This window comes from Rhinatrema bivittatum, chromosome 1, assembly GCF_901001135.1.
Source record: "Rhinatrema bivittatum chromosome 1, aRhiBiv1.1, whole genome shotgun sequence".
NCBI lineage: Eukaryota > Metazoa > Chordata > Amphibia > Gymnophiona > Rhinatrematidae > Rhinatrema > Rhinatrema bivittatum.
Window position 1 is genome coordinate 35,847,058 of NC_042615.1, and position 240,292 is coordinate 36,087,349.

The 240,292-nt window shown below is 45.7% G+C and overlaps 1 protein-coding gene across 9 annotated transcripts; it reads right to left on the reverse strand.

Moving 5' to 3' along the window:
* Positions 1 to 42,556: 42,556 nt before the first annotated feature.
* Positions 42,557 to 212,435, reverse strand: ELF2 (E74 like ETS transcription factor 2). 9 transcript variants are annotated; one of them, XM_029594181.1, is made up of 10 exons: positions 212,272 to 212,435; positions 152,651 to 152,746; positions 148,926 to 149,138; positions 145,082 to 145,247; positions 70,152 to 70,265; positions 60,472 to 60,645; positions 59,041 to 59,127; positions 54,585 to 54,777; positions 52,581 to 52,925; positions 42,557 to 44,340 (listed from the first exon to the last, which is right to left on the reverse strand). In XM_029594181.1, exons 3-10 carry the CDS (start codon positions 148,998 to 149,000, stop codon positions 43,710 to 43,712), a joined length of 1,785 nt encoding a protein of 594 aa, XP_029450041.1. In that variant the 5' UTR covers positions 149,001 to 149,138; positions 152,651 to 152,746; positions 212,272 to 212,435; the 3' UTR covers positions 42,557 to 43,709. The 9 variants fall into 9 exon arrangements, with proteins under 9 accessions (XP_029450041.1, XP_029450211.1, XP_029450121.1 ...); XM_029594351.1 differs by lacking the exon at positions 212,272 to 212,435 and adding an exon at positions 209,932 to 210,372; XM_029594261.1 differs by lacking the exon at positions 212,272 to 212,435 and adding an exon at positions 209,499 to 209,913.
* Between the last annotated feature and the right edge of the window lie 27,857 nt (positions 212,436 to 240,292).

The window sequence follows — 240,292 nt, forward strand, 5'->3', positions numbered from 1 at the left end:
GGGGGGGTTGGCTGCGCATTTTCCATTTGCTATTACCTCTTACTGTATAAGGGGTAAAAATAGTGTGTGAACATGCACGGCGAAACGGGCTAACGGTGTGCTCGGCCGAGCGTGCCATACTGTATTGGCCTGGTAGAGGGTAATTAGAAAAGGCATTTCTGCTGCTAAAATGGCACTTTGTGTATGGAAATGGCCTGTTTATAAAATTGCCCATCCAATTTGGGGATAAACTTACTGCTGGCCTATATCAGGGGTAGGCAATTCTGGACCTGGAGTGCATCAAACAGATCTCGTTTTCAGGATATTTACAGTGAATATGCATGAGTGATAGTTGCATGCACTGCCTCCATTGTATGCAAATATCTCTTTCATATTCATTGTGGATATCCTGAAAACCAGTCCTGTTTGTGGCACTCCAAGATTAAAGTTGCCTACATGAATGTAAGTTTACTCAGGCTGAGCAGAGGTGTTCCTGGAGGCACGGTTTGTACTTATACATACTTTTGCATTTTCAAAAGTATGCCTGTAAATGTTCCCAAACAATTTGTGTACATTTTAGCAAGTGTAATTGTGGGTAGTTTTGATGAGGTCATTTTCCAAGTGAAGTTTGCTTTGAAAATTGGTGAAACTTGTCTGCATATTTACTGATTTTCTTATGCAGGCTGTTACAAAATTATCCCCACAGACCTCAAGTTCCCTGATTTTAAATCCCAGCTTGGTTGATTGAACCTTCCAGTATCTTGGGGTAGGTACTAACTGCTGTCATTTCTAACAAGGTAATTATTGTTCTCTCAGACACAGCCTGTTAATCAACGTTTGACAAAAAAAAAAATGAAAGGACAAATGAAATGAGCTGCTGTACTTTGTCACAATTTGAAAAAGTTCATCTCTTGATTTTATTAAAATACTGAAGAGCTGGTGATTAAACTGTTTTCAACTTCATGTTCTCTTGGGATTGTTTTTTGTTTTTCACAATACTATCCCTGCTGCAACGTGTTCTTTGTGTGGGAGAGTACTTTTGGAATTTGGGAGGTAACAAAGTGAAATCTGTTTTTCTATAGATTTGATATGAGATGTATAAGGCACACAGGGAATAATGTCAGTCAGCAGTGATCTTTCTAGGAGGTACATCCTTTCTGAGCTGTGGGGGGACACAGGTCATGTGGAAATGAAAGGAAAATCTGGCCTGAGTGATGGTCCCATTCACTGTTTTTCAGGTAGTGATCAAGTTTTTATGGCAGCTGAACCAACAATATTATAGCAGTGATTCTTAACCCAACTCCTTGAATTGCTGGGCCAGCCTGGTTTCTTTCACACTGAATACGCATGAGATTTCTACCTCCATTATATGGAAATGGATCAGGCAGGTTCATTGTTTTTCTTAAAAACCAGAATGGCCAGGTGGTCCTTGCTGACAGCATTGAGAACCACTGCTCCCAGTGTGAAAAGTTTTAAGGCAGTGGGTTTTTACTTGTATATCTAATATTAGCTGATATATTCCATTGAATTTTCAATGGGTTTTTCAGAGTTGGAAGTACTTGGTACTCTTTCCCTGGGCTGACCAAAGCATTTTTCCCTCCCTTCCCAGCCCAACCACAGCATACTCTGACCCTTTTCTCTCCCCACCTCATGAAAGTAACCCTACGTGCAGTATGCTTTTGGACGACCCAGTTGTACATACATCCTAACCTGAAATTGTGATTGGCAGTAGTGTCTATGTATGCAATTGTGGTAGGGGGTGGAATGGAGTTGTGTCTATGTGAGTAAGTTGGGTCTGTGTCTAAATGGAAAGGGCTTGGTATGTGGGCTCAGTGGAAGAGGATAATGTCTGCAGATAGGTGTTTTTGACATCTGGCCTCTGCATACAAATGTGTCAGAGAGGGTGAGATCTGGGTGCTGTGTGTTAGTGGGTGAGGTGTATGCTGTTCATGTGGGTTGGATATGAGGGGGGGTGGGATTTGTGTGTGTGTACACAGAAGTGGGTTGGATTGGAGTGGGGAGGTGGGAGTGAATGGGGTGGCACTGGTCTATGTCCCTATGTTCTTATTCCCCTATTCCCTTGTTGCCTCACCTCTCCTTCATCCAACCCTTTCTTTCCTTCCTCTTCACCTGATGGAAATGTAACAACCCCTCTATCACTGCCCTGCTTCTTGTTCAGCTTAGAGCCTTGTTGCAAAATAAAGACTTAAAAGTGTTGCTCTGTTTGCTAGTAAGAAGCCACAGCCCTGTCTTTAGCAGTCTGACTGATGCTGTGCAGGGAGGAGAGGCAGAGTTCTAATTGATTTGTAATGACATCACTAGTATGTATGTCTTATCTAGAATACTCATAGCCAGTATACTACTGGCAAAGCTACCTGGCCTATTGAGGATCTTGAGGACCGGAGCTGGCCACCCCTGGTCTAGCTGATGTGATCGCAACCAAAAACAATTTTTAAAGTCAAATCTTTAATAGTTTAATGTCTTAAAGATGTGGAAGGAGATTTTGCTAACGACCTTAGAACCAAATGCAAATTCCATTGAGGCATTATAGACTTATGTATTTCACTCCACTTAAAATGTGTAATATCCCTATGGGAAGTTAAGATTACCCTTTTATCTTCCCCTGAAACCATGAAATTGTGGCTACTTGTACCTTAAATTCTTTAAAGGCTAATCTCTTATCCAGACCATTCTCCAAAATTAAAAGGTGCCTCTTTGTGCCTGCCCTGGTGATAAAACATTCTCATGACAAAATTCTTCAAAAATATGCCACACTGTAACGTAAGATAGAGATGTGGATCTTTGTGGAATTTAACATTGTACCAATTACTGATGAAGAATACCCCTTTCTACCTAACCTTGCTCTTTCAAGGGCTAAGCTATAAGCGAGAATGTAGTTGGATCCTCCTCTACAGACCCTTGAGTTGCGGAAGAGGTAGAGGCTGATCAACACCCTCTTTAGATCTGTGTACTAAGGTTTCCATGGCCAAGCTGATGCCACCAGAATTACTAACCATCTTTCCTTCTATCCTTTATCACCTTTGCTATCAGTGGCCATGGTGGGAACACATACTGTTGCTTTGCCAACTTTTTTGCAGCACAGCTATTGCCTTGCTCCCTTATTCCTTGTGATACCTGTAGAACCTCCTCAAATTCTACCTCTACGCTGATGATGTACAGATCATCATTCCCATTCACAACTCCTTATCTGACGCCCTGGAGCACTGGGAAAATTGTCTAGCAGCTATCAACGCCCTTCTCACCAACCTTCAGCTTGCACTCAACACAAATAAAACAGAACTCCTCCACATCTCCCCGCATCCCCCCCGACCTCCCGCCTAACGACCCCAAACTCAACCTCCTTACTGCTCAACCCTCTGTTAGGGACCTCGGAGTCTTTCTCGATCCCAATCTCAGTATGAAACCCCACATCAATTCCATCCTCAAAACTGGTTTCTTCAAACTCAATGTTCTAAAGAAACTCAGACCCCTACTCTACACACATGACCTCCGTACAGTGATTCAAGCCACCCTCACCTCCAAACTTGATTACTGTAATGCCCTCCTCTTAGGACTCCCTCTGTCTTCAATAAAACCCCTCCAACTATTGCAAAACGCCACTGCAAGACTCATCACGAACACACGCAAACACGACCATATTACCCCCCATCCTCAAGGACTTACATTGGCTCCCCATCCTGTCCCATATACACTACAAAACCTTGACCATAATATACAAGTCCATCCACACCCACAATTCAAACTGGCTCGACCTCCCATTCACCGCCTCCTTGTCCACCCGAGCCACCAGATCTACCAACAAAGGCACCCTTCATGTTCAATCCCTGAAAACAGCTCATCTCTCCTCCACCCGCGACCGTGCCATCTCCATTGCCGGTCCGGCCCTCTGGAACTCCCTGCCTGCCCACATGCGCCTTGAACCCTGTGCAATCAAATTCAAAAAGAAACTAAAAACACTTCTGTTCAACCATGCCTACACAGAATAGCCTTCCCTCCTAGTCCTTAACCTGCCCCCCCCCCCCAGGTGACCGCCCTCTCCTTATTTTAAGGAGATACTCAATGTAAATTGTTAATTGTTTTTTCTCACAGGACAAGCAGGATGGTAGTCCTCACAAATGGGTGACATCGAGGATGGAGCCCTGTACGGAAAACTTTTCTGTCAAAGTTTCAACAAGCTTTGACTGACACTGGCACACTGGGTGCACTGAGCATGCCCAGCCTGCAATTATCCCTGTGAGCCACAGGTGTCTCCCTCAGTCTTCTTTTTTCCGCTCTGCAGTCAGCATAGCGGTTGGAGCTCTGTGAGGATTTTTTAACTAATTACCTCATGGAAACACTTAACTTTTCACTTCAAAAAACACTTTTCCCTGCACAGGTCTCCCTCCGCGTACGTTTTTACGACGCTCTGTGAGTACTAATTCTTATTTTTCGGTCGGTTTCTGTCACTATCTTAAGGCTGTTAACTGACTGAAGCCTTCCCTTCCCCCATTTTTCAGTTAGCTTTAAACAGCTTGCGAGTATCTCTGTGACACTCTGCTTGCTTATGCTAGTGGGGTAGGGATTTTTTCCTTAACTTTAGGACCTCTGTAGCTTCAAGTCCTTCGTTCCCTGGTACCCTCACGCAGTCGATACCCTATCGCTACACCGGGACCCTCCTAAACCGCCCTGGGCTTTTATATGTCATCAGCGCCCCTCCCCCCACGGTGCCCTGATGCCTTTATCCATGTTTTTTGCTTTTCAGTGCTACCAGGCTTTTTCCTCCTACGCACTGTTTTTTTCCTTGGGCTTCCTCGGTGCCGTCCCTACCCGGATGCATGCCATTGACGCACACGCTGTTAGTCACTGCCATGCATACTCGGGTCGCCGCCACCGCTGCCCGAGACACTTTTTAACGATCCCAGGGTCACTTCATCGATGCCACCCCCCCTTTTGGGGATGCCATCGATGCCCCATCCTCCCCACCGATGTCCAGCCCTTTTCCATCGGTGGGCATCTGTGCCACATCGATTCGTCGGTGGGCATCGATGCCGGATGGTCCCCATCGGTGGACATCGGTGCCGGATGGTCCCCATCGATGGACATCGGTGCCGGATGGCTTGTCCGTCGATGGCATTGGTGCCGGATGGCCGTCCGTCGATGGCATCGGTGCCAGGTCCTTTTGCATCGATGGACACCGATGCCCAGGTGTTTCATCCATGGGCATCTATGTTAGAATGCATCCATCGAGGGCAGTCGATGCCAGGCTGCTCCCATCGGTGAAATTCGATGCCCAGGTGGGTCCCATCGGTGGGTATCCATGCCGGCTCAATTCCGTGGATGGGCGTTGATGCCAATGCCAGCCTTATGGCTGGCATCGATGCCCATGCCGATTCCAGGACTGGCGTTGATGCCGGGATGGAATTCATCGACTGGGAGATCCATGCCATCGATTCCATACGTGTCCATATCGATGCCACCGACACACGTGTCTGGGGCACCGATGCCATGTACACTTGGAAATCTGAGTCTGTCCAAATCGATACCGTCAACGTCTGTGGCCCTATAGTTGATGCCCGTGGCCATGCCACAAACGGCATAAATGCCCGCCTCCATGCATCGATGCCCTCGACACCTCCGTTTTCCTTCGGTGTCCTTGACGCCCTATTGATTCGACTTCGACTCAGTCGATGCCGGTATCTTTTTCAATAACGGCAATGTTTTTCGATTATTCGATTCCACATCGTTTCAAAGATACCTATGCCACTGCTGTCAGTGCCCGTCACTGTCATCATTCTCCTGGCCAGTCATCGACGATTTTTCATACCCATTTTGATGATATCCTCGAAGCCCCTTAGGTTGCCTTCAATATCGTCAATACCGACATAGCACCGCCACATAATACCCTCGCCTCCTCACATTGCTCCACGCTTTGGGTTCTTTTTTAAGCCCCGTATTAGCTTAAGACACTCCATTGTGTCAGGAGCAGAGCAGGCGTGCTGACAGTTCGTCATCGATCGCCTTCCAGGACGACGAGGGCTTCCATCTCGGCGCTGGGGAAAGACCGGGCCGAGCACCGTGGCACCCATCATCGCTGACATCGTGATCGTCCGCCGCTGACGCCATCCAGCACATCGGTGCCATCCTTCTCCAGGCTGGACAACGCTCGGGCAGAGCGACATCACCACTGCCATCAGCACTGTTCCTACAGTTTTGGCAGTCCTTGGTGATCCAGAACTTCCGGATCCAGGTCCGACAGCTTCTGCATTGGCGTCATGACACATCAAGCCGCTGGGACGAGGGAAGGGAACATGAGTTCCGTTAGGGCTCCTCTGTTCCTGGCGTGCCCCACCGTCAAGTGGTGTGGGACTATGGCCATCTGTTACACTTAGCAGTCTAAACGCCACTCACGCCTGGCCTGTCTCCTCTGTACCTGTGCCACCATACCGGGTTTCAGAGCGAGATGGACGTTTACGTCCCCGGCCTTACCCTCGAGGACTCCGGAGACCGTCGGAGTCAACAATCTTCACCGGCTCGTCTTGCGGCGATCCACGTCGGATGGTAAGTACCCGCTTCGGCGGCATTCCCATAGAGTTGTGTTCTCCCATTCGGACCGTGGTTCGAAAAGTTCTGGGTCATGTGCCTTTTAGAACTGTATTAGTGTCACATATCGCTATGTTAGCTATGTTAGCCACAATATCAGGAGAACCCCTCTATCTTCTTGGGATTGCAGCAGGGCTTCTTCTCTTGTCAGTAACAAGTCCCTGTGCCGACCAATGCTCTGACTCTTGGTTCCCTCCCAACCAAGGTCCAGCTGCATTGGCTGATCTGCTAAACATGAGATTCAGCAACCATTGCCCCATGTACAAGTCCACCTTGAGGCCTGGCCACAGGTCTCAGTGTCTCCTTGTACAGCATACAGAAATGCGGGTACCACTTACCGCTCACACACCTGCAGGAGCCTACATGATATCCTCCATTGGGACACCTCCTGGTCTCCCATCTGGTCAGATATCAGAGCGGCCACCCCACCTTGTACCAAAGTCCCGGTACACTCCCCCAGGCGCTACGAAGTGCAGAGGGGAGAAGGGAGGGGGGTTGGGGAGTTTTAATTGCACTATTCTTTCTTTTAACAGAAAATAGTTACTCTCCGCACATCCTGGACCTAAGAAAATCCAACTTTCTTTAGACGTCACAGGTACAATGGTATCTTTGGTTACCATCACTCCATACTGCAGTAAGTACATTATTTTAATGTTTCTATGTGCTTTATGGTGAGTCAACATTACAACCCCAAGCTCTGCCGCTGGCACCAGCTTCGGTAAGTGAACTGTCTTTTGCATCACTGTTGGTGAATGCTGTTTTCTCTGCGGAGTGTAACATCATTCACTTTCCTTGCATAGACTACTGCTAACCACTTTCAGTACATGCAAGGAGCTCTCACTTTTTTCAGGACTCACTATACATTTACTAACTGGGATTACTGTCACTGCCATAAATCCCTTCTGTAACACTTCTGGACACCACAGTCTTAAGACCCTCTTGTCCAGCATGCGCACAGACATTCTGATACATTGTTATATGTCCCTGCGCATATTTTCCATAACCTCAGCCTTTCAACTTTTCATGGTTGGGCTATGGGGTTTCTTCCCACTATGCATTTTTCTCATAATTCAAAACTGCTATGGGTTATATTCAGTGACATTCTATACTCAATGGACCTAAGTGGTTTCATTGCTTTCGTCCCTGATTCTTATCCCAGTTCGAACTAGGACCTAGTCTCCTTCGACTCATGCTCGCAATTCCTTAGGGTTATAAAGTTTCTCCTGAAAGCTGTCAACCCATTATGCATCTATTGCACTCCAGCATAGTTTCTCATAAACTTCCTGGACGTTGCACCCATGAGTTATGCCCTTATGCCTTCCAATACTGCTTTTGCAACAATTCTTTGTGCATACAGACAGACAGCATAGGGACAATGTGCTTTCCAACTCATAAGCACGCATTACCTCTTAGCTGCTCTGCTAGACAGCTGCGCAGCTCTACCCTTGGCCCTTGTTCACTTCATGCGTCCTTGGGCCACATATCTAAGAGATTTAATGAACGCTCTATCAGACCTTCTCCACGTAGGTTCTATCCTCTCGAATGGTCTCAATTACATGTGTACAGGGCAAATCTTTTAACGCTGAGTTTAACTAAACTTTCCTCGGCGTCTGCATCATTCCATACGATGCACAGGTTCTGCTCCCTGCACATGTTTCCTATGCGTTCCCTTAGATGCCTTTTCTTCCATCAAAGGCCTCTTCAATATATCTCTTCTGCTGCCTCTCGTAGCCAGCATTCTTCTAATGTTGAACTGGGATGGGGTTCAGTATTCTTTTCCCCACTCCCTGACTGAGATCAGTATGCTTTCCCATACTTCTCAATCCATCATATCAGTAACCTTTTATTCTCTCACCAGTCAGTCCCAAATCATAGACTTACTGATGTTCTTAGGTTCTGGTAGCGTCACAAAACCTTCTAAACATAAATCTTGCCGTTTAATATGGCAGGCTTTACCTCCTGACGCTAAAAAAAAAAAAAAAAAGAGGTATTACCCCTTTTACTTTTCCACCATTTTTTCTTACTCCCTCGGATTCTGTTCTCCAGACATCCTCCACATAGATACACCTTTCTCTTAGGAGGTGTATCGTTTTGGGAGTTGGGTTCCCGTTTTCGGTAATCCTCTCTGAGTCGGCTTACCATGGATTATCCACTGATCAAGCCGCCTCTATTTCTCTAATCACGGAATGAACATATATATTCTCCTTATAAGTCTCATACATTCTACGTTTGAGCCTTTCCATTCCTCTCTTCCACAGTTTGGCAAGGGAACTTCTTTCCCTCTTAATGTCATTCCTGCCAGCAGGGTCCGTGAGTTATGCACTCTTTCCATACTCACCTGACTCCGTTCCTCTGCCACTGAGTAGTTCTACGCATTCAACTTTCTATCCTTTTCAGGTAGATGTTGTATCTCCTTTCCTCAGGAAATACTCTATTAATTTTTCCTAACCTCTCTCTCTCGCCCTAGGGAGAGACTGGGTTTTCCACATTCCTGGACAGTAATGCTGCGCTTACATTCTATCTACATTGCACTGCATTCCATGTGAATTCCACTTGACTCTTTCCTTCATGCAAGGGTCAAGCTGCTACTTCCAGTGGCCACACAGACCTAATCCTTCTGATTAAGTGGTCTATATTTCCTTTCCTACCAACAAGCAGACATTTCACTACAACACTGTGGGTATCCACATACTGTTGTGTCCGTCTTAGCCTTAACAGCTTCCCTTTGGTTACTGCTGCTTGTACTTTTTTATCAGGTTGCAGCCTGGAGTCCTCTCCATACCTTCGCAGCCTATTATTGCTTACATTTGACTAGCCGGCATGCTCCATGTTTGGCCAGTCCGCCTACTCTTACTTTTTTCAATTCACTACCCAACATCCTTCCACGAACCCATTATGGTGTTGCGGATGCCCTCCGTTCCCATTTCCACCTCAGTCGTTACGCCTTTGCGCATCTGCGGTGTATCTGGTGCATTCCCGGGCATCCTCAGCTCGGTACTCACCCATTTGTGAGGACTACCATCCTGCTTGTCCTGTGAGAAAGCAAATGTTGCTTACCTGATGTAACAGGTGTTCTCACAGGACAGCAGGATGTTAGTCCTCACGAAACCCGCCCGCCACCCCGCGGAGTTGGGTCTGTATACTTTTATTTTAGTTTCGCTTGCACTTTTTAGCTATAAGACGAGACTGAGGGAGACACCTGTGGCTCACAGGGATAATTGCAGGCTGGGCATGCTCAGTGCACCCAGTGTGCTAGTGTCAGTCAAAGCTTGTTGAAACTTTGACAGAAAAGTTTTCCGTGGTGGGCTCCATCCTCGATGTCACCCATTTGTGAGGACTAACATCCTGCTGTCCTGTGAGAACACCTGTTACATCAGGTAAGCAACATTTGCTTTCTCTGGTTATGACTTGTTTTTCTATCCTTCATACTGCCTATTGGTTACCCCATCGCCCAGTTCCTCTCCCTGTTGAAATGTACTTTCCAAGCTTGCAGTTATTATGTGAACCGGTATGATGTCCCCACAAATACCGGTATATAAAAGTTTCTAAATAAATAAATACATTTTCATGTTCCTTCTGGTGGCTATTAGATCTACAGTACCTGATGTGGTTACCATCTTTGCCCTATCAGACAATATGCTTCCTGGCACAATTCCCACTGTCTGGAATCCATTATGTTTTGAATGAGAAAATCTATTTGGGTATTTTCCTGTCCTGCAATAGGCAGAGCAGATATCTATAAAAGATACTCCTGAAACTCTTCTCCATCTGTGACTCAAAAGGTATCAGATGCCTGGGCCACTTGTGGCAGCAGGGAGCTTTAATCTCATTCCAATCATTACAAGAACAATATGAATTACCCCTTTCAGATATTTGCATATTTACAAATCTGTCATTTCTTCCAAACTGAGGGAATAGGTAGGGAACTGGGTATGGGCAAAACATAAGTGGAAAACTGGTGTGACCATGCAGCTGTTTTCAAGGTGGTGCTATCACAGATGTATAACTTTATTAATAAAGCCGCCCCCCCCCCCCCAATGATAAACAGACATTTATGAAAGCCTGGGAGGCAGATATAGGGTGACCAATCTCTGATGCCCTCTGGGATTCCATAGTTGTAGCTACAAAGAGAGGATCTCCTGTCAATTTGGCAGAGAATTGATATAAAGTACTTTTCAGGTGCTATTACTCTCCTGACTGCATAAAATTGCTTCCTCAAATGACCCTCTATGTTGGAAAGAATGTGGTCAGATAGGTACGTTTTATCATATGTGGTGGGCTTGTCCCAAGGTAATGACCTTCTGGGATTCAGTATCCCAAATTATACAACAAATCCTGAAGGAAGCGATTACTTTAACCCCTGAACAAGCTCTCTTAAACCTACCCATGGATACAACACTGGATAAAGGCAAACTGGCCCAATTGATTATAATGGCCGCTCGCTGTGAGCTAGCTCTGCAGTGAAGATCTGTGGATCTGCCCTTTTATAAAATGGCCTACAGGCTCGATTGAACAAGCTTTGGAAGCTTCATAGGAGAATCGCTCTATTATCAGCTACCAGCACAAGAAGACTGCAAATATGGCAACCCCTTGGTGACTGGTTATCTCAGAGTGCCATATGATGGGATGTAGAGTCGGAGGGAGTTATGCTGCAGTGATTATATTATCTTTTATTGCATGTCCTTAATTTAATATTGAGACTGGAACTTTGTTAGCGATGACAATCTGACCTATCATGTGCTTTCCTAGCCATAACAATTGAACAGTTTGAAATGCTTCAACTATAATCCTGGCCTTGCAATGCTCTCAGCAAGACGCTATATTGTTTAGATAAGAGAATGTGTTGTCAGGATAGTGCTCACCTATTGAGGGGGGGGGGGGGGGGGTCTAAGGGATGAGATATGTTATTGGTTATGTATTAATGTACTGTTACATATACAACATGTTTAGATGCTGTATTACACACATCGTTCATGTTTTATTGATGCAATAAAATATAAATTAAAAAAACACAAAAACCAGATACTCCTTAGCATATCCAACAGCAGATCTGTTTCCTCAGCCATCCCCTGATTCTGCTTGTTGATGTAGGCTACAGCTGCCACATTGTCATTCAGCACCTTAACTGCTTGACCTTAGAGCAAAGCTTGGAAATGGAGCAGTGCCAGTCTGATGCCTCTGGTCTCTAGTTGGCTTATTGACCACTAACCTTTGATCTGTGCCCAATGCCCCTGCACATAATGACCTACATCCAGTGCATGCCCCAAACGGTTAGACTTCCACCTTTAGTTAAAACAATCCAATCTGGACACCAATGGCATTCTTCTTTGACGATATGGGCTGTTAATCTAACAACTTAATCTTGTACCTTACCAAGGGAAAGGCAAATGTACCCATGAATCTGAGCTTTTCATCTTGTCAGAAGAGATAGCTCCAGATTAGTTTTTATCCATTCAGGGAACATAGTATTCTAACGCCAGGAGGTTAGCAGGTGACTGCCGGTTTTGAAAGGAACATGGTACTAGCTCCAGTCAATGCCATGTAGCCTAAAAGTTGGAGATAATCCATGCATTTGGAGCCTTGTCCTTTAAAATGAGCTCTACCTGCCACCGCATCTTTGAAATGCTCTGGTGTGGTAAATATACCATACCTTCTGCCATACTGAGTAATGCCCCTAGATGTAAACATACCATACCTTCTGCCATACTGAGTAATGCCCCTAGATGTGCTATAGACTGGAAAGGCTGCAACTTGCTCTTTTTGAAGTTTACTGCAGCACTTAAGGTTGGATAATAATGAAACTATCAATTATATTGCTGCAATTATGTTTGCATAAGTCTTAGACCTTATTAACCAATCCTTCAAATGAGTGGACTAATACTCCCTGCCTTAGCAAGTAAGCTGCCACCTCTACCATTACCTTCGAAAAGGTCCTGGGAGCTGTATTGGAGATAACTTTGGAAGCTTGTCCTCATTGAAATCTGGAAATGTGCCTCCCTTTGACCTAGTGCAGTAAAAATGTCTCTCTTCCACACTGAAGATATCACTGAGCGAAGAGTCTGCATGTGAAAGGGAGGGATATGTAGTCCTCTCTTTACCCACTTTAGATCTAAAATAAGTCTTTAAGAATTGTCCTTTGGGATGACAAAGTAGAGTTTGTCTGGTGTTGGGTGAATGGCTGCTGTCTTGTTTGAAGCATGGGCAGCTGAAACGTCAAAATGTTTTTAGCAGCAATCTGAAGTCTGTGGAATAACCCTTCTGACTAATGTCTAGAACCCATTGGTAATATGTATCCACTCCTTGCAAATGGCCCTGGCTTGCCCCTATGGGTGACAACAGGGAATGAATCTACAGGACTTCATTGTGGCCCTGTTTGATTCAGAATGAGGTTTTCTTTCCCCCTCAAAAGGACTGCATGCTTATGCTTCCTTTCAAAACCGGCAGTCACCTGCTAACCTCCTGGCGTTAGAATACTATGTTCCCTGAATGGATAAAAACTAATCTGGAGCTATCCTCAGGTAGGTGGTGTAAAGAAGAATCACCCAGATTCCTAACTAATCACTCCAGCTCTTCTCCCAAAAGATATTTACCTTAAAGGCTAATGGGCGGATTTTAAATGCCCTGCGCGTGTAAATCCGGCCAGATTTACGCGCGCAGGGCCCTCCAGCGCCTGCGCGCCTAGAGCCCTGGGACGCGCGTAAGTCCCGGGGCTTTCTAAAAGGGGCGTGTCGGGGGCATGTCTAAAATGATGTGGCATTTCGGGGGCGTGATGCAGCATTACGGGGGCTGGCCCGGGGGCGTGGTCGAGGCCTCCCGACCACGCCTCTGGGTCGGGTAATGGCCGCGCAGATTTACGTCTGCTTTTAGCAGGCGTAAATCGTGGAACAAAGGTAAGGGGGGGGGGGGTGGGGAAGGGCGAAAGAAAGTTCTCTCCAAGGCCGTTCCGAAATCGGAGCGGCCTCGGAGGGTACAGGCAGCGCGCGCTGGGCTCGGCGCGCGCAGGTTGCACAAATGTGCACTCCCTTGCGCCGACTACGGATTTTATAAGATATGCACGGCTATGCGCGCATCTTATAAAATCCAGCGTACTTTTGTTTGCGCCTGGTGCGCGAACAAAAGTATGCGATCGCGCAATTTAAAAAAATCTACCCTTAAATGTGCCAGGTAAGACTTGGACCACGACTCTGTGCGCCAGTTTCTTAGGCACAGCGCTGTTCTTGCTCCTGCAGCAAGCGAGAGGGCTCTAGCTTATACTCTCTATCAGATCATACAAAATATCCAACCATTTATGTGGTAGCAGACTGGAGCCTTACTGCTCCTGCCTCGTCCTGAAGCTGCAGTATCCAACGGCATTCTTCAGTACCATCTCTAAAACGACGTGCAAGACAGGAAATTAAAGTGGCCTGCAACAGCACGTGTAGTCTTTCTGGCTATAAGGCTGCCTGCGGGGTGTCCCATGCCGAGAGCTTCATTGTATTGCTGCAGTGGCTGGATGCAAAGGAAAAGTCGAAGCTGGCCTACGCATCCCCCTTCCTCCACCTTGTTCTCCGATGAACGTAATGCGGAGCAGACCCGAGCCTTCCTCTCCTCCTTATAGGAAAGGGTTCGGTCAGTTCCTCCTCTTCTGCAGCCGCTTGAACGTCTCCCTCTTCAGTCGATGCCGGACCGCTTTACCATCCTAAAACGAACTGGGGAGGGCGGTGCGGCCCCCAGCGATCGGGTGTCAGAAATCCGTGCTCCCTCCTCTTCCTTTTCTGAGCCTTAGCTCCGTGCAAACGGAACCGGCCTGCATCGAGACGCAAAGGCCCACTCGTTCCGCCCCGTGCGCAAACTCAAACCCCTCCGGAAGTGCTAGGCCCCGGGGGCTCGGCCTTAAAACTTCCCCCGGAAATGACTTCGGCGGGGAGGGGTCCCCGAGTAGCCCAAAGAAAAAAAAAATCTCTCAATAACTGCAACCAGCATTGATCGCGCCAGCCTGTCAGCCTCGAGCGTGTGAATGGCGGCTTCGAGCTCCTCGGCGGCCGCCGGAGAAGCGGGGCGGGGGGCGGGGGGCGGGGGGGGCAAGGCCCCGGCCTCAGCCGAACGAAGCCCATCGGGCAGCATCAGCAGAATCATTTTGTACCGCGGCACCCAGCCTGCACCCGCGGGGACCACAGCGGCGATTTCTGTGTCTCCAACCTCAGCTCCTGTCTACGATGCAAGAGAAAGGCTGGGCCCGACCAGAACCTGCAAAGCTGGGGGGGGCAACAACCAGGGGGCAGGGGGGCCCGCGAGCCTCATCCGCAGGGGCGTGGCCCTGAGAGTAGGTTTTAGAGCTCTATCTATCACCAATATAAAAGCGGATTTAAATTTTAAATATTGCTTGAGGCGAAGAGACCCCCCCCTTAACAACCGTCCACTTGCTGGAGGCAGAGAACATGCGCTGGTGTTGCTCTGGAGTCGACACCCAGACTAGTGCCGTCATTAAAAAGTAATTAGAACTCTGAAGAGGAATAATCAATGTTAACAGGCTTATCAAGGAAGCCAGTGCCTTAATAAAGCCATAAATCTGATGGAGATCTTGCTACACTTTCCCTGGCAGCCAATTCCAGACACAGTTAAAGCTATGGCCACTTGGGGAAAAAAATCTATGATGACCCTGCATTATAACACGTTCACTTAAGAGTTGATTTTAAACGCAGCATGCAGCCAGCTATCTATGCAGGGTTCCCAGCGCACCCACACCGATGCACCAATTTTAGAATAGGCACCTATTAAAAGCTGATGGACACACACAGGGGCTGGGGGGGGGAACGACATTTTCACTACATACACATGGCAAAGCAAGCAGGTCTCCCCCCAGTCCCCTCCAATTAAGGAGCAGACTGGGATGGACCTTCCCTACCTAAGCTAGCACTCATTTTTTTATTTTACTACTTACTGCTCCTCCAGAGCACAAGTAGCTTTTGGGTGTGGGCTGGCTGCCAGAGCCTGCTTCTGCACAACAGCAGGTAATGGTCACGGTCCCCGCCGGCCTCGATCCTGCCCCTTTTTTCAGGGCACTGCCCTGCTGCAAGTAATGGGGGTTAAGTGCAAGCCCAGGCCTAACGAAACAGCACACAGTACTCACAAGGCCTGCCCACCCACCACCATGAAGTATGGCAAGTATGACACAGCTGTACTCTTTTTTTTTTTTTTCCCCTTGCAAGCTTGCTAAAATGAGCATGACCTCAAACACCACATCTTACTGTAAATACCGGAAGGCTAGATCAATGGGTGAAGTGGCTTAGTAGGGGCTATGAACATGATTTAAAAAAAAAAAAAAAGTGCTAAAGAGTTGCATGTCCCATATGAAGTTGGAAGTACATGTGTATTTACATTTTTCTCTTTGATTTCCTTAACAGCTGGTAATCAGCTGCTGCTTTCCACTCCTGCACATGTGCTCCCTGTGCGGTTGTAGCCCATGGGGAAGGGAACCCACCCACCCTATACTCCCTCTGTCAGGCTGCAGTCTAGGGCAGAGGATGATAAAGGGCACTGCCCCATGGCCCACAACCAACGTCTGGAGTAGTGCTAAAGAGGGGACAGCACAGGTGGTCACACCCACATCACCCTCACTGTTAAAGCTACTGTAACATTCACCAAACAAAACAGTTTTAGTTCATTTTATATATTTTTAAGAAACATCTTTTTGGCAGAATTTCAGCTGTTACTCTTTCCAAAGACACTGCACCTATGTGTACTACAGTAAGAAGAGTACTGAGAGAAAGGGCAGGAGCTGTGTATTATAGAGCTGGGATTACAACCCTACTGCATGTGCCATACAAAAAAAAAAAAAAAAAAGTCTCAAAACTCAGGCTAGGGCCAACGCCATGGGGTTCTATAATAGTATTTTCCACTCTTGAAGCCCAAGCACACTCTACATTAACAAAAATGTGTGGCACACTACACTGCCTATCCTCTGAAGGGTAGACACAGGACTTGTGCGCATCAGAAGAGGTAGGGCAGCATTAAAACCCACCCCAGTCGCTTCCAGCTTTTAAAACAAAGGGAGAAAGAGGACAGAGATATACAGGAACTTGGTACAGTGGGCCAGTCTCTATTTGATTTATATTCCACTTTTCAGGCACTTCAGCGCAGATTACATTGACGTACTCTAGCAGCCCTCTGGGGACAGGGGCATATATACCTAATCTAAGTACCTGATTCACTAAGGGTTTTTCCCATAGACATAAAATGGGAGAAAAGCCTTAATGAATCTGGCCTTAAGTTTGTACCTAAGGCAATGGAGGGTGAAGTGATTTGGCTAAGGTCAATAGTGCACTAACCACTAGGCTACTCCTCATAAGATTGTAATACAGTCACAATGAATGAGAGCAGGTGAACAAAACAATCAATAAAAATGTAAATAGAAAAATGCTACAAAAACAGCATGACAGTTTTTGAAAACCCATATTGCTGATGCAAAGCCAAAAGACAGTACACAGGACTGAAGCTGGCGTTTCTCTACACCAAATCTGGTTCTCTTCCTGCAACTCAAAGCTATGTCTATGTGGCTGTATGGCTTCTGCCACTACAAAGAACATATTCTCTGATGTGGACAGCTGGCTCAGTTAGTTTTGTGTGTACCAGAACATTTCCACAGCTGCTGCTTCCAACACTCAAGGGTAAGTCATAGCCAGTATACAGTGCACACACTCCCTGTCTCAGTCTGGGATAAGACAACAGCAGGAAGAACTCAAAAGGGGAAAGATAAGGTGATGCTTCTGCACTGTGTGCTAAACAAAGTAGAGACTGAGTATCTGTGCCCTGCCTACTGTCTATTACCACACTTGTTGCTCTAAAGTTACTGATAACAGAACCTAGGAGCTGATGTAGTCATCTGACCCTGGAAATGCACCCTCTAACCTATGTTGCTGGCATCCATAGTTACTGTGATCCACTTGTGCTCAACTATGCATCCAAGACTTATGCAACCACATCTAGGCACTCACGCAGGCGACCAAAATGAAGGCGCACAAAAAAACCCAAGCGCACAGTGCCACTTAAGCGTTGACTACGTGGGCGCTCAAAACTCAAGGCTTTACCGTGCACACAGCAAGACGTATATGCCAGATCGACAATCCAGTAGAGAGCAGCCTCTGAAAGTGCACGAAAAGCCGTTGCGGCCTACTACACTGTGTGCAGCGAAAAGCCTCGGAGCAGGGCCTAGCCTACAGAGGCTTAATCCACCTGGCTGTCCACATCCCTCGACCTGCCACGGAGTGGGATGAATGTCGGAAGCGCACGCAGAGCTCGGAGACCGGGCGGGAGAAGGAAACCCTGTACAGTAAAACCTTCCGCTAAGTGTACATACACACACACACACATACACATATATAAAAACATATACACATACACTCATATATATATATATATATATATATATATATATATATACACACACACACACACATTATTTATATATATATATATATTTATATATAAACTTGGATCTTCCTGTGACTTCTCTCTTTCTGGCTACAATAATAAGCAGTGGCTATTCCTTATTAATAGCACTTTAGAGACTTCTCCTCCAAGAATTTATCCAAACCTTTTTTAAACCCAGCTACGCTAACTGCTTTAAATCACAATCTCTAGCAATGAATTCCAGAGTTTTATTATGCATTGGGTGAAAAAGAATTTTCTCCAATTTTAAATGTCTTACTTGCTAACTTCACGGAGTGCCCCCTAGTCCTTGTATTATCTGAAAGAGTAAATAACCCATTCTAGTCCTCTCATGATTTTATAGACCTCTATCATATCCCAACTCGGCAGTTTCATATCCAAGTCAAACAATCCTAATCTCTTTAGCTTTTCTACATAGGGGAGCTATTCTATGCCCTTTATCATTTTGGTTGCTTTTCTCTGAACCTTTTCCAATGCAACTATATCTTTTTTGAGATAAGGCAACCAGAACTGCACATAGAAACTCAAGTTGCGGTCTCACCATGAGGTACTATGACATTCTTTATTTCATTCACCATTCCTTTCCTAGTAATTCCTAACATTCAATTTGCTCTTTTGCTGAAGCGCAATGTATTATCCACTGTGGCACCAAGAACTTTTTTCTGGGTGGTAACTAATATGGAATCTATCATCTTGTAACTACAGCATGAGTTACTGTTCCCTACGTGCATCACTTTTCACTTGTCCACAATACATCTGCCATTTGGATGCCCAATCTTCCAGTTTTGCAAGGTCCTCCTGCAATTCATTACTATCTGCTTGTGATTTAACAACTCGGAATAATTTTGTGTCATCTGCAAATTCAATCACCTATCACCACTCGTTCCCCCTGCCAAATCATCTCTAAATTTATTAAAATGGACCGGGCCCAGGACAGATCCCTGACATACTCCACAGTTTTATCTTTCTTCACCAAGAAAATTGACCGATTAATCCTACTCTGTTTCCAATCCAAAAAAGGACATTGCTTCCTATCCCATGACTTTAATTTTTTTTTTTTTTTTATGAGTCTCTCATAGGGAACTTTGTCAAATGCTTTTTCAAAATCAAAATACACAATCTACTGGCTCATCTTTATCCACATGTTTATTAACCATTTCAAAACAATGTAGATTTGTGAGGCAAGAGACTTTCTTTGGGTACATCTAGGCTGGCTGTGTCCAATTAAACCATGTCAATCTATATGTTCTGTGATTTTGTTCTTTAGAATAGTTTCCATGATTTTTCCTGGCACTGAGGTCAGGCACACCAGTCTATAGTTTCCCACATCACCTCTGGAACCCTTTTTAAATAAGAACATAAGAAATTGCCATGCTGGGTCAGACCAAGGGTCCATCAAGCCCAGCATCCTGTTTCCAACAGAGGCCAAAACCAGGCCACAAGAACCTGGCAATTACCCAAACACTAAGAAGAACCCATGCTACCGATGTAATTAATAGCAGTGGCTAGTCCCTAAGTATAATTGATTAATAGCCATTAATGGACTTCTCCTTCAAGAACTTATCCAAACCTTTTTTGAACCCAGCTACACTTAACTGCACTAACCACATCCTCTGGCAACAAATTCCAGAGCTTTACTGTGCGCCAAGTGAAAAAGAATTTTCTCCGATTAGTCTTAAATGTGCTACTTGCTAACTTCATGGAATGCCCCCTAGTCCTTCTATTATTCGAAAGTGTAAATAACAGTCACATCTACTCGATCAAGACCTCTCATGATCTTACCTCTATCATATCCCCCCCTCAGCTGTCTCTTCTCCAAGCTGAACAGCCCTAACCTCTTCAGCCTTTCCTCTTAGGGGAGCTGTTCCATCCCCTTTATCATTTTGGTTGCCCTTCTCTGTACCTTCTCCATCGCAACTATATCTTTTTTGAGATGCGGCGACCAGAATTGTACACAGTATTCAAGGTGCGGTCTCACCATGGAGCGACACAGAGGCATTATGACATTTTCCGTTCTATTAACCTTTCCCTTATTCCTAACATTCTATTTGCTTTTTTGACTGCTGCAGCACACTGAGCCGACAATTTTAAAGTATTATCCACTATGATGCCTATATCTTTTTCCTGGGTGGTAGCTCCTAATATGGAACCTAACATCGTGTAACTACAGCAAGGGTTATTTTTCCCTATATGCAACCTTGCACTTGTCCACATTAAATTTCATCTGCCATTTGGATGCCCAGTCTTCCAGTCTTGCAAGGTCCTCCTGTAATGTATCACAGTCTGACTGTGATTTAACTACTCTGAATAATTTTGTATCATCCGTAAATCTGATAACCTCACTCGTCGTATTCCTTTCCAGATCATTTATAAATATATTGAAAAGCACCGGTCCAGGTACAGATCCCTGAGGCACTCCACTGTTTACCCTTTTCCACTGAGAAAATTGACCATTTAATCCTACTCTGTTTCCTGTCTTTTAATCAGTTTGTAATCCACGAAAGGACATCACCTCCTATCCCATGACTTTTTAGTTTTCGTAGAAGCTTCTCATGAGGGACTCTGTCAAACGCCTTCTGAAAATCCAAATACACTACATCTACCGGTTCACCTTTATCCACGTTTATTAACCCTTCAAAAAAATGAAGCAGATTTGTTAGGCAAGACTTCCCTTGGGTAAATCCATGTTGACTGTGTCCCACTAAATCATGTCTTTCTATATGCTTTACGATTTTGATCTTGAGAATAGTTTCCACTATTTTTCCCGGCACTGAAGTCAGGCTCACTAGTCTACAGTTACCTGGATCGCCCCTGGAGCCCTTTTTAAATATTGGGGTTACATTGGCCACCCTCCAGTCTTCAGGTACAATGGATGATTTTAATGATAGGTTACAAATTTTAACTAATAGATCAGAAATCACATTTTTTAGTTCCTTCAGAACCCTAGGATGCATACCATTCGGTCCAGGTGATTTGCTACTCTTTAGTTTGTCAATCTGGCCTACTACATCTTCCAGGTTCACAGTGATTTTGTTTAGTTCGTCTGACTGATCACCCCTGAAAACCATCTCTGGAACTGGTATCTCCCCAACATCCTCATTAGTAAACATGGAGGCAAAGAATTCATTTAGTCTTTCTGCAATGGCCTTATCTTACTTACGAGCCCCTTTAACCCCTCTGTCATCTAATGGTCCAACCGATTCCCTCACAGGTTTCTTGCTTTGGATATATTTTAAAAAGTTTTTATTATGAGTTTTTGCCTCTATGGCCAACTTCATTTCAAATCCTCTCTTCACCTGTCTTATCAATATTTTACACTTACCTTGACAATGCTTATGTTTTATCCTATTTTCTTCAGATGGATCCTTCTTCCAATTTTTGAAGGATTTTTTTTGGCTAAAATAGCCTCTTTCACCTCACCTTTTAACCATGATGGTAATCGTTTTGCCTTCCTTTCACCTTTCTTAATGCGCGGAATACATATGGACTGCGCCTCTAGGATTGTATTTTTGAACAATGTGCAAGGCTGTTGAACACTTTTTTTTTTTTATATTAAACGGTTTTTATTTAAGTTGAACAATAAACAGTTTCAAAGAACATGTGACACTTATGATATACATGTACAGCAATAGTGAAAAATTGCATAAATGTCTGAATATTCTAACATTGTATTCTGTAAACTTTGTCACACTGCATTTCGTCAGTTTGTATTAATTGTTATATATCTTCAGAATTAAACAAACAACCGCAAATTTTGTAGTTTTATTTAGGGATGTGAATTGTTTGACGATTTAAAAAATCATCCGATATTTTTTAAATCGTCAAAAATAGTTAGAGTGCGCGATAAATCGGGAAAATTTCTATTGTATCATGAAAAATCGTTACTCCCGTTAGTGTCCACTAACGGGAGTTATTTAGGGGGAGGGCAGGAAAACCGGCACACCAAAACAACCCCTAAACCCACCCCTATAAAACTAATCCCTTACCTTCCCCCACCCTCCCAAACCCCCCCAAAACTTTTTACGAGTAGCTGGTGGTCCAGTGGGGGCGCGGGGACCGATCTCCCGCTCTCGGGCCATCGGCGCCATTTTGGTTGCCACTCAAAAATGGCGCCGATGGCCCGATAAAAAAAACCCCCACCCGACCCTTTAAAAATGACCCCTTAGCTTCCCCCACCCAACAGGGTGCCATTGGCCGGCCCCTGTCACATGGTAGGAGCACTGGATGGCCAGTGCCATCTTTAAAGATCGCCGCCGCCATCTTAAAGGGCCATCGGTGCCATCTTTATGAGTGGCAGCTGACAGCCCGAGAACGGGAGATCGCTCCCGGGACCACCAGGTAATTTTAAAATGTTTTGGGGCGATCGGGAGGGTGGGGGAAGCTAAGGGGTCATTTTTAAAGGGTCGGTGGGTTGTTTTTTTTAATCGGGCCATTGGCGCCATTTTTGAGTGGCAGCCACCGATCAGATTTTTTTCTCCCTCCAGCCGAACCCGATCGTTAAGACGATTGGGCACACGATTCACATCCCTAGTTTTATTTGTGTTCCCACTACAACCCTTTCCCTCCCCCCCCGTGCAGCCCACAGATATCATTGTACAGGATAAAACCCATATGATCAATCATTATTCAAAATTTTCCTGATAACCAAATGATATCCCTAAAACTTTAGCAATCCAACAAACCTAAAAAGTTGAGTTTAAGAGCCATTGTTCATATAGTGCCCAGACCTTAGTAAACCTTGCATACTTTTCCTTTTATGAGCTGTAATTTTCCCCAGATTGTATATTATATGGACTCTATCTTTTATGACTCGCAGAGGGAGTACTACTCTCTTTCCAAAATTTAGCAATAGCACATCTAGTAGCTATCACCACAAACTGGATAAATTTCCTATAGTCCCGGCTCAAATCATCACTGCTCAAATTCAAAAGAGCTTGTGGCGCCATGATGATGAGGAGAACTTGTAAGATGACCCCTAACCTGTCAGAGACCTGTGACCACACGGATTGAATCTTAGTGCAGGACCACCACATATGTAGGAAAATACTTAATTCCCCACATAATTTCCAGCACTGTGGGGATGCTCTAGGAAGCATACGGTTCAACCTGACCGGGGGAATATGCCACCGAAACAGTAACTTATACCCATTTTCTATGTGTCCCGCTGAGATAAGTCCCTTGCTTATGTTCTGAAATATGTTTATCCACACCGTCTCTGAGAGGATCCCAGGTAAGTCCCATTCCCAGGCCTTCCAATGTATACAGTTATATTGAGGCCGAACCCAATAATAGCTGGTAAAGTTGAGATATTAGTTTATCTGACTTATTCGCTTGCCTGCATAGCAATTCAAAATCTGGTATACCCTGAGCCAAATCTGACTCAACTGCCCTGCTTCGGAAGAAGTGTCTGATCTGCAAATAAGCAAAAAACTCACTGCTAGGCAGTTGAAATCTCTGATTGAGCTGATCAAAGGAGAGCATGCCTCCTGTGCGAATTTTAGTATGCCCCTACTATACCAATTTCGGAAAGCAGCCAGCTGATACCCAGGTGTGAACAATGTGTTGTGGAATAAATAAGTACTTTGATAAAAAGCCCGGGAACCCACTAATAAGTGTTTCCAACGGAACCATATCTGTAACATGGTCTGTACCATGTCAGGAATAATTGAGACCCATTGCCAAGTAGACTTGGGTTGCCATACCATAGCATCGATGGGTAATGTCCCTACTATAGCCTGCTCCAAATTAACCCAGGGTGGCTGCCTGCTCTTCTTATGCCAATCTACCACCGCTTTTAATTGCGCTGCAGCATGGTACCAGTGCAAGTTTGGTAAACCCATTCCTCCCTGAACTTTCGGCCGATACAACACTTGTTTCGCCACTCTTGGCGGTTTCCTCTTCCAAATAAATTTAAGAAGTCTCTTTTGCCATCTGTCCAGCAATTTAGCGGGTAAGGCAATGGGTAATGTTTGAAATAGATAGAGAATCATGGATAAGATATTCATTTTGAGAGTCGCGATGCAGCCCACCCATGATATATGGTAACGATCCCACACTTCGAGATTTTTGTAGATTTTATCCATTAACGGTGGGTAGTTTAAAAGGTATAAATCATTCTGATTGCTTATAGAGATACCTAAGTATTTTATCATTGACTTTGCCCATCGAAAAGGATGATTCTGTTGAATGAATCCCTCCATTTCTATTGGTGTCGAAATATTGAGGAGTTCCGACTTGCCCCAATTTATTTTGAATCCGGAGACCTTGCTAAAATTCGCTATCTCTTGGCTAATTATCGGTAGGGATTGAACGGGGGGGTCAGTTACCGTGAAGAGAATGTCGTCAGCAAACAGTGTTAGTTTAGAGGAAAAGGCTCCCACCTGGACACCCTTTATCCCCGCTTTATGACGTATCCGCTGAGCAAAGGGTTCCAAGCATAGTGCAAAAAGGAGAGGAGATAGGGGACAGCCTTGTCTCGTGCCTCTACCGATGGGGAACATCTGGAAATAGCCCCCATTTACTTTTAAGCAGGCTAAGGGAGAGGTATAAAGTTTCTTTAACCAGCCAATAAAGTGATCACCCATCTTTAAAGCCTTCAAAGTCTGAAAGAGAAAGGGCCAATGGACCAAGTCAAAGGCCTTTTCAGCGTCAACTGCTAATAAAAGGCTAGGTATCTGACTGTACTTAGTCCACCAAATAGCGTTTATTGTCGGACACCATTCGGCCAGGTATGAAGCCAGATTGATCTGGATGGACTAGGCCTGGCAAGAGAGAGTTCAATCTTTGGGCTAGTATCTTTGCAAGTATTTTCATGTCTAGGTTTATTAAAGATATAGGGCTATAGGAGCCACAAATGGTAGGGTCCCATCCCAGCTTCGCTAGGATAGTTATCCCTGCTGTGTTGGATATAGAGGACAGACATCCCGAGGTCCTCAAGGAATTGAACACCCTTACCAAAAGCGGGATCAATAAATCTGCGTATTTTCTTTATAAAAGATAGCTGTGAGGCCATCTAATTTATTTATTTATTTATTTTTTTTTTTACCGATCTTCCTACATTAGATGTAAATCAAACCGGTTTACAATGAACAAAAAACTTGCCTATAGGCATTACATGGAACCATGAACATCTATGAAACCTTAAGTAACATAGTCAGAGAAAAGAATAACTAATCCGGGTGATTTACCCATTTTTAGACTTTGTATAGTCCATTGGACCTCAGCTCCTGTGATTTCCTTATCCAGCATCTCTTGATTCGCCTGAGATATTTGAGGGAGTGTAACTGACTGCAAGTATTGCTGTATCTGATCTTGTTGTATACTAGTATCGGAAGCATACAGCTCCTTATAGAATCTTAAGAAACGTTGTTGTATGTCACTCTTATTAGTTAATATTTTCCCCTGCTCGTCCTTTATTTTAACAATATTATTGATAGCCATTTGGGTCTTACGCTTACGAGCTAGCCATTTCTCCACCTTGTTACCTCCCTCGTAGTGGGTTTGTTTTAAGCGTTCTAGGCGATGTGCAATGATAGCCACTTCCAAGCCTTCCAATTGTCGCCTACAGTGGTCTAGGCGGGCCAAAACTTTTGATGAACCTGTCTGTTTGTGCTGTGCTTGCAGGACTCAAATTTGAGCCTTTGTCTTTTTCTGCAGTTTGTTGTTTTTTTATTATGCGAGGCCCTGGTTATTAACAGCCCTCTGACCACTGCTTTTAGGCAATTCCAGAGCATCATCGGGGCAATCTGTTCTTTGTCATTTTGCTCTATATATAGTGAAATATCCTAAGGGCTTGCATATATATATAGTCATTAAGAAGGCTTTCATTAAGTTTCCAGTATTGGGCACCTCGGTCATAGTTACGTAAACGAAGTGTGAGACCTATGGGAGCATGGTCAGACCATGTGATTGAGTCAATGAAAGACTTCGAGACTTCATTAATATTAGCTTTTTCCACAAGGAAAAAAATCAATCCTGGAATAAGTCTGGTGAGCCCTTGAGAAAAAGGTAAAATTTCTGGATGTGGGATTATTTACCCTCCATGCATCCAATAGGTCTAACTTATGCAAAAATGCTTTAAGTATTTTTCTGTCTTTGGTGGGACCCTGACCCCCAGAGTTATCCAGATGAGGGTTTAAAGTCAGATTGAAATCTCCCCCCAAAATAATGGTTCCATCAGCATGGGATTCTAGGAGGAGATCCAGTTTATGTATAAATGAGCCTTGATTACTGTTGGGAGCATATATGTTAAGTAAGGTATAAGTTGCCCCCGCAATATTTATTGCGACAAGTACATACCCTCCCCCTCAGGGTCACGAACACAAGCTATTTCTTCAAATATAACATCTTTGTGAATGAGAATTCCCACCCCTGCATATTTACTAAGTTTAGTACATGCAGCCCAATACTGGTGTGGAAACATTGAATTTTTCATAGTATGCTCATATCGCCTCTTAAGATGTGACTCCTGTACAAAGGCTATTGAGGCATGTTGTTGACGCAATTCCCCATACAAAAACTGACGCTTTCTATAGGAATTTAGTCCCTTTACATTAAGAGACAGCAAATTTAATTCGGTCATCAGTAGGACGGAAAGCCGCCCCTACCCTCTGCTTGACAGTGGGGTGTCCTAGCTCATTGTATGGTTTCCGATTAAGGATTCTGGTTCTTGATAGATATGCATCTGGGAAATGAACAAGCAAATGAATCTTATTGATATAATGTCCTGGTAATGAGCCAATGCTCGAAAAGCATATACTGCACAGTAAGGTCCTCCCTGGACCTGTGTTCCCCTTGCACATAGGTCCCCGTGAAGGAAGCTGTGTGCCAACATTTAGAGAGGAATCTGTCACCACAATCCTGGCCCACCTCCCACCCCTCCCCCAAACACCCCAAATGCAAACTGTCACCAACAAAGAGTATAAACTTTCATCTCTCTCAATTAATAGGTATTACCCCATAATTATTCTCCATCAATTGCAAGATGTGTCCTCCGAGTAACTATCACGATCTTTGACCAGCCGAGGGTGCGACGCAGTTTCTTATTATATTCAAGTAACATGTAAACAGCTCCTAAACAGGATCAAGTAGTGGAGTGAGGAATCTGTTCTTGTTCAGAGTTGCGTCTCAGACGTCGACCACCTTTTGATACCCTTTGCCATCGGGGACCTTCGTCTCGCCGTCCGGTTATGGATCCTGTTGGGACAGACATCTCGAATCCTGCATAGCCTGCACCCTTCAAAATGGTGGCACCCTCCTGGAAAGTTTTAATCTTATGGAGATTACCTTGTAAGGTAAAACTGAGCCCGAAGGGAAAAAGCCAACGATATTTGATGTTACCCTCTCAGTGTTGCAGTGATGAGTTTCATTTCTTGGCTCTTTCTTATTGTAGTTGGAGCCAAGTCTGCAAATATCATCACGGTGTGGCCTTCCCAAGTCCACGATGCTTGTGTTCTGGCGACTATGGCAACTTCATCTTTGGTCTGATAGTCATGGTAGCGCACAATTATATCCTGAGGGCGGTTTTCCTGACGGACTCCCAGCACTCGATGAGCTTGATCCAATTTTATGACCCGCGGGATCGCAGGCGTCGTGGGTTCCTTCTTATCCAGCAACATGGCACTAATTTTTTCTACCACCGCCATGCAGTCCTGATATTCGGAGGTTTCCGGGATGCCTCGAAACCACAGATTTTATCAGCGTGATCGATTTTCAAGATCTTCTATCTTTTCAGACAGAGAATCTAGTTCTAGTTGCAGCGTTTGTCGAGCCTCTCGTTCCTGTTTAAGGTCATCAGCAACGGCTTCAGTCTTTGTTTCCACCTCATATAGTCGGTGGCCATCTCTTCCTTCATCTCATCAATGGAGGTCATAATTTCTTGCTTATGTTCTTTTAAGTCTTGCCGCAGTTCGGCAAACCATCGTCTCATTTCAGATCTAGTGGGGAGCTCATCGTCCACCGAGGGCATCTCCTCAGCTTGTAGTGACGGAAACGATTCTTCTTCTATCGCAGCCATTGTGGGGATGCCTGTAGCTTCCTGTAGATCCAATTTTTTATACAAAAATTTGTGCAAGTCTGTAGATTTCCGTCGATTGGACATCGGAGTTTGCTAATCTTAAGGTGGATATACGTTTCGGAGGTATGGGGTAGCTGATGTAAGAGATTTCTGTGGATTTCAGGGTGTTCGGGACAGGAGCTCTGTTTCAGTCAGCCATTCATCCCGGTGACATCACTTCTCTCCTGTTGAACACTTTTAATCTTTGCAGCTGCACCTTTCAGTTTTTTTCTAATTATTTTCCTCATTTTATCAAAGTTTCCCTTTTTAAAATGTAGTGTTAAAGCTGCAGATTTACTTATTGTCCCCCTTCCAGTTATTAGTTTAAATTTGATCATGTTATGATCACTGTTGCCAAGTGGCCCCACCACTGGGGTTACATTGGCCACACCCCAGTCTTCAGCTATAATGGACAATTTTAATGTATCGCTCCATGGTGGGACTGCATCTTGAATACTGTGTACAAGTCTGGTCACCACATCTCAAAAAAGATATAGTTGCGATGGAGAAGGTACAGAGAAGGGCAACCAAAATGATAAAGGGGATGGAACAACTTTCCTATGAGGAAAGGCTGAAGAGGTTAGGGCTGTTCAGCTTGGAGAAGAGATGGCTGGGGGGGGGGGGGGATATGATAGAGGTCTTTAAGATCATGAGAGGTCTTGAACAAGTAGATGTGACTCGGTTATTTACACTTTTGAATAATAGAAGGACTAGGGGGCACTCCATGAAGTTAGCAAGTAGCACATTTAAGACTAATCAGAGAAAATTCTTTTTCACTCAATGCACAATTAAGCTCTGGAATTTGTTGCCAGAGGATGTGGTTAGTGCAGTTAGCATAGCTGGGTTAAAAAAGGTTTGGATAAGTTTTTGAAGAAGTCCATTAACTGCTATTAATCAAGTTGACTTAGGGAATGGCCTCTGCTATTACGGGCATCAGTAGCATGGGATCGACTTGGTGTTTGGGTACTTTTCAGGTTCTTGTGGCCTGGTTTGGCCTCTGCTAGAAATGATGCTGGGCTTGATGGACTATTGGTCTGACTCAGTATGGCTATTTCTTATGCTCTTATAAATTACTAGTAATAGATCTGAAATTTCATTTTTTAGTTCTTTCAGAACCTTGGGGTGTATTCCATCTGGACTAGGCAATTTTCTATTCTTCATTTTCTCAATCTGGCCCAACTATTTCTTCCAGGTTCATGGTGATTTGGTTCAATTCATCTGAATCATCACCCTTGAAAATCATTTCCAGAACAGGTATCTCTCCCCAACGTCCTCATTAGTAAACACCGAAGCAAAGAATTAGTTTAGTCATTCTGCAATGGCCTTATCTTCCCTAAAAGCCCATTTAACCCCTTTATCTTATAGGAGTCCAACAGACTTCCTCACAAGCTTGCTGATTTTGATATATTTAAAAAAGATTTTATGAGATTTTGCCTCTAATGCCAGCTTCTTTTCAAATTCTCTTTTAGCCTGTCTTCTCAATGTTTTACATGTAACTTGTCAATGCTTATGCTTTTTCCTATTTTCTTCAGATGGATCCTTCTTCCATTTCTTGAAGGAAGTTTATTTTTGTCTAAAGTAGACTCTTTCACTTCGCCTTTTAACCATGCCAGCAGTCATTTGGCCTTCTTCCACCATTTTTTTTTTAATGTGAGGAATACACGTGGACCGCACTTCTAGCATTATATTTTTAAACAATGTCCATGCTGTTTGCTCTTAACCTTTGCAGTTGCATTTTGCAGTTTTTTTTTCTGTTTTCTCCCATTTTATCAAAGTCTTCTTTTTGAAAATGTATTGCTAGAGCTATAGATTTATCATCTAGATTTATCATCTTTGTAATTTATACACCTTGCAACAAGCACCATGTAACATGACTTCCAGATACTCAGCCAGGTTTCAGTTATAGAATCTCACTACCTAATCGTAATCTTTGTAAGTTACTCCCCAGTTCCTTGATCCAAGTTTATTTTCCCGGTTGATGTAATCGCATTCTTACATGCTTGTTTCTGTTATAATGTAAACCGAAATGATATGTAACTTTGCTACATGAATTTCGGTATATAAAAATGTTAAATAAATAAATAAATAAATAAATAAATAAATCTATGCTTGTTTTATCCCATTGAGAATGATGAATTATGCAGATTATACATTTTAAATAAAATAAAAATGGATGTAGCAATTCATGAAAGCCTGGGGTAAACACAGAGCCCCCCCCATCTTAAGAGAAAAGGATGAAACAGGGCAATAGAGTGAAGCAGACTGAGTAGCAAATGACCAGGTAAATAATCTTTGCTTTCTCCTACACTCAAAAGTTGAAGCCACTGACCCAATCTTTTTTTTTTTTTAAACTATGACATCCCCAAGTACATATACCAGTCTTTTACTAGCAACCATGTATCAATGCAACTTCTCCGTGCTGGAATGTCGCTGCAAGGCAAAGTTTTGTTGAGGTTTTTTTCTCTCATTTTTTTATTTTATTTAAACACAGAATGGCATCCCTATTGCATTTGTTGTATTATGCAGAATGTTTTATGGTAATCCTCCCAGAACCAATTAATTTCAAATTAGTACGGAATATAATTTTTTTTTTTTAAATAAATCTCCTTACATCCAAGGCCACTATCGAAGCAGGCAAAAAGGGAAGGCTTGTTGAGTCGATCCGGAAGCCTGCTTCTTCGGCACCAAAACAGTTACCCTGCACATCCCTCAGCTCGTCCTCCGATATCACAGGATTCCCCCCTCACCTCCTGGCCGCTTCAGGTCAGTTCCTACAGCAGATCGGGAGGCAGCATTCTTGGCCTCTCCCCTGCTGGTGAAGATACAATGAGCAGCCCAGAGGACTGGGCTAGATGTGTGGAGACAAACAGCCATGCTGTACCGTCACTCACCGTCTTGATAAGAGAAAATGTAATCCTTTGAGAACCTCAATCAACAAAAGGAAGCTGAATCTGGTTTAACCCCATAGCAAAGGAGACTAATCCTTAAATAAGTTACCCTAGCTCAGAGAGGCCCTGGGACCCGCAGTCTAACATACTAGGAAGTGGGCAGGTACTAAACAGTAAAATTACTTCATACCTGATTATTTCCTTTCCCCTAAGACAAGCAGCCCAGTCCACACAAGTGGAGTAGCCGCCTAGTGGTTAGAGCAACGGGCTATGACCCAGGGAAACCAGGGTTCAAATCCCACTGTCGCTCCTTGTGACCATGGGCAAGTCACTTTACCCTCAGTTGCCTCGGGTACAAAAATTAGATTATAAGCCCTGTGGGAAAACACCTATAGTACCCGAATGTAATCCGCTTTGATGTACATTTTGAAGTGCCAAAAAGCGGAATATAAAAATCTAAATAAAGTGGGTTATGCACTCCAACCAGCAGATGGAGACAGATTACTGACTTGCTGATGTCACTCAAGCCCTGCACAGACATCAGCCTACCAGTATTTTTGCAAAAGTCAACTGTGGACAGCTAAAGAAACTTTTTTTCTTACTGGAGAACCAGAAGCACTGGACTCAGCAGGAAAGAACACAGTAAGAAAACCTATCCTGCAGAAGGCATACAATGATAAGGTCCTCGCTTTGTCTTTGAGAATGCTCCTGACAAGGACTAAACAAACCAGGACAGACCAGATCACAGCAAGGAAGCCCAGGGTAGGAGTGTAGACTAGCCTGCCTGCCCTAGAAATTATCAGGTAAGAAGTATTTTCACCTTCCTTTTCATTCAGGCATGCCAGTCTACACAGTCGGATGTACAAAAGCTACTCCCCGGAAGGGCGCTCCCATCAGAACCGCCCTTGCAAAAGACACTTCTTCCCTCACCACAAAATTCAGATGATAATGCCTGGTGAAAGTATGCATGTCGCTGCACTAAAGATGTTCGCCAGAGAGATCAGTTGCAATTCTGCCTAAGACACCACCTGCATTCTGGTAGAATACGCCTTAACTTGCTTCGGCAAAGGCTTCCCCGCACCTACAAGGCCATTGTCAGTTCATCCTTAATCCAACAAGCTACCGTAGTGTGAAAAGTCATTTCCCCCTTTCTTATGCCTCTATGAAGCAAGAAAAGCCAATCAGTTTTGCGAAAATTGTTGATAACCTTAAGATAGCGCAACAGATGTCACCGCACATCCAAAGGACGCAAAACCTGAAATTCTTGCTCATCCAAATCCCTATCCAAAGATAGTAACGAAATGGACCAAGTCAAATGAAAATCCCAAACCATCTTCAGCAAGGAGAGAGGCACAGTTCCTGGTGGTTTCTGTGTCACTTAGCACTGGATTCACATAAAATACTGCCTTACCTTTCCCACCTACTCCCATTCCTCTCATTACTCATATATATTTGATATGTATACTTCTAGTTTTGCTGTTAATTTAGCACATTACTTATTCCTCTGATGTTTATTGTAAAGCCTTTGGCTGAATTACTGTTTGCTGTAAACCGAGGTGATGTGTATTACGTTCCGTGGTATATAAAAAACTATAAATAAAATAAAATAAAAAATAAAATAATAATAGCACAGAACCTTGATGAGACCGGTGCTTGTAATGACCAAGAAGGGTTCTTAGCAAGAAAGAACTTACAGTTCTGAAATCCACCTTGCCAAACATATACCAACCAGGAACACAGCCTTCATGGCTAGTAAGTGCAAGGAAAGCTACCAAAATGGATGAAAGATAGGATCCACCAAAAAAAAAGGCAGCTCCAGATTAAGATCCCAAAGGGGCACTGGTATTCTTAATGGCAGCCAAATGTGCTTCACTCCACTCAGAAATCTAGAAATATCTGGATGACAGGAACAGTGGCGTAGCCACGGGTGGGCCTGGGTGGGCAGGTGCCCACCCAACTTAGACCCAGGCCCACCCAACTGGCACCGGAACTGCAAGGCTGTCGCGGGATCCCATCCCCGCGACAGCGAACAAGAGAACCTACGCCTCGCGCGCCATCACGGCACACACGGGGAAGCGCCGCTGCGGCCGTATGGCCAACCGGTCTTCCTGTTCGGGGGGGGAGTGGAAGCGCCGCGCGCAGCTTCCGCTTCCTCCCCCCAATGCAGGAAGATCAGCTGCCTCTCCTGCTGCCACCCGTTCTCCTGCTATCTTCGGGGCCAAACGGCCCGCCGAACTTCCTGTTTGGGGGTGGGGGAGCGGAAGCGCCGCGCACAGCTTCCGCTTTCTCCCCCAAAACAGGAAGATCAGCTGCCTCTTCTGCTGCCACCGGCCTCCTGCTATCTTCGGGTGTCGGGCCATATGGCCCGCCGATCTTCCTGCTTGGGGGGGGGGGGGGGAGGGAGGAAGCGGACGTTGTGCGCTGCGCTTCCGCTCCCCCCCCCCCGACAGGAAGTTCGGCGGGCCGTACGGCCCGACGCCCGAAAATAGCAGGAGGCCGGTGGCAGCAGGAGAGGCAGCTGATCTTCCTGTTTTAGGGGAGAAAGCGGAAGCTGTGCACGTGCTTGAATGTGTATGTGTGGATGAGAATGGGAGTGTGTGTGGGTGAAAACTGGAGCCTGGGTGGGTATGTGTGGGTGAGAATGGAAGCTTGAATATGTGGGTGAATGGGAGCTTGAATGTGTATATGTGTGGGTGAGAATGGGAGCTTGAATGTGTGTATATATGGGTGAGAATGAGAGCCTGGGTTTGTATGGGTGGGTGAGAATGGAAGCTTGAATATGTGGATAAGAATGGGTGCTTGAATGTGTGTATGTGTGGGTGAGAATAGGACCTTAAATGTGTATATGTATGGATGAGAATGGGAGTTTGAATATGTGTGGGTGAGACTGGGAGTCTCGGTTTATGTGTGTGGGTGAGAATGGGTGCCTGGATGTGCGTCTGTGTATGCATAAGAATATAAGCCTGGGGAGGGTTGAGAAAGTGAGAACTTGTATGTGTGTCTGCAGAGAATGTGAGCTGGGGGGGGGGGGGAGAGCATATGAGAGTGAGAGCTTGAGTGTGTGAGAGGGAGTCTGTGAGAGAAAGCATGTATGTGTGTGTGTGGAAGGGAAGAAGACAGTAATAGAAGAAAGACACTGAAAAGGAATTAGGAAATGAGCTATAAGGGAAAAAATGGGAAAAAAGAGACCAGGACCAACTGATTAGAAAAATACAAAGATCAGAGAACAAAGGTAAAAATATATATCTATATTTTGAGATGTTAGCAATTTAAATATAAGCAACACAACCGCTCTCTCAAAATTTATGGACAGGTAGGAGCCGTGTATAAAATCGTAATAATAAGAAGGCTAAAGTACCACAAATCACCGTGAATTATGTTTGTATCATTAAGTAAACCTCATACTTAATATTTATCAGTAAAAAAACAACTAGTAGATCTGCATGCCTACAGCCCACCCATGTTAACCTTGTGCCCACCCAAAAAATCAATTCTGGCTACGCCACTGGACAGGAAAGAGGTCTCCCCCTGAACACGACTCCGATAACACAACCAAGCTGCCATTTGTACCTTCAGTGTATTCAGGGCTAAACCCTTACCAGACCTTCCTCAAGAAATTTCAAGATTAAGGGAATAGATACTTTAGAGGGGAGACAGGACTGATTCAAAACACCAATTCTCAAAAATTCACCAGAACCTAATGTAGGCCAAGTAGAAAATTTACAAGCTTGCAACAAGGTGCTCACCCCTGCTAATGAATAATTGTGCTTCAAAAGTTGAGCCCTCCTCAAGGGCCAAAATGCAACACAAAATTGATCCGAATTTTCATGTAGATCAGACTGATGAGGCAGATTCTTGCGCATCTGCAACTTCAATGGCCTGTCTACCATCAGACACTGAAGATCCGCATACCAAAACCTTCATAGCCAATCCAGGGCCACCATCAGCACTAAGTCTGGAAGCAGTGATATCTCCTGCAGCAATCTGCTGATCATGGGCCATGGAGTGAACACAGAGCAACTCATCTCTCAGCCATGTCTGAACAAGTACAGAGCCTGAGTGCTTGAACATCTCATTTGCCACTGTAAAAATGATGCACCATCGCATTCGTGTGGCTCACCATCAGAGCCAAGTAAGGCCACCCCCACCGAGAAACAATGGAATAGATTTTACAGCCATATCTGTGTGCGTCCATGTGCGCGTGCTACCTGACACACACGATTTTATAACATGCTCATGCTGGCACGCACATGTTATAAAATCCAGGGTGGGTTGAAAAATGCAATTTTCGTGCGAAGACACATCACGGCCTTTCCCAATTAAGGAGCAGATTGGGAGGGAGCTTCCCTGCCCATATGCCCTCCCTCTTCCCCTGTCCTCCCTGACCCCTTCAAAGGCCCTACCTTTTTTTTTCTTTTGTTTTACAACTTACGCCAGCTCAGGGATCCCCCAGCACGCGGCAAATGGCTGCCTCCAGCTCCGCCCCACCCCCCGGACCACCTCTTTTCTTCAGCCCAGGTCTTGAAGCGCATAACAAGGGTTAGCGCCCGACACGCACAAGGCCCGGCCACGCATGTAACCCCCATTTTTTTTTTTTTTACGCACGCTGGCCATTTAAAAATCAGGCCAAAAGAGTTGAAAAGACCTTGTGTGCCAGCTCCCATTTTCCCGGGTTCAAGGTGTGATGGCTGTGATAATCCGCCTGAACAATGTCCAACCCTGTGATATGCATGGCCAACAGCACCTGAAGATGCTGCTCCGCTCATGACAACAGGCTATCCATTTCCAGATGTACCTGTTGACCCAGAGTTCCTCCTTGATGATTTATGTACGCCATCATTCCTACTGCTCTCTCGGTCAACTGGTCCGCAAACTCCAAGAATGCCAATCGAATCGCACGAGCCGCCAGCTGATTGATGGCCCAACCCATCTCCTCAGGAGATCACTGCCCCTGTGCCACTAACTCCTGGCAGTGGGCTCCCCAGCCTTAGAGATTCGCATCTGTCGTGACCACTATCCATTCAGGAACTTTTAAATACACCCCTTTGCTGAGATGATCTCTTTGCATCCACCAGAGCAACTTCTGTTTCACATTTGGCTGCAAGGACAGCCAGACTCCTGGGATTCAGGACTCCAGCAGGCCAGCAATGACCTTTGAAGCAGAAGCACGTGCGTCCTTGTCCACAAGACTACCTTGAGCCCAATGTCTATAAGTACGTCCACACCACCTGATGGTCCGTCATTCTTAAGGCCTGGATTTGCCCCAAAAGCTTCTGGATACGCTGTTCTGGGGGAAATACCTTGCCTTGTGCAGTATCGAATCAGATCCCAAATATACTAGAATCTGGGAGGGTTGTAACCTGCTCTTGGCCAGATTTACCACCCATCCCAACTCCTGCAGCATCTGAACAATCCTGCGAGATACTATGTGACTCTCTGATCGGCAATGACTAACCAATGATTACTTTGTGACTCTCTGATCGGCAATGTCTTCCCTTCAAAGAGATGCTGCCGCTACCACCATTACTTTGGAAAAGGTTCTGGGTGCTGTAGCCAAACTGAATGCAAGGCTTGAAACTAGTAATGGAGACTTAGCACTGCAAATCGCAAAAAACCCCTGATGCTCCTTGAGGACTGGGATATACAAATAGGCCTCTGTCAGATCAAAGTGAGAACCCCCACTTCTGATCCTCCATAATCACCGACCACAGGGTCTTTATTCGGAAGTGGGTCATCCAAAGAAACTAGTTGACCTCCTTCAGATCTAAAATGGGGCAAAAGCAACCCTCCTTTTTGGTGACCACAAAGTAAATGGAATAGCACCCTGTAGCTTTGCACTCCTTTGGAACCATGAACATAAGAACCTAAGAAATTGCCATGCTGGGTCAGACCAAGGGTCCATCAAGCCCAGCATCCTGTTTCCAACAGAGGCCAAACCAGGCCACAAGAACCTGGCAATTACCCAATGGCCTGCAGCGAGACCAGCCGCTGCAAGGAGACCTGTACAGCAGCCCTTTTCTCTATGGAGTAGCATGGGGAAATCATAAAAGTTTCTGTAAGTGGTTAGATAAGCTCCTGAGCGTATCCTTCTCTCACCACTTCCAGAACCTATTGGTCGGGAATGATTTGGGTCCACTTCCAATAAAATTGAGACTGGTGCCAGAGATAGGTGATATCTGAGAATGGACTCCCACAACTTCATTGCAAAGAATGGGAAGCTCCAGAACCAGAATTCCTGTTCTCACCAGTCTTCCTTCACCAAAAGGACTGGGACCTCCTGAAAGACAGATCTCCAACTTCCTGAACCTCTGGATAAGCAAAACCACTGAAAATCTCAAAACCATCCTCTATAGAAGGAGAAGTGGGGAGCAGACTTCTTATCCGCCAGCTACTGTGAAATCTTGGAATCTCCCCAACGATGATCTTTTCTAAATCTCTGAAGAAAAGACTGCCTTGAAAGGTAACTTTGTGAGATGCGATTTAGAAATGGAATCAGCCGACCAGTTCCGTAGCCAAAGAAGGCGCTGAGCTGCTATCACTGAAGCCACCCCACAAGCAGCTGTGCATGCCAAATCATAGCCCGCATCAGCCGGGAAGGTGGTTCCTGGATCTAAGTAAGGGCCACTCTCTCCCAGCACCCTCCTGAGTGACCTATATCAAAAAAACACAAACTTGCCCATGCACCAGAGATCTGCAGGTTCATGGCCACTGCATAATAGGCCCATGTCAGTATAGCGTCAGTCTTCTGACTGATCCTTCAGGGCTAAGCCACTTTCCACCAGCATGGTTGTTTTTAGACACTTAACATACCAGCATATCCATCTTCGGAAAACAGAAACTGCTCTCTCTCCTCAGAGTCCATAGGGTAAATACCCACAAAGGACCAATGACCTTTAAAATTAGCCGCTGGAGCACTCCACTCCAAATCAATCAGTTCTTGCACTGCTTTGTGGAGGGGGAAAGAAAACAGGATGCCGGGAGACCAAGATGGCCGCCGATTTGTAAGGATGTGTTAGAGGCAGCTCCTGGCTCTCGGAAGAAGTTTTTCGAGCTTACTTTAAAATTTGCCTAGAAAAGACAAAATGCCTCACACGAAAAGGAAAGCCCGAGTGAGAGACTTTACCTCGACTCCGGAGTATGATTCACGTCAGCCGAGGATTGAGACCGCTTTCGCGAGGACGCCGACAACGCACCCGTTGGAAGTCGCTGGGGCCAGCAGGGAGCAGCTGCTGAGCCCCCTGACGGTGGAGACCTCGTTAAGTCTGGGTGCTCCAACTGTTCTGGACCCACCGACGGGGAGGTCTAGTTTTGCGGATAGCATACTAGACGAGAGTGGGACCCAGAGAAGAGAGGAGGTTCTCCCTTCGGTGAACCCTGGTGATTCGGGTTCCAGGGTTCCTACTGAAAGAGCACAACCCCGTATGGAACATCGTAAGGGTGGAGAAGGCCTTAAAGAGGTAGGAACGGTGAAGGAGAATAATATAACCCTCTTTACTCCTACCCAAACTCTAGCTCTTTTTTGGAAGAGATTAGAAATATATTATTGGTAATGCAGAAGTCTATAAACTCTAACGATAACAGTTCAAGAAGCGATAACAAAAACTCAGGCTACAGAGGAAAAAATGAATAACATGGAGAAACAACTTGGAATAATGGAAGCTAAAATAAAAGAAGTTGAGAATGTGCAAATAAATTTAATAGTCAGAAAATGTTTGAAAACAAAATGGAAATATTTGAAAATAAAGGAAAAAGGGCGAATCTGAGAATGCTTAATTTCCCAAAGACAAAATTAATGGGACCTATGGATTTATTCAAGAGTTATCTTTTGAATATATTAAAATTCAAACCAGAAGAAATTCCAGCTATAATCGACGATGTATTATTTGCCCCAGAGGCTAATGCAAGGAGATATGCCCAGAGAGGAAAATCAACGAGATGAAAATATTAATCTGACTTTCTTGAAAAATCTTTTGAGATGGACATGAGAGCAACTTTATTTGTGCAGTTCTCTTTTCTGATGGAAAGAGATAAAGTCCTGAAATGTTACTCCCGTTACCAGAAGTTAAAATTTTATTGTCATCCAATTCAAATCTTCCCAGATATAGCACGGATATCACAAGCAAACAGAAAGAGGTTTCTAACTATGAGGGGGGAGGTGATAAATAGGGGAGCTAAATTTATTTTGCGTTTTCCTTGTCGCTGTATTTAATGTGGGAATACTAAATATGTATTTAACGATCCTATGCAACTTCGTGCCTATCTAGATTCTTCTTCGAGTTCCTAATATTCTCTTAAGGAATGTTGTAATATAAAAGTTGTGACTCCAATTACAAGTGCGACAAATCTGAAGTATTTGTATTTCCTAAGGTAATCTGCTTTATTTTTCTCCTCTTGGTCTCCCACATTTCCTTGAATTAATCTGTGTGTGCAAGAACAGATATTGCTAGAGGTATTCTTAAGGAAATTTTTCTGGTATTATTTTTGTCTAAGTATCTGATTCTTTGTAATCACATGGTATATATTCTTGTTAAATTGTAATAAAATATAAATTAAAAAAAAAAGAAAACAGGATGCCTTCCGCAAGCTGACTATAATAGAATCTTTCTTCTGTGCTTTAGTTGTATCCGGAGCTGCTTATTCACACTCCAGTACCTTTAGCATCTGAATTATCAGCCCAGACAACTCATCCCAATGAAAGTGCTGCAGCTCAGTATTATGCGGCTCCATATCTGCAGGAATTTCACCATCCTCCAAAACCACCTCTCTGGTATCCGCAGTAGAGCAACCAGACTCCTCCCAGGAGTTCTCACAGACACTCATCTTCTCCTCCTCCCCTGGTCCTCCCTCTCTCTCTCTTCCACTGTTTAGACTGCTTGGAAGAAGAGGGAGGGGCCAAGCATTTTCCATTCCTCAGCAAGGGTGATTTTGAACGAGGCCTTCCATGAGAATCCGTCAGAATTGGGCATCCAAATGGCAGATGAAATTTAATGTGGATAAGTGCAAGATGATGCATATAGGGAAAAATAACCCATGCTATAGTTACACAATGTTAGGTTCCATATTAGGTGCTACTACCCAAGAAAGAGATCTAGGTGTCATAGTGGATAACATTGAAATCGTCGGTTCAGTGTGCTGCGGCAGTCAAAAAAGCAAACAGAATGTTGGGAATTATTAGAAAGGGAATGGTGAATAAAACGGAAAATGTCATAATGTCTCTGTATCGCTCCATGGTGAGACCGCACCTTGAATACTGTGTACAATTCTGGTCGCTGCATCTCAAAAAAGATATAGTTGTGATAGAGAAGGTACAGAGAAGGGCTACCAAAATGATAAGGGGAATGGAACAACTCCCCTATGAGGAAAGACTAAAGAGGTTAGGACTTTTCAGCTTGGAGAAGAGACGACTGAGGGGGGATATGATAGAGGTGTTTAAAATCATGAGAGGTCTAGAACGGGTAGATGTGAATCGGTTATTTACTCTTTCGGATAATAGAAAGACTAGGGGGCACTCCATGAAGTTAGCATGGGGCACATTTAAAACTAATCGGAGAAAGTTCTTTTTCATTCAACGCACAATTAAACTCTGGAATTTGTTGCCAGAGGATGTGGTTAGTGCAGTTAGTATAGCTGTGTTTAAAAAAGGATTGGATAAGTTCTTGGAGGAGAAGTCCATTACCTGCTATTAAGTTCACTTAGAGAATAGCCACTGCCATTAGCAATGGTTACATGGAATAGACTTAGTTTTTGGGTACTTGCCAGGTTCCTATGACCTGGATTGGCCACTGTTGGAAACAGGATGCTGGGCTTGCTGGACCCTTGGTCTGACCCAGTATGGTATTTTCTCATGTTCTTAATCCAACCATGATCCCTCCTGCTCCTTGGAATATTACTGAAGCCCTTTGAAAAATTCTATCCATTAAAGGCCCAAAAGATCCATTGCCGGCGGGAATGAGCCCCCACTGGCTCATTGATTCACAGTGTGATCCAGGGATAAAAGCACCTGGAAGTACCGCCCCCTTGCCTCTAAACACTTTTGGCACAAGCTAAGGGAAAATTTCAGGCTCACTGTTCTTTCTTGTGTGGCAGGCTACACAAATTGGGAGTCCTTTCCCCTGCTGAGCGCCTGGCAACATCTTGGATCTGCCGCACACAGATAGCCTGCTGCCTCTGAAATGGTGTCTGCCTTGTGTCCCCGCTGCGTGTCTCGTCGTGCTGTCACTGCTCTCCCCACGGCATTCCTAATTCGCCGTCCTTTAGGCCGTCTAACCTCCTCCATCAGCACAACAGCCAGCGCTCAGTGCACGATTGCGGGAACGACACCGGCCTTTGGTCTTTCTTTCTTTTTTCCCCAACAAACTTTCTCGGCCAGCCACGTACCAGAGGCACCCGACGTCTATGGGGGTCAACCAGGGAAGAAGAAAGGAGAAAGACAGCGGGGATGAACAAGAAAAGGAGGAGGGCTGAGCCCAAAGCTTCCTTACCTGTCTGCAGACGAAGGGGGCTACAAGCCTTCACCTCACAACCCCCCCCCCCCCCCCAACAAAAAATTTTTTTGGCAATTCCACAGGATGCTCAAACTGAGGGAGGAAGACCTTGCAATCAGCTCAGGAGCTCCGTCCGCCAACCTGCCTTAAGCCCGACAGGCCTACGTCCACCGTCTGCTGGACACGGAGAATACTGGCAGGCTATATGAGGGCGATATCAGCGAGCCAGTGATCTTCATCTGCTGGTTGGAGTGCACAACCCACTTGTGTGGACTGGCCTGCCTGAATGAAGAGGAATTAATTATTCTGAGGGGATGCTGGAAAAAAAAAAAAAAAGGCATCCCAACTCAAGGCCACCACTCAATTCTGAACTATAAAGTAGTATTACTACGTATTTGGCCCAGCAGAGGAACAATCATCTCTTGGGAGAGAGTTCTGGTTGGTCTCAGTCCTAAAGGGAGGAAGCATGTACTCCTCATATCCACACTGAGGTGGAACTATAGCTGTCAATCCTATGAACAGTTTTGCTTTGGAAGAACTTGTAAATCTTCTCATACTCACTTTTTAGATGAACTTGGCCTTGTGCTCAATGGTCTCTTCGCAGTCCTTGGCTGAAGAAAAATGTATTAAACATACAATACTATTGACATCAAATGATTGTCTAACAGCATCTGGCTGACCTCAGAGAGGTGGCACAAATCCAGTAGCCGATGACCACATCAGTAGGCAGCCAAATGACCCTGAAACTCGAGCGATTTCTGCCACTGTACATCGCAGTATGCCTGCAACCCACCCTTCTCAGTTGAAGGAAGCGGCCGAGATGGCTGTCCTATCACACAGTGGTGTGCATGAGGAAGATCAAGGTTCCTGGCTCACTCCCCCCCATCCCTCATGACAGCGTGTGAATAGAGCAGGATCCATCTGGGACTGCAGTCCAGGAGAAGGGGGTGCACTACACATTTTATTAGATGAAGGCTGGAGGGGCTGGGATTCTTACGACAGAACAAAGCTTTCTCCTGGCCCAGCCACAATAACCACAACCACACATCTGTTCTGATGCCATGGCAGATTTCACTTTCATGGACTTTATCTGAACACGAGCAAATAAGACCCCCAAACATGGATTAAATTTCTTTTCTATATTTCAGTAAAATCTACTTGAATACACTTTGAAACAAGAGTACAACAAAATAGAATATACTTCAAATGTTGAATATACAAACTATTATAGTTCATTCTGAACACTGGTACTTTCCCTCAACATCAACTAAAAAAAAATATATATACATTATATATTTTTTTTCTTTACAGGTTTAGAACTACCTGACAAAAAAAAAAGTTTCATGCTGTACGTGTGACCTTTCAAGTGAATCGAGTTGAGCTGAATCTGAAATGTATGCAAAGGTGCTAAAGCAAGTGACACAGGCGGGTTAGAGCAAAGCCAAAAACGCCAGCTGCTAACTTGTCCAGAATTAAGAAATTATGAGATTGTAACTACCATACAAAATATGTTACATGTAATTCTATAACAATACTGTCCTAGGTACAAGATTTTTTTTTTTATTTTTTTATTTTTTTAATTAAAAAAATGAAAGCTTTACACAAAGAAGCCATTAGCTTATTTCAAGAAAGAAAACTGAAAATCAGTCTAAGGCTGTCATAGTAAATCTGCTTAAGGTGTATGATACAAACGCCTCTAGGCGTCCTCTGGTGGAGGCTACCGAGTCGTTTTTCTTCTCTTTTGCCGCTTCCTGAAAAACCGCCAGCAGAGCTTTCACATAGCACCAGTTAAGGAGAGCACTGCGCGCGCGCACACACACACACAGTGGGAATTGCTGGTATGCATAACAAAATGCATCAGGACTTGCAATTTATAAGGAAGCCCCCCCTTTTACCCCTCTCTCCCTCCCTCCCCAACTGAACACCGGATAAAATAACCTCGCAGGATTAGTGTTCCACGTCCAACTTAGTGTAACTTGATAAATGTAGCAAAAACCGGTTGGTCCCTCTCAAACTCTACATTTCATCTTCGGCGTCTTCACAAATTCATCGTTTTAGGCAGTTTTCTGTCAGCATCTGAATAGGTGGGTTTGAGTCCCACTGAAGCATGGGACAAGTGATTTGATTCCAGCAAGTCTCTTGGTTTCCCCTTTGTTTCTAGGCTTCCTCTTTAAAGTCCTTGATAACTTTTTCTCCCCAGCAACATCTCGTGTCAGTATAAATCAACAAATGGCCACGGTCAAAGTCACCCCATTGCCCTAGCTGCCGATTTTGCCCTCACTTTTCAATCCTCACTGTGCCTTCTGTTTTAATGGTGGCGACGGGAAGCGTGATGGTGGAGGGCGTGCTGACTACCACAACATGGGTCACAGTCTTGCTACCATCCGAGGACTTTTCCTCTTTTACCAGCTGTAACGTTTTCACATCACACTCCTGCTTCAAAGCCGCTGCCTCCAATTTGGGTTCCGGCCCCTTTATGACCGCACTTATGACTCGGGGAGCAGTCTGGCAAGACGCCTGCTGGGCAGGCATTGTTAGTCTCATCAGCGGTGCCCCGTGAGCTATGGACACCGGAGTAAGTGCTCTCACTGCCAAGGGGGTTCCAACGATATTGATACTGCCCGTCCCCGCCAGGCCAGCCTTTGCCTGCAGTTGGCACTGCGCTAATTGTGCAGCCGGGATGGTAATTATTTTTGCAGGCTGCATGGTGATTTTCTCGCCATTCTCGGCTGATGCTGGCATTACTGTGGGGATCGTCTGAATTACCACCTTGGGAGTCACTGCTGATGTTGGACTGGTGTTGGCTAATAGGGGTGAACCGGGATTAACGGACTGAACTGCCAGCGTGGAAATTTTCTGTCCCAAAGATGTCATTACTACAGGCACTTGCATCGCCACACGGACAGTCCTGTCAAATCACAAAGAAAAAAATAAGACTATTAAAAAAAACAACAACAACCTGCACGGTGTGATGGTGTAGTCTATGGATATGGTAAGGAGTACAAACACCTTGTCAATTAGCTGAATTGATGCATCAATTTAGGAAGACTGGAGTCTTCACTTCCGAGTCTGGTGTGTAACATATTAGGTGAAGGGAGCAGCTCATTTAAAAGGCATGAAGATGGCCAAGCTCTGCCTGGGGGACGCAGAAGAACAGAGGCAGAGTCTCTTGCACACTGGTACCACCATTATCTTGGAAGTATTCACAGAGTGAATGGGCAGCTGGCCCAAACATAACACAAGAGGATACCCGCTCTGCCCCCTCCATTCCAAGGTCTCAAGTGCCACTGTCACAAGCAGGGGACAAAACACAGCACGAGACCAAAACAACAAAAAATTTTCAGTCCCTAAAAATATTTCTAAAATTATAGATGAACACTTGCTAAACCAGTGGACATTAAAGCTTGCTCCAAAGGGACCAGTTAAATAACTTGTACTGCCATACCTGAAGCATGTCTCAGTCACCAATTTGAACTCGGACCTATGAACCCCTCCCTAACTTATTATTCTAATTAACAGAAGCGAGTTATTGGCCTGTGCCAAGTAAACGAGGGAAGACTTGATCTGCACCTTGCTCTCATCTGTTCCTAACTATGGGGCAATGCATGTTGACAAAAGGGACACTTGATAAGCACAGCAGGGTTTATACAAACTAAACCATTCTGAGCCGGGCATAAACTCCCTGCATCATTAATATTAATTAAGCCTACCAGGATAAAATAAATGTAGGACTTGTCAAACAAATGCTTGGCCTAATTTACTAAGGCTTTTCTCTCATTCTGTGTCTATGGGGAAAGAAAGCTTAGTAAACCAGGCCCACAGATTGGCTAAGACTAGAAAAAGTGCTTTTAACTGTTCAATTCCAGTTTTAAGGAATTACTTTCCTAAGAAACTTAGACTGGAAGATTCTTCATTTCCACTGCCTTTTAAAAACCTTATTTCAGAAAGCTTTTAGGAGCCTGTTTACTAAAGGCTCTCTCCCATTTGTGTCTATGGGGAAAAATGCTTTAAACAGAGGCCTTAGTTTAAATTCTGGATAAGAACAGTTTGACTGGATTCTAGATATCAATCTTAAGTTTGTTTTGTTTGATTTTAGGTGTTGTTTCAAGACATTTGTTGGATGATGATCAATTTAAAAATTCTTTGTAAGCTTGTACATCCCCTAAAATCCTGGATGGGTGATAAAAAGAAATTATTACTTACCTGATAATTCTGTTTTCCTTAGTGTAGACAGATGGAGTCAGACCCAGTGGGTTATGCACCTCTGCCAGCAGATGGAGACAGAGCAAACTGATATCACAGTATATATACTCCTGCAGTGATTTCACCCTGCTAGTATTCTCTTCAAAAGCAACTGTGGACAGACTAGCAAAAAACAAGCAACCATTCCTATACTCAACCAACAGGAAGCACTGAACACATGCAATGATGTATGTATCCCAATTTAGGGACTAGATGAACACTTATCAGTAATCCCCTGGAACATGTAGCCCCATAGGAGAACCATTAATGCAACCATTCGGCAGCCAAGCGTGGGAAGCTGAGTCCATCTGTCTACACTAAGGAAAACGAAATTATCAGGTATCTATTAATTTTTCTTTACCTAGCATGTAGTCAGATGGACTCAAGAACAGTGGGATGTACCCAAGCTACTCCAGACTAGGATAGAAGGCTGCCTGCAGTCCAGTCAGCACCTCACGTGCAAAGGCTGCGTCCTCCCGGGCCTGCACATCCAGACGACAATAATACCTGGAAAATGTGTAAGGAGGACCACCTCGCAGCTCAGCAAATATCAACAGGAAACAACAATCTAACCTCCGCCCATGACACTGCCTGAGCCCTAGTGGAATGAGCCTTAATCTGAGTAGGCAATGGCTTTTCAGCATCCACATACATGGCCTTGACTACCTCCTTAATCCAGCGAGCTATTGTAGAGCCCATGAAACTGTTCGCCCTGCTTTTCCTATACTATGCAGGACAAACAGATGATCCATCTTTCAGAACGTCTCAGGACGTCCAAGGGACGCAACATGCGATACTCTTCCGCATTTTTTCCCTTATCCAGGGATGGCAAGGAAATGAACTAATTCAAATGAAAATCGGAGACTACTTTCGACATGAAAGAGGGAACAGTACGCAACTGATTCGGCCCTGGCTTCACCCGATGGAATGGCTCCCGGCAAGACAAAACCTGCAGCTTGGAGATTCGATGCGCAGAACATACTGCCACCAGAAACACTAGTTTTCAAGGTCAATAACCACAAGGAAAGGCTACGCAGCAGTCTAAACGTAGAGCCCACCAAGAAATCAAACATCAGGTTAAGACTCCACAAGGGAACCAGTAACCACAAGGGAGGACAAAGATGTTTTACTCCCTTCAAAAATGGGCAGACAATAAAGGATCCACCATTCACCTGGCTCCTGCAACAGGCAAGAGCCACAACCTATACCTTCAAGGGATTAAGGGCCAACCCTTTACTGAACCCATCCTGCAAAAATTCCAAAATGAGCGGGTTTTTAACTCAACAAGAAGCAACACCTTAATCCTCACACCAAGCCTCAAACATGTGCCAAACCCACACACATGCTAAGGAAGTGGAGAACTTTCGAGCTCACAGCAAGGTGGTAATTACTGCAGAACAATATCCACGATTCAACAAGCAAGCCTTCTCAAAGGCCGTACCATATATCAAAACAGAGTCAGATCTTTGTGAAGGACAGAACCTTGCTGCAACTAATTCTTGTGAGGTGGAAGACTAAAGGGGGGGAGGGATCTCTACCAAGAGTCTTCGCAGATCTGTTGAGTCAATCCGGTACCACCAGGAGCATCATCTCCCTATGGCCTTTGATCCTGTGAACTATTTGGCCCAACAGGGGCCACGGGGGAAAGGCATACAAGCAGCTTGTCTTCCGGCCAGATCTGCGTGAGAGCAGATATACCCAAGGACCTCTCCTGCAACTGAAGAATCAAGAGACCTTCACATTGTGAGAAGTCGCCAACAAGTCTAGGAATGGAAGGCCCCAGCGATCCATTATCAGCTGAAATGCCTTCTCAGACAAAACCCATTCTCCTGGGTCCAAACTCTCCCTGCTGAGAAAGTCTGCTCTCATGATGTCTTATCCTGCAACGTGAGAGGCCGAGATCACCTGGAGATGCCCTTCCACCCACTCCATAAGTTGGTCTATTTCCTGCCACACTTGCTGGCTCTTGGTTCCTCCCTGCCAATTGATGTAAGCCAGTGTCGTTGCATTGTCTGACATTACTCGGAGCACTTGACTCTGCAATCTGTCACAAAACTGCAAGCACAACAACCGGATCACTCGGGCTTCCAGGTGATTGATGCCCCAGAGAGACTCTTCTAAATTCCAGCACCCTTGCGCCGTTAGTTCGACAGTGAGCTCCCCAACCCTGGAGACTTGCAAGTGTCGTGAGTATCAACCAGTCCTGCGATGTCAGGGAAATTCCCTCTCTCAGTTGATCCTCCTGCAACCAGCACTGGAGGTGAGAACAGATGTCCAACAGCAAATGGAGCCGAACTGAAATCTTGAGACTGTGGGTTCCAACGAGACAGCAGAGAGCGCTGAAGAGGACACACATGCGCTCTCGCCCATAGCACCACTTTCAGGGTTGCCGCCATCAAGCCAAGTACCTGTAGATAGGACTACACTGCTGAATGTATACTGCTCACCAAAAGATGCACCTGCGACATCAACATCTGAATCCGAACTTCTGGCAGGAAAATTTTGCCCTGCCTCGTGTCAAACTGAACAGCCAGATATGCCAATGACTGAGATGGCTGAAAACTGCTCTTGGCTAGGTTCACCACCCAACCGAGCTCCTACAACAAGGAGATCCCCTTGTGAGTCATCAGGCAGCTCTCTTCCTCAGACTTGGCCCGAATCAGCCAGTTGTCCTAATACGGATGAACTAGAATCCCATCCTCTCTTAACTCTGCTGCCACAACCACCATAACCTTGGAAAATGTTCTGGGAGCGGTGGCTAGACCAAAAGGCAGCACCCAAAACGGATAATGGCACTCCAACACTGCAAAATGCAGAAAAGGTTGGTGTTCCAATTGGATGGGATTATGGAGGTAGGCCTCAGACAGATCCAGGGAGGTTAGAAATTCCCCCGATTGCATGGCCATTAATCACTAGCACAAAGTTTCCATGCGAAAATGAGTCATCCACAAATGACAGTCGACTCCTTTGAGATCCAGGATGGGATGAAAGGAGCCCTCCTTCTTGGGCACAACAAAATAAATGGAGTATTGCCCCATACTTACTTGAGACATAGTCACAGGAACCACAGCCCTCAGACTGAGGAGCCTTGACAGCGCATATCCTTCTCGTATCATCTCCAGGACCCACTGATCCGATGTGATCTCCGACCCACCTTTGATAAAAGAGAGAGAGACGTCCTCCTATCTCTTGTTCCCGAGGGTGGGTCAGCAAACCTTCATTGTGAGGCTCGGGAGGATCCACTACCTGAGCCCGCACCTCGCTTGGGCTGTCTGAGACGAAAGGACTGAGACCTGCCAAAAAGCTGAGTCCTCTGAAAGGTCTACCCTCTGTAAGGTTGAAACCACTTGAAACCCCTGAGACGACCCCCCTCATACCAAAGGGGCACTGCAACTGCTTCTTTCCTTCCAGCAACCGAGGTAGCAGGGATTTGCCTCACTTACTGGCTAGTTTCTCCAACCCACTCCCAAACAAGAGCAAGCCTTAAAAAAGGCAATTTCGTAAGATTAGCTTTGGAGGTCGCATCAGCCGACCAATTTCACAGCCATAATTGAAGCCTGGCCACTATTACCAAAGCCACTCCTCTAGCTGAGGTACAGACCAAACCGCAGCCCGCATCTGCTAAAAAGGCTGCAGCAGTTTCCATAACCACTCTGAAACTCACTCCAAAATCATCAACCTCCTGAGAAAGAAGCAGACAAAAGCAAGCCACCAGAGCACAACAGGAAGCTATCTGCAATGTCATTGCCACTACTTAATACTTGCTTAAAGATGGCCTCAATCCTCCTATCATGCACATCCTTCAAAGCCGCTTCTCCCTCCACGGGGATAGTCGTCCTCTTAGAGACAACACAGATAAGCACATCCACTTTTGGAAAACGTAGATACTTTCTCACCACAGGATCCAGGGGTACAGCCCTTCCAATATTGGACTCTCATTGAAATTTGCCTCCGGAGCATCCCATTCAAGATCAATCAATTCTTGAATGGCTTCCATAACAGGGGGGGAAAAAAAATGCTTTATGCACGGAAACCAAAATAGATTTTTCTTTGGCTCAGACATGGAATCTTCCCCAATCACTCCCAGCATTTTCCAAGTCTGGGAAATCAGGGCCAGCAGCTCGTCTCTATGAAAGAACCATAACACAGTCCTATACAGCTCCAGTCCTGGAGGAATGTCTCCATCTTCCAGAATCAGGATCCGCCTCATCAGTGGCATCCGGATTCCCATCGGGAATATCCGCAACTAACCAAGGTGTGCTTCAGCGCTTAAACCTAAAACCGAAGAGAGAGGGGGCCACTGCCTAAGGATTTGACCTGACAGGATTGGGAGGAGCTGAGGACTGCACCTGAAGAAAGGATTGCAATCTTTGGAAAAAAAAAGTCTGCCCAAGAAAAGGCAGAAGGATCCATGCCAAACCAGAAGGCACTTGTGCGGGGGAGGCCCCTGCAGAGGAACCAGTCAAGGAAGTTTCAAGATTTATTTATTTATTTAGATTTTTTTCTATACCGGCATTCGTGAAAATGTCACATCAAGCCGGTTTACAATAAACAATGGGGTGATAACCGTAACAGAGAACGAGATAATATGTACTAAACATAGTATAGATGCAGTTACAATAAAACAAGGAGTTGTACAACTAGGAGCAAGAAGAAGAAAAGATAGTAACTTTAACATAGTATATTAACCCGTAAAATGGTAGATCAGGTGTTCCTTTGGACAAGTCCTTAACCAGGACATCTTCAGGCTGGGAAGAACCAGGCTTAGCAAAATCAGAGGAAGATAATTCTCCCTGAGCCTCTGAGCAGTGCTGACACGTTAGAGGGCACTCCAGGCTGACATGCCCTAATATGACAGGCAGCACAGAGGGAAAGGCTCGTAGGTTTCTTGATCACTGGCACAATTTGTTTGTCAGTACACTTAACAGATGTGCGTCCAGCCGATTCGCACTGAAAAAAAAAATATATTTTTTAAGAGCACAAAAATTATGCGCACAAAAATTTAGGCCCCCCCCGAGTCTATGTGCTGCAAAACTAAGGGCACTGAACCACCGGGCCAAACCCGAGCACACTACTTGTATGTGTTATAATGTACACATAGGGAGCACTGGATGCACAATTCGGACGCACAGCCAGACACACTGCACACACCAAAGATCCTGTAGAGGGCAGCTGAACACGCAGAAAAGCGCGCAAAATGCTACCACACAGCGCACAGGAAAAAGCCTAGCAGCAAGGCCTAGCCCATCCAGTTTCCTTAACCGTAACGGAAGCGGGAACGAACATCAGAACGGCACGATAAGCACTGAGACCCAGGAAGTACTTCTCTGTCTCTTTCTTTTTTTTTTTTTAAACTTACCCGAGCTTAGCTCTTCCCGACTGAGTACAGAGACAGTCTCCGGCTGCGGGGGGAGAGAGCATCTGCCATCACCGCCGTGCTCGGCTTCCTGCACCTGCTGCCTTTAAGCTGTACATTCAGCTAAGTCCATGCCGGTTTAACAACCAGCTACCAGACCAAGGCACACCTCTGAGGGACCACAAAAATCGTCTCAGGAATTCTCAACCGGGGGAGGGTCCATTTGGTATCACTGCCAGGAGAGCAGGGCTTTTATTTTTCCTTATAAAATTCTCCTCCTAAAAACTGAAGCAATCCCCAAGTAGGGAGATGCACATCCGCCATCTGTGGAGATGGAGAATACTGGCAGGCTGCAGGGTTATATATACTGTGACGTCAGCTTGCTCTGTCTCCATCTGCTGGCAGAGGTGCATAACCCACTGGTTCTGAGTCCATCTGTCTACATGCTACGAAAATATTTCAGTTCTCGAGCTCATGGACAGCTATGCTTGTCCCTATTTCTTGCAAGACTTCAGTTTGACCAGTTACGGGTTTCCACGGGTCCTGGGATGGGAAGTCAGTTTTCCCTTGTAACCACAGAAAACTTGTGACTGTTGTGATTGTGTATCTCCCTCATAACAGAAAGGGGTGGATGGCAGGGCCAGCCCTCGTGGGCATGTCTGGACAGTGCTCTGCCACAATGCTCACTTTTGGAGTCCTTGTAGGTACACCTGCAGGAACAACAGAACTGCAGCCTTGGTCATAAGAAGTGCAATGCTGGGTCACCTGAAAGCACCCGGCATATCCCAATGGAAAGATCCTCTCTCCATCACCCTTTCCCAGATGCAAAAAGGTGGTGACCCCCACACCTGCCTGGCTAATGACTGTTAATGGACCCGTGCTTCAAAAATGTGTCCAAACCTTTTTTTAAACCTCTCTCTGCCACCAGTTAGGTCTTATGACGTATCCCTGGCTCTCCTACTATCTGAAAGGGTAAATTATAACCTGTTCCACCCCACTCATGGTTTTATAAATCTCTATCGTATCCCTCTCAGTCATGTTTTCTCCAAGCTAAAGAACCCCAGTCTGCTCAGCCTTTCTACATAAGGGAGCCATTGCACTCCCTTTATCGTTTTTATTACCTACCTTTCCCTATACCTGTTCTAGTTCTGCTACATCTTTTATGAGATAGAGGTTAATCTAAACTCTTTCCTACTTCATCACACAACCTTCGCTCAGTTCACTGGCACTTGGTCTTCTGAAGCAAAAGCACTCACAGCTTGAAAAGAGAGAAATAGTCTGGAAGTAGTAGGTTTCATTTATGGTCAAAACGATTACACAAAAGCAGCTCTGATCCAAGCTAAAACTCCAAATAAATTGAGCTTGCAAGAAGATCCGCCATCTTGGATTTATATCAGGTCTTTGGTTCCATGCCCAGGCCGCCACCTCAAGGGTGGGCTGCCTGGGCATGGACAAGTCCTCGCCTATAAACCGAGAGTTCAGCTGGAGAGAACCTCCCCTCCCCTCCCCGTCCCACGTGCAGGACACAGGAAAGGGTTTCCAGGACTGACCTTGGAGCCGCCGATATCGGTAAAGTGGTGGTAGGAGACTGAGGTGAAATGTCTGGTCCTTGGGAGGCAATATTCACTAATCTGGCTATGGGCTTGGTGGCCCTGCTCAGATGCTGTTGAGAGGAGTTCTTTGCTGCCCGTGCCGGGACGGTCACTTTTAAGAGGCTTTCAGAGGATAGAGACACTCGCTCCAATGACTTGTCATCTGTGGACATCACCAGTTCCTCGCTGCACGATTCGCTTTTGTCGTCATCAATGATCACAATGTTTTTTGGCATTTCCTTGAATTGATACACTAGCCTTTGGCCCTCTACTTTTGCCAGAATTCCCCTTTGGTAGTAATATCTGAAGGGGGAAAAAAAAAGGCAAGCATGTGGTTAATCTTTCTTAGAGAAGTTAACTGCATGAAAGAAAGCACTCCCAGTTGTATCCTGCCGCCTCCACAGCATTAAAACATCTGGTCATTATTTGAAAAGAGCATCACTATTTCTTCATGAGGGGGGAATCTTAACGGCCTCTCACCGAAAGATAAGGCTGGAAATGACCTCAGGAGACCATCTACTCTAGCATCTGCTCCAAGGCAGAATTCCCAGCACTTGAAAGGCAGACCTTGAGGCAGAAAGGTGGAGTAAATGGTGCCTTCCGGAGCAGCCTGCCTGTGTGCACACAGCACCTCGACCCATTAGGAGCAGTGATGGCGACCGCCAGTCCCCAAGTGCCAGAAAGAGGCCAGGTTTTCAGGATATGCACGAGCTAGATTTGCAGGCAAATCTCCGGATCTCGACTCTTAGCTGCGGCTCTGAGCTGGCTTTGCTCGACTAAAGACTCTCTACGGATGCAAGCCACATTCAGTCTGGGGAAAGGTTGTTCTAACGTAGGACTTCCCGAGCCTGTCCTGGGAACTCCGCAGCCAGGGTGACAATGAACATGCATAAGATAAATTTACACACACTGGAGACTTCTCATGCATATTCCTTGTGGAGATCTTGAAAACCCAACCAGCTCTGGAGTCCCCATGATGGGCTTGGGTAGCCCTGGGTCTGACATACAGATTAAATGTAATTCCCGAGACAGCAACAGACTAATTTTGACCTGTCCTCCTCCATTCAGTATTGAAGGACCTGTGCTCATCCCACATCCCCATATATTTAGGAGGAGGGATAATGTATTCAGAAATCTTGGTGACTATTAAGTTACTATCCAAATAGCAAAGTTAGCCAGATAAACTTTGGAAGGTACATACAATAGTGCACGCGCACTTCTGAACATAACTGGCTACCTTAAAGTTAGCCATATAACTTTTATCTGGTTAACTTAAGGACAGCTCTTTGGTGCAACCATACTTAGCCAGATAAGTTTATCAGAGTTAGCAGGATACCTTATCCCCCCCGTAATGTAACTCCTTCCCGAAATGCCCCTAAGTTATCTGGCTAAATGTTAGTTGAATAGTGTCCAAATATTGGTTTAGCTGGAAAACTAGCGAGTTATCCGGCAAAATGCCTCTGAATAGGGAGCTCTAAATGTTCAGGAGCCAGGAAACTCGTCTTCCCCCTATCACTTACTCTTCTTTCTCCTTGTGCATTCTCTTCTTTTTTCTTTTGCCTGGGTTTTTTATTTTATGGAGGAGCTTGCATTTCTTTGCTCTCCCCTCTAGAAACCCCCCCCCTCCCCCCACCTTACAGCATCTCCAGGCAAGTGCAGCTGCTGCTCTTGGTAGCCCGGGATAAGTTAACCTGCAGCAGAGGACGGCTTCTCTCAGCCAGCAACAGGCACCAAATTTTAAGCGCCCAGTATTTACCACTTTCATCATATTACATCAAATCAAGCCCCAAGTCCTGTAATGTGCTCTTACGGTCTATACGGTGCAGACCAGAGGTGTTGCACTGATTTCAGCAGGAAACATTTGTCATTTTCTGTAGTCTAATATAAGAAGTGTTGAATGTTTAAAACGGAGGAGATTGTGTGGCCATGATTAGCGAGCAGTACAGAGCCGGGAGCCTTTACCTCAGTGCCCTGCCCATGGTCTCGTAGTTCATGTCTGGTTTATTCTTGTGCTTCCCCCACAGCTTGGAGACGGCCTTCGAGTCCACCAGCTTGAAGATGCCCTTCTCTCTCTGCGTCCACTTGATGTAGCGAGGACAGGTGTTTTTGTCTTGAAGCAGCTCTAAGAGGAATTCCCACAGGTATGTTGTGTTCCCTAAAAACGAGAGAGCAGTGGCAGCAGCTTAAGAAAGGCGAGCGTCCACACTGTGGCTTTCAAGCACGAGACTGAAGCTGGCGTGCCGAGGAGGAAGCAGAATCACCCAACAAATTAACGTTCACGTCGGTCACCTAGGCGTGTAACGTCTTGCACGTGAACTGCTCCAGAAATACCCTCCCCACAGGCTACTGCCGCAGTGGACAAGCAAAGGCGCTTACTTCTCTATTGGAGGGTGTGAACAGCAACAGATTATGGCTGTCCATTAAAATCTGCACAGAGAGTGGCGGTGGCAGGGGAATGAGCAGATATACAGACTGCGGTGAGTGTTTAAGTTTACCAATCAAAGAGGCAAAAAGTGAATGTACTTCAAAAATACATGCAAAACATTCACTGAAACAGTCATTTTTTCATATATGGTGAGTATCGGTTTGAAAGGGATCTTCATGTGAACTGCCAAGGGTCTATATATTACCAGTAAAGCACAGCTATAATCACTAGTCCCAGTAATACACTTTTTTAATAAATTTCTTTGCGGTACATTTAACAATACTTCTCATTCATTTTCATATCCTAAAAGATGCCTGGAACTGTGTCATATTTCGAGACATCTCTCCTTCAGGGGCTTGATACAGCAGCTCCATGTGAATGAAACCCTGCACTTAAACCAATGCATACTCCAAGAAAATTTACAGCTACATATGATAAAAGATCCTAAGCAAGGCTGATATATTTAATTTAAAATGTAATTAAAGTACAGTAGTATAAACAGCATAATATTTCTTTCTAGTCAGGGTAGGCCATTTTTAAGAATGGGATCTAGCCTTTTGCAGCCCTTCAGCTTTAAATACTCAGTCATGCAATGCTATCTAGAGGTTCTGCGATCAACCATCCAGCATCGCATTCGCAAGCTCACTAACAACAAACAGCCTTTATGCTTTTTCCAACCAGCAGGGTAGGGGATTATAGAGGACACTGACAAATGGTGATGCAAGGAACAGACAGACTAGGGTGGACACAGAAGCTAGGGAGGTGAGAGGGACAGAGGCAGAAGCAGCCTGAGTGAAGACTGAACAGAAATAGATGATGTTTGAGAGGTTTATAGCTGCCCTGTCCTGGAACAGCATGCACCCTCTCTGCGGGAGTGTTATGTGCACATTTTCTGTTCATACAATCTGCTTGCTTACAATTTCAAGGACTCAGGTGAGTCAGAGTCAGCTACATTTACAGAGCACCCATGTTTAAAGAAGCACCATTACATGGACTTGCCTGCTTCTTAACTCTCGTGCTTTCCATTTAGGTCTAATTCTAACATTTCCTTTTCCGTTCCAATATATGCTGTCTTATATTGTCATACTTTCAAGGTTAAAGATGTGTACCTTTTCATTATAGCAGTCTCTCCTGCATTTAACAAGAAATTTCACCCAGAACTAAAAGGATCCTACTACCCAGGATATGCATGTCCATTATGTGCATGTGTGGATCCCAAAAGTAAAAAAAAAAATAAAATACTGTCTGAATCCTCATTTCCCCCCAGATAGGTTTTGAAAAGCTGGTGTGAACAGGATACCAATCACAAAAGTTATTAGAGGAAGGCACACAGATTATAGGGGCTATTATTTATTTGTAATTCTTAACTGCTTTTTCAGCCTGTAAGACAAAGACCACCCAAAGCGGTGTACAAATAATTGAAAACAAATTTAAATGTAGCAATTACACATCAAGAGTAGGAAAAGGCAAACAGCAGGAACACAAATCAGAATGTGCGCAGTCGCACATTTTTAGTAAAATAGGCCTCATTAATCTCAGTGGGGCATATGTAATAATGCACATTAAACACAGGAAAACTGATAAAAAGCAAAGCTGTCTTTTATATAAATCACACAAAAACAACAGAGGCTAAAACATCTTATAATCAACTGTCACAAAAATGAAATTCGATGAATATGTTAAAAATCTATCTTTAATGCAAAATGTCACATATGAGCCATAGCATCAGACATAAGGTGCTTACAGTACAATAACTCATCTCTTGTTTCACAATGGGCTGCAGACGGAGTCAGAACTGCACCAACAGCTCAATCATCTGCTAATGGACTATGCCTTTGTAGAGGTTAGGGCTGTTCAGCTTGGAGAAGAGACGGCTGAGGGGGGATATGATAGAGGTCTTTAAGATCATGAGAGGTCTTGAACGAGTAAATGTGACTCGGTTATTTACACTTTTGAATAATAGAAGGACTAGGGGGCATTCCATGAAGTTAGCAAGTAGCACATTTAAGACTAATCGGAGAAAATTCTTTCACTCAACGCACAATAAAGCTCTGGAATTTGTTGTCAGAGGATGTGGTTAGTGCAGTTAGTGTAGCTGGGTTCAAAAAAGGTTTGGATAGGTTCTTGGAGGAGAAGTCCATTGACGGCTATTAATCAATTTTACTTAGGGAATGGCCACTGCTATTGATTGCATCAGTAACATGGGATCTTCTTAGTGTTTGGATAGTTGCCGGGTTCTCGTGGCCTGGTTTGGCCTCTGTTGGAAGCAGGATGCTGGGCTTGATGGACCCTTGGTCTGACCCAGAATGGCAATTTCTTATGTTCTTTAACAATACAATTAAAAAAATGTTAAGAACATAAGAAAATGCTATACTGGGTCAGACCAAGGGTCCATCAAGCCCAGCATCCTGTTTCCAACAGTGGCCAATCCAGGCCATAAGAACCTGGCAAGTACCCAAAAACTAAGTCTATCCCATGTTACCATTGCTAATGGTAGTGGCTATTCTCTAAGTGAACTTAATAGCAGGTAATGGACTTCTCCTCCAAGAACTTATCCAATCCTTTTTTAAACACAGCTATACTAACTGCACGAACCACATCCTCCGGCAACAAATTCCAGAGTTTAATTGTGCATTGAGTAAAAAAGAACTTTCTCCAATTAGTCTTAAATGTGCCCCATGCTAACTTCATGGAGTGCCCCCTAGTCTTTCTACTATCCGAAAGAGTAAATAACCGATTCACATCTACCCGTTCTAGACCTCTCATGATTTTAAACATCTCTATCATATCCCCCCTCAGTCGTCTCTTCTCCAAGCTGAACAGTCCTAACCTCTTTAGTCTTTCCTCATAGGGGAGCTGTTCCATTCCCTTTATCATTTTGGTCGCCCTTCTCTGTACTTATCTGAACATGAAGAACCTCTTACCTGGGTAACTCGCTCACCCAACCCCCTCCGGAGGCCGACCTATGACATCACATCTACTTATCTGGAACGTATGCATGATCAACTGATCGAAACCTAACATGACCCCCAATTTGTTTCCTTATTTAAACCAAAAGGTTCAACAGTGTTCAAAAGGTATGTCCATCATTGCTCCTTTCTGATCAAAACCTGATGAAAGTCACTGCCTGAGCCATCTTTCCTCACTGCAATCTATTCTAAATTCAGCGGCATGACTTATCTTTCCTTAAGCATCTCTCTGACCAGCTAAACCCCTCTTCTCAGTCACTACACTGGCTCCCTGTCTGCGTCCACAGACAGTTCAAGCTTCTCTCACTCGTCCACAAATGTGTTCATTCCCTATCTGGTCTTCTACTCTCCCCCTCTCGGACCCCGTTCACTAAGCAAGTTGCTCTAATCTATATCCCTTTCTCCACCACCAACTCCCACCTCTGTGCTTTCCACCTTGCTGCACTGAGTGCCTGGAACAGATTTGCAGAGTTAGGCCATCATTTTCTCTCTCTGCCATACTCAAATTCAGTCTAAAAACTCCCTGAGTCTTCTCTCTCCATTTCCCATCATGTAGAGTGCAAGCAGGGACTACCGCCTCCGAGTATCCGTACTGCGCTGCGTACATCTGGCAGTGCTTGAGAAATAAGTAGTGGTAGAGAGGGAAACCGCTGCTAGCCAGGAGGGGCTTCCGAACACTTTAAAATATCAATATCTCCTCGGGAAATGAAGAAAGGATAGTGCCACCCAAAACTAAAAGGAGCCTGCTTAGTGAATATACGTGGATCTGAACACACAGACACCCCTCCCTCCCGATATGCCCTGAAAATCTAGCGCAGGTGGAACACCAAACACAAAAAGATATCTGGGAGCAGGCAAGGAGATGGCACAGCAATCTCATAAGCCTTTTCCCCTCAGGAAAGTAGGAGAAAGAGAAAAATCTTAATTTTAGTCATCAACTGAATTATGCCTTCTTCCCGCCACTCTGCCCCCCCATCCCCTGAGAGCTAAACAAACATAGTGCAGGTACTGAAAAGGATTTTACCTTTGCCTTCTCGGGGCTTCTTCTTTATCCCCAGATCAGGGGAGTCACTGGAGAACGCCGGCGACTGCGTCTTTGGTTTACGACCAGCTGTAAAGAGCACAACGAGAAGGAACACTCGATATCAAGTCTGCCTTCCTGATCTGTAGCGCTATACAACTGCAGACTCCTGCTAACAAAGCTTAAACCACGCTAATTACATCAGTCCGCACATAACAGGAAGCAGCGACGTTGCCAAGAGCACAAGCAGTTCATAAAAGGGTCGGCAAAATGGTGCAGCGCTACAAGGAGCAGGGCGGGGAATCATGCACAAGAGACAAACATTGCCCAGTGTAAATGAAGCCCTGGACGGAGGCGGCTTCCAGAGTGACATACACAGAAACAGTGCTGGATACACGGTACACACGCCCAATCAGAGGCCAGAACAGGCACAGTATTCACGAAAACCTGGGACGAGCTAAAGCTGGAGACAGAGCAGGGTCTGTGGCATTACGAGAGAGTCTGGAAAAATGGCAGACCAGACGGGCCCATGATATATTTTTATGTTACTACGTTTTCCTTGTTCCTGCTCTTTTATCCTTTAGAACAATCGTAATCCAGTCTCGTCCTGTGCTAATGAACTAGTTCCCCTTCGGTTGCGTGTGGCCCTTTCCCAGCAGCTTCACTCTGAGGCCTGGCGATGTCCCTCCCACCCTCCAGAGCAGGCAGGGGCAGAATCCAGCTCCCCCCAGGGCTGCGTCCAATGCCAGCTCCACTCTGACCCACAGACGCCTCAGACCTCCCAAGGAACAATGGAGAAGGCATATTTTCTGGCTGATTAAAAAAAAAAAAAAAGAAGCAGATGAGCTTTGGAGGAAGGAGCACCCTACACACTCAGCCTCACACAGGCTGGAGGATGACGGCAAGAGGAAAAGAACTGTCTATAAACCCGTGCACCTTTACACACTGTAAAGATAGAGTAAATGAACTTCTGAGGCCACAAAGGTTCCTCCTATCTGAAGGAGGGCACAGTGTGGTTTGGACCCATTATAGCCTAGGAAAATTCCAGTTTCCTAAAAGACTAATACAGCTGCTGTATAACATCTGTTTTGTTAAGTTGGAGAATGCTATAAAAATGGCATTTCTTGCAGCATCTATCCTTACAAATCCCATCTATATATTAAAATAAAATCAGCTTAGTGCAGTACAAGACTTCACTGCTGTTCCTCTGTATAAGGAAACACTGTACAGAGAATAAGAGGTTGAGAAGCATGTGACCTTAACTCCTGCCTGCCCTTAGTTAAATTACATTTTACACCCTGAAAAGTACCTGCAACAGCCTCAAAACACCACGAAGAGCATAACAAATCGCCAACAAAATGCACCTCGAGGTTGTGCGTCACTACGCAAAGATGGCACACGACAACGCAGAGCACTTTCAGCGGGTCAGATTACCTTTCTTCTTTTTCATGGGCTCCTGGATATCCGGGGACGTGGGGATCGGAGAGGTGTCCATGGGCTCAGAGTCCTCAGTCGACACCTCCACCACCGTCTCCGTGATCACGTCAGGCCTCATGGCAGCATGGATGAACTCGGGGGTCGACACGCAGGGAGGGACGAAAACTTCCACTACAGAGTAAAGAGAAAAACCATGAAACCGGAGAGATCACGCAAAGCTGCACGCTGCACGAGTGGGAGAGGAGAGGCCATTCTCAGCCGGAGACACTGGAGTTACAAGCACACGGCACCTGGAGCTGCTAGTCTCAAACTTATTAGCACTATAATAGTCTTGTTTTCTGGCCTAGACGTTGTCTTCTACTCATGTGGAATTCAATTGAAACAGATCTACTTTGGGACGAGAGTCCTCCAACCGAAAGAATTTCAAAAAGAACTTAAAAACTCTTATTTAAATAGGCATTTGATAAGCTATAGCGCCTATTTAACTTGGCAGTAACTTTTTCAATTTATAGTTGGACAATCCTAATCTTACCATTTGTCATTAAGGCCTGGCACATGTCAAATGCTGAGTGCAATCGGTTATTAATGTTTTTATAATATTTTTGTATTTGCACGTTTCTACCTCATTTGTGTAAACTTTACTTTGTGAACCGCTTCAGGCAAAGTTTGTAGAGAGCGGTACACGAGTTTTAAATAAATAAGCCTTCACGAACAAATATGCAGGATTTTCTCTCCTCTTTTCCTAATACCCTCTCTCCCCCCGTTCACCATCTAGCCCAGACATTACTGTGATGGTGCTTGGCCAGGAGCCACAGACCGGACCGGACCACACGCACAAGTCTGCCGCTGTCACAAATGTACAATGGCAGAGACCCCTTCCCTCTGGGACCGTGAGCGCTGCCTCCACCGCAGCCCCAGCTCACCCAGAGAGTGTAGGCAGCGTGAGCACTGCCTCAGCCACCAGACCATACCATTTTTCCTTTCCTTTTTTAATTTTATTTTACTGTTATGCAACATTTAATTATGTATTTGAAATACAATTTTATTACTTCGACTGAAAAATAATTCCTGAAAAGAACATGGCAGAGAACAGTAAGTTTCAACAAAAGTATGTTACTCTGAGCCACCATGTTCAGCCCTCTGTTAAAATGAGGCTGCTTACCTGTAACCGGTGTTCTCCGAGGACAGCAGGATGTCAGGCCCCACCCATGGGCGACATCATCCGACAAGAGCTTGGCACAGAACGTTGATGTCAAAGCTTCTAGAGCTTTCAGCGTGCTCTACTGAGCACGTGCAGCTGTAGTCTCCTCCCTGCCTCCCAGGCAGGACCCCCTCAGTCCATGATAAAGACAAGGCATGGAACAGCCAACTCCCAGGGGAGGTGGGAGGAAATCCTGAGGACTGCAGCCTGCTGTCCATCGGAGAACACCTGTTACAGGTAAGTAACCTCATTTTTCCCCGAGGACAGGCAGGATGGCAGCCCTCATATAGGGGTGATATCCCAAGCTAAAGGCTGCCCAAAAACAAGTAAAAGGGGGAAAATCCCAAGGTGTGAAAGATACCACTTGAGTGGTTGACAGAAGAAACCATTTTATCCCCCCCCCCCCCTTTTTTTTTTAGGCAGCTGGACCCAAAAATGTGCTTTAGGAGATAAAGGGGTTGGTTCTACACCTCAAAGATACCCGTAGGACAGATGGAGTGACAAAAAACCTGTTGCGTGGCAATGATCCCTGCCAAAAGCAGAGATGTGATGTCAATGTGTGGCAAGAAGCCCACTTCACCGCATAAAATAAAACAAAAAAACAAACACAGTCCGAGCTCCCGCACAGTGAACCCCGACATGCTCCACTAGGCCTAGTTCCACCTGGGGACAGGAAAGGGCGCAAATCACTAACCAAGAGACGAGCTCTTGGACCAAGACCACACATTTTTCTCCGGTGTCAGAAAGACAACTGAATCTGGGGCTAGAGAGCCCTCCAGAAAGAAATTTGTGGATCACTAGCATTTCAAGAGCAAGAACAGATTGATGATCCATTGCTATGCCCAATGTTTGGCCGTGAGAGACAATGCGCAAAGAACCCAAGTACCTGCTTCGAAAAAGTGGAAAAAGGCATCAGGGTCCGTGGCAGACCCCACCTGCCGAATTACTACAACAAAAGACCCGACCTCATAGGTGAGATGGAGTGGCAATAAGAGTGCCGAGGCACAAAAGAACTACCCCTTAATGGGAGCACCACACCAAGACCTAGAGAACAGTGGTGAGCGTCAACTGAAGCCCACCCGGCAGGATGAGCCCAGGCAAAAAGGGAAGCACATTGGCCAACCAATCGGCGCATGAAAAGCCAAAGGCATTTCAATCAAGATTTTGGCCAAAATCAGGAAAAGGATGGTATACCTTTCCCTTGAAGTCATACGTCAAAGACCACGCCCTTGAAATTTTGACTAGAAGTCAGATGTGAAGAAATACAAGGAAGCAGACCCCGGGGCTGCAGGGACAACGAAACAGCCTTTAAGTGGAGACAGATGTTGAGCGATACCCCAAACTGTACCAACTCCCTGCTGAACGTCAGTCAGAAAGCTTCAATCGAGACTGACTCAGCCCATAGGCCCAACCTCCTCTCAGTACTTAAGTAGCAACATAAACAGAGAAGCAAATAACAGTACTAACCCTAGATGCCAGTCAAAGGTGAAAACGTATGAGAAAGAAGTCCAGAAATTTTGCCGCTGGGAGATGGAAATAGGAATGCTGCAAGGAGCAATCCCTGTGGAAAACAGGACTTCTCCTCCAACCTGGAAATCCTGAGTGTCCCAGATCAGGTTCAGGCTGACCAGAACAGACTGCTCTCTCACCTGGCCTAGGGCTTCAAGCTCCAAAACCCTCATGCACATACGAGAGAGAAAAAACCACCTGCATGGACATGAACCACCTTGGCAGCCAAACAAACAGCCCCACTGTCAGTCTTACACCTTAAAGAGAAAATGATGATGCCGAAGTGACTACAATTTGGGTGCAGGCCCTCTTTTGCGAGATTCCCCACCCAATGAAGCATGCAGCTATAGCTAGGGTAAGTTGTGCTAGAGAACCTCTGCATAACTCAGATATCCAGACAGTATGGGTCTCATACTTGAATTTATACCTACCATTTGGGATACAGACTTGATAGATGCATTCCTGCAATGGTTAAGACTAATTGGCAAGCACGGTCGCAAAGTGAAAGCATGTGTGTTTTGCCCAGCAGGTATCAGAAAAGGTGTTCCCCTCACATAGGAGAAATCCTTACCTGCTGCTGGGGAGAAGATTCCGAGAGGAAATACAATGTCGACACTGTGGGAAGCCAGATTTCTGGACAGCTCCCTGCATGCCATGAAGTAGCTTGGCTTTGCAGCAATACAAGATGGCGGAGTGAATGCTCCTCCCTGATGGGCTCCCTGATTCGGCAAGGTATAGAGTACAGCGGAGAAGAAAAAATCCATTCAAAGGCAAAGCCACCCAGAGAAGGGAAAATGAAAACAACCCCTTCCCAGAACAGAAAGCAAGATGCCGAGAGAGAACCTATTAAGGTTGCCTTTCGAAAGCCAATAGCCTTATTTTCTATATCCCGAGGGGGATGAAGATATCTATTTTAACCAGGTGGGTAGCATATATGTAACCAGAGTGTGTGAATGACACAGTGGTACTATCCTTGTCCAGGCAACAAAGCCCTGATCCTCAAACCTCCTACTCCCCATACGAGAATGGGACACAGTTACATTCGAGCGTGGGATATAGTTGCCGACTTATTGGCAACAGAGCAAGTTGCTAGTTGCCGAACAGTTAAACACTATAGACACCATGGCACCAGCAAAAGCAGTCTAGCTGACCTCACTGTTTTCTCTCTCCCAGCTCCCCAAAGAGGAGCTGTTCCAATGCATACCAATCGAAGACTATGTCATCACGGGGCATAGCCCCTGCAAGAGCAAAGAATTTGCAATGGTATGCATGCTGAAAGCTTCCCAGTGAAGGGTATCCAGAGCATAAGCCAATATGGGAAGAGGTCCGAAAAGGGGGAAGTATCTCAACACTACAGTCCCAGTATCCACCCAAAAGGTTGGCCCTGGAATAAATAGGAACACACCTGAAAGGCAACAGCTATCTCTGTTCACTGGCGAATGCATTAGCTTGTGATGCCACAAGATGACAGACATATACCAGAGGGCACTGAAGCACTCCAACTGCAATGCCTTAGATTCATGCAGCGGTGCTCTATCCTTCCATCGGTAGCACATATGCATCCGATGTTGCAGCGCCAACCTGGTTCCATGATGACATTGCTGCCCATGCCCATGCTGCAGCATGCTCCATACCACAGCCTAGATTGGCAACTAAACTGCCAGTACCTGTGAGGTGCACTGCGAAGGAAGTAACCATCGAAGTGTGAGGTGGCACGATCCCATTGGTGCCATATAGCGCCCCATTCCAGGCATGTGAAGGCACTGGATGGGGGCACCCAGTGGTGCCACCCGACGATGGCCCCTGATGGTGATCAGCAACCTCTGCACTGCCATGCTTGGCCTCGGCAACCCAACGTCATTGTAAAGCATTCCATGGCCCACGTGCCAACAGTGCGTGACACTCAACGCTCTTATGGTGCCTACAGAGTTTGATGATGGAAAGGACACTCTCCACAACATTAATGGCACAGACAGCTCCAATGGCGTCCATGGCACCCAGACATTCCATGATGCTAAGTCTTGGCAGCAGTTGACAACACCCATGACGCTCAGTGGTGTATACTACTTCCGCCGGCACCTACAGAACTCAATGGCTTCAACTGTGCCTGCAGCATGCCTCAATAACACCTTATGGCATTGACAGCATTTAAGCTATTGACATCAGTGGTGCTCATGGCACATAACAGCATCAACTGCCTCAAAAGCACCAACAGAACCCACAGGCCCTTGCTCTTGACAGTGAAGGCAGTCATGGCACTCAATGCTGACAATTCCCACTGTGCTCAACGGTACCCACTGCACTTGGTGGCGATGGTGCACAGCATTCAACAGCATCTTCAGTGCTCAATGGGACCCTCAGCACTCAACTGCACCAGCCAGCATCCTCAGTCCTCAACACAGTTGATGGCATCCATGGTGTACAATGGCGTCGATGTTGAGCAGCTCTAGAACTGCTAGGCTACACGCCCTGCACCTGACCATCGGTGCTCTGGCACATGGACATGCACGGTGATCAATGTCTGGCATGGCAGCAATGGTGCAGCAGCACAGCTGTATGCCTGGGTTCCTTTCACCCTCTCTTTCAAGCAGACTGCCCTGCCACAGCAAAATGACAAAGAGGAAGGGAGGCTGTGTCATCCAGGGCACAACAGGTGAGGATTAATTTGGGCCTGTGGAGACTAGTTCCCAGGAACATGGGGGAGGATGAGCTCTCCTCCCTATGGTAACATTCTGGTGCTAGATTTCTTTGCTGCCTGAGCCTCCATCAATAACCAGCAATCAAACAAATCTTCAAGGAACTCTGCCTGGATGGGTACTCCGGCAAATCCTCAGGCTCAAGGCCTAGGCCTGATCACACATGGATTGCAAGTCCCATAAGATACAGAGAAAAGCACAAAAAGCCCAGATGACTTGAAGGAGAGGACAACATAAACAAGCTGCGGGTGCAGCATTATTTATTAGGGAAAGAAGCAACCTCTGCCAGTCTGCATCGGGCACTAAACCCGCCATGCATCTGGCAGAGAAAATCTTGAAAAAGGAACAATTCTTAAAATAAATTATAACTACCAAATACTTTCAGGTGCAACATTAGGTCTAATCTCAATTAAAGTCTACAACATTACCTCTCACCTCTAACACATTTAAGCTATTGATAACTTTGTATAACAAATAGCGTTATTCATTATCTAATTTGTACAAATACTTGCATAAGATATCAACATATAAAAGATAGGAGCTGTTAGGTAGTAGCTGACAAAATGATTTAGCTGTGCCGTTTATGTTGTTGTACTTTAAAGACTGACAGCTGTTCTGAAAATGTTATTCTCAGACAGTTTCAATCTTGTATCATCTCTCCTATACAAGCCTTTAAAGCAAGATACATATACTTGTGCTAAATGTCAACGTGCACATGCCGATTTATCCGAATATTGCACAAATCTGGCATTCCATCCTTGGAGAACTGATGAGTATGACAAAAATCAGTTCCTAAGCCTGATAAATGAGCCTTCTTTTAGGCTCATTTATCTGAACATATCCTCATGAGCAAACATCATAAGATTTTCTTGTTGAAGGCCTCAACTGACTGCTAAGAGGTGCATTTTGCGGAAATGGCTTGACACAAACCTCTGGATCTTCTTTTAAAGAAGTCTAAGATATTAGACAAGTTGTGTATGGAGCACCATACTGCCATTGCTAATACTCTTTCAGGAAGTATGGGGTCCTTTCATTCATAGTTTGCCTCAGACTGAACAAGATACATGTTCAACTTTGACTATGCTTTTTGAAAGACTGCTGGAAGGTTTGCTGGATCGATTTCACCTACAATGACTTTTCAATCACTCAGGAGACACCTGTGGGTGTACAGGACAATATCATAAAGGTTTCAACTCTCTTGACCAAGGAATTTGCTAACTGGGAAGAGTGCAGGGTGATTTGGTTCAGTATTGCATTTTTAGAATTTCTCACATACTGGTTTTTTTTTGTTTCTTTTTAATATTCCGCTTTGCACTTTTTTCAGCGCTTCAAAGCAGATTACATTCAGGTACTGCAGGTATCTCCCTATCCCCAGAGGGCTTACAATCTAAGTTTATACCCGAGGCAATGGAGGATAAAGTGACTTGCCCAAGGTCACAAGGAGTGACAGCAGGACTCGAACCCTGGTCTCCTGGTTCATAGCCACTGCTCTAACCACTAGGCTAGAGGTGAAAATGTAGAGCATGAGGAAAGTATTGTTGAGATTGGTATCTGCTTGTTGAGCGTTACTATCTTTAGTAGAGAGATTTGGAAAAAAAAAAAAAAAAGCCACAAACTAACAAAAGGTACAGAAAAAAAAACAAAACCTCAGAGGGCTCTGCTAGGAAAGACCGCATCTGCAGCTCCAGAACTTTCACTGCAATAGGTATCGGGGCAGCTCAGGGGAAGCTGCTACCTGAGGCGAGGGATGAGATGCCCCCCCCCCCATATATCCATACACACATATATACACTCATTCACTTCTCCCCCTCTTCCATACACACCTCCACCCTCTCAAGCTGCATCCCCTCCCCCAAAGCTAGCTGCCACACACACGTTTCCCTCATTCTTCAGCCCGGCAAGCCTAGCCTCCGCAGCGTCCCTCCTCTCTTCAGAGGCCATGCAGCCGGGTCTGCGGCCCGCAGCATCACTGCTCTCTTCAGCCGCAGCAAGGGCAGGCAGCAGGAGGTGGACGCCACAGCAACGTTCGGAGGCATTTTTTGCCGCCTGAAGCAGCCGCCTCGTCCTGTCTCATTATGGAACCGCCCCTGGTAGGTGATGAAGGAGAGATTAAAGACCCGTGTCTTACAGGCTCCGAGGAGGGGGCCTGCCTGGGAGGTGACTACAGCTGCACGTGCTCAGTAGAGCATGCTGAAAGCTCTAAAAGCTTTGACATCAAAGTCCCATGCCTGGCTCCATCAGATGTCTTTGCCCATTTGTGAGGCCTGACATCCTGGTTTGTCCTCAAAGAATTTTTTTTTTGGAGAAAAAAAAAAAAGGTATATGCACATCTTATTCAATGGTTTTTTTTTTCCTGATTTAACAGCACCATACTCGCAGAAACACAGACCCGATACGCTTATGAACGTGACTAGGTTTTTTTTTCCTGCAAGGTGCCTTCAGGTGACTTTCCTTTTCAGATCCTCATTAGCAAGTCTTCCATTCTCCCTCAGCACCACACAGCAACGTGTCCCAACCTGTTGCTGCTAGGCCAGAACCTCGCAAAATAAAAAAAAAGAGGACTAAAATCCCAAGGCACCTGGGACTGAAGTCACCAAAATGTCAGAACTTACAATGTTTATGGCCAAATGTTCTTCTCCAAAATTTGATACAAAAAAAAAAAAAAAAAAAGATCAGATCCCATGTTTAAAAACCCTGGCTCACAGATCATGGGCATATTGGAAAAAAATATGCCTAAAACACTCTTTACACAACATTTTAGGATGGCTCCCACTCACTCCAGGAGAGAGGGGGTGCCAGTATGGCCATTTGGCTAGGGCCTACAACATTCAAGGGGCCTACTTTTATTGGGCAAAATTTTTAAAAAAGCTAAATATATCTAGTTCTAACATGTATAAATAAAAATCTCAATTGTAATTGAAGAATTTGCTAACAAAAAAGCTTGTAAATCCTTCTTAAATAAAAATGATTTGGGAAATTTAGAAAATGATTTCTCTTATTAAGTATCACATCAGAGCCTTACATAGGGGCCTTCTTTTCTTAGCCTGCACGGGCCTAATTCCTGCCGTCTCCAGCCCTCCTCCCACCGCCTGGCATATGAGGACGTTTTTCCAAAAGAAATCTCATTCCCTTTCTGTCGGGGAAAAAAAATTAGCAGAACCAGGGGTCACGAGTTGAAGCTCCAGGGAGGAAGATTCAGAACCAATGTCAGGAAGTATTTCTTCACGGAGAGGGTGGTGGATGCCTGGAATGCCCTTCCGGAGGAAGTGGTGAAGACCAGAACTGTGAAGGACTTCAAAGGGCCGTGGGATAAACACTGTGGATCCATCAAGTCTAGAGGACGTGAATGAAGAGTGGGTGGCTCACGGGAGTGACGGCTACTGCCTGGAGATTATGCCCTTATTCAATGAACATGCGCACGGTTGGTGCGACTCCAGCGTTGCTCTGGGCTTCAGCGGCAGAAGGAAGTGTGGGGGGGAAAAAAAAAAGGATTTGCATTCACGAAAAGCGGGGAGTGGCTTGCTTGTCATGGCGGTTGTTGCCCCAAACTAAATAGGCCTGATACTTTACTTTCAATGCATATCCAGCATAACTCTCTGCTTCAACGGCAGAGGAGAAGTCTACAGGAGGCGGCTGGAGGAAGGCCCTCCTGGCCATCATCGGGTGGCTGGACTCGAGGGGGGGGGGGTCATATCTATCAGGTTCTGGAAGGAGCTCCAGCCAAGGTCTGCCACTGGGGAGAGGGAGAGTTACAAAATATGGAGAAAAGGCCTTTGCAGGTGCAAAGAAGAGTCTCATGGCACTGTAGCCCAAATGAGGCCAGTTCCAACGGAGCCCGAGACCCAAAGAAAGAGAAGGAAACTGCTGGGCCACGGAGCAAACAAATATCTAGCAGGCTCCAACAACATAGCAGAGGGCAGCATTCTCCGTAAAACGAGAAGGCTGCACAAAGAATGTGAGAAGGACCAGAGCTCCAGAAGAGATTAAAGGAGGCAGAACAGATACAAAAGGGACAGGAGCAGCGATGGGAAGGAGGGAGAAGGCCAGAGAGCGAGATAGATCTGTAAGGGCACAGCGGGCCAAGTGGTCTTTATCTGCAGGCATCACCTATGTTTCTAAGTCACAGAGAACGAGTACAGCAGTTCAAAGGAAAGGCTGCTATGACAGCCTCAGAACCAGGCCAACAACATGCAAGCCAACATTTATGACTTGGTCAGTGTTTGCAAAGACAGAAAGATCGGGCAGACTATAAAATGTCTTGGCTGCCATACCAGGACTCCTGGCATCCCGCAGAATGGTGGGAGACTCCATGTGCAGCAAGGCCTCCGCCGCTTCGATGGTCTTGTCTGTACAGTGCACATTGCTGCTGTGAACCGAGGCTTCCACTGCAAGAGAGAGAAAAACACAGGTCTTCAGGACACTAATTTATTTTAAAAAACTCTTCATCTTCCGCATATTCCACAGTTCACAGCAGAGTACCAATTTACATACAAATCAAGAGACATATTTAAAACATTTAAGTAATTTAGACAAAAGAAAATAAACAAAATTAAACAAGATGTTAAAAACAATGTAAAGAAAATAAAATCATAATTTTTACCCATCTCAAACGCAATTTTAAATAGGTAGGTTTTTAATGCCTTTTTGAAAGTTTTGCTGCATGCTATTAAATGTATTTTTTCTGGGACAGAATGCCTTCTCCCGGGTAATGCCCAGCCTAGCTTCTCCCACACACCAGCTCCAGAGGGAAACGTAACACTGTCACCCACTCTGCCCTCTCCCGGGCAATGCCCAGCCTAGCTTCTCCCACACACCAGCTCCAGAGGGAAACGTAACACTGACACTCACTCTGCCCTCTCCCGGGTAACACCCAGCCTAGCTTCTCCCACACACCAGCTCCAGAGGGAAACGTAACACTGACACCCACTCTGCCCTCTCCCGGGCAATGCCCAGCCTAGCTTCTCCCACACACCAGCTCCAGAGGGAAACGCAACACTGTCACCCACTCTGCCCTCTCCCGGGTAACACCCAGCCTAGCTTCTCCCACACACCAGCTCCAGAGGGAAACGTAACACTGAAGCTCAATCTGCCCTCTCCCGGGTAACGCCCAGCCTAGCTTCTCCCACACACCAGCTCCAGAGGGAAACGTAACACTGAAGCTCAATCTGCCCTCTCCCGGGTAACGCCCAGCCTAGCTTCTCCCACACACCAGCTCCAGAGGGAAACGTAACACTGACACCCACTCTGCCCTCTCCCAGGTAACACCCAGCCTAGCTTCTCCCACACACCAGCTCCAGAGGGAAATGTAGCACTGACACCCACTCTGCCCTCTCCCGGGCAATGCCCAGCCTAGCTTCTCCCACACACCAGCTCCAGAGGGAAACGTAACACTGAAGCTCAAATGCCCCCTCCCGGGTAACGCCCAGCCTAGCTTCTCCCACACACCAGCTCCAGAGGGAAACGTAACACTGACACCCACTCTGCCCTCTCCCGGGCAATGCCCAGCCTAGCTTCTCCCACACACCAGCTCCAGAGGGAAACGTAACACTGACACCCCACTCTGCCCTCTCCCGGGTAACGCCCAGCCTAGCTTCTCCCACACACCAGCTCCAGAGGGAAACGTAACACTGAAGCTCAATCTGCCCTCTCCCAGGTAACGCCCAGCCTAGCTTCTCCCACACACCAGCTCCAGAGGGAAACGTAACACTGAAGCTCAATCTGCCCTCTCCCAGGTAACGCCCAGCCTAGCTTCTCCCACACACCAGCTCCAGAGGGAAATGTAGCACTGACACCCACTCTGCCCTCTCCCGGGTGACGCCCAGCCTAGCTTCTCCCACACACCAGCTCCAGAGGGAAACGTAACACTGAAGCTCAATCTGCCCTCTCCCAGGTAACGCCCAGCCTAGCTTCTCCCACACACCAGCTCCAGAGGGAAATGTAGCACTGACACCCACTCTGCCCTCTCCCGGGTGACGCCCAGCCTAGCTTCTCCCACACACCAGCTCCAGAGGGAAACGTAACACTGAAGCTCAATCTGCCCTCTCCCGGGTAACGCCCAGCCTAGCTTCTCCCACACACCAGCTCCAGAGGGAAACGTAACACTGACACCCACTCTGCCCTCTCCCGGGCAATGCCCAGCCTAGCTTCTCCCACACACCAGCTCCAGAGGGAAACTTAACACGGACACCCACTCTGCCCTCTCCCAGGTAACGCCCAGCCTAGCTTCTCCCACACACCAGCTCCAGAGGGAAATGTAGCACTGACACCCACTCTGCCCTCTCCCAGGTAACGCCCAGCCTAGCTTCTCCCACACACCAGCTCCAGAGGGAAACGTAACACTGACGTCCTCTCTTCCACCCACTCTGCCGTCACGTGTGTCAACAACAGAGCCTTGCAAGATACCAGGACCAAACCAATGGCCCCACTGTCCAAATCTGCATTTGCTTTTTGTTTTATAATAATAATAAAAAAAAGCAAAGAAAAATCTGATACTTCTGTGCAATTTACTAAAGAAAACTGAAACGTAAAGACTGAATTTCACTGTCCTGAAAAAGTAAAAAGTCTTCATAATAAGCAAGCGAAGGGTCAGGAACAGCAACTTTTACTGCGCTTTCTGAGAGAAAGAAAAAAAAAAAAAAAAGAAGAAGAGAACACGCTTTTTCTCCTTCGCTGCCTCATTTAAAGAGATTTTCCTGAATGAGAAAGACAGTCAAACGTGCATTATTTTCAGGCTAACGCAAGTGCCCGGGTCTCTTCAGAACGGAAGTGTTCCCCCCTTGCCTTTCTGTCATTTGACCTCTGACAGCGCCTCTCCTGTCGGCTGCTCGCTGGCACCTGTTGCCTATCAGCGGCACTTACTCCAAGGTCCTGCTGGAGCCACTCGGCCCATTTATGGAAATCTGCTCCCCGCTACGGTGCCAAAGAAAATCTATCTTTAGGCGACCCTGCACTCTCTCTGCATGGCACCTGTCCTTTCAGTAAAAGCCTGACAACTTAAAGACGCAGAAACCATGGCCAGAGCGGAGGAAAGAATAGGATCCCCCTTACCCAGTAGAGCTCCACCTCCAGTCTACAAGGAAGCAAAGGGGAACTTCGTCAGTGCAGCCATCTTTACGAGCAATCAATGTGCTAAATGCCATTGTAAAACCCCAAGTATCAACCGGCTCTGGGAAAGAGGAATTCCACCAACAACTTAGAACAGGGACGTATCCTGAAATCCCTCAAAATCTCCCAGCTCTTCTGGTGCGGCTCATTGGCGATGCAAGACTAGTCCACTATTCACTGAAGGCGGCCACTTCCTCACATGCAGGGCGTCAGAAATCCCGGGGATTTCCACGGCTGCCGAGGCAGTGCTGGGGAGCAGGAGGCTGCGCCTTTGGCCTCCAGTCGGGGTCCCGAGGGGGGAAGGGGGCCGCTGCAGCCCAAACTGGGGGCCTGGGAGGAGAGGATGGGGTGGGGGGGGGGCAGTGTAAAAGGACTACAACTGGTTGGGGAGCAGAGCAAGAGGGCTGAGAGAGGGGCAGGCAGGAGGAGGTGGCAGAATGGGGGGGGGCGTAGAGAGAGAGAGCTGCACCAGAGGCAGGGGACGAATGGTGAAGGGGGTGGGGGTGGGGGTGGAGAGAGAGCGCTGTACTGAGGGCATACTCCGAGCAGAGAGAAGTACCATGCGTGTACTCTCCCCCCCACTGTGCCGCTCCTATACTCCCCACTCCAGAAAACAAATTATGGGGGAGGGGGCTTTAAATACACAGCGTCTGCATATTAAAATAGTGAATGACAGCGGTCCCCGGCATTTTCTTACATTAAAGCAGATTTTACTTAAAATAAATTCAAACGTGTGATATTTATAGATTATACTGTTTACCACCTCAGGCAGGGGTGCTGGGGTGCTGGAGCGCCCCCCCCCCCCCCAATATTCACCGCCTCCAGGACAGAGTTACCCGATATGCCGCACCCCCACTCATTTTGAGGCGCTGGCCCCCGTGACCTCACGTAATTCTGCAGTCCTTGGGAGGAAATGACAGTGATCCTTTCCAGGTCGCTGGTTAGCAAGCATCCCGCCGGTTGAGGCTGAGGTAAATCATTTGAGACGCCAAGACTGCGCCTTCTGCATTTTGATCCCACCTGTGTGAGACGTACCAAACAGGTCCAAAGTGTTTACACCCTTCTTGCTTTCTGTGGAGCTGCAAATGCATGTGGCTGCATGGAAAAGTCTTACAAAAAAACTCTTCTGCAGTTTCCAGGGGCACAACTGGTTTAAAACGAGGGGACTCTGCTGCTGACCAGATAAGAAAGCAGGTTGCAAACACGCACAAGCAGACCTACACCTGTGTAGGAAGCCAGCTGACCGCGCAAGGACCACCCTGTCCAATGCATGGGGCAGAATACACTGCATGCTAGATCTAGGCCCTAGCGGGGAGATTTTGAAAGCTGCGTGCGTGTCCCGGCATGCACACGCGTGGCCACGGTGATTCTAGAACATGCCAAGCCACGCGTAAGCCCCGTTTCCCCCATGCGCATCTTTTTTTTTTTTTTTTTTAAAGCGACTCGTATGGGTTTCATTTTTGTTTTGTTGAATTTTAGGCACAATGTTGCAAATTTTAGGCATCTGGCCTGGCTCCCGGGATTTTTCCAGCTCTGTTAGTTTAACATCAGGAGCATTTGGCGACAGAGATGCTTCCTTGATGAGCACAGGCACACATAAGCCCAGGTTTCAGGGATTTATTCATGAGTAATTCCACCCAACTCATCCATGGCCTTCAGGGTCACCGTCCGATACACAGACCCGCCACGCCAATGTAAAATGTTTTCTACAGGAAAGGAGCAGCAGGTCAAGATTTGAAATGATGAGCTTAAGGTGGCCAAACAGGAGGATAAAGAGACGGTAAAAGGCAGAAAGATGCTTGGCTGCATAGGGAGAGGAGTGGTCAGTGCCCCTGTATAGGTCCCTGGTGAGATCTCACTTGCAATACTTCGTACAATACTGGAGACCGAACCTTCAGAAGGACAAACAGGATGGAGTCGGGCCAGAGGGAGGCTACTGAAATGAGAGGTGGTCTTCTGTTTTCTTTAAAGAGGGCCACATTACTGGCACTTATCAGAGCCGAGGGCCGGAGTCCCCTTTATAACTTTGTGAGCAGGAGTGAGGGGGGTGGGGGTCTCCTTACCAATAAAAGGAATGCATCAACACAATTAACAAACAGATCTTCAAATAGTTAAACACTCATAGAAAAATGTTCCAAACACCATAAAATATTTCAAAACAGACACATCAAATAATACCCCAAAAAATTCCCTACTCTCCATACCTGGGAACTTTTGATTTCCAAATGACCCGATATTGTCATGGATTAGCAGGCAGAGAGGGAGGGGGGGTTGCAAACAGGTGCTCTCTCACCCATACATATATACACATTCTCCCATCCATCCATCCACAAATATATGCTCGCTCTCACACACACAGGCCCCCCCCCAGGCAGGCACCCGTTCATTCTCTCTCACACACACACACACACACACACACACACACGGCAGCCTCTGAGCCTCTCTTGCTCCTCCAGTGCCGCTGTCACCACCGCCACATGCCAAGGACCCAATACATCTTTGAAGCCGCCCTGCTGCTGCTCCTCCTCACTGTAGGCCCAGTGTGTTTTGAACATTTGCAGTTGTGGCACTTTCTCCGTGCTGATCCTGTGTATCGCGAGATCAGCACAGAGAAAGTGCTACCTACCCTTGCGAGCTTTAAATACCGCAAGGCCTGACCAGACTACTACTAGCTGGGCTCAGTACGCCCAGCGAGGCAGATGTGTAGCTTATGCACCCACCAGGCAAACTGAAGAGACGGGCCCCTTCCTGTATTCACCGCTGGTGGGATGGGGATCCACAGGCGGCTGCTCGGGCCTCTTCGAATCGCCACCAACAGGATGGGGGTCCTCCGAAGGCCTCTTCCTCTCTTTGCTGCCGGTGGGATGGAGTCCACCTGCAGCCGCATGTGCCTCTGCACAGCTGGGCAATGCTCCTCCTCGTCCTTCCCCGCTGCTCACTCTGAGGGGGGTCATCACCTCTGGCTGCCACCATCCAGGTCGAAGTCATCAACAAAGGCCTACAACATCATCCACAATGGCCTGACATCGAAGGTGCCGGCAGGCTGGATCTAATGGGGCAAATTGAGGAGAAGGGGGGGCCCAGAAAATAATCTGTTGTTGGGCCAGGTTTGGCCCGTGGGCCATAGTTTTCCCACCCCTATTCTGAAGTATATGAGGATAGATTTAAAGATCTAAACATGTACACCCTAGAGGAAAGGTGACATATGGGAGATAAGATAGAGACATTTAAATACCCCCGGAGTTTCTATGCAGAGGAGATAAGCCTCTTTCACCAAACATCTCGTCTACCCCCTTTCACCCTCATCCCAGGTCAATGGATGAGGGTGAAATAAGAGTAATCTTAGGAAATATTTCTTTACAGAGAGGGGGTAGTGTATGCATGGAACAGCCTCTCATTGGAGGTGGTGCAGGCAAAAATCATATTGGAATTGAAGAAAGCACGTGATAAGCACAGGGGATCTCTGAGGGAGCGAGGGAAACTGAAAAGCAAACTTAATAGGGTGGATGGGCAGACGGGATGGGCCATGCAGACTTTTTTTGCCAGCACTTTTAAATGTTTGACATTAAAAAACAGATTATAAATAAGGCATTCATCAAGATTTAGGTTTAATCTACTCCATTAGTGAATACAGGCTCTTCTTCTACGAATGCTGTGCTTATGAAGAGGAGCCAGATGGACAGCACTGGAAAGTGAAACCCTCCAGCTATCTACAGAACAGCAGTGACCCGACGCACTTCTCCTACACTGCCCAGCCAATGTGCCTCAACCTTGCTTTTGGGCGGGCGGGGGGAGAGAAAAGCAGCATGAACAGTGAGGGCAAGTCGGTCTCCATACCTGAGCGATACTTGCAATTAGTACCTAGCTGGGATGGGGATCACTGTGGTCATCTGTCCAATGAGAACAGGACAGAAGCCACCCATGCTGTGACTCACAATTTGCTTTACAAAAATATCCTCAGTCACCTTCCGTCGGCAATTGCCATCATAATCCTGCCGTGCTGCAGTTGTACTCCTCAGATGTAACCAATATTCCTCCGAGCTGAAGCTTGGGAAGCCATACTGAAGAGACTCTCGTTAAAGATAGTCCCCCTGATGCAGGCACACAGGAGTGCCGAAATGCTGCAGCGTAGGGACATTTACGATATATCGGAGGAAAACTCAAGTGGACATTTGGTTGCAATGGAGGAAAGAGATTCGAACATTAGGATGGTCAAAATATTGAATGATTAGGCATAGTGGTCTATCGCCACTATTTCAATCATTGGAGCGTGGAAAATTGTCCTCCCGGGTGTTTACGGTACAAGCTTGTTGATTTTAGTGGCAATAGGATTGTTGTACTCCATAAGATAAGTATCAGCCAGTTTGGAACTATTTAATAACTGGCAAAGTCTTTCTAATGATGATAATACCGAGGATCGCCTGTAACCACTGCCTATTAGCAACATACAGGAAGATTATTGCTGTGTTTAATTATTGGAAGTATAATTTATTGAATGAATGAGGTGGATGCGTGGTGTGAATATTAGCGATTTTGTGTTTTTATGTATTGGGATACTGTGAAAAATGAATTTAGTGAATTTTTGGTCTCAATTGAATTTTGCTATAATATTAATACAATTTTTGAAATGAGATACATGATGTGATATTTTGAAAACATTAGATATATTGAAGTTAGCATTTAAATGTATAGATTGCGTTTATTGAAACTGTTCAGTATTGTGGGTTTCTGACCTTAGATCAAACAGTGCAGGTTGGTCAGGGTAATTTTTGTTTTTTTTAAATCAGAAACAAAATGGACTTGAATTAGCACACGTTCAATTCCTTTAGGTCTGTTACTGTGTCCAATATATGCACATTTACAACCAGGAAACTGCATAAAATGTCACTTTATTTTGCAGATATTTTATTTTCTATATGGAACCAAACACGAAGTCTTTTAAGATCCCAGGCTACAAGTTAAAACGTAAACATCTTCTCCGTGCTCTCCAACGACCAAGCATTTGAGCTTTCTGTAGGGATTTTATACATGCAGCGGCTCACAGGTCTCCTTCACTCCAGTGCCACACCCCCAAACCCGGCTGCAAATTCTGTTCCCAAAACTGATCACATTTTCTAGTGGGAAAACAACATGTAAGAGAATACCAGACCTCTCTCAGCCACAACAGATCCCTTGCCAAAGAAAAGAGAAATAGACAGCCACTGGGAATTCAGCCAAAATACAACTCATTAATGCTCCAACTTTATTTACACCTGACAAGATACCTCAACTGGGCCACCACCAAGGGCTGCAAAATCAGCCGTGCATGTCCTGGGGACTGCCGCTCTGTCCCACTAACCTGCTCAAGTTGGTCTGCATCCCAGCAGAGCTGCATGGAGGCCCTAGGTTCATCTGCTAGCAGGTACAGAAGCAGCTGCAACACGGGAATGACCGCAAACCTGAGATTCAACAGTAGCTTACAGCAGTTCCCCCCCTCCCATCCCTGGGGCATCTTCCTGCATTTAAAAAAGAAATCCACAAGGTCGGGTGCGCGGGCAGCTGCAGAGACGGAGCGCACTCCCTGACATGCTGCGTCTGCTGCAGCTCCCAACAGCGGGATGCCCAGGACAGCTCTGCTGTGGGGGTCAGCTGAGCAAGGAGGGAGAAGGTGGTGAAATTAAATAGCAGGGGGAGAAAGCCACCCCTCTCACACATGGTATCCCGGCAAGCTGTTTACTGAGGTTTTAGGGACTTGGGTTATGACAGTCACAGGCAGACTACATTACTTCTCAAATGAAGATTAACGGTAGGACACAGACACAAAAACTCATCGGCTTCCAAGAAGCAAAGGAGTAGATCCCTGAAAAAGCAAGCTCCTGGCCAAACTAAACCAAGAGGTTTCTCCATACTGCACTCCTGCATTGCCTAAACCTCACTAAGAGTTTTTAGGGACCATTCCTGTTTATAGTTTTGCAGCTGACAATTTGTGCAGTTGGTTTTGATATCATTTTATATCTGCCTGAACAATCTAAGAAACTTAATAAGTCGACAATTTCATTTAGTAAGTCAAATACCTTCCTTTAGGTTTAAAAGCAGAGACAGTGGGACTGTGCGGTTTTTATTCTGACAGGCTTGCAAATAGCTTGGGAGATAGCCAGGCATACAGAATCCAAAAGAAAGGGCTCCAGATTTATACACCTACAAAAAGCAGGCATAGAAAGCCATGTTTTTTAAAAAAATGGTACACATTTAAGTCAAAATCAACTGGAAAAAAAAATGTAAGTGAAACAGGTAAACCAGTGGAAGATTGTTCCATGGCTTTCTGAGAGGGAGAGAAGCAGGAGAAAGAAAAACAGGTCCACTGTTTACTGCTGCACCTGCCAAAGGAAAGTTGTGACACTGGCCAGATGTGCGAGACCTGGGGAGTGCCGGCTGGATAAATGCATGCGAACAGGAAGCAGGCCCACGTGCACAGCTCTTCCTCTCCTCGCTGCACAGGGCGGAACGGGAAACCACCTGAGCCGTCTCAACCGATTGCAGGACACAAATAAAGCTAACTGAATGAATTTCGCAAACTTCAGATCTTTATAAAACTATTCCAATTTGCTTTCTGATGACAGCAAGAAGGGCTGAGGTTCATAACGGCACTGGATTCCTGTCCCACGGAGGCAAAGAGAAGCAGGATTTTCAAAAGGAGGCGGGGGGTGGCTCCAAAGCGGCGACAACTTCCTGGTACCCGTGGGAAGGGCTGCGGAAAACAGTGAAGACGTGTACTGAAAGCAGAGCGGTTCCGAAAGACTCGCTCTAGACCTTTCCCTGCGCAAGGAGCCTGGAGGCACATAAAGGTAATACCAATACCAAGCAAATTTGTTCTGCTGCTACAGCAGTGACCGCCACTTCTGCATTAGAAGGAATAAGGAAGACGACGTAGGTTTGTTCACGCTCGCCTTTCCATTCCATGGGCATTCCGAGGTTCAATGCATTTTTACCTGCTCTGTTAATACAGTCTGAGCCTCTACGGCCACTATCCGGACCTACTTTGCTCCGTTCATGCCGTGCGACGCTACTGCTGCTTCTGAGGAACTATAACTCAGGAGAGCCATCCGGACAGGAATGCTGGCAGCAGGAGATGGGCGCACACACAGAGCGACGAGCGCAGCGACCGCCGAGGAGCACAACTACTTCATTCTATAGGCAGTGCCAAAGTGCATCGCAAGCCAGAATATGCCAACGGCAACATGGAAAGGCAGAATCACTTCGTACCATCTTTATCAGGGATTCTAAAACTCCTCCAGCACGTAACGGGCCAGGGATGAAATGCACTTGCCATCTATTCCCATCCCACAATAATCTGTTTTTGAGGTGATGGCAAAAATACATAGGACGTGCATCTTATCTCTGGCCAATGCACATCCCCCCTCTCCCCCAGACTCCCATGCAGCTATCTCTCTTCTCCTCTACTGCCTCTCCCCCCTCCCCACCAACAGACCTCTTATGCGTCTCTCCCCATGCTCAGCTGTAGCACCTCTTAAACCCCCCACCATCCCGCCAGGCCTGAGGACACTACCTCCTTGCCCACTGAGAAAACAACTTACCTGGCAAGTGAATTTTGGAAACCCTGACCTTTATGACAACAATTTTAACATGCAACAATGATTTACAGACAAGAGGCTAAAACTGCCAAGGGAACTAAAGCAAATAAGAGTTATATAGATGTGCACTTGAGTTTCTATGAACATTCTGTACTGAAACAGAACATGTCAGCAGATAAGGACCAATTTTATTCCTGGTGCATTGCTGGAGATCTCTGGCTTTCCTCACTTCTTTACTAGAGGTCCCGGCACTTTCCCTCAAGCAAAAAAAAAATATCTACTGCAGCCTTCACCTACTTTCTCCTGCTGACCACTACTACACAGTCACCATGTAACCCAGCTACAGATAGTTTGCCCTTTAATACCATAAGACCCTTCAATACAGCTCCTACAAAGAACGGGTAAGACGTCAGACTGGGAAAGATCCCTAGCTGTTAGAAATGCCTTGAGGTAAACATCTCTTCCGAATCCTGGTCATTTGGGCAGTAGACCCTGCTCAAGAGTTACATGACCTGTTGGCTCCAGCGACAAAAAAAAAAAAAAATCGATCTGAATGCAAGTTCTCTCTATTTTCTATATGGAAATATCAGAAAAAATGTAAAACCACCTGTGAAGTTGAGGCCAACTCTGCAGCACAGTGGAAAAACACACTCCAAAGTACAGCAACCGGCTTAAGTCATCGGAACAGGACGTTTCCCTATTTACACCCACCGGTTGGGCGTCCCCCTCTCCTGACAGGATGCACAAAGATCTGCAGGATCCATGTAGATGGGCTGTGCATTCGTTGCTCCATTCATTTCAGCAGTATACCCGTATCTCACAAACAGACAGGAGGCACGCCAAAACAGATAGTTCGTGTGCACGTGAGTGCTGACTACATACGCGCACACCATCCGTTTTGGCGCGCCTCCCGTCCATTTGTGAGATGCGCGCTTACTGCCGAGCAACGAACGCACATCACAATCGGCAGATAAAAGCCATAAGGCCCGTTCATCTCCCATCCTGCTTACCATGAACTTCAATGGGCCCTTGGCATTTCAATTCGCTTCCCCACCCAAGAGATCCCCTGTGCTTATCGCGTGGTTTTTGGTTTTTTTTTAAATTCTGCCACTATTTTTGTCTCTACCACATCTAATGGGAGACTGATCCACCAGCCTCTCTGTGAAAATGTTTCCTCAGATTGCTCCCTTCACCCTCATCTTGAGCATCCCTTCCTTTGAAAAGGGCCTGCCTCCGATGTATTTATTCCTTGGAGGTATTTGAAAGTTTTTATCACATCCCCCCTCACCCTTCCTTTCCTCCACAGTATACATGTTGAGGACACGTCTCTGGTAAAGACTGTAGACCATTTTAGTAGCTGCCCTCTGAATCAACGTCAACCTATTTCCTTTTGCATATGCCATCTCCAGAACTGAATGTAATACTCTAAATGAGATCTCACCTGAAATCTATATAAAGCAGCATCACCATCTTTTTTTCTACTTTTAATTCCTTACCTTATGCACCCTAGCATCGTTAGAATCTCTGCTAGCCAAATGCACGACTTTACACTTTGTAGCATTAAAGTTTAGCTGCCAAATTCTGGAACATTCCTCAAGCTTCCTTCAATCATTTCTCATCATTACTATCTTTTCTCGGGCATCCATGCTGTTTCAGATTTTATCATCTGACTTGTCCCTCTGCAAAATCACTTATCAAATCCCTCTTCACTCTATTTCTAAGGAAAAATAGCTGTAGCACATCCAAAGCAAATCAGGACAAACTATTTCAAACTACAACTTGTGGGCACAGGTTAGTGCACTATTAAAGGCTGCCTTTTTTAAAGGTACAATTAGTGCTTTGTTTTGACAAAGATTGACTTTTGTGCCATAGACAGGAGGGACATTCTGGAAGCTAATTTAGGCTCCTAGGTAGGAAACAGAAATCCAGAACCTCCAGAGGGTAGCACTCTCAGGAATGCTCCCACATGCAAGACCCCACAGGCAGGCAGAACTCCAGAGTCTCAAAGTGTGGATGAGATGATGGTGCAGGGAAGAGTTTTTTAGGTTTGTTAGAAACTGGGGAACCTATTCCAACAGGATGATGAGCGCCATCTTAACCTATGTGGAACCAGGCTGCTGGCACTAATCTTTAAAAAGGAGGTAAGAGCAGCTTTTAAACTAGAACATGGGGGAAAGCTGACAGTTGCTCAGCAGCGCATGGTTCGGAGGGAAGTACCTTCAAAGGATACTAGCAAAACAAGTTAGAATGACCCGAAGAAAAGTAGTCGTAAAAGCTGAAAATATTCAGATGTATTTAAATACAGAGCATGATTTCAAACTACCTGTATCATCAGGTAATAGGGACATATAAAAATACCAATAAAATTATTTTAAAAATGTCTGTATGCAAATGCAGGAAGTCTGAAAAATAAGACTAAAGATTTAGAATTTATGGCACTAAAGGAAGATATAACCATAATTGGTGTCTCTCAGACCTGATGGAAGGAGGATAAAAACAATGAACCACTGTGATACCTGGGTACAAATTATACTGACATGACAGGGCAGATAAAATTGGTGGAAGGATGGCACTGTGTGTTAAGGATGGCATAGAGTAAAGCAGGATAAAAGTTTTGCAGGAAACAAACTGCAATCTGGAAATCCTTATGGATAGAAATTCCAAGGGTAAAAGGAAAGAGTATAGTAGTGGGGATATATTTCTACCTGCCTGGCCAGGATGAGAAAACAGACTATAAAATACTAACAGACTAGTCTGGCTAGTAAAATGGGCAACACATTAATAAACGTGAGATTTCAATTACCTGAGTACTGATTGGGTAAATGTCAGATTAGGACATGCAAGAGAGGTAAAGTTCCTAAATGTCATCAATGACATCTGAAGTAAAAAGTTTGTGAGGGAATTACTGAGCCACTAGATGAAAAGGGGTGGTCAGGGAGCTCAAGGAAACAGCAGAAAAACTAAACGTCTAAATTGCTTCTGTCTTTACTGAGGAGCACATTGGGGTCATATCCACATTGGAAACATTGTTCTGATAGTGATGACTGAGTGACTAGATGGAATCACTGTGAAACAGAAAGAAGTGATAATTCAGATTGACAAGACTAAAGAACAACAAACCACCAGGACTGGATGATATTCACCCCAGTTCTGAAGGAACTCAGTGAAATTGCAGACCTGTTTCTGGCGATTTGCAACATTTTATTTAAAACAGTCACCAGATGTCTGGCCACAGACACGCCAATCTTTTGTTTGTTTGTTTTTACAGGGCTCGAGGGGTTATCTGGGAAACTACAGAGTGGAAAGCCAGACATCGGTACTGAGCAAAATGGTATAAAAGTATTCTTAAAAACAAAATTACTGACCACACAGACATGGGTTAATGGGAGAGAGTCAACATGGTTTCTGCATGAGTTATGACTTGCCTTACCAATTTACTAGTTTTTGTTTTTTTTGGAGGGTTTAAATATTTATTTATTTATTTTAATTTTTTATATACCGGCATTCGCGATGGGAGTCGCATCAATAAATAAATAAATAAACATAAAAGATAAAGATGAGCCCGTGAATATACTGTATTTGAATTTTCAAAAGGCATTTGACAAAGTTCCTCACGAGAGACTCCTCAGGAAATTGGGAGGTCATGGGATAGGAGGCAGTGCCCTAGTTTGGATTGGTAACTGGATAAAAAAACAGGAAACAGAGTAGGACTAAATGGTCAATTTTCCAAATGAACAAGAGTTGTTAGTGGAGTGTGCTATTTAGCGATGATCTGGAGAAAGGAATGACGAGTGAGGCGACCAAATTTGCAGATGACAAAACTGTTTTGAATCATTAAAATGGCAACGGATTGTGAAAAACCGCAGAAGGACCTTGTGAGACTAGGAGACCGGGCTTCTAAATGGCAGATGCAATTTAATGTGGACAAGTGCGAAGTAAATGCACGTAGGGAAAAATAGTTCCAACTACAGGTGCACAATGCTGGGCTCCATTTTAAGGAGTCACCACCCAGGAAAAGGACCTCAGAGTCTTTGTGGAAAATACTTATATCACTAAACTGGCTCCCAGTAAAATTTAGGATAGAATACAAAATACTATCCATTAGGGATGTGAATCGTTTTTGAACGATTAAAATTATCGTCAGATAATTTTAAAATCGTCCAAAATCGTTAGAGTGCACGATACAATACAAATGCCCCCGATTTATCGTCAGGGGCATTTGTATTGTATCGTTATTATTTGGGGGAGGGTGGGAAAACCGGCACACCAAAACAACCCCTAAACCCACCCCGACCCTTTAAAACCAATTCCTTACCCTCCCCCACCCTCCCAAAATGTTACCTGGTGGTCCAGTGGGGGGGGGGGGGGGGTGTCCCGGCGCGATCTCCCGCTCTCGGGCCATCGGCGCCATTTTGGCTGCCACTAATTAAAATGGCGCCAATGGCCCAATAAAAAAAACCCACCCAACCCTTTAAATCGACCCCCCCCCCTCCCCGACCCCCCCCCCAAAACCTTTTAAAATTACATGGTGGTCCAGGGGGGCCTCGGGGAGAGGAGAGATCTAGGGGGGCCTCGGGGAGAGATTTCTCGGCATCAGCTGTTCTAAAAAAAAAAAAAATATATGGCGCCGATGCCCCTTTGCCCTTACCATGTGACAGGGTATCCGTGCCATTGGCCGGCCCCTGTCACATAGTAGGAGCACTGGATGGCCGATGCCATGGCATCGGAAACGATTCCAATTCACATATCTTAACGATCAGATTCCCCCCCTCCCCCCCCCCCAGCCGAATCTGATCGTTAAGACGATCTGGCACACGATTCACATCTCTACTATCCATATTACACAAAATAATATACAAAAAACAAACTGGCTAAGTACATCCATAAAATTACACTCTCCAAGCAGAAACCTCCAATCAGCTAATAAAGGTGTATTAAAGATTCCACCTGCTCGCTCCAAACAACTCACTTCAACTCAGAAGAGAGCCATATCCCTAGGAAGCCCCAAACTCTGGAACACTCTCCCAATCGAACTTAGAACACAACAAAACTTAAAAACTTTCAAAAAAGATCTAAAAACCTGGATATTTACCAAAGCCTACCAACTCACCCAATGACTCTCAAAACCACTTCCCTCCTATTGATCCAATGCAAACATGTGGAACCAATGCAAGAAAGTAATATAACATAACCGGAACCTGTATAGTTCGACAACCGAACTACGTTTATAAAACCAACAATATCTACGTTAACAATCACTACAACCTTTCGGAAACTCTGTTAAACATCAAAACTTTGTAAATCGTTGTGATGGCGAAAGCGAACGACAATATATAAAACTCGATAAATAAATACTTTGAAATCTTCAGCTCAGCATACAGCGGTAGTCAAAAAGGCAAATAGAATGTTAGGAATTATTTGGAAAGGAATAGGGAGCAAAACTGAGAATATCCTAATGCCTTGGTATAGATCCATGGTGCTGACCCCAACTTAAAATACATAGAAAAGGTACAGGTAAAGGGGATAGAAAAGCTCCCTTGTGGAGAAAGGCTAAACAGATTAAGGCTCTTTAGTTTGGAAAAGAGATAACAGAGGAGATATAATTGGAATTTATAAAATCATGAGTGCATGAAACGGGTAAATGCAGAATGGTTATTTGCCCTTTCCAACAAGACCAGGACTAGGGGATGCTCCATGAAATTAACAGCTTAAAACAAATCGCAGGAAGCATTTTTTTTTCACTCTGCACACAATCAAGCTGTCGAAGCTGTTGCTGAAGGATGAAGTCAAGGTGACTAAGAGTGGGGTTCAAAAGAGGATTGGATAAATTCCTGAAGGAGAAGTCTTGGGAACGCCAGCGCTTATCCCTTGGAGCGAGAGCAAGTAAATTGCTTGACTATTGGGGATCCCCCAGTACTTGTGAACTGGACTGGCCACTGCTAGAGAGAGAATACTGGGCTTGATGGACCTTGGTCTGACCCAGCTTATGTTCTTTTCTGCAAGCAATGGTCTCAAGCACACTTGATTGTTGTAATATGCTTTTTATGGGCTTGCCCAGGGGTCAACTACAGGCATTACTGATTCAAAATGCTTCATTGTGACTGATTTCAGATTGTCAAAGAAAGGAGCTTACCACTCTATTTGAAAGGACTTCACTGGTACAATCAAGGTGCTAGGTATTCATTCACAAGATACTTCATGGACTTAGTCCATTCTATTTGAAGGAGCTCCTTCAATCTTACTTTCCTTCTCGGTGACTGTATTTGGCAGGGAATGTCTCTGTATCCTCTTTTAAAGAAGCCAGGTTGCAAGTTACCTGCAAGCAGGTACTTTCAGTGATAGGTCCTTATCCTTTGGAATGACTCACCAGTAAAAAAGATTTAATAATTTTATTTTGACAAGCTTATCAATTGCTTAATGCTTAGGAGCGATCAATAGTTTCTGGATATGGGGATACGAATTGGATGAAAGTATCTAGATTAAATATTTTAACTAGAATTCACCAAGTTTAATGCAGATGCTATTGCTATAAGAACATGAAAACAAGAACATAAGCACCATGCTTGGTCAGACCAAAGGTCCATCGAGATCAGTATCCTGTTTCTGACAGTGGCCCATCCCAAACTGTAAATCCAATTTCTTATTGCTCGCTCTCAATGACAAATAGCAAGTTTCCCCAGAGTCACCCAATTAATGTTTATAAACTTTTCCTCCAGAACCTTTTTTTAAACAAATTCCATACCTTGAGTGTACATCGTGTGTGTGGTGGTGGTGGTGGGGGGGGGGGGGGGGGGGGGGGGGGGGGGTGTTGGACACGACAATTTGTTTTAAACATATAAGGAGTCCTAGTATTCGAAAAGGTTAATAACCATTCCCTATTTACCTATTCCACCCCACTCATGATTTTATAAACCACTATCATATCCCATGCTCGGTCACCTCTTCTCCAAGATGAAGACCCCAACCTGCTTAGCTTTTGTTCATAGAGGAGCCATTCCAACCCCATTCCTGTTGTTGTTGCCCTTCTCTGTACCCTTCCTAGCTCCACTCTCTCATTTCTTAGATGGGGGTGACCAGAACGGCACACAACATTCAAAATACAATTGTGCCATATAATTACGTAGCAGCACTAAGATGCTCCCCATTTTAGTCTCCATTCCTTGCCAAATAATACCAAGTAGTCTGTTGGCTTTATTGATCGACACTGCACTTTGAACAGACAACTTCAATGATTCTAGGATCCTTTTCCTGCGTGGTTACATCCAATGTAGAATCCAGCATCATGTACCTAAAATCAGGGTTTTTTTCCCCCCCTATGTAAATCTCTGGGATATTCCACTCTTTACCTTTCTCTATCGGGAAAACAGAACATTTAGGCCTATGCTGTTTCCTGTCTTTTTACCAGTTACTAATCCACTTTAAGACAGATCTCTTTCCTATCACCATGGCATTTTAGTTTTCTGAGAAGTCTGTCAAGAGGGCCTTTATCAAACACCTTGTGAAAATCCAAATCCACCCATCAGTTCATCTTTAGCCACATACTTATTCACACCACCAAAATTTCTAACAGGTTAGCAAGGCTCAACTTTCCTTGGTAAAATCCACGCTGGCTCTTCCCTAATAAGCCATTTTATTCATTCAGGTGGCCAATAATTGTGTTCTTACTTACAGCTTGCACCAGTTTACCACTTACATGAGTAACCAAATGTGTTAAGTAATTTTATGATGTGTAATCTACTTATTTTTTTGTATGGCCTTGTGGTTGATTTTGTCAGTGCCTGTTAGATGCATTTGATATTTATATTTTAACTTACAATCTGCTTAGAATCATTGTTACTGAATGAGATGGAACATAAGTTTTGAAATTGTTTTGGATGATATTCAGTGTGTTCAGTCTTCAGCTCTCTGATGCAGAATACGAAACACGGCCAGTGTTGAGGCACTTCTCTGACAGGATGGACTTTGAAAACCCTTAAAAGATAATGCAGATAAAATTCCAACTTAAGAAAAATCAAGAAATGGTTATGTGTTAGCCTATGATTAATTATAAGGCAAGGAAGGTACTTGGAGTGCCGGTAGTGCTTATTATGAATGGCTAAAACTAAATAAACATATTTGCATTCTTCATGAGGGTTCTCATTTGACGCCGTGGACAGAATAATCACTACCATGTATAAAGGAACCAAAAAAAAAAAAATACTCATCACCTCTGCACTCTCAACAATCTCAACTTCCAAAATACAAATATTTATTTTTATTATTTGTACTTCACTGCTCAATTTACAGCAAACCCCAAAAAGGATTAGATCTTAATAAAATAAAATCAACTCAACATATTATATACCCCACCCCCTCCATCCATTCTAAACATGTTTGCTTAAAGTGCATTTCTATCTGGTCTGAAAAAATGTATTTCTGTCATCAATGCCAAAGAAAGAATTAATTTTGGTTGTAAGCACCATTTTGTTGCTATTGCTCATTACCCCCTCTTAAAGGCTAAACAGGTGGAATTTACTACCCAAATTCAAATGAAGCTATAGAAAAATTAACCCCAGTAAAACAAAAAGGGTTTTTGTAAATTCAAGGCTTCCAAAACCTGTTCTGGGACCCCACAGCCAGTTGGGTTTTCAGGATATTTGCAATTTATACACATGAGAAATTTACATATACTGAGTCCCCAATGCATACAAATTTATCTCACAGACATTCACTGTGGAAGTTCTAAAAACTTGACTGGCTGTGGGGTTTCCAGAACAAGTTTAAGGAAGACATCTTAATTAGTTTACAATACAATCCAAACCAGAACAGTTTCCACAGGGAGAAATCCAGGTGGGAAACTGCAGCAGCCAGAAAAGCTGTTTGCAGAAAATGTGTTCAATCTCACTTGCTGAACTTCCTCTAATTAGAATCCAGAGATTAGCATAACAAGGTCAATCTCCAAATAATGCTAAGTTATTAAGTGATCATAAAGCATTAACTACATCTAATCCCCAACTACTTGGCCAGTGTTAATAACAGAGCATCTGGCATGAGGAAACAAGTATATTTCATCCTCTTCTTGCAGTGATACTATTCCAGAGTGTGAAATCTGTCTTTCATTGTATGCACTATTCCCTCTAAACTGTACGCGTGCATGCATCATGAACCCTGCACACACATCAAGATATAGTGCGTACAAGAAATCCCAAAATTATTTGCATTATACTAACTCATAGTGCACACATTTGAACTTAGCTTATAAAGAGTTGCACGAAAAGAACATTTTTGTACACGCAGTCTTTCAAAAATTTGAAGGCATACTGGTTATATGCGACACCTCTGACAGTCAGCATGGTAACTAATAAGGCTCATGGCATCTTCTCTTGCCATGTCAACGTCCAACCCTATGTCTCCTTAATATATTACTTAGAACAGTCTAGTCTATCAGAAGCCAGGGACTGGATGAGGATTACGAAAAAAAATAAATGTCACAATCTAATGAGATTACAAAGATCATCTCCACTGTTTATAAGGATTCCGATTAGAACAAGATGTTCACTAATTGGTTGTAGCTTGGAACACAAAAATCTTCCTTAGATAACCTGGAAATAAATACTAATTTAAAACAGAAGAATAAATGATAGCTTTAAACATACTTGACAGGACAGAGGATTCATCAAGCCCACTATTCTGTTTCCAACAGTGGCCAATTCAGTTCACAAGTGTCTGGCAAGATCCAAAACAGTAAATAGATTCCATGCTGCTATCACGCAGTGATAAGTAGTGGTTATACCCAAAGTCTACTTGGTTAATAATTTATGGACTTCTCTTTCATGAGCTTGTCCAAACCTTTTTTTAACCTAGCTATGCTAACTGCCTTCACCACATTCTCAAAGAATGAGTTCCAGAGTTTGTGCTGTGAGTGAAAAATATTTTCTATGATTTGTTTTAAATGTTCTACTTACCAGCTTCATGGACTATACCCCAAGTTTGTGTTTTTGAAAGAGTAAACTTACATATCTTGACTACCTTCCAAGAGCTCACTTGCATAGGTCAGAATAAAATAAGCAAAAGGTGTTACCAGAAAATAAGTCAATCATAAAAGACATTCCAATGATAGTGAGAAGGGGAAAGAGGATTAGAGTTGATGGGTGACCAAAAAGTGACAGTATAATTTATTGGCTCAATTTTCCTTTAATTATCCTGATCATAAGGTCATAGATGCAGTGACATTATAGTCAAGATAATTAAAGGAAATTTAAACAATCTAGGAACATAAGAATTTTTAAGTTAAAATGATCAGAAACTGAAAAGGAATTAATTTCTTAGCTCATTATGACCCATAAAATTATACTACCTATCACTTTCTGATCACTCAAACTTACCCCCAACCCTCACTGGAATTGCTTTTATTTTCTAGTAACATCATTTGTTCATTCTATTCTAACCCAAGAGAGGGAAAGTTTTTCAAGAAATGTATTGTTAGTCAAATAAAAAATGTTATCACCTTATATACTTACTGTTTGGTTTTTTTTCACTTTTTTTTTGTGTATTCAAATGGACTAATACAGCAACCACACTATTTTATCCTTAGATAACTGTCATGCTGCTATGGTTTCCCAGCTAAATTTCCACAGCTGAAAGCTGTTCTGATTTGGGATTCTAATTAAGGAAATTAAACAAATTAATTTCCAAATAAACTATAATACCAACAACCCAAATAAGCCTAGGAGTAAACATTTTCTATTTCATAAACACTGTGACTTGCCTTTATGTAAAGAAAAAAATATTTATTCCACTGTACACTAGAGCTAACATTTACATACTTAATGTTTACACAGTAATGCCTATAGTACATGAATGCAATCTGCTTTGAAGTGCTTGAAGCAGAATATATGTTAAGAATGTTATTTTGAAATAAATTAATTACAAGTTATAGTATATGGTACACTGAGGCATGTCCCATAAAGGGGATATTTGTAACGTTAATCTACTACTTCTGCTCATTTCTAGATGTACAGTTGATCAAGACAGTCCCTGCTCAACAGGTCACAATCATGATTTACAATGGATTTTCAATTCTCAATAAGAAGGCTGTAACAAGTACAACCAAATGCAAATACTTAAACAAAATTTCTGATTTAAGTTGTATATCTGTCCGTTTCACATCTTGATTTAACAATTACAACATAAAAATACCTATAGGTTACATTGTTTTCAAAAACTGCAGATGCATTTGCATACAAAATCTAAAGCAAAATTTTAGTAGATTAGCTCAAGAGAAAACTGGATTTTCTGAAAGCTGAGAAATTTTTTATGAAACCGACGTAAGAATTATCCAGAGGATAAGCAGGAACTTTCAAAACCACACAGGTCCCCTTAAGGTGTCCGACCCCACATTGGAAAGAGTTATCACAACCCGCAAAGAATTTCAGAGAAAACTCAAAAGTCTAAGCACAGTTCCGACTTCTAAACTGAGCTCAGCGGGGCTGCTCGAGTGTGAAGATTCAGCATCATGCAACCTGATCACAAAGTCCAGCGTAGCTGCAGCGTGTAGCACACCCTGAGGCCGCGCTCTGTTCCCTCAGCGCCTGCCTCCACTTCCGTGTTTACAATCCGCTTTGCTTCCCTCCAATTCCATCCGCATTGTAATCTGCCAGCGTCAACCAATCACCAACCCGCTCAATGCCGATTGGCCTGTAACACGGAAGAATGAATCATCTCATAGGTTGGCGTTCGGTTTTCGAACGTCCCCGGGAGCTCATTGGCCAGTACGCTTTGTCAATCAAGTCACACTACAGTCCGTTTGATCTCTGCGCTTCCGCTATACAGATTTTTTTTGGGGAGGGGGGAGGGAGAGGAAGAAAAGGCAAGAAATCTTTCACGTCTTCCCGGGTCTTGAACCAGACTAAATGTATTACAAATGCGGCGCTACGCATCCTTAACCGCTCTCATCATACTTTAGCCTGAAAAGTTTAGTGTCTTAACAGCGCTACTTTACGTCACACTTCGCTTTATTCTGAGAATTAGCCGAAAAAATCATCAGTATTCACCAGATACTTATCATTCAGTAAAGTGAACAATCAAACTGGTTGCATCAATAAACATCGCAGGCCAAAATTGATCTACCCGCACAGATACAGATATTCCGACTAGGGCGACTAGCGGGATTTCCAATACCAGTTATGTAAGATATGCAGAGTAGAAAAAGTTTAGGAAATAAACAAAAAGCTATTCTTGTATTGGAAATAGAACGATTAAAAAAAACCAATTCGATTGTCTAACGAGACGCTAAGAAAACATTCAGTAAGATTCCCAGCCTCCCCGGCCAGACAGCGTGGCAGAAGACACAAGGAAAGACAACAATCTGCCACACTTCCTGCTTCCAGAGCAACGAGTTTAAAGCTCAAAACGCTCCTCGCCGCTCCCAGACCGCGGAACCATGCAAGTAAGCCCGTAAGTGCCGCGAGCAGCCATCGGCCTATCTCGCGCAAGCCTGGAACAGGAAGATCCCCCAACGCCATGCAGGTTGCTAACCAAAGGTGATCACTTCCTGCTTTGCCCTCCATTACTTCATGCGAGCGCCCCCGAAATCACAGTATGCGCAGCTGCCTCCGGCTGCCCCGCCGGCCGAACAGGCGGCGCGGCACGCCCCAGCATGCACCCGCCTTCCCCGTGCACAACTTCCCCCGAGTCTTTACCGGCCCGGATGAGTAGATCGAGCTGGTTGGTGGGCCCCTCGTGCAGCGAAGTCGCCATGTTTATCCCGCAGCTTCTGCTTCACATAGAGTTTGCAAAGGAGGCGGCGGTGCGGAAGGGGGCGGAGGAAACGACGCCAGAGAGGAGACACGAGAGATCCTTGCGCAGCCGGGCCGCTGCTCACACACAACGACGCAGAAGCCGAAGCAACCGCTGGGCATTGGCGCGATCCTTCCGCGGACTTGGCTACGTAACGTGGGCAGGAAGTGCTGGACACTCAATCACAAGCAGCATCGCGAGAGGAGCGCGAGCGCACCCGCACCCGCACAAATAGACAAGAGGCTGAGGCTCGTTCACTTACAGCCAGGAAAGCCGCGCCGGCATCTGACTCGTTTTAGTAAAAAGGCGCTAAAAGGGGCGACAGTCACTTGAAGGAAAAAACCAGGAAGCAGGAAAGCCACCCCAAGCTAGGACCAGATCTTGCGGCACTGGGCAGTACGAGTTTTAACTACGGTGCAGGGGCGCTGCCGTTTAATAGGCGATTAGTGCACGGGTTTAAAGCTAGTCCTCCCTTCGCTCCTCGTAATAATGTCTTTTATCCTTACTTGGTTTCAAGTACTACAGCCGTATGTAAAAAGGACAGAGATGCGTTAGGAGTTAAATTAACTTAATACAAAGTGCAAGCATCGATCTTCCAGAAGCATCCAACGAACGAAGCCAACGTGAAACAAATTATAATTGAAACAGTTATCGTATTTAACAAGTAATAAGTCTAAATTTACAAGAAGTTGCAGCTGAAGGATGAAGTTATTGAAAAGGTAGTACCCGATCCTTTATTGCTAAGGCTTGAGTAAATAAAATTCCAAACACTAAATAATACTTTAAAATAAGTGGTTAAAAAAAAAGTCAACGACCACAGAATAGCTGTAGTCCCAGGTACAAACAGATTTTAAGCCCTGGCGACAGAGTGAAATACCTATAGTACCTGAATGTAAGCCATGCTGAAGTGGCAAAAAGTGGAATATAAATCAAAAAAATAAATCTGCTACTCCTATCCAACAGAACACCACACCCTAACTGCAGTAGTAACTTCCTCTTTAAGGGGATATATATATATATAATATACACATTACATATAACATACACCATTTCTACCAGGTCATAATTTCTTACCCAGCACAACTATCCACCACATTAGCATAAAGATTAAAGCATGTTAACAGCCATATAGCCAAACATATGTGCCACGAAAATGCCCTTCTATCCTCCCCCAACAAAACATTTTAAAATTTTTTTAAAAAGGCTTCTGTCCTGTGCTGTTAGTCGTGCATGAACATTGATAGGAGTACCTGCATGTATTCTGTGTGCCTATATGTACTATATAAGATAAGCTATGCTGATGTGGTATGAATGAAAAAGGGATCATGGGAGGTTAGTTGAAACAACGTTAGGCGAGCTGTTTAGGAGGTAATACCTGCCAAAGCACTTTTAAAACAATAAGTACTAAGAGCTCTAGTAAAGAAAGCACTACTCCCTTAAAAGCATAAAAAAAAAAAAAAAAGATGCAAAACTGGTATTTTTTAAACCACTGTCTTGAAACATATTCCATTTAGATGGACGAGGGAAGACGTAAGAGCTAAAAGACAGAAGATGGCACAGCCTGGCCCCTATAATTTTCCATTGGAGGAAAGGAAAATAATTTATCCCATAAAACATAATAGGAACAGTGTGGCAAAAGACAGGCCACCGAGCGGTGAATAAAACATGATATTGTGTGTGTGTGTGTGTGTGTTGTATATTTGTGCATTTTCCCAAATAATTACAAAATTATATCAACATATTTATCAAATGGGCTGGCCTAGAGGCAGTACTGTGCACTGCCTAAGCAATGACCCTATTTCTATTTCTGGACCAAGACTGCTTCCCCAGGATAGACAGGGCTAGATACAATGCAATGCTACATTTATAGACCCGGGGGTCTCAATGGCAACACCTAGCAGCCAGCATCTTGATCCACCTTACAATGTTCTGGCGGGAGCTGCCGTCTGTAGTCCCAGGGCTGAGGTATATCGTGAGGGAGAGGGGGGGGGGGGATAGAAAGCAGAGTTGCTTACCTGTAACAGGTGTTCTCACAGGACAGCAGGATGTTAGTCCTCACATATGGGTGACATCACAGGATGGAGCACAATCATGGAACACTTTTTCAAAGTTTCTAGAACTTTGACTGACACCTACTGGGCATGCCCAGCATGGCACCAACCCTGTATCCAGCAGGGGTCCCCCTTCAGTTTTGTCTTATAGTAAAAAGTACATGCGAAAAATAAAAAGAAAAAAAACATGAACCCAACACCACGGGGTGGCGGGCGGGTTTTATGAGGACTACCATCCTGCTGTCCTGTGAGAACACCTGTTACAGGTAAGCAACTCTGCTTTCTCACAGGACAAGCAGGATGGTAGTCCTCACATATGGGTGAGTACCGAGCTAAGGATGCCCAAGTAATGTACCAAATGTACCCAAAGACATGCAACAGGCAACAACTGGGGTGGAATTTGGTAGAGGGCATCCTGAATGGGTTGGTGGAAGGATGTTGGTACTTCAGTTCGCAAATAAGTTGCGAGCACAGACTGGCCGAAGATGAAATCTTGTCTGCCAGCCTTGTCTAAACAATAATGGGCTGAGAAGGTGTGGAGAGAGCTCCAGGTAGCAGCCTTACAGATGTCCCGAGCGAAGGTGCGCTCCTGATGTTGCCATGGCCCTGCTAGAGTGTGCCTTGACACAGTCTTGAAGCGGAATGCCTGCCTGCTGATAGCAAAAGGAAATACAGTCCACTAACCAGGAGGAGAGAGTCTACTTATCCACAGGTTTACCCAATTTGATGGAATCGAAGGAAACAAACAATTGAGTGGATTTTCTGTGGGAAGCTGTACGGTCTAGATAGAAAGCTAGAGCATGTTTACAGTCAAGGGTATGCAGAGAGTCTGTTCTCCTGGATTTGAATGGGGCCTGGGAAAGAAAGTGGGTAGTATAATGGATTGATTCATATGAAACTCCGACACTACCTTAGGCAGAAACTTAGGGTGAATATGGAGTACTACCCTATGATGCAGAAGTTTAGTGTAAGGCAGGTAGGTGACTAAGGCCTGTAACTCTAACCGATGGGAAACCTACCTGACAGATACATCATCCATCCTCACCCAAATGGCACTAACGCTCAACCAGAGCAAGACTGAAATTCTTCACCTCTCCAGAAAAACATCAACACCCAATTCTGACCCCACTACACTGACCAAATACAACATGCTCACGACAGTTAGAGACCTCGGAGTCACCTTGGACAAGGAACTAAACTTCAAATTTCATATCAAAACTCTAATAAAAGAAGGATTCTACAAACTTCAAATCCTCAAGAAACTCCAACCCCTACTTCACCCCCCAGACTACCGGACAGTTCTGCAATCCCTCCTTTTTCTCAAGATAGATTATTGTAACGCCCTCCTAACAGGCCCCCGCAGCCACCCTCAAGCCCCTCCAGCTTCTTCAAAATGCAGCTGCACGGTCACTAACAAATAACAAAAAAGCGGAACACATTACGCCCACACTCTAACAACTCCATTGGCTGCCCGTCCCTTTCAGATCCCAATACAAAACGCTCATGCTCATACACAAAGCAATCCATAATGATAAAGCCTGCTGGTTACAGAAACCTCTGACCCCCTGCAACCTCACCAGAAATCTCCGCTCAACCAACACAGGCCTACTCACCACTCCCCCCCCCATTAAGGAAGCTCATCGAGTCACCACAAGAGAACGCGCCGCATCTTTAGCAGACCCTCACCTCTGGAACAAACTTCCACCCTCTCTCAGAACGGACTCCTTCACACCCTCCTTCCGAAAGAACCTCAAAACCTGGCTCTTCCGGAAAGCATTCCCTCTGGACAAATAAATCTCCAACATTGTTACCCATCCCCCTGGATAAATAATGTCTGCCCCTCCTCCCGCCACTGTACATAAGTTAAATCAGAACATATCACTGTTTAAAGAGTTATTTTTTTTAAATATATTTCTGTTAAGGTTTTCTCGCAAAGCAAGTTATTTCATAAAGCATGTTTAAATACGTAGTTATCCAATCTGTTCAATGTACCATGTCATTATAAGGCTTGCCTTAGACATCATGTTATATGTAAACCGATGTGATATGACAAATCGAATGTCGGCACAGAAAAATAAATAAATAATTAACTCACTAACTCTGCCAGCGGATGTGATCGCCAAAAGAAAAATCACTTTCCATGTGAGATAGCGCAGATTACAGGATTGGAGAGGCTCAAACGGCAGTTTCAAGGACCGCCCCAAAACCATGTTGAGGTCCCAGGAAGGGGCCGGAGGGCGCAGTGGAGGTTTAAGGTGGAGCAAGCCCTTCAAAAAGCGTGTTACAAGGGGTTGTACTGAAATGGGTACATCCCCGACACCTTTATGGAAGGCGGCTACCGCACTGACATGCACCCTGATAGAAGTTTTGAGGCCTGTCTCTGACAGGTGCCAGAGATAGTCCAGAAACTTCAGTGTGGATCAAGTGAAGGGATCGATGGACATGGAAGCTACTTGGACTCGGGAAACCGGCTCTGAAAGCTTAAGAGGTTGAAGTATTAACCTTTCAACATCCAGGCAAGTCAGGGAGAAGGCCTGGAAGTTGGGGTGATGAAGGCAGCCATCGTTCTGAGTGATCAGAAGCGGGGCCTTCCCCAGAGGAACGTGCTAGTGCACTGATAGGTCTTGGAGAATTGGAAACCAGACCTGGCGTGGCCAATGAGGGGCTATCAGAATCATTAATTCCTTGTCCCTTCGCAACTTCACGAGAGTCTTTGAAATGAGTGGAAGTGGAGGGTATACATAAAGGAGACCGCTGGCCCACGACAGGGAGAAAGCATCACTTGGCTGAAGGTGTTGGCTGCGAGTGAGGGAGCAGAAGTTCTCTACTTTGCGGTTGTGGATCGACGCAGAGAGGTCTATGTGAGGGTAACCCCAACGTTGGAATAGAGAGTCTGCTACAGTGGGATTGAGGGACCACTCGTGTGGTTGAAAAGTGCGACTCAACTTGTCTGCCAACACATTGTCCGCTTCTGGCAAGCTCTGAGGTATATGGAGTGGGAAAGAGCCTCCACCCTTATCTGTGCAGCTTCCTGACACAGGAGGTAGGAGCCCGTTCCCCCTTGCTTGTTGATGTACCACATGGGCACCTGGTTGTCGATTTGAATCAGGATGACCTGGTTGGAAAGGTGATCCTAAAAAACCTTGAGAGCATGTCTGATTGCATGAAGCTCCAGGAAATTTATTTGGTGTTTGGCTTCCTCTGGAGACCAAATGCCCTAAGTTTGCAGGTTTCCAACATGTGCACCCCAGCCGAGGTTGGAGGCATCTGTTAAGGTTCTTGAACCTGAAATGGAAAGCCTTTTAGCAGATTTGATTGGTTTGCCCACCAAGCCAGCGATAAGTGGAGCTGTTTGGTGATGAGGACAATGGTGGACATTGGCTGAGAAGTCTGAATCCACTGCAATTTTAGAGTCCACTGCATTACTCTCATGGCAAGGTGGGCCATGGGAGTGACATGCACCGAGGAGGCCATATGACCTAGTAAGATCAGAAAGTGACGTGCAGTTGAGTGTTGTCGAGACTGCAGTCGATGGGCCAGAGAAGCGAGAGTGAGAACTTGATCCCGAGGTAGGAAGGCTTTCGCCTTTAGAGTGTCCAAGTCAGCCCCGATGAACGATAGGGTTTGAGAAGGAACTAGCCTGGATTTTGGATAGTTTATGAGGAACCCTAGGGATATCAGGGTATGCAAAGTGACATCAGTGCAGTTTGTTGAGTGGGAGCCCTGATCAACCAATTGTCGAGATAGGGGTAGACGTGGACACTGACTCCTGAGAAAGGCAGCAACCACGACGAGGCACTTGGTGAAGACTCATGGGGCAGATGCTAGGCCGAATGATAACACAATATTGGAAGTGTTTTGGGCCTACTAGGAACTGCAGGAATCTGCGATGTGACGGAGTAATTGAAATGTGTGTGTAGGCATCCTGGAGGTCTAGAGAGCAGAGCCAGTCTTCCCTTTGGAGAAGGGGAAGATGAGAACCCAAGGTCACCATCTTGAACTTTTCTCTTTGTAGGTATTTGTTTAAGGTGCGAAGATCCAGTATTGGGCGAACACCACCTGACTTTTTTGGTATCAGGAAATACCGGGAATAGAACCACTGCCCCTGTTGGGAGAGGGGCACTGGCTCTATTGCTTGGGACTAGAGGAGGAAGGAGACCTCCTGCTCCAGGAGTGATGAGTGGTCGGATGTTCCCCACATCAGCCGAGGTGGGGAATCCGGTGGAACAGAGAGAAAGTTGAGGTGGTAACTGAGTTACTACAGCGAGTACCCACTGATCTGTGGTGACTTGTGCCATGGTCTGGAGACGTGGCACAACTGGCCTCCGACGGGAATAGCCGGAAGTGGAGGCTGGGTACTGCTCTCTAGGAAGGAGTGAAAGCCAGACCCTGGACCTGGCTGGGGGACTGGCTATGACTTCTGTTCTCGAGGTTGCCTGGATTGGCTCTTTTGGTAAGGCTTAGAAGGCCGACCCCTGGACGCCGGGGGATAGTATCTCCTTTGCTGGTAGACTTGTCTCTTGGAGTCTCTCCTAAAAGATCTTTTGGAAGAGGAAGAGAGATCAGAAGGCAGTAAGGAGAGATGGCGCAGAGTCTCTTGGTGGTCCTTGAGCTGCGCAACTGCTTCTTGAATCTTTTCTCCAAAAAGATTATCCCCCGCACAGGGCACGTCAGCTAACCTGTCCTGTACCTCTGGTCTGAGGTCTGAAGACTTTAGCCAGGCCCATCTCCTCGCACTAATTCCTGCTGCCGATACTCTGAAAGTGGTGAAGATATCGTGTGCCGACCATACTTTCTGTTTGCCAGCATATAGGCCTTTTTATGCTAGGGCATAAAGCTGGTCCTGGAATTGCAGAGGTAAGGCTTCAGCTAATTCCTGAATCTTCGTGAACAAGGCCCTGTTGATTTGGGTCATGTACAATTGGTAGGAAGCAATGCGAGAGATGAGCATTGAGCCATGGAATACACGACTTCCAAATGCATCCGGATCAGGAACCGGCACCGATGGAGGTTTGAACCCCTGGAGTGCTTTACCGATGGCCTCTTGGATCATCCGATCCAATTCCTCACGGAAACCTGGGGCATGAATACCCGGTTCCGGAGTAGGAGGCAGCACTGGCGTAGCCAGAGGGTCCACCAGTGAAAGTGAAATAACGGCTCCCAGCACCTGTCCAGGTGGTGAACGCCTCGGTGACCCAAAGACAGAAGAGGATGGGGCCTTTTCTGTATGGGACTTCGTCGGTGGCTCAGACAACATCGATGCAGAGGGCTTGCCTGTATCGGTGGCCTGAGCTTTACAATGGCAGTGTCAATGTTTTTCTCGATGTTCTCCTCGGTTTTTTTCCTGAGGAGGAACAGAGGGGGTAGACACCCGTGGAGTCGTCGAAGCCGGTCAGGCAGCAGCGGTTTCCCGGTTCTGGCGTGAAGTAGACGGCACAGGTTCAGATGACATCGAAGCTATGGAGTCGGGGTTTTTGACCGAAAGGGAAGTCCCATCTTCTCCAGCTGAGCCTTGCGACCTTTTGGTGTCATTTGGGCACATTATGTTCAAGTAAGGACATCATGGTCAGACCCCAAACACATCACACAGACCGTGTGAGGGTCAGTGATGGACATTGTTCGAGTGTAGTCGGGGCACCGACAGAAACCAGACGCCATGGCTTCGACAAAATTTAGCCGCGGTGCAGTCGATGGCCGATAGGCCGCGAGGGAAAAACTCAATGGGAATCGACCGCAAGCAAGTGAAGAACTTACCGTTTGACCACGGAGCAAAGATATCAATAAGGGGACCCCTGTAGGGTAGAAATTTTTGATAAAGTTCCATGAGGAAAAATTCCTGTCAGGAATCTCTGAAGAGTCAGTGGGTGCGAGTGCTGTCTCCATTGACATTTCAACCCCCACTGCAGGCGACGGATATGCAATCTGGTGTTGGGCACAGTATAAATGGCTGCTGCCATGTGTCCCAATATGGTAAGTATCTGCCGTGCTGAAGGTTGTTGTGTCACTTTGAGCGAGCGTAGTAGAGAGCGCTTCTGTAATTGCCTGTCCTCTGGTAGGAATGCCCTGCTTTGGGTGGTATCCAGAAGCGCTCTTATGAATCGCAAAGTTTGTGTTGGGGTCAGAGATTTCTGGTAATTGATGACTAGGCCAAGCTGGTCCAAGAACTCTATGATTTGTTGCACTTGAGTCAGAGTTGTGGGATCCAATGCTACCAGTAGCCAATCGTCTAGGTAGGGAAAAATTTTCATGCTGCGTTGTTGCAGAGATGCCACCACCACTGCCATACATTTCGTGAACACTCTGGGGGCTGCTGATAGTCCAAATGAAAGGATTGTGTATTGGTAATGAGTGTGTTGAAACTGAAATGACAGGTAACGACATGAAAATGGATGGATAGGGATATGAGTATATGCATCTTTCAAATCTATCATAGGGGTAGAATGGTTTTTAAGGATACCATTTTGAACTTTTCCTTCACTAGATATTTGTTCAACTCTCTGAGGTCCAGTATGGGACGGAGGCCTCCGGACTTCTTGGGAATTAGGAAGTATGGAGAATAGAACCCTGTGTTGTGGGGGTATGAATTGGAATCTTGCGGATAGCTCGTTGTTTGATCAGCGAGGCTATTTCCGATGCCAACTGGGGTTGTTGTAACCTGGGTCCCCTGTTTGATGGATGGGGAAGCTGGGGTGGAGTGAGGAAGTGTAGTTTGTATCCCTTCTGTACGATCTCCAGTACCCATTGATCTGGCGTCATGGCCTCCCATGCCTGTAGACGTGCTGTTATTCGTCCTGGCGGCAATGGTTGCAGCGGTGGTGTAAGTAATCTTAAAAAGATTGGGATGGCTTGGCTGATGTTACTTGCGGTTGGGTTTGGGGACGTTGAAATCTAGGTCTTCCCCTTCTGCTTTGGAGTTGTGTTGGTTGAGATCTCTGTTGAGGATGGTAGGGTGGCTGGCGGTACGAGGCGTAAGGCCAGGAAGGACGGCATGTAAAAGCTTGCCTGCAAGAACCTAAGTAGTAGCGGCATGGCGCATGAAAAGCGGAAGGTGCAGCTAGGGATTGAATTGCTACAGACTGTTCTTTCAGTTTTGCTACTGTCTCCTGGAATCTGTCGCCAAATAGGTTATCCCCCTTACAAGGGAGATTCGCTAGTTTTTCATGCACATCTTCACGTATGGTACTGGCACGAAGCCATGCAATTCTACGTACGGCGATGACTGATGCTGAATACCTGGCTGATGTTTCAAAGCCTTCGTAGATGGTCCTGAGGAGGTGTCTATTGGTTGAGGTGTTGATGTTGAAGGCAATTCCGCTGTATAAATCATCCCCTTCATGGCTTGTACACATTCAAATAAATATCTACGATGTGAAACTGGTGCTGATTGATGCGTGCTGCCAGCATAGCAGATTGGAAAGCACATTTAGCAAATTCGTCTAAGAGACGATTATCTCTACCCGGGGGTGTGGAAGTGTGGAGTTTCTGCTTCCTCGCCTTCTGTAGGGCTGATTCTACCACGATTGAATTGTGAGGAAGTTGTGGTTGGGAGTAAAACAGAGTGTTTCATTTTAAACTTCAAGTCAATTTTTCTGGAGACCGGGGGATTTGTGAATGGTGATTCCCAGGTTTTTTCAAGAAGTGTATCAAGAACCTGGTGCAAGGGTAGAGAAGTGGGCTCTGCTGGTAAATCAAAATTTTTTAGTATGCCCAAGGTTTCAGCTCTAGGGTCTCTGTCAACGTTTGCACATCCAGATGTAGAATGGAACCCACTTTCTCACTTTGGGATAGGAAAGATCCTCCAATGGCGAGTACGGTTCTTGGGAATCTTCGGGGGGATCTGAAGGATAACCTGTAGATGTATCCGGAGATGATACAGGGGTATTGGAACGGACTGGCGAAAGCAGTATCTGAGCAGGGTCTTGTGGAATGATATGGTTGATCTTGTGTAGGTGGATGCAGAGAGGCCTCCCTCGAAGGAGATGCCGATGGAGTGGAACTTGCTGTGGGCGAGTGTGGCAGTTGAAAAGAAGCTTGTAACCTGTCGAAGAACCTGGAGAGGGCTTCCGATAAATGTGAAAACGCTTGCTGCGTTTGGGGTGGCATACGTGGTTTCGGTGGTTTGTGAGGGTACCGTGGTGTCTCTGTCGCCTTGAGTATGTCTTTCCCTGTCCCACCATGTGATCAATGTTGTCCCTTTTCAACCTCTACTTTCCGCTTTTTGGAAAGTGGTTCCTGTGGTTTTGGTCTCGTGCACGCCGTTTGGCAATAGAGGAGAGGTCAGAAAAAACCTGTGATGCCACGGACGAAGAAGAAGAATGCGATGTAATTTTTACCCAGTCATCTTCCGATGTTGATTGATCTCCTAGATCCAGTTGTCCTGCAAACAAACGGGTCTATCCTGTAAAGTGCGGCCGCGTTTACCCTGCTCCTAAGCCGCTTTTTACTCAGTTTCCGGCCGCGTTAGCCCTTCCTGCGATCCCGAATCCCCTTTAACCTACTCCTACCGCGTCCTAAATTCCCCGGGCAACCCCTTCCGCACGCGGCATGCATATTGCATGCAAACGAGCGAATTAGCTATTCCCTAGCATCCCGTAACCCGCGCCCCGACTATCGCTAGTTTTCCCTGCCGTTTTGTCGCGCGTTTAACCTGCAAACTTACCGCCTACCCTGACCCCTGCGGTAGAGGCAGGGGTAAGGGTAGGTGGCAAGCTTTCCCCCAGCCCCCGCTCACCTGCCCCGGCCGCGATCATGGGTGCCGGTCTCCGTGGCAGCCCCAGTCCTCTCCCCTGCTCCCAAAGCCAAAAAAAAAAAGTGAAAAAAACGTTGCAGCCCCCCTCCGATGTCCGGACTGGGGCTGCCACGGAGACTGCAACGGCGAAGCAACGGTGAAGAAAAAAAAACCAAAAGCAATTTTGGTTTTTGTTTTTTTTTTGCTTCGCCGCTGTGTCTCTCCTCCTCCCGGAGCAGGGCGCGAAAAGCAGCCTTGCTCCGGGAGAAGGAGAAGAGAGACAGCGGCAAAGCAAAAAAAAAAACCAAAAGCAATTTTGGTTTGTTTTTTTTTTTCAAAAAGCAACAATTTTGGTTTTTTTCCAAAAGCGACTTACTTTTGGGATCTGTCAAGATCCCAAAAGTAAGTCGCTTTTGGACGCCTGCAGAACTTACTTTTTTGAAGCCATCAGCAGGAACACGATCATAGCTTCTCCCGACGAAGACAAAGATGGCCGCCTGCACGGGGGAAAGCTGCAATTGGCCGCTGAAGACGTGACATCATGACGTTTGGCGTCACGGGATGTGACGCCACGTCTTGAGCGGCCAATTGTACGCTTCCCCCCATGCAGGCGGCCATCTTTCTTCGTCGGGAGGAGCTATGATCGTGTTCCTGCTGATGGCTTCAAAAAAGTAAGTTCTGCAGGCGTCCAAAAGCGACTTACTTTTGGGATCTTGACAGATCCCAAAAGTAAGTCGCTTTTGGAAAAAAACCAAAATTGTCACTTTTTGAAAAAAAAAAAACCAAAATTGCTTTTGGTTGTTTTTTTGCTTCGCCGCTGTGTCTCTTCTCCTTCTCCCGGAGCAAGGCTGCTTTTCGCGCCCTGCTCCGGGAGGAGGAGAGACACAGCAGCGAAGCAAAAAAAAACAAAACCAAAAGCAAGAAGTAAGTCGCTTCGCCGCTTCCCTCCTCCCGGAACAAGGCTGCTTTTCGCGCCCTGCTCCGGGAGGAGAGAAGAGTGATGCGGCGAAGCGACTTACTTTTTGCTTTTGGTTTTTTCGCTTTTTTTTTTTTTTTGCTTTGCCGCTGTCATCTCTTCTCCCCTCCTCCCTGGTATCTGTCATTTCAAATGACATTTGAAATGACAGATACCAGCGTGGCGTGAAGCCTTAGGCCCGCGCCCCCAGGATACTGTATAGGCGCTCTATCCAGTAAAATGGGTTGCGCGGGCCTAAGGCATTACGGACGCGGTTTACATTTAAATAAAATTAGTGTTCAGGATCGAGCGGTAGGTGAGCTGCACTGTGCGTGCGGCAACCGCGGGTGCCGTAGGCACTAACGCAGCTCTTCCTACCGCTCGGTACTGGATAGACCTGAAAGTGGATCGTCTGGAATGATGAGAATTGGACATGGGTGAGTGAGATCGCATGGAATCACGTCTGGTTCTGTGCAAAGGAAGTTCACTGGAAAATTGGGTAGGAATCCGATGCTTGGAGTCTGATTTCTTATGCACATGAGGCAGACTGGTCCCAGTCTCTGATGTTCCCTCTTCTATGTAAGCAGACGCACAGAGGGTTGGATGTTTTGGCCACTTTAACTCCTGCGGCGCAGGCGACACTTTATGCGTCAAGGTTTTAGGTTTATGCATCAAAGATTTCGAGCTGTGTCTTTCAGCGGCACCGTGTTTCCCTGTCGACGCATGTTCTGACGCAGCTGACGCCTTTTGCTTCTGCTCCGGTGGATGCTTCGAAGTCAGCGCAGACGGGCGGTGCCATCAGCTTCAGCGACGGATGGTGCATCTGCTTCGGTGCCGATTGTATCAATTGCTGCGCCGGACGCGTCAGCGTCGTCTGTCGACGCAATTCTTGGCTTAAGGGATTTTTGGCGCCGTGCTTCTAGTCATGCGCCAATTGCTCTGGGTGCGAGCTTGTGCCTTGTCCTGCTGTCCCTTGTGAGATTCCTGACCCCCTTCAATCTTTCCGGGCTCTCCTGTACCTCCAGGCCTGGAGGTTGAGGGCTCCATTGAGGAGGCTCTTCGCGCCGGTAAGCTCTGGGTTTTAGCTGGGCCCAGCGAGGAATGAGATTCGGAGGGAGGGGCATACAAACCTTCTGCCAGATTCCTCAAGTCCTCTATTTTTTGTGCTCGTTGTCTTCTGGCTCGAAGTGACATCCAGCCACAATGTACATACTCTGCCTGGTCATGGTCGATGCCGAGGCAGCGGTAACAGCAATTATATCCATCAGTAATGGACAAGATCTTACCGCACTTGCAGGATTTGATCCCCAACGGCCTTGGAGCTGTTTTCTGAGACATCTTGACTTCAAAGAGAAAAAACACTGAGAAGTCAGCTCCGTGTGCGATCCCGCGCACAGAAAGAAACAGACTGAGGAGATTCTGTTTCTTGCGCGGGAACACACGCGCAGCAACACAGAGCAAAAGCTCTGACTTCCTCTTTGGACAGCTCTGCCTCCCGGGCCCTGATAGACAGTTCCCATGACAGCATGGCTAATGCAGCCCTGATATCGACAGGAAACATGAAGTTAGAAAGAAACACATTTAAAATTAATCAGAGAAAATTCTTTTCACTCAACGCACAATTAAGCTTTGGAATTTGATGCCAGATGATGTGGTTAGTGCAGTTAGTATAGCTGGGTTTAAAAAAGGTTTGGAATAGTTCTTGGAGAAGTCCATTAAGTGCTATTAATCAAGTTGACTTAGGGAATAGCCACTGCTATTACTGTCATCAGTAGCATGGAATCTACTTAATGTTTGGGTACTTGCTAGGTACTTGTAGCCTGGATTGGCCATTGTTAAATACAGGATGCTGGGCTTGATGGACCCTTGGTCTGATCCAGTATAGCTATTTCTTATGTTCTTAGTCCTCAGCTTCGGCCAATCCGGTCTGGTCGGATCCTCAGCTGGTGGCCCCTCCCCTCTTCCAGTCCTATGTTTAAGTGCCAAAGCACACCTCAGTTAGCTGCGCATATTCCAGACAGGAACCCGGATGGCACTGATGATGAGGCAGAAAATTCCTCAGGGACTGGAACTATTTTGGACCATGTTGCAGTTCTTTCATAGGGATGAACTGCAGGCCCTGATTTCTCAACCCTTGAAGATGCTGGGAGAACCTGGGGCCGGTTCCATGTCTGAGTCAAAGAAGAATCCGATTTTGGTTTCTTTGCGTAAAGCTTCCTGTTTTTTCCCTGTTATGGAAGCCATTCAAGAGTTGATTGATCTTAAATAGGATGCCCAGAGGCGAATTTCAAAAGGGGTCGGACATTAGAGGGCTTGCATTTTCAAAGATGGATTCGCTGATCTGTGCCGTCTCTAAGCGGACGACTATCCCCGTGGAGGGAGGAGCAGCCTTGAAGGATGTGCATGATAGGAAAGTTGAGGCCATTCTAAAGCAAGCATTTGCAACAGTGGCAATGACATTGCAGATTGCTTCCTGTTGTGCCCTGGATGGCTCAACTCTTGTCTGTTTCTCTCTCAGGTGGTTGATAATTCTAGAGTGAATTCCAGAGCAGTTATGGAACCCGTCGCCACCTTTTTAGCAGATGCAGGCTGCAATTTGGTCCATACCTCGGCTAGGGGAGTAGCCAGATGTCAATTATGGCTGTGTAATTGGTCAGCCAATGTGACCTCCAAAGTTAATCTTACGAAATTGCCATTTAAAGGTTCCCTCTTGTTCGGGAGCAAGCTGGAGAAACTGGCCAGGAGGCGGGCCGAATCTTGGGTTCCTCGAGTGCCGGAGGATAAGAAGCAGTTGCAGCGCCCCTTTGTTGTGAGTTGTTGTCATCTTCGGGGGTCCAAGCGATTTCGTCCCTACAGTGGGTCGACCTCTCAGAAGCCTCGGCCTTTCGGCAGGTCTCAGTTCTTTCGTCCCAGACAACCCAAGAGAGGTGCAGGCTCGAAGGGCAGATCCTCCTGAGCCTCACAATGAAGGTTTGCTGACCCACCCCCAGAGTCAATATATAGGGTGAAGTCTCTCTCTCTCTTTTATCAGAGGTGTGTCAAAATCACATCAGATCGGTGGGTCCTGGAGGTGATACGAGAATATGTGTTGGAATTTTGCAGTGTTCCTTGGGACATGTTCATGGTGTCTCCTTGCCACTCCCTGCAGAAGAAGTTTCCATTAGGCAATGTAAGCTGTTGCCTAGAGCAGTGGTCCCCAACCCTGTCCTGGGGGCCCACCAGCCAGTCGGGTTTTCAGGATATCCACAATGAATATGCATGAGAGAATATTTGCAAGTTATGGAGGCAGTGCATGGAAATTTTCTCTCATGCATATTCATAGTGGATATCTTGAAAACCCAACTGGCTGGTGGGCCCCCAGGACAGGGTTGGGGACCACTGGCCTAGAGCACTTAATTTTTGGGGGGAGCAATATCCCACCACTGTGAAGCCCAGAGAGGTGCTGTGCCAGAGCCAATACTGCATCCACAGCAATCCCAGTCAAATTGGCAAGTAGAAGAATCCTCTTGGGGCATCAAAATGAGGACTTTTCGCATGGCAGATTCTTTGTTGTTTTTAAAAATTATAATTAAACATTTTTTATATAAATTTATTTTTTTCACACTGATTTTTGATACAGACATTCAGCTTCCAAAAGTAGCATTACAAATGGAGGAGTTCAACAAAAGCTAATGTAAAAGAGATGTGTTCAAATCAGTACAATCAACACATGTAGAATGCATTTTTTTTGGGGGGGGGGGAAGCTGAAATTAACCTGGCAGTTCCCTGCTGCTTCTCTGGATTTCTAACTCAGTTGGATCCAGTTTTTGTTGGGCTGTGGTTGCCACGAACCTATATTTGCAGCTATCTGGGGTTATGTATTTTACTAATGTTAATGTTTTTACTGTAATCTGCTCTGAATGGAATATAAATTCTATTTTATACCTGCCTCCCAATTCAGCCCAGCCATCATAGCGACGGTGCACTGTATAACCTGCAGCCTCCAGACTGGAAACTCAGCAAATGTGGACTCTACGTCTGGCTTCTAGATGTCACCAGCTGAGTGAAGGCTGGCACTCCATCCCCAGCCAACCCAAGGAGCGGAAGACCCGCCCGCAGCGTCAAACTCAGGTCTTCAAATGCCAGTGTGCAGCAGGGGACAGGCCTTGTCAGCAAGTGTTTAAGGAAATCATTTCATCAGCAAGTGTCAATTTATAGAGGAATTGCTTTAACAGCAGTAGCCTGCCTTCCCTTTCACTCTTCTTTAATCTGATTCATACACCCAAAGTTCACCTCTGTATGCCTTTTCTCTTTGGCTCCCCTGCTAACATGACTTCCTTCTCTAGTTGCTGCCTGGCTGGAGAGACATAGTAGCTGCAGGGTAACACTGTAGCAGAGAAAAAAAAAAAGAAAAACACCGGGGAAAGCAACGTCCTTACCTGTATACAAGGTGTTCTCTGAAGAAAACAGTTCAGCCATGTGACTGTGCTCAGCCCCAAACAGATGATCATTCCAGGGCTTTCTAGAAAGGTCTCAAGACTTTTACTGCACACGTGCGGGAGTTCCAGCACGGAAGCAGCCCCACAGCTTCCTTTAATTCTATTAATACAGCTTTAACTGCAGGGTGAACAATTCCAAAGGGGAGGTGTGAGGGTTCACTAGGTTCACCAAGTCACACAGTGGGATTCTCTAGCTAAAGGTTATCTTCAACAAAAAACCAAGGAAAAATAATAACAAGAATGACATTTTGGTTAGGCAAAACTTTGTTTTGACATTTCTTTTTTATTTTTTTTAAAACATGGAAGATAACCTGAAATAATATAATAGGCTCTAGGGGGCATGGATTTGGGCTCTACACCTCAAGGAGACTGCAAAGAATGAACAGTCCAACCCTACTATCCCACAAGTTATGGGATCTAACCATACAAATTGTGTGGGCTGAATGCCATGTCGCAGCCTCCTTGAAGATCTTACTTACACAGCTGATGTACCCAATGCCTTACCATTATAGGCTATACCTGCTTCAACATAACAAAAGGAAATAACATCTGTTATCCAATGAGAAATAGTGCATTCTGTCACCATATTTCCAGGCTTACTGGGGACATAAGCAACAAAAATGTGAATGGATTTTCTATGGGCATTAGTTCACCCTAGACAGAAAGTAGCAGCCGTCTTGCAATCCAAAGAATGACGAGCTCTTTCACCTTTCGGATGATGTGGCCTAGGAAAAAATGTTGGAAAGACAATTGACTTTGTACGGTGAAAATCTGACACCACCTTATGCAGGATCTTGGGATGCATCTGAGGCACTACGCTGTGTGATGACATCTAGAATAAGATAGATACGATACTAGGGCCTGTGGCTCACCGACCCTCTGGGCAGAACTGATTGCTACCAGAAATGCGACCTTCTAGGTCAGGTATTTAAGCCCACAAGAGTCAAAAGGCTCAAAGGGGGAGTTCATCAGCTGAATAAGAGCCACACTGATATCCCTTGACAAGGAGAGCATCTTGATGAGAGCTTCAACTTGAAGCAAGTCCATGTGAACCTAATATCTTACGGTTGTATATAAAAGGGGGTTCCTTTCTACATGCTTATGATAAGCAAAAGTTGTACTGAAGTCAATCCTGACAGAGTTTATTTTAAGGCCAGACTATCAAAAATGTAGAAAGTATTAAAAGTATATAAAAATATTAAAAGCCTGCATGTTCATGCAGGCTTTTCCTAACTCCAATATTATTTAACTCATAACAATCAACACACATCACCACCAATATCACTATTAGCTACCTCTTACAATGTAATTATATGTAATTATCTGGTTCTCCTTTTCCTTTTTTCCTTCTTACTCCAAGTTTTTTCCCCTGTTACATGTAACTGCTTTTTCCGCACTATTGTTCAAGTTTAAGCTTATTTTGCACTCCTGTTTCATGTGAACCAGCATGATGAGACTATTGTCTTGAATGTTGGTATATAAAAAACTTAAATAAATAAATAAATAAATAAGTAAGTAGTTTTTCCTGGAGGCAAGAAAATGGATCTAGGCCATGTCCTCACATCAGACTGCAGATCTCCTCCATTTAAAATTATAAGACCTTCTGTTGGATTCCTTTTTAGAAGGTAGAAGAACTTAAGACACCCTTTTAAAAAGACCAAGGGATTTTATTATGCCCCCCTCAATATCCAGGCAGTGAGGGCCAGAGACTGGATGCTGAGATGCAGCAACATCCCCTTGTTTTGAGTGATCAAGTTCCTGTTGGGCAAGTTCCTGACTTGACGGTTTCTTCAGGGGCAAATCCCATAGGAGCAGAACGCAGATGTCTTTGCCAAAAGGGAGCTATGAGTACCATCATTCCCCGGTCTCTTCTGAGTTTTAACGTCTTAGCTACTGGAGGAATAGAAGGATACAGCTACAGATGTTCTGTCCCTCAATAAAGGAAGAAAATGTCTGCTCTTCGTCATCTCTCTGATCTCCTCCTGAAACACAAAACTTATCTTCCTGTTCCAGGCTGTCACATACAGATCTATCTTGGGTGTGCCCCACTCAAAAAAAGATTCTGTCTGCTACAATCTGATCCAGAGACCATTCTGAATTAAGCTGACGACTCTGCCAGCGTTCATTTTTCCTGACAGGTCATCCCATGAGGGATAGCCTCATTCCATTCATTGACAGCTTTCCAAAAAAAGAAAAACAGTCTGTTCCTCCATGTTTAAGTAGAACATAACCCCCACCCCCCATTGCCTGTTTGTACAAATATAATTTTGTGGCCACCTGATTTCTGATAATTCTTAAAGAGTTTTTAGAATTGCCCATAACTTTAGAAGGTAGATGTGCAACTGTTTTATCCTGGAAAGACTAGGAGCCCTGGGTCAGAAGTCCCCATAGGTGAGCCCATGCTGGAGGCATCTGTGGTTAAAACATATTGATGAGCAGAAATTTAAAAGGGTAAAGTCCAAGTCAAACTGGAAATGGAGAGCTACCAAGACATGGAATCTCCAATCTGCTCCATGACACCAATGATCTCCATCAGTCCCCGAGTGCTTAGAATCCACTGAACACCTGGGTCCTCAGGCTCGTCTTATACAGCGATGTGCTATAGGAGAAATAAACTGTGGAAGCTATGTGGTATAAAATTCTCAACATGGACCAAGTTAACATCTGCTGACTCTGAATCACTCCTTCCACCACGGACACAATTCTTGTCTGAGCTATAGGCAGGAAAATAAGCCATGGTTTCAATCATGTTTAGCAGAGCCTGTATGTTTTCCAATAATGGTATCTGATTCAGATAAGACTTGTCATTAACCACCCTATATCTTAACGACTGCAACATCCTGATGATGCTCTACGGGAATTCATCTGCACGTCTGAGATTTTTTGTTGACCTGCCAATCATCCAAATAGGAAACAAATGAATGCTTAGTTTGCATAGAAATGTTATGACAGTGCTATGGAAAATTATCTGGCTCTATAATAAATTTTAATAAATCCAAAATACTGCCAGGGCACATGAAGAATGAAATTATGTCAAGATTAAATAAATCCAGTTCATTAAGATGATCTAATGACAAATTAAAGTATCTTGGAATCTATTTTACAGACAAACTATATAGTGTAAATTCTTATCCATTGCTGTCCACCTTCAGAGAGGATTCAAGAAGATGAAAAAAATCAGTTTGTTAGCTGGTTGGATGGCATTAATGCAATCAAGGTTTGGATTCCAAAGATTCTGTTGAATTGGCTGCTGGTAGAAGCTAAGATGTAAATTCAAATGTTTGATTTTGGCTTTTAAAACTTTGAGAAAAAATGGTTCACCTCATTTGGAAAATATAGTCCAAAATATTTACTCTCAGAACACAAATTTCTTGTTTCATATCTAGTGCAATTGGTTCCATCAAAAATGTTTCGACATTTGAAACTATTTGATAAGTCCTTTTCAGCCTCTGTTCCACTTTTATGGAACAGACTTCCTCTTGATATAAGGGCAGAGAGAGTTAAAGCTGTTCCGGAGAAAAATGAAAACCTGGATGACATGTACAATTTTTAATTGAAACACTTGGATAAGAAACTACCCTATGGAGTAACTGTGTATCAGTATCGGGGGATCTGGTCAGATGTATTTATCAATGGATGTGGAAGATTTGTTTGAAAGAAGGCACTACAAAGGGTTGGGTATACCATATTTTCAGACTTATTATTTAGCATCACAATTTAACATTTTTACCAATGTTACAAACCCAGAGTATACCAGCACTGGATAAAGATGTTTAAGTCCCTCCCTCTGGCAGTCTTTGTGAGTTCTAGTGTTTTTGGTGCTATTGCATCCATTTAGACGAAGACATCTAGTAAAAAAGGGGTTAAATCTCATCTCAATACTCCCAACAATATTATAAAGGCATCCTTAACATTTTTTGTAAAAGGGGAGGTGCTTCTGTTAGGGGATTTTAATCTTCCAGATGTTGACTGGGGCATCCCAACTGCAGCATCTTCTAGATGCAAGGAGATCCTGAATTCTCTGCAAGGAGAACTGTTCTGTCAACTAGTAATAGAGCCCACGCAAGAGGCAGCAATATTGGACCTGGTGCTTACCAGCTGGGGCAGTATTTAGGATGCTGTAGTGGATGATCATCCGAGAACAACTGACCACTGGATGGTGTGGCTCAATATAAGGACACAAGAGATGAAAGTTTATTCTAAGGCAAGAATCAGAGACTTCAGGAAAACTAGGTTCCTCAAAATTGGAGAGTACCTCAAGGAGTCGTTTGCTAGATGGGAAAATCTAGGGGAAGAAGGACAATGGGCAAAACTAAAAGGAGATATAACGGCAACTAATCTTTTTTGTTAGGAATGTAAATAAAGGGAAGTGGATTTCTAAAGAAGTAGCTGAAAAAGTAAGAGAAAAGGTTATCATTCATAAGCTACAAAAGATCGCAGAAAGAGGAAGACAGCCAACAATATCTGGAAAAATTAAGAGAAACTGGGAAAGTATCTGGAATGCAAAAATTAAAATAGAAGAAACAACAGTAAATATGGAGAGAAGTAAAATATGGAGAGAAGTAAAATTCAGTAAAAACCAGGAAAATGAGGGCCACGACCAGGAGGAAGAAAACAATGGGGTGCCTACCCGTGCCGAATTCCACCACTGGTTTGCTGAGGTGCGGCAAGACATGGTAACGCTTCGCTCCGTAGCGGAAGTGACAGTGGATGTCGCGGCTCTGTGCCACCACATGGAGGAGGTAGAATTACACCTGGACGAGCAGGCAGCGGATCAAAATGCACATCAAAAGGAGTGGCAGGCTCTGTCAACTTTGATTCAAGCTCTGGAGGATAAACTTGAGGATCCTGAGAACAGGTCCCATTGGGCCAATTTGCGTTTTCGTGGAGTGCAGGAAACCCTGAATTTGCTGTTTTAAAACATTGAGCAGCATTTGCGCCACCATATTGGAAGCTGAAGAGGGTGTTGTGCATGATACAGAGATTAAACTGAACAGAGCACATAGAACTTTTGGTGGTCCATGGGGCAATCTCCCAAGGGACTTAGTGGCTTGCTTTCACAATTTTGCTATTAAGGTAAAAGAGGCTCGGATAGCCAGAAGAGTGAGACAGGTTGCGTGGCATGGCCAGAAGATTGAAGTGTTCCAGGACCTGTCAGCGACTACTATTAAATGTAGGGAATTCTGTGGAGTTATCTCCACCCTGCGAAAATCAGAGATTTAATATCGTTGGCTCTTTCCCTTTGGATTACAATTTTCTGTGCAGGGCAAGTCCACCAAGGCGCAGACTGTTGCAGTGGCTTTAGACTTTATATGAGCCATGGGTGTCACTGTGGCAGAGGAGACTCAGGCTGCCCTCACCAAATCCTAGTTCAAGAGAAAGGAGGAACAGACCCTGCTGGCAGAGGGTACCAGGCTCGGGCAGACGTCTACAGCTACAATCAGATAAACCCTCGTCACCGGGAACAGCGAGTGTGAGATGGGATAGCCTGCTGGTCCAGTTAGACCTCTGGAACATTCTCTTCTTTTTAGCCTCTTTGGGGGGGCAGTTGTTACTCGCCTATTTGAATCCCTAGATATTTTGGGATTGGCACTGGCATAGTTGCAAAGTTGCATAGCTCTGAGTGTTAAGAGTGGAGCTGGGCTGATAGCTCTTTTGTTTGGATAAGGCCATTCCTCCGAGGGGAGGAGACACTCAGTGTGGACTGCTGGTATGTTTGGGGGGTAGGGGGTGGGGATTGGGGGTGTGGAATGGATGGTGGGGGTCTGTTGGGTGTACATGGGATGTTGCTGGGTGGGGGAGGGGGTTGGGTGGGCGTTCACTGGGAAGCTTGGCTGACGACTTCTGGTACTGTAAATATCTGTGTGCTCACAGGCTGGTGCTTGACTAGAAAAGGATTTAGGATGGTGTGCTAAATATAGTGTCTCTGAATGTGAAGGGACTGAAGACTGCAAGGAAACGAAAATTATTGTTCAAAGAGGCGGAGGTTATGAAAGCCAATATTATTTTCTGCCAGGAAACCCATCTTAAGGCGCGACATTGTGCTTTAATGCATTCTAGAAAATTCTCTACACAATTTTTTGCTGGGGCCTCTAAGGAGTGCAATTATGGTGGAGTGGGTATCTTGTTTGCCAATAATCTAATAGTGGATATTAGAGCAGAAATTAGGGATTTGAGGGATCGATTTCTGCTTTTGAAAGTTCTGATACATGAGGAATTATTCACATTGATTAATGTTTATGCCCCTAACTCTGGTCCAGAATCCATTTAGATTAGTTATCTAACACACTATCCAGGTGGGCAGAAGGGCACATCATTATGGGGGGGGGGGGGGTGACTTTAATATAACCTGCTTTTTTGTATAATTTCAGTGGAGGGCACTGTGCTCCATGGCTGCAGAGGCAAAGGTTGATGGTATTGATGGATGCTTGGGGTTTGACTGATGAGTGGTGCCTTAGGAATTCTACAGTAAGAGATTATACCTTTTATTCTAAACCCCATAAATCATACTCCAGAACTATTTTTTAATAGATAACGGGCAGGTGGGTAAAGTTGTGACTGCAGGAATTGGTAACATAACTTGGTCTGACCATGCCCCAGTGTGGGTAGATTTGAGGGTAGGTAGAGAATCATTGAGGTGGACTTTTTAAGAGACTTAATTAAGACCTATTTGCAGATAAGTCCTTTATGATCAACCTTATTGCAGATACTGAGGAGTATTTAATCCTGAATGAGATGGGGAATGTAAGTCCTGCAGTGGTATGGGAAGGGTTAAAAGCAGTTATTAGGGGTAAACTGATAGCTAGAGCCTATTATTTAAAGAGGGAGAAGGAATTGACTAGGGTCCAACTGATGCTTCGGATTGGGAAATTGGAAATTAAACATAAGAGATGTGGTGATGGTTCCACCCTCTCCCTCCTAGAAGCAGCAAGACGGGAATTGAGAGCTCTAGACCTAGCTGAGTTGGCATTCAAATTGGAATGGACCAAACAGAAATTTTTTGAATTTGGTAACAAAGAAAGCGGGCTGTTGGCTAGGTGCCTAAAAGGCCAATGTTCGCTTAACTACATTCTTAAAATTAAGAATAGGGAAGGGACTTTCCTATATGATAGTGCCCAAATTTCTAACAGATTTGTTCAATTTAATGAGGAGCTTTATTCCTCAGACTCTACCATAAAGGAGGAGTCCATAGAGAACTATCTCCAGGTTGTGTCCTTGCCATGTCTTCCAGAGGAGACAAGGAGACACCTAAATGCTAAGATAGGGGAAGCGATCAGAAATCTTAAATTGGGGAATGCTCCAGGCCTAGATGGGTACACGGCTAGATTTTATAAAGCATGTAAGTAGGCCCCTGTTAAATCTCTCATGGCGATGTTCATCTACTGCAGGGCTCTAATGTTGCTGACATTACTGTGATTGCAAAAAGAGGATGTGACTCCACATTATGTGGGTCGCATAGACCAATTTTTCTAATTAACATTGATCTCAAGATTCTCGCTAAGATTTTGGCTTGACAGTTGGGGTGGGGTGGCTCCTGTTCTTATTCATGGGGATCAGTTGGATTTTATTCCAGGCATATTAGGTGCCGATAATGTATGCAGGGTCTTAAACACAATGTGGTGGGTCCAGAAACAGAAAATTCCAGCCATATTGTTGGCAATAGATGCTGAGAAAGCATTTGACAGAGTACACTGGCCATATTTGTTTCAGATCTTACACTGCTTTGGGGGTCACATTTTTTGACATGGGTGAATGCGTTATATCACCACCCGAAAGCAAGTATCCGGGTTAATAGGGGGTATTCGGATTTCTCTGAGGTGGAGCGGGGCACGAGGCAGGGGTGCCCGTTATCTCCTCTACTGTTTGCCCTTTCTTTGGAAACCTTCACTGCCCAGATTCGGGCTAACAATAGAATAGCTGGGGTCCATGTGGGAGAGCAATCTTGTAAGATGATTTTATTTGCAGATGATCTATTTACAGTCACAGATCCTGAGCAGTCCCTTCCTCTTTTGTTAAACGAAATAACAGGCGTGGTCTCGGGTTTCAAGATGAATGAAGACAAGTCAGAACTTCCGAACTTAATTCTTGGGTGTGAGGCGGTATTGGGCTGAAGGAATGCCTGCCCTTTAAATGGGCTGCAGGGAGTGTGAAATATCTTGGGATTTGATTGGGGGCAGACTTGGGGAAATTGTTTGATATTAACTATGGTCCATTTTACAAAGGTATAATTGTTGATTTGGAAAAATGGGAAAGCTTACCGTTGTCCTGGTTATGTAGGATTTATGTCATTAAGATGAATATACTGCCTAGATTGTTATTTTTTTCAGACTCTACCGATTTACATCCCGATTGGGATCCTGCGGGACTGGCAAAAAAAAAGTTTCTCCGATTTATTTGGAAGCAGAGGCTTCCAAGAGTGGTGCAAGCTGTTTTATGTCACTCTAAGCATCAGGGGGGTTTGGGAGTTACTAATCTGACCCTTTATTATGCAGCTTCCAACTGAGAATGATTTGGCATGGTAGGACCTCACGTAAATTACGGACTATGATGGAGCAGGATTTCACGGGCCTTCCTTCCATGGAATATTTGGTCTGAGCCTTGGGCAGCACTCCTGAACTCTTGAAAAATGTTTCCCTGTTCTCCCATGTTACACTTACAAATGGGCAAGATATAGGAAACAGCTGATAGGGGACCATTTAGTTTGACCTCATTCATCTTTTTTACTTAATAAATTATTCCCCCCAGGGATGGAGAGATCTTCCATTGCCTTTTGGAGATGAGTGGGGATTGAACGACTAGAGCAGTTGTGGGATGGAATTCCATTTATTTGTTGAAGCCCTATCCCAGCTCTACCCACTAGTTGAGAAAGACAGATTTGCTTTTCTCCGGCTGCTATCATTTGTTAGATCATGGGGGATTTTACAAATGTTTCATAGGAGTAAATCTATGTTTGAAGTTTACTGCTCCTAAGCAGATAAAGTGGGTACGGTAATCTCTAAGCTATATGCGCTCCTGTTGGGAGAGTTGGCTTCAAAACCAAATCATGTGTTAGCCTGGGAAAGGGATATGAACTTGCAACTTGAGTTCTGATTGGGACGGGTCTGGTTTCTTCAGAAGTCATTGAGAATGGTTATAAATTGCTTTTATCGGTAGTATCTCACTCCTTCCAGACTATGTAAGATGTTTCCAGTGTTAGACAACCAATGATGGCACCAGTATTGGGAACACGGACATTTCTACCACATATTGTGGGAGTGCACTAAAGTGGTTGATTAATGGAATATAGATCTGGCTTTCATATTTGAAATAATGGGGTATAAGAGTGCAAGAACTCCTAGAGTACTGTTACTATTTATAAATGTATGCACTTTAGATGAGAAGATCTGCTGCCTAATCCAACGTGAATTGGCTGCCTGATGGAGTAAACCTGAGCTTCTTTAGAAAATCGATATACAAACTAGATTGGCCAAGTTATGTACTATGTATAGATTAATGGCTCATATTCACGATACTCTCCCATGATTCGAAAGATCATGGGCAGAAGACTCAGAACTTGAGGCTGGTAAATTCAACAGCAGATAAGTAGTGAGTCAGGGTTACACACATATATAGTGTCAGGCGTCAAGGTCATTTTGGGAGTCATATAGGACGGGAGTAAGGGATGGAGGAGTACATGTGGGAGGAATCCAGGGATAAAAACATATAGAAATATGGGGGCAAGATGGCCACTCACTGAGACACACACAAAGAACCTCTCCTCCGCTTTTTCTTGAATTTCAGATTTTCCTATTGAAAAATGCCTCACACTAAGTATAAGGCCAGACTTAGGGAGAATGTTGTTAGCTCTCCCTTACTTGGCTTGATTCAACACCGGATTGAGGAATTCTCTAGCTCGCACCAAGAATTACTCCCTACGAGATGGCCATTACAGAGAAAGACAGGGAGCGGAAGTCTTCTCTGCTGGCCGACGAGATCTCAGTGTGCAAATCCCTTGCACCCTGGTGTGAACGAGGCCTCGGAAAAAAAGGTGGGCAGAATAATTGACTGAGATGAAAATCAGTCACCACCTTAGGTAGGAACTTGGGATGCATACGCAAAACCACCCTATCATGAAAGAATTTCATGTAAAGCGGATATGTAACCAAGGCCTGAAGCTCACTAACACTACGAGTTGAAGTGACCACCACCAAGAATAGAACCTTCTAGGTGAGGAGCTTCAGATCGCAGGAATGCATAGGCTCGAAAGGATCACGCATGAGCCATGACAAAACCATGTTGAGGTCCCAGGACATAACAGGAGGCCGAAGGGGGGGGCTTCAGTTGAAGCAGACCCCACATAAAGCACCCCACTATAGGCTGCACAGAGATGGACGTACCAGCAACACCCTGACGGTAAGCGCTGATGGCACTCAGGTACCCAGCCTCTGAGAGGTGCCACAGATAGTCCAATAACTTCGGAGTGGGACAGGCAAAGGGAATGAAGGCATGCCCCTCGCACCAGATGGAGAACCTCCTCCACTTTAGCTGGTAAGACATTCCGGTGGCAAGCTTCCTGGAAGCTACCAACACCTGAGACACGTTGTCACAGAGGTCCAGGGACTGCAGGACTAAGCGCTCAACATCCTAGCCGTCAATGCTAATGTCCTGAGGTGTGGATGGTGCAGCCTGCCCCAATCCTGCTTGACCAGACTGGGCGAGGTCCCCAGACAGATGGGCTCCCTGATTGACAGGTCCCGTAGGAGTGGGAATTAGACTTGTCTGGGCCAGTATGGGGCCATGAGAATCAAGATCCCCCAGCCCCACTGGAGATTCAAGAGAGTCTTCATGACCAATGGCAGAGGAGGATACGCATACAGGAGACCTGTGCCCCAATGTTGGGCAAAGGTGTCCGAGGCTGAAGTCCATCTGTCCTGAACAGAGAGCAGAAACCTCACCTTGCAGTTTTCTGGGGAGGCAAAGAGATCCACGTCCAGAGTTCCCCACTGGCGGAAGATCCGGGCCGCCACCGCTGGATCCAGCGACCACTGATATGGCTGGAACACATGACTCAAGACGGTCCGTCACCACATTCTCTGCTCCGGCTAGGTAAATCACCCTCAGAAGCATGCCCTGCGACAGAGCCCAGGACAAATCTGTACCGCCTCTTGACACATTGCCTCCCTGCTTGTTGATGTACTACATTGCTACCTGATTGTCCGCCTGGATCAGGACTGCCTTGTGGGACAAGCGGTCTTGAAATGCCCAAAGGGCATAATGAATTGTACGAATTGTTTGAGTTTGAGCCCGACATCTAAAGGAAGAGGATTATTTTTTTCAAACTAGTCCGCCCTGAAGCAGCTTTTTCATAGCAAAACGTCGGCCATGTTGGCGGCGGTCAAACAGACCTTTTGGAGTTGGAGGCACGGCAGCGCGGCAAAAGAAAAGTTCTACATTGCAAGCGCCAGATAAGTGCTCCGCTATAAAATCTTAAAAATTGTCGTGATTTTCAAGGACTATTGGACACTAGAAGTACAAAGATGTGCTTTACAAAATGACAGGATTGTCATTTGTTGGAAGTTTGAAAGAAAAAAAGAAATTTGAAAGAAGGGATGCTAAGAAATAATTTTAATTCTTGCTGCAGAGAAAAGCATCAAATGGTGTCATTTGGTTTACTGGCCAGTGATGAATAAGAGCATATAAATTATAATACCTCAGCATTTAAAACACAGCTGAAGAATAATGAATAAATCATAAAGACTATAACAGCTGCAGATAAGTGCCAATGTTATAAGGATAAAAAAGAAAAAATATTACCATCTAAGTTGGAGACATAATGAGACAGGCATGACTGTTGGAGAAATATGATAACACCATAAGGATTATAAAAAGTAGAAACATTGGCATTCAAATTGTGACTGTGGATAAAGCAGCAAATAATAAATCGAGTCATAAGGAGTGTAATTCTTTTAATCAAGATACATATTGTGAACAGCAATTCATCAAATAACTGGTCAACATTAAATTACAGTGACTGTTATAAGAAGACAATCATAAAATATAAATAAGAAATAGTCTTTTCAAGCAATTTTATTAAAATAAAAAAATAAGAATATAAGACCGCTGACTGAAACAATTGGCTTTAAAGCAGTTTCTGAATTTTCAGATCTCTTGCCAATACGGAGGTCTTTTCTCTAAAATAAAAATAGTTGAGTTATATTGAGATAAATAAAAATTCAATAATTTTAGATAGAGATAATACTGGAGACATATGGATAGATTTTCCCACCAGGACAGGCGGAGTGACAGACTCGCGCCACAAGTTCCTTGGAACGCCTGCTGCCACTGTGACCACAAAGTCTGATGCACCCTGCGCAAGCACAGGCAGGCCAATGGGGTGACATGGACAGACGCAGCCATGTGACCCAAAAGACAAAGCAGCAGACAAGCAGAAACCTGTTGACGGCTGCGGACCAAGCTCGCCAGTGGGGACAGGGCAAGCGCTCAATCGTGGGGCAGAAACAGCTTGGCCTGAACCATGTCTGCTCTGGCACCTATGAAGTACAGGTGGGGCAAGGGGCAGAGATAGGACTTGGGGTAATTGATGACAAACTCCAGAGATTGCAACACCTGGATGGTCAAATGCAAGGAGCTGAAAGGCGCTTTTGACCAGCCAGTCATCCAAGTAGGGGGAAGACATGCACCCCCTGATGCCGGAGGTGCGCCCCCACCACTGCCAGACACTTGGTGAAGACAAGAGGGGCTGACACAAGGCTGAATGGTAACACCCGATACTGAACGTGATCCTTTCCGACCACAAAGCGAAGATACTTCCTGAGTCACAGGAAGATTGCAATATAAGCGTAAGCATCTTTCAGTTTGAGGGAGCAGAGCCAGTCTCCCCTTCTGAGGAGCGGGATCAGGGTGCCCAAAAAGACCATCTTAAACTTCTCTCTTTGAAGGAGTTTGTTCAAGGCTCTCAGATCGAGAAAAGAGCATAGGTCCCCAGTTCTCTTTGGTATTAGGAAATAGAGTAGAACCCTCGGCCCTGCTGGTGGAGAGGAACGGGTTCTACCGCTCCTGCAATGAGAAGGGCAGAAAGCTCTGTCAAAAGTATTTCCAGAGGAGTGGCTGAATCCCACAATGGACATGGGGGAAATTCCACAGGAATGTCCCTGAGATTCAGCTGGTACCCTCGGCGAATGATTGTGAGAACCCACTGGTCCAACCTAACGAGAGGCCAGCGGTAGGCAGAACGATGCAGCCTGCCCTCAACTGGAGGGCAAGATGCAGAGGGTACGGCAAACTGACTCACGCTCCCTCGCCCCCAACCAAAACCCCATAGTGGGGCCCTGCTGGGGGTTTGTCTGAAGCCTGGGGGTCCGCTGCTGGCAGGAACAACCCCTGGAACCAGCGCGGGGTGTGCGAGCTCGTGATGATAGAAGGACTTCCTCGAGCCTTGTCGCGAGGATTTCCTGACAGAGGATGGCGGGTCAGAAGCGCTAGCTGACAGCTGTTGAAGGGTCTCATGGTGGTCCATCAACTGGGCCACCGCGTCCCTGACCTTATCCCCAAAGAGATTCTCTCCCATACAGAGCAGGTCTGCCAACTTTTCCTGGACTTCCGGCCAGAGGTCCGAAGCGTGAAGCCAGGCCATCCTGCAGGCACCAATGTCCACTGCAGCCACCCTCGCCGCTGTTTCGAAATCATCATAGGTGGACCTCATCTCGTGTTTTCCCACCTCCAGACCTTGCTATACCACCACTGCAAATGCATCTTGCTGCTGTTGTGGCAAGCATCTGACAGCTCCTGATCTGCTTCCACAGGTTCCAATTGTACTGGGTCATATATAATTGGTAGGAGGCGATACGGGCGATGAGCATAGCGCCCTGATACACCTTCCTATCCAGGGATTCCAGTGCCCTGTGATCCCAACCCGGAGGGGCAGAGGCGTGGGTATGGGAGCGCTTGGTTTTTTTAAAAGCAGATTCCACTACCATGGACTGGTGTGGGAGATGGCACCTCTCAAAACCCAATACCTGTTGGATCTGGTAGATGGCATCCACCTTCCTATTAACCGGAGGAACGGACACAGGATGTTCCCAGGTCCTAAGGAGGAGCTCCTTAAAGATATTGTGGATTGGGAGAACCACTATTTCCTTTGGGGAATCTACAAACTGGAGGACTTCCAGCATTTTATGTCGAGTGTCCTCATCTGTAAGGAGCTGGAATGGGATGGCCTCAGCTTTAGCCCGCAAGGGAAAGATCCTCTGGAGGAGATCTACGCCTCTCATCTGGTGGAGAAGGCTCAGAGAGGAGATCTCTGGAGTCCTCAGAAGAAAACTCCAAGGTATCATTGACCCAGGGGTCATACGGCACCTCTTCCTCGCTAAGATCCCCTGGGGGTCAGCGTGGATGGCCCCTTTCCAAGCTCCTTGGTAAGGGCATAGAGGACATCGAGGGCCCCAAGAGGATCGATGACCCAGAGGGTAGCAACAGCACTGAAGGCACTGAGATCCCAATGGTCCAGGAATGTGATTGGGGAACTCTGGCCGCAGGACAAGATGCCCGAAGGTGCCGATGGCCGTAGCAAGTCTTCCTCTTCGGAGGATCTAATAATGGGAATCGCTCCAGAGGAGGGCATCAGTGGCCGCTGGGAACCCAAAGGACACATTAGCAGGACATCCAGACGTTCTAGCAGGGGCACCAAGAGAGACTGCGCAGGTTCCGGCATCAGCATGGGGACCGGGGGCGGCTCGATACCCCACAGGGCTCAGAGCAATGCCATCTGAACCCTGTGGTCCAACTCCTTCTGGAAGTCCGGTGAAGTTAGGACGGATAGAGGAGGAGGAGGAGGAAGAGGCATCACCGGAGCCTACTTGGAACCCTGAGGAGGCTAGGTGTTCCGATGGGGGAACACCTAGGACTCCCGGGTCTGATAGAGGATAATGCCTCTTCCCCACAAGGTCGCTTCAGTGGCAGCATGGCAGCCGCCAATGCCACACTGGTTCTGGAGCTGTGCGCCAACCGAGACCGGTGGCGATGCTTGTGGGACTTTGAGATGCTAGGCCTGGTCTTTCTCCGGCGCCGAGGAGGTTTAAGAGCCCCATGTCTTGTGGTGCGACGACACTGGCGATGGCCTATCACCGGCTCCTCTTTCTCAAGACAGGCCTGTTAGGGACAAGGAAAGGGACAGCGTATCTAACGGCTCCCTTCGGCCCCTAGGTGTCAACGCCTCCGATGCAGAGTAGATGAACCAGACTTTTTAGGCCCAAACGTTTCTCCATTTTATCCAGCCATGCAAGATGGCCTTTGGGAGTCATCTGATCGCATAGATGACACCTGTGGACGTCATGCGATGCCCACAGGCAGAGGATACAAACCTCATGCGGATCAGTAATCAATATGGCCCATGGGCACTGGGGGCACTGTCGAAAACCAGACAATGCCATGAAAAACAGCCAGCGAGCGGTCGATGGCTGGTGGCCACTGAGAACATGCTTGGAATTAACCACAACGAAGAGAAAAGCAAAAAAAAATCTACCATGCCACTGGATAGGGCCACCAACCGGAGAAGAGGAACCCAACGTTTACAGGACAAAAAGCCAGGAAAAAGAAGTTTGAGAAACTCTAAAGAGCAGAGCTCCACCACTGCGAGGCAATTACTTTGCTGAGAAAAAGAGAATGAAGAGGAACCCCCCCGCACGGACACGCTCAGTGTGCCAGTCAAAGTTTTCCGTGTCGGGCTTCATCTGATGATGTCACCCACATGTCAGAATTACCATCCTGCTTGTTCTAGAACAATTGTTCTAATGCTTTCATATTTTGTTCTTTCTCCATCTCAGTTCCATCTCCTCTTCTTTGTCCATTTGGCTGTCTTTTCATTCCTAAAGATTGTCCTTTAGCTCTTATCTATCCTTTTCTTATAGTCTTCCACCACTACTTGTTTCGAACCATCCTGCATGACCTCTCTCCACAATCCCTCTTCTCATCTCCCCCATTACTTCTCCCCTACACAGCATTCTTGTTGCATGTTTTCCTTCATCCCTCACACAACTTTCCCCCTTTCCTCCAGGCCTTCTGTTCCCTCTCTTCCTTCATTCCATTAATAAGGACAGTACGCAGCTGAAAGCCGAAGCAGGGGTACTTTCCAGGTTTTCTAACTCTTCAATTTCTGTCACCCACAGGAATGACCTAGTGGTTACAGCAATGGGCTGAGAACGCAGGGAAATCTGGGTTCAAACCTCACTTCCCCCACTTACATTCCTTGTGACCTTGGGCAACTCACTTTATCTCCTGTTACCTTGAGCATCTACTTAGATTGTAAGTTCTTTTGGATAGGGACTCACCTGTAACTAAATTCTAATAATGCTATAAGCTGCCGTAAGCATCCTTTGGAAAGACAGGCTAAACATCAAAAGATTATTTCACTCTATCCTTCAAACTTTTCTCTGTTTCTATCCACCCTGTTCAGTTCTTTACCCTCCCCTCCTCTAACCACATCACCTTCCCCCGCCCCCTATCATCTCTCCCTTCAGGTTCCCATCCTCTCCTCCATCCCTCATTTGTCCCCCTTTCCTTCTCCATCTTCCTCAGGCTCCTTTCCTCTCATCTCTGACCCCCTCCTTCCAGTTCCTGTCCTTCATGCCCTCCCTTTCAGAGTATCTGTCCTCTACCTTCAGAATTCTCTCTCCTTCTCACCTGGACTGGAGGAGAAGCAGAAAGAAGCAGCACCGACAGGACTGGGAGGTGAAGGCGGGGGCAGAAGAGCAATGGCAGCAGGAAAAGAAGATGGAAGGCAGCAGCTGCAGGACTGAAAGGGGGTAGGGACAGGTGACTAAGAGGGGTTGCAGAGAGCAATGGCAGCAAGGGGAGAAAGCAGTTCAGCAGGCCAGGCCGTACAAGGAAGTACATTCTGAGAGCATAAATAGAGCACTTGCTTGCGATCCTGGCAGACTTTCCTGTGGTTTGCTGTTTAGAGAAGAAGAGGTACTTTCTGGAGAGGAGCAGCAACTGCAGTGATCTCAATCAAGTGCTGGGTCCCCCACACTGCTACTATCACTGCCAGGATGAGGGGGAAGGAGCTGACTGTGCTCCATAGTTACCTCTCATTTCCTTTCCCCATTCATGGTCATTGCTATTTTTTAATCACTCTTACTAGCAATTAAAGGCAGTATTTGCATAGCTTAACAATGAGACTTGTCTTGTTAAGGCCACACTTGTCAATGCTCTCCACTCCCCCAATCCTTCAAACATACTCTTTAAGCCACAAGTAATACCTACACTATGCTTGACCTTGTCAAGAAGTGAACAACAGGAAAACATAATAACCAAGGCAGAGGAGGGAAAGAATATATCTGGCTCAAAAAAGGGGCGGGCTTCACTTTTACAAATAATCATGCTTTCCTTCCCCTCCTTTCCATGAGTAATCCTGTTTTCCTTCTCTGCCCCATCCTAAGATGATGTCCGAAGAAGCAGGATCTGTAAGAGAAGACCTGAAGGTGACAGAGCTGTGCAAGGCCAATGAAGGTATTGGTAGGTCATGGCTTAGTTAAAAAGAAGAATCTTAGATATGTTTTTGGACCTGAAAAACTGAAGTTAGGTTTTTCAAAATCAGACTACAGTCTCCACCTTCGCCAACCAAATCTGGACACAGTTGATGGTTAAGCTACAGCAAAGGCTGTTTGTGAAAACTGATCAGCTTTGTGCTGCCAGCATAGCATTATCAGTCACTTCTTTTGACATAAATGTCACTATTGTACCAAGGAGAACAACTTGATAGCCCCTTTTGTATTGCTGGTGAAAGACAAACATGATAATAAAAATGACAGGCAGAAGACAGAGCTTAAAACTAGTTTCAACATCTCTTAAATTCTTGTATTGTGAGCAAGTTTAGAAGGAATGGGGCAAATATTTAAAAAAAAAAAAAAAAAAAAAGCTGAGCTCCTGAATTTAGGCCTTTAAATTAGGCCCTAAGTTTTCAGCTGAAAAGTCACAAATTTAGGAGTGCAAAAGTTAGGATTTCTAAATTTAGGCCTGCTATGTGTTTTTCTAGATTTAGGCTCTTAAATCAAGTGCCTAATTCTGAAACTCAGTGCTAAGCTCCTAACTTTGTTTCCCCGCCCTAAATCCTCCCCCATAGCCTCCCACTTTTTAGGCGCCGAAATTTAGCTTGTAATGAAACCAGGAGCCTAAATTTAGGAACTCAGCCCTAGTAAATTTTCAAAAGGGGTAACTCAGGAGCCTAACTCCAAAAGTTAGGAGCCTAAACTCTATGAAAACTGGCCCCAATTTTTTTATCATGAAAAATCACAATAATTTATTGGGGTAAAAAGCTCAATAATAAATCTTGATTATAATGATATGTTGAGCTAATATAATCTGCACCTTTTTATTTATGAAAAACAATCAGATAATTTTTACTTTTACGGAGGAAAAAGACCTCCGAAACCAGCTTCTTGATCACAATTCTCATTCAAGCTTTGAATATTGGAATTTTTTAGACCAAAGTCACAAAGTCTGTTCAAATTAGGTATTTAATCTTTCCTTCAAAATAATTTTTTACTCCTCTAGGATATTCGATGACTTGAACCCATGGCTTCTCTCTGTGATGCAGTGTGTGTGCTTAAGCTTTTGAACCACTAAATGCTTTTTTGCAAAACCCTGACATAATTGACCCTACATGATGATAATCTTTTAAATTCATTTGGCACTATTTCCAACTTACTGAATTTTTTTTAGTTACACCAGGTAAAATGCAGCTTATCCTCATAAAAGTGTTGTCCATTCCATATTTTATTTAAACCAAAAAAAAAAACCATCACAAACAAAATCAAGGATGGCTACCACAAATTACTTACACTTAGATGACTCAAACCTTTCCTCTCTACGGACTACTTCAGATCTGTATTACAACTTCTCATCCTATCAAACCTTGATTACTGCAACTCACTAATGTTCGGCTTACCACTCACCGCCATCCAGCCACTCCAAATCCTACAAAACACGGCAGCCAGAATCCTAATGGGATCAAAAAAAGCGACCATATCACGCCAATACTCATATCACTACATTGGTTCCCAATAAAATACTGAATAGAATTCAAAATACTAACCTTGCTACACAAACTAATCAATGGACAACAAACCAACTGGCTAGGTAAAACAATAGAACTTCACACACCACAACGAAACCTCCGCTCTTCAAACAAAGGTCTACTGAAAATCCCTCCTACTCAAACCACACAACTAACCTCAACGCGTGAAAGAGCCATCACCATAGGAAGCCCCAAACTTTGGAACGCACTTCCAACCGAATTAAGAACTCAACAGAACCAAAACACCTTCAAGAAAGAGCTAAAAACCTGGCTTTTCACTAAAGCCTACCAAAACAGCCACTGAATACCAAACATACCAAAACAATTGAATTCCACCCACAACCTCCACCAATTTCCAAGTCCCAAGTCACTAGACCCTCCGTATGCGCCCTTTACACACGTACCCAGTAACTTACCACCCTTCCAGATGAACCTCATGACCCTATGACCCTGTTACCCCTATCCTCTCCATTTGAACCCTATCCTTATTGACCCTAGCAACCACTGGTAACTGTTTAACTAACATTATAAATGCATAACTATATAACTAACCTCATATCTACGATAACAGTAATTCTGAGCCTAATGTATATGACACCTCCAATCTTAATGTATACTATAATGCATGCATCAACATTTTGCTACGAAAATTGTAAACAGTTATGATGGCAAAAAACCGAATGACGGTATATAAAACTCGATAAATAAATAAAATAAAAATCTATTTCTGTTCTAAATGATACAAATATTTTCACGATTACCTCCTCTGATGTTTAGTAATACATGGTCAAAAGCAAAACAACGCAACTCTTTCAGATTTATGATCAAAATCACAAGTTTCTTCAACTTCATGCAACTACGGTGTTCAGTTAAACATGTTCTCAACGAGCGAACTGTCTTACCTACATAAAGCAGATCACACGGACAGAAGATAAAGCAAAATTGCTTACCTTGTAATAGGTGTTATCCCAGGACAGCAGGATGTAGTCCTCACATATGGGTGACGTCACAGAACGGAGCCCAGCGCGGGAAACCTTTCTGTCAAAGTTTCTAGAAACTTTTGACTGGCCCTGAGAGGCCACTGAGCATGCCCAGCATGCCATGATATTCTCTGCCACAGGTGTCTCTCTTCAGTCTGGTATGTAGCAAAAGCGTTAGCAAAAATAAAATAAAGGTATGAGGCCCAACTCCGCGGGGTGGCGAGTGGGTTCTGTGAGGACTACATCCTGCTGTCCTGGGATAACACCTATTACAAGGTAAGCAATTTTGCTTTATCCCAGGACAAGCAGGATGCTAGTCCTCACATATGGGTGAATAGCAAGCTAGAGGCTGAGTCATTCGTGGTAAAGTAACAGTAAGTATTTTTTTAGAATGAGTTAGCCGAAGATCATAGTAAGTTGGTCGTAGAAGGAGTTGGGATTAAACTGGAAACAAGTTTTTTTAAGACAGATTGTCCATAGGCTGAATCTTGTCTTCCTTCTTTGTCCAAGCAGTAATGAGCTGCAAAAGTGTGCTTTACAGATGTGAAAAGTGCTGCTTTACAGATGTCAAGGATTGGCACTGAACGATAGTGTGCCACTGACATTGACATTGCTCTTACTGAATGTGCCTTTACTCGCCCTTGGAGAGGAAGGCCTGCTTTTTCATAGCAAAACTGTATGCAATCTGCTAACCAGTTGGACAGAGTATGTTTACCCACTGCTTTACCTGGTTTATTTGGATCATAAGATACAAACAGTTGAGTGGACTTTCTATGGACTTTAGTTCGGTCTATATAAAAAGCAAGTGTACGTTTGCAGTCCAAAGTGCAAGGCTGTTTCTCCTGGATGGGAATGAGGCCTTGGAAAGAATGTGGGTAGTAAATTTATGGATTGATTTAAGTGGAATTCTGTAACTACCTTGGGAAGGAATTTTGGATGTGTACGTAGAACCACCTTGTCATGTAGGAACTTAGTATAGGGTGGATATGTTACAAGTGCTTGTAACTCACTAACTCTTCTAGCTGATGTAAAAGCTATGAGGAAGATAGTTTTCCAAGTGAGAAATTTAAGATCACAAGAATCTATGGGTTCGAAGGGAGAGCGCATGAGTCTTGTTAATACCACATTCAGATCCCACTCTGGGACAGGTGGTCGAATTGGTGGTTTAAGTTGAGTTAAACCTCTCATAAATCTGCTTACGAGAGGTTGTGTGGAAATAGGTGCATCTCCAATCTTGTTATGGTAAGCAGAGATTGCACTTAAGTGTACTCTTATAGATGAAGTCTGGAGACCAGATTCCGAAAGATGGTATAAGTATTCTAGTAGAAGAGTAGTGGGGCAAGTGAAAGGATTTATGTTCTTTTCTGAGCACCACAAAGTGAACCTCTTCCATTTAGAAGAATAGTTCTTTCGTGTGGAAGGTTTACGTGAAGCTATAAGCACTTGACATATATGAAATGAAAGATTGAGAGGTTGCAATATCAAGCTTTCAACATCCAAGCTGTCAGGGATAGTGATTGAAGGTTGGGATGTCGCAATCGGCCCTGATCCTGAGTAATGAGATTGGGAGCTACTCCCAGACGAAGTGCATCCCTGACTGAGAGGTCTAGTAGTGTGGGGAACCATACTTGTCGAGGCCAATATGGGGCTATGAGTATCATGGACCCCTTGTCCTGTTGTAGTTTCACTAGAGTTTTGGTTATGAGTGGTATTGGAGGATACGCGTATAGTTTCCGCGCCTCTGACCGCCCCACAAGAACAACCCAGACAGGCACTCTCCACACCCCGTCCCTCAAATCAGCACATTCAACTCACACCAGAGGAAGAGCTTTCTCCGTCGCTGGCTCCACCCTCTGGAACTCCCTCCCCACCTTCCTACGCCAAGAGTCATCCCTCCACATTTTCAAGAAAGGAGTCAAGACATGGCTCTTCCGACAGGCCTACCCCGACACTAACCAAACTTAACTTCTCCTCCCAACTCCACCCGCCCGACCTTTCACTCCTGCCACCACACCTCTCAGTTCCCCCTGCCCTTTCATCTACCCTTTACTCCCTTCGCCCAAGCCATCCCCCATCCCCTCTCCCCACCCTAGCCACCCTTAGATCCCTGGGCCACCCGGCCTCCACCTTCTCCCCTGTACTCCTCTTTCCCTCTACACCCTCAGTTCCCATTAATTAAGTTATATCCTAGTGAATACCGCCGCCCAATCAATATGGCCGGTTTTCCAATACTTCCTTAGTACTACTTAAGTTAACAGTACCTGTACATATTCCTACTGTACATAGTCTCCCTCTATTCTATTTTATCTTTGTTTTATATTTCATCTAGATATGCCTTTTCCCCTCCCGCTCCCCAGCCCCCCTTTCCCACTCCCCCCTATCCTCCCTCCCTCCCTACGACCTTCCTCCCCCCTTTTGTTATTGCTCCATTTTGGTTCATTTTGTATTCTGATTCTTGTTTCTGCTATCAATGTTATATTGTTATTTTTTTATATTGTTTTATTGTATTTCCCACCTGAGTTCTTTGTAAACCGGCATGATGTGTTTCACGAATGTCGGTAAATAAAAGTTAATAAATAAATAAATAAATAGTAGGCCCTAGTTCCAAGGGCGAGCGAAGGCATCCTTGGCTGGCTGATTCTTCTGTTTGTGTAGAGAACAGAACTTGTCCACTTTGTGATTCAGATGTGACGCAAAGAGGTCTATTGTTGGTTGACCCCAGCGTTGAAATATCCTGGTCACTACTGCAGGATCCAGGGACCATTCGTGTGGTTGGAATTGACGACTGAGTCGATCCACTACTACATTGTGAATGCCTGCCAGATAAGTGGCTTGTAGGTACATTGAGTGATTCAGGGCCCAGCCCCAAGTTTGTGCGGCTTCTTGACAAAGGAGATACGAGCCTGTACCTCCCTGTTTGTTGATGTACCACATGGCTACTGTATTGTCTGTTTGGATCAGAACAGTCTTGTGTGAAAGGCAGTCCTGGAACGCATGCAGTGCATAACGTATAGCTCGAAGTTCCAGAAAATTGATTTGATATGTTGCTTCGAGTCTTGTCCAAGTTACTTGAGTGTGGAGATTGTCTACATGAGCTCCCCATCCCAAGGTGGATGCATCCGTAGTTAAAAGTAATCTCTGGGACTGGTTGTTGGAAGGGTAGGCCTTTGCACAGGTTGTCTTTGTTGGTCCACCAAAGTAGAGATGATCGTAGTTGGTGGGTCACTTGAATTGGATAATGAAGTGGTTGAATGGCTTGAATCCACTGTGATCTTAAAGTCCATTGGGCAACTTGCATGGCAAGCCTTGCCATTGGTGTAACATGAACTGTGGATGCCATGTGACCTAGCAGTATCAGAAACTGATGGGCTGTGGTTTGTGTCCGTGAGGAAATGGAGTTTGCTAGTAGAATAAGGGCATCTGCACAGTCTATAGGTAGAATAGCCTTTGCTAGATCCGTGTTCAACTCTGCTCCTATGAAGTGAAGCAGATGAGTTGGAGTGAGATGGGATTTTTGATAATTGATGAGAAACCCCATTGAGTGAAGTAGAGCAACTGTTCGAGTGAGAGAAGCTATTGCTCCTTGTTGAGATGGACTCCTTATGAGCCAGTCGTCTAGATATGGGAAAACATGGACACCTTCTTTGTGCAAGTGTCCTGCTATGACCGCTAGACATTTGGTGAAGACTCTGGGAGCAGACGCCAGTCCAAATGGTAGAACTCTGTATTGGTAATGTTGATGGTGTACCGTGAAGCGCAGGTACTTGCGATGAGGAAGGTATATTGGAATATGAGCGTAAGCATCTTGAAGATCCAGAGAACAAAGCCAATCTCCTGCTTGAAGAAGTGGAAGCATGGTGCCTAGAGAAACCATCCTGAACTTTTCTTTCTTTAGAAATTTGTTGAGATTTCTGAGGTCTAGGATGGGACGTAGGCCTCCGGTTTTCTTTGGAATGAGGAAGTATCGGGAGTAGAATCCTCTGCCCTGCTGTGTCCGGGGCACTGGTTGTATGGCCCTGGATCTCAGAAGGGTGGATAATTCTGCTTGTAATTGATGTAATTGAGCATTTTGTTGTGGGCAGGATTTTGGTGGAAATTCTGGAGGAATTGAGGTGAAATTTAGTTTGTAGCCTCGAGAGACTATGGAAAGTACCCATTGATCTGATGTTATGTTTTGCCAATTTGTGTGAAAATGGGATATTCTTCCTCCCACTGGTAGATTTGGCTTGGGATTGCAAGGTTGGGTCTGTTCTCTGGTCTTTGCTTCAAAAGCCTGTTGCAGGGCCTGTCTGTGCAGGAGGTTGTGGACGAGCAGGCCTGGATTGTCTGGCCTGGGAGCGTTGTGTAGGTCTACTGGATCAACCCCTAGAAGTGTGTGGGTAGTATCTGCGTGGCCTGTAATAGGAACGTCTCATATCTCTTCGTGGAGGAAGACGAGAAGACTGAGTCGTAGGCTCTTGAGGGGTTTGAGACAGCTGACGTAGAGTCTCAGTGTGGTCCTTAAGCTGTTGTACAGCTTCTTGAATTTTGTCCCCAAACAGATTTTCACCAAGACAGGGCAGGTCCACAAGTTTGTCTTGTACCTCGGCTCTGAGGTCAGATGCTTTGAGCCAGGCCCATCTGCGAGCAATGATTCCAGCTGCTGCTTTTCTGGAAGCAGTCTCAAAATTATCATAGACTGCTCGTACCTCATGTTTGCCTGCTTCCAATCCTTTTGTTATTACAGCTTGTGCAGGCTCCTGGAACTGGGTGGGTAAAGAGGTTATGAACTCTTTCATCTGTTTCCAGAGGTTCCTCTGGTATTGAGTAATGTAGAGTTGATACGCAGAGATTTTGGTGCTCAACATGGAACTCTGGTAGACCTTTTTACCTAGTGTATCCAGGAATCTGTGCTCCCTGCCTGGTGGGATGGATGAGTGTGGACGCAGACGTTTAGATTTTTTCTGTGCTGATTCTACCACTACAGACTGGTGTGGTAATTGCTGTTTGTGGTAGCCTGGAGCTGGTTGGACTATGTAAGTCGTCTCCACACGTTTATTCACTGCAGGGGTAGAAGCTGGGTGTTCCCAGATTCGTTTTTGGAGATCTAGTAGCACCTCATGTACTGGTATCGCCAGTACTTGTTTGGGTGGATCCACAAACTGTAGCACCTCAAGGGTTTGTGCTCTTGTGTCTTCCTCTGCTGTAAGTTTAAATGGAATTGAGTTAGACATACTTTGTATGAATGAGGAGAAGGAAAGATCTTCTGGGGGTGACTTCTTTCTTCGATCAGGAGAAGAAGGGTTAGACATGAACTCCTCTGAAGAAATTTGAGAGGGTTCATCATCCCAGGAGTCTTCTGAATCTTCTCTGTAAGGTGATTTTTGTATTGGTTTAGGTGGGGGCTGAAGTCCTGAAGGACCAGGCTGAGGGTCATCGAGGAAAACATCTGCAGAAGTAGTATGTGGCCTAACAGGTGGTAAATTATCGATAACATTTTGGTACCTTTGTAAAAGGCGTCGATAAAAGGCCTCATCTTGAACTTCTGGAGGTTCCAGTGCAGGTTGGCCCGATGGTAGCGGGGATGCTGTCGATGTCGTCGGTGGATATGGTACCGATGGTGGAATATGTGCAAAAAGTGATGTGGATTGTGTCCCGAGCCTCGGTGTAGTGGTTATAAAACCAGTTGAAATCCTGGGCTGCAAGAAGGATGTAGTCATCTGTGGTACCACCGGCATCGGTATCATTACCGGCATCGATGCGAAAGTTATCGGCATCGACATAGACATGGACGCTGGAGGCATCGACATGGACGGTGTCGGCATCGACGAAATCGTCGGAATATTTTGCTCTTTTAGAGCTTGTAGAACCGCTTGTCTTATTAATGTAGACAATTCAGGCTGTACCATTGGGGAAACCACCGGTGATGTACTCTGTGGCGGTACTGAGGTGTCCATCGACGAGGTGGTTGGCATCGGTGAAGGCCCAGGCATCGAAGGGGCTGGTGTTTCCAGCTGTCTGGGCCGCTTTGGCATCGATTCATCCTGGGACATCGATGTAGAAGAGGATGGACGTCGATGTCTGGATTTCTGGTGTTCTGCCGATTTTGTCGATAGTATCGAGGATGGAGAGGACGGGCGATCACCGGAGCCATCCGGACGCGGTTTTTTAAGCAAGACCTTTTTGGTCGCTCCAGCTGGAGATGACCTCGATGATTTCGATGGAGAAGGAATTAGCTGAAGAGAAAATAGATGCTCCATCTTCTCTTGTCTGGCTTTCTGTCCTTTTACCGTCATTTCTGCACATTTGGGGCATGTACTGACATCGTGTTTTTCTCCAAGGCAAAGTACACACTCCAAATGCGGATCAGTTATCGACATGTTTCTATTGCAAACGGGGCACTTTTTGAATCCCGTCGCCTTTTTGGAACAGACGGCAGTCGATGGATGCGAGTGTGAGGGAAAAAAATTCCAAAGAATATGATAATGAAAATATTACTCACCAGCCGGCGAGCTTGAGAGCTCCTATGAGAGAGAATATCAAGAAAAACTGTTGACTTTTTCAGTCACAAGAATTGCGAAACGCGAGGGCTGTAGTCCTGCGATGCGAACGGCAGCGCGGAAAAGCGAAGACTGAAGAGAGACACCTGTGGAAGAGAATATCATGGCATGCTGGGCATGCTCAGTGGCCTCTCAGGGCCAGTCAAAAGTTTCTAGAAACTTTGATAGAAAGGTTTCCCGCGCTGGGCTCCGTTCTGTGACGTCACCCATATGTGAGGACTAGCATCCTGCTTGTCCTGGGATAATATACACTACAAAAGTAGATGAACATGTTGTATAATGTTTAAGAGGATACATTTGAGACATCTTAGCATGAACAAATTAATTTGTAATGTAACATTACAAATACCACATAGTCCACATTTAAAATGTCCTGAAAGTTTTTGTTTCTTTATAGTCCTTTGCTCAATTACTTTATCAGCAGGCAGCATCGCTGGGCATAATATCTAAGATTTTTGCCTCTAGAGTATGTCTTAGAGGATTAAAAAATTCTTTTGAAGAAAAGAACAAACACCTAATTAAACAGACTTTGTAACATTTTAATGTTAACTATATAATACTGCTAACAAATAAAAGTGCAGAAGCAATGATACGTATTATCTGTTGGCTGTAAGCGTTGAGGTAGCATTAAGACATTAAGGAAGCCTAGTATTACAGAGGTTATGGGTTCCAGTCCTGGGATTTTCTTTTCTTATTTCTTTCCCAAAACTCCTTTTTAAACAAAATAAATAAATGAAGGCGAATTCCGTTAAATTTAACTTCGTGTTATTGTGGACAGAAAAGGTAATCTGAAGTTTGGGAAAGGCCTTACAATTACTGCAGAAAAAGAATATCTACGGTCGTTTTGTTAAGCATGTTCTGAGAAAATAAAGGTCTGGGCTTCATGTTTAGGTGTAAGAGTAATTTAGATTGGAGGAAATTCGGATACAATTAAGAATGTGATGTGTAATGGGGTAAAATACTTTAAATTCATTGGCTGAGGACTGTAGGTATATTTAAACGAATTCAGAGTGAATGCTACGCCGATGGATTGTCATGCAGTCTTCACAGAGTCGAAGAAGAGAACGTTGGATTCAGTAAAGAAAATTTTGAGCAACTAAGTCAAAACTTATTAGAAGGAAATAACTGTTGTGAATGGTTTCTCTGATTCACATCTAAAAAAAAAAATGTTTATAAATATTGGCCTAAAGCAGCTATTTTTTATAGTGAAACATGTGCCATATCAGCAAGGCAAGGCAAGGCAACTAGCATTGGCATTTGAAAACCATTTCATGCTCCAAAGGTTGGCATGTGAAAACGGAACAGATATGCTGGACACTAATCAAAATAGCTCCAAGGTTTTTTACATTTTGAGTGCTATAAGACAAAGTTGGACACTAACTGAAATAGTTCCAACGTTGTTTTTCACATTGATCTGCTAAATTTACATTTTGGAGGGAAAGTGTTATATGTCATAAATCATATAAGAAGAAAATGAAAGAAACAAAGAATTAATTTTCAATAAAAAAAGTTCTCTCACAATGGAAAAATTACTTACCTGATAATTTTGTTTTCCTTAGTGTAGACAGATGGACTCAGGACCAATGGGGTATAGTGTATTCCTGATAGCAGATGAGAGACGGAGTCAGATTTCAATCTGACGTCAGCTTACATATACCCGTGCAGGAAGTTCAGCTCTTCAGTATTTTCCTCAAAAAGCAATTGTGGATATATGTGTGCTTTAATAACTTGATTAACTTGGTTAACTTGATTAACTAGAACTGATTCAACTGATTTCCAAATTGGAGACCGCCAGTGCACTCAACCGGATAACACCGACACCTGGCAACTATGGGTGTCTTGAACTAGGGGTAATACCTGGCTTATCCGTGTTTGTCTTGTTCTCGGGGTTTGTCACCCGAGGTTCCCGGATTCTGGGGCAGCCGTGGGTGGGGTGCTGTCTACACTAAGGAAAACAAAATTATCAGGTAAGTAATTTCTCCATTTCCTAGCGTGTAGCAGATGGACTCAGGACCAATGGGATGTACAAAAGCTACTCCCAAACAGGGTGGGAGGCTGCCTGTGGCCCACTTAGTACTGCCCTTGAAAAGGTTGTGTCCTTCAAGGCCTGGACATCCAGGCGGTAGAACCTGGAGAAGGTGTGTATGGAGGACCATGTCGTCGCCCAATAGATCTCGGCGGGCGAGAGCATCTTGGGTTTCCGCCCAGGACACTGCCTGGGCCCTTGTTGAATTGGCCTTGACTTGCAGAGGTGGAGGCTTCCCTTCCTCTACGTAGGCTGCCTTGATTACTTCTTTGATCCAGCGGGCTATGGTTGCCCGCGAGGCCGCTTCCCCCTGTTTCTTCCTGCTGTGAAGGACGAATAGGTGGTCCGTCTTTCGCACAGATTCCGATCTTTCCAGGTATCGAACTAGGAGTCTGCCAACGTTTAGATGAAGAAGAAGGCGTGAGTCTTCAGAGTCCTTATGTTCGTCTGGAGATGGCAGCGAGATGGTTTGGTTTAGATGAAATTGAGACACCACTTTCGGTAGGAAGGAGGGGACAGTGCGTAGCTGTATGGCTCCCGATGTGAACCTGAGGAACGGTTCCCGACAGGATAGCTCTTGAAGCTCAGAGATGCGACAGGTGGAACATATTGCCACTAGGAATGTAGTCTTCAAGGTCAGGAGCCGTGACAGGCCACGTGTTGGTCTGAAGGAAGTTCCCGCTAGACAATCTAGTACTAGATTGAGATTCCACAGAGGCACCAGCCACTTTAATGGTGATCAGATTTGTTTGACCCCTCTCAGGAAGCGGGAAACATCTGAATGGGTTGATAGACTGATGCCGTCCACTTTGGCTCTGAAGCAGGCCAGCGCGGCCACCTGAACCTTGAGGGAGTTGAGAAACAACCCCTTCAAGCCGTCCTGCAGAAATTCCAGGACCATGGGGATTTTGACTGTCTGTGGGAGGATCTCGCAGTCCTCACACCAGGCTTCGAATAATCTCCATATTCATATGTACGCTAGTAATGTGGAGAACTTGCATGCTCGAAGGTGGCAATCACTGCCTTAGAGTATCCGTTTTTCTTCAGGCGAGTCCTCTCAAGGGCCAGACCATAAGAGAGAATAGAGTTGGGTCTTCGTAGAGGATCGGTCCTTGCCGGAGAAGGTCTCTGTGTGGAGGTAGGCACAGAGGGTTCCTCGCAAGAAGTCTTCGCATGTCTGCATACCATGGCCTTCTTGGCCAGTCCGCGGCAACTAGAAGTACTAGTCCCCTGTGGTGTTCTATCTTGCAGATGATCCTGCCCAGTAGTGACCATAGTGGAAAAGCGTATAGCAGGTCTTCCTGTGACCAGATCTGGACAAGGGCGTCGATTCCCCGGGATTGCGGTTCTCGTCTGCAGCTGAAGAACTTGGGAACTTGGGCATTGGAACGGGTTTCCAGTAGATCCATGGCTGGGGTTCCCCAGTGGTTTACTATCAACTGGAAGGCTGTGGTCGACAGTGTCCATTCCCCTGGGTCTAGGCTCTCTCTGTTGAGGTATTCCTCAGAGACGTTGTCTTTTCCCGCGATGTGGGAGGCTGAGATCCCTTGCAGGTTTGTTTCTGCCCACGCCTTGAGGGGGTCTATCTCCAGGGACACCTGGTGGCTTGTGTTTCCTCCCTGGCGGTTGATGTAGGCAACTGTTGTGGCGTTGTCCAACATGACTGACAGACTCGCCCTGGAGTCTGTGGCCAAATCGTAGACAGGCTAGTCTGACTGCTCGATTTATGTTCCATCCCACCTCTTCCTTGTCCCATTGTCCCTGGGCCGTCAGTTCCTGACAGTGGGCTCCCCACCCTCGTAGGCTCGCATCCGTGGTGAGCAAGATCCAGTTCGGTGGCGATAGTTTTACTCCCTTGCTCAGATGGTCTTCCTGTAGCCACCATTGGAGCTGGTTCCGAACCTCTGCTGGTAGCTGGAGGTGAATGGAGTAGTTCTGGGACATCGGGTTCCATCGTGACAGTAGGGAACGTTGTAGTGGGCGCATGTGGGCCCTTGCCCATGGAACGACTTCCAGGGTTGATGTCATGAGACCGAGGACATGGAGGTAGTCCCATACCTTGGGGCGAGCAAAGTTCAACAGTTTTCGCAGCTGACCCACCAGTTTCCTTCTCCTTGGAAGGGGAAGGACAACCTTGTCTTGCTTGGTGTCGAACCAGACTCCCAGGTACTCTAGCAATTGGGAGGGCTGCAGGTAGCTCTTGGCTGTGTGGACAACCCACCCGAGATTCTGCAGAAGATTCTTGACTCTGGTGGTCGCCTGGTGACTTTCCTCGGAGATTTTGCCCTGATTAGACAATTGTCCAGGTAAGGATGTACGAGGATTCCTTCTTTCCTCAGTGTTGCCACCACTACCACCATGATTTTGGTGAAGGTCCGAGGGGTGGTAGCTAGTCCGAAGGGTAGCGCTCGGAATTGGTAATGATGGTCCAGTATCGCAAAGCGTAGGAAGCGCTGATGGTCGGGATGGACCGGGATGTGGAGATAGGCTTTGGATAAATCCAGTGAGGTCAGGAATTCTCCCGGCTGAACTGCCCTTATGACTGAGCGTAGGGTTTCCATGCGGAAATGTGGTACCCTCATGTAATGATTGACGGTTTTGAGGTCCAGGATGGGCCGGAACGTTCCTTCCTTCTTGGGAATGATAAAATAGATGGAATAGTGACCAGTATTTTGTTGGTGCGTGGGCACCGGGGTTATCGCCTTTAGACTGTGTAGTCTTGTCAGTGTGGTTTCCACTGCCATCTTCTTGGAGAGGGAGTGGCATGGTGGTCTCACAAATTTGTCTGGGGGGATACTGTGGAAGTCCAGATAGTATCCCTCCTGAATGATGGTTAGGACCCACTTGTCAGACGTTATCGCAACCCATCTTTGGTAGAAGAGGGTAAGTCTGCCCCCTAAGACTTCTGCCTGTGGATTGGTCTGTTGATTCTCATTGTGGGGTGCAGCTGGGGCCTGTACCTGAGCCTGCTCCCCTCTTGTTGTGTCTGTTCCAAAAGGACTGAGCCCTGCCTGTGGGGCGAGGTGCTTGGTAGTGTGTGTTCTTGTACAGTCTAAAGCGCTGAGCTCCTCTGCCCTTGGTTCTTCGGGGGGAGGAGCACTGATTTCTTTTGTTCCTGTCCTCCAGTAAGCGAGGTTCTGGAGATTCGCCCCATTTGTTGGCTAGCTTCTCCAATTCGCTTCCGAACAAGAGAGATCCTTTAAAGGGCATCCTCATGAGGTTCGCTTTGGATGTCACGTCGGCTGACCAGTTTCGGAACCATAGGTGTCTTTTGGCTGCCTTGCCGAGGCGACGTTCCTAGCTGAGTTGCGCACTAGGTCTGAGGTCACATCCATGAGGAAGGAAACCGCAGGTTCCATCGTCTCAACAGGCGTGGTTGCGTCTCTGGAGGGGAGCAATCAAGAATGTGCCACTAGGGTGCAGCAGGAAGTGATCTGAAGAGTCATTGCTGCTACGTCAAAGGACCGTTTAAGGATGGATTCCAGTTGTCTGTCCTGGGCATCCTTTAGTGCCACTCCTCCCTCGATGGGAATGGTCGTACGCATGAAGGTTGCGCAGACCATGGCGTCCACCTTTGGGAACCGCAGGAGTTCCAAGGGATATAGGGGCTTCTAGGGCCTGTCCTACTTTAAAGCTGGTCCAAGAAAACAAAGAGGTAGGCGATCCATGATAGCCGTCAGGAAAACAAAAAAGAATAGATGCTGGCCTCTGGGGCATTTCATTCCAGGTCAATCAGTTGCCGTACCACTTGCAACATTGGAAAATAGCATGAGGCCTGACGGAGGGAAACCAAAATGGGGTTTATCTTTGGTTCCGCTGTGGTGTCCGTACCTGGAATGTCCAGCGTCTTCAGGGTCTGGGACACGAGAGCTGGTAACTTGTCTTTGGAGAAGAATTGCAGCATGGTTTGGAATGGTTCCATCCCTGGGGGGATTTCTCCTTCCTCCAGGGAGTCTGCCTCGTCCTCAGAGGTGTCTGTATCCCCAGGTAGGGAGGCTCTTGCTTAGGAAGGGCACGTCTCGAGGGGCCCGAGAGGTACTTGGAATGTCTTGTGCTTCTGGTGGCAACTGGGACAGAGTTGCAGCTGGTACTGAGTGTGCTTGGATAAAGGTCTGCAGCCCTTTGAAGAATTCCACCCAGGAAAAGGCCCCTGGGTCCATGTTGATTCCAGGCGGCGCTATAGTGGAGGCCCCGGAGGTGCCTTCCTGTGTAGGTGCCGAGTTGGAGATACAGAGGCCCGGGGTACTATCATTAGTGGATCCGGATCCCTCTACTGGCTGTGAGGGACCTTGCTTAGGTTTCCCCTGAGCCTCTTTGCACTGCTGGCATAGGGAGGAGGCCACTTCAGGTTGCGCAGCTCTCAGGTGGCAGGCTGGGTAGAGGGCTTGTCCCTTGGCCTTCTTGGCAGGCGGTGCCATGGTTTGTGCTCTTGGGGAGCTTCAAAACTCATCTGTGCGCATAGGTGTGCACACCGGGAGACTTAGTTGTGCTTACCGGGTGCGAAGATGTGCGTGTGGAATGCGTACAGATGTGCGCGCAGGCTACTACTTGTGCGCCTGGCTGAGATGTGCGTGCGGCAATATTTGTGCACTCGGGCTGTTTATGCGGGCTGCTATGCACGTCGCTGTGCGCATGGCACAGATGTGCTTGCCGCTGTGCGCACAAATTGGATGTGCGCACAGCTCAGTTGAGCGGGCAATACGGCGGTCAAGGGGGGGAAATGGCGCAGACGACCACATGGACAAGATGGCAACCCCCCTCCCCCCCCCCCCCCCCCCGGGAGGGTCTCCATGTGTGTGGACCCTCACACTGGATCGGGGTCTAGCCCAGACGGGGCTGCTCAACCCGATTTAACAGACGCCGGAAGGATGATCTGTGCGGCTAATCGAGCCTCGGTGAACGGAGACTTAAGAGAGGTTTCTACTTTATCTGGTCTCGGCGTTTCAGGGTCTCCGGCTGTGGGGGGAGAGGGAGTTACCTTTACCGCCACGCTCGATTCTGCACCCGCTGCCTCTCAGCCACTCTGGGGGCTAAGTCCACGCCAGGAGCCGGCTACCAGACCGAGGCTTGCCTCTGAGGGATCTCGGAAATCACCTCTAGAAGAGGACATGGAATTTTCGACTGGGGAAGGGACCCTTAGGTATCACTGCAGGAGCTCGTCTTCTAGAGGTAAGTTTTCTTTATTCTTTGGTTTAAAATTGCTAACACTATTCTAGTGTGTGTAGTGTCCCTATCTGCTTTAGGAGACTGAGAAATACTGAAGAGCTGAGCTTCCTGCACGGGTATATGTAGGCTGATGTCAGCTTTGAAATCTGGCTCCGTCTCCCATCTACTATCAGGAGTACACTATACCCATTGGTCCTGAGTCCATCTGCTACACGCTAGGAAAGAAAAGATTTTATTAATTATAAACAAAAGGTTGCACAGCATTAAATATTAAATAGATAGGTCAGAGGTTTTTTAGACCAATGATTAAAGCTTGAATGAGAATTGTGAACAAGCAGCTGGTGTCTGAGGTCTTTTCCTCCGTAAAAATTATTTGATCGTTTTTCATAAGAAAAAGGTACAGATTATTTTATCAAGAAAAAGCCACCTAAAAATGTGGCCTCCTTAATGGGTTATTGTTGGAGCTAAATGTAAACAACCTTCATGTTTTTTGGCAAAACGTCTGTTGTTGCTTAATGTTTAGCATTAAACCTAAAGGCTTTGCTCTCATTCTTCATAACAAACGCCAGCACTCCTAAAGCAGTTCAGGGAGCTGGGGGCAGAGAGGTCACTCCAAAAACCTCCCTATAGAAATCTGGGCAGTGTTCATCACAGAGGACTTCTTAGTGGCTTCCAATGGAACCTCTAGGACTTCTCCCCACCCTTCCCCCCTCCAGCTGGCTCAAAGGACCTGTGCCAGCCAGAGAGTCACCTCCTCCAAAGCATCCCCTCCACAATGCTGGTTTTCCAGCAGCCCAGCTTCCCTCCCTCCCCAGCATACCGAGATCTGACCAGACTCCACCGGAGAGGGAGATCTAAACTGGAAACTTCCCAAGCTGCAGCCTAGACTGAAATTCTTTAAAAGCCACCCTATTCCTACTCAAAACCGAAATGTTATTATATTAGAGTCAAAGTCGTTATGCACTTACAAGCAGAGTGAGTGGGGAGGAACAGGAAGGAAAGAGTAGCTAGAATTTTCTGCATTCAACTAGTACAAGCATGGAGGCCAATGCAATAAATGAGCGCGGAAAACAGGCGGTCGGTGTTGAGCACTCGCTTACCTAACGCTCGCCCAGGCACCTCTCCTGGGTGCACGATATTTAAATGAGGGGTCGTGCTGCCAAGGAGGCACTAGGGACAATTGCGCGCCCCTAGCGCCTCCTTGGCAGCGGGTTGGCTCAATTTTACGCTCAATTTTATGAGCATCCATTTTCTTAACTGGTACACAGCCACAGGTTATAAAAAGGATGCTGGTTAATTGAGTGTCTGTTTCCCTAACCTGACCACTGGCATTTCTTAAAAAATATATATTTTTTAGACCTTTTAAACTTTTTGGTTCCTCTGACTTAATATCGCCATGAGTGCTATTATTTTGCCATGGGTTGGACGCGCTAATCCCCTTATAGTATAAGGTGCTGTGGGCGCACGTCCAGCCATAGCTTAAATAGTGTGCTCGGCTGAGTGAACTGTTTTGCATCGGCCCCATGGTTCTGAAATCTGGGGCTACAGTACCCGAATGTAATCTGCTTTGAAGTTCCTAAAAAGTGGAATATAAGTCACACAATAAAATAAAACAAACACATTCTTTTGTTTCATCTTTCCCACTTCGATCAGACAGGTGTACTGGAGAGGTGGAAAAGAAAAATACATAGCACTGATATGTTTAGCAGAACACCCTGCAGTGATTTAACAAATGAAGACTGAAAAATCTCTACCTGTCTCGACAGTCTCCGTCTCAATTTCCTGTTCTTCTGCCACGTCTTGCATCATGAACGTCTCATCATCGTAAACCAAGACTTGTGCAGCGTAGCCCTGTTCTAGCCTGGCACTGGGAACTGGCTCCACAATCACTGCTGGGAACTCGGCGACTTGCACTTCCTCCTACAAGAGCAGAATCAGATCAAGAACCTCCAAGATCAACCCCAATACATCCCCAGATCGTCAACTGCACGCCATGTGCCGTAGGGACTTGAGGAGAAAAATTACAAAATCTTTCAATTCGGAAATACCACCTGGCAATGAACCAGTCTAACTTTACAATCTCATCCAGCATTTCTCAAATGCAGCCCCACCAGTGATGAAGGAATCAGCTAAAGCTTAGTGTTTTAGGAAAAATTGTCAGTGCAGCCACCAAAAACTCATTGTGAGACTTCCTAATCTAGCCCCTGAAATACAATTTCTCCCTTATGAGCATAACACAGTGAAAAAAATGTTGGAAGGAGGACGTTTGACATCACCTTAGGCAGGAATTTAGGGTGGGTGTGAAGCACCACCTTGCTATGAGGAAATTTAGTGCAAGATGTATTAGTCACTAAGGCCTGCCGCTCACCGACTTGTGGGCCGACGTGATTGCCACCAAAAAAGATGAGCATCCACGTCAGGTACTCGCTTAATTTCTTGACATTTATTATCTGGTTAAACCCAAGATGAAGTATAGGAATAAGATACTTGATCTCAAAAAAGTTAAAAGGCTCAAAGAGGACTTTTGTCACTAGGGTTTAAACTTCGTTGATGTGCCATGACGCTGCAAGGTTCTTTTTATTTTTATGGGAGATGAAAAAAGCACCGCTCAAATCCAACAACTAAAGGTTGGCCATACATTGCGCTCCCTTCTACAAGATGCTGGTAAACGCCAACTGTGGCTAATAAAATTGATTTTTAAAGCAGACCGATGGGTGCAGAAGGTCATCGAGCAGTTTTTGTGTAGAACAAGAAAAATCTCTAGTGATCTGGCCTCATACAAGAAGGCGAACCTCCTCCATTTAAAACCGAAGGGCCACTTGGTTTACCCATTCCTAAAAGTCAGAACGATGCAACGCTTCCTCAGGATTATATATTAGGCAAAGGATTAGGATACTGGGATGGTACAGAGTACCTTTGTTCAGAGTGATCAGGTTGGAGAGGGATCTCTGCCCGATGGCTTCTACAATGTCTTAGCCAGCACATGAATACAGTGCTTTGAACATCGTGGACCCTCAATTTCTTCTGAATATTACTTAGGTCTTGGCTACCAGAGGCAGGAGAAGATTATGCATACAAGAGGCCTTTTCTTCCAATGAAGGGAAAAGGCATTTTTTTACTAAACAGCTTTCTTAACACTGTTTCTGTTACTTCCCGATGACAGCCATCACTAAAAGATCCATCTCAAATCGTCCTCTACTGAATACGATCTTATTTGCTACCTTCTGATCCAGAGGCCACCATGCATGTCTCTACTTTATCTGCTAGGGTGCTTTGTTTTCCCACTATGCATAAGACTATTAAGGTTATTCTGCAATAAATTGCCTAGCTACACCATCTGACAGCTTCCCAACACAAAAGGTTGGAGCTTATCCCTCCCTGCTTATTTAGGTAGTTCATGCTTAGCTGACTGTATTTCTACTAGAGTGAGGGCAATATTGAGAAAATTGGAAAATGGATAACGTATCCAGCTGAAAGTTAGCTGGATAAGTTATCAAGGATATTCAGTATCCTGCTGAATAACCTCAAACAGAGTTATTCAGTTATATGTAGCCGAATAACTTTGAAACCTACCTGGCTACATCTGAATATTGCTGGGTACGTGGCAACAACCTCCCCCCTCAAAAAAAAACTAGCGGGTCTACCAGCCTGATCCCCTACCCCCAAGGATACAAATGTCAAGCCGTGCGCCCGATGCCCCTGGTTTCCCAAGCCCTTCCAAAGACAGGCCCATAAACCTTTTAACTGTCAGGCCAATAGCTGGATCTCCCCCTAACCTTCCTTTGGGCCCCCGCCCACCCCCAAATTCTTCTGAGCCACCGAGATGGTGGTACGCTTGTACAGAAGTATGGGATACTCGCTCCTGGCAGCTGCCAATGTTCTGACAGCAATGCTGGAAGCTGCTGGGGACAAAACGTGGATACCCGATCCCCGTGGCCCAAAGGGTTAGAATGGTAGGGGAGGAGGGAGCCTGGAGGAGGGTTTGGTTTTTTTTGGAGAAGCTGAACAGAAGGGAGCAATTATCGGCCCGATAGCGCTTTAGTCTTTATGCCTCGAATTCTCAATATCGACCAGTGATATTCACTTCTAATCCTCAAGGGCCACAAACAGATCAGGTTTTCAGACTCTCTCTAATGAATATGCACGAGACAGATTTGAATATAACTGAGGCAAAGTGCATGGAAATCCAGCGCGTGCATATTCTCTAGTGATATCCTGAAAACCCAATATATTTGCAGCCCCGGAGGACTGGCAGTGAATGCCTCTGATATAAGACTATGCTCTCTGCTGACTGAGTTATCTCCCCTGCTGAGGCCATGTCATCCTCGCTCCCTGGTCAGACAGGCAAGGCTTTTGCCCACGCCATGTCTAGCAGAGCTACAATAAATTTCAAATGGATGATGAACGTAGATAAGAGGTCGATAAAACGATGCCATCCCCCTGCGCAGTGAAAGCAATTATCTTTTTGTCTCTGCCTGAAACCTGCCCTTGACCAAGAGATCATCCAGGTAGGGAAATGCATGTGCTGCCAGCCTCTGTCAATCCATCACAGCTCCTGCAAAGCACTCGGTGAACACTCGAGGTGCCAAGGCCACCCCAGAGTGAAAGCGTGGTAAGAAACAGCGTAACTACAACAAAGATGAGAGACAACATGTGAAGGGAATGTATTCCTATAAGGATACCATTAAGAGCCAGGGAATACAGCCAGCCTCACTGATTCTTGGTTGAGGATAAAAACGATGCCCAGGGAAACCAACTACATTTTTCTCATACTGATCTGTCCGATCTAAGGTGGGTGTGAATACCTCCTCCTCCCCCTCTGTTTCCAGTAAAATCTCTGCCCGCTTCAGTAGGCCTCACTAGGTTCTGCTGAGGTACAGGGATGAATGCCTTTTGAGGGCAAAATAGAGGGACTTTTCAAAGACTCAATCTACATCCTTCCCCGATAAGCCTTAAAAACCCAGTTTTCTAAAAGTTACAAGGGGCCATTATGTTAAAAAAAAAAAAGCCTTCTCCAAACAAGGAGGTTTCTTGATGCCTGGCTACCTCTGCTAGACCCAGCTGCATTAAAAAGAGAAATAATAATACCTAACTAGGAACCCTGAGGGAGATAAAACAAGTGGCACTCCATAGACGCAGGCAGTGCAGGTCACATGACCTGTGCGCCTTTCTATTCAGGCTGCTTGTCCAACAGCTGTAATTTACACGGCTCTAAAAAGATCTGACACCAACTTCTCCCAAGGGAAGTTGAGATAATTGCTGAAAAATCTGATAGAACTCATAGCAGTTTCCCAGGCGTCACAAGTATTCACTACATGCTATCATCTGTGCTTTTTTTTTTTTTTTTTAATGAACTTGTGCAGATATCCAGCTTAGTAAACAGAGCCCCTGAAGCTACAGGTACAGCACTTAACTCAGAAGACAACTAGTGTGCGACATTCAGGAAGAGCTGGCAAACGTCAGTGCTATTTGCATCATTATTTGGCAACTTGCCACACAATTTCTTAGAGCGGTTTTTTATTAGGAGCCTTGGACATCCAGCATATCGGCACAGCTCTGTACGCAGACCGTCACAGGTTCTCTCTGTGGGCTTCTCACCTGTTCTGCATTCTCTGCTCCGTTGCTGGCAAACTCCAACAGAGCTCCTCCGCTGTCAACCACTGCTGATGTCATGGTGCATTCCCTGAGGGCTCTGAGAGCTGGGACAGGCACAGACGATCCTTCCTCACAGATGCACAAAATCCTCGGCAGCACAGATCAAGGGGAGCAGTGTACACACGGTGCCTCTGAAAACTGGCAAACAGGGGTTTTCTAAAAGGAGGAAACAAGTTTCAGATAAAACAGCGTTAATCAATGTGTACACGGTGTTGCTTCATTGCTTCTCTGATGGCACAGCTGTACTGTTTGCACTGACACCCCTCCCCCCCCCCCCCCCCCGCTTTCAACCCCCGGGGCAGTTGGACTTTTGTCTTCAAATGCCCTGTGTGTCAAAAGAGGGGCAACACTGAGCTGATTAACCTGGCCTGCTGCTGTCAGGAATGAAACAGAAGAGGTGCGTCCATCTGGCTCGAGCGCAGCAAACTCGCCATCACCGCCCACTAGCTCAGCACCCAGGGATGATTTACTTCTGCCAGGCCCCAATATGTCTCTTCCTTATTTTGGCAGCTAACAAACTCTCAAGTCCGTGACCTGCCAACAGCGCGTGCATTGCTCCGCACTGCTGCGTCCCAGAAATCAAGAAGCGGACAAGAGGTTGCAGGGCAGGACAGAGGTTTAAAAAGGAAAGAAAAGAATAGCAAAAAAAAAAAAAAAAAATGCTTAATGCCAATCACTGTGCCCAAGAAAGATCAAGTACTTGCTCCCTTTCCTGGAAACCACCATTTTTTAGTGCTGTGGCTGTGAGACTGCGGCACCCTACGCACAAGTCTGGCTCGCCACAACGGTGATGTAACAGAGGAGTCCTACTAGTGAAACAATATTAGCACCAGTCTGGCCACTTATCACAAACTCACTCTGGATGGGCCCCGTCTTTCTTTACAAAAAAAGGGAACTGGGAGCCAAGAAGCATTTTTAAAAACAAATTTTCTCTGCTTCCTGAGCTCCAGATGAAAGAGTTGCCGGGCAGACTGGCTTGACCACCGGGGTCTTTTTTTTCTGTCCTCAATTGCTATATTACTGTATGCTCTGCCTCCGGAAGCGATGCCTCCGTAATTTTCCCCCCAGTGATGTCCCAAATGAAGGGAACACGGAAAAGGGAGCAAACAAATTGTTCAATTTATGCCAACACAGAAATATAGAACTCTAAATTTTAAAACAAGAACCACAGAAGATTTTAATTCGTATGATTTGCTGTAAAGATCTGTGGTGGCTGAGGGGGGAAAGACGAAAGATACATTTGAAAACATCAGTTACTTTAGATTAGGTTAAATCCCACGTGATATAACACCAGGCTTTCTGGCCAGAGCCCGTTTAGATACATGGTAAAAAAAAAAAGATCTAAACAATGTATTTTTGGTCTGGTAGTTTCCTCCTGCATGTTTCAGCTTCCGGTTCAAGTGGAACTGGCATCTACTGGGAAACAGCACCATGAGCCTTCCTTTGCCTTTATATTTTTTTTTTTATAACCTTCCCTAGCCCTGCCACTGCAGTGATGGTCCTGGAGCAAAAGCCACAGACCACGGTTCCCTCCAGAGCCAGATGTGCCATGCGCCCTAGCTCCAACCAGCCAGCAGGTGGCACCATTGAGCATTCCCAGCCTCGGCTGACCCAAGGAACGGAATCGGGGCCCAGGAATCAAAACCAGGTCCTTCTGCCTGGAAACGCACAGTGCCGCCACTGAGAAAACAGGCCGGCCCAAATCTATTTCTGCGTTCTGAACGTAGCTTCTGATGGTTCAAGAAATGGTTCTCTCCCACGCTGTTGTCCAGTGCCACAAAAACAACGACTTTTAACTCATATGAGCCTCTCTTTAAATCAAACACACACAAAGATTTTGCTAATTTGTAATAAATCAAACACTTGCCTTGAAATTGAATCCTTAAAGCCCAAATATACTATTGTAAATGAAGTAAGAGACCTATAAGTAATTTTAGATAGCGACGTAAATTGGAAGAATTTTATCAACACTAATAAAAGATGGTTTTTTCAAGCTGCATATTTTTAAAAAACTGAACGCTCTCCTTCATGCCAATGATTTTAGAATAGTTTTACAAGCACTTATCTTTTCTAAAATAGACTACTGCGATACCGTTACTGGGCCTCCCAGCATCTACCACCCGCCCGCTTCAACTACTCCAGAACGCCGCTGCACGACTTCTAACAAATACCAGAAAATATGATCATATAACGCCAATTCTAAAGGAAACACACTGGCTGCCAATTACTTTTAGAATAAAATTTAAGACGTTAGTTTTAATTCACAAAATGATATTTAAACGAAAAAATCGAATGGTTTAATGCTGCTTTACATTTTCATGCTCCACAGCGAAACTTGCGTTCCGCAGGCAAGGGACTTTTAACGATCCCGTCCCCCAAATTAGCACATTTAAATACAGTAAGAGAAAGAGCACTATCCCTTGTAGGTCCAGGGTTATGGATCGCACTACCACTAGAATTAAGGCTAGAAGTGAATTCGCAGACTTTCAAAAAGAAATTGAAAATGTGGCTATTCCTGCAAGCTTTTAAGTGACGAGTTCAGTATCGATGAAGGCATTATGTTTTTTTTATAGTTTTGTTTTTAACTTGTTTTAATTATATTTTATTATGTTTTTTACTATGTGTTTGGGGGGTTATGCCATTTTAGATTAGCTTTGATATTTCATTTAGTTTTATTTTATTATTTTATTTTATCAAAAAAACAATGTAAAACTTGCTAGTTTTTTTAGGTTACTTGTAAAATTCCTTCACAACAGCTCAAGACTGATTGCTCCCAGACACAAGTCAAACCTTTTAAATGTTTGCATGCAAATTAGACATTGAAACTTGCAATGTACGTCCAGAGGGACCCCCAAGATATCAAACATATGTTCAAAGCAACCAGTGAGGTGCCTAGCTGGAGTCTGGTAATTAAATACATTTCTCCAAAAAGTGGGTGATCCACTGGCACGCGGTCTTGTGATTAGATTCACTCGTCCACTTTGCGATGTGCAAATCACCCATGCATCTCTGCATCAGGTCCTCCCCTATCTGATTTTTAGCTTGAATTTTAGATACTATATACTGAAACGTCCATCAAGCACCATAGAACAAACTTCACCTAATGCAAAAAAAGTACCAGAAAGGAGTATATGCAGGGGAGGTCAAATGAACATCTTATACTAGGATGAATCCATATCAGACTCAGAAACCACGACACTTCTCCCAGCCACGTCTCGCCATATTTCACTTATCAATATTGGTTCTGAACTGAGACACAAATCTACTGAATTCAATCAATCAAATCACAAGATTTATGACACTGAGAACTTCTGAATTCTCTTCAAGAATGTTAGATTTAAAAAAAAAAAGGGCACCAAAGCTTAGAAAAAGGGCCCAACAACCTGATGCCCGCCAAACAGAATCCCTCTTCCCTCCCCCTACTCCCAATCACGAAAGTCAGGCCAGCAATGCAGAGCCCCGCGAGTATGTGCTCCCGCTCTCCTACAGGTGCCTCTTATTCAGAAAGGAAGCATTTGCCAGGAAGGGAAGAGCAGCAGCAGCAGCATGCTCTCATTTCTGTAGCTTAAAACCCAAAACTTTAAAAATCCGGCCTCGTTTCTTATCACTCCAAAATATTCTGACTCTGCAGCAGCACAGATTTGGTAAAACCAACACATTCTACTTACAGACTGCTGGGCAAGTCCGAATGGTGAGCTGCGTGGAACCCAGCCGCCGTGAAACGAGGGCCCAGCCCAGACCTCCACGTGCTCTCACGGTGTTACCTGGAAACAGTGGAGAGGCACTGGTAAGAAGACAGGGAGTCACAGCTCCTGCTTACGTAAAATTCTACTTAGGTATCAATTAGGAGGTCTATACTCAAAGGCATTTATCTGAATAGGTTTTGAATATTGCCGTCACTCACCCGGGACGTTCCAAGGCAAAGTTGCATTAGCCAAACAAGTTATTTGGCTAACTTTAAACGTGGCTGAGGGCATTGTTAAAAGGTATCTGGATAACGTTTGAGGATGAGATGCATAAATACCATCTTGGTAGCTCCCATCAGGCATTGCCTATATTGTAAGCCCTTCTAGATCTATTTTGCATCGCCTGCATAACATTTGTTTCCTGCCCCATCTATTTTATAGCTTTGAGTACCACGTCGTTTTCTCTTTGAAAATTAGCATCCAAAAAGCACGTGCACTAACCCCCTCCCCCCGTGGCCAAGCAGAAACAAATTATGAAGAATACACGTAAAAATCTAATGTATACGTGATTTTTACTCCCCTGACCTAAACATACCCGAGGGAATACTTTATTCCCCTGGTTATGGAAGCTGGTGGAAATTCATTTCATGTCACTGAGCTGAACTTTACTGAGTTAGCCAGTAGTGAACTGTTTTGAGCCACGAGGGCTTCCGTACTGTTCTCTCTCAGTCAATACAGTAAAGTGCGGCCGTGGTTACCCTGCTCCTAACCCGCTTTCTACTCACTTTTTGGCCGCGTTAGTCCAACCCGCGATACACTATCCCCTTTAACCCATTCTTACCGCCTCTTTAAATCCCCGGGTAACCCCTTCCGCACACGGCATGTATATTAGATGTAAACGATCGAATTAGCTATTCCCTACCATCCAGTAACGCGCGCCCCGACTATCGCTTTTTTTCCCTGCCGTTTTGCCGAGCGTTTAACCTGCTAACTTACCGCCTACCCTTACCCCTGCGTTAGAGGCAGGGGTAAGGGTAGGTGGCAAACTTTCCCCCAGCCCCCGCTCACCTGCCCTGGCCGCATCCATGGGTGCTGGTCTCCGGGGCAGCCCCAGTCCTCTCCCCTCCTCCCGAAGCAACGAAAGCGGGAAAAAGCGAAAAAATAAAGTAGCAACGAAGTGGACGGTTCTCCTACGCTCGGGATTGCCAGTCCTCTCTCCCCTCCTCCCGAAGCAAGGCGCGTAAAGCAGCCTTGCTTCGGGAGGAGGGGAGAGAGGACTGGCAGTGTAAAGCAACGAAGCGACTTACTCTTCTTGCAGCCCCCCCTCCGGAGACGGACATCGGCGGAGACGGACCGCGGCTCCCCTGCCTCCTGGAGGCAGCTGCCGGCGAAGACGGATGCCTGCACGGGCGAAAGCGGCCCCTGTGCGTGCAATTGGGCCGTTCAGTGAGCACGCACAGGGGCCGCTTTACTTCGGGAGGAGGGGAGAGAGGACTGGCAATCCCGAGCATAGGAGAACCGTCCACTTCGTTGCTACTTTATTTTTTCGCTTTTTTTTTTTCTTCGCGTTTTCACTTTTTTCCGCTTTCGTTGCTTCGGGAGGAGGGGAGAGAGGACTGGCAATCCCGAGTGTAGGAGAACCGTCCACTTCCTGGTACCTGTCATTTCAAATGTCATCTGTCATTTGAAATGACAGATACCAGCGTGTCCGTGAAACGTTAGGCCAGCGCACCCAGGATACTGTATAGCGCTCTATACAGTAAAATGGGTTGCGCGGGCCTAACACTTCACGGACGCTTCTTGGACGCAGCTTGCATTTGCAAGCTATTTAAATACAGTATCGAGCGGTAGGTGAGCCGGACTGTGCGTGCGGCAACCGCAGGTGCGCCTGGCACTAACGCAGCTCTTCCTACCGCTCCTTACTGTATCGGCCTGTCTGCTTGCTTACTTGATTCCTGTTTCTGTGCAATTTCAGTTGCTGGCAGCTCCATTTTACTTTGTTAATAAAAGCAGCGCTGCGTTATTGCTCTTACAAAGAAGAAAAACTCTTGAGGTCCATTTTCGGCCACTGTGCAGCTTGGCTAGTTATCCAAATAAGTTTATCTGGCTAACTTTAGGACAAGCCAGCAGCATGACCAGAGTCAGCCAGATATATTATCCAGCTTAATATCGGAGTTAGCAGCTAATTTATCAGGTAAACTCCGTTCCTCCCCATAACACCTCCTACCCACCTGAATATACTGTTTTTGCCATTTAGACGGATAACTTTAAAGTTATCCAGCTAAATGGTTTCTGAATATGGACCTCTCCAGTTCTCTTTTTAAGAAGACATTCTCTCCTCTAAACAAATTCGGTTGTGCCGCAAATCTCTAACAGAAGCCCATGTGCATTTTTAGCTAGTCAGGGGAGGACGATGTTCAGACAGGCTGATTTACCCATGCAAAGCTGCTTTGGAAGTCACTCTCTTACTGCGTCTTGGATTACACACACACACACCATAAACACTGAGCATTTCAGTTCAGGACATGCAGGTGACTGGGTACGCTGCCCTTTTCACAATATACGCACAAAACAGGCCGATGCAGTATCATCGCGTAAAAAACCGGGCGTCCAAACTGGCCACATACATCCAACCTCTCCTGGGCGCTCGATGCAATAGGAGAATGAGCTGCTGTGCTAAAAGGGACACGAAATGGGTAATTTGTGCATCCCTAGTGCTCTGCATTGGGCGCTCAGGGAGAGCGGCTGTGCGTCCTCACCACAACCCACCCCCGGCAGGGCTGTTCCCGATTGGTCCTTTTCACTGACATGTAACAGTGAATGGACCAATCGGGCCAGAACTTGGGATGCTGCTTTCGTGGTTCCTCCAATTGTATCACAAGGATACTAACAGAAGGAACCAGAAGAAAACAGGATTTTTTTTTTTGGGGGGGGGGGGGGTGAGCCCTTGAGCAGGGCATTCTTTGACGCCTGCTCCCGGGCAGGCGTTAAATTTGCCACATTAAAATGGGCGCCTTGGCCACGCAGCAATTTTTGGCATTGCAGGATACTAGCTAATAGCCTCATCTATATGGAATTTGCATGTGATGAGCGCACTCGACTGGATGCACATTTTGGACGCGCTAATCCCCGTATCGCATCAGGTGTAAGTCTAGTGCGTCCAAAACGCACATCCAACCGCAAATTAAGCAGTGCACTGACCTGGGCACCTGATATTAACATCGGCCTGAAAATAGGTAATGTAATCATAAAGCTTCACCTCAAAGGGCAGAGGCTGAGCCCCTCTCCATACAGACGTAGTTCTGAATTTCCAATTTATTTCTCGAAGGAAAAATCGGAGATGCTTACCTGTAACAGGTGTTCTCCTAGGACAGCAGGATGTAGTCCTCACACATGGGTGACATCATCAGATGGAGTCCTGCACGGAAAACTTATGTAAAAGTTTCTAGAACTTTGACTGGGTACACTAAGCATGCCCAGCCCAGATCTTCCTCGGATCCCCGAGGTGGATCAGCAACTGACACCAGGACCGGTGGAGACTGTCGTGGATCCCTGGCATCAATGGAGGATCATCCTCGCCGCGGGGTTGCTTCGGTTGCATCACAGCAAGCACTGGCAGCATCCCGAGCCCAGCACCATACATTGATGGTAACGGGTGCCAATGCTTCCTTGGCTTCCCTCGGTGCTCAGCCTGGTCTTTCCCCGGTGCTGAGGTCGAAGACAACGAACCTGATGTCCTCAACCTGGAGAAGACAGACCGTGGCCAGTCCCCGGTTCCCCTGTCCACTGACGGCCCTGTATGCATCAGTGTGGTTCCATAGTCCTTTGGCGTCGATGGTTCGGATTTTCTCACCCCAAAGAGCTTCTCCAACTTCTCAAGGCAAGCGAGACATCCCTTCGGGGTCATCTGGTCGCAGAGACAACACCCCCAAACATTGTGCGATGCCCCCAGGCAGAGGATGCACACATTGTGTAGGTCTGTGACAGACATGGTCCTCGGGCACTGAGAGCATCGACGAAAACCCAACAAGGCAATAGCTTTGAACAAACTGAGGGGCAAAAAACAGCAACGGCAGCATTGATATCAGTGGGCACCAAGACACCAATGCCACATGGAACGGAATGAAAGAAACTTACCGAACCAACAAAAAACTGACTAAGAGGCCAGAGGGAATCAGAGAGGGACCCGAATGCGAAAAAACCCAGAAAAAAAAAAAATGGTGTAAACGTTTTCCTTCAATTTCTTAAAGACAGGAGCACAAGCTCAGAGAACCGCGAGATGACAGCTCCGCGGAAAAGAGACACTGAAGAGGGACCCCGCACGGAAGCCTGGTATAGGGCATGCTGGGCACGCTCAGGGTACCCAGTCAAAGTTCTAGAAACTCTGACATAACTTTTCCATGCCGGGCTCTATCCAATGATGACGACACCCATGTGTGAGGACTACCATCCTGCTTGTCCTAGGAGATCAGGATCAGGATGCATCTCCATGAATGCATAAGAAAAAAAGAGGGCTGCATCTTCATGCAGGCAGTAAGGACTGGCTCAGCTTGCCTAGACATGAACCTTACATGATCACCCTAAGTTTAAAAAAAAAAAAACTTTTCAATGCAGACAAAATGTAATAAATGCTGCAGGCGGCCGGCCTCAACAGGTCCTGTGCCCTCTGGGTGGCTTAGGATCTCGGCAGAGAAGAGCGCGTGGAAGCTGCCTGCCATTCTCAAGGCTGCTTGGCTCTGTAGCTGCAGCTTCAGTGGGGAGGGAGCAGCCCTCTGCCTATCTGCAGCTCCCTAACAGACTCCACAGGGGGCTTGAGGGCAGCTGGGTGCAGTTACTCTCCTCCTCCCCATCCCCCCAGAAACAGGCTCTATAATGTGTGTTTACTCCACTGATGGAAGCCACAGAATTTCTCCTGGGTCCGAGTCCCTAGAGAGCATTCAACAGTAGGAAAGGAGCTTATACCTCTCTGCAATTTTTGAGGCTTCCCTCATTGTTTTAATCACTGCAGTACTGCATTGATATGGAGCCGAGGCATTGGTTAAAAATAGAATTAGTTAATTCATTTATCAGATGACCAGGAAGAATGGTTATCTAAGCATTAAGCTGTTTTAAGATTCAAACAGAAAAGAGCATGGGCACTTTAAATGGTGAGCAGTAATGTAGGCATTGCTTAGCTTACAGTTGGGATGTATCCAAGCTACTGATTCAATTGTAAGGCCACCTACTCTTCTAAAATCTTTGCAATAGTGGAAAGGCTCGAAACTGGTTGAAAATTAGTGAAGGGTCCTTTAATATTGGATGACCAGTGCACGTTTCAAAACATTAGGTATAATACCTTCCACCAAAGATTTATTTTCAATCTGACATATTATGAAAGTCACTTCATCAGCCAAACCACTAATAATCCAAAAAGAAACAGGATCTGTAGGGGAACCCACTGTTTTCGGTTACTTTCAACACATCCCCTTCATCAGTTTAAATTCAACCAATGGTAGGGTCCTCTGAATCATTAAAATCTGCTGTTCAAAATAATCTACCAAAGCTTCAGAAACCATCTCCTCTATTTGCCTTACCTTTGGTTTCCTAAGCGAGAATTTAACAAATGCAAATGAAACTGATTTACTAACCTGTTCAGAATAAAGATTTCCCCTCACCTTAGTTAACTTTCTTCTTATAGGCATATAACCCCTTTTATCAACTTCAAGCTTACTCTTCCCTCCACTTCCTCTCAAGCTTACGTACAGCTTTCCTTAAAATACGTAACTCAGGAGAGTATCATGGGAATTTCCGCTTTCCCTCGCTCATCACCACTCTATGTTCGGGACAATCTTAGCACAGAATGTCTGTAGCTGTTTAAACCAAACAGATGTTAGCTTCTCTACACTAAGAGAACCTATCTTAAACCCTACTTGCTCCTATTCCGGTTTAAAGTGGGAAATTTCTACCCTTGAGCAGGCCTTTATCCACTGTTAAACCCGCATCAACCTCTCGGATCTTCCCTGTAACTGCACAGTGATCTGATCTGTTGCCTATAAAATTCCTCTGAACACTAAATCAATGATGTGTCCTAATCGATGCACTGGACCACTTAACTAACTCTGCATGCCTAACATCACCATTAAATCTAAAAACTGCACCACTGCTGAGGAGGATCCCCCATTATCCTATCTGCCTGCATATTAAAATCCCCCACCAAAACAATATTCTTTTTATTCAAAATACCAAACTTATCAATCCATCAAAAACCTGCATCCTACGATCTGCTGAAAGCACAGACGGAGCATATAAATGGCCACTGTTTGAACATTTAAAACCTTAATAAGCAAAGCCACCACCCCTCAAATAAATCAAATCAGAACTACATGAACCCCCAAAGAAACTAACACAACCCCAACCTCTCCGACCTTATTCTAATCTGACTCTGCATTTTGAATGTATTAAAATGTATATTCTGCATGTGTCACAAATAGTTCAAAGGAATAATAATTGAAAACCTCTATCATAAGAACCTGCCATACTGGGTCAGAGCAAGGGTCCATCGAGCCCAGCATCCTGTTTCCAACAGTGGCCAATCCAGGCCATAAGAACCTGGCAAGTACCCAAACACCAAGAATATCCCATGTAACCATTGCTAATGGCAGTGGCTATTCTCTAAGTGAACTTAATAGCAGGTAATGGACTTCTCCTCCAAGAACTTATCCAATCCTTTTTTAAACACAGCTATACTAACTGCACTAACCACATCCTCTGGCAACAAATTCCAGAGTTTAATTGTGCGCTGAGTGAAAAAGAACTTTCTCCGATTAGTTTTAAATGTGCCCCATGCTAACTTCATGGAGTGCCCCCTAGTCTTTCTATTATCCGAAAGAGTAAATAACCGATTCACATCTACCCGTTCTAAACCTCTCATGATTTTAAACACCTCTATCATATCCCCCCTCAGCCGTCTCTTCTCCAAGCTGAAAAGTCCTAACCTCTTTAGTCTTTCCTCATAGGGGAGCTGTTCCATTCCCCTTATCATTTTGGTAGCCCTTCTCTGTACCTTCTCCATCGCAATTATATCTTTTTTGAGATGCGGTGACCAGAATTGTACACAATATTCAAGGTGCGGTCTCACCATGGAGCGATATAGAGGCATTATGACATTTTCCGTTTTATTCACCATTCCCTTTCTAATAATTCCCAACATTCTGTTTGCTTTTTTGACTGCCGCAGCACACTGAACCGACAATTTCAATGTGTTATCCACTATGACGCCTAGATCTCTTTCTTGGGTAGTAGCACCTAATATGGAACCTAACATTGTATAGCATGGGTTATTTTTCCCTATATGCATCACCTTGCACTTGTCCACCTTAAATTTCATCTGCCATTTAGATGCCCAATTTTCCAGCCTCACAAGGTCTTCCTGCAATTTATCACAATCTGCTTGTGATTTAATTACTCTGAACAATTTTGTATCATCTGCAAATTTGATTACCTCACTCGTCATATTTCTTTCCAGATCATTTATAAATATATTGAAAAGTAAGGGTCCCAGTACAGATCCCTGAGGCACTCCACTGCCCACTCCCTTCCACTGACAAAATTGTCCATTTAATCCTACTCTCTGTTTCCTGTCTTTTAGCCAGTCTGTAATCCACGAAGGGACATTGCCACCTATCCCATTACTTTTTACTTTTCCTAGAAGCCTCTCATGAGGAACTTTGTCAAATGCCTTCTGAAAATCCAAGTACACTACATCTACCGGTTCACCTTTATCCACATCTTTATTAACTCCTTCAAAAAAGTGAAGCAGATTTGTGAGGCAAGACTTGCCTTGGGTAAAGCCATGCTGACTTTGTTCCATTAAACCATGTCTTTCTATATGTTCTGTGATTTTGATGTTTAGAACACTTTCCACTATTTTTCCTGGCACTGAAGTCAGGCTAACCAGTCTGTAGTTTCCCGGATCGTCCCTGGAGCCCTTTTTAAATATTGGGGTTACATTTGCTATCCTCCAGTCTTCAGGTACAATGGATGATTATAATGATAGGTTACAAATTTTTACTAATAGGTCTGAAATTTCATTTTTTAGTTCCTTCAGTACTCTGGGGTGTATACCATCCGGTCCAGCTGATTTACTACTCTTCAGTTTGTCAATCAGGCCTACCACATCTTCTAGGTTCACCGTGATTTGGTTCAGTCCATCTGAACCATTACGCATGAAAACCTTCTCCATTACGGGTACCTCCCCAACATCCTCCTTAGTAAACACCGAAGCAAAGAAATCATTTAATCTTTCTGCGATGGCCTTATCTTCTCTAAGTGCCCCTTTAACCCCTCGATCATCTAACGGTCCAACTGACTCCCTCACAGGCTTTCTGCTTCGGATATATTTTAAAAAGGTTTTACTGTGAGGTTTTGCCTCTACGGCCAACTTCTTTTCAAATTCTCTCTTAGCCTGTCTTATCAATGTCTTACATTTAACTTGCCAACGTTTATGCATTATCCTATTTTCTTCTGTTGGATCCTTCTTCCAATTTTTGAATGAAGATCTTTTGTCTAAAATAGCTTCTTTCACCTCCCCTTTTAACCATGCCGGTAATCGTTTTGCCTGCTTTCCACCTTTCTTAATGTGTGGAATACATCTGGATTGTGCTTCTAGGATGGTATTTTTTAACAATGACCACGCCTCTTGCACACTTTTTACTTTTGTAGCTGCTCCTTTCAGTTTTTTTCTAACTATTTTTCTCATTTTATCAAAGTTTCCCTTTTGAAAGTTTAGCACGGTAAACTATCCGGTAAAGCAAATCATTACAACCTACATTTCCCAATTCAATATCAGTTTTAGGTATCACCAACATCATATATATTTCCTATTCCAATAATGCTTTTGCAACCCTCCATAAACACCCTGCCCACTCACTACTGAAATACCACAACCCCATTCCATTAATCCACCAGAAACCCCCAATAATAAGCAAATAACCTCAACCGTTCTACATCTCAAGCATAAAATAATCATTAAACCAATCAAAATTACATAATCTGTCAACATCAAATCACAGTAGCAACTGATATACTACTGTGTCTATGAAGGGGCCCACAAAGGGACAGGCCCTTTGACGATGGCTCACCTCTAAAATGGTGGACGCCAGTAACATTAGATGACGTCACCGTGATAAGGCAGTTCCGGTAGTCTCCACAGAACAGCAGCCTCTTCAAAATCACTGGATGGTAAGTAGAAGATTGAGGGACAAGGGAGAAAGCATGAGAACGTATTATAAAATCAGATCCAGAATTCTATGCAGAGATCCAAGTGTGTAATTTTTGTAGGGAGCACAAAATTAGTCACGAGTTTCCCTTGTTGCTAGAGCTTTCTTTTATTAATCATTAAGGGAGCAATTTTGAAACAGCCTGCCGAGATGCAAATAATTTCTCCTTGAAAACTGGATAGAAAGGACCCACAGTCCTTGCACCTGCTTTTCCTGAACTCAGCGTTTGGAGAACACCATGCAAAGATTTGAAAATCACATCTACAGGTTTCCCAACCCCACCCTAAACACAGCCCCTGGGAACGCCTTCCCATCAATCCAACCGGACGTACGCACGGCGCAGAACCCCATACAGACTTTTAGCTGCATCGAGCAAGCAGTTTTCAGAGGGCCGATTTACAAGATGATTTGCTTTCAGAAGCATCCTCTGATTGCTAAGTGCAGCATTATGAGGAAAGCCGACTGCCGCTGCAGAGAATCTTTTTCTGATCTATTCCCTTCTGCCACACATCCTGCCAGATTCTGCTGGCATGCTGTTTTGTTTTGAACCATCTTCGCTGTTGTAGTTTGCCATGAATCAAATGTGTAGTAAAACAGGCCCGTATTTGGAATCTTGGCCAAAATTTGAAATTCAGCAATGTCATTCAGAGCTCTGTGAAAGGAAGTACGGTATATCCAAGCTCATCATGGGTCTGGTGTGGATTCTGTTTGCACTACATTTAGCGACTGTACGCTGCTGGCTGTCTGACCAGTGCAAGAAGATTTCCAAGTAAACAGGCCAATACAGTACAGTGCGTTCCGGCGGAGCACACTGTTAACCCGCGTTTGACGCGCTAGCTTTACTCCTTATTCAGTAAGGTGTATTAGTGCGTCGAAAAAGCGCGCCCAACCCCCCCCCCCCCCCCCCCCCCCGAAACTAATAGCGCCCTCAATAGGCAAATGCATGTTGATGGCCCTATTAGTCATTCCCGCGCGATACAGAAAGCAAAATGTGCAGCAAAGCCGCACATTTTAACTTTCAGAAAGTAGGCGTTCATTTCTGCCGGCACCGGGGAAGTGCACAGAAAAGCAGTAAAAACTGCTTTTTTTGTGCACTCTCTGACTTAATATCATGGCGATAATAAGTCTGATGTCCCAAAAGTTAAAAATAATTAAAAAAAAAATAAAAATGTAAAATCGGCCCGCAGCTCGAAAACCGGAAGCTCAATTTTGCCAGCGTCCGGTTTCCGAACCCGTGGCTGTCAGCGGGTTTGAGAACCGACGCCGGAAAATTGAGCGTCGGCTGTCAAACCCGCCGACAGCTGCCGCTCCTGTCAAAAAAGAGGCACTAGGGATGCGCGCTAGTGTCCCTAGTGCCTCTTTTTACCATGGGCCCTAATTTGAATACATTATTTTTCTGAATTGCGCGCACAGGAGAGTGGTCTGCGCTCGCCCGCTCTCCCGCGATTTTTACAATATCGCCCTGAAAGTGCATCCCCCTTTGAAATGCATTCCTGGATCCTAGAAAAAAAGGTGCATCCTAGCTCAGCATATTGGCATGAATGAAACAACAGTCCTTCCTGCTAAAACAGCATGAGATTAAAATATGTAAAGCTTGGTAAAGTATCTTAATTAACTCTGATATGACACAGCCTTCAAAAGCAGGTGGCAGCGGTCGTCCACAGAAAGAGGAACAGCTGAAATAAGCAGTAAGAGGGGGGGGGGGGGGCGGGACTGGTCCACCTTCACCTCCGGGACACCGGTTTAAATCCACCTCAGGTCAATAACAGTCATTACCGCCTGAAAGCTGTTTGGTGCTCTTCCTTCACAGACGACCACTAAACGGCTTCCTTCTCCACAACAAGACTGAGATTTGCCTAGGCACAGACTAAGATACCCCCCCTCACTGAGGTGGTTCATCCAGAGCAGGGTGAGAAAAAAAAAAAGCTTGCAGGGCCTGTGCTCTCTACCTGTTCTTTCAATTAATGGAGGATTTGAATTGCCAGTACTGTCTGACAATCTAGCACCTTTCACAAGCTGTAAAAAGCCACCAGAAAAAAAGAAGCGGGGGTCACTGTCAGCCTCTTTTACTAGCACGCATTAGGATGGAAAATCTGGTTCAAGAATGGACCAATTGAGAGAGGCCTTACATTTATACCCCGTTATAATAAACTGAACCCATATAATCCCAACACAGTCTAGTATAGGTTGCAGGACCACCGCTGATGTGCGCTCAAATTTTAAAGTTGTTGGTCCTCTTTTACAAAAAGTTATTTCCCCCCCTCGGTCAGACAAATGTATTGAATCATTGCTGTAACACTTCCCAGCCCTGGTCGAAAAGTGGTAAAACTGAATATTATCTTCCCTGTGTCTCAAACGTATGAGAAAAACGCAGTTAGCAGAGAGTTGCAAATCTGGATAACAATTTAGTGGAGTCTCTTGAAGAACAGGCAGCAAGCATATATGCTATGCACTGAGGAGTAATCTAAAAATATTGTTAATCTAATGGATTTCAAAAAGCTACGTGATTTATTTAATGACTGTTGTACTATTCTGTGATGCAAAAAATAGTTTAATTTGAAACACATTAAAAATAACAGATGTGTTTTGTCTGATTACTTTTTCTTAAAATGCTGCACATTTTACAAATTCTGCAGGGGTATGTAAACTTATGAGCACAACTGAATAACCCAAGCACACGGTGGGGGGGGGGGGGGGGGGGGGGGGGGAGCCAGGGCTTGAAGGAGGAAGAAGGGGAGGAGGGCCCACACTCACACACTTCAGGTAGAGGAGAACCAGCCAAAACTTCTCCTGCCAGACCTCTCAACTCTCAGTAAGGCTCAACTGCAGGCCTGAGAACCACCCACAAGCTCCTGATCCACCTGCCAGGCCCTGCTTAACCAGGCCCGGACAAAATCCAGGAGCTACTTACCAAATCTTACTCATCCTAGCCCCAAAGGGAACCCTAGGAACCACAACCCAGGCCCTGCTCAACCAGGCCCCAAAGGGAACCACAATCCAGGCCCTGAAGGCAATCCTGGGAGCCACGATCCAGGCCCTGCTCAACCAGGAGAACAATCAAAAAAAATGTTTGCCTAGGAGCCAATCTCCTGCTGCACCAGAGAAAACGGCATGCAAGCTGTTGCCCTGGGAGCAAGCTCCAACAGCAACCAGGCCCAAAGCCCAGGGACCCAGGAGCCAAGAAATCCTACTGCACCAGTCCAGCATGTGTTTACCATCTGCTGGGGACAGCACCAACCTATAAACCAAGTGATGATGTCACTGAAAAGTGTATCCCCTTGGTTTCCATCTGCTTAGGTAGAGATAACCCACTAGTCTGTACCAGTGTAACAGAATGATAAGGAACTAGGACTTCCCACATAATAAAAACTTAAGTACATTCCAAGCAAAAAGCCTGTGAGGGAGGCAGCTGAGCTGCTAAATGACCAAGATGTAAAAGGGTGTTTAGGAAGGACAAGGAAAGAGAAGATAAACTGAATGAATTCTTTGCCTCTGTGTTTACTGAGGAGGATAGTGATATCATACTATACCAGAAACATTTTTTTTGATGGTGATGATTCTGAGCAACTAAACAAAATCATTGTGAAATTAGAGGATGCAATAAATCAGTGACAGACTAAAAAATAACTAATCACCAGGACCGGATGGTATTCAGCCCTATTCTCTAATCTTGTCTGATGTTGGTTTTGCCTTAGGTCAGCTTCCTTGTAATAAGGCTCAAAATCAATTAGAACACAGTTAAATTTAGAAGCATTTAGGAAAAATGTTTTGCCATTTACCAAGAGAATTCTGACTGATGCAGAAAATGAATTTACAAATTCTGAGGCACTGATTCAAACATATTCTTGGCAAGTCACTTTAACCTCCATTACCTCAGAAACAAACTTAAGGCCTGATTTACTAAGGCTTTTCTCCCATTCTGTGTCTATGGGAAAAATGCTTATTAAATGAGGCCCTAGATTGTAAACCCTCTGGGATAGGAAAATGCCTATACTACCTGAATTTAATCCCCTTTGAAGTGCCAAAAAGCAGAATATAAATAAACAGAAATGGAAATTTGGGAGACAACTCTTTCACAAACATACTACTCTCTGTTTCCTGTCTTTTAACCAGTTTGTAATCCACGAAAGGACATCGCCTCCTATCCCATGACTTTTTAGTTTTCGTAGAAGCCTCTCATGAGGGACTTTGTCAAACGCCTTCTGAAAATCCAAATACACTACATCTACCGGTTCACCTTTATCCACATGTTCATTAACCCCTTCAAAAAAAGGGGTTAATCCACATGTTCATTAACCCCTTCTTTTCTCATTCTGATGATTGCTCCCCAGATGTTTCATCCGAATTGATAAGAAAACCCCAATTCTGCAGCCAAAAATAGGCTGCAAATACTGCCCCCATTGACTTTAATGGCAAACGAAAACAAATGAAACTAATAAACGAATTGGATTTTTTTCCTATGAAGCTAATGAAATGAATTGGGATCCCAGCGAAACAAAAAAGAACGAAACAAATTTTTTCCTTCTGCACATCCCTACAAAGTAGTATGTAAAGTTGAGAGAGTTTGGAGAAAAGTTAATTCTGAGGAGTCAAAATGTATATACTTAAATGTACTTAAAATCTATAGGATAGACCATTTAGAAAGGAAGATGATTTATATTGGTAAGAAAATATATAATTCCCTGAATCGTCCATGTGCACTCTTTTCAAGCGTAAAGAAATTAATAGCAAACACTGAATCACATGTATTTAATCTGCATTTGCAGCTCATTTTGAAAAGAAAGCAGTGAAGGCGCAAGCTCAACTTGGAATTTGCAGTAAAAATTTTCAAGGGATGACGGAAATTAACTCTGGATCCAAATGGTCTGAGTTTAGTTTTGTTCTTTGAGTGAAATAACTTGAACAACAGGAAATTTGTGTCACACTCACTGTTTGTTAGATCTATGCCCTTTTGCAACTATAAAGGGACTCCAGGATCCTATTTACAAAGTCATCCAGTTAATAGTAAATAAATCTCTTTCGGAGTGCAATATGCCTGATTCATTAAAAAAGACAGTAGGATGCCTGATTCAGACTTTACACTTCCTACAGAAGATGTCACTAATTATCAACCTGTCTCTAATTTTAAAAGATTGAGCAAAATAATTGAGAAATATGTATTACAGGTGAATGCAGATAAATCTGCATGCACTGTTTCCACAGCATGTAAATTTCTCTCATGCATATTCATTATGGACATCCTGAAAATCTGACTGGCTGGGGGTCCCCGAGGACAGATTTGGGAATATCTGTTCTAGATAGTAAGCTAACAATAAAACCTTACTGAAACTAACAAAAAGCATTTTACAAGCTGAAATTAGTAAAACCGCTTAAGAATTTTCTCTCTCAAGAATGTTTTAGAACAGTTTTACAAGTGCCAGTGTTTTCTCAGCTTGATTTTTGTAACAGCCTGATAATGGGATTGCCAAACAAATATGTTTGAGTACTGCAATTAGTGCAAAATGCTGCTGCTACTGCTGAAAATACTCCCATTAGATCATATTTCGCCAGTTTGGGTTTCTCTCCACTGGCTCCCAGTCAAATGGAGAGCGTGTTTCAAATTGTTAGTCATAATTCATGTTACTGAACACACAAACAAAGTATATTTTAGCCAACGTTATTTCACCTTATGTACTCAGCAGAACATTGCGCTCAGCAGGGAAACACCTACTGACTGTCCTGCCATTACATACTGCAAAACTGCAGTCAACCCATGATCGTATGTTTTCATATGCTGCTCGAGCATTATGGAATAATTTACGTGAAGAAAAATATATTAGGATTTATTATTGTTTTGTACTGACGACAGGTATGCTTTAAAATTATGAATCTATAAATTTGTAATCCACCTTGAACAAATATTTGGAGATGCGGAATATAGGCATGGATAAATTAATGAAAGCGCAGTTGCTTACCTGTAACAGGTGTTCTCCTAGGACAGCAGGATGTTAGTCCTCACATGTGGGTGACATCATCCGATGGAGCCCGGCACGGAAAACCTTTGTCAAAGTTTCTAGAAGCTTTGACCAGCAGACTGAGCATGCCCAGCCTGCTACTATCCACGCAAGGTCCCCCTTCAGTCTCGTAACATAGCAAAACATACGAGCGAAAAAAAAAATAAAAACAACAAACCGAAGGTGAACCCAACATCGAGGGAGGCGGGTGGGAGTCCTGAGGACTAACATCCTGTTGTCCTAGGAGAACACCTGTTACAGGTAAGCAACTGCGCTTTCTCCTAGGACAAGCAGGATGGTAGTCCTCACATGTGTGTGAATACAAAGCTCCAGACTACCCCATTCAACTGGAGACCACCAGTGGCCGAACAAGGTGCCAAAAGATTCAACACAACTGCGGCTCCGTAGGAAAACAGGGGGGGGGGGGGGGCGGTCTGGGTCCCACAAGAGGCATGAAGCAAGTTGGGTTCAAGCCTGGAACAGGTTGTGCAGGATGGACTGACCAAAGGCACTGCCCCGACGGCCATCCCTGTCTAAGCAGTAATGGGCCACAAAGGTGTGAAGCAAACTCCAGGTTGTGGTCTAACAAATCTAAACTATGAGGACTGCACGTAAATGAGCCACCGACGTTGCCATACCCCGGACAGAGTGAGCTTTAACTCTGCCGGCCAGCTGAAGGCCTGCCTACGTGTAGCAGAAGGTGATACAATCCACCAGCCAAGTGGACAAGGTCTGTTTACCCACCAGCACCCCTAGTCTATTGGGGGTCAAAGGACACGAATAGCTGGGTGGACTGCCTGTGGCTCGCCGTGCAGTCCAGATAGAATGCCAAAGCCCTTTTACAGTCCAGGGTATGAAGCGCCCATTCCCGAGTGGGAATGAGGCCTCGGAAAGAAGGTGAGCAGAACAATGGACGGATTGAGGTGGAAATCAGTCACGACCTTGGGCAGAAACGTAGGATGTGTATGCAGGACTACACAGTTGTGGAAGAACCTCATGTATGGCGCATAGGTACCAGAGCCTGAAGCTCACTGATTCTACAAGCCGAAGTAATCGCCACCAGGAATATAACTTTCCAGGTGAGTAATGTCAGTTCACAGGACTGCAGCGGCTCAAAAGGAAGCCACATGAGTCTTGCCAGGAAAACCTTGAGGTCCCAGGATGCAACCCGGAGGCCAAAGAGGGGCTTCAGTTGAAGGAGACCCCACATGAAATGGCCCACTAAGGGCTGGTCCGAAATGGGCATGCCAGAAACACCTCGATGGTATGCACTGACAGCGCTGAGGTGCACCCTAACAGAACTGGTCTGGAGCCCAGACTCAGACAGGTGCCACAGGTAGTGGGAAAATGCTTCCATTTGGAGCGGTAAGACTTCTTGGTTGAGGGTTTACGGGACTCCACCAGGACCTGGAAAACACAGTCAGAGCTGCAGGGGCTGGAGGACTAGGCACTAAACATCCAAGCCATGAGGGCCAGTGCCCGGAGGTTCGGATGGTGCAGGATGCCCTGATTCTGCGACATAAGGTCAGGCCCAGCCGAATGGGTGCCCGCACTGACAGGTTCTGCAAAAGTGGGAACCAGACCTGCCGGGGGCAAGAGGTTGCCATGAGTATCATGGTCCCCCTATCCTGCTGAAGCTTTAACAGAGTCTGCGAAAGGAATAGTAGAAGGTGGTACGCATAAAGAAGGCCCTTTCCCCCAGTGATGAGAGAAGGCATCACAGGCTGGATGGCCGCTCCCAGGGAGCAGAACCTGCTTATCTTGTGGTTGAGAGGGGAGGTAAACAGATCCACATCTGGCATACCCCACTGGTGGATCAGCTCAGCCGCCACCTCCAGGTTGAGGGACTACTCATGGGGCTGGGAAAACCGACTGAGGCGGTCCGCCAGCACATTGAGGTGGCCTGGCAGATAGATAGCTCCTAGGGACATCCCCTGAGACAAAGCCCAGGTCCACACCTGCACAGTTTCTTGGCAGAGGAGGAAGGAGCCCGTGCGCCCTGTTTGTTGATGTACCACATTGCAACCTGATTGTCCATCTGGATCAGTATTTCCTTGGAGGACAATAGGTCCCTGAATGCCCACAAGGCATAGCACATCGCCAGAAGCTTCAGAAAGTTTATCTGGCAGCAGTCTTCAGCAGGGGTCCAGAGGCCCTGCGTGTGGAGACCGGTGACATGGGCCCCGTAACCCTGGTAGGAGGTATCGGTGGGAAGTGTCACCTGCCGCAACCCTGGGAGGCATCGGTGGGAAGAGTCACCTGCCGCAACCCTGGGTGGCATCGGTGGGAAGGGTCACCTGGGTGGAGCGGGCTGGAAGGGAAGCCTCTTTCCAGGTTAGACAGATCTTCCCACCAGGACAGCGCCACTCATAGAGGGTCCATAACTAATACCGGAGCCTCGAGATCCTAAGATGCCTGCCACCACTAGGACAGCAGGGTCCATTGGGCGCTCCTCATGCGGAGGTGAGCCAGAGGGATCACATAGACAGAGGCTGCCATGTAGCCCAGTAGGCGGAGCAGGAGGTGGGGGCTGGCACTCTCCGACTGTTGCGGAAAAGGGTAGCCAGCGAGGCGAGGGCGACCGCCCGGGCCCTGAGCAGAAAAGCTTTCGCTTGTGCCATGTCCAGCCTGGCACCGATGAAGTCCAACTGGGGAGACAGACAGAGGTGCGACTTGGGGAAGTTGATAACAAATCCCACAGTCTGCACCGACAAGGTCAGGGCCTGCAAGGCCCCGAAGCAAGACTTACTCCTGAACCAGCCAGTCGTCCAGGTACAGGAACATGTGGACCGAGCAACGCCTGAAGTAGGCGGCCACCATTTGGTGAAAACGCGAGGGACCGATGCCAGCCCAAAGGGCAGCACTTTATAATAGTAATGTGCTTTCCCCACCATGAAACGCAGGTACTTTCAGTGGCTGGGGACGATTGCAATGTGTGCATAAGCTTCCTTGAGATCAAGGGAGCAAAGCCAGTCTTCTCTTCTCAGAAGCGGAATCAACGTGCCCAGAGAGACCATCTTGGACTTTTCTCTTACAAGAAACTTGTTCAACGCCCTGAGGTCGAGAATGGGGTGCAAGCCACCATTCCTCCTCAGGGTGAGGAAATACCTTGAATAGAACCCTCAGCCTTGATGACGCCATGAGGAGGGCGGAGAGTTCCTTTTGAAGCATGACCAAATGGACAGACAAACCCCACGATGAACATGGGAGAGGTCTCTGGGAGCCTGCTGAAATGGAGCCGGTACACCTGGTGCACAATGGAGAGGACCCAGTGGCCTGAGGTGATCTCCTTCCAGCGGCTGGCGAAGCTCATGAGCCTGTCTCCAACTGGGGGATCTGATGGCAGAGGAATGGCCAGCTGATTTAGACTCCTTTGCCGCCAGTCAAAACCCTATGCAAGGGTCTTGCTGGGGGCCTGGTTGGGGGCCTAGGCACTCGCTATTGGTGAGGACGGCCCCTGGAGCTGGTGTGCGGCGGGAGGATATTTCCTCTGCTGGTAAAACGGTTTTCGAGAACCATGCATGGAGGACTTTCTGGCCGAGGACGGGCCTTCCGAAGCACTAGCAGACAGCTGCTAAAGGGTATCATGATGGTTCTTCAGTTGCGCCATCGCATCCCGAACCTTATCCCCGAAGAGGTTCTCATCCGTGCAGGGAAGGTCGGCTAGCCTGTCCTGGACCTCTGGCCAGAGGTCTGAGGCCCGAAGCCATGCCATTTGACTGGCACCGATGCCCATGGCAGATAAGCAGGCTGCCATCTCAAAAATATCGTAGGTGGAGCACACCCCATTTTTTCCTGCTTCAAGACCTAGCAGGGCAATGGCAGAAAGATCCTCCGCAAAATCCTGGACTTGTTTCCAGAGATTGAGGTTGTACATGGTCATGTAGAGCTGATAGGCAGCAATGCAAGCAACCAGCATGGCGCCTTGGAAGATCTTTCTTCCCAGGGCATCGAGCTCCCTATGCTCGCGGCCCAGAGGGGCAGAGGCATGGGTATGGGAGCGTCAAGCCTTTTTCAAAGCAGACTCCATGACCAGCGACTGGTGGGGGAGCTGCTGTCTGTCAAACCCCACAGCCTGTTGCACCAGGTAGGTGGTATTGGCCTTCTTGTTAACGGGGGGAGACAGAAATGGGTTGTTCCCACATGCAGAAGAGGTAGTCTTTAAAGATATTGTGGATAGGAACCGCCACCATTTCCTTAAGTGCATCAATGAACTGGAGCACTTCCAGCATCTTATGATGTGCATCCTCTTCCGTAAGGAGTTGAAAGGGGATGGCCTCAGCCATTGCCCTAACAAATACCACAGAGGACAAGTCCTCGGGTGGCGATCGGCTCTGCTCCTCCGGAGGAGAGGGCTCCAAGAGCGGGTCGTCCGAGTAGACTAAGGACAAGTCTGTGGAGTCATCACCCCAGAGGTCGTAAGGCCCCTCTTCCTCATCAGGCTCAACAGGCCACGGGCAAGGTCTGTGAGGGGTATCAACCCTGGGCTCTGATTGCCTCTGAGGACTATGGGGAACCGGCAGCATCCTGCAACGGCTCGGGGAACCGTGGGCAAGGGAACACTCTACCGGCCGCATCTTCTTTCTCGGAGGACCCGAGAACTGGGATCGCTCCGGTGGAGGGTGGCAGATGGGGAATCAAGACCCCTCGTGCACCAGTTGCGTCGGAAGGGTGCCCAGGAGGACATTCAGACGCTCCAGCAGTGGTGCTAGTATCAATGGCAGAGGCTTGGGCACCGGTAGTTCGACGCTCTGCAGTGCTTTGAGCACTGCAGACTGTACCCTGCAGTCCAAGTCCTCCTGGAAGTCCTGATAGATCTGGACTGATGGAGGGAGACGAGGCATGGTGCCCTGCACCTGTGTCGGTGGGGAATGCCTCAGGCTACTGGGAGTACCGGAGGATGGGGCCTTCGATGGCCGGTGCCATTTCGATGGTGGCTCGGCAGCTGCCGATGCCATTCTGGAACCGTGCGTCGACGGTGACCAGTGTCTATGCTTGCGGATCCTTTTCCATGCTCGGCCCTGTCTTTCCACGGCACCAAGGCGGCCAATGATCCCGATGTCCTGGACAGCGGGGAGACCATTGAGGATCGATCCCCCTTCTCCTCAATCCTTGGAGGAACTGGCCAGGGGGACCGCTAGGGAATCGGTTCGGACGGTTCCCCGTGATCTCTCGGTGAAGGGACCGACACAGGCATAGAAGACTTCGGGTCCCAAAAAGTTTCTCCATTTTATCAAGGCGTGCCAGACACCCTTTGAGTGTCATCTGATCGCACAGACATCACCCCTGGACGTCGTGCGAGACCCCCAGGCAGAGGATACAGACCTCATGCGGATCCGTGATGGACATGGTCCGCGGGCACCAATGAAAACCAGTCGACACCATGAGAAAAATACCCGGCGCGCGGTCAATGACCAGCAGTCACCGTGAGGCGAGAAGTCAGAAATTGACCGCAAGTTGGAAAAAAAAGCTGAAAAGACCTACCGTACCAAGGCGGTACTGACCATGAAGGGGGACCCGGCATAGGAATTGATAGAAAAAAATCGAAACTATTGAGGAAAAAACGTGGAAAACAAAGAACTCCACAAACCGCGAGGCAACTGCACTGTGGAAAAGAAAAGACTGAAGGGGGACCTCACATGGACGTGGGGATAGTAGCAGGCTGGGCATGCTCAGTCTGCTGGTAAAAGCTTCTAGAAACTTTGACAAAAGTTTTCGTGCCAGGCTCCATCGGATGATGTCACCCACATATGAGGATTACCATCCTGCTTGTCCTAGGAGAATATCACCTCCCTTTTTCTGCTGACCATTCCTCTCCCTATGCAGCCAAGCATCTTTCTGACTTTTACCATTAATTTATCCACCTATTTAGCCAGATACAATTTTATCCCTAGATCCCACTTGTCCTTTGTGTTTAGAAGAATTTCAATTTTACCCGTTAAAGATTTTGATATCATCGGCAATAGACAAACCTTTCCCAATAATCCTTCCATTATGTTGCTCACAAAAATGTTAAAAAGAACCAGTCCAAGGACCAGTCCCTGAAAATGAGCTTCATTGGATTTTCAAATTAGACACTGTCCATCCACATGGTTTAAATTCTTATATGGAATGGGACAAATTATTATAACATGATAAAATGCTTTGATGTGAAGTAGCACTAAGATATTATGAGAAAGATTTTTTGATACAAGAACACTCCTTTATGATGATATTTTTAATAGGGGTTGGACATTTGAAAATGGAGAAGTTACTACTTACCTGATAATTTAATTTTCTTTAATGAAGACAGATTAATCCACACCATTAGGTTATGCACCTCTACCAGCTGATGGAGATGGAGCAAAGCTGACGTCATGGTATATACCCCTGCACTGACATCAGCCTGCCAGTATTCTCTGCAAAAGTCAACTGTGGACAACTAAACAATACATGATCATAACCATTAAAGAGAACTATTCAAACACTCAGGTAAACAGGAAAACATTGAGGTCAGACAAGGAGTGCAATATTACTAATCCCCAGAAATGCAGCCACTCAGGAGGACAACAGCACCACCATCCAGTAGCCAAGGGCAGGAAGGTGGATTAACCTGTCTTCATTAAAGAAAAGGAAATTATCAGGTAAATAGTAATTTCTCCTTTCTTAGCATTCAGACAGATTAATCCACAACAGTGGGATGTACCAAAGCTACTCCAGAACAGGGTGGGAGGCTGCCCACAGTCCAACCAATACCGCACGCGCGAAGGCTGCGTCCCCCTGGGTTTGTACATCCAGGCGGTAATGCCTGTAGAAGGTGTGTGTGAAGAGGACTGCATCACAGCTCATCAAAATTCAATGGGAGACAACAATCTAATCACCGCCCATGACACTGCCTGAGCCCTAGTGGAACGAGCCCTAACCTGACTAGGCAATGTCTGCTCAGCATCAACATACACAGCCATGATAACCATGTGGGCTATTGTAGCCCACAACGTTGGCTCACCTTGTTTACTCCCACCATGGAGTATAAACAGCCAGTCCATCTTCCTGAGAGGTTTAGAAACCTCCAACATGCCGCTTGACACTCAAGGTCTGAAACAGGCGATATTCATCCACATCTCTCTCCCTGTCCAGAGTCGGCAGGGAAAATGATTCAAGCAAAAATCCGAGACCACCTTTGGCAAAAAAGACAGAACAGTTCGCAGCAGGACTGCCCCCAGAATCACTCGCAGAAACAATTCCCGGCAAGACAGACCCTGCGGTTCAGAAACTCTACGCGCAGAAGACCGTCCTCTAGTAAGTAACCTCAAGGAGAGGTTACACAATGGTGGGATCACAGAGCCAGATTAAAACTCCACAAAGGTACCAGAAACCGCAAGGGGGTAGGAAGAAACGAAGCTTTTTCACCCCTTTCAAGAATTGGGCCATAACCAGATGGGTTGACAAGGATTCACCATTCACATGACCTCGGAAACAGGCAAGAGCCACCACCTGTACCTTCAAGGAATTAAGGGCCAAGCCCTTAAACAAACCATCCAGCAAAAAATCTAAACTGAGCAGCAAACATAGGCTAGAGAAGAGAATATCTTTCATGCCTGAAGCAAGGTGGCAATCACAGCAACTAAGCTCTCTCAAGGGCCACACCATAAGACAAAAATCAAGTCGGATCTTCCGAGAATAGGCCCCTGCCATAGCAGATTCCTGTGGACTGGTAATCTGAGAGGAGATTCCACAACCTCCTTGGCTAATCTGGTACCACCAGAAGCACCAACCCCATGCATCTCTCAAACCTCCAAATCATTCTACTCAACATGGGCCATGGGGAAAAGGCTTATAAAAGCTTGCCTTCCAGCCACTCCTGCACAAGGACATCAATGCCCGAAAACTTCAGATCTCTTCTGCGACTGAAGAAGCGAAGAACCTTCGCATTGTGCAATGTCACCAGCAAGCCTAGAAATTAGAGATCCCAGAGGCCCACTATGAGCTGGAACGCTTCATTGTATAATTTCCATTCTCCTGGATCCAACTGAGAAAGTCGGTTCTTACATCACCCCAGGGCTCGTAAGGCTGAACTCTCCTGATGATGTACTTCCACCCATTCCATGAGCTCGGCTATTTTCTGCAACACTTGCTGGGTCTTGGTTCCTCCCTTTCGATGACATAAGCCACCATCAGCGCAATGCCCAACATCATTTGGACCACTTGACCCTGCAAGCGGTCAATGAATCGCAAGCATACTAACCGAACAACATGGGCTTCCAGCCAATTGAGCGCCAGAGATATTTCTCTGTACTCCAGCACCCCTGCGATGTCAACTCCTGCCCCCCCAACCCTGGAGGCTCGCATTTGTCGTGTGTAGTAGCCAGTCCAGTGCTCATAGGGGAACACCCTTCGTAAGATGAACTGCTTGCAGCCACCACTACAGTTGGATGCTGATCTCCACCTGTAACTGAAGCTGTATCGAATAGTCCTGAGACTGTTGTCGCCAACATGCAAGCAATGTGTGCTGAAGAGGACAAATATGTGCCCTTACCCATAGAACCAACTCTAGAGTGGCTGCCATCAACCCACACACCTGTGGTTAATACCGCTGAGTGTATTGTTTCTGTAAATAGTTGCACCTGTGCCATCAGTGTCTGGATGCGGACCTCCGGCAGGAACACCCTGTGTCTTGCTTCATTTAGAAAATGAACATCGAGATACTCCATACTCTGGTATGGCTGCGATTGCTCTTGGCCAAGTTCACCACCCAACCTAGTTCCTGAAGCAAGGGAGATCACCTTACACAAGGCCTGAAGACTCTCTTTCATAGCTCTTGGCCCAAATTAGCCAGTCATCTATGTACAAGTGGACCAGAATGCTATCCTCTCTCAACTTTCACCACCATGATCTTAGAGAAGGTTCTGGACGTAGTGGCCAAACCGAAGGGTAGCGCTCAAAAAACTGATATCATCACCCCAAAACAGCAAAGCTAGTTGGTTCCCTTGAGATCTAGGATGAGACAAAAGGAACACTCCTTCTCGGGTCAATGAAATAATTTGAATATCAGCCCATATTTTATTATGACATGGGCACTGGGTTCACAGCCTGCAGGCTGTGGAGTCTTGACAACGTACACTCCACTGTCTGTCTCTTCTGCAGAGGACTAGAGAGAGACACCATGAAAACATCCCGAGGAACACTGAGAAACTCCAGAGCACAGCCATCTCTTATCACATCCAGAGCCCACTGACGTGATCTCGACCTACCTCCGATAAAAAAAGAGAAAAAAGCAACCCCCTATCTCCTGGTCCTGGCTTGGCACATGCTCATTGAGGGGGTTGAGGGGGCACTGCCACTTGAGCCCGCCCCCCCCCCCGCATCTGGGCTGCCTGGGACAAAGGGCAGAGACCTACCCAAAGGTTGAGCTCTCCGAGAAGGAACTCCTCTGTAGAGTCTAAAACATTTGAAAACCCAGAACATGACCTCTTGCGCTGAATGAGTGCAGCACCTGCTTTTAATCCTCTGGTAACCAAGGAACTTGGGGCTCACCCCACTTATTAGCCTTTTTTTTTTTTAACTCACTGCCAGAGTGATCCTTTAAAAGACCATTTTGTAAGATTAGACTTTGAAATTGTATCAGCACCAATTCATCAGCCACAGATGATGCTCAACCCTGCTCAGCTTCCAAGATCAGATGAGATAGAGTGCATCCAGGGTGGTGTGGCCGTAGGGCACTGCCCTGAAATTCAAACCAGACTCATTGCTTCCTGAAGCAAGAAAGAGTAATTAACCAAGGAAAAGCAAGAAGCCATCTGCAATTCATTGCCAGCACCTCAAGGCCCTACTTAAGGATAGCCTCAGTTCTTCTATCCTACGCCTCCTTCAAGCCACTCCACTTGGTGAAGGCACACATCAGCGCATCCACTTTCAGAAAGCGCAACTGCTCTCTCTCTCTGCCGGATCCAGAAGGTACAGCATTACCAAGGCTCGTTCCCCTTTAAAATAATCTTTAGGGGCACAAGTTATGGGGAAATGACCAGCTGAGATGCCAGACTATAGCAAGCAGCACAAGGGTAAAAACCTGCTAGCAACATGCTCCCAATGTGTCTGACAATTATGCACCCAGTTGCACACCCGCACGAGAGTGGACAGGATGCCCAAAAACAAGGTCTGTCCAATAAGCCTACACTACGGACACCCAAAATATAGGCACCCAATATGTGGTCCAGGTAGGCCCCACCTAAGCACACACGCAGGTGCGCAAACGAAAACCAATGTCAGACACTGTTTTGTAGATATATATGAAACTTGCTACCTACAATTTCTCTATTGATCTGATGGTCTACCCTCATACAATACCAAGGAATGGTTATCGTGCTGATAGGCTCTGTTATTTTTAAGAGCTCTGTCAATCACATTAGGTGACCAAGTATTGTGCTGTTTTATGTGTTATGCTATTTGAGTCCAGGAAAATTAATCATTCAATCTAGTACTGATAGTACTTATCTTGAAATCCACTTGAAATGGTGGTTTTTGCTGTCCGACAACGCAAGGTTTCGGGGTACAAGAACCCCTTCTTCAAGGACCCAACTTCTGATGGAATATTCAGTGGATATAATATTTCTACAAAACGATGCAGTCCGCTATCGCTGGGATTTCTTGAAAATTGCAAACGCTTGTAATTCTTGGGAGTTGCAAATACAACAACTTGTTAACATCGTGGTGTCCGGGATTGACTGCCGACAGCCGCAGGTAGTGATGCGGAGAAATGTCTCCTTAGAGATTTAAAGTGCCTGACGGGCTACCAGTGATGCGCGAAGGAAAAATCTTCTTTGCTGCGCAGATCAATAGAGAAATTGTAGGTAGCAAGTTTCATATATATCTACATTGACCTTTTCTTGCTAAAAATTTTTCTGGGGCTCAGTTTTGAGACACTGTTTTGTGGCAGACTTGTGCTTACAAAAACGCGCGAATGCCACTGTGGTCTACCATACGGCATCTAAGCAAAGCCTGAGAGCGGGGCCTAGCCAAAAGGCTGCTCAACCCGCCAAGCTGCCACAACTCCACAAGCTCACTCTGAGGCAGGAATGGATGTCAGATCAGCACATCGAGGCTCGGAGACCAGAAGAGGAATGGAAAACATCACTCTTTTTTTTTTTTTAAACTTTACTTGAGCTCAGCCCGTCCCGGCCGAGTATAGAGACAGTCTCCGGCTGCAGGGAGAGAAGGCTAATGCCTTCACTGCTGCACTCAGCTTCCTGCACCCGCTAGCCTTTCCAATGATTCTCTCCTGGCAAATAAGTCCACTCTGGAAAACATGTTACCGGGTTGAGGCACTCAACTGAGGGATGGCTCTGCAGATATCACTTCAGGAAAACTCGACTGAGGGAAAGACCTTAAATTATCACTACAGGAAAGCAAAATGAATTAAATTTCCTTCTTTTCTCCTTTTATTATTTTCCCCTTTTTTTTTTTAGGCAATCCCCAAGTAAGGAGATGCATGCCCACCCTCTGCTGGAGACTGAGAATACTAGCCGGCTGATGTCAGTGCAGGAATATATATACAGTGATGTCAGCTTTGCTCCCTCTCCATCTGCTGGTAGAGGTGCATAACCCACTGGTGTGGATTAACTTGTCAATGTTGAGAAACCTTATTTTGGATCTCTGATTTTATTGGATAAAAATGGCCATGCGATCTGAATACATTGCTATGATAGACTTAAATCTGGGTATGTTCCTATAGGCTGGCAGAACGTGAGCTTTGTAAGAAGGCAACAAGACGCTCCAGTTGCAGGTGTTGCTGAAGTGCCAAAAACACAGCTGTGTCAGGAATTTTCATAAAAGAAGATCAGTATTGTTTTCTGTGTGATCTATGTTTATGTTTTGGGGAATTTTCATACAAGACGAGAATTTTTCCCTATGTGATCTATGCTTATGTTTAGATAAAAAGAAGATAAATACTTTTTCTACATGATCTATACCCATGCTGTCATCTATTTAGGTTGCTCTTATAGAAAGAACATTTCTCAAATCATTCTATTTGTTGGACTGGTGATACTGCCTTAATAATCTGGTTGCAGAATTGTGTTTGACTACATTTTGGATATAGGTTATTATGGGCACTATATTTTAACATGAATATGAAAAATATCTTGAAAAAATTAATGGGGCTAAGATTATGTATGAAGAAATGAGGAATATAACAGGAGCTTGAATACTCTAATGACAATTCATTGCATATAAGACTGCCCTTTATAACAATATTACTATATTCTCAACAGATATTTTGAGAAGAGTTGACGGAAGTATTTTTTCCATGGGCTTGTTTAGTGTATACTTTATATAGGTGGAATCATCAGGATTTTTCCTTTTTGGAATTCATTTTACACCAGTTCCCTTTAGCCGTCGGCAGCGTGTTTACACACTAACACAAAAGCTTGGATGTGAGGAACCACTGGCCCCAGAACATTCCAGGGCAACTATTTCTTCAGATACATTCTGAATGCTACGAGGTATCAGATAGATACTTACAGACGTTTTCTATGAAGGACTACAAAGAGACAAAAGGATTTGGAGTTGACACTGAAAAGTATTTTCAGTGTCAACTCCAAACTACTGACACTGAAAAGTATTTTCAGTGTCAGTATTTCCAAAAAAAAAAAATTGTAAAACTTTTTAAATAACGTAGATCAACATAGAATGCTCCCTGGGCACGTTTCCATCCTCTTTTTTTGTTTTAAAGACCTAGAAGGGCCAACACAAAGTAGAACAATTTAAAGCTGTTCATGACAGCAGAAAAAAAAATGATTGGGTCACACGGAGAGTGGGCAGCCTAGAGCAGTGGATCCCAAACCTATCCTGGAGGACCCGCCCCCCCAGCCAGTTGTGCCTCCATAGCATGCAAATTTATCTCATGCATATTCATTATGGATATCCTGAACACCTGACTGGCTAAGGGTCCCCCCCAGGACAGATTAGAATAGGTTAGGATCCAGGAAATCAGAGTTTCAATCCTGATTCTTCTGCTGACATGCCTTATGATACTGGATTAGTCATTTTCTCTCAGGCACTCTTTTAAAATTACAAACACTTTGAAGCAGAGACTAAGAACATAAGAACATGCCATACTGGGTCAGACCAAGGGTCCATCAAGCCCAGCATCCTGTTTCCAACAGTGGCCAATCCAGGCCATAAGAACCTGGCAAGTACCCAAAAACTAAGTCTATCCCATGTTACCACTGCTAATGGCAGTGGCTATTCTCTAAGTGAACTTAATAGCAGGTAATGGACTTCTCCAAGAACTTATCCAAACCTTTTTTAAACACAGCTATACTAACTGCACTAACCACATCCTCTGGCAACAAATTCCAGAGTTTAATTGTGCATTGAGTGAAAAAGAACTTTCTCCGATTAGTTTTAAATGTGCCCCATGCTAACTTCATGGAGTGCCCCCTAGTCTTTCTACTATCTGAAAGAGTAAAAAACCGATTCACATCTACCCGTTCTAGACTATCATCTCTATGAAATTTGGTTACAGTACCCTGCTTTAGAGTAATAATTAAATGGCAAAATCTATTAAACTGAAATATTAAAGTTCTGGTGACATGAAACACTCACATCTTAATGCGCTCTATTTGAATCCAGGTTACATGAATGCAAGGAGAACATGTTTTGCTCTCATTTACAATTCATTTCAGAAAGAAAATGTACAGGCACACTAAACATATGATTATAGTTCACAATTATCCTAATAATGATGCATTTTATTATAAACTGCCCTTCCAACCCCATAGGGGTGGCCAAGGAAGGTGAAATTTAATCTTACCTGATAATTTCCTTTCCTTAAGGACTGATCTAAGGACTGATCTAGCAAGAGTCAGTTGTGGAAATTCCCTCCTCCACAGCTGCCAGAGGCACAGCACACACCACCTTTTTCTCCCTTGTAAAGTCACATCCCGGTATAAGGAAGGTGTGGCTTCAGGCAGTTGCCAGTAACCCTCTGATAAAGCAAAAAAAGGGACAACTACCCTACAAAAAAATCGGAGAAAAACCAAACAAACCAAGGTTGCCCCGGAGAGAGGTATCACTCCAGTGGTTCAATAAACAAAATAGTGACTAAACAGTCTCACTTTAAAAGCAATCTTTTGGAGATCACGTGATGCTTTGAGGGGAGCGGATGTGAGCTCCCGCCTCGGATCCGCGTTTGCAAATCCAGCCCCATCCCGCAGTGGCTCCTTAGCCCCACTGGTGAAATCGGCGATATCGGCTGCTCCCCGGTGCTCCGCAGCTTCGTTACTTTTTCCCGGCGCAAATGGCATCGCGGGTGGCGAAGAAAGAGAGGGAAAAGGAGAAGGCCCGTTCTGCAGACCTACTGCAGAAAGATGACATCGGGCCCGCAGATACAGCACAAACACACACACACACACGCGGCAGCCACCACTGATATCAAGGCGGCAGTGGTAGGTGCCTTGGAACCTGAGCTACAAAAATATTTCAGCTAAATTAACTGACCTTTCCGAAGCCTTTGCAGATTATGAGGCTCGATTCAGCCAGGTAGAGCAGAGGGTGTCCGATACGCAAGATGGCCTTCTCACTGCCCAGACCGAGCTAGCTCAGTTGAAAATGGCCCTGGCAAAGCAGGCTGACCGACTCGATGACCCGGAGAATCACTCGCGCCGCTCTAATTTGCACTTTGTGGGGCTGCCGGAATCTTTGGAGGAAAAGACCCGGCTACCTTTCTGGAGACATGGATTTCTCGCGAATTGGGCCTATCGTCCTCCCACGGCCCCCTCCGGATAGAAAGAGCGCACAGGCTGGGGCCCAAAGAGGCAGGCATAAAAGCAAACCGCGTGTGGTAATTGCAAAGATTTTTAACTTTGCTCATAAAGCTGAAATCTGCAATCCTTCCGGTCTGGGAAATCCCTTGCCTATCACAAGAAGGTGCTAGAATTCCAGGACTACTCAGCGACCTTGGCCGCCCAACGACGGGTGTTTGCCCCTCTTTGCTGTAAGCTCTTCGTGATGGGGATCCGTGCGGTCATGGTATATCCTGCCAGAGTTCGAGTGCAAGCCCCTGATGGAGCGCAATGGTTCTCTGCAGTGGGAGAGCTCCAAAAATGTTTGAAGGAGCGGGAGGCACGGGGGGGGGGGGGGGGGGGGGGGGGGGGGGGGCGTGAATGGCACTGGTGAGACACACGGAAATACTTCTTAAGGAGCAGCTACTGACTCACTTTCCTATAAGTTTCTAACTCTCCCTCGTAGTAAATAGAGCTATGTCTGATCCCTTACTGATTGAGAGAGGGTCCAGACAGGGCTGCCCTCTTTCCCCTTTACTTTTTATCATAACGTTAGAGCCCCTTCTTTTTATCCAAGCCACCAAGGAGGTAAGGGGGATCAAATTGGGCGAGGAGCTTTTTAAGTATGCGGCGTTTGCCGATGATATACTGGTTTTCCTCACGGAGCCTCATCGCCCTTTACAACATCTGTTGAAGATCTTCCAGGCTTTTGGAACCTTTTCTGGCCTTCGTATAAATTGGGATAAATCGGAAGCCCTAGCTTTTCTTAAAGAGAGGTGGGGGAACGTCGTTCCCCTTGCATTGGGCGGGGGATAAGATTCGCTATCTGGGGGTACAGCTCACCACTAACCTTTCCAATATTTATGGGCTGAACATTGCTCCGTTGTGGCACAACATGGGGGAGAAGCTGCAAGCCTGGAAAGATCTGCCCCTCTCCCTGAGCGGTCGGGTAAATTTATTTAAACTCCAGTGCTCCTTTCTTTTGGTGTGGTAAAAAAGCATGTGTATCCCTTGACGTGGCTGAGGGAACGCTGGGGTTGGGGAGCCTCGGGAGTTCCAGACCTTGCTATTTATAATTTGGCCAGCAACCTACGGGTTATCGGGGATTGGATCCTTGGTACTTCCACCTACATGAATTATGCCGTGGAGCAGGCTCGGGTGGCCCAGCTGGACTTGCGCTACGTGTTACAGGCGCCGGTCTCATCTCGCAGCCTCCTTACAGTACCATGGATTACTAGAGCCCTTCCGCTTGAAATGGGCCCATTTGACCAATAGGCTCAGCATCTCACAGTTGTGTTCTTACTTACTTCCCATACGGGGTAATTTTGAGTTTACTCTGGGCCTTTCGGGCCTAGGCGGATCGGGATATCATTCAATTGGGACACGTCTTGGATGAGGAGGGCGTGATTCTCCCCTTTCAGACTCTGCGGGATCTTTATAGTCTCCAGCCCTCTCATACATTTTCCTATTTACAGGTGCAACATTATGTTAGTTCCTTGTCACAGGAGTCACGCAAATCCCAGGTTTTTCAGACGCTGAATGACTTGTTTTTATTTAATAATCAGAAACCGATCTCCCTATCGGCTTATGATAAGGGTACCAAAAAAAAAAAAAAAAAGGTCAAAATTGACACTTGTACAGTCCTGGCAGAACGCTGGAATAAAGATGGTTTTCAATCGCTCCATCATTGCTGAGGAGCGGTTTTAAATAAATCTCAGCAACCACCACCATGTATTAGAGAGAAATGCAATATAAGTTATTTTGCCGTGCTTCATTTTCCCCTCACATTATGTATTTGTCCAGAATCATTGACTCGGCGATATGTATGAAATGTAAAATGGCCGTGGGGTCTTTATCCCATCTTTTTTGGGTATGTCCCATAATTAAGCGTTTCTGGGGTCATATTGTTCAATATCTAGGGTAGTGGTTCTCAACTGGTGTGTCACGGCACACTAGTGCATCGCAAAGCACCGGCAGGTGTGTCGCGCACCCGCTGCTCTTCCCCTCCCTTTCACCTCAGCGAGACGAACACTGCTGCCGTTCCTGCCCGGGCTTTCTGCACATTCAAGCCCCGAGGGGAACGGCAGCAGTGTTTGTGGAAGCCAGCAACAGGAACGTGACCTTTTCTTCTTCCCGCCCCTGTGGCCCGGAAGAGGAAGTGATGTTTACCGGGCACGCGAGAAAAAGAAACGGCCATGCATACTGCAGAAACTGCATCCCAAGGCTCTCCCCGGTCCCGCTACACTCAGCAGTTTGCCTGTGCTGCGATCATCGCGGCACAGAGCAGTCAGCTGAGAATGTGGCCACCGGGATTCCCTGCCGCGCGGCTGTTGGAGAAATAAGCTGCCCGGACCTGGAGCTGAAGATCGGTGCTGGCTGGCCACTTTGCCAGGGGCTGCAGGAGTTCGGCGCCGCTGCCCCCCCTCCAAGTCCTGGTTCCAACCTCCCCTTCTCTCGCCAGCGTGACACAAGCAAGAAAATATAAAAATAATAATAATCAAACTGCAAAAAAAATAAATAAAGGCTGGGGTGGGAGAAGAAAAAGCATAGAATTGCGTTCTCAGCTGACTGCTCTGTGCCATGATAGCAGCACATGCAAACAGCTGAGTGCTGCCTTCTTGCTGCTGCAGTTCCCAGCCTGTCAGGACTCTGCTTTTAATAGCAGCATCCCGGCTACCTTGTGCTGCAGCTGCCATGTGTGCTGTGGGTGAAGGGGGGGGGGGAGTGAGTGAGACAGAGAGAGTGAGCCAGCATGTGTGTAAGTGTATGAGAGAATGTGTGTGTGTAAGAGAAAACGTGAGAGCAAGAGACTGCTCAGGAAAGTCACTGGTGTGTGTGAGAGAAAGAGATTGGTCCAGGAGGTGACCTGTGTGTGTGTGTGAGAGATTGGCCAGGGAGGTGACCTGTGTGTGTGTGTGTGTGTGTGTGTGTGAGTGTGTGTGTGTGTGAGAGATAGACTAGTCATGGGCCCTAAGGAAGAAGAGCGTGAGGACACAGCTTCAGCAGCCCTTGCTGCTTCTGGTATGTGCTATGGGCCTACAAGGGAAAGGAATAGGAGAGTTACTGGAGAGGGTAAGTAAAGGTGGCTTTTTAAGCTTCTCTTTCTTGATTGACTGCCAGGTTTTTCAAAATGCTGCAGCTCGGATCTTAACAGGAAAAAGGAAGTTTGAGCACATTACACCAACCTTGATGACTTTACACTGGTTGCCTGTGCACTTTAGAATACAATATAAGGCAGCATGTATAATACATACCATAATTTATGGAGAAAGAACAGAATGGCTTAATGCCGCTTTGCGATTGCATGTACCACAAAGAGACCTCAGATCCGCCAACAAAGGTCTCTTATCAATTCCTTCCATTAAATCAGCACACCTTAGTCAGATTCGAGAAAGGGCACTGTCCATCGCAGGATCAAAGCTATGGAACTCACTACCAATACAAATAAGAATGCAGCAGGAAAAAACTAAGTTTAAAGCAGAACTTAAAACTTGGCTATTCCATGCGGCGTATAATGAAGATAAGAAATAGGTATCCATGTAACTGTACAATCATACGTGGCTTTGACTTTTTATTAACTTAATACTGAAAGCATGTTTTATATCTTTTAGTATTTATTGGTTTAATATTTATGGCTTCTGACATTATTTATTAGGATATCTTTTATTTTCACTTGTTAAATTTTATCTCATATTATTGTTTGTAATTTTCTTTTATTGTATTTTATTATGTTAACCGCTGTGAAGGCTACGCCGAGACAACGGTATACAAGTACAAATAAACCTTAAACAAACCTATTGGGTATTAAGTGATATGTCTGCTGTTAGAAATATTTTATTGGTGTTTGGTGAATTTTTAATAATTTTGAACATTTTTAATGACTGGATGTTATTCCATTTATCAGTTGTTTTGAAACATTTATTATATTCCAGTTTTAGAATTATTTTATATTTCTCGAGGAATGTATAAATAGAAATGTGGAGATAAAAACTGAACTGAAAACAGCAAGAAGCCAAACTCAGTATGCAGTGCAGCAACGCAAAAACATGAGCTTTATGGTCATTTTATTCTGCATTAGTGAGGGTCTGTCTATGTTCTGTTTGTACGACCCAGATAAGGGTGATCTGCAAGCTTGTAGTTTCTTGAGCTTGGCTTGTTCTGTCTTCCTAATAGTAGGTGTATTGGTGTTTAGGGCCTGGTGTAATTTTTGCAGTGCAGCCTTTTCATAGGTTAGGGTTGTTACTGTTTGAGTTCCATAATGCAGATGTAACTTTGTGCGCATTATTGCAGATCCTGGAAGTCTGATAGGTGCTATATTTTTGTTTTGCACAGAATGCAGAGTGGCTTTTTGGGGTTTCCATTCCTGTTTCTATTTCCATATTTGTCATTTGTGGTCTTTCTGTACTTGATGAAGGTCGATTCTATGTGTGTGACCGAGGTGAAGTATTTTGATAGCATGTAGGCAGTTGTATCAATATTATTTGTTGTGTTTTCACAATAGAACATGCATTGGTGGTAAATTACTTTTTTTTCATAAGGAGGGCTATTGCACCTGGTAAGAGAGTGTTTATGTTGCTTTTACTGAGAATGCACCAGAAATATTTTTTTTGTATGGTAAATTGAACAGGGAATGTCCTAGTTCTGTTCTGCACCCATTGTTGGGAGGTCAGAGTGGATCCGGTAGATACAGAGTATATGTCTACATTTAGCCCCGTGACGATCATGTGTTCAGTGCGTCATGCATGTAAGAATCATCGGTCAGGTGCGTCCCGATAGAAAAAAAGGTTGAGAACCACTGATCTAGGGGGCATCTTGGCTGTTACTCTCCCCTTGATTCCAGAGCTACTTCTATTTTGACTGTATTCCTTCCTTGCTGGTTAAAGGTCTGGGATCTCGCCTTTTTATAAAGAAGGCGACTATGGTTGGGAAACGACTAATTCTCCATCAATGGAGGGATGCTATCCCTCCCTCCTATTGGATGTGGCGGGGTACTACCTGCACCGTATTATGCAGATGGACAATGTGGCTTCGCGGACCTTAGCATAGACGACGATTCACGTTGACTTGGACTATTACTTGCAAACATTATCTCATCATTCCAGGAGTCTGATACTGAATGACTGACCGGACTTGCAGAGGATGGGAAATATTCATCAAGAAGGACTGATTTCAGTTTATACAGGCAGGAGTGAACTGATTTGGGGGGGGGGGGGCGGGACTAATTGTGCGGGAACCTTTCTATATTTTCATATTGCCATGTTGTATTTCAGAGTTTCGTCCCGTAGTGGCTCAGAACCAAGCCCCGTGGAACGATTTCCTTTGTAATGCTTCTGAAAATAAAAAATTGTTGAAACTAAAAGCAATCTTTTTTTTACTTCGTTTAAACGTCTGACTTTTACAACTCTGCCCCCATTTTATTTATATATATATATATATATACATACATATATATATACACACACACACACATATACACACACACACTTTTTTTTGGAAGGCAGGGTACTTCTTTCCCTATTATAAGATAGAACAGAAAGAAAAATAAGGTAGCTTGTAGACTGCCTTATATATTAGTTTTCAGTTGCCCCCTCTTCCTAGGTGAGCTTTTGGACTGATCTAGCAGGACTCAAAGAAAGGAAATAATCAGGTAAGATTAAATTTCACCTTCCTTTATCTTCCTGCTAGACCTGTCCTTACTAATAGGAACTCTTAAAGCTATTATTCCCTTGGATGGGAAAACAGTGCTGTCCCAAGGTCGCCTGCCCCAAAGGCTGTATCCATCCTTGCAGTACATCCAGCCTGCAAGGATCCTTGGTAATGCTTGCAGTAAACAGATGCAAGGTGGACCAAGTGGCCGCCATGCAGATTTCTTCTAGGCACACCAAGGAAACCTCTGCCCATGACATCGCCTGTGCTCAGGTCAAATGCACTTGGAGCCATGATGATACAGTTTTCCCTTGAGAATATAAGCCGAGGTGATTGCCTCTTTCACCTACCTACCTAACATGGATTTGGAAGCTGGTTCCCCCTTCCGCGAACCCCCATATAGTACAGATAGTCTATCCATCTTTCTAAAGGGATTCATGACCTTTAGATATCTTAATACTATGCACCAGGCATCCAATGAGTAGAGCTTTGTGTCTTCCTTCCTTGCCTTATTGTCACTAATGCCAGAAGTGACACCACCTGATTTATGTAGAACGGTGACATTACCTTGGGCAAACAGAAGGGGGATCAGCTCGAAGGTGACCAAACCCACCATAAACTTCGGGTAAGGATCTCTGCAGGATAGGGCTTGTATCTCTGAGATCCATCCAGCCAACAAATGGCTATGAAAAAGGCTGCTTTCAAGGAGAGGTCTTTTAAAGAAGCCTGTCTTTATTGGTTCACAGGAAGGACCTGTTAGGGCCCTCAGCACCAAGATAAGGTCCCATTGAGGAACTACTGGTCTAAAAAGAGGTCTGATATGCTTTGCCCCTTAAGGAAGATCAGCAAATGTCTGGATCTTTTAGAGAGCTAAGCGATAAACCTTTGTCCAAACCCATTTGAATGAAGTCTATTATGGACATGGCATCCATTTTCCAAGGGGACAACAAACACGAGTGCCATATGCAGATGTAGGCTAGCAAGGTAAATACCTTTTGCGCTTTGAAGATGATAGAGATGACTGTAGAGGAAAATCCCTTCCTATGAAACAGTGCCCTTTCAAGGGACATGCCATAGGAGAGAATGAAAATGGGTCCTCCATCAGAATTGGGCCCTACCAAAGCAACTCACACCCTCCCAGGAGATGTAATGGGATCCCCACTAGTAGACTTATCAAGTTCACATAACAAGGCCTTCTTGGCCAGTCCAGGGCTACTAAAATTGTTAGGAGAAATTTGAAAAGAACAAAAATGATCATCCATCCCTATCAGAGGCCATGGTGGAAACACAGAGCAGGGATCCTCTGGGCATCTGGGGGCGCTACTGCCCTGTACCCGCTGCACCGCACCCCCTCCCCGAGGACATAAGAACATAAGATTTGCCATACTGGGTCAGACCAAGGGTCCATCAAGCCCAGTATCCTGTTTCCAACAGTGGCCAATCCAAATCACAAGTACCTGGCAAGTACCCAAACATTAGATAAATCACAAGCTACTATTGCTTATTAATTACCGTAATAGCAGTTTATGGATTTTTCCTCTAGGACCAAATAGCTCTGTTGGAGTATCTCTAAAGGAAGACTTAGCTGCTATCCCCTCATGAATCTGTTATTCCTTGTCTCTCTCACATACACGGTAAAGAGAACCAGCCACTCGAGGGAGCTTCTTAGTGCAACACGGTGTGCACCTATGCCCCCTAATTCATTGCTGCCAGTATGCCATACTACAATAGTATCTCCATTCTCTTTTTTGTTCTTCTTTTCTTCAACAGAATGTGAAGACAGAATGGAGGGGGATTAAGGGTATGTACAGAATTCATAGGTTCTCCCCTATGCCATGAATTGCACCTGCCGCAGCTGCACAAGCCACAGTGGGGGCTTTCTCTGCCTCTGTGGTTGTACAACCTTGCAGGGCCTGTTCAAGTTGTAGCAAAAAGCCACTGCCATAGGCCCCTTTTATAGGGTGTTACTCGAGACGCCATCAATTTTTCAGGCCTGCGTGAGCCTAACACTGTTATGGCAGCACCACCAATCCCACCCCCAAGGCTGTAAAGCTGCCCGCAGATCCTCCCTTCACCCAGCCAAGCACACTTTGATATGTGTACTCACCATCTCTGGGGTCTTAGTGAAGCGCCCCGGTGACTTCGCTGAAACCTACTCTGTTAATGCGCCCCCCTCTTTTTTTTTTTTTGGTCTTAATTAAGGCCAGATAGAAGCGCAGCCACATTAGAGAGACAGCAGTAGAGGGAAGGAGGGAGAAGAAAGGAGGGCGAAGACCAGACCCCCGCCCTGTACCATCTCCGTGGTTTCTACCACAAAGGAGGGAAACCCCTACCAGGGCAGCTCCACCAAACCCTTCAGGGTACTGGGAGGAAGCCAGAGGGGAACCCACCATGAAATGGGGGGGGGGGGGGGGGGGAATATCTCTATCTCTAGAGCAGGCTACTGTTAGGGAAAAATGCCAATAGTCTCAACTAGATCGTGGGCGAACCAAGACTCTGGGAATATGCTAGGAACCGGTCATTACTAGTCCGCAGCTTGCCGAAACAGAGACTACTGGCAACTGCCCGAAGCCACACATCACAGCAGCTATGGAGCAGGGAAATCCCATGAGTAAGGACTGGTCTAACAGAAAGACAAGGAAGTGTACAATTATTTATTTATTTATTTACGGTTCTTATATGCCGCACAATGGGTAGGGGACTATCAGTAGTTTAACAAGTAGTACTAATTTATTGCACTTCATGTTCCTAATAATTCATTCATAATCGCATCCCTTCTAACCCCCATAAATAAAGATCAGGGTTAATTTTCTTCAATTACTTTTTTCATGTGTTAAATAACAAGAATGGCTGGAGTGCTATCTGACTACAGCCAAATTCAATTCGGCCACAAGAAAAGATCTTAATATAGTAGCACCACAACTCAGATATTCTTTCTAAAAACAACATTTTAAATTTTAGAGAAAAAAAAGTGGTCACAGTAGAGCATTAAGAACCCAGAGTAGCTGGATGTTCCTCCGCTCTCTCACTCCAAGTAAGTGCTCTGAAAACAGGAGGAGGAGACAGGGCTCAATCACTTTCTCTTCTAAAATGAGACCAATGCCTCAAAATCAGTACAAGCACCATACAAGAGGAAAGGAAATTCTAGAACAAAGAGGCCAGGAGGCCTTAAGTAAAATAACTCATTCATTGCTCATTGCATCCGCACATATAGTTCACATAAGCTGCATTACGTGCAACACTGGAGAAACATCCGAAGACTTTTTGAGATCGGGCTTTTAATAACTGAACCTTTGGAGTTGGTACAGTTTTGGTATGACAGGTTTGCTAAATATGCACTGGGTAAGACTCCAAAAGCGAAGGGACAAGAAACTAGCTCAAAAAGAATATAATACAGGGTAATTTTAACCACTATTTACAGAATCATCATCAACCCGAGAGGTTACACACAATACAAAATTGTTGGCCATTCAATATATAAATGAAGAGGGTGATAAAGTTTAATTGGCGTTATAAAGCTTACACAACAGGGAGGTTTCTTAAGAATATGGGAGTGAGATCTGTGGTCTATCATTAACCCTTAACAAAAACCCTAAAACCTTCAGGTCTACAAACGGACAATCCACATTCACTGAAGCACCTCTAATAATGGGTGCAGAGCAGCGCTAGAACAAACCTCCTTACTTCTCAAACTCCCTCCACAATCAGGTACTCTGTGAAGGAACACACAACCCTTCAAAAAAACAAAAACACTGAGCATTCTTCAGAGGGTCAGCCAGGTTAGACAGGAGCTGAGTGGTACCTTACAGTCTAACCAATTTATTAAAGCATGAGCTTTCGAGGACAGAGTCAGGTGCATGAAGCAATGTACAAGTGAAGGGTAACAAATATACAGAACAGAGAGAAGGCACTGGATCAGGCAGGACATGTTTTATGGAGAGAGAGTGTTAATAGCATTTGGACTTACGTCGTGAATCCTGCCACAAAACGTTGAAACAGAACCTCAAAACATGGTTGTTTGAACAAGCATACTATAGATGATCAATGTCTAACCTGAAAATTAGTTCTACTTGAAAATCAGTTTTCCTGTATAAAGTTGTCACCTACTGTTGAAGTTGATTGTTTACAATACTATTAACTGTTTTATGTACAACCTGTTGCTATTTATTGTTCACTTACTGTATAACCGGTTACTTGTAAAGCCTTGTGCTAAGTTATTGTTTACTGTAAACCGAGGTGATGTAGACCTTTACGTACCGCGGTATATAAAAATCTCCAAATAAATAAATAAATAAATAAATAAATAAAATAGCATTATACTATAGCCTACTGACAACTGAGGTAAGTGTGAAAAGACAGAAGGAGCTGATAACAGTTGAGTTCATAGAGAGTTGTAGTGAGTCATGGAGCTATTGTCTCTGTTCAGACCCAGGGTGATGGTGTTAAGTTTTTTAATGAGTTCCAATTCAGCATTTTCATGCTGGAGTGCTCCTTTGAAGATGTCCTGGAAGGTTGAAATGTTCTCCTATTTGTTTCTAATTGTTGCCATTTCTAATGTCAGATTTATGTCCATTTATTCTTTCCCTTACAGATTGTCCTGTGCAGATAGCAGAGGGCCACTGCTGGCAGGGAAGAGGAGCAGGCGAATGAGCCCCAGATGTTGTTGGCTCCTGTGATGATGTTGTCCGGGTTAATATGTGGACAAAAGTTGGCATCTAGGTTTCTGGAAGGTCTGGTTCCTGAGTTGGTGTCATTGCTGTACAATTTGGGGTTGCTGGTGAGTATCTGGTAAGCCAGGATAGGCTTGCCACCCACAGCCAGTGAGAGGATAGTAATGCCCAAGATGGGTTGCGATCTTTGATGATATTGTATTTATTTATTTATTTTTAATTTTTATATACCGAAATTCCTGTATGAGATACAAATCAATCCGGTTTACATAGAACGGATAATCGGCCGGGGTTTACAAACTGCCCCCGGCTTTACAAGAAACAGTTAGAAAGTGAGTCTACAAAAACTTTACCTATAACGATTAAAACAGTTAGTATTAGTATAAAACTTTAACAATTGAACAGGAAATTGCTCGAGACCATAAGTGGAGGTCTGAGGCTTTACACCCATTAAATAATAACTCGCCACTGATTTAAATTGAGAACAATTGAACAAGGTTGTGGACAGGGAGCAAAAGGAGAGAATAAATGCGATGCAATAAGGGAACGATAACACACAAGGAAGTTCAACTTTGTGGGGAACGGATAAATGAGAGGTGTCAAACGAAGGGGGAGATCCGGTTGGATTCTAGAAGAGAACAGGCTTGGGAGATAAGGAGAACAGTGTTGTCAACTGGAGGAAGGATCGGGGGGGGGGGGGGGGGGGGGGGAAGGGGGAGAATAGAACTGCAGGGGAGAACAGGTATTGTTAATCAGGAGAAAGTGCATAGTGAATCTTGACGAAAGGCATTTATATTGATGTATCGGAATTATGTCATCCTAGTAGCTTAACTTGTCTGAAGAGCCAGGTTTTTAGCTTTTTTTTGAACTCTGGTAGGCTGGGTTCAAGTCGTAGGTCTGGCGGGAGGGCATTCCATTGGTGAGGTCCTGCCATAGATAGTGCTCTCTTCCTTAGAGATGTTTTTGCAGGAGGGGCATACAGTGTACCTTTGTAGGCGCTTCTGATAGGTCTAGCAGATGTATACGGTCGAAGGGGCGAGATGTTGTGTATTGCTTTATGAATGATAGTGAGAACTTTGAAAAGGATTCTATATTTGATGGGTAGCCAGTATAGACATTGGAGGATGGGAGTGATATGTTCTCTTTTATTGGCATTTGTAAGGATTCTGGCGGCGGCATTCTGGACCATCTTAGGGGTTTGATGGTATTGGAGGGGAGACCGAATAGGATAGAGTTGCAATAGTCGAGTTTTGTTAGGATGATGGATTGTAAGACTAGGCGGAAGTCGTTGGTGTGAAGGAGAGGTTTTAACTTTGAGGACTTGTAATTTATAAAAGCAGTCTTTGGTGGTTGTGTTTATGAATTTTTTCAAGTTTAGTTGATTGTCCACCCAAGCTCCTAGATCCCTTACATCTGGGGTAAAGTTGATGTTTGAGCTAGTAAGTTGTGCAGAACTTGGTAGGTTAGTAAGAGTGTCGTGGGAGATGAGTAACATCTCAGTTTTGTTGGCATTCAGTACTAAATTGAGGCTGGTAAGTAGGTGTTTGATTAGCTGGAGGCAGTCATTCCAGTGAGTGATGGTTTTTTGAAGTGACTCGGTAATTGGGATGAGAATCTTTATGTCGTCCGCATATAAGTAATGAATGAGCTTGAGATCTGAGAGTAGTTGGCAGAGTGGGAGAAGGTAAATATTGAAGAGGGTGGGTGATAGAGATGAGCCTTGAGGGACACCCTGGTCTGACAGAACGGGTTGAGATTCCTTGTTATTTATCCTCACTTTGTAGTACCTGTTACTCAAGAATGACTTAAACCAGCTAAGAGCTGGACCTTTGATGATATGTTTCAGTGGTTTCAGAGGTTTCAACTGGGAACTATAAGTAACAACCAGAGATGTTCCATTTTCTTTTTTGGGATGATCCTGTAGCAGAGTGTGCCTGGTTATTTATCTGGCTCTATTGATTTGTTTTCTTACCTCATTGGGTGGGTATTGTAATTCTAAGAACATCCATTGCAATTTCTCCTGAGGGGTCAGAACAGATGTGATTGTACCATAGGGCTTAGCTGTAGACAATAAACCTGGTGGTGGGGGGATGGGTGGAAGCTGGAGGCATGTAGGTATCTATGGCAGTCAGTGGGTTTTTGGGGTAATGTGGTTCTTATGTGTCCTTAGACTGTAGTGTCTAGAAAGTGGACTTGCTGAGTGGATTATTCTAGGCTCATAAGAAATTGCCATGCTGAGTCAGACCAAGGGCCCATCAAGCCCAGCATCCTGTTTCCAACAGAGGCCAAACCAGGGCACCGGAACCTGGCAAGTACCCAAACACCAAGAAGATCTCATGCTACTGATGCAATTAATAGCAGTGGCTGTTCCCTAATAGCAGTTAATAGATTTCTCCTCCAAGAACTTATCCAAACCTTTTTTGAACCTAGCTACACTAACTGCACTAACCACATCCTCTGGCAACAAATTCCAGAGCTTTATTGTGCGTTGAGTGGAAAAGAATTTTCTCCGATTAGTCTTAAATGTGCTACTTGCTAACTTCATGGAGTATCCCCTAGTCCCCTTTATTATCCGAACGTGTAAACAACAGATTCACATCTACTCATTCAAGACCTCTCGTGATTTTAAAGACCTCTATCATATCCCCCCCTCAGCCATCTCTTCTCCAAGCTGAACAGCCCTAACCTCTTCAGCCTTTCCTCATAGGGGAGCTGCTCCATCCTCTTTATCATTTTGGTTGCCCTTCTCTGTACCTTCTCCATCGCAACTATATCTTTTTTGACATGCAGCGGCCAGAACTGTACACAGTATTTAAGGTGCAGTCTCATCATGGAGCCTCCATCCTGTCTCTATCCCTTCGGATATACGGTCTCCAGAACTGAGCACAGTACTCCAGGTGAGGCCTCACCAAGGACCTGTACAAGGGGATAATCACTTCCCTTTTCTTACTCGATATTCCTCTCTCTATGCAGCCCAGCATTCTTCTGGCTTTACCTATCACTATCACCCCAAGGTCTCTCTCCTGCTCCGTGCACATATTATCCATGTTAGAATAAGGCTGTAATGTAACAAAATGTGGAAAAAAGAGAAGGGATCTGAATACTTTCTGAATGCACTGTACAACACATTTGGCTGCTGTTTCTATTGTTTCTCCCAGGATTTTTCCTGTTTGGTTTTTTGGGGTTTTGTTTTTTTTTTTTGGTGGGAAGTTTTTTTTATTTTCCCTGTTAGTTTTGGAAAATGTGAATCTTTGATATCTTTTGTATTCTGCACAGTGCATGAGTAAATGCATTTCTGTTTCTATTTCTCTGATGTTTTCTGTCTGATTCAACCTTATTAGCATTACAGTTTATAATATGTTGTCATAAGTGTTTAAAGTAAGTGAAAATATGTATAATACTAATAATGAAATAAAATTCAGAGATTTATTTACATTTTTTTTTATATCAACTATATGAACAGGCATTCTAAGAGATGAGGGTTTTCCCACACTATACCTCAGTTTTTATGTATCCCAGCAGTTGAACTGAAATATTTGATGACGGGGTAAAATCACATTTGCTTTGCAGTTTTGCCAGTATTGCCTTCATCGATGCTTGGTGCCAGGCTCGGGGATGTGCCGGCTCATGCCATGATGCACCCAGGGCGAGGAATGCCAATCTTCCATCGATGCCTGGGGTCCGCAACAGTCTCCACCGGTCCTGGTGCCAGTCGCCAGGACCTTCTGAGATCCGAGGAAGGTCTAACCATCTCTCCTGCCTCCCAGTCTGTGTTGGCATTGGCAACGTTCGAGGAGGAGTGGCGAGTCCAGCTGGTGGTGGAACGAGCGCTGCAGGGCATTGGGCCTGTGGTACTGACGCTTATAATGTCTGTGCTCACATCATGTTTCTGGCCTGGTGACAGGATACAGTGCATTCAGAAAGTATTCAGACCTGAATACTTTCTGAATGCACTTTTTCCACATTTTATTATGTTACAGCCTTATTCTAAAATGGATAATACACATTTTTTCCCTCAATCTATACACAGTATATCAGGTTTGTAGAAATTTGTGCAAATGAATAAATAAATAAATAAAACTGAAATATCACATTTACATAAGTATTCAGACCCTTTACTCATTACTTTGTTGAGGCACCTTGTGCAGTGATTACAGCTCAAGTCTTCTTGGGTATAATGCTACAATCTTGGCACACCTGGATTTGGGGATTTTCTCCCATTCTTCTCTACAGATCCTCTTACTGTGTCAGGTTAAATGGGTCGCGTCGATGCCCAGGTATTTTCTAGTCTTTCCAGAAGTGTTCGATTGGGTTCAAGTCTGGGCTCTGGCTGGGTCACTCCTGTGTTATATTGGCTGTGTGCTTGGGATCATTGACCTGTTAGAAGGTGAATCATCGCCCCAGTCTGAGGTCCAGAGCACTCTGGAGCAGGTTTTCATTAAGGATCTTTCTGTACTTTGCTTCATTCATCTTTCCGATCCTGACTATTCTCATGCTGTGAGAGTCCTTTAAGTGGCAAACTCCAAGCGGAGCCTTTTATTGAGGAATGGCTTCTGTCTGCCCTCTCTGCCATAAAGTCCTGAATGGTGGAGTGCTGGAGAGATGGTTGTCCTGCTGGAAGGTTCTCCCATCTCCACAGCAGAACCCTGGAGCTCTGTCAGAGTGACCATCGGGTTCCTGGTCACCTCCCTGACCCAAGGCCCTTCTTCCCCGAATGCTCAGTTTGGGCGGGTGGCCAGCTCTAGGAAGAGTTCTGGTGGTTCCAAACACCTTCCATTTGAGAATGATGGAGGCCACTGTGTTTTTCGGGACTTTCAACGCTGCAGCAATTTTTTTTTTTTGTACCCTTCCCCAGATCTGTCTAGACACAATCTTGTCCTGGAGGTCTACAGATAATTCCTTCAACTTCATGACTTTAATTTGCTCTGATATGCACTGTCAGCTATGGGACCTTATATAGAAACAGGTGTGTGCCTTTCCAAATCCAGTCAGTTGAATTTACCACAGGTGGGCTCTATTTTTAAAAAAAAAAACCAACTAAACCTCGCTGAACCAAATAACTTCAGACTCATTTCCATCCTCCCTTTTCTCGCAAAACGTCTGGAAAAAATAGTCAATCAACTAACAGAACACCTAGAAAAACACAATGTACTACACCCCTCCCAATTTGGCTTTCGTAAATTCTACAGCACTGAAACCGTACTCCTTTCCCTAACCAACACCATTCTCAGAGGACTAGATAAAGGTCAATCCTTCATTTTAGCCATGCTAGATATCTCAGCAGCATTCGACACCATTAACCACAACATCCTCATCGACCGATCAATCGATATTGGGCTAACTGGCGTTGCACTTCAATGGTTCATCTCATACCTCGAAAACAGGCAGTACAAAGGTAAAATCGGTAAGGCTGAATCTGACCCCATCAAACTCACACAAGGCGTCTCTCAAGGATCATTCCTATCATCCACACTCTTCAACATCTCATGCTCCCCCTCTGTAAACTCCTAACCGACCTAGGACTCACCTTCTTTATATACACCAATAATGTACAAATCCTTTTTCCCATTCATGATTCCATTCCCAAAGCCCTACATCTCTGGGACAAACACCTCTCCTCCATTAAGCAACTCCTCAACCAAATGCAACTAGCACTCAACACCAACAAAACCGAATTTCTACTAATAAATCACAAATTCACCAATATACTGATCACAGACACCTCCCTCTCCCAAACACTTCCCCCTATCACGAAAGAGGTCAGAAACCTTGGCATCACCTTAGACCACGAATTAAACCTAAAAAAAGACTGCATTTATAAATTCCACGTACTAAAAAAACGTAGACCCCCTCCTTCATCAAAACGACTTCCGAACAGTCCTCCAGGCTCTCATATTATCCAAAATCGACTATTGCAACTCCCTTCTTCTAGGTCTACCTGCAACCTCCCTAAAGCCTCTACAAATACTCCAAAATGCCACAGCCAGAATCCTCACAAACTCAAAAAAAATAAACACATCACCCCTATCCTAAAAAACCTACACTGGCTCCCCATTCAACTCAGAATTCGCTTCAAGAGTCTCTCCCTAGTACACAAAACCCTTCACAACCAAAAAAAACTGGTTCAACTCCTCCTTTTACTTCCAACCCCCACAAAGATCTACAAGATCCGCCAATAACAGCACTCTACCTATAACCTCCCCCAAACTCATCTCTACAAGAGAACGTGCATTCTCCCTTGCCAGCCCTGCCATATGGAACACAATGCCCCTTGACCTAAGACTTGAACCCAACACTCAAACCTTTAAAAAAAAAAATTGAAAACATAACTCTTCAAGCAAGCCTTCCAATAACCCCCCTCCCTCCCACTCAACCACACACCTGAAAATCCTAACCCTCTCTCACTTGACATCCACAACATTTATAGTTACTTGTTCCTATCTCCTTTGCGCGTTTGAAATTTACAGTTGTTACATTTTGCTTCTGTTTTAGTTAAGACACTGTCTCTCAATTTGTTATAATGTAATTTCCCTCTCCTCCTTCCTAAGTTTTACTGTAAACCGGTGTGATGTACCATACAAATGTCGGTTTATAAAAGCGTTAAATAAATAAATGGTTCTCAGGCACTGGGGGCATTGACAAAAACCAGATGACGAATGAAAAGAAGTAAAATGTGAGTGGTGACGGCGGGTAGTCTAAGCCGATGGGCACTCAGACACCACCGCCATGGGGTGGGGAACGATAGCAAAAAGAAACTTACCAAGAATGCCAAAAAAAAACTAATGAAGGAACCTATGGGGAGGAACCAAGAGAGACCCAGCATCAACAGAGTTTTCCAAAGGCAATTTTCAAGAAAAAAGCCAAGAGCTCACTTAACTGCAAGGCAAAAGCTCCGCGGGGGGGGGGGAAGAGAGACTGAAGAGGGACCCACACGTGAACACATGGTATAGGGCATGGTGGGCATGCTCAGTGTGCTATGCAAAGTTCCAGAAACTTTGACATAAGTTTTCCGTGCCAGGCTCCATTCGATGATGTCACCCATGTGTGAGGACTATCATGTTTATCCTAGGAGAAACAGACTTCTCCTCCAGAAACTTATCCAAACCTTTTTCAAGTCCAGCTACATAAACTGCCTTAACCACATCCTCTGGCAATGAATTCCAGAGCTTAATTGTGCACTGAGTGAAAATTAATTCTCAGATTTGTTTTAAACGTGCTACTTGTTAATTTCATGGAGTGCCCCCCCTAGTCTATTATCTGAAAGAGTAAATAACCGATTCACATTTACCTGTTCAAGTCCTTTCATGATTTTGTAGACCTCTATCATAACCCCCCCCCCCTCAGCCGTCTCTTCTCCAAGTTGAACAGCCCTAACCTCTTTAGACTTTCCTCACAGGGGAACCGTTCTATGCCCTTTATCATTTAATGATTTATTAGACTTTAGTACAGAACCTATTGAAGTCAGGACTACCAAAAAATTTTACTACTACTCATTCCAACTATTAGAGACTCAAGAGATAAAATAGTGTAATTCAACTTTAACATGAGCTCTTGCATTGAGAGCTGCAAGAACTCAATTATCTGAGCACATCTGGAACAAGAAAATGTGGGCGATCACAAGTACTTCCTTAGGAGGTAATTTTAAAATGTAACATGCTACCGTAGCAATTTCCAAACTTATACAAGTAAATCCTATGGACAATTCAATGGCATATATTGTGGCAATTTTCAAAAGCCCACTTAATCAAGTAAAGTGCATTTACACATGTAAAATTTGCAGAATTAAAGGAGAGCAAAGCTACTGATTATACACAGCACCAGTGCATTTGGTTCTGATCCAAAAGACAGGGATAAATATCTCAAGCAAATGGGCTACTACGCCAAAATCAACTACAAGACGACTGCATCTTCGCTTAAAATACCCAGAGAACCATTGTAGAAAACCTAACAAAGATCATAGAAGATTAAGACCTGCTACCACTGAAGAATGAATGGAAAAACAAAACAAAAAACAGTCCACGCTCCACCAGTGCTAACTTCAAAAAGCAGAAAATGGCACAAAACCCTGCAAAATACCACAATGCCAGCACACATCACAGGCCCTTCCACTTACCCACATTCAAGATACAGGATTCACATTTCTCTATGAATGTAGTGCACATAGGGCTTAAATGGTAGACAAAAAAGAAACAGAACTGTGGAGGGGAAGCAGGAAGCCTCAGCCAGGTGTATCCTGTGCAAGGAGGTGGGGGCCAGGACCAGATATGAACTCTCCCAAACGTGCCCTTCCTCCATCACCAGCCCCCAGCTGTCGCTCGCCCACCAGAACTGTGACACCATCAACAATGCTGCATTTCCTCAGGTCCTTGTGAGCAGTGGTGCAATAGCCAGGGTTAAAGCCGTGATGATTAGCCCTACTGCTCACAGGTTTCAAACGTGTGTCTGTCCTTTAGAATAGCTGCGTCTGCTTTAGGATCAAATGTGCCCCTCCTGTTCCCGGCAAAGCATAAGGAGAAGGGCTGGATTATTTCTTTTGTTTATCTTATTTTTATATTCCTCTTTTCAGGCCCTTCAAAGCGGATTACATTCAGGTACTGTAGGTATTTTCCGATCCCCAGAGAGGCTCACAATCTAAGTATGTACCGGAGACAACCAGAGAGTAAAGTGACCAACTGGTCTCCCTGGGTCATAGCCCACTGCTAGAGTTTCTTCTGTCTGCTCCAGAATTATATCCCTCTTCCCTGCAGGCTGTCTGGAGGAGAGGGGCTGGACCATCCTCTTCCCTGTGTACACATGATCCAATGCAAAACTCTTGAAGATGGAAGCCACATCAATAAAACAAGCCAAAAGTTAAGGACAATAAGCTCCACAGAAATAAAAAAAAAAACCCACAAAAACACACATTACAGAAAAGAGCAATGCAATACCTCAGTTTGTGACCTTTTTCTCAAAGGAAGATCGCTCCCTTAACTTCACAATCAGGACACTTTCAGGAATTTTAAAAACCACACAAGAATGCAAAAAACAACCGAAACTAAGATGACTGAACACTGAAATAAACACAAAGGGGCCAATGTAATAAAGCCTGGGCTAAAATTGGAGTTAAATTTTAGCATGGGTTTTATTTAACGCATGCGTTAAAAACAGGGGGCCCTGTAGGATGTAGTAAACTGACTGGATGCAAATCAAACAGGAGTTAGGCATGCACATTAAATGAAAAATTGCACACTAAAATGTCCCTAAAACTGAAAAATCTGCACTAATGCAGAAAAGTACTTTAAACTAGGAGCAAGGAGACAAGTGCTTGAACCTGGAAGCAGGCGACCAAAATCACCTTGCATGCAATACTGGCACTGGGCATCCCAACTTGGGCACAATCTCAAATGCAAGACCATTTGGGCAAGGCATACCAAGTGAAATCAAAGGGTAAGCTCTCCAGTGAAGGCATCTACAGCTGAACAGTGTGCACTTTGCTGCTGTGCATCTCAAATGGCTGTAAGTGCCTGTCCAGAGAGAGCCAGAGAAATTACTTACCTGATAATTTCGTTTTCCTTAGTGCAGCCAGATGGACTCAGGACCAATGGGATGTACAAAAGCTACTCCTGGACAGGGTAGGAGGCTGCCCATGGCCCACTTAATACTGCCCTTGTGAAGGCTGCGTCTTTCCAGGCCTGAACATCCAGGCGGTAGAACCTGGAGAAGGTGAGTACGGAGGACCACGTCGCCGCCCAACAGATCTCGGCAGGCGACAGCAGCTTGGTTTCCTTTCTGCCCAAGAGATTGCCTGGGCCCTCGTAGAACGAGCCTTAACCTCTAGAGGTAAGGGCTTTCCTGCCTCTATGTAGGCTGCCTTGATTACTTCTTTGATCCAGCGGGCTATGATCGCCCGCAAGGCCACTTCTCCTTGTTTCTTCCTGCTGTGAGGAATGAATAAGCGATCCATTTTGTGCAGTGGTTCCAATCTTTCCAAGTATTGCACCAGGAGTCTGCCGACATTCAGGTGGTGAAGAAGGCATGAGTCTGCAGAGTCCTTATGTTCATCCGAAGATGGTAGCGAGATGGTTTGATTCAAGTGAAACTCGGAAACCACTTTCGGAAGGAAGGAGGGGACAGTGCACAGTTGTATGGTTCCAGGTGTGAACCTGAGGAATGATTCCCGACAGGATAGAGCCTGTAGTTCGGAGATGCAACGGGAGCTGCAGACTGCTCTTGCCCATGTTTACGACCCAACTGAGTTCCTGCAGTAGGCTCTTGACTCTGCTGGTCACCTGCCGGCTCTCTTCCAAAGACTTTGCCCTGATTAGACAATCGTCCAGGTAAGGGTGTACCAAGATCCCTTCCTTCCTCAGTGTTGCCGCCACGACCACTATGATTTTGATGAGGGTTCTGGGGGCAATTGCTAGACCAAAGGGTAGTGCTCTGAACTGGTAATGGTGACCCAGTATCGCAAAGCGCAGAAAGCGCTGGTGATCCTGATGGACTGGGATGTGAAGGTAGGCTTCGGAAAGGTCCAGGGAGGTTAGGAAACTCTCCTGGTTGTACTGCCATTATTACGGAGCGAAGAGTTTCCATGAGGAAGTGTAGAACCCACAGATGACGGTTGACGTTCTTGAGGTCCAAGATGGACCAGAAAGATCCTTCCTTCTTGGGAACGATAAAATAGATGGAATAGCGCCCCGTATTTTGTTGGGGCGTGGGAACCGGAGTTATTGCCTTCAGACTGAGTAGTCTTGTTAGAGTGGTTTCTACTGCCAGTCTCTTGGAATGGGAGTGGCAGGGTGACCTCAAAAATGTCTTGAGAGATGCTGCGGAACTCCAGAGAGTAACCTTCTCGGATGATGTTAGAACCCATTTGTCCGGACGTTATCTCAAACCATCTTTGGTAGAGAGGGCAAGTCGACCCCCTATATCCTCTTCCTGTGGAAGGGTCCGCCCCATTCTCATTGCGGAGCACGGCTTGAGCCTGCCCCCAGGCCTGCTCCCCTCTTGGTCTGTCTGCTCCAAAAGGGCTGGGACCTTCCAGAGGGACGAGGTGCCTGGAACTGCGAACTCTGTAGGATCTAAAGCCACTGCGATCCTCTGCCCTTGGTTCTTCTGGGGGAGGAACACAGATCTTTTACTCCTATCTTCCGGTAGCCGAGACACTGGGGATTCACCCCATTTGCTGGCTAACTTCTCCAATTCGCTTCCGAACAAGAGAGATCCTTTAAAAGACATTCTTGTGAGATTCACTTTAGATGTCGCGTCCACAGACCAATTCCGTAGCCATAGTTGTCTTCTGACTGACACTACCGAGGCAACGCCCTGGCTGAGGTGCGTACCAAGTCTGTGCTTGCGTCCGTGAGGAAGGCTGCTGCAGGTTCCATCATCTCACCGGTATACGTTCCGGAGTTATTTGCCTCTCTCAGGAGGAGCAAGCAGGAATGTGCCACCAGTGCACAGCAGGAACCAATCTGCAGTGTCATTGCTGTTGCGAAGGCCTGCTTAAGGATGGATTCCAATCATCTGTCCTGAGTGTCTTTCAATGCAGCCCCTCCCTCAATGGGAATCGTTGTTCGCTTTGAGACGGCACAAACCATAGCGTCCACTTTCGGGAAACGCAGGTGTTCCTTGGTCGCTGGTTCTAAAGGATATAGGGCTTCCAAGACCCAACCCCCTTTGAAGCTGGCCTCCAGGGCATCCCATTCCAGGTCAATCAGTTCCTGGATGGCTTCCATCATTGGGAAGTAGCATGAGGCCTTACGAAGGGACACCAAGATGGGGTTCTTCTTTGGTTCTGCCATAGGTTCCGTGCCAGGAATACCCAGCGTCTTCCGAGTTTGGGAAACAAGGGCTAGTAATCTGTCCTTGTGGAAGAAGCAAAGCATAGTTCGGTATGGTTCCATTCCTGGAGGGATTTCTCCTTCTTCCACGGAGTCACTCATCATCTGAGGTGTCTGGGTCCCTGTTAGGGAAGTTCTTGGTTAGGCGAAGCATGTCTTGAAGCAGCCGAGCAAGGCTGGGAGGATCTTGTGCTTCTGGCAGGGGTTGAGCCTGGGGCGCAGCTGGGGCTGATTGCGTCCTAATGAAGGCTTGATGTGCTTGGAAAAATTCCAACCAGGAGAAGGTCCCTGGGTCCATGTTAATCCCAGGGGGAGTCTGAGTAGGGGCCCCAGAGGTGCCCTCCTATGGGGAAGCCATCTCGGAGATGCAAAGGTCCGGGGAGCTATCTTCAGTAGTTCCGGAACGATCCCGACAATAAGGGACCAGGCTTTGGTTCCCCCTGGGCTTCTTCACAATGTTGACACAGGCAGGACTCCAATTCAGACTGCGTGGCTCTTATGTGGCAGGCTGTGCAAAGAGTGCCTTCTGGCCTTCTTGGGCACCAGTGCCATTGTTTCTATGTGTTTGCACACGTGCAGTTGTAAACGTGGCTGTGCGTGTAGTTATGCGCACGGGTGTGCTCAGTTGTGCGCGCTGCTATGCACGTGTCTGTATTGGACGCACACAAGTTAGGGGCATCGGCCGCCTGGCCTGCCCCACATGTACCGCCGGGTGAGAAGGGAAGATGGCGCCGACGACCCCCGCACGCAAGATGGTGCCCCCGAAGGTCTCCACATGTGTGAACCCTTGCACTGGATAGGGGCCTAGCCTAACCAAGGCTTCTCAACCCGATTGGTGCTCCCTTCTTACCTTGCCGGGACAGATTCAGAACAGCAATCCGAGCTGTGGAGACCGGTGACCTGAATTTAAAGATTTTTTCTTACCTGGTCTCGGCGCTTACCGATTATGTGCCGGACGGTCTCCAACTGTGTGGGGAGAGGGAATTACCTTCACTGCCACGCTCATCTGCACCCACTGCCTTTCAGCCACACTGGGGGGGGGAAGGCTACGTCCACGCCAGGAACCAGCTACTGGACCAAGGCACACCTCTGAAGGATATCGGAGATCATCCCAGGAATTCTCGACTGGGGGAGGGACCCTTCGGTATGACTGCAGGAGAGCGGGACTCGATCTTCCTTAAGGTAAATTTTGTTTCTTCTTTGCTGTAATTCTTAACACTATTCTAGTGTGTGGGATAGTGTCCGCATCTGCTAGGAGACGGAGAGATACTGAAGAGCTGAGGTTACTGCAGGGGTATATCTAGAGAGATGTCAGCTTTGAAATCTGACCCCGTCTCCCATCTGCTAGCAGAAGAGCACAATACCCATTGGTCCTGAGTCCATCTGGCTACAGGCTAGGAAATTACTCTGATTTCACCTGATTTCACCTGATTTCACCTTGCATGCAAGATTGGCACTAGGCATCCCAACTTGGGCACAATCTTGCATGCAGCTCCATTTTGGTCATACTCCTTCCCACTTCATGTACTTACCTCCGAACTCCTGGTTTAATGCACTTAAGTGGATTTTCAGGTTAACTCCTTGGCCTGAGGTCGTGTAAAAGTTAACTCACATCTCTGGTGGCCGTGATATTCCGCTGCAGTGCCCACGTGGTAGCTGCCATAGAATAACTTTGGCCACCAGAAATGTAAGTTTACTCCATCCCAGACCAAAGAAGATATAAGCTCTCTGGGGCTTGCACCTACAGCTAAACAAAACATAAGCTCTTTTGGGAAGACACCTTCAGCTGAATGTTATGCACTTGGTATTGTGCATCCCAACTATGAAGTACTGTTCAGCCATTGGTGCCCACGCCAGAGACCTTATATTGTAAATACAAATCCTCCTGGGTCTGAGGTGGAGTACCACACTGAGCACATTTCCAATGTAAGCTCTCTGAGGCAGGCACAGTCACAGGTTTTCTTTGTTTTCCTGGACAGCTGGGCAGCACATTCACATGCAATGCTAAAGAGTGTACTGTTCAGCTGTTGGTGCTCACGCAGACAGCCTATGCTTTATCTAGCTGTAGGTGCATTCCCCCGAGAGCTTATTTTATTTTACTTGCCATTAGTTGTCAAAATGGCCTTGAATGAGAGAATGTGCCCATTCTCTCATTCAGTTGGGAAGCACAGCACCAATCTCACATGCAATGTCAATGCATAAACTCTCTGGGGCTGGCACCTTCAGCTGACAGTATGCACTTTGGTGCCACACATCTGACTCTGGCATCCTGTTCAGTTACAGATACCCCCATCAGAGTGTTTATGCTTTGTTAAGCTAGCTGTAGGTGCCCACCCCTCAAAGCTTATGCTTTGATTTTACTTGTCATTCCCTGCCAAAAGGGCCTTAGCTGCAAGAATGTGCTCTTTGGAGTGGGCACTTACAGCTAGCTGAACAAAGTGTAAGCTCCCTGTGGTGGGCATCTAAGTTAAACAGTACGCCAACGTTGTTCAATTATAGGTGCCCTCCCCGAGAGCACCAACAATTAAACTCCTGGGTCCAAAGTGAAGTAAAGTCACATTTCTGGTGGCCAAAGTTATTCTATTGCTGTGTCCAGTATGATAGAAGTAATCAGACATTACTACACTGGAGACAGCAATAGTATAATATGGCCACCAGAAATGTGAGTTAAGTTTTTCTCCTCTTCTGCACCAGGCATTAAATTTCCAGCATTAAGAAAATGTGCTTTAAGCTGTTTACCTTTTAATGCACCTGCACACGCTGCAGAGAAAGAGGTAATGCCTTCTTTTAGATGGGATTAACATGCACCTGCGCTAATCTTAGCATGAGTTTTTACGCCTGTTTTAGCGCACATTTTTTTTAAGAGTTAAAAATCCCTGTTACATACCAGAGTTAACTTACATCAGAAAATGCATGCTAACACATGACTAAAAACCTGTGCTAATGTTAGTGCCCCATCATGACTTAAGGACACAGGCTCTCTCACCCATTATATCAGACATAGGCCCCTTGGAACTGTACAGTCCTACTCTCTGTCAACCTGCCCCCACCCCCTCCCATACTTTTACTGAGCTGTAATTGTAACGTAAGCTGCAATTTCCTGACATATACAGACTTCCTCATGCTTTGACGACTCTGTACTACTTAAACCCTGTGTAACTGTGCAGGCTCTTCACTGACCTGATGAAGGGACAGCTGGTTACAGATGTATTTATACCAATAAAAAAAAAGGTATCACCCACAATTTTCTATGAATTCAAATGGACTAACATGGCAACCACAATATTCTGTTCATTCCAAAACTCCTCAGTGGAAACTCTGTTTATGATAAACAAAATGTAAAAACTAATACTTTTACCCATTCACAAATAATATCATTAAAAGAAAAAACTGTATCCCCTGCATAATTTCAGACACACACAAGACGAGTTGCAACACTCCCCAGTATAAATTAAAAGCTTTTACTAAGTCATTTGAAATTCTTTAAAGCAGCTCCACCGCCATCTCCTAAATTACCCCATTCCCTGGATTTGGCCAGTTTATTTGGTTATAGTATTACACATGATTTCACCATGAACTACACAAACTGATGAGACTCCATCCCAGATATACTCAAGGGGTTTTCCCATTTTCTAGGGGGAAAATGCTTAGTACATCTGGCCCTACATGAAGTACTCTGATACTTGGGAAACATACAGTTTTGAAGTGTATAATGGGTGAACATGACTACAATGCTAGCTTTTTCAAACATACAGTAATTGTGAATGTGGGTCAAGCTATAAATTCTGCCACTAAAATAAATGGTATCAGCAAATATCCCCAGCATAACCAAAAGATTCACACACTGTGCATTTCAAATGGAGCAGAGTACATGGAAGGTGCATTTTTTCTTTTAAATCTCATCTTCCATAATTTGAATAGCCCCTAAGAAACTTCACCTGTATAACCAGGTGTATAACTAGGGTGTAATCCTTCAACCAACAAATTATCTACCATTTGCAGCATCACAACCATTTACATAGAAACACACTCAACAAATCAGGCCAGTAAAGCTCAACGATTAAAAGAAAAAAAGGTTTTTGTTTAACAACTAGCAACCAGCCACGAGGAGAAGAAAATGGGAAAAGTTGAAGAAAGCTAAGATACATGTGACACATTTGCTTGTTAGTGGTGTTGGCTCCCTAATGGCCCAATGCATATATCCTGACTGGTCTTTTTCTGCAATTATGTAGTTTACGAACTGTAAAAATTCCCGAGTCACGGACAAAAGTCGAATACGAATTAAGTCACTGTGTATCCAAACTGTGCTGCTAAAAATAAACCTTACTTTTCCCAGAACTCACAGACAGGAAAAAAAAAATAGAATCAAGAAACGTGCAGGCAAAGATGAGACTATACTTTATAACTTCCAACATAAATAACATATGCTCCTGATTTGATATTATATGAAAATCGGTAAAAGAAAAATAAATTGCCAACGACAAACATACTAATCGTTTAACTTTCTGTCCTGAATCCTACAACAAAAAATACAGAACTTCAGCATGATTAACTAGATGAAGACGAAATGCAAAAAGGCAAGTCCCCCCTCATGTTTACAAATGTGAGAGCCTTATTCCATAAGCACAGAAAGGAGGGTTTACCAAGGACGATCCTTCTGGTACGGGATGATTACTTTGTTACCTGGATCATTTCCTTGCAGCTCGGAATAAAGACAGATCCGAACTCTTCAAGCTCTCTCGTCGGTGCAGTACAAAACACGCAGGCCGAGCCTTGGGACCTTATCTCCGGCCGGCACAGCTCTCCTTCCCTCCCTCCCTGCCCAGGCTCGGCCGGGGAGAGGGGGGGGGAAGTCAGCCGCCACGCTGCCGCCCTGGAAGGCGGCTTTCCAGCCGCGATCGGGCCGCCGCAGCCCAGCGAGGAGCAGGAGCTGCTGCTGCCGCCGCCGCCACCATGTCTGCCGACTATCGGGAATTCCCCCTCCCGCCCCAGCCAAACAAGTCCCGGGGAGGGAGAAAACTGCAAGCCGGGCGAGGCGACGCAGGGCCCGTCCCTCTCCCAGCTCCAGGCTTCAACAACGCAATCCGCAAAGGGGCAGAGCGAGGCCGGCACCTACCGTGCGAGCAGCACACGGCGCTGCACTCGTGCTCAGTGCGGCAGGGGAGCCGGGAAACCGCGCGCGCCCCCCGGTCACAGGACTGGGGGGGGGGGAGCGTGCAGGGAAAGGTCGAGGAGTCCCCTCCCCGTTACCGGAGGCTCCACGTGAGGGGTGGGTGGGGGGGGGGGGGCAGGCGAAGAAGAGTTGGTTTGCTTTGGCAGCCACCCAGCCTCGGGGTGCGCAGGAAGCGCGGGTGACCGGAGAGCGGCGGGGAAAAGCCCCCAGCAGCACTCGGCAGAGTCGTTCTCCACCCACACAGGACCAGGCAGGGATAACCCGCCCCAACACGCACACACTGGGCAGAAAGGGTTACTCCCTCACACACACACTGAGCCAGTTACCCTGACACACAAACACTAGGCCAGGCAAGGTTATCCCCCACGTGCACACACACACACACACACACACACACTGGGCCAAGCAGGGTTACCCCTACCTGCTGATACACACTGGGCAAGGAAACGTTACCCCCCCCCCCACACACACACACACAGGGCCAAGCAGGGTTCCCCCCAACATACACTGGCAAGGAAGGGTTAACCCTTCCTGCTGATACACACTGGGCCAGGAAACGTTATCCCCCACACACACACTGGGCCAAGCAGGGTTACAGCCAGGCACATATTGGACCAGGAAGGGTTTCCCTCAAGCACAGAGAAAAGCACTGGGCCAGGCAGGGTTACCACACACAGGGCCAAGGGCAGCTACTCCCATGCCACTCACACAAACTAGTCCAGGAAGGGTCACCCCCAGACAAGTACACAGTGGGCTGGGAAAAGTTACCCCCTGCAAGCACACAGTGGACCAGGAAGGGTTACCCTCACACACAAGTGCACGCATACTGGACAAAGAAGGGTTACTCCCATGCATGCATGCATGCACACACTGGGCCAGGAAGGGTTACCCCACCACCCCATATATACACACACGCACTGGGCCAGGAAGGGTTACTCCCCCACCCCATACATACACACACGCACTGGGCCAGGAAGAGTTACCCCACCACCCCATATATACACACACGCACTGGGCCAGGAAGGGTTACTCCCCCACCCCATACATACACACACGCACTGGGCCAGGAAGGGTTACTCCCCCACCCCATACATATACACACACACTGAGCCAGGAAGAGTTACCCCACCACCCCATATATACACACACGCACTGGGCCAGGAAGGGTTACTCCCCCACCCCATACATACACACACGCACTGGGCCAGGAAGGGTTACCCCACCACCCCATATATACAACACGCACTGGGCCAGGAAGGGTTACTCCCCCACCCCATACATACACACACGCACTGGGCCAGGAAGGGTTACTCCCCCACCCCATACATATACACACACACTGAGCCAGAGTTAGTTCTACCCACAGGCACAGTGGGCCAGGCACGTTTACTTCCTCCTCTCCCCATACACTCACGCACCTACATATACACTGAGCCAGGCAAAGCTAATTCCCCCTACATGCACACTGGGCCAGGCAAGGTTAGTCTCCCATACCTACACTGAGCCAGGCAAGGTTACTCCCCCCATATACACACACGGGCCAAGCAGGGTTACTCTCCCACCCCATATATGCACACACACTGAGCCAGAGTTAGTTCTACCCACAGGCACAGTGAGCTAGGCAGGGTTACTACCCCCCATCCCATACACATACACACTGAGCCAGGCAGAATTACTGGCGCGCACACACTGGGCCAAGAAGGGTTACCCCCACCCCCACCCACAATGGGCAGGCAGGGTTACTCCCCACACCATACACACACACACACACACACACTGGGCCGAGCCAGGCAGGGTTACCCCCTCCCCTCCCCCATATACACACTGAGCCAGGCACAGTTAACCCTCCCCACACTGGGCAGGCAAGCGGGCTTACTCCCTCCCCGAGCCGCACAGGGTTACCTTCAACATGTCCACGGTTTCAGGCCGGGGCCGCCTCTCCCGCCACACACCCGCTGCAGAGACCCTCAATCCTACCTCACCTCGCACACCCCGGGGCATGAAACGGCGGCGACCCCCCCCCACCGTCACCCCCGACCCCGCCAACCGGCGCCAGGCACCGTCACCCCTCGCTCCCAGGACCGGGACCAGGCACAGTCCCGTCCCCCCCCCCGCTCCGTATCCCCGGGGGGAAGAAGGCGCTTCCATCTCCTCCGAGCCCGGCCAGGCCCGGGTGCAGCCCGGGGACAGAGTGGAGGCCTGCGCCGGCCTACGCGTACCGCCTGCTGGGACAGAGCGTGCACACCACACGGAGAAAGGCGGCCTCTCTCCCGGGCTCCTTACCGCGAAATCCGGCGTCTTTCCCAGTCACTGGGCCCGGCGCGGCCTGCTGCTCTCTCTCCCTCTTCCACCGTGCGGCGAACAACAAGCGCGGCCTCTGACCTCCCTCCACCCCGCCCCGCTGACAACCAGGAGGGGGGCCGGTGACACAGAGAGAGAGGCCTCACTGACACACACACACGCACAGACTGCCACAGCCAGAGAAAGAGCAGCCTCATGCACGCACAGTAGTACGGAGAGACACACCTCACTGACTCATACACACTGCTACAGCTAGGGAAAGAGGAGCCTCATGCACACACTACTACTGAGACACAAACATCACTGACATATACATACATACACACACACACACACACTGTCACAGCTAGAGAAAGAGGAGCCTCATGCACACATTACTACTGAGACACAAACATCACTGACATATACACACACACACACACACACACTGTCACAGCTAGAGAAAGAGCAGCCTCATGCACGCACAGTAGTACGGAGAGACACACCTCACTGACTCATACACACTGCTACAGCTAGGGAAAGAGGAGCCTCATGCACACATTACTACTGAGACACAAACATCACTGACACATACACACACACACACACACACACTGTCACAGCTAGAGAAAGAGGAGCCTCATGCACGCACTACTACTGAAAGACAAACCTCACTGACACACACACACACACTGTCACAGCTAGAGAAAGAGGAGCCTCATGCACACACTACTACTGAAAGACAAACATCACTGACATACACACACACACTGTCACAGCTAGAGAAAGAGCAGCCTCATGCACGCACAGTAGTACGGAGAGACACACCTCACTGACTCATACACACTGCTACAGCTAGGGAAAGAGGAGCCTCATGCACACATTACTACTGAGACACAAACATCACTGACACAAACATACACACACACACACTGCTACAGCTAGGGAAAGAGGAGCCTCATGCACACATTACTACTGAGACACAAACATCACTGACATATACACACACACACACACACACACACTGCCACAGCCAGAGAAAGAGCAGCCTCATGCACGCACAGTAGTACGGAGAGACACACCTCACTGACTCATACACACTGCTACAGCTAGGGAAAGAGGAGCCTCATGCACACATTACTACTGAGACACAAACATCACTGACATATACATACATACACACACACACTGCTACAGCTAGGGAAAGAGGAGCCTCATGCACACATTACTACTGAGACACAAACATCACTGACATATACATACATACACACACACACTGTCACAGCTAGAGAAAGAGGAGCCTCATGCACACATTACTACTGAGACACAAACATCACTGACACATACACACACACACACTGTCACAGCCAGAGAAAGAGGAGCCTCATGCACACACTACTACTGAAAGACAAACCTCACTGACATACAGACACACACTGCTACAGCTAGAGAAAGAGGAGCCTCATGCACACATTACTACTGAGACACAAACATCACTGACACATACACACACACACACACACACTGTCACAGCTAGAGAAAGAGGAGCCTCATGCACACATTACTACTGAGACACAAACATCACTGACATATACACACACACACGCACAGACTGCCACAGCCAGAGAAAGAGCAGCCTCATGCACGCACAGTAGTACGGAGAGACACACCTCACTGACTCATACACACTGCTACAGCTAGGGAAAGAGGAGCCTCATGCACACACTACTACTGAAAGACAAACCTCACTGACATACAGACACACACTGCTACAGCTAGAGAAAGAGGAGCCTCATGCACACATTACTACTGAGACACAAACATCACTGACACATACACACACACACACACACACACACACACTGTCACAGCTAGAGAAAGAGGAGCCTCATGCACACACTACTACTGAAAGACAAACCTCACTGACATACAGACACACACTGTCACAGCTAGAGAAAGAGGAGCCTCATGCACACATTACTACTGAAAAACAAACCTAACTAACATATACACACACACACACACACACACTGTCACAGCTAGAGAAAGAGGAGCCTCATGCACACATTACTACTGAGACACAAACATCACTGACACATATACACACACACACACACACACACTGTCACAGCTAGAGAAAGAGGAGCCTCATGCACACACTACTACTGAAAGACAAACCTCACTGACATACAGACACACACTGTCACAGCTAGAGAAAGAGGAGCCTCATGCACACACTACTACTGAAAGACAAACCTCACTGACATACTCACTGCCACAGCCAGAGAAAGAGCAGCCTCATGCACGCACAGTAGTACGGAGAGACACACCTCACTGACTCATACACACTGCTACAGCTAGGGAAAGAGGAGCCTCATGCACACATTACTACTGAGACACAAACATCACTGACACATACACACACACACACACACACACACACACACTGTCACAGCTAGAGAAAGAGGAGCCTCATGCACACACTACTACTGAAAGACAAACCTCACTGACATACACACACACACTGTCACAGCTAGAGAAAGAGGAGCCTCATGCACACACTACTACTGAAAGACAAACCTCACTGACATATACATACACACACTGTCACAGCTAGAGAAAAAGGAGCCTCATGCACACATTACTACTGAGACACAAACATCACTGACATATATATACACACACACACACACACACTGTCACAGCTAGAGAAAAAGGAGCCTCATGCACACATTACTACTGAGACACAAACATCACTGACACATACACACACACACTGTCACAGCTAGAGAAAGAGGAGCCTCATGCACACATTACTACTGAGACACAAACATCACTGACACATACACACACACACACACACACTGTCACAGCTAGAGAAAGAGGAGCCTCATGCACACATTACTACTGAGACACAAACATCACTGACACATACACACACACACACTGTCACAGCTAGAGAAAGAGGAGCCTCATGCACACACTACTACTGAAAGACAAACCTCACTGACATACACACACACACTGTCACAGCTAGAGAAAGAGGAGCCTCATGCACACACTACTACTGAAAGACAAACCTCACTGACATATACACACACACACACTGTCACAGCTAGAGAAAAAGGAGCCTCATGCACACACTACTACTGAAAGACAAACCTCACTGACATACACACACACACACTGTCACAGCTAGAGAAAGAGGAGCCTCATGCACACACTACTACTGAAAGACAAACCTCACTGACATATACACACACACACACTGTCACAGCTAGAGAAAAAGGAGCCTCATGCACACACTACTACTGAAAGACAAACCTCACTGACATACACACACACACACTGTCACAGCTAGAGAAAGAGGAGCCTCATGCACACACTACTACTGAAAGACAAACCTCACTGACATATACACACACACACACTGTCACAGCTAGAGAAAAAGGAGCCTCATGCACACACTACTACTGAAAGACAAACCTCACTGACATACACACACACACTGTCACAGCTAGAGAAAGAGGAGCCTCATGCACACACTACTACTGAAAGACAAACCTCACTGACATACAGACACACACTGTCACAGCTAGAGAAAGAGGAGCCTCATGCACACACTACTACTGAAAGACAAACCTCACTGACATACAGACACACACTGTCACAGCTAGAGAAAGAGGAGCCTCATGCACACACTACTACTGAAAGACAAACCTCACTGACATACAGACACACACTGTCACAGCTAGAGAAAGAGGAGCCTCATGCACACACAACTACTGAAAGGCAAACCTCACTGACATACACACACACACTGTCACAGCTAGAGAAAGAGGAGCCTCATGCACACACTACTACTGAAAGACAAACCTCACTGACATATACACACACACACACTGTCACAGCTAGAGAAAAAGTAGCCTCATGCACACACTACTACTGAAAGACAAACCTCACTGACATATACACACACACTTGTCACAGCTAGAGAAAGAGGAGCCTCATGTACACACTGCTACTGAGAGACAAACAACTGACACACACACACACACACACACTGTCACAGCTAGAGAAAGAGGAGCCTCATGCACACACTATTACTGAGAGACAAACCTCACTGACATATACACACACACTGCCACAGCTAGAGAAAGAGCAGCCTCATGCACGCACAGTACTACGGAGAGACACACCTCACTGACTCATACACACTGCTACAGCTAGGGAAAGAGGAGCCTCATGCACACACTACTACTGAAAGACAAACCTCACTGACATATACATACATACACACACACACACACACACTGTCACAGCTAGAGAAAGAGCAGCCTCATGCACACACTACTACTGAAAGACAAACATCACTGACATACACACACAGACACACTGTCACAGCTAAAGAAAGAGGAGCCTCATGCACACACTACTACTGAAAGACAAACCTCACTGACATATACATACATACACACACACACACACACACACTGTCACAGCTAGAGAAAGAGCAGCCTCATGCACACACTACTACTGAAAGACAAACCTCACTAACATAAACATACACACACACACACACACACACACACACTGTCACAGCTAAAGAAAGAGGAGCCTCATGCACACACTACTTCTGAGAGATAAACCTTACTGACATACACACACACACACACACACTATCACAGCTAGAGAAAGAGCAGCCTCATGCACGCACAGTAGTACGGAGAGACACACCTCACTGACTCATACACACTGCTACAGCTAGGGAAAGAGGAGCCTCATGCACACACTACTACTGAAAGACAAACCTCACTAACATATACATACACACACTGTCACAGCTAGAGAAAGAGCAGCCTCATGCACTCACTACTACTGAAAGACAAACCTTACTGACATACACACACTCACATACTGTCACAGCTAGAGAAAGAGAAGCCTCATGCACACACTACTACTGAAAGACAATCCTCACTGACATACACACACACACTGTCACAGCTAGAGAAAGAGGATCCTCATGCACACACTACTACTGAAAGACAAACCTCACTGACATATACACACAAACTTGTCACAGCTAGAGAAAGAGGAGCCTCATGTACACACTGCTACTGAGAGACAAACAACTGACACACACACACACACACACACAGTCACAGCTAGAGAAAGAGGAGCCTCATGCACACACTACTACTGAAAGACAAACCTCACTGACATACAGACACACACTGTCACAGCTAGAGAAAGAGGAGCCTCATGCACACATTACTACTGAAAAACAAACCTAACTAACATATACACACACACACACACACACACTGTCACAGCTAGAGAAAAAGGAGCCTCATGCACACATTACTACTGAGACACAAACATCACTGACACATATACACACACACACACACACACACTGTCACAGCTAGAGAAAGAGGAGCCTCATGCACACACTACTACTGAAAGACAAACCTCACTGACATACTCACTGTCACAGCTAGAGAAAGAGGAGCATCATGCACACACTACTACTGAAAGACAAACCTCACTGACATACTCACTGTCACAGCTAGAGAAAGAGGAGCATCATGCACACACTACTACTGAAAGACAAACCTCACTGACATACTCACTGTCACAGCTAGAGAAATAGGAGCATCATGCACACACTACTACTGAAAGACAAACCTCACTGACATACTCACTGTCACAGCTAGAGAAAGAGGAGCATCATGCACACACCACTACTGAAAGATACATCTCACAGACAGCACACACACTGTCACAGTTAGAGCAGCCTCATGTACACACTACTACTGAAAGACAAACCTCACTGACATACACTGTCACACCTAGAAAAAGAGAAGCCTCATACAAACACAGTACTACTGGGAGACACATCTCACTGAAATACACACACTAGTATTACTGAGAGACAAACCTCACTGACATACACACACTAGTATTAATGAGAGAAACCTCACTGACATACACACACTACTACTACTGAGAGACATACCTCACTGACAGCACACACACTAGTATTACTGAGAGACAAACCTCACTGACATACACACACTAGTATTACTAAGAGAGTAACCTCACTAACATATACACACTACTGCTACTGACTGACAAACCTCACTGACAGATACCCATACTACTACAGCTACAGAAAGAGCAGCCTCATGCATACACTATTACTGAGAGACAAATCTCACTGACACTGCCAGAGCTAGAGAAAGAGGAGCCTCATGCACATACACTGCCACAGCTAGAGAATAAAGAGACTCGCTGACACACACACTACTACTGAGAGACAAAGCTCACTGACAGCACACACTGCTTCAGAGAGAAGCCCTACTGACAAAAACGCACAAGAGGAGCCTCACTGACATACACACACTACTACTGTGAGACAAATCTCACTGACATACACACTACTGAGACAAACCTCACTGGCATACACACACTGCCACAGCTAGAGAGAGAGCAACCTCATACATTCACTACCGCTGAGAGACAAATCTCACTGACATACACACATTACTACTACTGAAAGACAAACCTCACTGATGGCGCACATACTACTACTACTGAGAGATAAACCTCACTGACATACACACACTACAACTACTGAGAAACACACCTCTTGGACATACATACATTACTATTACTGAGAGATAAACCTCACTGACAGCACGCACACACTACTACTGCTGAGCGACTAACCTTACTGAGAGCATACACACTACTATTACTGAGAGACAAACCTCTCTGACATACATACACTACTACTACTGAGACAAAACTCATACACACTACTACGGGACACGCCTCTATGACATACACACTACTACTACTACTACTAAGACACATACCTCACTGACACACACATACTACTACTACTGAGAGACAAATCTCACTGAGAGATACACATACTGCCACAGCTAGAGAAAGAGCAGCCTCATGCATTCACTACTACTGAGAGACAAAGAGACAAACCTCACTGATATACACACACCCTGCCACAGCCAGAGTAAGAGGAATCTCATTCACACACTACTACTGAGGTGCAAACCTCACTGACAGCACACACTGCTACAGAGAGAAGCCATACTGACAAAAATACACACGCATTGCCATAGCTAGAGAAAGAGGAACATCATATACACATACTACAAAGAGACAAACCTCACTGACGGCACACATTGCTACAGAAAGGATCCTCACATACACACTGCCACAGCTTTTGAAAGAGGAGCCTCATACACACTGCCAGAGGTAGAGAAAAAGGAGCCTTATATACACACTACTACTGAGAGACAATCCTCACCAACAGCACCCACTGCTACAGGGCGAAGCCCCATTGACACACACAAAGCAGCCAGAGGGAGAGGAGCATCTTATACACACTACTAATGAGGAACAAACCTCACTCTCACACACATACGTGCTGTCACAGCTAGAAAAAGAGGAGCCTCATACATACACATACTGTACGTACACACACACACACTGCCACAGCTAGAGACGGAGGATCCTCCTAAATACACACACATACATACTGCTAGAGAAAGAAGAGTATAAGAACATAAGAAATTGCCATTCTGGGTCAGACCAAGGGTCCATCGAGCCCAGCATCCTGTTTCCAACAGAGTCCAAACCAGGCAAGTACCCAACCACTAAGAAGATATCCTGCTACTGATGCAAGTAATTGCAGAGGCCATTCCTTAAGTCAACTTGATTAATAGCAGTTAATGGACTTCTCCTCCAGAAACTTATCCAAACCTTTGTTAAAACCCAGCTACACCAACTGCACTAACCACATCCTCTGGCAACAAATTCCAGAGCTTAATTGTGAGTTGAGTGAAAAAGAAATTTCTCCGATTAGTCTTAAATGTGCTCCTCGCTAACTTCATGGAGTGCCCCCTTGTTCTTCGATTATCCAAAAGTATAAATAACCAATTCACATCTATTCGTTCAAGACCTCTCATGATTTTAAAGACCTCTATCATATTCCCCCTCAGCCGTCTCTTCTCCAAGCTGAACAGCCCTAACCTCTTCAGCCTTTCCTCATAGGGGAGCTGTTCCATCCCCTTTATTATTTTGGTCGCCCTTCTCTGTACCTTCTCCATTGCAACTATATCTTTTCTGAGATGTGGCGACCAGAACTGTATACAGTGTTCAAGGTGCGGTCTCACCATAGAGTGATACAGCGGCATGTCATTTTCTGTTTTATTAACCTTCCCTTCCTAATAATTCCTAATATTCTGTTTGCTTTTTTGACTGCTGCAGCACACTGAGCCGATGATTTCAAAGTATTATCCAGTAAGATGCCTAGATCTTTTTCCTGGGTGGTAGCCAGCAGCGGATTCCCGATGAAGACCGGCCCGGGGATTCGCCTCCCAGGCCGGCCCAGGAGATAACACATGGTCTGCCGAGCGCAGCTCTGTCATGGCCACGCTCGGCAGACCACGTGACTAGCGCGACTGGCCCACCGGGGGATGCCCAATCCCCCGATAGGCCAATCTGCCCCTGGTGGTAGCTCCTAATATGGAACTTAACATCATGTAAATACAGCAAGGTTTATTTTTCCTTATGTGCAACACCTTGCACTTGTCCACATTAAATTTCATCTGCCATTTGGATGCCCAATCTTCCAGTTTCGCAAGGTCCTCCTGTAATTTATTACAATCCGCTTGTGACTTAACTACTCTGAATGATTTTGTGTCATCTGCAAATTTGATAACCTCACTCATCGTATTCCTTTCCAGATCATTTATAAATATATTAAAAAGCATCGGTCCTGGGTTCGCCCATAAAGAGGAAGAAAGTCTTGACCCACCTAAAACGGTTACATAGTGACATAGTGTGCATCCAAGAAACTCACCTTAATGCCTTGGAGAGCCAAAAACTACGTAGAGGCTGGGTGAGTACCTGTCACTTTGCCGAGGCCCAATATCGCAAAGCGGGTGTGGTGATCCTAATCAGTAAATCCACGGATTTCGTGCTCACGCGCACTGTCTCTGACCCAGAAGGTAGATATGTGATAGTTGTGGGGTGTTGGCAAGGCCAAACAGTAACCATATGCAATGTTTACGTCCCACCAACAACCCACAGAGGTACTTAGCCACACTCATCAGAGTACTCTTGATGCACAGAGAGGGGTTGTTATTGATTGCAGGGGACTTTAATTGTGTTGCCGACAGAACGTTGGACAGATCGCTATTGGGAGGGACCCAAGCGAACCGTCGAGGAGAAGGGGTAGGGGAAGTCTGCACCCAATTGGGGGTGATTGATGTTTGGAGGACCTTACACTCGACGGAGCAAGAGGATACTTTTTACTCCAATCCCCACGGATCCTTTTCCAGAATCGATTATATATTAATGGCAAGTGAGGCGTTCCTCATTAGGGCAGACATAGAAACACCAGTAATATCTGACCACTCTCCCCATCTCTTTAAACATTGCATTGGGTCCGACCCAGACAGGCTCCAAAATGTGGAGATTCCCATCGGACCTTAGGGGGAATAAAGACTTCCAGAAATTCTTAACAGAGAAATGGCTGGACTACAAAACAAATAATGCCCAGCATCTTGATAACCCCCAACAGTACTGGGAGGCAGGTAAAGCCGTTTTAAGAGGGGAAATCTTGGGTTACACCAGTGCACGGTTCAAATGTTTAAATAGAGAAATCCTTCAATCAGATACCCTGACCAAACAAGCGCGTAAAGCTTTGTTAGGTAACCCATCAGGCGAAAACTGTAAAACTTACTTTAGTCTGCTTAATCAGCTTAATACAGTGCTGCACATCAGGTCCGGTAAAGCTCTGCAAGTGGCACAACACAACTATTTCAAATATGGGAACAAGGTGGGGCGGCCCCTGGCGAACTTGGTTCGAGTGGTGAAGCCACGAACCCTGATACCTGCTATGAGAGATTTGCAGGGGCGAAGTGTTACCGGCGTAAAGGAAATTGGAGACGTGTTTTGTCAGTTTTATGCAGCCCTGTATAAGGAAGAGCCTATTCCATCCCCTACGCTGGAGCACGAGTTTTTCTCGGACTTGCAACTTCCCCGTCTCACATCTTCTCAAAGGGAGTTCTTGAACAGGCCCATCCAATCATATGACGTTTTGGCTGTTATTAATTCTATGGCATCTGGTAAGTCACCGGGCCCCGATGGGTTCTCGTATGACTTCTATAAAATGCTTACAATTCATTTGGTCTCCCCACTAACAAATTTCTATGTAGATGGTCTGGCTAAAAATTCTTTTCCTTCAGACCTTAATAGTGCACATATAATAGTTCTCCCGAAGCCTGGGAAAGACGCACTGAAGCCTAAATCTTACCGCCCTATCTCCCTACCCAATAGTGATTTAAAGATTTTGGTTAAAACACTAGCGGAAAGACTAGCGGTGGTTCTTCCCAGGGTGATATCGGACCAGGAAGTCGGTTTTGTAAAAGGCCGCACAGCAACGCATCATATTGTCAAATTGCTATCAGCTATCCAATTCTGTCGACAACAAGAGAGATGGGCGCTTGCAATCGGATTTGATTCGGAAAAAGCATGCGACAGAGTCTCCTGGCAATATATGTTCTCTGCACTGCACAGATATGGGGTAGAGGGAGATTTTGTAAATCATATCCACTTATTATACAGACAGCCTAGATCCAGGGTCATTGTGAATGGATCGGGTTCAGACCATGCACTCATACAAAGGGGAGTTTGCCAAGGGTGCCCGCTCTCCCCACTCTTATACATCCTCACTATTGACCCTTTATTGTGTAAAATTGTGGCCCATCCGGATATGATCGGCTTTGAGAGGGCACGACATTGGTTTAAAAGTTGCGGCTTTTGCGGACAATGTCCTTGTGTTCCTGACTCATCCACATACCTCTTTGGGTCCCTTGTTGTTGATGCAGGAACAGTTTGGCTCGTTTGCGGGTCTCAAAATCAACCGAGACAAGTCAGAGGCCCAGGATGTCACGAATTCTACCCAACAGCATTGGACTGGGCAACTCCCGCTGTGTTGGGCCTCGGGGGACCTTAAATATTTAGGAATAAAAATACCGAGGGTCCTAGACGATATCAGCTTAATATACAACCTTTGATGCGATACACGGTAGCAACATTAAAACGTTGGCAAGGACTACCGCTGTCTTTAAAGGGTCGGGTTCATTTATACTAAATGGTAATTTTTCCTAAATGGTTATATGTCCTACAAATGCTTCCCATTAGACTTTCTTCATCCGATGTCCAGTGCCTCAGTCAAGCACTTCATGCTTTTGTGTGGAGGGGGAAGGAGGCCTTGCATCCCCTTGACAGTGTTGCAGCTACCGGGTCCGAGAGGAGGTCTGGGGTGCCCAGATGTGGAGCAATATAATGTGGCTTGTACTTTACGATATATTAAAGACTGGATATATGAAGCTTCCCATTATATTCCACACCAGGTATTAAAAGATTGGTATGGTGTACACTCCCTAAATGCCTTGTTACATATGAAAGCGTCGGAGATGCAGCCCCATCTAAAGAGCCACCTCCTGATTGTTACTTGTAGACACATGTGGGTACAGCTCTGAGGGAAAATACAGCAACCACGGGGAGTCACGCCTATGCTGCACTTGATTAATAATCCCTTTTTCCCCACCAGGTTTGGTTGAAGACCCGTTTCGACGATGACACACTGGAGGTCTTAAACACTTACATCGACTGGGACACCCACTCACTTGTGTATTGTACAGCTTTGCTGAGCTCCAACAGCGATTTTGTATACCCAATTCGGATTTTTATGCCTTTCTACAGATTCGCCATTTTATGCAGGTACACAGTCACAAACTGGCAGACGGTCAAACCCACAGAGGCATTGCTTAATCTATTTACAAGCAAAGGTACCCGCAGACCAAGTATTTCTATCTTTTATAGAGAACTGGGCACCTACGCTGTTGACACCCACTTACAATGCATATATATTAAATGGCAAACATGGAAGGAGTTTACTTTGCCATATGAGGATTTTTTATTCCCGAGATTACTACTAATGAGGATTTGCGGGAAACGCAGTATAAATTCCTATGGCAAGGAACGTGATCGTCTCGATGGATCCTCCAGGGTATTCCAAGGTAACAGGCACGGTACATTGAGGAGCTGTAGCACAGCCTAGGAGGAGCTCCTCCCGACCTCCTAGGCTTTGGCGTTTTCCGCACGCTCCTGGCAGCGTGCCAGGAAATGGCCCTTCTGGCCACAATACAAGCACAACTTCAACATACGGCGACGTTGCCTCTTTTCAGCAGAGAGCAGGGCCCGACCCAGCTGCATGGATTCTCAGGTGGGAGTGTCTGGACGAGAAGTCTCAGGAGAAGACACGGATCTCGACGACACAGAAGCAGGACTGTGGCGGGAAGAGTGCTGCTCCTTGGCCCATTGTTGTAGGTGGCGGTCAATGCGGGCAGCCATCTCTATCAAGGCATTGAGGTCTTCCAGTAGATCTCGGGCAGCAATCTCATCCTTTATGCATCTGGAAAGGCCCTCCAAGAAGATGGCCTTAAGACTACCATGCTGCCAACCTACTTCTTGGGCTAAAGTCCGAAATTCCATAGCATAGTCTGCCAAGGAGCGAGCCCCCTGACGAAGCTGTAGCAGTTCAGATGCAGCAGTAGCTACTCGGGCTGGCTCATCAAAAGCCTGTCGGAAGTTCGAGATGAACTGTTGTAAGTCCATTAGCGAGGGATCATTGTGTTCCCAAATGGGTGAGGCCCATATTAAGACCTTCCCGTCCAGCAGGGACAGGATATACGCTACTTTCACCGCATCCAAGGGGAACTGCTGTGGCAACAGGGGGAACCGTATGAAACATTGGTTTAGAAAGCCACGGCAGGTCCTTAAATCTCCAGTGTAGCGAGAGGGTGCCGGTAGCTGAGTCACAGAAGAGCTGTGTCCCTCGGGGACCGTGCCAGCAGGGGGCAAGGACTCCAGACGAGAGGACAGTCGTTCCACCGTAGCTGCCAGGGTATCGATGCAGCTCTGGTGCTGTAGCATCTGCTGGGCCATCCCAGGCAGGTCTGAGGGAGCAGAGGCATCTGCCGAGTCTATGGCCTTGCAATCTGTTATGGAGTCTCAGTTTAGTGGACCCTTGGGCCGACCTGCAGGAGACTGGGAAAGGGGTTCAATGTCTCTGGTACACCGCAGGCTGGGAGGCAGATGTTCAGGCAGGACGTAGTGGTGCTCTTCACCCTGGAAGCTGGTGCTCCCCCGGGAGGAGCCCGTAGGAGCCCGGCCCTGGGACTTAGGCGAGCTGATGAACTTGAGACTGGAACGAGCAGGCTGATGAACAGGACTAGGAACTGGAACCAGACTAGGACAGTAGACAGGAACTGTAGCAAGACTCGGGTACTGGAGCCAGACTAGGACAGTAGACAGGAACTGTAGCAAGACTCGGGTACTGGAGCCAGACTAGGACAGTAGACAGGAACTGTAGCAAGACTCGGGTACTGGAGCCAGACTAGGACAGTAGACAGGAACTGTAGCAAGACTCGGGTACTGGAGCCAGACTAGAACAGTAGACAGGAATTGTAGCAAGACTCGGATACTGGAACCAGACTAGAACAGTAGACAGGAACTGTAGCAAGACTCGGGTACTGGAGCCAGACTAGGACAGTAGACAGGAACTGTAGCAAGACTCGGGTACTGGAACCAGACTAGGACAGTAGACAGGAACTGTAGCAAGACTCGGGTACTGGAGCCAGACTAGGACAGTAGACAGGAACTGTAGCAAGACTCGGGTACTGGAGCCAGACTAGGACAGTAGACAGGAACTGTAGCAAGACTCGGGTACTGGAACCAGACTAGAACAGTAGACAGGAACTGTAGCAAGACTCGGGTACTGGAACCAGACTAGGACAGTAGACAGGAACTGTAGCAAGACTCGGGTACTGGAGCCAGACTAGGACAGTAGACAGGAACTGTAGCAAGACTCGGGTACTGGAGCCAGACTAGGACAGTAGACAGGAACTGTAGCAAGACTAGGACAGTAGACAGGAACTGTAGCAAGACTCGGGTACTGGAGCCAGACTAGGACAGTAGACAGGAACTGTAGCAAGACTCGGGTACTGGAGCCAGACTAGGACAGTAGACAGGAACTGTAGCAAGACTCGGGTACTGGAGCCAGACTAGGACAGTAGACAGGAACTGTAGCAAGACTCGGGTACTGGAGCCAGACTAGAACAGTAGACAGGAATTGTAGCAAGACTCGGATACTGGAACCAGACTAGAACAGTAGACAGGAACTGTAGCAAGACTCGGGTACTGGAGCCAGACTAGGACAGTAGACAGGAACTGTAGCAAGACTCGGGTACTGGAACCAGACTAGGACAGTAGACAGGAACTGTAGCAAGACTCGGGTACTGGAGCCAGACTAGGACAGTAGACAGGAACTGTAGCAAGACTCGGGTACTGGAACCAGACTAGAACAGTAGACAGGAACTGTAGCAAGACTCGGGTACTGGAACCAGACTAGGACAGTAGACAGGAACTGTAGCAAGACTCGGGTACTGGAGCCAGACTAGGACAGTAGACAGGAACTGTAGCAAGACTCGGGTACTGGAGCCAGACTAGGACAGTAGACAGGAACTGTAGCAAGACTCGGGTACTGGAGCCAGACTAGGACAGTAGACAGGAACTGTAGCAAGACTCGGGTACTGGAGCCAGACTAGGACAGTAGACAGGAACTGTAGCAAGACTCGGGTACTGGAGCCAGACTAGGACAGTAGACAGAACTGTAGCAAGACTCGGGTACTGGAGCCAGACTAGGACAGTAGACAGGAACTGTAGCAAGACTCGGTACTGGAGCCAGACTAGAACAGTAGACAGGAATTGTAGCAAGACTCGGATACTGGAACCAGACTAGAACAGTAGACAGGAACTGTAGCAAGACTCGGGGTACTGGAGCCAGGACTAGGACAGTAGACAGGAACTGTAGCAAGACTCGTGTACTGGAGCCAGACTAGGACAGTAGACAGGAACTGTAGCAAGACTCGGGTACTGGAGCCAGACTAGGACAGTAGACAGGAACTGTAGCAAGACTCGGGGTACTGGAGCCAGACTAGGACAGTAGACAGGAACCTGTAGCAAGACTCGGGTACTGGAGCCAGACTAGGAACAGTAGACAGGAACTGTAGCAAGACTCGGGTACTGGAGCCAGACTAGGACAGTAGACAGGAACTGTAGCAAGACTCGGGTACTGGAGCCAGACCTAGAACAGTAGACAGGAACTGTAGCAAGACTCGGGTACTGGAGCCAGACTAGGACAGTAGACAGGAACTGTAGCAAGACTCGGGTACTGGAGCCAGACTAGGACAGTAGACAGGAACTGTAGCAAGACTCGGGTACTGGAGCCAGACTAGGACAGTAGACAGGAACTGTAGCAAGACTCGGGTACTGGAGCCAGACTAGGACAGTAGACAGGAACTGTAGCAAGACTCGGGTACTGGAGCCAGACTAGGACAGTAGACAGGAACTGTAGCAAGACTCGGGTACTGGAGCCAGACTAGGACAGTAGACAGGAACTGTAGCAGGCAAGCAGGAACCAAGCAGGTACTGTAGCAGGCAAGCAGGAATGGAGCGAGTTCCAAGGCAGCTCACTCTGAGGCACGGAGCAACAGGGGACCAGTAGGTAAGCCCTTTGCAAGGCAAAAACTGAGTGTCCGCGGCTGGCTTATCAAGGCCGCGGCGTCTGACGTCAGGAACTGGGCGGAGTCACCACTGGCGGGAAACGGCCTAGAAAAGCGCCCAAGTGGCACGCGCGCGTGCGCCTAGAGGCATGGCGTCCATGGGAGGCTTCCCGGCGGCGCGGCCCTCGCGGGGGACGCCGCCAAACAGGCCGCGAACTAGGCCAGCAAAAGCGGGAACAGGTCCAGGAACACAGAGGTAAGGGTCTGGTCGCGGCGCTCGCGGCCAGAACTGTAACAATTCCCTTCCTAATGATAATTAGGGACAAGCAGTTTTGCAAAATCTGTTCTCACTTTAGTCAACTCTCCATGGTGTCGGCTGGCTTGCTTATTTATTTATCTATTTTGATTTATAGACCGCCAATACTAATAGTCCTAGGTATTTTACATATTTTAAAATATGCACAGTCTTAGCATATAGCAAACAAAAATTAAACACAAATTACAGCAAACACAATTATGCAAGCATAATGTATTTGATAGCAGGCTACATATTCAAATGCCTATCTAAAAAGAAATGTTTTTAAAGAACTAAGAACATAAGAAGAACATAAGAACATTCCATACTGGGTCAGACTAAGGGTCCATCAAGCCCAACAGTGGCCAACCCAGGCTATACGTACATGGCAAGTACCCAAAAACTAAGTATATCCCATACTACTGATGCTAGTATTAGCAGTGGCTATTTTCTAAGTCAACTTGATTAATAGCAGGTAATGGACTTCTCCTTCAAGAACTTATCCAAACCTTTTTTAAACCTAGCCACACTAATTGCATTAACCACATCCTCTGGCAAAAAATTCCAGAGTTTAATTGTGCATTGAGTGAAAAAGAACTTCCTCCGATTAGTTTTAAATGTGCCACATGCTAACTTCATGGAATGCTCCCTGGTCCTTCTATTATTCGAAAGAGTAAATAACCAATTCATATTTACCTGTTCTAGACTTCTCATGATTTTAACAGGTCTATCATATTCCCCCTCAGCCATCTCTTCTCCAAGCTCTCTTAAATGACTTAGTACAGGCCGTTAGCCTTAGCTCTTGGGGCAGTGAGTTCCAGCGTGTTGGTGCAGCGACAGAAAAAAAGTGTTCTCGTGTCTTGGTAAACTTTGCCTGGTGCACAGATGGAATGTCAAGCAAGGTCCTTTGAGATGAATGCACATCCTTGTACATCCTTAACATTGGGTTGATCCAAGGAAGAGAGTCAATTGTTTGAAGTTGTGGACAAGAAGCAATATCTTATATTTAACCCTCCACTGAATGGAGAGCCAGCGGAGGTCTTGTAATGCCAGGGAAATACTGTATGATCTTTTTTATTAGCTCCAGAGATCAGCCGAGCTGCAGGGTTTTGAAGAATTTGAAGTGGATTCAGGGTTGATGCAGGCAGATAGCATTGCAATAACCCAATAGGGTCCAGAGAAAATCCTGAACCGCTCTGCGAATATCTCCTGGTTGCAGCAGTGGTTTTAAATCACGAAGGAGATGTAACTTATAGAATCAAGGGCAAGTAATGCTTACTAAGTAAACACTGCTGCAACCCTCAGGTTGGGACTCCCCACATAAAGTAAAGTACAAGAGAAGAGCGACCAAAATGATGGAATGAGTTCCCTATGAGGGTAAAGCTCTTTAGCTTGGAGAAATACGATATGAGAGAGCTCTATAAAATAATGAGTAGAGTGGAATGGGTAAGCGCCAACTGATAGTTTAGTTTTTCAAAAAGTACAAAGACTAGGGGGACATTCAGTGAATGTAATAAATGATAAATAGGAGAAAATATTTTTTAACACACAATTAAATTCTGGAATTTGTTGCCAGAAGATGTGGTGAAAGCTATTAGTGTAACTGCATTTAGAAAAGATTTGGACAAGTTCCTGGAAGGAAAGGCCTTAAAGCTTTATTAAAGTGGACTTGGGAAATCCCTGGCTTGTCCCTGGGATAAGCAGCATGGAATCTATCGACATTTTTGGGATCCTGCCAGGTAATTGTGACCTGGATTGGCGATGCTTGGAAGCAGGATACTGGGCTTGATGGTCCTTTGGTCTGATCCAGTATGGCAAGTCTTATGTTCTTTCTAAGAACCTGTGCAATTATGCAGAAGCCCTGGACTACGATAATTAATGGGCAGCTGGACATGAATATCTGGGTTCAGCTTTGTGCAGTGCAACATTGCACATGGCACTTCCTCCTCCTCTTAGTCCTTCCAGCCTCTTGGTCTTATCCCCAGGCTGAGTGAGAAGAGGAGAGTGCACTGAGTATTGAATGTGACTCATTCTGAGGGTTGGGAATAGCAGCACTGAAGTAGTTATGGCCTCCAGGTATAGAAGGCAAGATAACTGACCAAGCCTGAAGCCCACCCCACACAGACTTTTCCCTTATCCTGCACTTGCATACATGGAGTTGGTCCATCATGATGGGTTCATGTGTGTGTCTGCCCCCTCTTTCCCTTTGTTTTAAAAAGTTAGACGCGAGACTGGTGAGGTTTTCAGTGCTTCCCTAGCTCTTATTTTGGCCATATGAATCCTCCTTTTGTCTGCACTGCCTGCTCCGTGGAGGCTGGTGTGTCAAGTAGATTTGCTTTTATGGTAGCTGGCATAATAACATTAAAATGTTTCTTCTATTCCCTGCAGTTGGGTCCTCCTGTAAAACCCTAAGAGGTGTTTCACTAATGCAATTGTTTACTAAAATACAAAAAATATGAATGCCTTTGAGGTGTACATGAGCCCGAGTTGTGCAATGCTTTATGCCAACTCTCCACTCAGCCTATGAGAAAGTTGCTGCAGGAGACCGTCTCTCTCCTATAAGCTCAGGAAGGTGTTGGTGTACTTCAGGGGAAAGGACTGGAGAATTGACTATATAGCTAGATTACCTCTGGTATAGACTAGTCAACATCCACGTGGGTACTCCCACACATGCTCAGTAGAGCTCAAAGCTAACATAGAAACATGACAGCAGAAAATAACCATATAGCCCATCCAGTCTGCCCATCTGTCCAATTAATTTAGTATTATAATTCTCATCACTTCCACAGAAATCCCTGTAATTATCCCATGCTTTCTTGATTCAGATACTGTTTTTGTCTCCACCACTTCCACTGTGAGGTTGTTCCACACATCCACCACCCTCTCTGTAAAGAAATATTTGCTAAGATTATTCTGAGTCTACCTCTTTCAACCTCATCTCATGACCCCCTCATTCTAGAGCCACTTTCCATTGAAAAAGGCTCACCTCCTATGCATGGAAACCTTTGAGATATTTGAATGTCTCTATCATATCTCCTCTATCTCGCCAATCCTCTAGGGTATACATGTTTAGATCTTAAGTCTATCCCCATATATTTTGGAATGAAGACCATTTTAGTAGCCACCCTCTGGACAGACTCCATCCTGTTTATATCCTTTTGAAGGTGAGTCTCCAGAATTGTACACTGTATTCCCAGTGAGGTCTCACCAGGGACCTATCAAGAACAATATCTCCCAGAGATGCTGCAAAGGTATTAGTCACCCTAGGTGAACTTTCTGCCTTGCGCCCTCCCACCTTCCCCCCCCCCCCAGTTCCAGGCCCCGGCTCGGCCCCAACCTCATTCACTCAGACAGGCCCCCCTCTCTTACACACAATTTAGGTTCCTTGTCATATCACCAACACACACCCTCTACACAGGCTCTCTCTCTCTCTCTCTCTCTCACTATCACCATTGCTCTCTTGTACACATACAATCCCTCTCTAAACACACACACACACACACACTGCTCATGGCCTGTCGAGACTCTGCTTCTCTCAGCCACTAGCAGGATGGGTTGCTGCTCAACAGCCCCCACATGGCTGCTCTTTGCCACCCCCTAATAGCTAGCACTCTAGGCAACCACCTAGTCACTGTTGGATGTGCTGGCCCTGATATCTCCTCTCTTTGTCTGCTGACCATTCCTCTCCTATGCAATCAAGCATCTGTCTAGCTTTAACCGTAGCTTTATCCACCTGTTTGGCCTCTTTAAGATCATCAGATACAATTATCCCCAGATCAGGCTCTTCCTTTGTACTTAGAAGAATTTCACCTCCAATACTGTACCTTTCCCTTGGTTTTTGCATCCTATATGCATTACTCTGCATTTTTAGCATTAAATCTTAGCTGCCAGATCTTAGACCATTCCTCGAGCTTCACTAGATCCCTCGTCATGTTCTCCACTCCTTCCTGGCTGTCCACCCTGTTACAGATTTTGGTATCATTAGCAAAATGACAAACCTTTCCTGACAACCCTTCCATTATGTTGCTCACAAAAATGTTGAAAAGAACGGATCCAAAGACCAATCCTGAGGCGCATCACTAGGAACAACTCAGAGAAAACTGTATTTACCATTGCCCTTTGTCACCCTCCCACCTAGTCAGCCAGTCTAAGATCCATAGCCACAATTTATTTATAATTGTTCAGTGCCAAAGGCCTTGCTGAAATCCAAGTACACTATGTCTAGTGCTCTCTCTTGATCCAACTCTCTGGTTATTCAATCAAAGAAATGTATAAAATTAGTCTAACAAGATTTACCTCTGGTAAAACCAAGCTGCCTCAGCTCTTGCAATCCATTGGATTCCAATTATTTCACTATCCTCTGTTTAGCAGTGATTCCATTAGTTTGCTCACCATAGAGGTCAGACTAATGGCCTGTAGTTCCCAGCCTCCTCTTTACTTCCACTTTTATGAATAAGAACCACATCTGCCCTTTTACAGGCCTCCAGAACTACTCCAGACTCTAAAGAAGCATTGAAAAGGTCAGCCAGCGGAGCTGCCAGGACATCTCTTAAGTTCTGTTTGTACCCTTGGATGTATCCCATCCGGCCCCATCACCTTATCTACTTTAAGTTTAGTTAGCTGCTCATGAATACACTGTTCTGAAAATCTATTGAGGTTTACCTCACTTCCAATCTTATTTGTATTCGTTTTATGTGGTCCTGCTCCAGGACCTTCCACAGTGAACACAGAACAGAAATATTGTTACGCAATTTGCTTTTTCCTCATCAGTCTTTACATATTCCTCCCCTTTACCTCTGAGTCTCACAATGCCACTTTTGCACTTCCTTCTATCGCTAACCTATCTAAAAAAAAGTCTTGTCTCCCCGTTTTACCGTATTTGCTATTTTTTTATTCTATTTGAATTTTTGCATTCCTGATTACTTTTCCAGCTTCTCTTACTTTTTCCAGATATTGTCACCCGTCTTCCTCTTGCCTGCATTTCCTGTAGTTTATGAATGCTAACCTTTTCTCCCTTACTTTTTCAGCTACTTCTTTAGAAAACCATAACTGCCTCTTTTTTCCTCTTCCCTTTATTTACTTTCCTAACAAAAAGTTTAGTTACCCTTATGATATCTCCTTTTAGTTATCCCCACTGCCTTTCTACTTCCCCTAGATTTTCCATCCAGCTAACGACTCCTGAGGTCCTCTCCCATTTTGAGAAAGTTACTGTGTTTCTCCGAAAATAAGACAGGACTTATATTTCTTTTTAGCTCCAAAAAAAAGGTTAGGGCTTATTTCAGGGGATGTCTTATTTTTTTTTCCATGATTGGTGAATGAGGACAAGGCTAAGCCTGCCTCTTCTTTCATTCACCAATCAGATTCAATTTTTGGCCGAACCTTTCGGTTTGGCCTTCATTATCGGCCCGCCGCGGGAAATTTACTTAATTGCAACCCCCCCCCCCCCCCAAACTTTCCGAAATTCCCTGGTGGTCCAGCGGGGGTCCCGGGAGTGATCTCCCGCTCTCGGGTCGTTGGCTGCCAGTAATCAAAATGGCACTGATAGCCCTTTGCCCTTACCATGTGACAGGCTAACGGTGCCATTGGCCGGCCTCTGTCACATGATTGCTCCTAGCCCTGCTGGACCACCAGGGAATTTCGGCAAGTTTTGGGGGGGTTGCAGTAAATTAAATTTGAAGGGTTGGGGTGGGTTTGGGGGTTTTTGTGGGGTGTTTTTTTTTTTTACAACCCCACATCTGCCTCCTTGGGTTTCAGGCCCCCCCCCCCAGGGACTTTCGGTAAGTCTTGGGGGGGTCGGGCAAGTCTTGGGGTGCAACCGCGCGTCCACCTATAACCAGGGCTTATTTTTGGAGTAGGGCTTATTATTGAGGAAACACGGTAGTTTTCCTGAAGTCTAGGACCCTCACCTTAGTATGAATCTTCATCTCTTGCATCCTAATATTGAACCAAACCACCCGGTGGTCACTCTGTCCCAGATGGTCATCAACTACAACATCAGAAATACTGTCCCTACTGGTAAGCACCAGGTCCAGTATCGGCCCCTCCCATGTGGGTTCCATTACCAGTTGACAGAAGAGTTCTCCTTGCAGAGAATCCAGGATCTCCCTGCTTCTAGAAGATATTGCAGTTGGGATGTCCCAATCAACATCTGGAAGATTTAAATCCCCTAGCAGCAGCAGCAGCAGCACCTCTCTTTTCACTGCAATCCTGTGAATATCCTCCATTAAATCTCTGTCCATCTCCTCTGTCTGGGATGGGGGTCTATATAAATAAATGTTCCATTCCCTCTTTCCAGATTAATCCACAGTGCCTCCTCCTCTACCAGCTTAGAGAGACGAGTCCGTTTTGAGACACCGGATGATGTCATCCCCATATGTAATGGCTAATTCATCCTGCTCTCTATGGAAAACTGTTTACAGTAAGCAAACTTTCTTTATCCTTTCCTTATTCTGTGATTATATTTTACGGTTATTGCTTATGTATTTTCTCTTTTTCCTTTTATTTTAACCACTTTATAACTTTGGAAATACACTAATTGCCATGCCAGTAATGCTTCCTGAATCTGAATCGGAGACCTCCCCCTATGACAGGCAAGCACCATGTATTCTCAGTCACAATGCATTTGGCTGCCACCTAGTGGCTAGAGCTAACATCACATTTAGGTTGAACACATAACAGTTGCAATAGCAAAACAGGTGCTGAAAATGCTACTGGGTATTGCTGAAACAATCAGCTGTTTGCTGCATTAAAAATTAAGCAGTTGTCTTTTGAACTGAAATGAAAAGGAAATGTATTTTTTAGCGGGGAGAAAAGTAACTTAGTAATTTAACATGGGAGGAGGTTGGAGAGTCATATACAATAGAGCTTCCCAAACCTGTCCTGGGGACTCAGCCAGAGTTGGGTTTTCAGGATATCCACAATGAATATGCATGAGATAAATTTGCATATCATGGAACTCAGTATATGCAAATGTATCTCATGCATACTCATTGTGGATATCCTGAAAACCCGACTGGCTGGGGGGAGTCCCCAGGACAGGCTTGGGAAACCCTGATATACCGACTCAGTTCAGACGGTCGTAGCGTGCAACCTTGAAAGCTGTCTTTTTTTTTTTTTTAAGAATTTCTTAACTGGTTTTCTTTTCTCTCAATGTAGGTCTTGCCACCGACTCCTACGAAAACACAGGCCGATGCAATATCGGTGCGGGCTCTCATGATTGAGCGCCCCCTCTCCTAATGCGCGCCGATGCACCTCTCCGGAGTGCCCGATATAATGTTTAAATGGGCTGCCACGGTAAAAAGAAGGCGCTGGGGGAAATTGTGTGCCCCTAGTGCCTCCTCGGCAGTGGGTGCTCAGGAGAGGCAGCTGTCAGCCGGTTAGGAAAATAGATGCTCGTTAATTGAACATCCCTTTCTCTAACCTGACTGCCGGCGGTATTTTCTGCTTTTTTGTAAACTTTTTCGGCTCCTAAAGAATTAACGCCAGCTCTGGGGCAGATGTTACTTTTTGAGGGTGAAAATGTCCATGTCAGGTGCAATTTTTTTTTTTTTTTGCATTGGGGAGGGGAAATAGCTAATAGCCCCATCAACATGAATTTACATGTGATGAGTGCTATTAGCTACACACTCGGTTGGACACACTTTTTGGATGCGCTAATCCCCATTTTGCATTGGCCTGACAGAGATCTCAGAGGTCCAGAGTAGCTGATGATATTTCCTCTTAATGTAAACTCTTACTATATCTGATCTGTGCTGCCGCCTAGCACTACACACACTCAACATGCCTGACAGGGCATGTTGAGTGTGTGTAGTGTTGAGTGTGTGAGTGTAGTGTTGAGTGTGTGAGTGTTCTTTTTGTTATTTCTGCTCTTCTGAGGCTCACAGTAAGCTCCTCTTGCAGAGGACAATTAGAGGAAGTGAAAAAAACCATATAAAACTTGCTTTATGCTGTTATTATGCATTCTTTAAGGATAATTAGAATGAAGTAAATGGGAAGCTGTCCATGTTTCAGTAGAAAGTCAAGGTTTAGGGTTCTTGCAATTTTGGGGTAGAGGCCAGCTCAAGGGTTCAGTTGCCAGCCTAAAGCAGTAATCACGCTACAAAATAGAAGGAAGACACAAGATGGGACAGGGCAACCCAACCAAACAAGAATTAAAATACAATTCCAGGGTTACGTGATGCCGTGAGAGTTTGGTTGCTTGCTGCCTTCTCTCTGAGGACTCCTTCCCACATTTTGCTCATAAATAAGCTTTTACAGCAGCGTGGCCTTTGCAAATCGCAGGCAATTGTTTCTCTTACACACGGCTCTTGAGAGTTAGTGGCTTTTCTTTTTTGGAATGCTCCCTGAATGTCGACACGAGCAGCACGACGGGACCATGAGAAGACAAGGTCGGGAGAGCTCAAGATGGCCGACCTCACAGATACTAATACAGCAGGTAGAGCTCCAGAGGCGGTGGCACTGATGGTGGAGCCTGTCTCTTCTGACTTAGCGGCCATAATTGTGGCTGTTTTGGAAGGCCGCCTAAATAAACTCTCCGAACAAATTGAAGGCATCGGCTCCCATATTCCTGGGGGTTAAACAGAGCCTCAATGAAGCAGAACATATTATCTCCGGGCTGGAAGACCGCCTGCAGGCCCTGGAGGAAACGCTCAAAGACCTCTCATCTTCTAAAGAGCTGCTCCTGGCGAAGGTGGATGACTTGGAGAATCGCTCCCAGCAAAACAACCGTAGATTGGTGGGTTTCCCAGAGTCTGTTCCTGATTCTCACCTGGTGGAGACCCTGGAATCACAGTGGCCACAAGCACGGGCTCTCCCTCTAACTACATCTAGAGAGAGCACATAGGATGGACCCGCCCCAACATTCATTATATGGTGGACAGAACCTCAAGGACCATGTGGTCATCTTTTGGGTTCTTAACTTTGCTTACAAGGTGGATATGCTTCGCGCATATAGAAAATTGAGTGATCTGCATTATGAGGGGAAAAAAGATTCTACTCTTCCAGGACAATTCTGCCAGCGTGGCCGAGAAGAGGCGATCTTTTGCGCCAGTCTGCATTACACGTTTATTTCCTGCTAAACTCCGTGTCATGCATCAGGGCAAGGCGCACCTGTTTGCCATGCCACAAGACGCTCCGTTTTTTTTCTTCAGAACATGGACAGTGCTTGACTACTTTTTTCTTTTTGATACCTTGTTCTTTGTGGTTCCTGATTCCAGTTATATCTTTGGTGTTTAGCAGACCAATAACAGGTCTGGTCGCTATTACTCTTTTCATTTTTTTTTCTCACAACTTGTACATTTTTCACGGCTGATTTCTCTGGATTTTTTTTGGGGGGGGGGAGGGTCCTCATGGCATGCAACGTGTTCCCTTTGTGTGGATCCCAAGTGGTTTTTCTTATGTATTTATTTTTTTATTATTTTTTATTTCTCTTTACAGCCACATGGTGTTCTGAATAGTTATAGGGTGGTTGGGGTGCGGGGTATGGGGAAGTTAATTGCTTTGCCCACAGATGTGTGTTGTATTTTATTGAGCCCTTTTCACAGGTCTTGTTTCATGTGGACCTAGGCCGGGGGGTTCTCTCTCCTCTACTTGGTATGGATCCTTATCCCTTTTTCTTATTCTCTACCATGGGAGGGGGAAGGTGGCTAAGACTAACATGTGGATATAGCCCTACTTCAAGAAACACATTTAACTACTATTGAAATGCTAAATTGCAGAAACAATGGGTTGGGCGAGTGTATCATGCCTCAGCTACCGCTCATAAAGCAGCCATGGCAATACTGACACATTAATAGTTACCTTTTCAACAGATAAAAGTGGTGCAGGATCCTGAGGGCCGTTATATATTTGTGGAAGGACAAGTATTTGGCCGTTATATTCTTCTGGGCAGTATCTATGCACCTAATATCTATTCTCACACTTTTTTTTGCCCAGATTGTTACTTTATTGGCTCCTTATTCTCATTTACCTATTCTTCTTGGGGAGATTTCAGTGTGGTTGCTGATCCCCAACTGGATCGCTGCCCAGCTAAACCCCCTAGCAGGAGTTCTCAGAGGAGGGGTGTTCCATATACATGCAAACTTCTCTATTTTGTAGATGTCTGGAAACGACTGGAGGTGTCTTCATCCAGTAGAGGTAGACTTTATCCACTATTCCAGGGCCCATGATTCAACGTCCCGGCTTGATTACATATTACTGTCTGAGAATTTCTTTGCACAAGTGCAGGATGCGGAAATTAGGCCTTTGGCAATATCAGACCATGCACCAGTATGGGTTTCTTTGGAGGGATTACAGAAGCAGGGTCTTCGAGACCTTCCTTATCTATATACTGATACGGCTTTTCACTCGCACCTCACTGATCATTGGAAAGAATATGAGGAGTTTACTAGTCCTCATTCTGATACTCCTTTATTGTATTGGGACGCTGCTAAAGCTGTTCTGAGGGGGGCTGTTATTTCTTATGTAGCCAGACAGAGTCTAATGAGGGCCAAGGAGATTCTCATGTTGGAATGGCGGCTTCGTTCAGATAAATAGAAACTACTGCTTGACCCATCCCGTAACACAAAACTCAGTTCCTGACGACCCAAGTTGCACTTAATGCTTTGCTTCATCGACATGCGAAAAAGAGTCTTCTGTAGCACAAATTCCAATTTTTTTCTGCATGGCAACAAAACTGGATGCATGTTGGCAAATTTAGTGCACAACTGGAGGGGGAAAGACATGCATAGTAGAAATGAAGGGGCCTAGTGGTGGTCAGTCAGTGCGCTCCTCTAAGGTATAGGAGATTTATTTACTACCTATTACTACCGCCTATACTCAGAGGAAGGGGTGGAACAAAATGCCATTTTGTCATTTTTGACTCAGATAGTGACACCTAAGCTTACTGAGGACCAGCTGCAGTCTTTAAATGCCCCTTTTACGTGTGCCGAAATCTACTCCCAGGTCAAACAGGCACCACTGGGCAAAGCACCAGGCCCCAATGGGTTGTCAGGGGACTTCTATAAGATTTTAATTGACAATATCTGTTGTCCCTTGAAGAAGTGTATGAAACATTATTGCAACGGGGTGTCCTGCCCAAAGAGGCTAACACAGCGACAATAGTTGTTTTACTGAAGCCAGGGAGGGATGCACAGCTGATTAGTTCTTATCGACTGATTTCCTTATTAAACTTTGAGGTTAAGCTACTGGCCAAACTGTTAGCAGACAGATTGCCTGCATTTCTCCACCTTTTAATTTCACCAGAACAGGTGAGTTTTATAAAAGGCAGGTGTGCTGTGGCTAATGTGCATAAAGTATGGGCTTCCATAGCCCACTCTATGCAGTTTCTAGCTTTGTTGCCGAGAAAGCATTTGACCGAGTGAATTGGAATTTTACGTTTGCTATGCTTGAGAACTACGGGCTTCAGGGTAATGTTTTAGACTATATGCACGTCTTACACCAGAATCCTAGTGCACGTGTTTTGGTCAATGGCACCCTTTCCGATGCCTTCCCATTACAGCGGGGTGCACAGCACGGCAGGGCAGTCCCCTTTCTCCACTTCTTTTTGTGTTATCCTTAGATCCTATGAGCTGTACTATACTTCTCAGTTACCGAATCCCGGGGGGGTTACCATCCGGATCCTCAAGTACATCTCTCAATTCTGTTGCACACTATCTCGCAATATGGCACCATAGCAAGTTTGAAACTGAATTTGGATAAATCCAAAGCTTTAGCCATAGGCCACTGGAACAGGTGTGATTGGGTGGGTCTCTTTCCTTTAAAATGGGCAGACCACAAGCTAAAATACTCAGGTATTAGGATTCCGGCTGATCTGTCCTCCTTGCATGCTATTAATATTGCTCCTTTGCAAGCTGCCACTCGGGCTACTTTGAGGAAATGGACGCCGTAGAATCTTTCCTTGGGAGGCTGTGCTCAGTTATTTTAAAATGACCGATTCACCTAAATGGCTTTTCACGCTCAGCACCCTCCCATTACTTCTTTCTAAGCAAAGTGTAGAGCTTCGGCGCTACTTATGGAGAGGGGAAAAAACCCTAGGATTCCCCTGACACAGCTGATGGCCACC

Excerpts from the sequence above, each read along its gene's own strand:
- ELF2 (XM_029594444.1), bottom strand. The coding sequence starts at position 149,000 with ATGACATCAGCAGTGGTTGACAGCGGAGGAGCTCTGTTGGAGTTTGCC. Across the intron at positions 60,646-70,151 it reads GCGGGATGCCAGGAGTCCTG|TGGAAGTTTTCGTCCCTCCC; the intron begins GTATGGCAGCCA and ends TTTACTCTGTAG. Across the intron at positions 54,778-59,040 it reads GAAGCCCCGAGAAGGCAAAG|GGAACACAACATACCTGTGG; the intron begins GTAAAATCCTTT and ends TCTCGTTTTTAG.